Consider the following 288358-nt stretch of genomic DNA (forward strand, 5'->3'; position numbering starts at 1 on the left):
TTACTAAGGTAAAATTAGTCCATTAAGCCTTGGCACTGCAAAAAAATTTAACAGAACATGCATATGCTTGCAAGCTGTATGGGCTACTTTAAATAAAATGAGGATGCCCTGGTTCAGGGATTCTGACCTTGGTTAATCATAAGACAAAACCACCATGTTGTGATGACCACATTAAAATTCTTTACAAGCAAAATGCTCTGTTTATTATTTATTAATAAACAATACTTTGACTTGATGGTTATTTAATGTTACTATGTGTCCAAATCCATGAAAGCAGTTGTGTATTCTTCAGTGTTTATTTTTGTTTCAGCTATGTTAAAAGGAACTTTGCATGTACCCATCAGATGTCACGAGAACATATCATAGATTCATACCACTATTCTTTTTAAGTGACTAAATAATCTTTATTGCACTGCTAGTAGCAAGACTCATAACAAATGCAGTGCATGATGTTCGCTAGATATAGATGAAAATAGTAATTACTCCCTTTATCACTCTTAATTATTGTTGTTTGAAGTTAATTGCCTGCTTGCCTTGTCAGCTTTTCAAATATGTCAATTTTTGAAAAAAGTGGGTTGCTCTTTAAACGCCATGCTAATATTTTCTGCAAACAGAGCTATTCTTACCTACTTGACATTCAGCAAGATGGGAATTTTTGAATTATTGTTAATGGAATCAGTAAATATCCTGCCATCCTTTAGAAGCTTCATTAACTTTATAAAGTCAAGAAAAGCATAGATGGAAAATGTGTGTGTATGTGCATGCATATGTGTATATATTATATATATTCAATTTATATATTGCCCTTCTTCCTGGAGGAGCCCAGGGTTTCTTAAAACCCAGTGCCCTTCAGATGTTTTGGACTACAAACCCCATCAGCCAGCTAACACCAAAACATTAGGAAGGCATCAGTTTGGTGAAGACAAGCTTATGGCACGAAGTGTTGCATGTCCTGAAAAGTGTTAAGTGTTGTGTTAAAAGTGGGTGTAGATTTATGAATCCTTCTTGATTTTCATATGTGTAGAAAACTGGTGAATAGATCCTGCACGGAATGCAAAAATATGTAAAATAGTCATGGAAGAGCCCATTAGGGAACACTCTGGAAGAGTAAAGTACATGCCTTCTTAACTATTAAAAACAGTTTTTGAAAAACATGTTCTTGTTGTGAGTGTGCCTAAACAGACTGCTGGTTCTAGAGAGTGACTTGCACAAAATATCTTCTTGTACAATTCCCAGGGCTCAGTTTGGTTCAGGGCTTGGGCATTTATATACAGTAGAATGCTAATGTGTTTACATGAAAGAGACTCTTGCAGCTTTTGCTAACACCTTTTCCCATACGTTGCAACTGTTATCTACAGAAAAGTGCAGAACAGCATCAGCTCATGCTAAAGTTTTGTCAGCACTGGACAAAATGTTTATTTTATTTATTCATTCAAAAGCATTTCTAAACTGCTTAATATTTAAATTGTTTAGTGTCATACAGAAATACAAACATTAGAACAGTACGACCAAAGGCAGAAATTTAGTGATAGCAGTGCCCAATCTTATATGTCAGGAAATACTTGCAGGAAAAAGATGTCTTAACAATGCATCTGAAGTAATTGATAGATGAGGCTTCAAGTCTGGCAGAGGGAAGGGAATTCCAGAGTACAGAGGCAATGACAGAAAATGCCCATTTTCATGTGATCACCCTGGATATTCTGTAGGGTGTAATGCATGGGTAGGCAAACTAAGGCTCGGGGGCTGGATCTGGCCCAATCGCCGCCTAAATCCATCCCGCGGACGGTCTGGGAATCAGCGTGTTTTTACATGAGTAGAATGTGTGGGTTTATTTAAAATGTATCTCTGGGTTATTTGTGGGGCATAGGAATTGGTTCATTCCCCCCCCAAAAAAAATAGTCCGGCCCCCCACAAGGTCTGAGAGACAGTGGACTGGCCCCCTGCTGAAAAAGTTTGCTGACCCCTGGTGTAATGCCATGAGTAAAATTTCCCCAGATGATCCAAATGACCTTGCAGGGGACAGGTGCTGTTTCAAGTAATCTTGTCTTGAGTTGTTTGGGGCTTTGTATGTGGGTAACAAACCCTCAACATAGCCCAGTAAGCTAATCAGCAGCTAGTGCTGATCTCTCAGCAATAGGAGTCCAGGTCCTCCACTCAACAATTTGGCTTCAGTGTTCTGCAACAGCTGCGTCTTCCAGAGCACTTTCAGGTGAACCCCCACATAGACCTGGGATAGCTCAGTTGGTAGAGCATGAGACTCTTAATCTCAGGGTTCTGGGTTCAAAATCCACATTGGGCAAAAGATTCCTGCATTTCAGAGGTTTTGACTAGGTAACTCTACAATATTAGGATTCTAAGACGTGGTGCTGTGGGTTAAACCACAGAGTCTAGGGCTTGCGGATCAGAAAGTCGGCGGTTCGAATCCCTGCAACGGGGTGAGCTCCCCTTCCTCGGTCCCAGCTCCTGCACACCTAGCAGTTTGAAAGCACATCAAAGTGCAAGTAGATAAATAGGGACCGCTACAGTGGGAAGGTAAAGGGCGCTTCCGTGCGCTGCTCTGGTTCGCCAGAAGCAGCTTTGTCATGCTGGCCACATGACCCGGAAGCTGTCTGCGGACAAACACCAGCTCCCTCGGCCTATAGAGCGAGATGAGTGCCGCAACCCCAGAGTCGGACACGACTGGACCTGAAGGTCAGGGGCCCCTTTACCTTTACCCTTTTAAGACGGCATTACTCTACTCCAGTCCAGTGGTGAGGTTACTAATATATGAATCATGTTGGCAAAATGAGCCCTGTCCAGGAAAGGGCATAGTTGGTGAACTGATCTTGTTTGATAATAGGTACAAACTATTTACCTGTTGCTTCATGGGCAATGCAATCATGTCAGGAGCTTGTAGAGTCCCCAACTCCTCACAGAGTCTCCATTTTACCAAGATTAATTCTATTTTTGGGGCCTCCATATAGCCCAACACTGCATCCAGGCATCGGTTCAAAACAGTCTTACCTTTTCAGGCTGTTTTCACATGACATTTTTGTGACTTTCCCCTATCTGTTAATTTCTACTTTGTATTTGAACTTTCACACAGTGTAAAAGCCACTTCTGGAACTATCATGGAATATAGTGCTCATTTTCATGTCATTTGCTTCCAGGGGAAAAAACCAAAGCCATTTGCAAATAATGTGAAAGTGTGTGCTAAACTTGGGCAATATTCCACTATTGTTTCTGAAGTGGCTTTTACATAACATGAAAGCTCAAATATAATTGGGGGGGGAGCAGTTAAGGAAACATTGTGGAAATGAAGTAAATTGCCTTGTGAATGCAACCTCAGATGCAACAGAGCTGGGTGTCATCACAGTGTCATGCCCCTAACATCCCAACATCCACCTCTAGTGGCTTCATATAGTTGTTAAAGTAGGCACCTGTATGCAAATATTAAATAGAATTTAAATATTTCTATATGGCATCCCATAGCACAAGTGATGGAGGTTAGATACATAATCTCTCAATGCCATTCTCTGAAATGGCCTCCATAACTAAGATTTGAACTATTGTAAAACAGTGTTTTACACTGCAAGAAGATCAAACCTATCCATTCTGAAGGAAATCAGCCCTGAGTCCTCACTGGAAGGACAGATCGTGAAGCTGAGGCTCCAATACTTTGGCCACCTCATGAGAAGAGAAGACTCCCTGGAAAAGACCCTGATGTTGGGAAAGATTGAGGGCACTAGGAGAAGGGGACAACAGAGGACGAGATGGTTGGACAGTGTTCTTGAAGGCTATGAACATGGGTTTGACCAAACTGCGGGAGGCGATGCAGGACAGGAGTGCCTGGCGTGCTATGGTCCATGGGGTCACGAAGAGTCGGACACAACTAAACGACTAAACAACAACAACAAAACAGTGTTACTAACTCCCAACTGATGGGAGACGGTCCAGGAGGACACTGTGGTTAATGGTACTGAAAACTCCTGATAGATCAAGCAAGAGCCAAAAACGCTTGTACTTCCCCTGCCCCTCTCTTGAAGAGGGTAATCCATTAGGGTCACCAAGACTGAATCTCTTCCAAAACTGTCCCAGACTCATATGGGTCAAGATAACTAGTTTCCTCCAAGAATAAAAATGGTCTATGCCAGGCATCTTCCCCGACCGCTGGTCCTGTTAGCTAGGGATCATGGGAGTTGTAGGCCAAAACATCTGGAAGGGCCGCAGTTTGGGGGTGCCTGGTCTACACAATAGGATTGCAGCTTGAGCCTCCCCAAATCATGCATTATCTGTGATTTCCTTCTCCCTCTTATTTTAGGATGGAGAGAGTGCTTTGGAGTCTAATGCAGAGTGTCCTTTCTTCAGCAATGAAACACTGTAGCTAATTCTCATACATGGCTTGTGGGGGATCCAGTTAAGCAGGAGATCCAGGAAGCTGTAAACCCCACTCCTACTTTATAAATGTAGTAGTAACCGTTTGCAGCATTGGTACACTGCTTTAGGAAAGAAAGATCCAAGCGGACCTTTCCTCTGATCAAGTATTCCAAATTATGTAACAGCCCCTCTCCTCCCTATATACATGAAAACCTTCGCAGATAAATCAGAACCTTAGATAAATGTAATAGATATGCTTTGGCTTAAGGCGCATTATTGCAAAGCTTTAAATTTGAAAGCCCTGTTCTTAAAGTGTGAATAACAATTAGTTTTAAATGCTAGCTAATGTAGGTTGAAAATGGATGGCAATTTAGGATGTTTCTTTGTGCAAGGTGAAGGTTGCTGTAACTAGTGTTCTCTTGCAGAAATGTAGATACAGGAATGCCGGTGTCTCTATAATCACTGACAGCCAATCCTGCTGCCTCATACACAAAAATGAAGACTGCAGGAAGCCTTTTCCCCCCCAACAATGAAAGTTTACATTAGTCAAATCCTCAGATTTTTTGCATCTGTACAAGACCAACAGAAATGAATACAATTTGTGCTGGTTAAGCTGCTGGAGGATCTAAGTAACTTTTTTTTTATAAAAAAAATCAACTTCAAATTAGTTTCATAATAGCTTTCTGCATGCCAGCTGAGCAAGTTCAAACCCCCTACGCCTTTCACAGGAGTTAGAAAGAGCTTGCATCTCTTGCAGTGTCTGAAAAAAAATGGTTTTTTTGTTGTTGTTGCAGAGTTAAGGTGTTTTGGATAAATGATATGGGAAGATACAGTTTACATCATCATCATATATTCATTTAGGATCCAACTAATAAATACATTATTGTGGGGGGGAAACACATTTTGTTATGGTGCAGAAGTAACAAGTTAACTTTAAGTATCTGGATTTTAAAGTACTGTAGTGGCCTTCACACCTTCCCATGTATTGATTGATGGTAATAATATGTTCTATTCATAAAACATTTTGCAGTATATGTGTCTTATCATACCAGTGTGAGGCAGGTTCTTTTCTTTTCTTTGTTAGCTCATTCACTGATTTGCGGTATGTGCAGATCACACAGTAATTCACCTTCAGATTAATCCATATCTGAGCTAAATCATATATGTGGTAGAAATGGATAACCACTTAACCAGTCCTGTATTGTGCAACAACCTGAAAAGCTGAGGGACTGTGATACTTCATACTAGGGATGCCTACATGTTTAAGGTCAGACAAACCAGAGGGTTAGTCCAGGTATGCAAGGTGAAGGAAAGCTGAGGTCAAAAGTCCCATGTCACAAACATGCAAGGAGGATAACACTCTGGTTTGCTCCAAGTGGTACCTAGGCTGCAAGACAGACTAGGACAGGGGTCCCCAAACTAAGGCCCGGGGGCCGTATGCGGCCCAATCACCTTCTAAATCTGGCCCACGGATGGTCTGGGAATCAGCATGTTTTTACATGAGAAGAATGTGTCCTTTTATTTAAAATGTGTTTCTGGGTTATTTGTGGGGCCTGTCTGGTGTTTTTACATGAGTAGAATGTGTCCTTTTATTTAAAATGCATCTCTGGGTTATTTGTGGGGCATAGGAATTTGTTCAATTTTTTTTTTCCAAACTATAGTCCGGCCCCCCACAAGGTCTGAGGGACAGTGGACCAGCCCCCTGCTGAAAAAGTTTGCTGACCCCTGGACTAGGATGTTCCAAGAACCAGCAGACCTGAATAGCTGTGTGGTGTGGACACTCTACTCTTAAAGAGGTGCAACCTATTTTAGGAGCCGGAGCCCTCAGCGCCTGAAGACAGTAATACAACCTCTTCACACAGGAGGGGAGTTTGAATCACATGCTCTTCTGGGGCTGGGTCTTCTGAGGAGGCAGAGATGCCACAGGCTGGCCCAGAGGGCACATTCTCCCCTCCCTCAGTCTGACATGGGTGAATGTCATGTAGATGAGTCCTCGAAATATAGAAACAAATCTCATCCATCCATCCATTTCAATCTTCCGCAATAGAGAGGGCTGTAGGTTGATGTCCCATTCCCCCATAGGGGAGAGATGTTTTCAGTAATATGATAAGTAGAATGTGTGGTTATTCAACTTGAGAAGGCTGCACCATCTCTCCAGCTAAGATGTTTTGAGGGTGGAGGGTGGGTGGCAGAATCTGGCCCATGCGTGACTCGTCCAGGAAGACTGTAGTGTTCCAGACTGAAGAAACTAGCCGCTGCTACTGCACGAAAATACACATTTGTTACTAATTTGTTATAGCTGTTCATTATTTCTGCAGAACGGTCCATCTCTTTGCCCCATTAAGTTCTGGAAATTATACCATAATCAAAAATACTTTTCAATAAGCTTTCCGTTTCTGCTTGAAGTAACTTGTGCTATGCATCTGTCTCCCTTGGCTTTATTATCTGTCTGATTGTCAGGTGGTAGTATTTTTTTTTTGGTCTTTTTATGGTTTGAAAGACAATTCTGAACAGAGCCCCCAGTTTTGCTTGTTTGTTAAAAAGAAATGATTTAACCTTCAGAGGGTCCGATATGTTAGCAACAAAACTTTTGGTAGTGTTGCCTGGTTTCTAGATGGTCCCTTTCAACTCTACGATTCTATGATATTAGATGAGTTTTATATTCTCTGATATTAATATATATGCCGTGCACTGCTGCTTCATTATGAAAAGAATGAAAAGAAGTAAGAACCCAAAGCTAAATTCCATATTACTGATATACATATTCAAGTTTTGAAAGTAGGGACATAAACAACATATGTTGGCTTCACCAATAGGTAAGTAGTGGCTAACAGGGTGTAATAGTGTGGAGTGGGACTTAACACAGGGGTCACTGCCGGTAACTGAGAGGCAGTGGGGCAGTGGGTTGTAATGCTTTTTAAAAAGGGGCACGCGCTACTGGGTTTGACATGGTTGTAATCCAATATGGTTGTAATCCAAAGCGGTTGCAAATCAAGGTACCATTGTATGTCATTTCCCAGTACGTTTTAGCCTTACTACAAGACCACCACGTATGAAAAAGGTACCTTCTTCCTCTTTACATTTCCAGCACTTATTCAGTTTATATATTTTTGCCAGTCTACTAGGTGTTAGGTGCCACACAGCTACACAGACCTCTCTGCCTCCTTGGTTACCTGCAGCAACCTGTGGGCAACACCATCCCACACTGCTCTACCCCACCAATTGCTACCAAGAGATAAAAATCCTCAGAAGGCACCATGCTTCACTAGCACACCACATATTTTGCAGAAATTAAGGTGCCAGGTTCAAATAGCTGGCATCACCAATATGGAAGGATACCAGGTAGCAAACGTTTGCCTAAGTCCATAGGTAATCACTGATATGGAAAATATCTCTCCACACGTTCCTAAGATTATACTATTTATGGTGGTCATTAGTGTTTGCGTTATCTGTCTACAGGCAACTCCCCAATTACCTGGGGGTTACGTTCTGGGCTCCCGCGCACATAAGTGAAATCATGTAAAGTGGGGAGCACCCAAGTCTAGACACTTCTCCCCGCCCACCCAATCACGATTACAGTGGTACCCCGGGTTACAAACGCATCAGGTTACAAACACTTCAGGTTACAGACCCCCACGAACCCGGAAGTAGCACATCGGGTTAAGAACTTTGCCCCAGGATGAGAAAAGAAATCGCGTGCCGGCGACATGGCAGCAGGAGGAGGCCCCATTAGCTAAAGTGGTACCTCAGGTTAAGAATGGTTTCAGGTTAAGAACGGACCTCCGGAACGGATTAAGTTCGTAACCAGAGGTACCACTGTATCTGCTGAATCCCAGTGGAGTTTCCCTGTTGGATGAACCTGATTTTCATCACTTCCTCCTTTCTCCTGTATTCTTCAGTTCTACCTGAGAGATGCCATTGCCCAGTGCCATTGCCCCAGGATCCCAACTCTCTAGTTCAACTTTTCAAGGGTCTGCAGGAGGGGAGGAGAAATCATTGAGAATTGCCTACTCACACTCTTCAGTTGTGAGTGGAGTCGCAGCATGAGTGGGATTCTGCTCATTGCGTGTTTTGATCCCAGGACTCGGCTATACAGCTGCAAATAAAATGTTTTAAGTGTGTTTTAAGTGCAACATACAATGTGATACTAGATGGCGATGGTGAGCCTTATGGAAAATTCAGTGCATTCTTGTCTGCTGTGGGCACCAAGGGAAGGGTTTGCATCTGCTTTGGACAAAGTGTGAATCCAGAAGCAAAGTGGGCTGCTTCACAGAAACTCAGGCTTTGTTTGAAGTGAAGCAGGGTTTACCCAAAGTCAACTTTTTCAAGAATTGCATTGCATGTCATATTGTCTCTCTGTACTGAGCTGGAATAATTATAATTGTTTTAAATTCAGTTAGCTTCCAGTTTAAAATGGAACAAGTGAAGACATCTTTCTGGGCTCTTTAGGAAGCTAGTAAAATTAGCTTCATTTTTTTTTTAACCCTGATCATTCCACAACCAGCATTACAGAATCCTGCTGTTTTGTACTTCTAGTACAAACTGCCAGTAAATATCATCCCTTGTAGGCATTTATGATGGGTAAGTTTTTGAAACTTGGCAAATGGCAGAGTATTGGGCCCATTGTTGACCACACTGAATTACCTTTACACCTCTAAACTCTCAGCACATCAGAAAGCTATTCCTAATTTAACACAGGGGTTCATGGAATCTGACCCAAGTCTTCTGCTTCTTTGCTCCAGGTCTGCATTTTACCAGTATTGCTCAACTTGGCTTAGAGCAAGTAGTGGGCTAGTAATGAGTGTCAGCAAGTATCAAATGCCACAACTGGGACTAATATTTTATTTCATAGTAGAAAATAACTATTTTAAGTCAATTGCAGCTAACTGATTCCTAAATGATTTCTGCAAGCAAGTAGTTCCGGTAGCCAAAAGGGCAATGTGAACTTTAAAAAAACAAAAACAAATGATGCTAATTTTTGCCAATTTTTATTTTCACATTTTAAAGTATAATAATAATAATAATAATAATACCCCACTCATCTGGCTGGGTTTCCCCAGCCACTCTGGGCAGCTTCCAGCAGAATATTAAAATACAATGATTCATCAAATGTTAAAAGCTTCTCTAAACAGGGCTGCCTTCAGGTGTCTTCTAAAAGTCAAATAGTTATGGTATTTATTTTTTTGACATCTGATGGGAGAGCGTCCAACAGGGTGGGCGTCACTACCGAGAAGGCCCTCTGCCTGGTTCCCTGCTTCTCGCAGTGAGGGAACCGCCAGAAGGCCCTCGGTGCTAGACCTCAGTGTCCGGGCTGAATGATGGGAGTGGACAGGGCCAGCTCTAGGTAGACCCCTGGTGGCGCGGTGCGCCAGGGCGCTGGGCCGGTAGGCTGGGCGCCGCGTGGAAACCATGCTGCTCCCTGCGAGGGCGGGGGCGCCGGAGCAAGACTGCTCGAGACTGCCCTGGGAGTGGAGATGCTCCTTCAGGTATACTGGGCCGAGGCGGTTTAGGTCTTTAATGGTCAGCACCAACACTTTGAATTGTTAAGCTCGGGGGTCACATAAATAAAGCAGCCACACATAAAAAACAGCAGATAAAAAGATTATCTTAAGGCTGCAAGACTGAACACACTTTTCTGGGAGTGAGTTCCATTGAATTCAGTTTACTGAATTGCACTGTAAAACAAGATAGACTTAGACTGTCATTTAAAAAGATAACAGCCCTGGTGACACTCAGGGTTGAAGTCCCATTGTGAATAAAACAGCTAGGGTAACACAGATTTGGTTTTGGATTTTTTTGTGGGAAAGCTTTGACAGAGGAAAATGCAGTTCTTGACTTCCATTGCTATCCCACTCTATAAGAAGTTTTCTCCACAACATGCTGTTTTATTTGAATTTGGTGATGACTGAGCTTGCAACATAGTTTCTCCTTCTTACACCCAAAGTAATGCCTTATGAAAGTAATCTCTTTTTCTGCAATCTTGTTTTCATTAGTCTTGTAAAACAATTAGTTTCTAAATAAACAAATAAAACTTCCAAAGGAACATTAAATTATTTCATTTCTAATAGCCAGGAGACAATTCTGCACAATTAAATCATCTGGGTTAAAATTCCAGGTGATTAGTTTTATTTATTTGATTAATGCGGAGGTTCATTTTAGGAGATCACCCTGCAGTGGGAAGCTTATATTACTGCCACATCCACTTTGAATGCGACAGCTTATAAAGTTTGCAGTCAGCCACAGCAAGAGAGGAAGAGAAGACTCGCTGGAAAAGACCCTGATGTTGGGAAAGATTGAGAGCTCACAAGGAGAAGGGGACGACAGAGGACAATATGGTTGGACAGTGTTCTCAAAGCTACTAACATGGGTTTGACCAAACTGCGGGAGGCAGTGGAAGACAGGAGTGCCTGGTGTGCTCTGGCCCATGGGGTCACGAAGAGTCAGACATGGCTAAACGACTAAACAACAACAACAACACAGCAGGAGAGAATTGATACTTAAGTGAGAAAAATGAAAGGAGTCAGATAAGGGGCAATATTTTGCCTGTGTATTTTGTAAAGACATGCACCACTATCACATATTAGACATAATGGGAGTTTATGGCAATAAGTATACAATAAAACATAAAAAACCCATTTAAAAACAGTACAAAATAGTAATTAAAAGAGAACTGAGGACTATTTAGTTGTCCAAAACAAAACAAAACTGCAAGTAACCCAACATGTAAATAAAAATGTTTTGCTGCAGTATCTTTCCACAAAAAATAAAGGTATTGACTAAAAAACAAAAAACAAACCCAAAATAAATAGACTGACATTACTGCCTCCATGGTTTCAACATTTGCCTCTGTGTTGTGCTGAGCTTTCCATCTCAAGAATAGCATGGCTGTGGTGAATGCTCTCATGGTGGAATTCTTTTGCCCCTCTCTTTATTCATATATGTCAGAAGGCAGATTTCTATAATGAGATTTACTAACTCTCCAAAGGATATAACCTTGAAATGCAGGGGCTCTTTAGCACAATCTAATCAATATTATCTCATTTATCATCTCATGAAGCTTGGATTGTAGTGGGGACAAAAAAATGCATTTGTAACATTTAGGGAGAAAAGTTTCTGGGAAGGAAAATCAATAGAAAAACCCAGTTGTTTTGTGTTATATCGGAGTAGTGCTGACTAGAATCCCCTGAGCCCTTTATTTGGACAGGTAATATGCTTTATGGCAATTTCATATTAATGTATACATGCTTCATTTTTCTTTTCTATAAAGAGCATGGTATGTTTTCATGACCAAATGGGTGGGATAAAAGAAGACCACCTGTTTAGAGCTTTGCAATTAGCTCAACAAACTTTCTCATACATAATAGCTTTCTAGGCGTAGAACAAGTGGAAGTGCTGATGAGCCCTTAGTTATTAGTTTTAGTGGGTCTACTCTGATTCAAGGCTAATGTGCAGAACAAACATAGCTTTCCACCAGATCCTGCGCTTCTCCAAAGGTTGTATTTTGAGAGAAAACATACATTTTTGATACATATTAAACTATTTCAAAAGACATTTAAATATATATATATATATATATATATATATATATATATATATATATATAATATGACGTCATTTCCATGCAGCAGCAAATACATCCAGAGGGTGCCCTGGTTGTGGTGGGGGACTTTAATCAAGCTTGTCTGAAGACATTTTTTCCTAAGTTTGAACAGTATGTGAAATCACCCACTAGAGGGAAGAATATTTTGGACCGACTGTAAGCTGGCGTACAGGGCAATCTCCCTCTCCCACTTAGGTTCATCTGACCATTCCTCACTCTTTTTATGTCTGAAGTACATTCCCCTTAGAAGAAGAATTCAGCCGGCTATAAAAACAGTTAGAATCTGGCCAGAGGGGGCCCTTAGTCAGCTCCAGGACTGTTTTAAAAGTACTGATTGGAGTGTGTTTGAACATCAAGATCTGCACAGATACACAGATGCTGTACTTTCTTATATTAAAGTGTGCGCCGACAATGTAACGACAGAGAGGAGCATTAGAGTTTATGGGAACAGCAAACCCTGGATGACTGCTGATGTTAGGTCACTCTTGAAAGCCCGGGGAAAGCCTTTAAGGCAGGGAGCATGGAGACATACAGAGAGGCAAGAATAAAGCTTAGGAAAGGCAGCAAGGCAGCAAAGCAACAGTATAAGCTCAAGGTTGAGAACTGCTTAGCTGAGAACAATATGAAACAAGTGTGGCAAGGATTGGAGCACCTAACCAATGATATGTTGGCAGAGGAGCTGAACATCTACTTTGCCCGATATGAGGCAAAAAGAGCAGATATCTCGGCTCCTGTCTGCCAGCCTACAAACTGTTTTATATGACCATCAAGTGAAAGCTGCATTGCGGGCAGTCAACCCCAGCAAAGCTGCTGGCCCAGATGGGGTGCTGGGAATAGTGGTAAAAAAATTGCGCTGATCAATTAGCAGGGGTCTTGACGAGGATTTTAAACACCTCTCTGCAAACCACTTGTGTTCCATCATGTTTGAAAGCGGCCACCATTATTCCAGTCCCAAGGAAAACAGCAATTAACTCCCTAAGTGACTATAGACCCATTGCATTAACATCTGTAGTGATGAAATGCTTCGAGAGATTGGTCCTTCAACATCTTAGAACATGTTTTCCACTGGACTTTGATAAACACCATATCGCCTACAGAAGAAATAGATCAACAGATGATGCCATTGCTACAGCTTTTCACCTTGCAGAGAGTCATCTGGAGAGACCAGGGAATTATGTCAGAATGCTGTTTATTGATTATAGCTCTGCTTTCCATACCATCCTTCTGGACATTCTCATTGGAAAGTTAAGGGACCTGGACCTTTCTTCTAACATCTGTGATTGGATTAAAGACTTTCTGAGAGATTGGACACAAAGAGTGAGGATTGGACCTGTTACATCTACCTCCCTGAAGCTCAGCACTGGCACTCCACAGGGATGCGTGCTAACTCCATACCTGTATTCGTTGTATACATATGATTGCATTTCATTGACCCATTTACTGCAGTTATTAAGTTTGCTGATGACACCACCATAATGGGTTTAATTACAGGCGGAGACGAATCTGCGTACAGGGGGATGTTCAAAAGGTATCCACATGGTGCTCAGAGAACAATCTGCACCTAAACATTGGCAAGACAAAGGAGATGGTGTCGGACTTTTGGAGGAGGAAGAGAGGGGAGCTAGCCCTGTTGTATATGGGGGGGGGGGGCTGTGTGGAGAGAGTCTCTTCCTTTAAATACCTGGGAGTCCATCTTAGTGAAGACCTAACTTGGAAGGTCAATACAGCCCAGGTGGTTAGGAAGGCCGAACAGAGACTTCATTTGATTAGGGTCTTAGAAATAACAAGATTGGACAGCAACTGATGATTTCCTTCTAGTGGCCCACGATAGAAAGTGTTCTCTCATACTGCATTACGGTGTGGTATGCTGGTTTGACAGCCATGGACAGAGAGTCCCTACGGAGGGTGGTGAAGACAGCACACGATATTGTGGGCTGTCCCCCGAGGTCACTAAATGTTACCGCGGGAGCCAGTTGCCTCAGAAGAGCGAGGAACATTCTCAGGCATGACTCACACCATGGGCGTACCCAGCGAGGGGCGGGGGGGCACCTGCCCCCCCAGAAGCAAATTTGTGGTTATAAAATGGTTATAAAGTGATGAAATGAAACAAAATTAGATAGGGCGATGGCGAATAATCAGTTGTTTACCACACTGAAATGGTGTAAAAACTGAGATGTATCTAGAGCCACCTAGCGACTGGTAGAGGAATCTATGTCAGCACTGGATAGGGAGTGAAAGAAGCAGGACGGAGCGAATGGTCGAGGCGGCACGCTCCTTTCCCGCCATGCGAGACGCCCGCGTCTTCTCTATCCGGAAGAGACGACGGCATGAAGATCTGCCGCGGAGCAGATGTAGCCGACCGCATGAGCAGCGGGGCAGCTGGACTATGGTGGGGGCTTCCAGGCTGCTCTCCCTGCAATGGTGAGACCTCACTCCTTCTGGGCTGCCCGTGCGCGCGCGCCGACTCGTACACGTCCAATTCTCCCCAGTTGCTTTATTTCCGATCACTGGTTTATTTTATCTCTGAACCTCTTTTCCAAAAGGGAAAGTAAGCCAGAGTTGCCTCTCCTATAATTATATATTACTTTCTTAAAAATTTGGTTTCATTCGCCTTTTCCGTGCTGAAATGTCACAACCTGAACGACCATGGCTTGCCCCCCCCCAGTTTTGATCCTGGGTATGCCCCTGACTCATACCCTGGCCAGCACCTTTTTAATCTGCCCTCGGACAGGAGAAATAGAAGCATGATAAGCCACACCAACAGGTTAAAGAACAGTTTCTACCCATGGGCCATGAGGCTGCTGAATGGAAGACAGCAACAATTGCAGCTGACGTTCAGGGTTGGTCGTAAGACAGCACACAGAGTCTAACAAGGACTGAGAGATTGTGGGCGGGGGGAGGGGGCTTGTTTAATTTCACTGTAAACAAGTGGTTAAGTGACAATAAAGTATTTCTATTTCTATTAAAAATATCTGCAGTTTAACATGGTATGATTTTTTGGACAAAAGCATGTGAAAGAATCACTGGTGGGAAAAATAGATTTTTCCCATCCTTGGGGACATATAAAACATTCTAAATAGGCACTGCAGTCTGCTAGGTGTTTTGAGAAGGAGCTTGGTGTGTTGTATATAACCTGCTAGGTAAAAGTAAAGGTAAAGGGACCCCTGCATTAGGTCCAGTCGTGACCGACTCTGGGGTTGCAGCGCTCATCTCGCTTTATTGGCCGAGGGAGGCAGCTTACAGCTACATGACTAAGCCGCTTCTGGCGAACCAGAGCAGCGCACGGAAACACCGTTTACCTTCCCGCCAGAGCGATACCTATTTATCTACTTGCACTCTGACGTGCTTTCGAACGGCTAGGTTGGCAGGAGCAGGGACCGAACAACGGGAGCTCACCCCGTCGCGGGAATTCGATCCGCCGACCTTCTGATCGGCAAGCCCTAGGCTCTGTAGTTTAACCCACAGCGCCACCTGCCTCCCTGGCATATAACCTGCTAGGATACATAATTTGCATATCTGACAACATACCAAGCTAAAAGAGGTGAATTTTTAAAGCAACCCTCAAATTCCATAAAATATTATTTTTGTAGAAAATATTTTACTATTCCCACAACTATTTTTTAATGTGTAGGTAACACATTTTTGCAAACCATTCCGTTATCCTTTTCTACTGTCTGATAGGTTGCCTTGTTATCTCTGTCAAGAGATGCACACCCTTTACATAAACTTTAACTACAATGATATTGATAAACTCTGAAATATACTATTTAGATAAAAGTTAACATTTATCATATTTAAGGCAATGGAGAGGGGGAATACTTACGCTGTCTTCGTCAGCTAAAGTGCTCAGCAGTCTGCTCACTGACTGGGAAACACAAATGGAGAACATACAATTTTTAGCTGGGGTAAATTTAAGGCCCTGTTGTATTTAAAGTATTAAAAGAACAACAATAAGTTTCTGTTTGGTGGTGCTTTTAGCCAGTATTGGTATGGTAAAATGTGTTAATGGAAATTTTGAATTTATATTACAATAAACTGAAATTTAGAGTTACGTGCTTGTAACTAAGGGAGGCAGAGCATTCATCAAGTTATATGCATTTGTTAACATTTGGCATATTCGATTAATTGCAGCGCTGCATGTGAAAGGTATTTGCAAGCATATGGATCCAATTTAAAGCATTATATCACAATGGGGAAGTTGTCAGGCTTTGAGTTTAGGTGATTGCATCTTAAGATTTTATGTACTTATTCAGGCCTTGTTCTTAGATAGCTAAAAGTTGGTTTGCAAGAGGACATTTTGAACACTTTGTCTTTCACTTCTGGTGAAATAATCAAGAGATGAACCAACAGTATTCTTTTAGTTTCACATATGAATTGGCAATTTCTAGCATGAGCCTAACCTTCTTCATTCAGTAGTAAGCCCATTAGAATCACAAGGATTTACTTCTAAATAAGTTTTTTTAAAGGATCGCAGCTTTTGTTGAGAGGTAAAAGTAAATTGCATTGAACTCAAATGGACTTTATTTAGGTGTGTAGGATTGCAGGCTAGCTATGTGGCCCTATGCATGATACTGAAAAGGAAGTCTCATTGAGTTCAATATGAGGGTTTTTGTCAGGTGAGTATTAGATTCAGCGCTTTATTTCAGCTGCAACTTGCCAGAACTCAGTCATGACACCTGTCAGGTGAACACCATTGCCATTATAAGAGAACAAGGGAGGCATTCACCATTTCCCCCCTAGAAAAATAGCACTGATTAGATTCATGTGCTGACCAAAATGCTCTAGATGTGTGGACACTACTACTGCCACTGTTGCCCCAGCATTCCTGATGTTGCCTGTACCATCTCCATGTCTCAAGGTCTGATAAGGAACTTGGGCATGGAGACTTGAATAGCATAATGCAGAACAAATGGGAACATCACATAACTGGAGACCTACCAGCAGAAACTGAGTAGACTCGTTGTCCCAGCATTGCTGCTGCTGCTGTTGCCACCCCTGCAGCTATGGGTGGGCCAGCATGGGACTCTCAAGAGTCTCCACCATAATGGGCCATACTGCCTGGAATTAGGCCAATCCGCTTGGGGTTGGGGGTCTTATATCCCAGCCTGCCCATCCGGATTTTGCTTTGAAATCTTGTGAGACCTGGAAATACTGGTTCTCACTTGTTTCCCAGTTTCACTTCCTCTTGAGGGCACTTGGAAAGTTCTCCCAGTGGTGAGGGGTGGGGGTGCAGCTGTTCATCTCCTTTCTCCCCACCATCTGTGTGTCAGGGACCCTTAGTGGGCAGGAAATAAATATTGCAGAAAAATAGGGGTTTTGGGGTTTTTTAAAAAAGCAAAATGTTATAGTTGAGGCTATTTCTGCATTGAAGGCAAAAATATGTCCTACATTCCTGTCTTTGGGTAGTCTTGCTCCCACTGATTTTCATCTCATTAGGCGTATGTTGGGTCTGTTTTAAAACACTGCAGCGCTCCATTACTAACTTTGAGGAAAAGAATAATTGAAAGAAGTGGTTCAAGAATTTTAATAATTATTACTTATCTGTATAGCATCTCAATCCTCCTGATGCGAGTAAATGGACAGCCAAATAATAATTTCTTGAAATTCTGTTCATTCACGTAGAGCTAGTTTTCACTGTACTTTGTCTTCTGCAATCAAATTTTTAGTAATTAGGTTATTGAACGGCTATAATAGATGTCAAGAAGTGAAGTAATGGATATAGTCAGAACCATTTCATGCTTTTCAGATAAGATTATATTATACTTAGGCTGGGTCATGACTGACTTCATGACTTCACCAGTTTAATTAAGTCCAATGTCTAAAATGGAATAAAATTGCTTGCCTAAATTGTCATTTCTTAATAATATCATGGGGTGTTTTATTTTGCCAGACATCTAGCAGAAGGTGTTTACTTTATCAGATATGGCCTGACAGGTTTACTTTCTAAGAGATTCATTAACAGCACCTGTAGTGGGTTTAAATGACCTTGCACTTGTGGAAAGTGATTTAATTTCCTTAGCTTAAAAAATGCCCTGTCAGTCATTTTTTTTTTTTGAATTTTACATTATGCAGTACCTCCGAACTCTTTATAGTCAGGCGTACACTGCAGTTCTTCCTTTAGAATTGCCAACACAGATGCCCCCCAGCTATATTTTATTTTTAAAATATTTTTTTTTAAATATAGGTTGCCATGTGACCCTTCTTGCTAAGGAGTCAAAACGCTTGTTAACTTCAACCCTCTTAAGGCATTATCAAGGTGTGTTGTTATGTGGGCATAGCTGTCAAGTTTTTCTCACGAGGAAGCCTATTCAGCATAAGGGAATTTCCCTTAAAAAAGGGGAGAACTTGGCAGCTATGTATGTGGGGGTGGGAATGCGCTGCAGGGATGAGCATGCTGGCTCCACCCAACCCTCTTGTCTTTGTTGCTTTTTAACTTTAACATGGCCTCAGCCCTGTATACCTGAAGCCCCCATTGTTCAGCCTGGACACTGAGGTCCTTCTCCAAGGGTCTTCTGGCAGTTACAGGGAACCAAGCACAGGGCCTTCTCGGTAGTGGTGCCCTCCCTGTGGAACACCCACCCATCAGATGTCAAGGAGATAAAGAACCACACTACTTTAGAAGACATCTGAAGACAGCCATGTACAGTATTGGGAAGTGGTTTTTTTAAAAAATGTTTTAACATTTTATTATGTTTTTATATGTGTTAGAAGCTGCCCAGAGTGGCTGTGGCAACCCAGCCAGATGGATGGGGTATGATGATGATGATGATGATGATGATGATGATATGTTTTAGAACCCTGATTTTCCAGCATTATAAAATGCAGGGAGCTTCCACACATGCAGGGAGCTTTATGCAATTAGCCTCCATGAGTTGGAGGGGTATTGGGAATCAGAGCTAGCACATTCATTCCTGCCGTCTGCCTCACCTGATAACCTTAGGGCTGCCATACGTCTGGGTGGCGCTTTGTCCTGGATATTAGACAAGTTAATAAAAAAACCTGTGTTTTTGTAAAAAAAGAAAAAGAAAAACACTCAGCAACTTTGGGGTGTCATGGGTTTTACATTTTGAAATATGGCAACCCTAGATAACCCTGAAGAGAGTTTCTCTGTGACATCATGGCAAAATTTAGGGGTTTTCTCTGGCAGGACAATACCAGTCACAGCCATTTATGGGATGGTAGTTTAAAAAAAAAAACCCACAAACTTTTAAAGTGGTTTTGCTCAGTTCAGTGGCCTGGCTTACTAGTTCTTGTTGCATTATGCATGACTTTGGGTAGAAGGAAAAACCCCATACAGGGAGATCCCTTTGATGAGGAGTTGTGGTTTCCCAGAATCCCGTAGACCTTAAGCTTCCTCCTGACCTCAGCATACAATGCTAGATGTGTAGAAGTTGGCAGAGGGACTCATGAGGGTGGTGGAGGAGTGGCAGTGGTCCCATCTGAGATATGGTGATGCTGCCATCCATCAGAACAGGTGAGGTATTTGGTGAGGTCAGGGGAGTTCCAGGTTGCTGATTTCTATACCGGTACCCTGCAGGTGTTTGTGCTCCCCTGGGACATCACCAACCCAGAGCTTCACCTCTTTGTCCCTTCTGTGCCCTGGCAAATGCAGCTGGGAGGGCTCCATTGTTTCTCCACCCACTCATGTTCTGCTGCTGAGTGCTGAGACAAATGTGCCTAACCAGTGTTGATGCAAGTGCATCAACACTGGCCATTCTGCATGCTCATTTGAAAACGTGGAGGATATTAATAGTATGTTAGTAGGGAAATACTCATTCTTATGGGCAATGTAGGAAATGCTTCATATGCTGTACTTCGTATGCTTGCAAAATAACAGATCTTATGAAAATGGCCATTTTAATCCCCATAACATAGGAATATAGGAAATTGGCTTATATTGATTCATTGAGCTATCTATCCCAGTATTGCCTATGCTGACTGAGCGCTCTGGGCTTTTCAGAGGAGGCTTTTCCAAGGTTATTTGGAAATGCCACTGATTGAACCTGGGACCATCTGTCTGCAAAGTTTGCACTCTATATCACTGAGGGGGGCACTCCTTCAGGTCTGAAATTTTGAATGGAAGTCCCTCTCCTGGGACACCAGAATGCTTGCTTATACTTTTCATCCAATGATCGACCACAGGAGTAGGAATTAAGCAGAATTAAAAATGGATCACTCATGATGTAATATTATGGCTAATATTACTTTAAGCACAAAAAGGAATAGGTGACAGGGAGGCCTGCAGTTTTCAATTGCACATTTATTTATGAAGTCGTTGTGATAGGTCTAAGAGCTACCGGTATTAAAGGTAAAGGGACCCCTGACAGTTAGGTCCAGTCGCGGACGACTCTGGGGTTGCGGCACTCATCTCGCTTTATTGGCAGAGGGAGCCAGTGCACAGCTTCTGGGTCTTGTGGCCAGCAATGCAGAGCCGCTTCTGGCTAAGCAGAGCAGTGCACGGAAATGCCGTTTTCCTTCCCGCCAGAGCGGTACCTATTTATCTACTTGCACTTCGACATGCAGGAGCAGGGACCGAGCAACCCAGTCGTGGGGATTCGAACCGCCGACCTTCCGATCGGCAAGCCCTAGGCTCTGTGGTTTAACCCACAGCGCCACCCGCATCCCTCTAAGAGCTACTACATAAGCTAAAACAAAATGCTTTATATTGTTTTGTGCTCTACGGCTTGACCTTGTCAGCCAAGTGTGTGAGTGGTTTATATCTCCTTTTTTTTTTTGCCCAATAATATTACAGAGTTATTGCTAGTAAAGATGGAATTCATGGACACTCACATTAATGTGCTGTACTTTGGAACGTTCTTTGGAATTCTCTTTACAAATTTGCTTTCCCTCTAACTTTTTTTATTAGGTAGATTAGCAGAACAAGCTATTTTACACCAGCATAAGCAAATGCAGTTAAAATGCTATCATAGATGGGAAGCAGTTCATACGGAGATGGTTTTGAATTCTAAAACAGTTTGATTTATGCTATCAGATCTTTATAAAGTATGCATCCCTTGGGAGTAGAGGAGAGCGAATGTAGTTGTTGACAGTTTGAATCAAGTTCCCGCTGTGGCAGTAACTAGTTATGGCAAGTGGCCAATTCTTTCTTTCTTTCTTAAGTTGTCGCCTGAGGTTCTATTATTTTTTGTACCAGCTGGTGCTTCTTTCTTTAGATATGAGGTAGAAAATGGTAGAAAAGCAATCTTGATTTTATTTACATGTGTCTGAAGCCGATGTAAGGAGGGGTGTCGTGAATGCCATTTTAGACTGCGTCTTGCTCCGAAGAGCTAGCTCACAAAGAGTAGTTGCAAATTATTTTTAAAAAATCAAACTTTGTAGCACTCTGGAAGTGCTAAACTAAGTGTAAGTTCAGGTAACTTTGAGGAGGAAAGTTTATGGATTTCTTTAATAATAGGCCTAATACTGGTTTTTATCTTTCGGAGAGGATTTTCGGAAGCTGTTGGAGAGATTGCTGCCTGACATTATTGCCAGTTGTTCCCTCTTAGGGCCCTGATGAATGTGTGGTGGATGCTAGGGGGCAGGAAATTGACCCTGGAGAGAAGGGCAGCAATTTATGTGGTTTGGCGCTGCTTGTGAGGAAGGAGCCAGGGTGGGCGAAAGAGGAAGGGTCAGAACAGCCTGAGAAAGAAGGGACCCACACAGGACATGTTGGAGATGGAGGAAGAGGCTGTTCAGGCCAGGGATAGGTAAGTTGCATCTCTTTCCCCCCCCCCTCTGCCCCACTGTCTCCTAGATCCTGTGAAAGGGCTTGAAGAGGAAAGAGCAATGATGGCTTCCATGTAGGAGAAGCCTCAGGTTGCATGTGCACACCCCACCAGATGAGAGGACATAAGGTGGGGCGTGGATCCACTGTTGCTGCTACCACTCCATAGGGCACAGACCTGGGAACAGCTGTCTAGATGCTAGAAGCATGTTTGCATGCATGTGTACCCAGGGTACCTTAGGAGCTGCTGTGTGTGTGTGCTCTTTTGACAATAAAGAATTACTATCAGATGTGTGCCTTCCTTGGTTGAGGGGTGCTCGGGACATTACCCCTCTTTTGGATAGGATGTCAGATCCTTAGTACTGTAAATGTAGCCATCAACAACATGGCAGCTTGCTTCCTAATTAAACTCCCCCCCCCAAAAAAATAAAGAAATACTGGTTGAAGTTAATTACACCCTGCTGCCATTTAGCATTCTTATTTCCTGTAGTGTGATGATTAGATTAATGAGATTCATTGGTACTGATTCTCTTGTCACATTCTTTGAAACCAGATGGATTCTGAATAAAAGTCTCTTTCTTGCACAACCTTCGTTGGCTATAATGAATATGTTTCTGTTCCTGACCTTTCTCATGCCCTGATGACATACAGCTTTTATGATGAAGAGGGAAATCTCAGTGGGTGGCCTCGGGCCAGTCACTTCCTTTCAGCCTAACCTACATCACAGGGTTGTTGTAAGGATAAAATAGGGAGGGTGGGGGGGGGGGAAGCCATGCCTGCCATCTTGAGCTCCTGGTTCCAAAAGGTGGGATATAAATGTAATAATGACAAGGAAAAATTAGTTGTGATCTCAGAATACTGAAACAGGACATAGAAAGTCATTGATGATGGAATGCTCATTGTCCATAGTTGGTTTGAAAGTACCCGTGGGAGCTGGCCAGTGTTAAGTCCCAACATGGTGTAAGCTGGGCTTTTGGGATTGCACTGGGTGACTGAGGGAGCAGGGACATTCCTTAAGAATGGATAGGTTTGATCTTCTTGCAGTCCATGGGACTCTCAAGAGTCTCCTCCAGCACCATAATTCAAAAGCATCAATTCTTCGGCGATCAGCCTTCTTTATGGTCCAGCTCTCACTTCCATACATCACTACTGGGAAAACCATAGCTTTAACTATACGGACCTTTGTCGGCAAGGTGATGTCTCTGCTTTTCAAGATGCTGTCTAGGTTTGTCATTGCTTTTCTCCCAAGAAGCAGGCGTCTTTTAATTTCGTGACTGCTGTCACCATCTGCAGTGATCAAGGAGCCCAAGAAAGTAAAATCTCTCACTGCCTCCATTTCTTCCCCTTCTATTTGCCAGGAGGTGATGGGACCAGTGGCCATGATCTTGGTTTTTTTGATGTTGAGCTTCAGACCATATTTTGCGCTCTCGTCTTTCACCCTCATTAAAAGGTTCTTTAATTCCTCCTCACTTTCTGCCATCAAGGTTGTGTCATCTGCATATCTGAGGTTGTTGATATTTCTTCCGGCAATCTTAATTCCGGTTTGGGATTCATCTAGTCCAGCCTTTCGCATGATGAATTCTGCATATAAGTTAAATAAGCAGGGAGACAATATACAACCTTGTCGTACTCCTTTCCCAATTTTGAACCAATCAGTTGTTCCATATCCAGTTCTAACTGTAGCTTCTTGTCCCACATAGAGATTTCTCAGGAGACAGATGAGGTGATCAGGCACTCCCATTTCTTTAAGAACTTGCCATAGTTTGCTGTGGTCGACACAGTCAAAGGCTTTTGCATAGTCAATGAAGCAGAAGTAGACGTTTTTCTGGAACTCTCTAGCTTTCTCCATAATCCAGCGCATGTTTGCTATTTGGTCTCTGGTTCCTCTGCCCTTTCAAAATCCAGCTTGCACTTCTGGGAGTTCTCGGTCCACATACTGCCTAAGCCTGCCTTGTAGAATTTTAAGCATAACCTTGCTAGCGTGTGAAATGAGTGCAATTGTGCGGTAGTTGGAGCATTCTTTGGCACTGCCCTTCTTTGGAATTGGGATGTAGACTGATCTTCTCCAATCCTCTGGCCATTGCTGAGTTTTCCAAACTTGCTGGCATATTGGGTGTAGCACCTTAACAGCATCATCTTTTAAAATTTTAAATAGTTCAGCTGGAATATCATCACTTCCACTGGCCTTGTTATTAGCAGTGCTTTCCAAGGCCCATTTGACTTCACTCTCCAAGATGTCTGGCTCAAGGTCAGCAACCACACTACCTGGGGTGTACGAGACCTCCATATCTTTCTGGTATAATTCCTCTGTGTATTCTTGCCACCTCTTCTTGATGTCTTCTGCTTCTGTTAGGTCCTTACCACTTTTGTCCTTTATTACGGTAATCTTTGTACGAAATGTTCCTTTCATATCTCCAATTTTCTTGAACAGATCTCTGGTTTTCCCCATTCTATTGTTTTCCTCTATTTCTTTGCATTGCTCATTTAAGAAGACCCTCTTGTCTCTCCTTGCTGTTTTTTGGAAATCTGCATTCAGTTTCCTGTATCTTTCCCTATCTCCCTTGCATTTTGCTTGCCTCCTCTCCTCCACTATTTGTAAGGCCTCGTTGGACAGCCATTTTGCTTTCTTGCATTTCCTTTTCCTTGGGATGGTTTTCGTTGCTGCCTCCTGTATAATGTTACGAGCCTCCATCCATAGTTCTTCAGGCACTCTGTCCACCAAATCTAAATCCTTAAACCTGTTCCTCACTTCCACTGTGTATTCATAAGGGATTTGATTCAGATTGTATCTTACTGGCCCAGTGGTTTTTCCTGCTTTCTTCAGTTTAAGCTGGAATTTTGCTATAAGAAGCTGATGATCTGAGTTACAGTCAGCTCCAGGTCTTGTTTTTGCTGACTGTATAGAGCTTCTCCATCTTTGGCTGCAGAGAATATAATCAATCTGATTTCGATGCTGCCCATTTGGTGATATCCATGTGTAGAGTCGTCTCTTGTGTTGTTGGAAGAGAGTGTTTGAGATGACCAGCTTGTTCTCTTGACAGAACTCTATTAGCCTTTGCCCTGCTTCATTTTGAACTCCAAGGCCAAACTTGCCAGTTGTTCCTTTTATCTCTTGATTCCCTACTTTAGCATTCCAATCCCCTGTAACGAGAAGAACATCCTTCTTTGGTGTCATTTCTAGAAGGTGTTGTAGGTCTTCATAGAATTGGTCAATTTCACTTTCTTCAGCACCGGTAGTTGGTGCATAAACTTGGATTACTGTGATGTTAAAAGGTCTGCCTTGGATTCGTATCGAGATCATTCTGTCATTTTTGAGATTGCATTACAGCTTTTGCCACTCTTTTGTTGACTGTGAGGGCCACTCCATTTCTTCTACAGGATTCTTGCCCACAGTAGTAGATATGATAGTCACCCGAACTGAATTCGCCCATTCCCTTCCATTTAATGCCATTTTATTGTTTTGGTAAAGTATATTTCCAGTCTTCTTTCCTTCCAAGGAGCTTGGGGCAAAATACATAGGGTTCTCAGGTGGTTTCTCATCCGAGCACTGACCGTTGACTCATACTTGTTTAAAAATTTTTTTTAAAAAAAGTTCTTTATTCCAACTATTAAAACATTACAGAACACAAAAAATATAACATAATATAACATGAAAACATAATGGAGCTTCCTGCAGCCAATTGGAAGCCACGCCTTGGTTTCTGGATGTTTTAGAGGTCAAACAGACTTCCAGAACAGATTCCGTTCGTCTTCCGAGGTACGACTGTACTTCACATTTCCCCTGGTTCTAAACCAAATGTTGAATATATCTGTTTATTTGTTTTATGTACATTGGATACGTATGCTTTAGTTTCAGTTCAAAATTAGAAGCATGAAGATACTTGTAGTTAGAAGCACAAATAAATATTTGCAGCTACTGCTACAAATCTAAATTTAGAAGGTGAAACATTTTAACCAAATTTTGACAGATGTGTTCGGCAAATAATGATTATTGAGGGATAAGGTGAGACACTTACCTTATGAAGAAAATGGAAGGCAGAAATTCTTCTCAACACTTTTTATTATTATTTAAAAATCCTCTTATTAAGGATTTGTAAAGGAAAATTATATAGCTATTCATTCAGAAGGATCCAGATTATGTTTTTCATGTTTATTTCTTAAGCACTGATTAGCGAAAAGATTATTATTATTATTATTATTATTATTATTAAGGAAAGAATTACTTTTGATCTTCATAAATCTAATAAGATGCTGTGTTATTTGAACTGTGATCAGGGAGGGGGGAAATTTCCACTGAATGCACCATTCGGCAAATCAGAAACTGCTGGTTTAGTATATGTCTTCTTCCACCAAACCATTCATTAGTAGAAGACATTTGCTAGATATGCGCCTTTAGCTTACAATAGAAGATGATTCTGTTGTTCAAGATTTTAAAGTGGCAGCTTGTATGTTACCTGAAGTGAGTGGAAAAACAGGAGGGGAAAAGACACAACATTAGGACATCATATTGTCTCCTGCCTCCTACTGTCTGACAAATAGTGCAGAAAATGTGGCACTTGGAACATTTTTGGAGAAACGCTTCTCTCCCTCTTTGACTATTTGATCTCACTCTCAAGCTAGGTGAGAAATCTATAAGAAGGTTGTCGCAGAAAATGTTGATGCATTTGATCATGAAGCAGAAGCAAGTATGTGCTCCCAGAGAAAAAGTACAATGCACTTATTCTCCATATGGTCGATAGTATTTTGTGGGAGTTTTCTCTGCACCAGTCTTCAGCATCTCCGTGTGGAAACCTCGAGCAGCAATATTCTACAAAAAATGTACATTGTATAGAAGCCAGCAATAAAGGGTGCAGTCCAGTGCTAAGATACACGACTAGTGTGAAGGGTACACTAAGATAATGGCCAAACAACCTGTATGGAAGAGTTATGGGCAGTATAGAGAAGGAGACCCTTACACTGGCCCATGGTGGAAGCAGTATCTGCTGCATAATTTGTCATCCACTGCCGTGTGGCTGGTGGCTCTTGCAACTGCTATGTGGCTGGCACTGGCCATAGAAGAATCATCTTCCTTCCTTCCTTCCTTCCTTCCTTCCTTCCTTCCTTCCTTCCTTCCTTCCTTCCTTCTCTGGCTTGTGGACCTCAGGGCTTCCCTGCCCTGTTCTGGGGTGGTGGTGGAGCCTGCCTGCATAAAGCCACAGAGGGGCTACTTGTGAGCTGAAGGAAGGAGGATGGTGAAGACCATGTCTGTATGGAAATAGGCCTTCCTGTCTACTCCCACAGTTGGAACAAAGATACAAATAGGGTGGCACTGAGCACCCCGTGGGACTACAAATGCCCATACTTCCAGTGGAAGCCCATATTGTGCTTCTTCCAGCTGCAGAGCTGAGCAACAGAGTGATCATGACTTCTTCATGCCATCCTTGCCAATAATGATAATGATAGTAGTGATGATGATGATGATAATCTGACTGGTCGCAGCTCATCAGGGTTTCAGGCAGGCCCACCTGGAGATGCTTGGGATTGAACCTTGGACCTTCTGCTTGCAAGTCAAGCCAAAACAAACACAGCCTTTTAATTTCATCCTCATCACGGTCTACTATAATATAAATTAATCACTCTTTTACCAAGGCATATGCTCTTTTTTTGGTGTAATGTGAATGGAGAGCCATATGTTGAACTTGACTGATGACAAGAAGACAGAAGGTTTTTTCATTAATCTTCACCGCTTCTGTTTAATTAACTTCTTCCTGAGAAAAAACAATAAAGAGCATGTGTATTGTAACATTTTAATAAGTTCTTGAGTCTTGTCCTTGAATGTGTGACAATGGTGAATGAACTCTGTCCTTAAAAAACAACAACACAAATCAGTATAATTTAAGAAAAGGATGGAGGTTCAGGGGAATATCACCCTTTCCCCAATACTTTAACATTTCTCTTGTTAAATAAAATAGACACAAAAGAGGATACAATAGAAATAAAGCAGCAGAATAGGCTTTAAAATTAATGAGAATAGCAAGCTCCTGAAGTCAGGGGTTGCTGGAATTTCAAGATGTTCTGCGTAATACTGATGTATATAATACTGGGCTTTACTCCATATAAGACAGCTTCTTGTGTTCCCTATACCTGTTGCCCCCAAATCCATAAGCATAGCCATTGTCTATAGGACAATTGTTTTTAAGGGTGTGGGCAGACACAGCAGGAAATTTTGGTGACTGCAAGGATATAGAAACAGGCTCCCTTGCCCCCTCCCTCCTTATGAGTGAATCTGTTACTCTCGTTTTATCATTTTCCAATATTATATCATGTTCTCCACATTTCCATACCAGTTTGGGATTCTTTTTTTAAACCCTCATGAATATTCACCAGCATTTTAGTGTACATTTATCCAAATATACACATTTTTGTATGCAATTTTCCCTAGTAGATATACATTTTTGCAAAACAGTTTGCTTAAATATAATGCATTTTTATATGCTATTGCATGTAATATGTGCATTTTTGTATGTTATTGTATGCAATATATGCATTTTATCTTCACTTTACCCTAGTATAAGCATTTTTGAACACATTACTTGACTGGAGAACTATCATGCAGAAGTGAGATAAATGCAATTTTCAAAGGTTAGCTATGTTTCAGTTTGGATATTTTTTTCCCAGAAAGTGCAGATTTGGTAAGATTTGTCTTTAAATGCAAACTAAATTGAATTTCTTCCTACTCCATATCATACTCAGATTCTGTTCCAATAATACTGCTTATGTCTTTAAAAATATACATTTGTAATACTAATTTGTTTGCTGTCTGCTGTAGAGGAAAAAAGTAGGGTTTGAAAGGCAGACTTAAATTTACAGAACATTTGACAAACACTGCACTACCCACTTAGCTAAAGGACTGATGAATGCATTTGTGTGTCACTACAATACAGAAAAATCTATATTTCTTACTTTATGAGACACCACCAACTTTGTTAAAGCTAACAGCAGCTATAAGAGCCATGTAAGGTGCTTGGCAAGAACAATATTATGAATAGATTACTATCTCAGCCCTACATTATGTTTAGAACTCTTGTGTGGGTGGATGTAACCCGTGTTTTTCATTATTGGTGTGTATAGATATATTTAGGTTATTCTAAGGGAACTGCCACATTCAGCTGAGCTTGCTTACTAATGATGAGCTGAAATTATTCTTCAAAGTTTATGGCAATTTATTTAAGTCTGCAGCTCAGCAAGAACTCAAATGTAATCAGGAACAAAACAGTGCCTTTTTGTGGGGGCGAGGGGGAGACTGGGATTAGGCAGTCTCTGCATAATTTGTTAAATGATAGAAATATATGCACAAGTGGATGCCTGCTAATTTCCTGTTCAGCAATCTAAACAGTCCCCCCATTTGGGCATAGACTTGTCTGGCTTTCCCTTTCTGAGGAAGATTTATCCAACCTTAAGCCTCTTTTCCCACTGTCTCCTCACTTGCCTAATCCTTCCCCTACATGGGTGGCGATGGGGTCTAAACCACTGAGCCTCTTGGGCTTGCCAATCGGAAGGTCGGCAGTTCGAATCCCCACGACGGGGTGAGCTCCCATTGCTCTGCCCCAGCTCCTGCCAACGTAGCAGTTCGAAAGCACAGCAGTGCAAGTAGTTAAATAGTGGGAAGGTAAAGGGCATTTCCGTGCACTCTGGTTTCTGTCAAAGTGTTCCATTGTGCCAGAAGTGATTTAGTCATGCTGGCCACATGACCCGGAAAGCTGTCTGTGGACAAACGCCGACTCCCTTGGCCTGAACCCCATAGTTGCCTTTGACTGGACTTAACCATCCAGGGGTCCTTTACCTCTCCCTACCATGTCATACCCTCTTTGGGCTCATCCACACTTGCCTTTTGTCTTGCTGGTCTATGCCCAAGTGGTTTATTTTATTTTATTTTAACCCCCCCCCCCACTTTCCCCAGGAAAACCTGCTCTTTAATGCTGAATCAGAACAAATAGCAATTCGGGTTTTCCACGGATTGTCATTTGCTCTGATTCAGCAGTAAAGAGCAAGTTTTCTCCAGTTGGGAAACCACTGGGGCAAAAAAAAAAATATAGCACTTGGACAGGGAGCTTTAAAGTGTGGACCTGTACCTAGAAATACAGCACAACAACAATGTAGGAATCCTGCCCACATCCATCCCTGGGTGGGCTTGAATCACCAACCTTCTGGTTAAGAGCCAGACACACTGACCCAATGAGCCACCTGAGATGTGCCCTTTGTTGTGCTGATGTCAGCACCAGCAACTCCTTGCATGCTTAATAAAGGAGGCTGGCAGATGGAGATGTTTAGGAATGGGAGGAGGTAAGGCATGTGTCTCTCTACTGAGAGCAAAGGGCCAGGGGAGGTGTTGAAGGCAATTAGAAAGTGAGATAAAAGGTATAATAGATAAGAAAAAAATAAATTAAAATAATGATGTATTGGAATAAAAAGGAAGGGGATAAAAGGGAGGAAGAAGTGAATGTAAAAGGACCAGGGGGTTAGGGATAAAAGGTACTGGCAGCTTGAGTGGTGGTACCAATAAGGTACAAATTGAGTGTGAAATGAGAATGAGAGAAGAAATTAAAGCAGAGGAAGAGAAAAAATACTTTTGAGAGGCATGTGGGGAAAATATAAAATAAAATATTTATTCCACATTAGAGTTTCCAGATCAGCAAATTCTGCCTAAAATGAGAAGGCAGAGTCACAGCGCCTCCAGAGCAAATGCTTAGCTTAAGGAGAGCTGAAGTATGGAACTCCTTGCTGCATGAAAAGCATTGTGGCAAATTAATTAGCAGTTCCAAAGATGGATAGGATAAGAATATAAAGTGGTGTCAGTAATTGCCCGCTGGTCCTGCCAAAATGTGCCTGCATCTAACGCCGTTTTGTGACTGGTGGGCCTCAGTAGTCTTCAGTCATCTCAAGTGGGCCTTGAAGGTAGAACATCTGATAATCTTGGGTGTAGACAATGCTGAGGTAGATGTCAAATCAGGACCAGTGGATTTACTTGGTATATGGCAGCTTGGTTGATGTGCTCTTTTCCGTTTGTCCCATCTTGGCTCCAGTGTAAGTAAGTCACTGACTCTCAGTTCCTCCTAGCTACTGCTTAAAACTTTTAAGATTATGTATAAAGTCTGCTAACCCTAGACACTATCATATGAGCAGGGGAATAGGTTAATGTAAAAAAAGATATACCAGTTGATTAAAACCTAATCTAACACAACGAACTGTTCTTGGTAAACACTGAAATGAGAATAAAAAGCTTTAATTTTTATTTTATATAGTCTTTTTTTTAAAAAAAAAAAACAGAGCCCATAAGAGAAAGGAACGCCAATTCAAGGCTTTTAGATTTTTAATTAATAAAGGTCATTGCACCTCTGCAACCTCAGGATTTTAATGGCTTCTTTGTGCATTCCCACAGGAGAAGATGTCTCAGAGTCAGTTCAAATATTGAACAAGGCATGTGAAACAGCATATTCCACCTCAGATAGGCAGGTGGGGGTCATTAGTTCAAGGCAATCTCATATCACAGAATCTATGCATGCACAAAAGTAGCACATCAGGAAGACAACGGGCTTAAAAGCCTGCATGGAGATTTTGACATGAAAGCCGTTTTTAAACAAGCAGTCTTCCAGGGTTTTACATCTAAGCTGCAAAGTTCTCATGAAGACCGTTGTCACTGTCAAATGTTTGAACTGGTTGCCAGCATGTGCGAGATCAGCTGAATGGATTCAATAAGAAATATATTCTAATCATTTCTAAAAGGCAGTGCTTAAACTACTTCAGGTCCTCAGTTGAAGTAAAGGGCAACTAAAGACTAGTTTCTAATAAGAGCTACTCCTAGTCTTCTGAAGAACCAAAGAAGCAGTTTGAAAAGCTTCTCTGATTGTCTGAAAGCTTACTGTTCTCTACTCTAAACCCTCTTTTTAAACTTCACATAAGATTGATATAATCTGTTAATCCAAACAGAAGAATTTCAAGGAACCACCTACTATTTCAGGCATCCCCAAACTGCGGCCCTCCAGATGTTTTAGCCTACAACTCCCATGATCCCTAACTAACAGGACCAGTGGTCAGGGATGATGGGAATTGTAGTCCAAAACATCTGGAGGGCCGGAGTTTGGGGGTGCCTGTACTATTTCATCGCAACCTGTGTAAAATTTTCATAATTTGATGTTTATTCATATCTGCCACCCTTAGCACTGCTTTAAACTGTATGCACTGGGGGGGGGGGCAGTAGATCCTTGTGATAGCACATGACTTTGTCACTCAGCTGTTACCAGGGCAGTGTTGAATCCAAGGTGCAACCACATCTCTTTGGACCCAGTGAGGCCTGGGTCGTTTGTGGCCACTACATTTGCCACATTATTTAACTATGGCATCAGTCTATAGTCAGGCAATCAACCCAGTTTAAAGTCCATAGGCACATTTATGAGTTTCATCTGAAAATCATGAATAGTCCTTTCAGTTATAACATTTAAAATGCATGAATAATTTTTCTTAAAGGTTCTTAAGAAACCTTGCTATTGGAACTTTTGTTCAAAGTTATTCAAAGAGTCACCGGTCCTAAGACTTGTGCATGCCAGCTCCAAGATAGGTGTTGTTGTTGTTGTTTAGTCGTTTAGTCGTGTCCGTGTTCAACCATCTCATCCTCTGTCGTCCCCTTCTCCTTGTGCCCTCAATCTTTCCCAACATCAGGGTCTTTTCCAGGGAGTCTTCTCTTCCCATGAGGTGGCCAAAGTATTGGAGCCTCAGCTTCAGGATCTGTCCTTCCAGTGAGCACTCAGGGCTGATTTCCTTCAGAAAGGATAGGTTTGATCTTCTTGCAGTCCATGGGACTCTCAAGAGTCTCCTCCAGCACCATAATTCAAAAGCATCAGCTCTCACTTCCATACATCACTACTGGGAAAACCATTCCAAGATAGGTACTGTTCTCAAAAAGACGTGTTGGCAGGTAGTATGAAACACTCATGCAATGCTGAGAGCAAGGGTTGGGTTTTTTTTTTTTTTAAGAAAACTTCAAAGCAAAGATGTGTGAAATTTATGTGCAGACATCAAGGAGGCAAATACCAAACATCTATGCAGATCCTGACTTAATTGGAAATGCCTTTGAAGAAATCCTGTTAAAATTTATGTGTGCATATGTGTGTATCTGTGAGAGACATGCATATATGCTACACACAGTGATGTAAAGACTTGCATTCTGCATGCTTAGATAGATAGATAGACAGATAGATAGATAGATAGATAGATAGATAGATAGATAGATAGATAGATAGATAGATAGATAGAGTCATTCTTTCTTGACATGTGCTTGGGAATTCAGGGTTGCTTTTGACAGGAAAGACTGTTAAGAGTTGCTAAACGTCAAAAATATGTAGCCACCTACCTCATTTTGGCAGCACAAAATTTATGTATGAATAAATGTCCTTCAAAAAATTGCTGTGACAATGAAGAGGAGGAAGGAGGGAAAGAGAGAGAGAAGGACCCATTGTGTGCTTCATGTCTGTATCCTTGCAAAAAAGACTGTCAATTGTAAGGCCCGCCAGTTTGAGATGGACAGCAGGCTACTTTCATTAAATGACAGGAACATCTGTTGCCGGGAAAACACATATTCCAGCCACAGTCTGTGACTTACCAGTAATTGCAGTTGTCCTTGCTGTTATTAAATTGTCCAGCCATGCAAATACAAGTTAATTTTGCTGTACTCGTTTAATTCTCCTAAGCAGAAAGCACCGTGCCTTGTAGCAATTTTGTTGTTTGCTTTATATTTTTGTTTGTTTGTTTGTTTCATTTAGTTGGCCTAATTTGTCTCAGTCTGTAGGCTTGTTAATTATATTAATTTCTCTTTTTCATTTTCATTTTCAAATTACAGGAGTATTCACAAGCATCATTAACCATTTGGCTTGCATGAAAACAAAATGCTGCAGTACACTGAACGCTTGCAAAACCATGTAACATTTATGCTTCAGAAGAAAACTATGCTTCTATATGCACAGTGCTTCTGTGTTGACAACAAAAAGATGTACAGAGATACATTAGTGTTTATGGGAATATACCAGTGTAGGATTTCGTATCACTGTAGTGAACCCTGAAAAGAGCTATCCAGGGCTTTATCTCTGAATAAACATCCACAAATATACATCCCCCGCCCCCCCAATGCTGAATCCAGCTAGAATTGGCTAGCTCTTTTGACATTAACGTGGGAGTCCCAGTCTTTGCCCAGACTTTGTCTCTTGGAAATATCTGACCACTAAAACCTTACCCATGGTTGTCAGTGCTACCCCTATCTTTTGCGAGGTTTTTCATTTGTTTGTTTGTTAAATACAAAAGTCCTTTCTTGGGTTGCTGTTTTTTTGTTTTTGTTTTTAACTGGACCTGGGCCAAAGGGAAAGAACCTGAGAAGTGGGACTTAGAAACTCTCCAAGCAGTTGGAATGCTTAGGATGTGGCAGAGGGTCTTGTGGCAGCCTGTTTTAATTATTCTTTGGGGAACTCTTCTGCAAAATAGTGGCCAGGCTGTAAGGAACCCCACTCTTCTTCCAAACCCATCTCATCATGTTGTTCCTTCACTAAATAAGAACTCTCACTGTCTACTGAAACAGCTCTGCCCATGTATGCTTTGAAAACTAAGCTTAAACCATGCAGCATCAAAGCCAAAGGCATGGGTTCCCTTGTGATTGTGCAGAATGCATGACAGAGCTTGGGGACTCCTAGCACTGAGTGTGCTGAAATCATGTTCAGAGTCTTACAAATTAAAGCCATCAAATTCATTCATCATTTATTAGTCTTATGGGACTCTGGGACATTTAGAATATGTCATCCTGAAGTTGGCTGACACGGGTAGTATATTTCATCCTTTTTGTTAGAAATGGTGTCTGGCTAGGTAGGCTTTGGATGAATAACCACAGTAACAAATTTTTATTAGTCTGACTTGATAATTGGTATTATTGATCTTTGTTGCGTCTAGGTAGAAATTGCTCTGAATTGCGGCAAATGTTATATCTTAAAACAAAGCATGTGGTCTCATGGGAAGTATGATAGCTAACATAAAGTGGCAGCATTTATCATGCTATGATATATTTGTTGTTCTTGTTGTAGAAACGTGAAGCAAGCTGTATAACATTATCCACAATTTATTAATCTGATCCCTTTCAAGTGATACTTCCAGCTATAATTACTTTTTTCGATTTCTGTAATAAAACTTATAAATGGCAAACATGATTTCAAGTGACACATTAAAAATGGAATATATGCATTAAAAAGACATGGGTGGGTACAAAACGTTCTTACTGGATGCAACGGGGATTTTTTTAAAAACAAAAATCAGTACTATTTTAGAGTAAGCATTCTATCACTCTGAAAGTATTAAATAAGGATTGTAAGGCAGAAAACGGTTTAAAATAATGACTGGCACAAGTAATAGTTATGTTCTTGTTTATTTGTATGCCACCTTTTGGGCCCCAAAGCCCCCCCAAGGTAGCTCACCCAGAATAAACAAAACAAATTTAAATACAAACAATGAAAATTGTAAAAATTCAAAACAAAATCTTAATGCTTCAAAAATATTAAAAATAAATATCGGTACATTAATGTTCCTGACGGGGGAAAGGTGAAGGGCATCTCCCCCCCCGGGGGGGGGGAGTTAAAGAGAACAGTAGTACACAACCGAAATATAAAAATAAATAAAAAAGAATTTGTCCAGTAGCACCTTAGAGACCAACTAAGTTTGTTCTGGGTTCTGGGTATAAGCTTCCATGTGCATGCACACTTCTTTACATACACTGAAACAGAAGTACACAACAACCACTCCATCATAGAATCATAAAATTGTAGAGTTGGAAAGGACCACGAGGGCCACCTAGTCCAACCCCCTGTAATGCAGGAATCTTTTGCCCAAAATGGGGCTCAAACTCATGACCCTGAGACTAAGTTCCCGTTAAACTGACTGAGCTAAAAGGTGGGTGGGGCAAGGCAGGTGGAAGTCTCTCCCCTGGGCCCTGTAATGTTCAAACAGAACCATTTTAGTGCAATGCAGTCACAAGGCCATTGACTGAAACTGATCAGTGTGTAGGCAAGAGGTTGGCTGCATTTCTTCAATCGGCTTGCCCACATCCTCAGGCTGCAATAACCCAAAACTGATCCAGTACAGATGCTTCCCAAATGCAGAAAATATAGTCCATAGAACACAAATGGGAGCACTCTGGCAGCTTCTAGGAGCCACAGCTGAGAGCAGGGTGGGGACCAAAGGTGGAGAAACTGCTCTAGAAGGAGCATGGCATGTTGCCCACCAGAGGTACTATCCATCCCTTAATACCCTATACACCCCTCATAGTTTCCTAAAAACTATGAACTTATATTACAAAAGGCTCAGCCAGTTCATACCTGCCAACCCATTGCATAGAAAGGCTTAACTAGGAGATGCTTAATCAGAAAGAATACAATGGTTTCTCAGTGGAACCTTCCTACGGTAGTCAAGGTTAAGCCCAAATGCTCTAGGTGTCACTGTTGATCTGCATCAAAATACAGGGATTTGTAACAGAACTACATAGCTAGTAGCTGTAAATGGTCCTGTGTCCTATGAATTTGTCTAAGCCCTTTTGAAGCCATCTGATCTAATGGGCACCACCTTATTCATCTTCTAGCAATGGATTCTATAAAATGATTCATGTGTTGTGTGAAGAAGAAAAAGAAGATTTTTTGCCTTTTGAAAATTTGTGGAAAAAACTTTAAAAATGCTTAATTAACCAACGGTAGCAGCAGTGTCACATAGTCCATAAGCTATTGTTCCAAACAGCGGTAGCCACATTATTGCAGGGAAACGGCAATAACCCCAAGGTACCCCTTCTTGGAGACAAACATATGAACGGACAAAGTTTTTGAATCCAGGAAGAAACAGCAAGAAATGACAATTACACTGAAGGGCGTACAAAACAAGCAGACCCAAGATGACTTGCAAAAATAGTACCAATGTTAAACTAAGTAAAACTGAAATCCACAATAGAATTAGAACCTAAGGGTGTGTGTGTGTGTGTGTGTGTGTGTGTGTGTGTGTGTGTGTGTGTGAATTTGTGTGTGTAGGTCTGACACATCCCACTCAAAGAGGCCACAAATACTGTACTTAAAACTTTCCAGATTAAGATCCCAAAGCCTGGTTAAAAAGAAATCTGTTCTGAAATAAGTGACTGAGAACGTGAAAGAAAATGGAGCAGCAGCATTGAAATTAGGTTTCATTTTTTTTGTTTTTTTTTAAACGAACCCGAGTATTTCAAATGTTTTAGGTGGTCGATAACAGAGATGTATCCAGTACAGTACCCAAACTGTCTCCTTCAGCATAATGAATAGTCCTGAGAGGAAGCTCTTCATCCCTAAGGCAAGATTCCTCGCATAACTACCTGCAGAACAACGTATCCCACTGCCACTCCCAAAGTGATCATTTTGCCTAAAGGCACAGTTCTGCCTTAAAGGCAATGTACTCCTAGCTTTCTCCATGTAGTGATGGAGAGAAGAATTTTTGACTCAAAAGAGATAAAGCTGTGCAGGAATGGGGTGGGTGGGTAGGAAACAGCATGGAAAAGTTTGTTTCTACACATTGTTCCAATTAAAGCTAATAAAATACAGGGATTATTTTACCCATTTTGCCCCCAAGAGAAATTAGCCTTCAAACTAAACACCATACTGAGGAGGAGAAATCCTGATAGTATGCTTGTAGTAATCACAAGGCTGAATTTTCTTCCATGGTTTTAGGCACTGATTTCACAGTGGGGCAGGATGGAAACCATGGGGGGGGGAGTTCCCTTCCCCATGCATCTGCCCTGCAAGCTCCTCAAATCTGCTTCGGACCCTCTATAGCAGATTGGAGGGTTACACGTTACATGTAATGCATGCCCCATCTATTAAATACCTGGCATGTAGCTCCTTTAAGAGAAATAGCTATGTCACAGGAGGCCAGACCAGAGAAAATAGTTATTGCTCTGTGCAGTCAGCCATGCCTCATCAAGACAAAAGTTTAATTTGCCATTAATTCAGCCCATGAAGATGGAAGCCACTTTGAAAGAGTTTGTGCTTAAAAGCAGCCTATGAATCTTTTACGTACAGGAAATTTACACGTAAATAGCAGTGGGCCTCCAAATGCTATTGAAGTCCAACTCCCATCAGCCCCTGCCAGCATAGCCAACAGTCAGAGATGCCGGGACTTGTCCTGCGCCTCCCACAATACCATCACTAGGTTCTCCATCAATGATTTATAAATTTACAGTATGGTCTGATTCATGTCTATTTATTCAGATAGGCCTCGTTGAGTTCACTGGGACTTACTACCAGGTAAATATGTCTGGGGGTGCACCGTTACTCATTTCGAACAGATTTAATCACAATTTACTTCCATATGAAGGAAAAGTATTAGATTTTCTTCTCAACCTTGGTGTTCTTGGGGGGGGCTAAGCTGTTCGTCCCTGATTGCCAGGAAGCGAAACAAAACTAATTGGTTAAGATGTTGGTGGTGAATACTTAACTCGTTTAATAGCATAACAATCGAAAAAAAACAATATAATATAACAAGAACTTTAAAATATCTGATCTCCTCCAAGTATAGTTATATGGTGTAATCAATTTTGCTTGCTGGAGGAAGACAGAAAGCCTGAATGTTTAATATTATTGCTCTGTTCCTCCCAGAGCCACATACTAATTAAGGTGAAACTATACAACTGAATTCTCATTTAATATTGCGATTTTAAAAACAACTGCCTTCTTATTGTTGCCAAGGAAGATCCCAATGAGGCTCAATGATTGCCAGCAGTTATATTTGTTCTGCCTGGCATCAGTACCTGCTTTGTCTTTACTTTAGTGTGGATTGCAGCCCTTTAACTTGTATTTTGATTTCAGAGGCATGGTCTTTTTTTGTTATTTGCAAACACACATTTACACTGAATCAAGGGAGATTTGAGATGCAGGCTTGATACAGAAGTCGGTTTGACAGAGCCACTAAGCCTGCATGTTGTTATGGCTCCAGTGAGCACAATGGTTAAGAGTATGGTTTACCCTTTTTATACAAGAAACTTTTGACATGTTGCTACTGAGCCTTGGTACTCACATGCCCTTCCAGCAGGAAGATATGCAACTAATATTCCAAATCAGTGCTTCTGGGCACCGAGGTTTACAATTAACCAGTCAAGATTACTTTTTTAAAAACTCTTTAATCTTGAAAGAAAAGAAAAAGATCATTGGAAAAGTACACCTTTCACACAGCCTCGCTTCTGTTTTGCTTAGATTCATTGCATGGTTCAGTTTATAAGAAGACTATGCATCATGTTCTGCTGGGCTTATCTGCAGACTAATACAGCAGTAGACTGTGTTCATCTGGTAAATGAGCAGTCAGATATATACTGTATGGCTGCATCTCCTATACATGATTCACCTAGTTTTAATGCTCCCATATATACCAAAATCTGAGAACAGAATAAACATCAATGATTACAGATTACTGGTTTTTAAGTTGCCATTCAAGGAAACAATTTTCACTACACTGTACACTTCAGTTCAGCTCTTATGAAAGAATAATGCTTACTGCTTTCTGCCATTTCCAGAGCAGACTGGTACAGACTGGTAAGATAAGTAAAGGTTTTGCTTAAATTTGAAATGCAACTTAATCAGGGTGCTTCATCGCCTTGGGAAAGTTAATTGGTTTTTAAAGAAGTGCCACCCCACAATACCTTAGCATGGCCCAAGCCCATAAGCATTCAACTGCTTTCTTGGATTAAATTTTCACCATTTAATCTGGATTTATTCTTTGCAATAAAAACCCAGTAACCAGAAAAAATAACCATAAACTGTTGTCGATTATTCCATTTTTTTATATTAAAAGTTGGTTTAAAAGTTGGTTGAAGCAGGGACAGATAAGTCAAGCTTCCATTCTCATTGATGTTTAGCAGCAGGTTTTTGTTTTTTTTAAAAAATGTTCCATCAGGCTTCTGCAGGTACTATTTCTGTTTTATCTTCAGATGTGAGGGGGACATTTTGTATTGCATGAAGTACTGTTTTACAAGCTATTCATAATTTACATACATGGGATCATTTATCATATATTGTATGATGTTGTGACCCACTCTGCAACCTTAGGGTGAAGGGTGGGATATAAATGTCTAAAATAAATATAATGTGAAGAAATTTTTGTCAGTCATAGGCAACCATGTACTGGAATGCTTGCATTTTTTGATAATTCCACTGAAGGGGGAAATTATGAAGCAATCTGCCCCCATACCACTTCCAACAGTAGCATGGATGTGTTTGTTGAAGTTTGGTGGGAATAATGTACATCTACTTTGTACTGAGCTTTCTTTATATTTGTGTTGATTGATGGGGTTGCATGAGAATTCCAGATACAAGGCCAATTACCATATCTTATAAATAGCTAATAGACCTTTTGTTGGGGAAACAGCATCAATCAATGGTTAAAGTGAAGTGTGTGGGTGCTTGGCTGCCTGCTTGGTGTCAGTCTGGCTGTGGAAGTGACATCATCACAAGAGGTATTGGCAAAAAAGGCAGTGAGATTGGTTCAGCCTTTTTCAAGCCAGCTGCACATGAGAGTTTCCTCTTTGTTCAATAAATCAAACTCATATTCTGTCCAATACTTTTAACGTGTGGCTTGTGTTTCTCATTTGTCATACTATCTGTAGTGGATAGGTGAAGAATTTGATCACCCCTCTTCTTTAAAATCAAAATACAAAATTAAGACCTGGGAATATATCCCAAGATGGAATGGCCTTCACACACACACACACACACACACACACACACACACACACATATATATATATATATATATATATATATATATATATATATATATATATATATAAAATGATCAATCCGTTAGGGATATTGGTATCATATTGTTGTTCTTTTTTCTACTTTTAGCTTTATGTCTGTTAGCCATCTATAAATAATTAAGACACTGTACTTTCAGAAACAGGGAGAAGCTGCAGAGCAAAGGGAAATTGAGATGTGCTAGAAAGAGTTGCTAGAGAGCTGAACCCTCAGGCAAGTTCAGGGGAAGTACATTGCAACTTTCAACTGTGATTAGCTCAAGGATGGCAGCTCATGTAGACTTCCTTTCAAAGGCAGGTGACACCATCTCCAATCTGTGTTTAAGGCAAAAGTAATGCAGGCTTGTTTAGATACTGGGTGAAACTCAGTTTACTATAATACCTTCTGGGATCTAGTTATTTTTCACTCCCTGGGTGTAGAACAAGGGTGCCTGCCAAGTCAATTGAGTTGTAAGGCTTCAAGCAGAGACTGAAATTAAGATGTGAGCACTTGCTTCTCCACGAATCTTTTCATATGAATATCCTATCAGATCAGTTGGTAGTATCAAGACAGGATGTATCACATAGGCGGCTTATAGGACCATAGGAAGCTGCCTTATATAGTGTCAGAGTCAGATCATTGGTCCATCTAGCTCAGTATTGTCTACTCTACACTAACTGGTAGCACTTCCCAAAAGTGCTGTTTAAATGAAGGAGAAGCAGATCTTCAAACAGTGCTTTTGAAAAATGCTTTAAGACAGCCCCTGTGGTTCTGTTTAAGTTGAAACAGGATTGGGTGCCTAAAGTGCTTCTCAAAAGTGCTGCTTTTCCTGCTAGCTAGCAGAGAGGAAGGTTTGAAGGTGTCACCTGATGAGTGGGCATGGTTTGGTGGAAATGACCTCATGGACCAAATTGGAACCCCTGATGTGCTAAGATTGGTTTGTGGGTCAGGTGCCCCCCACCCCTAGTCTATGTGGAAGGTGAAAGGGTTGTCCTTTACAGACCTTCAGATTCCATGTAGATTGAATTGCTTGGGGAGGGGATCGTGTCCATTCCCTAAACCCAGCTCTCCAAGGTCTCCACATGTGGATCAGCTTTGTGTGTATTGAGCCTACCCATGTACAAGTTGCACACAAACAGACTCCCTCCCTAGAATCAGGAATTCTGAAAATACAGTGTTTTTGATCATATAAAAAAAATTCATTCCAGTAGCACCTTAGAGACCAACTAAGTTTGTCATTGGTATTCGATCATATAGAAAAAGCTTATGTATATATATATGTGCACATGGAGGCTCTGAATATACAGAGCTAATTAGCACATGGGCATTAGAGACAGGATTAGTAGGCGCAATCCAGGTTTGCTTCCAGACTGTCAACCTATACATAATTTGGATGTCGGGAGAAGTCTAGCGATGTTTAAGAGCATCATGAACCCATGGTCAACCTCCAGGCCCCATATATCCAAATGGGCATGACTGAGATGGAAAGATGGGTGTGGCAAGAACTGCAATTCTCAAGGCAGCCTTCCAAGAGCCTTATCCCTCAGCCATTCTGTTTCGAACCATTTTTATCATTCATTATTCACAATTAAATTCATGTCCTTCTTAGCAAATTCAGCATTAATAATATAATTGCTCCCGAAGCTTGAATGTTTGTGCCTGTATCCCTTATACTCATTAGTATATCACGGCAGCTTCTCTGGCCAAATGGGGACTCAATACACGAATACAAATCAGATGCACGCGGTGTCGATTGTGAAAGGGCTATTTAAGTTTTGTTTTTGATTTTTTTTTGTCACATGCCCCTTGTTTCTCTTCAAATATCTGGAAGTGGCAAATGGGAAAGGATGGTATCCTCCCTTATATGAGTTTTAAAGGAACAAGGAGTGAAAGAGCATGCAGTTGCCATAACATGCATGTAATTTGTGTACCTGTGTGCCTAGGTAGAAATAACTGCATGAGAAGCCACCTTGAGTCCCAGAGTCCATCGTTACCCCCCTCCTACTGTTAAGCAACCTCAGCGCCTTATTTTTGATGGCAAATCTCAAACTCGTGTTGTGCATGAAACTTTTCAGTGGTGTTGCTTATACAGGGGAAATGGGTCTGCCCAGCGGGTAAGGGGTCTCTTGTGATGTGCTGAACAACAAGAAAGGTGTGAGAAAGTTGTGACAATTATATCATTATATAATCTTCACGCACAGGCTAATGACGCAGAGGAGTTTCCTTTTGATATGGTCTTTGTCAGCTTTACCTAGGGCTGCCATTTCTCCAGATTTTTTAAATGTCCATTTCAGATGTCTGTGAAAACATGGATGTATGTTAATTCATTTTGTAAGTGGTTAAAAAACAACTACCAGGTAAACGTTTTTCGTCCAGATTTTCAGTTTCTGAAATATGGCAACCCTAGCTTTACCGTATATCATTTTTGCAAGAGCATTAAAACATGTCTGTTTCTAATATAGCAGCTTGCCCATTAAAACTATTTTCTCTTTGTACTGCAAATATTTTATGGCTGCTGTACATAAGTGCTGTACGTTATGTACTATAAGGTGATCAGAGAGAAAAAATAATGTGTTTTGTTTACTGCTATGTGTTAATGACACCATAAATATTGTTTGTAAGATGGAAACATAATATACAACTTGTCAGTATAAATTTCAAAGATAATATCTGTAACATTTTTATTTGTTAAATAGAACAACTTGATATGTTTACATTGTCCCTTGAGGATAGGAGATATTGTTAGCAGCAAAGCATGTCTCTTCTTCCATTCTGCCTAATTTTTAATGAATAGCATAGAGCTATTAAATTTAGCGGTATAAAGTTCTCTGACACTATGGTTCTCCTGATATAGCCAACAAGCTTGGATATATTTAAAAAGCTAGGCACAGAAAGTAGGCACTCAAATAAATCATTAAGATGATGCATGCTGCTTCCAGGAAGAAATTGTAGAGGTCTGCATCTTGCAACAATCTATTTTGGGTTTATGCTTCAGGCAAGATCTGGAAAACAATCCCAGGACAGGATGGAGGGCAAGAGACAGCTTGCAAATACATACCCATCCCTGTGCTTTCAATTGATACGGAATTTTGTGCTGATCTTCATTTTAAAGGATAATATCTGTCCCCAAAGAGGTCATGCATGTCTAAACTGTTCTGATATGCAGCTCACTGGAATGCTTTCTGAAAGTGTAGCTATCCTCATATATTGTACCAAAACCAATAAAGTGTGCTGTGGCATTGAAAATGCCAACAATGTGAAATAAGCTTTTATGTGCTACAGCCACTTTGTCATGTGAATGAAATGAGTCACTAAAATTGGATATATAGATATGTACAAAGAAAAAAGGAGGTATATAATGAGGCCAGAAATGTGTCCCATTTCTGTGACGAGGACAAATGAATACCTTACCATATCTACAGTAGAAATGATTCACTTCCAGCTAATTAGCAGAGCAAAAAATATGCTGTAAACGTCTAAAGGGGGTCAATTACTTTCCATTGTGGGAACTATAGTGAGCAACTACAGTTCATAATCTACAGTATTAAATTTGCTAATCTGGAACCTTGTATACATCTTCGTAGGTTCCGTGGGTCTTGTGAATAGTATTTAATATTGTATTGTAAGGTTTGTATAGCTGAGAGAGAGAAACAGGATGACCTAATAAAGGAGTGTTGAATAAAATCATATTTAATAGGGATCACCTCAAGAAATTTGGATCATTGATCCAGGAAACATGGGCATTGGCAGGGGGGTGGCAGCTGCCCCCTCTCAAATCAAGTAAGTAAGTAAGTAAGTAAGTAAGTAAGTAAGTAAGTAAAGAAAAGTACTTAACTAACTAACCAACCAATTACCCTGTTCCTCCTATTTTAAGACGTAGTCATAAAATAAGCCATAGCAGGATTTTTAAGCATTCAAGGAATATAAGCCATACCCTGAAAATAAGACATAGTGATAGGCACAGCAGCAATGCCGGCCACGGCAGGAGGAGGAGGAAAAATATAAGACATCCCCTGAAAATAAGCCATAGTGTGCTTTTTTGAGGAAAAATAAATATAAGACGGTGTCTTATTTTTGGAGAAACACGGCATGTCACAGATAACTTGGTTCTGTCCACCCCAACATAAAGCCTGTCCTCCCTAAAATAAACCCTAGCTACGCCCATAGATTTTTCTGACTTCAGTTCCGCAAAATGTTTGTGTGTGCTTTATTACTATTATTTAGAAAACAACATTTGATTGTGATTACAATGCTTAGGTCAGCTTAAAAATAATTTAAAAACTCCCACCAGTCCATCATTTTCAAAAGGAAACAAGAAAGGCAGTTTTTGGCAATATTATATGATCTAACCTGAAGTGTTAATTTGTGCTATACTCTGAAAAATAAATAAAGTTCTCCCCTTGGCCTATTTAGGCAGAGGTCTTTCCCAGCCCTATAAACTGAGATTCTGGTCAGTTGAGATGCCAGGATCAGAACCTGGAACTTTATGCGTGCAAAGCCATTAGGGTTGCTCAGTTGCCTTCCCAAAGCAAGCATTGTTGCCACTTCCTAAGAAGGAGGGGTGTGAGGTGTCAGGAGCTCAGCACATGTGGTTTTGTTGTTGTTGTTGTTGAATAATTACATCACATAAATGATTTTGTATTTTTCAATGCAATGCAGAATACATTGTCTTTAAACCAATACATCCATTTCTTACTATATGTATTTTGAAAATCTAGGCCACTTTCAGTAGTGAGGGCTGCATGTTTACAGCCTGTTTCAAATATGTGCATTTGAAAGTGAAGCTCTACAGAATTCAATAGGGATCATGACCCAGTAGGCATGTTTAGAACTGTGGCCTTAGGTTAAGTTCTGGAAACCTCCAATTTGGTTCAGTGCCCGGATCCAATTCTATTCTTGGCTGAGCATACATCTTTTGTAATGACAGCAGTTAAGGCTACACAGTAGGTTCAAACTGTAGTTTGGGACTGTATCCAGATGGCATCCCAAATCATGCCATCAGTTGTCGTCCCAAATCATGCCATGCAGTTGTTGTGCCACCTGCATGGATCTCACCAGCCTATTTGCACTACCAGTAACCAGTACAGGGATTGTCACAGTTTCCATACTGAGAAAAACAAGCAGTAGCAAACAGTGGCAAATGGGCAATAATCATCCACACAAAAAATGATCTTCTGGAAATATCCTTTAATTTACTTGCCTGACAGAGTTGTCCATGGCAATTGATCTTTATGTCGTAAATGTTCTTTTTGTGTAGGAAAGGGAAATGGTGTTCCAAATGTTTTGTGAAACATGGGGAGCTTTGAGAGAAAAATGATCCATCAGTTATTTGTTCTGCTCTCCTGATAGAAGCCCTTTGCTGTAGCATGGAACAGTGTCTCCCCCCACCCCCACCCCGTATCACAGCGGCAGCAAAAACTACTTGCCAACTGAATGTGCTGATTTAAAAGAGAGAAAGAGAGAGAAAGGAAAAAAACCACCTCTGGCTTATGAGCATAGAGGTACCCTATCCTAGACAGCAGCTAGGGACAAATCTCTGAAAGCATCTTGTATTGAGTTAGTCGTGATTATTTGTCTCAAAGCAACTTAATTATTTAATGGGCAATGTGGATGTTTTGTTAATGAAAGAACATGCAGGCACTTTGGGTAGTGCTGAATTCCTCTGAGAAATCTGAGCATGTTAAGGAAATATTTTGTGCTTTTCATGACAGCTGTTACAGAAAGGGTTTTCCTGTATATTGTAGGCTGGGGCTGTACATCACAAAAACTGGTCGTCATGGATAAAGAAGCTGGTTTAGCAGAGTGTCATCTGAATCTAGGCTCAGGTTTTAACTCTAGGCACATCATGAGCTGTAGCCAAGCTTTGGCCTGTGGTTTACAGCTCTTGATTTGTCTGGGAAAGCTAAACCATAAACCTCAGTTCAAGTCACATGCTGAGCCAAACCATAATATGGAGCACCACAGAGACAAAACAAGGAAGGAACAAAGTGGTTGCAATCACCACTCTGGGAGGCTATACTCTTGCTTGTTTGCATTAAGCCATGTTTGGCTTGGTGCTATGTTCAAATGAGAACAGTATAAGACTGCTTCATCTGGACATCAATCCTTTTGTTACCACAATTGTTTGAATTCTGGGATGTCCCAGTGAAATTGGAATGGTTGCGGGGTATGCTACCAATATGTCTTTTTGCATAGAAGAGAGACATTTATATCTTAAGATAGAACTAAGTCAAAATTAAAGAGCGTATGGAAGTAAGTAAACTGAAATTTGAACTCTGTGCTTTTCGAGACTCATTGCATTTGAAAGCTACTGGTATTTACTTTAGGGCAGCTGTTGGTTATATGAGCTCATAGTGGAGTTGTTAAATGTTTTTAGAAAACACTAATGGAAAAGGAAAGAGACAGATTTTTTTCACAATATAGATGGACATTACTTAATACCCTCAAGCCTTTATTTTAATGAAGAAAAATGAAAAGTTCCCCCCTGCCCCCAGAAGAAATCCTCACCAGAGATATATTCATAATTTTAACAGGAACAAAATAATGGATTTCTAATGGATTTTGTTACGACCACAGAATAATTGGGGTTGAGAGTAGCACTTCTTTATAACCTAGCAGATGTATGGGGAAATGGTGTTTGAATATTGTTACATTTACATGCATGCTAGATTCTCGTAAACAACATTTTCTGATTAAAAAAAGCTTAACTAAGACATTTATCAGTGGATTTCCCTTCATGCAGAGGTGCCTCATATTTGCTTTCAAAGCATGCAATTTAACATTATTTACTTTGTAACCGATGGCAATCCTGTCTTGTAACTTTCAGTCTTTACTCTTTTGAGTGAGCTAACCTAAAAATGTGGAGTGTAAACAAAGTCATTTCCAGTGTGAAAAAACAAATAGTACAATTCTATGCCTATCTGCTTAAAAATAAACTCCTCTGAGTTCATTAGGGCTTATATTCTTAGGAAAGTGGTTATGGGATTGTGGCACATACAATATATGTGCAAAATCTATTGGAACACAGGAAATTGTCTTATACCGAGTGCATCTAGCTCAGTATCATCTATGCTGACTCACTGGCTCAGGAGTCTCTCTCTCTCGAGAAGCTGAGAATTAAAATTGAGACCTTCTGCATGCAAAGCAGATGTTCTACTGAGCTACAATCTGTCTGTCTGTCCATGGATTCATATCATGTTCCCCAAGATTTTTGTACTAGTTTGGCAGCCACACTGTCTAAACTAGGATTGGCAGGTGAAAGACTAGCAGTAGTTGCAGGCAGATGTCATGTGCAAGGATACTGCACAAGTACTGGGCAGACATCTCATCCTATTCAAAATTAACATGCCATTGTGAGACTATGAGTCCCATTCATTCTGAGGTTCTTCAGTGAAATTAGGCAGGTGGGCTGTGACCGAGTCTCGAGCTCTACAGGTGTCTGATGGTAAGTTTCTTATATGGCTGCTGGCAACAGGATCTGGCTGAATTTCACAACATGAGCTTTAGAAGTTGCAAACCTGCTGAAATGCTAATTGGCTCAGCTGACTTGAAAGAGTAAGGAGAGGAATAAAGGAGAATGATACAAGACATTCCGAGACCAAGTGTCAGCAAAGCCTGAGATAGGTCAAAATGGTGAGGGGGTCACTTGCCACTTCTCTATGGTCATCGTAGCACTATTTTGAAATTAGAATGAAGTAACAGCTACTGCAGGGCATGGAACTTGCAAGGCTCAGCTATAATTTTGCTTATGCCCAAAATTGGTGTGAAGTATTTTCTACATGTGTGGTTTTAGACAGAACATTGCAGTGAATTATTTTAGATACCCAGACTGGAAGTGGGGGTCTCAGGAGACATTTGGACTGTCGCACCAGGGTATGAAAAGTGGGAAGTGAAACCAGTTTCATACCATCTTCAGAAAGAGGGGTGTGTGGTCTGAGATGAGATCATGGCACGGTTTCTAAATGAGTCATCAATATGGCTTGTCCAGTAGAGACCCCTAAAAGCTTGGCATCATAGATGGCACTTTGGGAATGGGCTTAAGTCTGCAGTGGAAAAAAATGAGTCAATGTGCAAAAGTAGCATTGATTAAACCAAAGTTAACCAGATGATATTATTTATGTTGGGTGTATTAGCAACAGCTCTCTTTACTGAATATGTATTCTCATGTAGTTTAATAACCATACTTCTGAAGGACTCAATTTCTGTTCAGTGGCTGTAGATATCACTCAAAGGAATACAATTCACAGTGCTTGTCTGAATTCTTGATTATATAAAGCATCAAGAATGCATGATAGAAAATAGATCATCTTGTAAGTCATGTATAAGAAGATGACAATGAAGATAAATGTCAGGATATTCCCAGACAGTTAAATCTTTCCACCAGCATATATATATATATATATATATATAGAGAGAGAGAGAGAGAGAGAGAGAGAGAGAGAGAGAGAGTTGTCTGTTGAGCTATGGTAGGCGTAGCCAATGGGGTGTTATAGACAACAACTTAAATCAGCCCCAACCAAAATGGACAGTGGTCAGAGGTAGTGGGAATTATAGGACATCATGTTATCTATACTTGAGCATACCCAGATATTATTTTTGTCTCTTCCATTCTTAGCAGCCAACTAGCTTGGCACTGTTCACATAATTTTTAAAAGAATAAATAGCAGAAGTATGAAGGGCAAACTAAATTGTGACCTACTTGTTATTTTAAAAAAAAACTATACAAGTACTAATTACGTGAATGGTGTCACATCCAGTTTGGCCCTCACTGTTCTGAATTAAATGTGGCTCCTACTATGGCATCAACAGTGATATTAAATGGTTAAGTGGGACCCACCTCAGAGTTGTGAGAGCTTTGTTGGTGGGTTCATAGGGCGGGAAAGGCAAGCTTTTTGACTGTAGCTATTCTTAAAGGTGATCTGAAAACTGTCCTTGATACCACTATGAAGTTAGGTAGATTTATTAGGTTTTTTTCATCTGCTGCCTTCGTCTTCACAAATTTATCTTTCCTTAAGTGGATGACACTGAGCGCAGATAAACCTTAGACAGGAATAAACATTCTCTGAAACAAACATTCTCTGAAATAACCCTCTGAACTTTTTGAAGTTCAACATTTTTTGGTTTATAAATAAATGAAAGCATATATAATTGTATAAATGAATGTGAATTCTAGCAGGAGTTATAAACAAATGTTGAAGATGATAGTAATTGTGGAAGAAATATTTAAAAGTGATGTGTCAAATTAACCTCAGTTGGTATTCCCTTTATTCTTCTTACGCTTCACTTTCCCTTACTTTTCCCTCTCATTATTTACTTTCACTTGCATGATAGAAACATTCGCTGTCTCTGCTATCCCTATCCACAAATCTGCATGCTTTCTTCAGATAGAAGATCTAGGCAAAATTGTTTTTCTTCACAAATCTTCCATTTAAAAAAATCACGGCATTTTCCTCTCTCTTGAGTTGCTTATTTCTTCTTACTTGATTTTTAGCACTTCTCTTTATTTTTTTCCCAAGTTTTCCAAATATTTTTCCACCATGATATTTAAATATATTATTTTCTATATCGGGAGAAAATAATGTCACATACAGTACTGGTGCATTTCTGGTTGTATTTCACAAAGGAAGGGGAAATAGCGTTAAAGTGAAGAAGAGCTCTGATGGATTAGACAAAAGGCCCAGTAGCCCAACATCCTACTCTCAGAAAGCCCAAACAGGTGCCTACAGGAAGCCGTAAGCAGAATTATGAGAACAGCAACACTCTCCCCACTCATGAATCCCAGCAAGGGGTTTCAGAGGCACTGACTTTGATTATGAAGGTAGTTAACCTAGCTAGTAGACACTGTGATAGCCTTACTGCCCATGAATTTGTCTTTTAAAGCGTCTAAATTAGGGGCTATGTCAACATCTTGTGGTAGCAAGTTTAGCCGTGCATACTTTCTATTATCATCCCGAATCTTCTAACATTCAGCTGCGTTGGAAGACCCTGGGTTCTAGTATGAACTAAACTAAAACTGTTGCAACCCTTCCTCATGCAGGAGTTCCTCCAGCCCTTTGATCGTTTTAAAGATAGCTCACTCTGGCCAACAGTCGCACGGAGCATGAAGTTTTCCGGTGGTTTAACAACAAGACTACCAGCTTCTCCAGCTGAGTTGCAAAGAGGAACCCAACATCATTTACCAGAGGGTGACAGCAAAGGCATGGGGGCTTCTGCTGCTGTGAATGGGTAAAGGTAAAGGGACCCCTGACCATTAGGTCCAGTCGTGACCGACTCTGGGGTTGCGCGCTCATCTCGCATTATTGGCCGAGGGAGCCGGCGTATAGCTTCCAGGTCATGTGGCCAGCATGACAAAGCCGCTTCTGGCAAACCAGAGCAGCACATGGAAACGCCGTTTACCTTCCCGCTGTAGCGGTTCCTATTTATCTACTTGCATTTTGACGTGCTTTCGAACTGCTAGGTTGGCAGGAGCTGGGACCAAGCAACGGGAGCTCACCCCGTCACAGGGATTCGAACCGCCAACCTTCTGATCAGCAAGCCCTAGGCTCAGTGGTTTAACCACAGTGCCACCTGGGTCCCCGCTGTGAATGGGTAGCAGTGGCTGGTTTGGGTTGCGGTTATTAGCACCAACCACACCAAGGCATTTCTAGCCACTCAGCACCCAATGACCTGTATGGTTGACATCCAATATGAAATATCCTCTGATTGAAACTCTTGAGTCATCTGGCAGCATGCAGTGGGAGCAATCTGGTAAACCCACCACCAAACACTACGTAAACTGCTGCTGCTAGTGGTGGTGGTGGTTGCAATTTTGCACACACACAGTTTCCTTTCCGTTTCCTTGGCTTTCCAACTGTGCACTTTCAGTAAAGTGGTTCAAAAGTTAAAGGGGGACAGGCATGGAGACTCAAGGTCCAGTGGGTTCTTGCTAAATAAAAATCATTACAGTTATCTGTTTGAAAATAAGTGTATGGAACGTAATTAAACTGATTTAGGCACCTTGCTTATCCTGCTTAATGCTATAAACAGTACATAGGGTTTTAATTTTGCTCTGAGGTCACTTGCCTTGACATTCTCTGATCTGCTGACCCTTCTGCTTCTAACCCAACTGGTGTGTATGTCAGGGTGGGGTGGGGACTTCGTTAAAACTCCCAGGTCACCTTCTCATGGTCCCTTTGCAGTGTTGACATGGGTGTGAACTGTGTTTCAGTAGCTCTGACATTGCAAGGGCTTTGCAATCTGCAGTTTCCCCCAATCCCTCTTTCCCATTGTATCGCTCCAGCACACATCTCAAGCCTTCCTTGAGGACATTCCCTAAAAAACAACACTTGAAACAAATGCTTTCTGCAATTGGTTTATATTTTAAACATACATCAATAGTGACAAGCAGCCACATTTCAAGGAAATGGAATTTAAACTGGCAGAAGTTATTCAGATGCATTAAAAAAAACCCTCTCTTAGCTTTTTGATGTCTTATGTTGAAGTTTGTCTAATTTTCTCCCATTATGTTTTCCATTGATGTGTCAACAAAGTGGCACAAAATAAGCTTTCTGTTCTATTTTATGAATGTTTCCAGCAGATGGATTTTATGTCAGTCCGCTATTCAGTAATTTAATGCTTATAGTGAGATGCAGTTGTGTCAAACAGCTCCGGTTTTGCTCATGTAGCAATTCATTTAATGTTCCATCCGAACAAAGAGGTCAAATCTATGGACTCCAAACCAATGACATCACAAATAGCTTAATGACTCCTGGTGCCATCTTTTCCCCTTAGTTTTTATATGCTCCCCTTGTTTTTAGCTCTACAAATAAATTGAAAAAGAAACTCAACATATTTAAATATTGTAACATTTCATACTGCTGAGGGTAACTTTCACGAATGCCACCTTTTTGAATTTTATAAGGAACGGGCAGAAGTACAGTAACTTCTGTGTAGAGTGAACAGAGGAGGAATCATGCCTGTTGGCTCCACCACTGCATGTTTTTAGTTTAATATCTGCATAAAGCATGACCTTAGTTGCATGTACCGTGTCTGGTACAGGTCAAATTCCATGTTAATTGTTTGCCTACTGAAAATGCATGGTAAGGTGTGTGGGAGAGTCTCTTTTCCTGCCAATAAGCAGAACTGGATGAGTCGGCCTTCGGTTTTAGACAGCGTTCCGAGTGCTCAATTATTTGAAAGCAGTGTCTTGTAATCTGTGTAATACAATATTCTGCGGTGTTCTGGGGTTTCCAAATGTCATCAACACACCACCAGGACTGGCATTTCTGTGGAACAGAAATTCTAAGTTTAGAAATGCAGCTCAAGAAATTCCCACCCCCATGCTCAGAATTTCATGCTTTCTGATAGGTCAAACATTGTAAAAAGATTTCTATTGTTGTTAGATCTGGAATGGAGCAAAGCTGACTGAAAAGAAGTCTGAACTTTCATAGAATCATAGAATTGTACAGTTGGAAGGGACCTTGAGGGTCATCTAGACCAACCCCCTGCATTGCAGCGATTTTGTGCCCAACATGTGGCTCAAACCCACAAATGTGAGATTAAGAGTCTCATGCCTCTACCATGCCTGCTTCTCTCTCCCTTGTATGATTGTAACATACTGAAAAATATCGAAAAATTCTATACTTTGACACTCGGTATAAAGTTTAAGAAACTTTAATCTCTTGGCACTTAGTAGGACAGATCAGATATTCTCTGTGCTCCCCGTGTAAAGCAATAGTTAGGTTTCAATAAGCAAAATAAATTAGGTGTTGACCTTGAATTTACTGTGATGCTTCATTTTTTTTAAAGAAGGAAAATGGTCTGGACCATTTTATAAATGTTTTTTTGTAATGGAGGTTATTATAGAAGCAAATGCAAGTACTTAATCAGATAATTAAATCAGTTGCGCTAACAGAACCCTCTACTAAGATCTCACTCACATCATACATTTAAAGTAGTATTGTATATCATGTTAACAGTCATGGAGAATACTGGGAACTGTAGTTTGTTAAGGGGCGTTGACCTCACAGAGCTACAATTCCCAGAACCCATAACAAACTACAGTTTCCAGGGGGGGTCTCCATGAATGTGAAAGTGTTATAATGGTGTTTTAAATGTATGGTGTGAATGTGACCGGAGTAAAACTGGAACAGATACTAGATACCTGAGTAAGCACAAGGAATTCATTTGATATGCAAGGTGTGATATGCTTGAAGCTTAAAAAAGCTTAAAACCATGGAGCCACCTGGAATGAACAAAGACATAGGTTTCAGTGTATCTGAAGTGTGAACGAAGTGTGCATGCACATGAAAGCTCATACCAAAATAAAAACTTAGTTGGTCTTTAAGGTGCTACTGAAGGAATTTTTTTATTTTGATAGGATTCTTATCTCATACATGATCAAGCTTTCCTTAGCACCTCAGCCCTTGCTTCCCCCCCCCACAAGACCAATTGTAGTCATTAACAGTCGTTAACAGTCATCAACAGGTTTACCACTCCTATCAGCCCATCACCCATTCCCATCACCCCCACCCCCACCCTCTGAATATACATAAGGGTCTGGTGGATTCTGTTTCAATGTATCTGACGAAGTGTGCATGCACACGAAAGCTCATACCAAAATAAAAACTTAGTTGGTCTTTAAGGTGCTACTGAAGGATTTTTTTAAAAAATTATGCTTGAAGTTCTTATTACATAGGTATTCACAGTGACCAAGACTGAATTCTGTCCACAGGGCAGTATTTAAGAACTGTTGCCACATGATGGGAACACAATGGGGTACTGGAACGCAGTGTTTTTCTTTGCTGGAAGCTGACCCTTTAAGTAGGTCCTGATCTATACCATCAGGCACCAGCCAAGCAATGGTTCCTCTGGACACCACCTGGAGATTCTACCTGTGAGAGATGAAGGATCTCAGCTGCAATGCCTCAGGCAGAATGAAAGATGGAGAGATAGGGAAGGTATAAAAGTCTCAGAGAGAGGGAAGAGGAGGGACAAGCCCAGTAAAGAGGATATGAGCAGGCTGAAGAAGCCAGGCCCTAAGCAAGGCTTTTTTTGAGAGAGAGACTCATCTGCTGCAGGCCATATGCAAGTTATCTCCCTAAGCCCCATAGGGTAGGGCCAGAGAGGGAATTCCAGCATGCTAGGTCTACGTCAGCACCCCTCATCCACTGGGGGGCATAGGTGTTCCAGACTTAAGCCTGACAGGCCAGTCGTATCAAAGCAGGGAGTGCTTATACTCTTTAGTGGAAGCTTCCCCAAAACACTCTGTGAGACCCTGACTTTCCCTGTGGTATATGGGATTTACTCCTGATGAGACTGGACTGGAAAGGGGAGAATTAGAAGCTCTAGAGAAGGAATTGTGGCAAAACAGCTACCCCATGAGACAACGCCTGCTGAAAGACTTTACTTAACAGGGAAAGCAATCTGGGATACCTGGGAAGTTCATACCTGAAATAAAGCTTTATTTGTAGCAGGCCAGAGGTGAGTTGATATCTTCTTTGACCCCTTAATCAGGTGTTGCCATTGGATGATTGTGTGTGTGTGTGTGTGTGTGTGTGTGTGTGTGTGTGTGTGATATAATTACTGTTTGCCATAGTGGGAAATCATCTGGTGTTTGAGAAAGGCCTGTGAAGGCTTAATTTCAGTAAATAAAAATAATCAGTTTGGCTCTGGAGGATGGAGGAGGAAAAGGTCATTGAGAAGCTTAGTTAGGATTCAGGTGTGGTGTGAAGTGTGCTTCTGCTTTCTGTGACTTTGTCCTCTTGGCCCAGACTGTTAATATGACCTTTCTGAAGTCACTCAGACCTTATTCTGGCTTTACCATCTGCCAAGTGTTTGATACGGATAGGAATTCTGTTATATTAGATGCCAAGGACTGTAACTTTAGAAGATTGATGGGGAAACCCTATCAGCTCCTTTCCTGAAGTCTTTCCGCAAAGGCTTAGTTGGCCACTTTTCAAATGGGAGACAATTTGAAAGGGGTTTTCTTGTGCAGATTTTTCTCCAGGATGACCCCTCTCTGCCTTAACTTAAATAGTTAAGCCTTAAAATATACAGAAAATGTGTTTTATGTTCAAAAATCATAGAGACCATTCGCAACGTTAGAGGTGAATGAAGACCACAGTGCAGAGGCCATCACACTCTAGTCTACACAACCCCTCGACTGTACCAGCAATTAACAGCACCATCTTTCCAACACTTCCCATGCCCCTGCCCCCAGCACCCCCAACTCGAGGATCAAACCCATGACCCTGAGATTAAGAGTCACGTGCTCTGGCAACAGAAATACAACTCCCATCATCCCTGGTCATCGGCCATGCTTACTGGTGCTCATGGGATTTGGAGTTCAGCAACATCTGGAGGATCAAATGTTTTCCCACACGCTTGCTCTAAAACGACCTCAAAGGCTGACCTGGAAAGAAAGCTTGAAGCAAGCTTATTAGCAATATTACTGTGGCACTCCATGCTAATAATCTATTAAAGGGAGTCAAATATAAACAAAATGGTATGGCTATTTCTGTTCTTGTCGTACCTAGCAAACACTATGGTTTTCTGGCAATCAGTTTTCATATGTGTTTTCTGGCTAAATCTTTTTTTTTTAAGTTTTAAACTGGAAAATTAAACATTCCATCTGCATCTGTGAATACCTTCTGCATTCTCACCTGTACTGTTGGCACTTTTGACAAGTAATACACATTGTAAAAGGCTTTTTATTGAAAGAGACACTTGTCAAGCTACTCAGAATCTGATTTTTAGTAAAGTTGGCACACTATATTGAAGAAATAGTCTAAAAATGCTAACCATGGTGGGTTTAGAAATTTGTGGTTATCTTCTTATTCCCTTGCTCTATGTTTAGGTGGCTGTATACTTTTTTTTTAATGAGCCCACTTGTCAACAAAATGTATATAATAATATTCTTATTCATTTTCAAGGTCTCTTCAAGAATTCTAAGAGAGGCTTAAATGAATTCCACTTTACAAATAGACGGGTGTGATTAAATCATGCATTAAAGGCATAATTCTGCAATCACTGTACTTATAAAATTGGGTGTAGAATGAACAAATATAGTTGCTGATTGATTGGATACATTCTCTTTTACATAATTTCTTACTATGCAACATGCAGATGTTCACTTCTCATAATTCTTGGCTTTTGTTAGCTTTCTCTTAAGCTAGAAGGTGGTAAATAAATCAAACAAAACAAACCTTTTAGTTTGGCTTTCAGTCATGACATCATAGTAGACCACTTTCCATGCAGTTCAAAAATTAGGGAAACCGTCAGTGTAATTCTGTGCAGAAGTCTTAAGTCCCAGTGAGCTGCATTGCACTTACGAACATAGGCTGCATGAAGGTAACCTAAATGGTCCATATGCTAAAAACATAGGAAGCCACCATATATCAACTTGGACAATGTCCCTCTAGCTCAGCATTGTTCATGTTGACTAGCAGCTGCTGTCCAGGGTTCTGAACATTAGTCTTTCTTTCCCAACCTTACCTAAAGATAGAAGGGATTGAAACCTGGAACTTTTTGCATGCAGAGCATATGATGCAATGGAGTTGATGCTCCAAGGGGAAACACAGCAGATCCACGACTTTTTTTCCCAAAGGAGGAGCGACACGAAGGTAATTGCCTGACCCTCCTTGCTCAGATATGATTAGGAAGGCTTAATGCTTGTTTGCGACAGATTAGCATACAAGAAGTCAAAGAAGGAAGTAGATAATGAAGCAAAGGCTGGGTATTTCTTCCCCATCCTTTTATGACATTCTTTTGGGGTCCAAGGGCTGGAGTGGCATTCAGTCACCCTTCTGAGGGCCACATAGCCAGTCCACCCATTTATGTTCACACACCTGCTTACTTGCACACACATGGCTGTGCTCATGATCAGAAGGAGGATGTTTCTGGTTGCAGTGCCAACTCTGCGGAAAAGTCTCCCTTTTGCTATAAGGTGGACCCTTACATTGATGATGTTCTATCTAGTACATACTAAACACGTATTTGCTTTCCAAAGCCTCTGCTGGGACTTGATGCCAGCTTCTTGTTACATTTCTTTTCAGTTAATTATGGCCTTTGTGGATGCTGCAGGATCTATTGTTTTAATGTGTTGTTGTTCCTGTTGTTGTGAACTACCTTAAGATAGTTTATGAAGAGCAGTATAAAAATAGGGTGGGAGAGAGAGAGAGAGAGAGAGAGAGAGAGAGAGAGAGATCATTCTTTCTCCCTTCCAAGGCAGGATGAGATCTCTTACAAAGTCATCCCCAACCCAGTGCTAGTGGTGGAGCCAACGAGGAGTGAAAACACTGCCATTTACTCTTCACAGCTCTTTTTGTGTGGAAGAAAACACAGTGTCCCCTACAGCTCTGCAGTGGAGGGAAATGCTGCCTTCTACTTTTCATTGGTCTTCATCTCCTGAACTCAGTGCTGTGGCACCTAGAACCACAACATGAGTTTGGGAGATAAAAGAAGCCCTCTGTCTGCTCGCTCTCTAAAGAGTTTTTTTATTGCGGAGGGATTTCAGTCCCAAGCACCACTGCATTGAAATCAGGAGAACAAGCTCAAAGTTGGGGGCAAGGGAGCAGTTTCTTTGTCTTGCCACGATGCATCCACCCTCTGGGTTAGTCATCCCCGTTTTATGTTATTCCTACTTCAAGCTGGCAGTTTAAATGACAACACTTCTGTTGCGGAATTTAATTTTAAATGCAAACGAAGCTGAAAGCTGTCTTTTGGCTGGCTGGAGTTTGTTTGTTTAAAAGCCTCAATGTGTTTTACAAACCGAATGTGCAGTCAGAATTCAGTGGCGCTTACTCCCAGAGAAGCATGCATAATATTGCAGTCATGCTGATTCTAATACATTGGGTATTATGCTATGAGCTTCTGTTTTTTTTTTGGTGTGCATGATAATGTACCCATACAGCTGCCTGCAGTTTTGGACTCTCCTTTGGGGCATGGCTGTGGATGCTGCCTTGATAAGCCCCCGCACGTCAACATTTACCACTACATCACTGACTTTAGCAGTGAGCTACATCTCATCCTGCTTTTATGCTTTCCTCAGATCATTTTCAGCAGCTACCTTGTGAAATGAAAGTTGATTTTTATCTGTAGGGGACATTTAAGTAACACCTACATTTCTCTCTGCATGTTACTTATAAAAGATTTGGCGGAAGGTTTTGTCAATTCTTCCACTGTTGCCAAGAGAGCACAGTTCAGGGATAGGTAAGCAACTGTGCATTATGTCATAAGCCTGACAGTATCTCAAGTACTGTACTATTTTTCCAGGCAGACCGGGAATTGGCTTCTAGGTTTATTTTGCCTCAACAGTATCTCTATGACTGATTTTCTTTTCTCACTTGCTTGATATTGATTGCCCTGGTTTTCACAACCTGCTAAGCCAAGCCTAGTGAGAGTGCCAAAAAGTTGACATACTGTGCTCAGCTAAACTAGGGTTTCAAATGATACATTTCTTGTAGGAAATACTGGTTCCAAAATTTATATTTAGACAAGAGGCAACTTGGGGGGGGGGGATAATAAGAAGCAAAACAAAGGGGATTCTATCAGAAAATTCATAGAATCATAGAAATGCACAGTTGTTAGCGACCACAAGGATAATCTAGTCCAACCCCCTGCAATGCAGGAATCCTTTTGCCCAACATTGGGCTCAAACCCATGACCCTGAGATTAAAGGAGTCTCATGCTTTACCAACTGAGCTAAATTGTAATAAACTGGTGCATATGGGGAAGTAAAACTGAATTAATGGGAAAGAGATTTGGGGTGGGCTATGGCGCTGTGATCTAAACCACAGAGCCTAGGGCTTGCCAATCAGGTCAGCGGTTCGAATCCCCGCGACGGGGTGAACTCCCATTGCTCGGTCCCTGCTCCTGCCAACCTAGCAGTTCGAAAGCACGTAAAGTGCAAGTAGATGAATAGGTACCACTCCGGTGGGAAGGTAAACGGTGTTTCCGTGCGCTGCTCTGGTTCACCAGAAGCGGCTTAGTCATTCTGGCCAGTATGACCCAGAAGCTGTCTGTGGACAAATGCCGACTTCCTCGGCCAGTAAAGCAAGATGAGTGCCGCAACTCCAAAGTCATCCGTGACTGGACTTAACAGTCAGGGGGCCCTTTACCTTTACCTATTTCAGATCAGCAGTGGTAAAATACTAGGAGCCAGGTGGAAAGATCTTCACAAATTTATTAATTAGGGAAGCATAAAATAAATTACTATTGAGATGGCACTTAACACCTGCAAGAATAAATGTAATCACTTTTTGTAAATTGATTTAAATGCTGGTGATGCACAGCAGGAAACGCATATTGTTGCATGTGCGGTTGGAATGCCCAATTACAACTAGTGATTAGCGACAAAACATACATAGGCTGTTGCTGATATATGAACCACATTGAAACCTTCCCCAGTGTTGATTCTGTTTAATATAATCGAGGGCGAAGTGGTTAGGAATCTGAAGCCACTATGTAGCTACTAAGATAGTGTGGGCCGCGAACAAGCTCCAGAGAGTGGGAGTGGTTAATAAAATACATGAAATTGACGGAAAGGGGCAAGTTAACTGAATTAGTTTATAAAAGAGAAGGGAGGTTATGGAATGTTGATTTTGTTGAGAGATGGAATTAGTTTGTTGGACAGAGGAAATCAACGAATGTAAATGTAAATAGTAATATATTTATATATTTTTAAAAATACTAACAAGTTCACATGACATGTTAAGCCAAACCTAGTAAGACTATCTGAAGAAGTGTGCATGCACACGAAAGCTCATACCAAAATAAAAACTTAGTTGGTCTTTAAGGTGCTACTGAAGGAATTTTTTTATTTTGCTAGTAAGACTATGCGAGATTGTGGGTTCCTGAAGAGCTGCTTTACTCCTCATTGGTTCTTTTACTGCCAAACTGTACTGAGCAAGTCAACCCACTGAGAGAGAAAGGAGTGTGTTTTCATTAAAAAAATATAAAACAGAATTGGCGGGTAATTCTAGTTTTACATTTGTCAGTTCCTTCTTGCCTTTTTCCCCCCAGGTGGAGTGGTAACTGGGAGGCTTCTGGAAAGGAGACGAAAACCCTGCCCTAGAGTTGCCACATTACATTTCCCTAAACCGTGGAAGCCTAGTTTGTGTAGCATGCATATTGTTTGCTAATTATGCAAAACAAGCAAATTCATTGTTGAATTATCTGTTAGCTGCTTTGTACTTGCTCCTGGCAAGAACCTCAAAAAAAGTTCTGAGAGGAAGCATCTTTTTTACCTTCCAAATTTGCTTACGGTTTCTTCTCAGACCTCAAGCTTGTTAGGGGAGCAATGCAATAAGTTGCTTTGTCTGTTTTTCCCCATCAGCACATGACTCTTTATCTTTTCATGTGCAAGCAGAATTTCCATGTTTGAGGCTAGGTGTCCTTACTTTCTTCTTAGCATCCACCCTGAGAAGCGTTCTGGGAAATTTTAACACGTGCTCACAGCTGTATAACATTTCAGTTGGTTCTAATGAAGTTTACTTTAACTTTTTCCAATTATTCTTTTTTTTCTAATGGGTCAACATTGCTACCTTCAATTTTAATACCTTATGAATATTATGTTGAGTTATAAAGATTTATATTGAACAAAAACTAAGAAAGTAGACGCCACCAATTTCCAGAGCGGGGGGAGGGAGGAAACTGAGGGCCCAAGAAACAAAGACTTATCTATTTTGGTCCTCAGACTTCTCCCTGGCATACATCCCTTCCCTGTGTGCCTTTGCTTGGCTGAAATGTGTCCTTGAAATCTGAGAGTGCCTCTTGCTTGCCTGGAAGAGGTATGTAGAAACCTCTGGCCTCTATGGTGTCAAATCCATCTGTCTTTCCATTAATCTTTTCGTTTTTGCACCTGGCCCCAACCGACACTGGTGTGTGCCCCTTGGCATAAAATTCTACTTACAAGTCATCATGGCTGATGAAGCTCTTTGAAGCCCTGTTTGCAGGTGTTCAAATCCTAAAGCACATTCCCAGAAAGAATAACAACTGGACTAAACTTTCAATATTCTGTTTTGGGAGAAATCTTCTAGAAGAAACCCTTTCTGTTCACTTTCAATTGAAAAGATAACAATAACATTTAGGCTAATTGCTTTTTAAGCCAAAGTTTTGTCATGTCATAGCCATATAAAGAAGCAGCATGATAGTTTGACAACATAAGTTTGCTTTTTTAAACATTTACGGTGTAAATAACATTGGTTGTATACTGCTAGAAGGAAAGCTCATTCTGGAAATTAATTTTCAGAAGCTCATGTATAGCAAATATACTCTTCTTGTGTTCAGTGAATCGTGTCATATATATGGATGAGCTGTCCTTATGCTGTATAGTTCTGAGTATTTTTGTATTGATATACTGTAATCTCTTATCTATCATGTCTTCACGTTGCTTTTTTCTCTCTTAGGAATTACTGGCCTGACTTTCCTATAATCCTCTCCCAATAGGTTTCTTGTTTACATAATAAGTTTTCAAGGGCACCTAGTTTTCCAGCCTTGGACTTCTAAATGCTTTCAACTCTTGTTTACCTTTGTGATTTCTGGAAGATTTAAAACAATTTCCTTAATGGCACCTGGTGTACAGAACCAGGCTGCGCTGCTGTATTTATTTATTTTCTTACTCAATCTCAGTGCTAAGAAAGGGGGCATCCCTGTGGCATTTGTGCAGATAAGGAATGAAGGCAGAGAAATCGCTATGCCAAAGATCATAAAGGGTGTGTGTTTATGTATTGCAGAAGTGAGAACAGTTTTAGGAACATGCCATTGGTCCAGCTATCTCAGTATGGTCTGCACTGACTGGCAGAAAATTTCAAGGATTTCAGACAGGGTTCTCTTTCAGCCCTATCTGGAGAAGCCAGGAATTGAACCTGGGACCTCCTACATGCAAAGGATACCCTCTGCCACAGAGAGTATGCAGATCTTGGCTTGGGTATTCCAGGGCTGTTAACTGATCAGATTTATCTATCATGTCTTCACGTTGCTTTTTTCTCTCTTAGGAATTACTGGCCTGACTTTCCTATAATCCTCTCCCAATAGGTTTCTTGTTTACATAATAAGTTTTCAAGGGCACCTAGTTTTCCAGCCTTGGACTTCTAAATGCTTTCAACTCTTGTTTACCTTTGTGATTTCTGGAAGATTTAAAACAATTTCCTTAATGGCACCTGGTGTACAGAACCAGGCTGCGCTGCTGTATTTATTTATTTTCTTACTCAATCTCAGTGCTAAGAAAGGGGGCATCCCTGTGGCATTTGTGCAGATAAGGAATGAAGGCAGAGAAATCGCTATGCCAAAGATCATAAAGGGTGTGTGTTTATGTATTGCAGAAGTGAGAACAGTTTTAGGAACATGCCATTGGTCCAGCTATCTCAGTATGGTCTGCACTGACTGGCAGAAAATTTCAAGGATTTCAGACAGGGTTCTCTTTCAGCCCTATCTGGAGAAGCCAGGAATTGAACCTGGGACCTCCTACATGCAAAGGATACCCTCTGCCACAGAGAGTATGCAGATCTTGGCTTGGGTATTCCAGGGCTGTTAACTGATCAGATTTATTCTATGATGACTCTGCCGCTGGCATGAAAAAAAACTTTAAATCTTCATCTCAATGAAGAATTCAATAGAACCTTCATATCACTGTGATTTATTCATATTTGGGATATCTAATCACATCATTCTTATCACAAATTAAGAATCTATTTATCTACAACAGTTGTGTTTTAGCAATACCTTTTCCTTTACTACCTGTATTAATCCAGTCTTGTAAATAAGCCCACAAAATAGCCTGCGCGCGCGCACGCACACACACACACACACACACACACACACACACAATGTTATTAGCATGAAATTGCAGGCTACTAGCCTCTTAGCAGGTTTGTAAATTTTTTTTGCCTTCGACCAAATGGTGTTCATCGTTTACCACCAGCCTGTTGTGTTTTCATTTTTGCTGCAGAACAGGGGGCACACATTTCTTTGTGACCAGCATGGAAACCAAGCGGACTGATGGGAGAGGTATGGAATGATCTATCCTTCCTCTGCTAGTCCACCAAGTTTCCATGCCGGCTACGGACAATGGAAACAGAGGGCACTCATGGCAGAGCAACTCATTGCTCTGCCCCTTCTCTACCAGCCCACTCACTCACTTGCATGGAATCCCTTGTTGCCTGTGGCAAACAGCCAAGTTAAATACAAAGGTTGGGAGATAGATGGAATCCAAATAATTGCCTGCAGTGTTCTGTTTGCATATGCAGCTTCTCAATTCCCCATTATGACAACAGTTCCACATTACTGCATCTCCACCAAGTTAAACTTGAGGCATGTCCCATGAGAAGAGATTGCCACCAGAAGGACATATGATATCTCCCCCCACCCCCTTCCATGGAAGCGTTTTCAGCTCACATAAAGGGTGTTGGTGAAGGTTGTATCCCAACCATGTTTCATAAAACATTGTGATTGTTGTCAAAACTATTCTTCTTCTTCTTCTTCGATGGTTTATTTTAGTTATAAGGAAGCTGTACTTTTGGAAATGTGCTGTAAGCTGGAAACCTTTGCAGGAAACATTAACAAGTGATCCATAAGAAGAGCCTGTGGGATCAGCCCTGTGCAAAGCCAGCTCACCCATGAGGTGAGGAGAGGCAACTGCCTTGGGAGGTGGGATCCACAAAGGCAGCAGATCCGGCTTCCGAACAATTCATTGGCTGCTGCCACCAATGCCGCTGCAGTGCTAGCAACAGTTGCAGCACACTACTTGGAGGTTAAATTTGCTGTAAATGTTTCATTGTACTGATATTCTTAAATATAACAAGGAGCTACAACATGCCAATTTTTCATCCTAGCAACAACGCATGTCACTCAAAGATGTATTTAGTGAATTCTATAGGAATAGAATAATTGAGTATGGGATAACGGCGCTTCCAAAGTGGCTAGCTGTCCATTAAAAAGTAAAATAAAGTTAGTTATTTATTGTTATGGTTCTCGACCAGCATACATATATACATAAAACAATCTAAAATATAAGCAATAAATATGAACTTTAGCCATTATAAAAATTATTAGATAAAAGAAGGTATCACTACTTAGGAGGGTACAGCAAATGGTAGCAATGGATCATCTTTGGCTCAGTCCTGAAATTTTTGGGCACTACTAACTAGGTCAGCTCGGATTTTTATGGCTCTAGCACAGTTTTAAAATCTAAATACTATTAGTTACCTCATCCTTCTTGCCCATTTGTTTGTAAAGCCGAGCCTGTGAACATTGCAGCATGAAATGTAAACATTAAATTCCAAACTATTCAAAATTATCTTCCAATTTAAAATAGATGTTTTATAACTTTTTTTGGTTTGTTTAAAAACTTCATTGCCTGTTCAGAGTCTATTTGGAATATTGTGGTCTCTGTTCTAGCAATTTATCTACATCCTGTTGAGTGTTGGTCCTCCCTTCCCCCACCATAATACCTGTCCTTTTACAGAAAAGGATATTCTGAAAGTTCATTCTGAGCATGTATTACTGAATTCAAATGTTTGTGTCTGATGTCTTGAGCAGAGAATGAGGTTGACAACAATCAATCATATCTAATTAGCTGGTGACACACTGTGTTTACAGTAATTAAACAAGCCATTACTGCTTACTTTCTCGTGATTAAGATCACACAGATTGAGAACCAGCTGTTAATCACTCCTGTTCCAAGGCTAATGTCATTAACAGAAGATGCCTACGTTATAACCCAGGGCTATTTTTAACAAGGCTTTTAGTTGAGAGACTTGATATAAGTAATAAATGAGGTGCATTAGCATCCGTACAGTGGAAGAGTTTGGAGTGTTTTGTCATCATTAATCACAAATTCCCATTCATCCCTAGTTTTGTGTTTCAGAAAGTAACCTACCGGTATACATAACCTCCACTTAAGCTTGAAAGTGGACAGAACAAACGTAGTTTCATTTCATCATGAAACATTGGCCCTGATATTTTGGGTCATTTCTAAAAAGGTTTTTGCATGACATCTGATCCACAGTGAACAGTGGTTCATTCATGGGACCCTCAGCTGACTTGTGCTTATCATGCTTATGTCTGTTCCTGAGAACTGAATGAAAGTTACAGAAAGATGTACAGATACATGTACAAATACATAGCTATATGTACAGATACATAGCTATATGGATCATGGGTTTCTTAAGCAGTAGTAGCACTTGATATTGGTCTGCGTTTGGTTAAAAAATGTCCTCTGCTAAATAGTCGTAGCTCCATTAGTTTTTCCATTGACTTCAGTGAGAAGTGGATGCCACACATAGATATCTATGAAAAATTTATCCCTCCATAATTTTTTTTTAAAAAAAACCTATCTCATAATGTAACTTATATGTGAATGACATTTATTGTTTAGGCTTATTGCTTATGAATGCTATTGTTAAATTAATGCAAATACGGAACAAAAACAGGGAGTGGTTTTTTTTTTAAAAAAAAAACTTAACGCAGTAGATCTAAGTAAGCTTAAGCAAATGGTCCAAATTAAACTTTGTTCAACATTGTTGAAGATGGAGCACTTGAATAATTTCTTGGAAGATACATTCAGTCAGTTTCTCTCCCATATTGGGTGACTGTTTAGTTGCTTCTAAGATGTGTCTGTGTTTTTGTTTTGTTTTGTTTTTTTGCGAGTGCTGGCAGATTATACAGTAAGATAATAATTTCATTCAAATATCTAAAATTTGAGAAGATCTACATTATGTTCAATGATTTCAAGCAAGAATCTCTCCCATCCCTACTGAGAGATGCCAGCAGGAATTGAATATGAGGCTTCTGCTTGCAAGGCTTAAACCACCAAGCTTAGACCACTAAGCTATGGCCCTTCACCTATCACTGAGTAAATCTATGCATAGTATCAATGAATGAGTTTCCTTTTAGCAGTCTTCTGATATTTATGTTTAATGACTGTTTAATGCTTAGATAAGTAGTTGTGTGTGTTTTATGCCTATTTCCATCAGAAGCACCAACTAGCATTTTACCACTTTTCACAGTGCATATTTTAAGAGAGGAGAAGGAGGGGGGAGACTTGCAAAAACTTTTTGTTCATCCCTAAAGACTGTAGAAAGTGACTTCGTTCTTCTAGCATTGGCACAATACTGCACCAGCAGTGTTGTGTTGCAGGGGAATTGGATGATTTTTCTTAGAGGCAGGTTTGGGAGAATGAGATATGTCTTCCAAATACTTGTGGTACAGGAAAAGCCTTCATTAGCTCACACTGCAAGACCTTGCTTGTATGCAAGAGCTAAAGAAGATGATAGGATTAAACAGTTCATGAATATTGATATAGAATGTAACTTGAATATCTGCTAAAGTGTCTCCTTACTACCTCTTACCACACAGCTTTGCCAGCATAGGTGAGATAAACTGTAATTAGGACACAGAAGATACAAATTATATATCATTGTTATTTTTAAAGGCTATGCATTTGACATCTTTGATCTGTTTTTCCCCTCCCCCACATTACCTTGCCTCTACAGACAAAAACTGGTATTGCGTTGCTATATGACGAAATATCCGAAAACGCCTATGAAATCCGACTGAAGCTTACAAAAGAGGTACTAACAATTCAAAAACAAGATGTCATCTGTGTTAGTGGAAGTGATCACAGTGCAAATGTAAGTGCTTCTCTAACTTTGTGCTCCCAACCATATGTTTTTTCTATCTTTCAAAATTACCTGAAAGTACACTGTTCTAAACAGGTAATATCAAAAGTGTGCCAGAGGATATGAATAGCTTCCCAGGTAGAAATAAATTCTTAAAGGTTTGCAAAGTGATAACAACAGCAAAGGGAAATAAATGAGAGTATGTAAGAATTGGGAACCCCATTTACCTTCAGCAGTATTTACCTTTCTGTAATGTACCACCTTGGTCCCAATGAAATACTTTGACGAAGAGAATAAAGACACAATATGTTCTTCTCGGTATCAAATATTGCTGCTCCCATGACTCCTTTGCTTCTCAGGTTCTCATGGGATTTAAAATGGCACAACTGCTTTTTCTTTCCCATGTGCCACTGAATATCCTAAGCAGGGCTGTGTTGATATCCTGTGATTTAGCAGTTGAACAGCTTAGATTCTCCTTCACAGATATTTGTGACACTGCTCAAAGGCGCAGCCCTTCTGTAAAGTTTAAACATCTTTAAACTAAATGTGAAAGGTAGTGCTTTGGGGAGATAATGAAACTTTTTTGAACCTTCCTTGAAACTGGGAGGCTAGGACTGAATTACACTTTGAACTATTGACAGAACTAATATTTATTTTTTATTCTTTTCTTTTAAAAAAGTCATCTGGGAACACAGCACTGCATGTTTTCCAGCTCACCTATTTTCTTTCTTATTTACTTGTTTCTGAAAGTCATCTGTAGAACAAACTCAGGATAATAGGAATAGTTTATCTTAATGTGAAAGGGGACAGTGAGATGTGACATGGGTAAGATACATTCAGTGAACCGCAAGGTGCTTTGGCAGACAACATGACTTGCTACTAAAGCTAAATCAGTTAACAGGCACCCGACCCTTTATTGAGGATTAGATGCTGCACTCTAATTGCAGTATGTCGCCAATCGCTATATACAGTACCAAGTTATTAATAAATGGCGCATTTTGTGATGGAAGATAATTGCCAACATGGACTTCTAAATGGTACAAAGGTGACATCCATAATTAAGTCATTTGGCACTTTGTGGTTGATGATAATTGCCAACATGAGTTTCTAAATGTTAAAAGGGTGACATAATATGCACACATGGATAAATGTTTAACCTGACAAAAAATGAAATGCTCATAAACTCTAATTTATTGCACATATACCACACCATTCCCCTCCCCCAGGAGCTCAAGGTGAGAACATGTTTCTCTCCTTCATTTTATCCTAACAATCCTGTGAGTTAGGTTAAGCAGAAGGAGTGTGGCAGGCCCAAGGTCACCCAATATATACATCTTCCCCCTATGAATTCATTGTAGAATCTTTGTTGTTGTTGTTGTTTTACAATTTCAAACTGGAACACAAAATGTAAACAAAAATAAAAACCCAAACCTTTGTAAGATTCTCAATCTTTTGTTACGTTTTGGAAATGCTAAAATCTCCAACCCCCTACTGTACTTCCTCATTCTATAACAGATAGAAAACCATATTAAGTAGTTACCTTCTTTATCATACATCTTAAAATAAAAATGTACACTTCTATTTTGTTTTTGTTTTTTTCATTTCTCATCTGTTCAATCTGGTTTATTTCCTTCCTGTTGCTCATCCTCTTCTTCTACCTTAGGCTTATTCCACTAATACTCCATCCAAAGAATTCATGAATACTCGGTGTTGAGCATTCCTCCCAGGAAATTAATATCTTCTCAGTTTTATACTCTCCTTTGTAATCCCATCTATTTCCACTGCTAGCCGCCCACTCTTTATTGCTTCAGCTTATTTTTGCTCATTAACACAGACTTCTATACATACCTGCCAAGTTCCTTCTTGAAAAATAAGGGATCAGACTGGAAGTAGCAGACCAGAAGTCGCGCTGCAGCCATTTTGGAACTGGCCAGAGCAGCATCAAAAGTCACTTCTGAGCATGCTCCGCCCAGTTCCAAAATGGCCGCTGCGCCAGAATAAACCGGGGGAAAACAAAAAAACCCATTTTTTCGGCTGGGAACAGCTGGAAAAATGGGGGTTTCCCGGGGAATACGGGAGACTTGGCAGTTATGCTTCTATAACTTATGACACACCCACCCAGACATGCCTATAAGGGGCACACAACAACCCTCCTTTTCCACATGGCTTCTTGCTAACTTGTAAAGTGGTGCCTCCTTCACCTGGATTATTGGGGACAGGTAGAGACTCCAAGTGCCAAATGGTAGGAATTCAGCATGTCCAATTAATTTCAGTAGATGGAGGTCCTGAGGAGAAATTATATGAGGTGTCCCTGTCTTTAGAGGACCCAAGTCTCCTTGTTTCTCGGTACTTAGCCTGCAAATCTTCAAAATCTTTAGATGCCCTCTCCCTGGGAAATACTTTCAAAGAGTATTCGCTGTTCTCTGAAAAGTGTACTGGGTGTGTGCTCCCGTGTGAGTGTGTACCTCACTATCAAGAAAGCTGATTAAGCTATATTCTGAGTTGAGGTGCTTCAGTATGTGTGCTTCAGCGATTACTGCTCAGTTGAAAAGCCAGCTTGGCTGGAACACAACGATTCCGGATGGGCCCCTTTCATGAAAAGTATGGGAATGAGAGGTGAGACAGCTACGAAGACAAGGCCAGAGACAAGTGGGAGTTGTTGGGAGGTAGGTTTGAGCCCAAGCTCAAGGGACTGTTTCTGTGTCTTAGCCTTTTGGAACGTCCCAGAAATGGCCTGTCACAAACCGCATGCTAGGAGCAGAAGTCAGATGTGATGTAAGAAGCAAGAAGGTCATGATTTAAAAGTTGGGTTCATTATTCAGAGTAGCTAAGGCTTTTATGAAAGGATAGTGACTTTCACAGAAGATGATGACAAAATGGACACAGCTGACTCCGGGGGGTGGTAAACTGCCTGAGATGTAATTAATCGCCTAGCTGAGAGAGAGGGCAATTATCACCTAAAGATAAAAGAAAGCATTTCATTAATGTTGCTAGCTTGTAAACCATGGAGGGAAGCATTAATCATTAACAAGAGCAGAATTGATCTGTAGTTGTCTGCAGAATCTTTCTGGATCAGTAAATCACAGGCATATAGTTCAGATTCTTTTACTAATATTGATACTGGATTCTGCAGAAAGTTAGGCCTTTCTAAATAAATAATAAAAAGGTAAAGGTAAAGGACCCCTGACAGTTAAGTCCAGTTGCAGACGACTCTGGGGTTGTGGCGCTCATCTCACTTTGCAGGCCAAGGGAGCCGGTGTTTGTTCACAGACAGTTTTTCTGGGTCATGTGGCCAGCATGACTAAACCGCTTCTGGTGCAATGGAACACTGAAACCAGAGCAGCACACAGAAATGCCGTTTATCTTCCCGCCGCAGCAGTACCTATTTACAGTATCTACGTGCACTGGCATGCTTTCAAACTGCTAGGTTGGGAGGAGCTGGGACTGAGCAACGGGAGCTCACCTTGTCGCGGGGATTTGAACCGCCAACCTTCTGATTGGCAAGCCCAGGAGGCTTAGTGGTTTAGACCACAGTGCCACCCGCATCCCTTTTTAAATAATAGGTGTCATCAAAACTGCCTTCAAACAGGAGCTTCTCATTCGTGTATCGGATAATAAATAGTAAAACTCTCTGTATTTCAGTGCCAAATTACTGGGTGGGGTGGGGTGGAGAGAGCAGTCCACTTACCTTTTGTAATGGCTCTTGAAGGTACTGTCATTTGGAAGGATACAGGAGGATCGATGTTTGTCTTAAGTGGTGAGAGTCAGGGTCAGGATGTCTGCACTTCATCCTCAGTTATCCAAGCCTTGTTCTTCCAGTAGGTTTTCAGTCTCAAAACTTTCCTCTAGAAACCACAAACATATGACATTTCTGCCACTTCACATGTTATTTATAATGTTACTAGCTGGTTCTGCCACGCGTTGCTGTGGCTCAGCCTCAGTCTGTTAAATGGAGCCTCAGAGTCCCCCTTCAGACTCCCCTCACCTTCAGAGTCCCCCTGTTTTATGTGTGTTCTGTTTACACAGCCGCATCCCTGTGACTCTCCCCACCCTGTCCTGACCCATGACCCATCCCATCCCAGCCCCTCCTCTCCCCACCCCACCTCATCCCTGTGATTGGCCCCACCCTGTCCCAACCCATGACCTATCCCGCCCCCTCCTCCCCCATCCCTCACCCAGGCGAGCCCCCACCTCCACGGCCCAGTTTGGAAAGCTGAGCCGAGATGGAAGTTTTCCTAGGTGCAGTACCAGTGTAGCCCTCACTAGAGGGCGCTGTTTTGCAACCTCTCCTGTGCTCCCAGCATGCACTTTCACCTGATTTGTGAGTTCTGGAACATGTGGTTTTGGGGTTTTTACCTGGTCCAGGTGTGACATCTGTCTTTGAAAACGATATGGACTTGCTCTCATAGTCACATTTGACTTTGTGTCAAAATTTAAACGCAATCGGTCAAGATATATATAAGAGGGGGGTGCAAAGGTCTGGAAGTGGATGTGGGAAAGGACTGGTGTGGGGTGAAATTTTAGTTTAAGGGTTGGTTTTTTTGCTTGATGAATAACGGTGTCTGAATCTTGGCCTGCTAAAGGATATGCTGATCCAATGGGGGGAAGGGACATTGGGAGGGGGGAGGGAGAGATTATTAAAAGTTTAGGGTTAAGAGTTTTCTGGAGGGGCAGAAGAATGGCTGGGGAAACATGTTAAAGTTTGTTTTTAATGTTTTTGGTGATTAGAGAGGTGTTTGGGTAGAGAACTACCTGTCTCCCTCTCTTTACTCTTGGCATCCAGTGGCAGGGGGTGTCTGGAGGGGAGAGGGGGGGGTGGAAGGAAACCCAGACACAAAAATGGAATCTTTTGACTGCTGAACCCCTCGGGTTACCCTAGTGGCAGGAGGGGACTCGGAGGGGGGCAGCATGAAGAAGGAGGAGGATTAAGTTAATATAATAAGAATAAGATTTTGAATTAGATTAGAAAACCCGCCAAAATTAATTAAAGAAGTTAGGAAATCCAGGAGGAAGAGAACCGTGGAAGCCGCAAACAAACTGTTAAGAAAATAAGATTTAGAATTTAGATGTTCTTGTTTTTTCTTTTTCTTCTTTTTTTCTTTTTTCATGTTTTTTTCTTTTTTCTTTTCTTCTATTTGTGGTTTTGTTGTTGAATTATAATGAAGAATTAGCTGGGGGATAAGCCAAACCTCAGAGCTCCTCCGCCTCTGTCCTCTCAGTGGCAGGGGGGGGGATGAGGGGGGAGGAGGGAGGGGGGAGGTCAAACCCAGCTTAAAAATGGACCCCTATGTTTCTCAATGACCATGGGTATCACTGGTGGCAGAAGTGGTCTTGTGGGTGGAGGGAAAATGAAGGGACAGAGTTTATTGTATATGTTGTGTATGTTTTGTCTTTATAAAGAAAAAATCAATAAAAATTATTATTAAAAAAAAGATATATCTATATATACACACACAGTGGTACCTTGACTTACGAATGCCTCGACTTCCAAAGGTTTCGACTTCTGAAGTCCGCTAACCCGGAAATATTTTCGCCGCGCGCACATTCTGTGCATGCGCAAAGGGCAAAATCGCACTTTGCGCATGCACAAAATGGATGCTTTGACTTACAAAGTTTTTGACTTCCAAAGAGTGCCGCGGAACGGATTGCCTTTGTAAGTCGAGGTACCATTGTAGATTCTATTTAGGCATGCAGACTGCAATCCTATACCAGCTTACTGGGAAATAAACTCAATGGGAGTTACTTCTGAGTAGCCTGAGACACATAGAGGATTTGTGCTGCTAGTCACAATTCTCTAAATACAATGTTTTGTCTCAAGAAATTCTCACGCCTTCTTTCTGTACAAGCACACTATTTCATATAAGCACATGATTTTGCTGTTTCAGTTAAAACAAGTGAATGGTGGTCATGTAAAACAGTGCGAGTTCTGTTCCCTTCTTCTTTTTTGACACCAAGACCAGTAATGAATTGTTACTGTTTCAATTTAGGATTTAACTTTAACTGTTTCAATTTAGGATTTGCATTTAAATGTGATTGTACCTAATTCACACTTTCTGAAACAACATGGAAACTGAAAGACAGTCACCCTTCCAGATTTGTGCTTCTCTGAATTTTGCAATGCAGGTCTCCAGTCAGGTAATATGTTTTTAAAAATGCATATGCTGGGGCATAATGTGCACATAAAGGGCATACCCAAATGGATTGTATTTGGGGAAATTATTTTGCATAAATGTGAACGTTAAGCATGTGAAAGTTGCATATAAAAAAATGCGTGTATTAGTAGATAATTGTACTAAAATGCTTATGCATTTTCATGAGGACTCTGTCTGTCTGTCTGTCTGTCTGTCTGTCTGTCTGTCTACCAACAATCTATACACACAATTGTCTATCAACAATCTATACACACACATACATACATACGTGTGTGTGTGTGTGTGTGTGTGTGTGTGTGTAGCAAACTGATGTGGAAAACAGAATTTAAGTTTGGGGAGGAAAGAGAAACCAAAATTGACAGATTCTCCCATCCTTAGTTTGAACATATGTCAAACTGAATGGATGTGAAAGCTTGCAAAGAATTCCACCTCTCTGGCTGTAGTGTATTATCCTGTCCTTTGCAGAGGTGATAGAAGTAGGTCAGGATTAAAGTCATGCTGTTTAGGAGATAAATGTAACCTTTCTCCTTTGTTCATCCTTTTTTCATGATTGGTTTGCACTTCCGCTTCATAAAAGTGAAGAGAAGCCTGGCAGCCTTCAGGTAGCTCAGCCATTGCTCGCAGACTGACACGACCATTTCATAAGATATGCCACACTTTCTATCTTAGTGTAGAAATTAGTTCTGCACATGGTGAAAAGGCTTCCTATTATCTAGCTGAATGGTATATGGAAGACTTCCTCATGGAGAGAGAAAAATGACCTTGGCACAGGCTAACCTGGTCGCTTGACACATCCCCCATATCATACTTTTTGGCATGTACAAGTAGAGACAATGGACTTAATGCACAAACTGTCTTTCATTCTTTAGAAATAAGCCTCACTGTTGTCAATGGAAAAGCATTCCAAAGTAATGTTTTTTTATGTAGGATTGGAGTGTTACTTACTTTTGCATGGTTGACAGACATTCCATTTATTACATTATGGCACTATGAGAACACGTCACGTGATGCCCCTATTACAGATCTGCTGCGAACAGCATTGATAACAACTTCCCCTGCCCTTCAAAATAAAAATAAGATATTCCCCTGGCTTGGTACACTGACACATGCTATGTTGCTCAAAACATTTCACCAGCATATGTCCCATTCAGTTTATTCCATTGTGCACTGACACATACAGAGCACCTTCCCTTCCTAAAATAGATGAAAGGAAGCAAAACATCCCTGATGCCTTTCGACCTGTACTTTATAGCTGCTGCATTCCAGGTCAGAAAAATAATTTCTTTATCAATTCAGCATCTGTCATGAGTAAGTCGGGGGGGGGGGTTAATTAGAATGTGGCTATTAGTGAATCTGATAGAAAAATCAAAATCACAAGTTGAAAACCGGGGGTGGGGGAGGGAATATTGATTTCATGTTGTGGGAGCTTTTCTGTTCCAAACAGCAATTAGCATCTCTTTTTGTGTTTTTCAAGCCTGAGTGAAGTTTCAACCTGCATTACACAGTGATCTCTAGTTCAAAAGTAGTGGGTATGGGTATGTTTACCATATATTTTTTAAAGGATTCACATCACAATATATATTCTAGGATAATTACTGCATAAATCAAGAGGCCAAATGGTACCTGAAATAAGTCACAACAGCAAACTAAATTATATATATTTAAAAGGAACTTGAAGTAGTTTGTCAGTTACATTTAGCATAATTGGATAGAACACAGCTAGCAATCCTTTTAAATATGGAGTATGAATCTTTCTGCAGTAATAAAACTAATTACATGGAAAATTAAAAAAACTTACCTGAGGAGGTAAGCCTTTGAGGAAAAGAAAATTTAGGCAACATTTTTATAGATTATGATGCAGGGGAAATGCACTTGTCTCATACAACCAAATGTGGATGCAATCAAATGACGATACGAGTTCTGTTCCAACTGAACTTGGTGGATACAACTGGGAAGGCCCATTGCCATCTAATTTTCTAGATGTACACAACAAAGGGTAATTACATCTAGGAAGGTTTGAAGATTTTGCTTGGTTTTCTGTACTGATGCCAACTCTCATCCTGTACACAAAGGAAGGTCTGGATTATCCCGTTAGGCTGCACTACTCTGCATGTCTACTCAGATGTGAATCTGTTGAGTTCAATGGTATTTATTACCCGGCAAGTGTGTATAGGATATTTCATTCTGTGAATAGGTAGGTACATGTTTGAATTCCGATAAGTGAAATACAGTGCTGATCTATGCCAGTGTGGTGTAGTGGTTAAGAACAGTAGATTCCTAATCTGGGGAACCGGGTTCGCGTCTCCGCTCCTCCACATGCAGCTGCTGGGTGACCTTGGGCTAGTCACACTTCTTTGAAGTCTCTCAGCCCCACTCACCTCACACAGTGTTTGTTGTGGGTGAGGAAGGGAAAGGAGAATGTTAGCCGCTTTGAGACTCCTTAGGGTAGTGATAAAGCGGGATATCAAATCCAAACTCTTCTTCTTTTTGGTGGTGGTGGATCTTACGCCGATCCTCCTGCAGCAGACACCCTGCAAGACTGTGCAGCCCAGTGCACTGGTTCAGGAACAGAACTTCAGGACCAGTAACTTGAGTTCCAGTTGCTTTTGTTATATACAGCAGAGCAAAACCAAAAGCAAAGTATTTACAAGTTGCCATACACAGCTCTCTCATCTAAGACACACCAACTATCTCCAGACTCTCTCAAAACTCCCCAACAACCACCTTGCAGTATCATGCTGCTTATCAGGGAACTTCCATCCAATCACAGCCTGTTGCTAGGCCTCTAGGTTGCTGAGCAAACTTTAGTCACGTAGTCCAGCCAATTTGGCTGTTTGCCAGCCTTCTAATTGCTTCTTCAAAGCTACCTTACTTTCTCAGACTTTAACCTGATCTCGTGGAAGCGTCAATTAAGGTAGGAGAAGGGGAGCTAATTTTCTCTGACTCTCCCTCCGTAGCCCCTAACACCACTTTCCACAGTGTTCTGGAACAGATTTACTGAGTGCTGTGGCAGGAAGCAGGAGGTGGAGAAAATCAGCTCCCCTTCTCTTACATGAGTGGATGTTTCTACTGGATCAAAAGCCATTCTGGAAGCAGAACAGCATCAGAATCATCCAGTTCGATTTTTCTTTCTTTCTGCCAACTAGCCAGAAACAAAACACTAAAACAAATTGCATCATTCTTTAAAAATCATTCATCTCCTGTTGCTGCTTTTATATAGACAGTATTGAGTGGTTTGTTTGCTTTTGCAGTTTTTAAAATGTATCTGCATATAGATAGCACGGTAGAACAATGTGCCGGTGGAGTGTTTTTGTTACCAGAGGCTTTCCAGCATTTGACAGTACAGAAAGATGAAGCAGAGACAGTAAAAAAGGGATTACAGTAATACCAGCCCATAATCCAGAACTTCCATTACCAATCGTCACTCATGCGCATGACTAACAACTTCTGTTGCAGGAGATAGGTCTGTGGCTGGGATTAGTTTTCAGGAAATCTTCATTCAATAAAACCTTTAAAGCACAACAATTAGGTCTCCCCCACAACATTGCATTTAAACTGTGCATCTTGGGTATAATTTACTTCATAATGGAATACTTTTTTATAAAAAAAATATATAGCATAGTATTTCTGCTATATGGTTGTGGAGGTAGTTAGATGTTTATAGTGGCAAATAAAAATAATGGAATGAAACCCATGCATTCTTGGTGGAGCAGTATGTGCTGGCAAGGAAAAGCAGATGGTAACACCCTGTTTCTCATATTTTAAGACATACCCATAAAATAAGCCATAGCAGGATTTTTAAGCATTCAAGGAATATAAGCCATACCCCGAAAATAAGACATAGTGATGGGCGCAGCAGCAATGCCGGCCGCAGCAGGAGGAGGAGGAAAAAAATAAGACATCCCTTGAAAATAAGCCATAGTGTGTTTTTTTGAGGAAAAAATAAATATAAGACATGTCTTATAATATGAGAAACACGGCACTTTTCAAAGTCAACAAAAGCCAACGAGAATCTCTCCACTCCTTTCCCAATGGTTAATAGTAGCAGAGGGTGAATTTCCATCCAGATCACAGAAGAGTTTAAAGTTCCCCTTGCAACATACTGTAGCCCCAATATAAAACAGGATTTTTTTAAAACAAACAAACTGATGTACAAGTTTGGTATTATGTGTAGTTTGACCCTCAGTGGAATTACTTAATATTTCAGTTAAAGGAACAGTATTCACTGTACAGGGCAGCTATTTAGACAAATGTATAAACTCTGTGCTCAGAATAAAACAATGTAGGAATGAATCTATGGTGGAAGAATGGGTCTATGCCTTATAGCCCTAGCTTTCACTTCATAGGTCAGAATATGTGTGTGGAAGGCATATATGTATTTGCTCTGAAATCTCATTTGACAAGGAATGGATTACAGACTGGATGCTGTATGGAGATAGACTCAACATATCAGGAGAGTTATGGGTCAACAGGTACAATCCTCTCCCCTAACACATTCACTTAAATTCCTGGAGCCTACTCACAGCTGATCGAACTGCCACTCACCATCCCACATGGATGGCAATGTGGGATTCTGTGAGTCTGGAGATTTTTTGAGGGTCCTTAGCTCCAATTTTATGTATGCTTCTAAGCAAGGAAGGTGAGCTGAATTCACCAGATGTACAGAAGCAGCTCACTAGGTGGGGCAGAGCTGCTGTACTGTACTAAAAGGGAGAAGGGCAAAGCAATGAGTCAGTCGGTAAGGTGCAAACACACCAGCAGGAGTGCTGGATTGGCTCAGCTGAGATGTTTGCACTGTGATTACCTCCCTGCTGCCTGAACCACCCCCACCCCCAGTAAGCAACAGTGACTCACCTGCTGGAAGCTCTGCCCCACCCAGTGAGTAAATACTGTATTTTGCCGTGTATAAGACTAGGTTTTTTCCCTTTAAAATAATGTCAAAAATTAGGGGGTGTCTTATACATGGGGCCATCTCCCCCCATTTTCTTAAATCTGAGTCCCCCAAAATAGGGGGCATCTTATACATCTTATACGTCTTATAGACGGAAAAATACGGTAATTTGTGAGATTGAATGGTTGCAATCACAGAGTTCTCTGTGGACCTTTCATGCTTGCCAGAATGACTGAATGCATATGCATATGAATGCTTATACTATAGCTTAAATGCAATCCAAAATAAATAACATCCTTTAAAAACATGTACAATAAATTGAATCTTTTGCAGACTTAGAAAAATTATAAGGTAGAAGTAAATGCTCTGTTTTAAAAGGTTTGGAAGTCAATGCTCGTATTGCAGTTTCTTTGCCCTGTTGAGTATTTTAATTAAAATAACTGGCATTTAAAATAAGTTAAGATTTAATTGCTCATTTCCCCATTATCTGGCTATATTTAGATACTAGTTAATCAACCATGCTGCTAATTAACAAAATTCAACCTCAAAATATTAAAATGCTGCAGTTGTTCTTAACATTTGATTTGATGCCTTACGAAATGATAGATTCTGGATTAAATATCAGTTATATTAAGTATAGCTGGTAAGCACATATTCATTAAAATTTAATCACAGAGCACTTTCAGTGCACTACTCTTTATTATTTCTTTTCTTGAATGACTAATTGTAATTTGTCAGGCTAAATAACTGTAATCTGAGACTTGCAACATGTCCTGGTTTGTACATCACAGTAAGCCAAACTCTGTCTTACTGGCCCTGTGCAAATGTGCTGCTTCGCAGAGTTCTTTTAACTCAGCGCAGCAGCTAAGCCAACGTTTTACTTGGCGTGTCATCTGACCCCAGGATGACGGTTAAGGAGAAGAGAGTTTCGCTGCCACACTTAGCTGAGCCTAAAGGAGCAGAGCAGCTGTAGGCTCTGCTCTGGGAGCCAGCATGCTCATTGCTCATACTAAGCCATGGTTGTTTGGCTTAGCATTACATGCGAACACGACCAATGTCTCAGATTCAGTAGTCCCTTGAAACTAGTGCAGAGATGACGTGACCTCGCTTTTCTGATCCCCTTTGCAAGCTATGGAGGCAAAGCAGCATTTTCAACTCAGTTCCCAGGCGACTTCAGTTGCTTCTTTAAAAATATGCATCCAGAGGAAGGGGGGAATGTTACCGTGTCTTTCCAGAGTTCAAGCTCGCTGTACTTGTAACTGAATAAAAGCCATGCAGTTGGTTTGGAATCAGTGGTGAATTAAGAGTAGCCTATTAAAGCCTGGCCTCGCCTTCCCTAAGCCTGGGAAGCTTCTGCTCGGCTTAGGGAGGGAGGTGCAATGATCTGATAGGGTCCAAGAGCCCACCCGCCACCTTCTCAATGCCCACCCAGCTTTGGGAAGGAGGCAGCAGGGCTCCAGCATCCTGTCAAAGGTCTGGCGCCTCCTTCCCAAGGACTGGAAAGCTTTTGCCCAGTTTAGGGAAGGAGGTGCAATGCTCTCACACACAGTGCCTCCCCTCTCCCAAATTGCTCTCGTAAGCTGGCACCTCTGCCCCTAACTGTCCCTTACGAAAAATTTCACTGCACACCACTGTTGGGAATGTTGAGTTTGCTTTGCTAGTGCAATATAGCCCTAGCTTTCACTTCATAGATCAGAATACGTGCATGGAAGGCATATATGTATTTGCTCTGAAATCTCATTTGACAATGAATGGATTACACACTGGATGCTGTATGGAGATAGACTCAACATATCAAGAAAGTTATGGGTCAACAGGCACAATCCTCTCCCCTAACACATTCACTTATATTCCTGGAGCCTACTCACAGCTGATCGAACTGCCACTCACCATCCCACATGGATGGCAATGTGGGATTCTGTGAGTCTGGAGATTTTTTGAGGGTCCTTAGTTCCAATTTTATGTATGCTTCTAAGCAAGGAAGGTGAGCTGAATTCACCAGATGTACAGAAGCAGCTCACTAGGTGGGGCAGAGTTGCTGTGCTGTACTAAAAGGGAGAAGGGCAAAGCAATGAGTCAGACGGTAAGGTGCAAACACACCAGCAGGAGTGCTAGATTGGCTCAGCTGAGGTTTTGCACTGTGCTGACCTCCCTGCTGCCTGAACCACCCCCACCCCCAGTAAGCAACAGTGACTCACCTGCTGGAAGCTCTGCTCCACCCAGTGAGTAAATACTGTATGCCCAGATTAGGGAAGGAGGTGCAATGCTCTCACACACAGTGCCTCCCCTCTCCCAAATTGCTCTCGTAAGCTGGCACCTCTGCCCCTAACTGTCCCTTACGAAAAATTTCACTGCACACCACTGTTGGGAATGTTGAGTTTGCTTTGCTAGTGCAATATAAAAGCAATATTTTTTTAAAAAAAAAATGAAACAATTTCTTTCCTCAAGCTGATGATGACAGTTTCTTTTTCATATATGTGTAAAAATAAAACTCTGCAGAAGCCTTTGTGGAAATTAATCAGACTTACGGGTGTTTCCTTAGAAAACAAATCAAGCAACAGTTTTGTTAAAATAAAACATCATATAATATAAATATATGAACAATAATTTCCCTCTATATAGAGTGAATAATAATAGTAATGATAATAATAATAATAATAATAATAATAATAATAATAATAATAACAATAACAACAACAACAATGACAACAGCAACCTTGAAATATCCAACCATATCTGCTCCTGGTGATGAGAGATGGCATTGCGGCTACAGCTGCACTCAGCATGTTGCTAAACTGTATTACTATACATTTACTGTCAATAGATAAATCGAAGCTCTTCATATTCCATTACCGGTATTATGTCAAGTACCAAGAAAAGTGAGCATGAATAAAATGTCAAAAATGCAAGGTGCTATTAAACGTGAGATAGATTGCTACAGAAGATGTCCATAAAGATTTTACCTCACATACTTGCTTTAAAAAAAAGTATTGAAGAAATAACCATGAGAAATAGATTAATATGAGTGGGGTAGCTCACTGCAGGAAAGTCAGCTGGATATGGGAAAAGATTGATTTTAAAACTAAAAATGGAAATCCAGGGTATAACTGATATCAGCAAAGAATACAAACTTTTGTGCAAACATACACCAGAAGCGACACTCCGTATTTTTAAACTTTCAGAGATTTGACAAGGGCAAACAAGAAAATTTTAAATAAAAGCATATCAGTCCAATCAAACATTGATATTGTTGCACCCGGTCCTTTAATGAGACTTCACATATTGTGTTGGCAGTGTGGTCCTCTGCAAGTTTACTCAGAAGTAAGCCTCGTTGAGTTCAGTGCGTGTATAGGATTGCTGTTCAAGGGAGTAAACCGCATAAAATTCAAAGGGACGTGCTTTAGAGTTGACAAGTATAGTTCTCTGCGGTAAGTGGCTCCAACGGCACAAGCTCCTGTTCATATCTGTGAACAGTGAAATAGTCTTAGCAACTGGTCAAAAATCATGAAAGTCCTGTGTGCATATATCTGGATTGTATTTGTCATAGACGATTGTGCAACTCAAGGTATAAACTGGTGCAAAGGATTTAATTTTCCCCTTCAGTAAATGAAGAAAAAAGCCCTTCTTTTGTGCTAGTGATAGTGTTATGAATTAAATATCATATTATTTTTATGGAGCGTAGTCTTTCAGCTTTCTAGAGTAACTTTGTTGAATATGAGAAGAGAGAGTAGGTGAAATAGCACAAATTCGATATGCATGCATCTAATATTGTATTTTCACCTAAATTTATTTTTTCTACCATTTTTTAAAGCACAGAACTGTTAAACTTCGTAGACAAACAGTTGGTGGCTTGGGCTTAAGTATAAAGGTATGCATAATTCTTCTCTTCTCTTCTCTTCTCTTTTTTGATACGTAGTGAAGGCGATGAGCAGCTAAAACTTTTCTTCTTGTCACTTCTCTCTTTTAGGGTGGTGCTGAACACAAAGTGCCTGTCGTCATATCAAAAATATTTAAAGACCAAGCAGGTAAAGCAAATGCGTACTTCCATATGGGAGATTTTGATTTTAAGTGCAGTAATTAAATATGGATTCACAGGTGCAAATTCAATGTGGACGAGGAAAAACGTCCTGTTTTTATATTCAACCTAAATTTAAAAGTTTGGTTTGCTTCATTTTCATTCATTTGAATTGCATTCGTTTTGTATTTGATGCTTTATTAGTTTACCAATTTTGGTTTTTCTGTTGATTTCAATGGGAAACTTGGTCTTCTGCCTGTAACCTTGCTGTTTTCTGTCAACACTGGCATTATCAGGCATTCTACACTATTAGAAAGCACCTTTCCAAGTTTGGACAAACTGGACAGAGGGTCCCAATTGTATAAGCAACTATGCAAGAGCAACATCCTATAACTGCCCCATTGTTTTCATTGGGTGATCGCAGTTCTACTTCCCCTGCTTGCGGTGTTTGTGACTATTAGCACCACTGTTTCAGGCATTCTACTCCCTCTCCAAACACATTTGTCATTTATTTTTAAAGAGAATTCGCATCTCTAGCGCAAACGAAATTCATTGCGAGTCACAGTGCTACATCTGAGGGGATTCTCTGACAATTCAGTGGCCATGCTTTACATCTCTGTATGCTACTTCAGCTTCCAAAAATGTGCAATCATGACAAAGTAGAAATCTGAGCAATCTTCAGATAGAATTTTCGCTCTTGGTGTGTTTGTATATTCCTACAGTACATGAACCTCAACTCTATTTAGGGGAGTGTGGAATAATGTTAAGAAACAGTTGTTAGCAATCTTTGAAATGAGGCATTATTTCCTATTAGTCCATACCTATATAGAAAAGAATTAGGGAAACTATTATGGTAAACTTCCAATAGTTTGGAAACTGGGATAACCAGAGCATACACAGCAATGAGGCACAGACCTTGAAAGAGGTATGTGAGAAATGAAATTCAAGCAATGCTTCAGGGTATCAACATTAGATATGGGTACATGACTAAACTTACATACAAGTTTTTTTGAAAAAACAAATAAATCCCAAGGAGCCTATTATTGTGAAGTTGTCTGTCTAGAGTGGAACATAGTCTTGTGAGAATACTCCTATAAAAGAAATAACTGTTACTCAAAGCGAATACATTACACTGACAGAATAATGTCATGCGTTGACATCCGTACTAGGGGAGGTTGAACACTTCTCAGTAAAGCTATACTGTCTAGGACAGTGATGGCCAAACTTGGCCCTCCAGCTGTTTTGAGACTACAATCCCCATCATCCCTGACCACTGGTCTTGTTAGCTAGGGATGATGGGAGTTGTAGTCCCAAAACAGCCGGAGGGCCAATCACTGGTCTAGGACAATCTTTGCTTCTCCCCACCTCCATTTTCTAAGCAGCTTAAATTTCCTTGAGATTGTAATGCAACTGTCTTATTTTTGGAGAATTTGAAAACAGAGTTAATTACTCTTCCTAAACATGAATATGGGACTACTAGAGTATATGCCTCATGTATATTGTGATAAAGGACCGTAAAGCTGTATTTTTGCTCATTTTTGTCTAGGGCACTCATGTTTTCAGGTTAAAGAAGGGCTATACCTGACCCCCCAGTGTTGCATTGGTGTACTAGCTCTGCCTGATCGCTGGTGCTGCATCAGTTTGCTAGTTCTCTGCTCCGGTGCCTGCTAGTTCTCTGCAAGGCAAACCCTTCTCATGAACTACTTGCAGGGGGATTCATGCAACAGGAATTGAACAGGGTTCCAGACCATACGAAGTTGCTAGCAGGCCTGTTCATGAGGCAGACCAAGGGAGGCTTAGGTGGCAGAATCCAAGGGGCTCCTTCCTGCAGTTATGCCCCACCCTCCGCTGCAATGTCTTCCAGGTGGGTTCTGGTCAGATCTCACAAGAACCCCACAAAATGTGGGGCTCTCACAATATCTCACCAGAACCCACAGCCTTGCAACCTTGGTAAGTGAGGCTTTGGCAGGGGTGGCCATTTTGCCTCAGACACCTCAGACAAACTCTTGGCTTAGTGTATTAAAGGAGAGCATAGATACGCTGGGTGCAATGGAAACCTAGTGGTATGGAGAAAAACAGTGAGACATATCTAGAGACTGATGCTACAGGATGGACAGGGAAGGATTCACTGGAGGTGATGTTGCTCTGTACTACATCAAAGAGAGGCATCGAGCCCAATTAACTATGTCCTCGTGGGCTTGCCTTGCACATCCGCTTGGCCACTAGAAGCAGGATGCTGGACTAGATGGGAATTGCTCTGATCTAGCAGGTTCTTGTGATCTTCTTAAGTTTTATGGTGCTGCAATGTGGTTTTAGTTGAATTAGGATAACGATTCTATTGCATTAAATTTTGTACATTGCCTTGAAAGGCCAGTTCCACCTCGTAAAGCAGTACACTATAGATTAGTTAATAGACAAATAAATGCCAATTTGAACATGTTCTGTCATCTGGAAATTTGTCTCCACACCACCATGTTTTGCAACTTCTGGAACTAGTTTCCTACTCTTGCTACCTCCCTTTTTCGGTGTGTCCGGTATTATTTTATTTTGTTCTACCCCATTTTCCATAAGGAGGTTGAGAGATGCTTATCAAAGCTGGCCAGTGCTTAAACTGGCTCTATTTCTGTGTTCGGTGCCCTTTTAAAACATCTTGTTTCTATTTGCAAATTCTGTCTGTGACTAAGGGTACACTTAGCACAGTTGCTTCAATCAGCAGTTCTTATTGTGCATTCTCAGAAACCACAGGTAGCAAAATCCAGCATGGAGGGAATCTGGCACCACACTTTTAAAACCACATGGAACTTATGCGGCTTGGAGAGAAGAGTCCTTTGGGAAGGTCGGAAGCTGCATAGTACTGTGCTCACAGAGCAACTGTTGGGACCTGCCCTATACAAGACTGTTGAAGGGTTCAGGAGAGCAGCCCCTTGATTAGCAGAACTCCTATCTTCTACAGCAGGGATAGGAAATCCATCACTCTTCCAGCTCCCACCAGGCCCAGATGCCTGGCTAGTGGCTGGGATGGTGGGAATTGTAGTCCAACAACATATGAAGGCTCACAGATTTCCCATTGTGCTCTGCAGCTTCTCCAAAGAAGTACTCTGTAGGTTTTTCTCTGTTCCCACTTTGTTTTGTCCAGTTCAGCAATCCACATTTCAAAATTTCCTTCTTTGGAGGTCTTTAAGCAGAGGCTTGACAGCCATCTGTCAGGAATGCTTTGATTGTGTTTCCTGCTTGGAAGGGGGTTGGACTGGATGGCCCTTGTGGTCTCTTCCAACTCTATGATTCTATTCTATGATTCTAAAAGCACAGGATATGAGAGTGGGGTGGAGGAAAGCAATCATCACAGTTTCTCCAGTTCCATATCCTTGAACTGCCTTCATGATATCAGGACTTCCCGTTTTTGGGTGCCATGATCTCAACACGGCACCCAAAAATGTGCAAAGTCACAGAGCCCCCAAACATGTGAGATCAGTAAAATACATGGGTTCTGTGCTCTCATGCAGTTGATGTGACACACAAACGAGAGCACAGCCAGGAAGATGTGCATCCCAGTTTTCGGTCCCAAAATGTTGAAACATATGTAGATTCACTAAATATTTCATTTTGCTTTTAATACAGGGTTCCAATTTAGGTTCCTTTGGACATTAAACCATCACAAAACAAAAGTTTAACAGAATAAAAGTAGTACAAGTAACATAAATATAAATTAACCCAAACACATATAAAGCTTCCACATGAACTTTAAATGCTGATTTGCTTGCAACATGCCCCCTTTAAACAAATATTAAAATAAAATGAATGTGAAACCTAAGTGCACAAAAGCATTCTTTTAATACAACCTCCACAGAGATACTGTCTTGTACATGGCATAAAAATAGCATGTGAGGGAGGAAAAAATGAATGTGTTTCACCCCCTCAGTAAATGAGCTAGGTGGAAAAGAAGGAAGAAGAATGCTTATACTGTAAGCCGACAGCGAAATGTAATAATGGAGCAGCTAAAATGAAACTGTGTGTTCTAGAGAAAAGTTGTTTTAAAAAAGAAACTGGAGTTGTCTGGATAGCCTACCCAAACCAACCCTGAAAATGGAGGGGGAAAGTCATAGCAACATATTGAAGGCAACTTTTTATGTGGCAAAAGCCTGGTTGTTTCATTTTCCTAGTTATGTATGTGTACACACATACACACAACTATTGGACGGGCTGCAGATATTCTTTTCCAAGCCACACAGTCACAGAATGTTGACACCATTGTGATGATGCTCCTTTGCTACACTTTCCAATTTCCGTAGAAGTTGCAGGCTTGCAACGTTCTAAACCTTTAGAGTTCCACTGTGCCCTTAACTGATACGGCACGTGGAGTCAGACAAGTAGCAAAAACAATACGAAATGATTTCTGTTGAAACTGAGTGGTGAATATAGTTCACTAAACTATGCCAGAGGCTGTTTGTTGCAATGGGCACCCCCACCCCCCCACATACCCTGGGAATCAGTTGAACATGCTGGCTTTTAGCAGAGCAATTTCTACTGAATGCCAAAACAGATAGATTAGATTAGATGATAGATAGATAGATAGATAGATAGATAGATAGATAGATAGATAGAGACAGTCAGACAGACTGATATATTCAGTTTAATCTTGGGGGGGGGGGACACTAGTGCTGAATTCTTATTTACTCACGGTGGTCCTGGTCTTTGTGGGATTCCGTGATCAGAGTAAGTCAATGAATGATGACTGCTTCAAATTTGAAATACATTTGTTAATTTTAAACACTTTAAAAATTCATTTATGCATGGTGTAGCACTACAAGAATGAACGTACCCTGTGTCCAGACATCATGGCATGTTGCTATCTTGTGGGGTTATTGTCAAGGAGAGGGTGAGATTCAAGGGGGTAGTTACCTGATTAATAATTGGAAGAGAAAGGGAATACAGGCCCCAGCTGGAATAATGGGTTATTTGTAATGTTAAAGGGTACAACTTCAAGGAGCAGTTAATGGTTATTCATACTGTTTCCAACAAGAATATTTGGGGTTAACTTACATATGTATCCATAACATAAAAGACAAGCAGGTATCATCTGATATTTGAGGGTGGAGTTTATAAATTTGGCAATTGCTAATGTCGATTTGGCCAGTGCATTTCTCTTATGACAGTGGTGGCCAAACTTGGCCCTCCAGCTGTTTCGGGACTACAATTCCCATCATCCCTGACCACAGGTCTTGCTAGCTAGGGATGGTGGGAGTTGTAGTCCAAAAACAGCTGGAGGGACAAGTTTGGCCACCACTATCTTATGAAATCCTATCTAATGAAAAAAGATAGCCTTTTTAATGGTTCACATGGGAAATTCTCAACAGCTGGGCTTCTCAGCTGGAAACACTCTGCCAAGTCTTCAAGATTGTAGATCCCCACATTGTGGCCCAAGCCATTTTTGGCATGTCACAACCACAAATCGGAAAGCCCTGATAAAACGCACTGGGGCAATCAAAATTCCCCCTTCCCAATAAACTTGTGGCAGCTCTGCTTTACAAATCAGATGTTAAGATTACATTTTATCGTACAAGGAAAAAGTGTTGTGTTTTTTTTCCTTTGTGCGCTGCACGAAAGATGCAAGTGATTAGAAGCAATTTTGCATCTAAGATATCAAGGGCAAAGAGTGGAGCCCCAAAAATAACTGCAGGAAAATTAATGAGTTGGTAGTAACTGTTAATAATAAGTCATGTTTTTCTTCATTTCATCTTAAGCTGTGTAGCTCAGTAGGAAACATCCCTTCCATTACCTGTGCACATTCAGTTCTGCCCTTTTGTTTTCGCGTATCTCCTTCCCACTGTCTTGAAACAAGAAATAATAAGATCTCTGGTCTGCCTCCAGTGCCATCCTTTGAATAGAAAGATTGAAGAAGCCAGTCTGCCTCTCTTTTATTTCCTTATAAAACTTTAAATATTCATTACTTCCACGGATTCAGTGCCACATTATTCAGTTCAGTAAGCATTTTACCTGTGGTATTAATCATGTCCATGTTGGTACTAACCTCCCTGTTCTCAGATATTAGAATGCATTTTAGTTGCTTGAGATGAGGTTTTCTTTCTTTGCCCAAAGTAGTGGATTTAGTATTTCATTGAAGTAATGGAAGCAAGAAACTTTAAAAAAGAAAAAAATAGAAGGTCCACTTCCTTTAATTATTATGGTAAAAATAACAATAGAATTGACTTTTTTTCTTGTAAAGCAAAAGTAGCATAAAACCATAGTTTGACAGGAGAATTCTAAAAAGCTTTACATTTTGCATAGAATTTATGGAGTCATGTCAGCTGACTGTTGCTGCCAGCAGCTCCTCTTGAGATAAATCTCTGTGCCACTTTAAAAGAGAAGCAGTCTAACACATGAGTGTTCTTAGCATGGAGTATGGCTTTACAAAAATGGTACGACGAATGTGTCTTGCAATCTGATGGTGACTCGCAAGACAAATTTGTTTTGCGAAAAATTTGTCTTGTGAATCGTGGTTTCCCATAGGAATGCACTGAAATTTAATTAATGTGTTCCTATGGGCAAAAAAAGAAATTTCAACAATTTTTCCGCAAAACAAATTGACTCGCGGAGCGAATTAAATTCGTCTTGCGAGGCACCACTGTATTACTAGACAGTCTCCATTTTAGTTCTTGGTGTTTATCTATTGAATCATGTGTTTTGTAAGCAATGAAAGAATATGTGTGCAAGGCTGCTGTTTGTTAAATGCATATCTACTTATGAAGAAAGTAGAACTTTTTAATTTATATGTTATCGCCTTAGGGTGCATTATGCTGTTACAGAATAACTTAGCAGCTCTTAGCTTGACCAGGATGGAAGTGGCAGGATGGAAGAACAGCATACTATAAACCGCTCTAAGCTTTCCCAAAGGAAGAGGGGAATCTATGTGTAATAAACAGTGTATTGTTCCAGGAGCCTCTAAATCATTTATGAGCTTCGTTTCACACTTTGGTGTTGTCAAAGTTTATTAAGTTGAAAGACTTAAAACTGTAATCCTTTCCCCACTTTCCCCTTCAGTGCTGTTTTAAGTTAATATTGCGGGTATTGCAAATTCATACTATTGTTTCTTTATCGCCACTATAGCAAGCTTATGTTTGAGCACCATAACAATATAATAACCATGATGCGGTAAATAAAGTCTATGGAGCTGTGTTTTGATTGATGTGCCATCTGGGGGGAAAACAGAATGCAGCTACAAGATAAAATACGTTTAAGATAAAATGATCAAATTGGCAGCATGAGTTTTTCCATTATCCAGAGGTAGCAAGAAATCACAGGAGAAGCATCATCCTATTAATCCATGATAGCTTCAGCAGCAGAAACAGCTCTGTCTTCCTGGCAGGCAAACTTTAGTTTTTAGTCTAACTTGAAAAGTCAAAATTTGGATGAGATGCCATGTAAGGTATTTGGGAATGTCTGTGTATTGCTCATGTAGTGGATTTGGGAGGTGACCATGTACTTGTGCTGCAGAAGTACTCTTCTATGGTTGCTTCTGAGCTGCAGCAGGTACAGTGAACAAGCACTAGGTAACCATAAGAGATTTGGATCTGTGTTCTAGTTATGCATCTTAATGTTCAGACTTCTAAGCTCTGGTGATTGCAAGGTGGCTTTTAAGACTAAGAAGAGCCTTACATGGTTCTGCACATTCAGTCATACTAAAGTAAATCAACTTGTATGTTTATAACAGTCACAAGCTGCAAGGATGGCAGCATTGGGATGAACCATTGTTGGCATGCTGATCTCTCTGGTGGAAGCTATTCCGTGGGCCATTTTGGACAATGCAATCCCAACTCTACCAGCCAAAGTTAAGTGCTTAAGTACTGAGAGCCAGCATGGTGTAGCCGTTAAGAGCGGTGGACTCATAATCTGGTGAACCAGATTCGCTTCCCCCCTCCTCCACATCCAGCTGCTGAGTGACCTTGGGCTAGTCACACTTCTCTGAAGTCTTTCAGCCTCACTCACCTCACAGAATGTTTGTTGTGGGGGAGGAAGGGAAAGGAGATTGTTAGCCGCTTTGAGACTCCTTAAGGGGAGTGAAAGGCAGGATATCAAGTCCAAACTACTCCTCCTCCTCCTCCTCCTCTTCTTCTTCTTCTTCTTCTTCGGGGAAAAGACTTAATGCCTGATCCTATGCAGAGGTAAGTGCATTTATTGAAATCAATGAGTTTATGCACACCTACATAGTATGCAGCTACGGTATTAGCAGCGTCTGATTTTTCCTGTTGGAAAATTGAAACTAAAGGTGCTTGACCTTTGGTTATATCTTCTGGCTGAAATACGGCTCAGCTCCGGTTATTGAGAATTGGTTGCTTAAGTATTGCAAGAACTTCGTATAAATACAGGGGAGTTGTTTCCTCGTCGAACTACTTTGCACATAACCCTAAGCCAAACCATGACTTAGCACAGGGGTGTCAAACTCAAATTCATCGGGGGGCGCATCAGCAGTTTGGTCACCCTCAAAGGGCCGGTTGTATCTGTAGGACTATGTGTCCACTCTTTATTATCATAAATTATTGTCACTGCATTCAATTATTACTGTTTTTTGTAATAATGTAAGTAATAACTAACATAGTCAGAATAATGGCAAGTAGATATTCAAATGTACAATTCTTGTACAATTTATTGAAAAATGATTTTTGGTAACTGCACTGGGTGGTGGAGGCTCACTAGGGTTTCATGCAGGAGCTTTGCAGAGCTACTGGTACCTGGAGATGCTGGGGTCCTTCTGCATGCAGGACAGATGTTCTGCCAGTGAGCCACCACCCTTCACCAAAGGGACTGGCTGAGGTTGACTCACTGGAGCTGTTCTCCTGGTTCCAGGGTTTAAGGGCCAGAAGTATAAAGCAGCATCCTATGTTTCTGAGGAGAGGGAGAGGGAGGGAGGGAGGAAGGAAGAAAAGAGGGAGTGGGAGGGAGAGAGGAAGGAAGAAAAGAGGGGAGAGAGAGAAGAGTAGGAAATAAGGAAGGGAATAAAGAAGGAAAGAAAAAGAAAGAGGGAGAGAAGACAGAGGTGAAGAAGGAAGGAAGGAGAGGGAAAGAAAGAATAAGAATGAGGGAGAGGAAGAAAGATGGGAAGGACGGAAGGAAGAAAGGAAGGAAGAAAGAAAGAAAGAAAGAAAGAAAGAAAGAAAGAAAGAAAGAAAGAAAAGAGGGAGCAGGAGGGCGAGAGGAAGGAAAGAGGGGAGAAAAAGAAAAGTAGGAAATAAGGAAGGGAATAAAGAAGGAAAGAAAAAGAAAGAGGGAGAGAAGACAGAGATAAAGAAGGAAGGAAGGAGAGGGAAAGAAAGAATCAGAACGAGAGAGAGGAAGAAAGAAAGGGAAGGGGGGGTCACTGCCTTGATTCAGTGCCAGAAAAGAGCGCGAAGGGACCCAGGGGCAAAAAGCATTTCCCGTGCAGCGTGAGGCAGCGGGTGTCCATTTTAGGAGACGTGTGTAAAGCCTCAGAGTTGCACGTTCGTGAGGCTGAGCTGCTGCTGAGCTCACGTTCATGAGGCTGAGCCGCGGCAGGAGGAGGAGGAGGTGAGGCAAGAGGAGGAGAAGGCGGCGGCTTGCCGGGTCGGTGCCCAGCAGCGCCGTACGGAGAGTCCCGAGCCTCTGGGACGCAGCAGTGCTCTGTAGCACTTTGAATCCTCCTCCTCCTCCTCCACGCGGCGCTGCTGGGTGCTTTATCTGTGCTTCAGCAGCAGCCGTTTCCAGGCGCCGAGCCATGGCAGGAGGAGGAGGATTCAAAGTGCTACAGAGCACTGCTGCGTCGCAGAGGCTTGGGACTCTCCGTGCGGCGCTGCTGGGCGCTGACCCGGCAAGCTGCCTCCTTCTCCTGCTGTGGCTCGGGGTGTCCACGCAGCGCTGCTCCGGCCGCCTTTCTACCCCCCCCCAGGCCCCAGCTGTTTGTCGGCGCTTTGTCGGCGCGGCGCTTCAGCAGCAAGGTGCCGCTGCTGGGTCCCGCTGGCTGGGGCGCTCGGCGGGCCACATGACGAGGTCTGGCGGGCCGGATTCGGCCCCCGGGCCTTGTGTTTGACACCCGTGACTTAGCACAAGCATCCAGACTCCTGGAAAGGAGATTTTGGGCACTTTGCTCTGGTCTTCCTGCCACTGAACTGCTGTGAGCTAAGCCATGGTTTGCCAGAAGAGCAATGCTGAAGGGAAAAGACCAGTGATGACCACTGCTTGTCAAGTTGAGAGTACTGCATTAGATGGACCCGCTTAATGTACAATGTCTATGCAAATGGTATTCCAAAAGCAAAAGAAAAGAGCAAATTCTGGTAAGCGCACATAGAGTTTACTCATAACATTTCCAAAATTCTCATACTGCTTTTTTTTTGCGCTGTTGATCAGATTTTGTTTTCTTTACCATCTGTCATGCCTACATATAGTAATTTCTTGGAATGCAGTAGAACTGAAGTACTAAGCATATTGCCATGCTTTAAAATATAGCAGTGTGAAACAAAATGAGAGAAAAATATAACCTTACCAAGTGGGCTACATTAGACTTTAGGAACATTCTGTATTCTTTCAGTGTGGTAGACATACAGTTTTTGAAAGATGTTTTGATTCAGTTTGAAAAGCCTCTGTATTCCTAATAGTACACTTTTAGCACAAAAGAGTGGTAACTGTGCTTTCCTAGGGTACAATTTATGAAAATGCAGTTTGGACCTCACTGCAGGACACTCAGTTGTATTCATTTTGCTGTGAAAGACAATTTTTAAAAAGATTTTTAAAAAGCCTTACTCATGTTGTTTGGATTACAGTTTTTTTTGTGTTGTGGTTTTGTTTACCCAATAACAGAAATAACCATAATTTCAGCCCTCTAGTATGTATCTGAGCCATTTTTCAAACTTTCAGAAAACCATATTTCTAGGCCACTTTATTCCATGTCTCACTTTTCTTGATATAGAAAATCAGAATAAAAGCACCATTATGTAGCAATCTTTTTTTTGTAGTGGGAGCTAATCACAAACTCCTGCCAATCAAACTGTACAGAATGTACTTGTTTTCCTCAGAAGAAAAGGAACAACTCATCAATGCATGGTCACGTACATCTTAAATAAGAGAAAAAATTTTTTTTCAAGTTCTTCTCATACACCATGGAATACATCCTGGGCTTAGGAAAATTCCTGCAAGAGAATAATTCTTTTGCCATTATAAAGCAACATCAGAGCCTTCACAGTGGCACATTCTGTAAAGTAGAGAATTTTGTTTAAAATAGAGAAAGTGGGACATGCTCTCAGCCATGAGATTTGAGCGGTATACCTAGCTCATGCTTTTCGGATGCATCAGCCTGGTTGCCAGTGGCATAGCTTGGGCAGGGACACAGGGGCAGTTTGTCCTGAGTGCAGAATCCTTAGGGGTGCCAAAGTTTCAAAAGGAAAACAAATAGCATAGCATAGAATGAATGAATGAATGAATGAATGAATGAATGAATAGTACACCCTCCCCCTCACACAGAAAATCTCCCAATGTTCACGTGGGTAGATTGGGCTGATGGCCTTTTGCTAGGGATCCCTCTGCACGAGCTCTAGAATGATACCCATTCCTGACCAATCTCCTGTCCCACTCTCTGCCATGTTCGATGCTCCTGGGGTGCCGTGGCTGTCATTCGGGAAGGTCGCTGAACTCTTGCTCCTTTGATCCATTGTATCCGTGGCGCTGAGGATACTCACTTTGCTCCAGGTGCCGGCAACCCACGCTACACCACTGTTGGTTGTAGCAATTCTCAGATGACTTCAGGGCTTTGTTCCAGTTGTGGGGATGAGGTATGGCCATCATCAATACATAAGAAAGAGCACAGGACTATCTAGTCCAGCATCTTTTTTCACACAGTGGCCAAACATATGCTACCTTTCTGGGAAGTCCACAAATAGGAAATGGGGACAATAGCCCTCTCTGACTGTGGATGCTTGGCAACTGGTATTCAGATGCGTTGTGCCTCTGTTCCTGGAGACAGTATAGTCATCATGCTTAGCAGCCATTCATAGACTCTTCCTCATTAATTTGCATAAATACACTTCTAGAGCTACGGTATCTGTGTCAACCCTTTCATCTGCCTATCACCTGCTGGGAAGGAGAGCAAATGCTGGTTCACTGGAAATGAACCATGCAGCGGGGTCCTCCTCCCGTATGATTTCTATATTCGCATATTTAACAAAGCAGAATGGTAAGATACCATCAGGAAACAACTTCCACTCTGTTGGTGGTAAGTCTGAATGGGGACTTATTTTCTTCCCACTCCTGCTTGACACTTGAAAAGGTCTCACAAGCTCAGAACCCCAGATCAGTTAAGTTCCCCAGAGCACCAAATTCCCTAGGGGGAAATGCATTGGTTCTCTGGAGTTGTGGGCCTGCAGTTTCCCAGGGGCACCTGATGTTAGTATGGAAATCAGATTTTCTTGGGGTTTCTGGGGACTTGAACGTTGCCATGGCAGCATTTGATCCCAGTGACAGGCAGAGGCATGGAGAAAGGAGAGAGAGAGAGAGAGAGAGAGAGAGAGAGAGAGAGAGAGAGAGAGAGAGAGAGAGAGAGAGAGAGAGATCCTGCCTACCATGCATGCCGCTATGGCAGCCATTACAGCAGGAGGTGCCAGGGAAGACGGCTTGGAGACTTACAGGGTGTTGGTAATTACATGAACATTCAGATTTTTGAAAGGAGGAGGGAACCATCACTGTTCATTTGTAGGAAAACTGAGGGCAGCAGCACATCTCTGAACTAGACCGTAGACCTCTATTTATGCCGTTTTTAACTATTTCCTTTTTCTAATTAGAGCAACGTTCTAGGAAGCCATTGAAAAGATGAGTGAAAAACAGCAGTGCTATGATGTGAGATGAGGCTTTAAAAAACGTGTTTCTTAGAGTAGGAGACATTGTATGCTGCTTTAGTTATGCATGCAGCTGGCAAGGTGACATTCACATTAATTTCATGTTGCAGAAACTTTGCAAATTACTGGTTGAAATAATATATCGGGTTACTCTATTCAGTGAAGTGGATTCAAAGTTCACACTAAATTGCTTTATTAAATTCTTTGTGCAACCTCCTTGATGAAAGCAGCCTCTGCACATCTTTTCAGGAGGAAAGAACAAGGGAGGCAGAATTCCCATTTTACTGTCCTACCAAAGCTAATGAAAAATGTGAATTGTATTTCCTCCATAATTTAATGAAATCCATCATTAGTGGGAAGCGACATTTGTGTTCCATATTAAATAATCTTTTGTGACTGGAAATCAGCCCTCTTAATTTCCTTAGAATTGCTACCAATCTATTTAGCTTTGCTGGGTGATTACTATGCTGCTGGCATTTTTTACAAGAGAGGCAGTAGTAGAAGTGACTCTTACAATAACCCTGCTTAAGACAAACTGCTGCAAGAAAATATGTCCTTATTGTAAGTCTCTCAATTAATGTGTGGCTTTTCTTTTCTTCAAATAACTCTACAGCGGACCAGTCAGGAATGTTATTTATAGGAGATGCTGTAATACAGGTCAGTTTACTCTACACAACTGCTTCAAAAGTATGCTACTATTTTGATGCTTGTATAACATTCTGATATTAGTCCGATATTTCAAATAACCATTTTGTGACATTTTTAGGTTAATGGCATAAACGTAGAAGGTGCCACCCATGAAGAAGTGGTAAGTTCTGCACCTTAGATTGCTTCTTTGCCACTGTTTCCTGTATGTTGTTACTTAGGATGTTAATGTTGCTGTGTCACCAGAGTACAGTTCTCAGCGCACTTTTTAAAGTTACATAGCCATTTATTTATTGAATTGAATTTATATACCACCCTATACCCGTAGGTCTCAGGGCGGTTCACAGGATAAAATCAGAATACAGTGGTACCTTGGTTTACAAACACCTCGGGTTACAAACACTTTGGGTTACAGACTCCGCTAACCCGGAAGTAGTACCTCAGGGTAAGAACTTTACCTCAGGATGAGAACAGAAATAGTGTGGCGGCGGTGGGAGGCCCCATTAGCTAAAGTGGTACCTCAGGTTAAGAAGTTTCAGGTTAAGAACGGACCTCCAAAAAGAATTAAGTTCATAACCAGAGGTACCACTGTATAAAACCACAAAGCACATAATGAAAAGAAAAACAACAACAACCCAATAATATGCACACACCCAACACATTTTAAAAGGGCATAGGATGTCAATCAAATCAAACAAAGACCTGGCTAAAGAAGAACGTTTTCCCCTGGCGCCTAAAGGTGTATAATGAAGGCGCCAGGTGAACCTCCTTGGGGAGAGCTTTCCGCAGATGAGGAGCCACTGCAGAAAAGGCCCATTCTTGTGTTGTCAACCTCTGGACCACTCTTGGAAGGAGGCACATGAAGAAGGCCCTCAGAAGGTGATCTCAGGGTCTGGGTAAATTCACATGGAAAGAGGCGGCCTTTGAGGTATTGTGGTCCTGAGCTGTTGGCATATTTCTTCACATGGATGTAGCATATATATATATATATATATATATATATATATATATATATATTTGTGCTGGCTATTCTGTTCACATGTGAGATCCCTACTCCCCCTCCCCTCCATCATGGAAATTAGGTAGAAAGTGAGGAAGACACTCCCATTAACACCATTCAGTTGCCACACTTACACAAAATAGAAGGAGCAGGGAAGCTGTAACTCCTAAGAAACTTGTAATGAAAAAACACAATCAGAACTAATCATACAAATAATTGCTTAAATCACCGCATGTTTTTTTTTCCTTTTCTGTTTTTTTTAAGACAATGGATCCACATTAGCTCATCCTGTCTAATTCATTAGCCAGTTTTGATATGCCTCTGCAACTACCAAGAAAGGCAGAATGCAGAAAAGCAAAGTCTGAATGTGCACAGAGTTAGTTGTGGCCACTTGAGAAATGGTAGATTAACAGAGGTCGGAGAAGGAGATGTTGGGGAAAAAAATGAATTTTAAACTGGGAACACACTTCTGTGTCATCTATCCAGTATATTAATTCATCTTCGATCTTAAGGTGCTTCTCTTGTTATTTTACCTGCATTGTTCGCACCTAATACTGTTGTAGATTTACCATTGTCTATCTGGTACTTGGCTACGTCCCAAACTGCAAAGCCTCATCACACTTTAGAACTTAATTGGTGGCTCAGCAACTAATTTTACACAGCCTGGAAGGCAAAATCCCCTCCAAGAAAAGAGGATTGAATTGAAAGCCTTTTGAACACTTGCAGCACACATACGGTATCTAAATCCTTCAATCTGTTACACTTCAATTTCTGCTAAACTCTTCATACCAATGCAAAGATCAAGAGATGCACCTGTTTGGGTGGACAACAAACCATTCCTCAGACATGAGGAGGCCAATGGGTTTCTTGTTAGGTTGAAGAGATCAAAGTGCAGGTCAGGCAGCATGATGTAGCAAATTGCAGTGCAGAGAAAAGACCATGTAAGCTGAAATAGGAAGGTAACACATAAAGCAAATCCAGCAATTTACAAAGCAAAGACTCAGCAGCAGTAGAATGGCAGAGGACAGCTGTGGTTACTAGCAACTAAGGCTGCTTGCACAACTTGCTTATTGAGCATTTATTTTGATTTTTTGTGGGTAGGTTATTCTAACCTCCTTTTGTAGGGTAACAATTCAATGTTCCATCAATCCAGATTTTTTGGGGGAGGAGGGGAGGGAGCAGATTTGTTGCTCTACAGTTGTGTAACATGAATTTTGCTCCCCAAATACTGATAGGCTGGAAGCGACCTAGGTCGCAAATAGTGGTCTCGGTTCACAACTGGTTGCTTGCTTGCTTTGAATTTCAACCCCTTGTAGTAAGGTGTAGCCGTTCTATGCTGAGAGAAAATTGGACACCACTCATGGGCACCCCAAATCAGAAATGCAAAAAATATCTGATTTGTATTGTGAATTTGCCTAGCTCATGGTGCTCAGATGCCACACAATAAGAAGTTCAATGTTATTTCTTTCATTCGTCTATAAAGTTCTTCTACAAAGATTATCCAGATGCATGAAATGTGCTTTTAATTTAATTTAATTGTTGTCCATTCTGGCACCAATCTCACACAGACTTCTAAGGCTCGAAGGAGCAGCAGAGAGGGAAAGCCCAGGAAGCTCTTGTGCCTTGAAACTAAGAATCTTTGAAATATCAAGAAATGTTTAGTTAGCCATAGTTTCCTGTTTTATCCAAACTGTGAAACCATGATTATCAACTTTAGCACAAGCCATGCTATTAAATATGGTTTGAAACTGGTAACCATAGTTTCCTGGTAATGGCAAACAGCAGCAGCAGCAGCAACAACAACAACTATGGTTAACTAAAGGTTTTCTGGCTTAATTGTTCATGCTTCGAAATGGAGTGTAACACTCAACAGGTTTGTTTGTGCAGGCAAGAATCTCATTCCTATCAGTGCCAAGATTAAGCTGAGATGTGATTTTCCAAATAACCTCTGAAGCTTTTCCTAACCCTTTTTTATGCATTCTATACCTATATTTATTTTACCTTTTAAGCTTAAAGTGGAAACAACATTTCTCTCTCTCAGTACGGTAGTTATAGTCTTGTTAAATGCAATTTACAGACTTCAAGAGCGACACATCCTGCTCGGAAAAGCCGCACACTCATTTAAAAAAGTGCCCCTTTAAACAGCACAGTTCTGGGTATGTCTGCTCAAGCCTAAATCTCATCAAGAAATGGTCAGCCCTAGTGCTAGTTAGCATTTTCTTTACACAGAGATATAAAGAAAATGAGAGAGGCTGAGAGAGACATAGGGAAAGGGGTGTCAAAAAGTGTGGCTGTGTCTACACTTTACATGTGAAGCACATTTTTCTTTCAAAGAATTATGGGCACAGTAGTTTATTAAGGGTTGCTGGGTATTGCAACGAGGGGTAAACTATCGTGTCCAGAATTCCTTGAATTGAGGGGTGGGTGGGAAACATGCATTTAATGGGATTTAAAGTTATAGTGTGTGCACAGTATCAGAGTGTGTGAGAGAAAAAGGAGTGTCATAGAGGAAGAAAAGGGGAATGGTAGAAATGGGGGGGGGGAGAGAGAGAGAGAGAGTATGTGTCATTTTTCCCACTACTGGCTCTACCCACAACTGATTTTCCTGTGGGTCAATGGAAAAAGTGGGTATCAAAAAGAAAGAGGCAAGCAGTGGGTGGGAGAAATAAGTGGGAGAATGGGAGGGAGAAAAGCAGGGGTGACTTTCCCCACTGTTGGTTCCAGTGGGCTCTTCCCATGGGTCAGTAACCCTTTGTTGAACACTGAGTGGCCCTGTTACAGGTGCCAATTAATATTTGTTCAGCACTTGTAAAAAATGGAGTGTGTGTGTGGCTGTACCTACACTTTGGAGCTCTCTTTCTCTATTTACACTAGCAAAGGTGCCTTTGCTGTGCTCCTTTTGGCACCAACATTTTTAGACAACCCTGTCCATACACGACGAGGCTACATGTGTGTTTTATCTCTTTTTAGCAACTGTCAGTTTTAATCATCTTCAGGATATTTTAAATACTTGTTTTTTATCAATAATTCTAATGTTGCATTATATATTTTTGCAAACAACATAGAGGTTTATCAGATTCAAGCGGTTATAAGCAGAAGAAAGGGTTCCCCAGCCCTGATTTAATGCCAGTAACTAGTAAAATAATTATGCGTCTCTGGTAGGCTAATAGGACAAACACTTAAAGGTGCCCTTCTGAATCTCGTTTCCTCCCCTAAGCCGGAAAGCAGTTTCTCTCAGACCTTAGAGCAGGCATCCCCAAACTCGGCCCTCCAGATGTTTTGGGACTACAACTCCCATCATCCCTAGATAACAGGACCAGTGGTCAGTGATGATGGGAATTGTAGTCCCAAAAGATCTGGAGGGCTGAGTTTGGGGATGCCTGCCTTGAGGATCTTCTGTGAAGACTTATGCCTCACAGAGAACATCTTGTGAGGCTGAAGGGAAACAAGTGGCAGGCTTCCTTCAGGCCCTTGTCATACTTCCAGCAGCTGTGGCTGTGTATTTGCTGGCAGTATAAGAGCAATGCATGCATGGAACCTGCAGTATCCAGTGATTTAAAAGGTTTGGCGTATGCGCCCTAAAAGGCATAGCCTATGTGTATTGAGGGATTCACTTCTACCATGACCTCTCCTTCTGCACCCTGCTTTGCCCCTCTACCTGTTTTGCTAATGCAAGGAGCAATGACCTAATTACATACTCTAGAGAAGTATACTTTGGCCACCTCATGAGAAGAGAAGAATCCTTGGAAAAGACCCTGATGTTGGGAAAGACTGAGGGCACTAGGAGAAGGGGACGACAGAGGACAAGATGGTTGGACAGTGTTCTCGAAGCTACGAACATGAGTTTGACCAAACTGCGGGAGGCAGTGCAAGACAGGAGTGCCTGGCGTGCTATGGTCCATGGGGTCACGAAGAGTCGGACACGACTAAACGACTAAACAACAACAAGAGAAGTATAATCCTTCTCTCTGTTCACATTTGGATCACCGCTGAGCTTGTATGTCTGAAACAAATGTCACTGTTGAACCTATTCTTGTTACTTTGAACATCGCAAATACCATCCTGCTGTCTGTTATAACAGCATTCTTTCATAAATATTTATCTTTGTGTTTTGGGTTCTTAACTTCAGTTATCAGCGCTCCTGATCTTACCTAATACAACTGCGCTCTTACTTTAAGTGCACTCACTCTCCTGTACTAATTTTCACAGAATTGTGAAGGCTGTCATTATTTAAAATGCCAGAGTTGCATACCTTCCAACATTTCTCCAGTGAAAATAGGGATGTCCCATTCCATATTGATAATTTTACTATTTATACCCCACACATCTTATTGGGTTGCCCCAGCACTCTGGCCAGCTTCCAACATGTATAAAAACATAATTGACATTAAACATTAAAAAAAATTAAACATTTTAAAAAACCCCACTTCCCTATACAGGATTGCCTTGAGATGGCTCGGGGGTCAGATAACTCCATACCCAACAGATAATTCCAACATTTCTCCAATGAAAATAGGGACATCTTATGGAAAAGCAGGATATTCTGGGATCAAATCTGAAACCGGGACAGCTTGGAGGGTCTGGAGTTGTGCCTTCTAGTACCTGGAAACCAGGAAACAAAACCTGTTCCAATTTTTAAATGAAATTTGCATTTGTCTATTGGAATTTCTTTCTGGTGGGTTATCTGCCACTAGTATAGTATCTCTACAATGACAACCATTAATATTATTCTGAGAAGGGAAAATTACACCGCATGACATTACATTGCAAAAAGGATTAAAGAAAATCCAATAAAAGCATTTTTTGCTGCAAATCACTTCACTTGACATGGTAAGAACTTAATAACTGAACAAAAGTCATGCCGAATTCATGATAATTTTGTCACATTATAAGAAGCTAAAATGATTATAGCGACTATTAGCAAGAATTTAATTTGAAACTTCATAGGAAATGTCCCTCTATTACCCAAGTGACTTGGATGATTTTTGTGAAAGGGGACCTAAGTTAGCAATTCATGTAAGGCCCATTCGTATTTTATCATCGTTAAACCAGTAAGAATGTGTGTGGTTTCATAATAATATTGTAGTGATAAACTGAGGCTGTGCAATGAAGGAAAAAAGCAGTTAATGTAGATAGTAGAATATAACAGATAGAAGGGCACTCTTGTTTTTATGCATATATTTAAGAAGGGCACAAAACCGTGTCTGTCTAAAACCTGTTCTAAATCGAGTTTTTCTTAACTATGTATTTTGAGGGGGAATTCTGTACTTCTTCTTCTTTCTTCTCTATCCTGTGCCTGTTAAGTTCCATTTAGCTTAATGGCAGCAACCCAATGGGGCTTCAAACCCACATGTGCTGTGAAAAAGCAGAAGACTCTTTGCTCTCATATACAGGGTTCATCGTTTTCCATATTTCCACTGGTTACACTTTAAGTACCATTGAATTTCACTGAACACTGTTCTGAAAGATGCCCAAACTGCTTTTCAGAAGGTGCAAGGAACTACAGTGAAAAGGTTAAAAACCTAGTGAGTGGCTTTCTTTGTGGAGAACTGCCATAGCTCAGTGGTAGAGCACATGTTTTTCCATGCTGAAGGGTTCAATCCCTGAAATCATCAAGTAGGGCTACAAAATACCCTTGTCTGAAAAGTCATGGAGAATCACTGCCAGCTAGTGTAAGGTAAAGGTAAAGGGACCCCTGACCATTAGGTCTAGTCGTGACCGACTCTGGGGTTGAGGCGCTCATCTTGCGTTATTGGCCAAGGGAGCCAGCATACAGCTTTCAAGTCATGTGGCCTGCATGACTAACCTGCTTCTGACGAACTAGAGCAGCACACGGAAACGGCATTTACCTTCCCGCCGGAGCAGTACCTATTTATCTACTTGCACTTTGACGTGCTTTCAAACTGCTAGGTTGGCAGGAGCTGGGACAGAGCAATGGGAGCTCACCCCATCACGGGGATTCGAACCGCCGACCTTCTGATCAGCAAGCCCTAGGCTCTGTGGTTTAATCCACAGTGCCACCAGCTAGTGTAGCCAACCCCAAACTAGATAGGCCAATGGTTTGACCTGGTACCGGTAGGTGCTTTCGGTGCACAAAGTATGACATTTGCTTATGTTAAAGAGCATTCCTCATTGGGCCCCTCATACTTTGGATTCAAATAATTATCCCCCCCCCCAAAAAAAAAACCTTTCCAAATGTGTCTGAACATTGAATCCATCATGCCTTTGATTATTTAGTTGGCAAAGAGAGTCTTGTGCAAAATGTTATTTATTGCATTTATTTATTACATTCATACCCCATATTTCCTTCAAGGAACTCAAGGTGGCGTACAGATTTCTCCTCCTTCCCATTTTATCCTCACAGCAACCCTAAGAGGCTGAGGGGTAATGACTGGACCAAGGTCACCTAGTGAGCTTCATGGCTGAGTTGAGATTTGAACTCTGGTCTCCCAAGCTCTCTAACCACTACATCACCCTGGCTCTCAAAATCAGAATTGGAATTATTATTATTGGGGGGGTGTATGGCAATTAGGGAACAAATTATGTTCCTGCTGTCTTAACAATGTTCCATTGCCGTTTTCACTTTAAATTTTGTCAGTCTCTTGTGAGCTCAAATTAGCACAAAAATTAGCAAAAAAAAAAAAAAATTATTTGCTTCAGTGCTCATACAGAACCAACTGATCACAGTTTATCTAGCTGAAACTAACAACATCTGTTACCGCTCTCAGGAGGAGGCTCCCCCCACTTCCCAAACACAAGCAAATACTAATTTGTATCATAAGGCAATATTAACAAATATCCATTAACAACCATCCATTATATGGTATTCTTCCTGAAATCTATCAAGTCTTTATTTTACAGCTGCATCTAATAGGTTAGCTTTGTCTGCACCCAGAGAACTGTTGGTTTGATTCACAGCAGCTCAAGTGGCATTTGATCTTTAGGAAGCTGGTCAAAAACAATGCCCTATCCAAGCCCTTGCTGATAGGAAATGGCAACATTGCACCAGCTTTCCTTTGGTCCTGAAAGACCATTGTATGCTTGAAGGAATGCAACATTGAAAGGACCGTCTACACCTTCATTCTTTCTCGTTTCTCAGCAGTACTATGCAAGTGCACTTTAATACACTTGTGTCATGTTGGAATCAGGAAACATCAGGTCCAGTGGCTGCCTGCATGTGAGAGACTACTAGAGCAGAGTTCTAGTTTTGCCGGAAGCCACCCATCAAATTATGCCATATTATGGCCTCGTGATGGCAAGGCATTGGGATCTTTTACCCTGAACCTTTTAGTTGCTATATCTATATGAGGGATGGGGGATTGGTGGCTCTTCAGATGTTGCCGGACCAAAATTCCCATTATCCCTGACTGTGAGTCATGCTGGCTGGGCTGATGGGAGTCTACTAAGGTACTGTATGAATTTATTCTGTTGGGTGAATCCGCTTTTCATTTGCATTCTGATTTGGTTCTCCTGTTGCTTTACCTATGCAGTTTCAGTTTTGAGTGCCCTCCAGAAAATGAAAAACACTCAGAGAGAATTGGGATGTTTGTAGATGTCCTTAGATTAAAATAATTAAAGTGACACTTTATCTGCTGAGTTTTACATCTTAACTGACTGGTAGTTGACAACAGTTGTTTCACCCCACCAAGGGACGAATTGCTATATGATCCAAAAAACATTTTATGTAAAGTCGTCAACTTTACACCAAAAGGATGGATACAGGTCTCGTACACAAAGGGGAAAACGTGAACACCTGCAGAATAAACAAGCCTATGCCCAAGACAAACACAGTGGAAGCTGAATACAGATCAGTATTGCTACAGGAAGGGAAAGTAGGCAGGAGTTTCAGATTGCTTGCTGTAGTCTATTGCATTCTGTAAAATTAATAGTACTGGACAGATTCAGGCTCAGTTTTATTAGCCACTGCATTCAGAGATAGGAGCCTTTTCAGCCATTCCTTATTCAGATGCTGCAGAGAAATATAACTGGGTATCGCCAGCGTACTGATGACACCTCACTCTAAATTTCCCGGTGACTATGCCCAATAGCTTCATGTAGGACGAAATTAATCCGTTCTGCGAGTCGTTTTGTATTGCGAAAATTTCATCTTGCAGTTTTCCAATGTAAGCAAAGCAAAGAAAAAAAATTCGTCTTGCGAAGCACAGCCATAGAAAACTTCGTCTTGCGAGTCAACAAAAAGATCGCAAAGCGCTTTTGTCTTGTGAGTTTTTCATTGTGCAATGCATTCGTCTTGCGAGGTACCACTGTAAAGAGCCTGGGGGCAAAAAAAACCCTCATCCTGGAGATGAGATTGGTACCACTGCAGAACAGTTCCACCAATGCCAGTTGCCCGTAAGTGGTTTGGGAGGATCCCATGGTATCAAAAGCCAATGAGAGATCTAGGTAGAGCAACAGGATCACAATCCCCAATAAAGACCACCCTTCAGGGCAGATTCAGCACCAAAGCAGATTCAGCACCAAACTGGTGATCTGTCCTGTGACTTTGAACAACAGTGGAAGCAGCAACTGCTTCATCATAATCTAAGGCTGAAAGAGTGAGAGAGAAAGAAATTAGAAAATCAGTTGTGAGATTGGGATACAGTGGAGGTCACTTTGAGGCATGAACCATCCACAGATACAAATACCCATTGGAACTTCTTGATGTGCAGAATGTTCAGCAGAACATTCCCAGTGTTTTAAGTCTTCTTTATTCCTGGATTTTTGGAATATACAGTACTCTGCAATTTTCATTTGTTAGAGTCTGGAGCTATAGTGACTAACAATGAGATTTAGGACCTTTGCCATTGTAGCAGACACTATCTATGGAACGCTTTGTCCATGGAGACTCGCATAACACCATACCTGATGTCTTTTTAGTGCTTAGTGAAGGCTTTTTTTAAAAAATTAGCTGGACTTCCTAAAACTTCTAAGATATTTTAGACCAGGCATCCCCAAACTCGGCCCTCCAGATGTTTTGGGACTACAATTCCCATCATCCCTGACCACTGGTCCTGTTAGCTAGGGATGATGGGAGTTGTATTCCCAAAACATCTGGAGGGCCGTGTTTGGGGATGCCTGTTTTAGACCTCTTAGATTTTGAGTCAGTATATTGTGTGCTATGTTGTGGCTGCTTGTAATGCCTTTGATTCCAAATATTTTCCTAGTTTTTGTATTGTTGTGCTTTGAATTTCTGCTTTGAAGTTTTCAGACTAAATGGCAGGATACAGATACGTGAAATAAGCAAATGTAGCATAATAGACTTTATCAGACCATATGGTTATATGAAGCAGGTGTGAACTAATGTATTTTTTTTTTCATTCCCAAAGATAGCATCAGGGGTGTGTGTAGAAATATTTTCAGTCTTCAAATAACCCATTTAACAAAGGCATACAAAATCTTTTGGGGCATGGGGCAGGGATTAAATCTGTCAACACTATTTGACTTCCTTTCCAACTGGGATAAAATAGAAGGAAAAAACATCCTATATATATGCTCCCCATGTATAGTCCTATTCATACAAATTTCTATATAATAGTATTTCTATAGCTGACTCAATTACAATACTACAATTAAGTGGATATTGGCATCCTGTAGAAGTTTTCCCAGCTGTGTTCAAGCTTCTTGCCCATGAACTATTTTTACATGGGGCAGCCAGCCAAGGGGTCTGGGCCTAATCAAAAGGATATTTCCCATGGAGTTAGCATTGTGCTGGAAGGGTAAAGAATTCCACCAGGCCCTGAGCATGTGATTGGGTCATTCAGAAAACTCTCACAGCTACAAAATAATTGTGTCCAGCTAAATGCCTCCCACAATGGCTGGGAGAAAGTCTTACATGTGCTATTATCTCCACCGTGTGGTGTGGGGAAATTGAGAATGTCTTGATATTCTTTGAATTTGGATGAGATTCTTCTAGAGCAACAAATTACCAGGAGGCATTGTTTCCTTTAAAAGCAAACCTAGGTGGGCAACTGTTTAACATGATTGGTGTCAAAATGGGGCCACTGAGAAACAACAGAGAAGTATTGGCATGCTCGAGTGACGACAGAAAGAGTAAGTATAAATCAGAATGGACATATATTTCTGGGAAGTGGGTCATTATCACAGAGGTAGTGCCTAATTCAGCATTTCTTTTACGCCCAAGTCTAGCTCAGTAGCTACTAATGAATCACTCATTGTGTGTTAAAATATCTGATCAATAGTGGGAAGACTTTGCTTCACTAACTCAAACTCATAAAATAAAATAAAAATTCCTTCAGTAGCACCTTAAAGACCAACTAAGTTTTTATTTTGGTATGAGCTTTCGTGTGCATGCACACGAGTCAGTATATCCACATGTATGGTTCTTTGTCTTAAAAGCATGGATCAGACACAGTAGGAAGCCATGTGAACACTAAGTGAATGTCAAGCTGATCAGCAGCTTGAAGGAGGAGAAGGAAGAAGTGACTCTACCTGAAGCTGATCAGCGTTCACAGAGGAGAAGGCACAGATGAGAACCAGCTGGCTCTGGCCTTTAAACAGAGTTCTCAGCAGCAGTCAGATGCTGGAAACAGCGCCAATAAGTCCCCACTGCTTCCTGCTCTCCACCTGGATTTCTTGACCTCTGGACTGGACCCTTGGCTCTGTGATCCTCTGGATTCCCTGCCTTCGTATGTGGATTCTACTCTCTGGCAAGACTTCCTCAGAGACTCTTAGCCCCTGTTTGATCAGCAACAGGACTTGGACCAGGTACGACAGTGAATGATTCTGCCTGCATCTTGGGATCAGATATTTCCCCTTTCCTTCTCTTCCTTCTTCAAATGGCAAAAGAGGTGATTGAAAACTTTGCATTTATGCACGAGCAAGGCACACACAACTGTGCATGTGTGCATCACCATGAAACCAGAAAGTGGTGCAAAAATCGCCCTAAAAGAGCGTGAAAATGACAGAAATGGTGTTCGAGAGTTCGAGTTTGAGAAAAGAAGTTTGGAGAGAGCGATTGTGGTGGAGTTTGGGTTATTTGTTATTTGTTATTTGCATTTTCAAAGGGTTTCCATAGGTTTAGAGGGTGTTTGCAGGATTTTTCAATGGTGTTCCCAATATATACGATTTCACTTAAACATGCAATTCCTTGGAACGTAACCCCCGCATAAATGAGGAGTGGTCTGTACTTTTGCTTTTAAACTAACCATAATTCCCTTGTCATCTGAACTCGGAGAACTGTGATTTGTTTAAACTAGGATTTGAAACATGGCAGGGTCTGAAATTATAATCGGAGGTGTGTTCTCACTCATGTTGCCTTCAAGCCTCTTCTGTGGTATATGAAAGAGGTGAAGAGGAAGAAATTGAGCATGCAAGCCTGAATCTTGTGTAAGCTGAAATGTTGTTTTGTGTTACATCTGATTTAGGCCAATAAGGTAAAATCTCTGTTGTGTCTTCCTATTAGCTATGTGATCAATACATTACTTTGCTGTGAGCTCCCCCCCCCCCCGCTGTACAATAGGGTTGCCATATTTCAGTAAACCAAAAAGACACCTTTGCCGACTTCTAACTGTGGGTCACGGTGACAACTCTCATTTTAAATACTCTTCCTATATGTAGGCCACAGAAGCAGCGATATATTGCTCGTAGCCATGTTATTGACTTTTCATGACAAAAGCATAAGAATACAGACAATTGTATTTATGTGATGATGTCAATATGGGAAGGGAATGAGTGATCAGGAATTTGTAGTGCAAGTGAGCATTTTTGTCAATGTGTAACCATCTTGCAGGAGTACCTCTGAACTTGAAGCCTTGTGTGAAAATGCCTGTTCTGTCATATATATATATAGAGAGAGAGAGAGAGAGAGAGAGAGAGAGAGAGAGAGAGAGAGAGAGAGAGAGAGAGGTTGGATGGCCATCTGTCTTGGATGCTTGAGCTGAGATTCCTGCAATGCAGGGGTTGGACTAGATGACCCTTGGGGTCCCTTCCAACTCTACCATTCTGATTCTATGAATGTAGGGGGGGATTTTGAGGATCATATGGATGAAATTGAATTTGAACTGGACATGAACTATGTTGTGTGTGTTACATATGTGTGTGTGTGTCTATATATCCCCATACATATGTACAGTATATCTGACATGTGTGCAGAAACCAAACCAAAATACCTAGATCTCTTGCCCAATTTAATAAATCTGCCCGGACAGAAATTGTGACCCTGAAAAAGAGGATGTGTCTGGGAAAAATTGGACATATGGCAACCCTACTGTAGAGCTCATAATGGAGTTTTCTAATGCTCCACTTACAAATCTTTAAACAAAAAAAAATGCTAGTACTAAATGCTATTCAGTGCTCCATGCCAAGTGTTCTCGGGAATATGTCTTTCCCCTTCCATATTTAAAAATATCAAGTATGTGGCCTTAAGGCTTCTAACAGTTTCCTTCCTCATGAACTGGACTGTGAAAATTTGCCCTTAGGCTTCAGCAGAACTGTTTTGTTTTGTGCTATTTATTTGCCATTTGGTGTTTAGAAGTTTCACAAACTCTTTATATTGATTTGAAAAGTATTCATTAAATTACAGGCTTAAAAAAACACCTGGTTTTGATTGGGTTGGGTGAAATGCCAATTATCTTTGTCACGCCCAAAAGCCCCCCGACAAGGCTTATTTATTTATTGCATTTTAAAATACCCTTCCATCAAATTTCCTGGGACAATACATAAAAAGAAAACATGCAGCCAAATTATTAGCATTAAGTAACATTGCAATAAACTAATAAGGTAGCAAATCTCAAATGAGCATTAAAAAAAATCAACAGAATCAAAATCAAAGCTTGAAACGTTTGGAAAAATAAGGTATTTGGTCTTGGAATAAACAACAACGTAAGCACCAGTTGAACTTATTATGTTTTTGTTTTAAAAATGAGATCTCACAATGGGTCTCCATACGTTAGATCAAGTTTAGTCCTAAATCCTTTGCATTATCTTGGCTTGGATCACAGATACAGTGGCTGTTCATTAGCTGAATATAAATCAGTAAACAATCTGTTTCAGAGATATTCTTTAAAAATTGTCAAGGACACATTAAAGGTAGAAAAAACTTAAATAATAAAGAAGTATAACAAGCAATAAGTTAACTCTAAGTTAAAACATTAACTTAAAAATAAAGTACTGTAAAATGCTTTCAAATTCACAGAAATCATGACCTACTCATGTTCCACAACTGGCTTCCTTAAGGCAACTATCTCTTTTTCCTGAGTCAAAGGCTACTATGTCATATTGCATTAAAGTCAGCAGTGAGAGTTGTACTTTTTTCTAATACATGAAGAAGGGTATGTTCATAAAGGAATGAGATGAAGCAAGGAACACAAATGTGTTTTTCAATAAAATGTATAGTTAGCCTACTTAATACGGTAGATAGAAACCAGAGATGGTTAAGCATGCTGAAATTCAATGAAATCAATATCGCTTAAAGTACTTGAAGGCTCTTTGAATTGTAACCATTTCCTTATTGTGTTAATCAAGTCAACAGTCCAATACACAGTATCATGCTCTTGAGACCCACATCTCCCGCTGCCCACACTCAGAGTTTTGAATTATTCAAAAGGATGACTGAGAAATGTGTAATAGCTCGTATCAATGATAAAGTTTTTAGACCCACAAATGCATATTCCAAAATTGAAGATGATGTTAATGTTGGGGAGAAATAATTGGAAAGACATTTTGGAGGAATCTTAAATTACTCCAGCTTCTAGAGCTTTCATAAATTCCTATAAAAACATGTTGTCGGCAAAAGAAGTTAACGTGAGGTGCATATTGGCTCCCCACAACTGGTGTGTAGGTAGAAATGATTTTCAAGAATTATCTCTTTTGAAACAAACAAGTTTTAATCGAGTGTGAGCATGCAAAACACATCAGTACTGACAAATGGAAACATGACTGTATCACCACTGGTACTTATTTTCCTTCGATAAGTGTATACAGATCACCTCATCCCAATATAACCAGTTTGCTATCAAGTTATGTTTTCTAATCACTTAAAGAAATATATGCAATCTGCACTGAGAATGCTTGAACTACATGTACAAGATAATGTGTTTCATCCCCAGGCATATGAGAAGAATTCCATTTATTCAGCAGGAGGTTGAGCTTTATTGGGTATCATTTGTATATACAAAATTTCACAATTTCCTCTTGTGTGTTTTGGCTGCTGCAGTATTTTACAGTGTAGCACAATGAGTAGGGATGATAGGTCAATTTTGGTTTGGTTCAGTTTCTCTTTTTTCCCAACCTTAAATCCATTTCTCCACATTTTGTTGCTATATGTGAAAAACCATCAGCATTTTAGAACCAATTTGACCCAATAAGCAAATGTTTATATGCAGTTTCCACTAAAGTACACATTTTGGCAGGTGTTCCCCCCCCTCTAATTGGCTTTTTTGTGTGCTATTTTCACCAGTATAGTCATTTTATGTATGCGTTCCCCTAAAATATGCATTTTTGGTAAACATTATTTCTTTTGGTTGGTGAGCAGTGTAGTTGGTTTGTTTTTTCTGTTCACATGTTGTTGTGGGAAGTGTAAATTTGATAGATTCAACTTCAAATGAGACCTGAATTGAATATCTCCCCATCTGGATAGTAAGTGGGTGTGTGCATAATGTGTTAGTGTCTGGTTTTCTGCAAGCAAAATACTGTTCATTTTTTTCATATTTATTTCATAAAATTTATATGCCGCTTGATTTTAAAAAACCTCAAAGCAGTTTACAGAAAGAAGAATAAGAATAAATACATTGAGACTGATATGTCTGAAAGCCAAGCAACAATTCCTGGCTAAACCTCCTTTGGGGGGTGGGAGTGGGAACTCTCGATTCACCATCTTAAGTGATAAAGGACCCACACAGACCTCGGTAGAGCACATGTAAGCCCGTTCTTCCCCTTTCCATGACATTTTGGGGCTAGTTCCGGGTTCGGCGCTGTCTCTCTGTGTGTGTGCATGATCACATGTCATTCGGACATGCCTAAATCAGGAGTTGCGTGTAATGTAAATAGTAGCAAGACTTGTTACGTCTGTGATTTCATGCTGACAGCAACCCCCCCCCAAAAAAGGGCAACTGATGATGAGAGAAGGACATTGATCCATGAGTGGTCCAAGACAGTCAGCAAAGGGATTTTTTTTATTTACCTGGAATAATATCTATCCCACTTTCCCCATCTCTCAGAGACTGCCAAGGCAACAAAAAATGCAAAACAGTAAAAGTAATAATAGAACAATGGCAGTCATTTAAAAGTTCAGTAGTGAAATGCATAACCATGGCAACAAATAGCAAATGGATAGCTCCAAAGAATCAATTCTCACGAAGCCCAAAGGCCTGTCTAAACAGCCAAATCATTACAGTGTGTTGACAGGCAGGCAGTGCCAGGTAGGCCTCTATTGGAAAGACGTTTCCTATCTGGTTCATCTGTTCTTTTGGAAGAGAGTAAAGTGAGGAATATTAGAGGCCAAACTCAGGTGATACCTGTGTATAAAGCTTGCCTTTCCTTAATCATGGGAAATGCAAAAAGTGGAATAATTCCACTGTCTATTATTGATTAAACAAATGAGCTCCCCTTCGCTGCTTATATCTCTGCAGCCTCCCTTTTATCAAGCACAATCTTTTTTTCAGTAGCATTGTTTCATTGCATTTTCCCCCATTCAGAACATATAAACAAGGTCTCACACAAAATTCACCCTGATTTTTTAAAAATAAAATATGATTCATAAATGAATAAACAATAATAACAAACATTGCTGTCACTCATCTGGGAGATTTAACAAAATGATAATTAGACAGATAATTAGACAGAAGAGAAAAGAAACCTCCCAACCCATAGTTTGTGCTGCCTATTTTCCCCTTTCTAAATATTACTACTAATGCCAAATAGAATGCCTTTTCCATTTTCCCCAACCCTCTTGACCCACCATCTGGAAATAATTCTACCTATTTCTGTATTGGGAGAAGCAGATTGTTTTCATAATTTATAACACAACCCACAGCTTCCAAGTTCATTTTGTGGTCTTTTATACATTGCCTTTATTGCACTGCTTAATGCTAGAGACAGTGGGACTTCTACCTTCCCAATAATCTGTGTCTAACTCCTTCCATATCTCTCAGTTCCATGGAAAACATGGTAATACTGGCAGCACATGCAAGGTAACCATCTTGGAAGAGGATGGCCAAGATGGCAAGGCAAATGATCATTCAGGGGATACAGACAGCCTCACTTAAAATGGGAACTGTGTGACCTGGCCTGTAATTTATAGGTGTGTTATTAGATGTATTCTTTTATTCTCACAGCAGAGGTCTTACATTCACTATGTTGGTGCTTATGTTTAACAGCAGCCAAGTATTAGAATTAAGTGAAGCAAAACAAGTGGCCACTTAACCCTCGCCCAGTGGATCTAAGTAAAGATGAGACGTTCTTGGAAGAAAACTAACTTTATTTGTTTACACTCATTGATGTTACAGTACAGCTTAATGGTTGCTTTTGAAAGGCACAACACCTCGTTTCAAGCAAACAGTCTTTGTAGAGATATTTAAGATCTTTTTTAACTTCAGGCTTTAAAGCTGTCACTGGACACATAAATCCTTTCTAGCATGGCCCTTGCCTTACACTACCCGTAAAACACTCCCAGACCCTTCTAGAATCCTAATGGTCCCCTCAGGTAAATAGAATCTCAAACTCAAATTCACTATCTGTCCCCACTGACAGATAACTCCTATAGGAATCTATTCAGTTAGTCACAGTCCCCTGCAGAGTCTAATCTCAGCATCTAACTTGAATTCAACTCTCCCTCTCTCCCTCTCCCTCCCTCCCTCCCTCACTGCCTACCTACTGGTTGACTGACAAACTTGCTATCCTTCCCTGGTTGGCAGACCTCATCAGGAGGCAGACCCAGGGCCTGACCATCACAGCCATCAGATAAGATAGGGTTGCAACACTCCGAAATAAAAACCTCTCATACTGACTAAATAAGCATGCTCCTCTTTACTAAATAAGCATGCTCCTCTTTACTGCTTATCTATGTCCAGCCTTTCCTTCACCCCCACTCACTCAATTCTCCTTCTTTGTATGTCAAAGTGTGAAATGGGACATAACCTTGTTGGTTTTTTCCTATATTCTGCAGCAGACAGCATCATTGATTTTATTGGAAGAAGGTTGTGTGTGTGTGTGTGTGTGTGTGTGTGTGTGTGTGTGTTTAATATTTACGGCTGTAAGTGTTTGGAGCAACTTGTGCTAGTCATAGCTGAACAAGAGATTGCTGTTCACTGCTTGCCAGCCTGCAAAGCTGGTGTAGACATTTGTTCTCTCGGGCCCTACCAATCATTCAACTTTGAAGCTACCTAATTGCTGCTGGAAAGGGATGTGCCGTGGTGAGAGGAGCAATTCATTTCTTTATGGAATACCTTGGTTAATAGTATACTTAGCAAGAGATCACAATTCTCTCTTGATTTATAATAAACTGAGTCTTTATGATCCAGAGGTTAATTAGGTCCATCATTAGTCAGCGCTTTGGGACATGTTATCTCTCAGAAGCTGACAAAGGCTGAGGGAAATATGCTGTTATCCAAAGGAGGCTACAACTTATTGGAGCATATTGCCCAGCAGCCAGCTATTTCCCTTTCTGAATACAGCCTCATCAACCTAGTTTAAAGTCCAGAGCAGTTCAGTGAGCTGGGCTCTAAGTCTACCTTTCCCTAAAATACCATGGGTCTGTAGCCAGTGTTGTATGAGCTGTGGACTTAACAATGAACAAACGTCAGGTAACTTGGTGCAAAAGTAAACTGATTGATCCACCCCCCCCCCCAATCTCCATGTTAGAGAACTGCACATTCATCTAGGAATCACCACAAAGGACTAGTACAGAAAGTGGTACATGACATGGCAATATGGAATACTCCAGCTCTAGTCATGTCTTCACATCTTCCCTCAGCTTAGTGAAAAATGGATGGGCATCTCCATACACTGATTGCCTGCAACTAAATCCTAAAACTGTATTGTAAAAAGGAATGGGAATAAATTAGGGTAATGTGTTTTTTTCTATTGGTATAAAGGTTGCTTTTCACAATAATCATCAGAACAACACTTCAAAAGAGAAATCAGTCCAGAATGTATTTTGTTTTCACTGTAATAATGTCTTACTGCAGTATTTTTAGGGGTGGAAGAAGCTTGTCTTTTATTTCTCCTTTACTCAGAGCATACCAAAGCACCAACAGAATGCACAAACTTAACTGCATCTTTGTTTATATATTGAATTTGTGTTAAAAGCTTCTGTTGCCATAAAGCATCTATTATTTAACGACCTCCTGTATCAATAATTCTTCCCTGTAGCAACAGAAATTGATTTCCTCCCACTTTCAGAATGTGAAGATCTGTTTGGCCTGCCTTTTAGCCATCATTTGTGACTCTAAAGTAACACCCTATAAGATGGTGAAAAACCAGCAGCTTTTAATAAATAACATGTTGGTAGCTTTTGTTTGAACCTATATTATTTCCTTTTTATTTAAAGTGCACTCCTATATACACTTAATAGGGAGCAATTCCCATTGAACTCAAAAGATTGCACAATTATTGGATATGTTTTTAGTTTAAATAAAATTTGTTACACATTGAAGAGTAAGAACATTACTGTGGCGTAAACTTTCATGGGCTTGAACCCATTTTGTCAGGTGAATGAAATCTTTATTGGCCTATAACACTGCACAAGGTAGATGCTTGCCATTATTACACAGAGTCAAGTGCAAAGAAGGACCAGTGGAAAAGATAAGAAATCAAATTGAAGTGGATCCAGTTGAATCCATTGGCCAAACAAGGTGAACACTGATGATTACTTTTGGTAATGAGCTAGCCTTTCTCAGTCTCTGTTCAGTCCAGTCCAGTCCTGTTGGTGTCATATCTGTAAACTTTGTGGCTTGACTCATTAAAAAGTCACAAATAATAATAATAATTCATAATTTATTATTTATACCCCGCCCATCTGGGTATTATAAGCATATTGCACAATAAGTTTTAGGTGGCTGCGAGATTCTGCTTTGCATTCACATTTTTCATCTTGCCATTATTACAAGGAGCTTACAGTGGGCACATCAAGGATGGAAAACTTTTGTCTCTCCAGATGTTCCTGGATGAGTTGATCATTCCTGACTAATTGATCACGTTGACTGATAGGAGCTGAAACCCAACAACATTCAAAGGCCCACAGATTCTTTATCCATGGTGGACTGGGTTCTTTCCACATGGCTGGCATTGCTTCAGATCACATGACATTACATGCTTTTGCTCCTTTGAGAGTGGTAATTGATCCTTTTATCCCTGTATCAATCCCAATCTTTGACACAAATAGGTTTATGGGGTTTGCCATGTTCATTTTTCTTTGGCAATCTCTATTTGTCTGCCCCAACTTCCACTTTGCTACTGTGAAGAGGGGTGTCAAGAGAGTCATTTTGGAAGATACAGGTGCTGGCCAGGCTAAGGGATGCTTAACCCTTCTCCTACCCACTTTGTTTCCACCACTTCTCTGACACTTTCCCCACTCAGAATTCAAGTTCCACGTTTGCAACAGAAAGTTGAATGAAACATCATCCAAATTCATGATAAACCAATCTTCTAGTGTCTCCAGAGGCAACACCAGGGTGTAAGAACACAGTAAATATTCCTAAGATGACCAAGTTTGCTGACCATCCAAATATGCTATGATCATTGGATGCATCACACATCATCCTGGTGTTCAGGGTCAACAGCTACCAAATAAAAAAATTCCTTCCAGTAGCACCTTAAAAAAGGTAAAGGGACCCCTGACCATTAGGTCCAGTCGCGGACGACTCTGGGGTTGCGGCGCTCATCTCGCTTTACTGGCCAAGGGAGCCGGCGTACAGCTTCCAGGTCATGTGGCCAGCATGGCAAAGCCACTTCTGGTGAACCAGAGCAGTGCACGGAAACGCCGTTTACCTTCCCGCTTCCTACTTGAAGAAGTGTGCATGCACACGAAAGCTCATACCAATGACAAACTTAGTTGGTCTCTAAGGTGCTACTGGAAGGATTTTTTTTATTTTGTTTCGATTATGTCAGACTAACACGGCTACCACCTGTAGCTACCAAATAATTGGGATCAGAACATTATCCTGATAATATGAAAATACTGTGTGGTTGACCTCTTTTTAAACGAATATAGAGTTGTGTTTATTAATACTGCTTATACAGAACAGAGGTTGCAAATGATAAAAAAGAACTCTTCTCCATTAACTGATAAAATTGGAACGAGTGACATGATTTGCCATAAAATTATAACTCATTGCTATAGCATACTAACAGGATTTTCCTCCTCCATTGTTACAATATTCTTGATTATTCAACAAATGATCTGGAGAGCAATTGTGAATCCATTTACTCTTTCAGAATTAGAAACAGTTTTGTCAAAAACTTAAAAGCATCAGATGCAGCTTTGAAAGCTTCATTATCATGCAGATTAGTAGATAGGGGGCAAAGTGATTACCTGATGTGGCTAGCCTGGAAAGAAGACATCAATTCATTCCAAACCCTAAAGTGGATATTAATAGAGTTCAGGAAGACACGTTTGCCACCCTGAAAAAGATTAGGAAATAAATACCTTCTCATTTAAACATGGGCAAAAACTCAACCAACAATTTTTTTAACCTCTACATTGAATATTTTACAACAAATTGACTACTTTATTTTATAGATGATAGATAGATAGATAGATAGATAGATAGATAGATAGATAGATAGATAGATAGTATATATAAAAATATTGACCAGAAGAGAGCATTTTGGAAACAAATAATTTCATTTCTTAATATAATTGAAAATTATATCTCAGACATACAGCACTTAACAGATAAGATAATAACCTCTTTTGAAGTTATGGGAGGTTTTGGTGGTTCAAGTCTGAATCAAACACCACATCTCATATGAAGAATGGATCCTTTCCTCCCCTCTGGTTAGATCAGTGTTTTCCAAAGTGGGCGATACCACCCCCTGGGGTGCTGCTGCTGGAATGATCCAGATGGCTGTAGTAGCCTCAGGTGCAATTGGGGGGATTGAATAAAAATAAGGGGGCAGTGGAAACATAAAGAAAAGAAGAAAATTTTGAAAAACCGTTCATGTATGTTTCATCTCTTGTGTAATGATGTTTACCGCCAAGTCAGGCACCGTTGCGGGAGGGTGACAACGCCTCTCCTGGATCCAATTATTGGGCTGCAGGCAAGGAGTTTTTCCGGGCTTGGGTGAACCCTTTTCAGCTTCACCCAGGCCCAGGAAGTGGATCACAGCTTGCCCTGGGGCAAATCAGACTATTAACTCTGAGTAAACATATATATAGGATTGAGCTTCTTGTTAACTAGTTTTTCAAGAAGTTATCGGTAGAAATACAGGTAACATAAAAGAATGCAAATTTGTCACTGCATCTTTCTGTTCGCTTAAAGAAGGTAGATTTCCAGGGTGTGCTGAGTATTTATTTTTCTGAAAAGGGAATGATAGGCCAAATGAGTTTGGGAACCTCTGGGTTGGATTACCTGGCAGTTCTAGTTTTGGAGAGGGCTTTTGACCTATTGGTAAATCTCATGTTTTGTACATAGAAGGGCCAGGATTCAGTCCCTGGCCATTTTCAGTTAAAGGTGTTTGAGTAACTGGACATGAGGGGGTGTTAATTTTCTTCATGGATGTAAATGACTCCAGGGATAAGCTAATCACAGGTGCAACGTCAGTCAAGCCAGTTGCTATGGTAATGGCCCAGTCCCCAACTATATCTGTGATTGATGCATGTCAGCTCAGTAGTCGGAGTCTGTTAGCCTATAGTTATTATGTTAGTTGATGCTAACATATTGAATTGCTGGAGTTTATTTGGAGCAGTGGTGATACTTTGTACGTATGTATCTGTATACATCTGTGTCTGCAAAAGTCTACAATATGTATATATCTACATCCAGAACTGTTTTACTGAGACTTGTCTTCTGCAACATTGAACTCTTTGGACCTTAATCATCTTCTGTGTGGTGACTGGTACTGGAAGCAACTTTCATTGTGTGGGTATCTCACCTGAGACTCCCATCAAATGGATTTCAAGTAGCAGGACTAGAAAGGCTCTCTGCTTTAGAGAACAGTCAGTCAAAATAGATAATTTGTGGCTAGTTCAACCATGAGTTATATCCCTCGCTTTATATCTCCTGGCATGTGCAAAAACAAGTTATGATACTACTAAGCTGATGGAGAGCTTAACATTGATCACAGAGTTCAGCACAGAGTTTCAATGGCCCTTACATTATAGATATCACACTGCAAGAACCAGATACTGCATTTCTCTAGTCATTACCTTTTAGTGGTAATAATTTCAGTTAATGATATGGTGTGATAGACTGGAAGATGGTGCAATGAAACCAATGTGGAATCTAGCATGTCTGTACTTTTACTCAATTACTTTATAAATAATTCTGTGTGCTAGAATTCCAGAACTTCTTCCCACTGTAGCTGATCAAAGTAAATATACCACTTTTTCAATTTAAGATTGGCACCTAGGCATGCTCACATTTCTTTTTTTCCAAATTTTCATTGGGTAGATAATTCCAGATATTTATTGATGTGTATGCCCACCTAGAGTTCAAAAGCACATCAAAGTCCAAGTATATAAATAGGGACCGCTCCAGCGGGAAGGTAAACGACGTTTCTGTGCACTGCTCTGGTTCGCCAGAAGCAGCTTTGTCATGCTGGCCACATGACCCGGAAGCTGTCTGCGGACAAACGCCGGGTCCCTCGGCCTATAGAGCAAGATCAGCGCAGCAACCCCAGAGTCAGACACAACTGGACCTGATGGTCAGGGGCCCCTTTACCTTTACCTTTAGATTGCAATAGTAGTGGCGAATGTCTTTCACTAGACATAGGTTGTGAATTGTCTGTGGTTCTTAGACAATACACGTCTTGATAAACTCCCATTCAGATTACTCTTACACACTCTCAGGGGTTACATGAAGACATTCCTGTTTCAAATGACATTTGCTGACACGTAAATAATACTAATTATGCCATAAAGAACGTAATTTCCACAATGCAGCAAAAGTTAAGGTTGTTGATTTGCATAAAAGAGATAAGCATGTGTTTAATTTCCTCCCCTCCACTACCAGCTTGAAATCTAGGAGATTATTAAGTATTTAACTTTGATTGGATTGTATTAACTCTAATTGTATTATCAGAATTGTATTTAAAGGATGTCATTCCCACTTGGCCACCTTGCACTGTGCGAACACAGCTCCCTCTTTAATTTTTTTTTCAGACTCTCCAGCTATTGTAGATATTCTTCTCTTTGTCATTTATATTTTTGTGGTCTAACCCTCAATATATTCTTCATTCCAGCAGCAAGCATGAATATTGGATTCCTGACAAAACTACCAAGATGTGGCTTTTTTGATGTACACTGTTTTGCTCTCTGTGGCTGGTTCTTCTTTGGTATAAAGGAGCTGTTATTTGTCACACTGACAGGTGCATCTACTGCGAAATGCTGGCGATGAAGTTACCATCACTGTTCAGTACCTCAGGGAAGCTCCATCATTTCTAAAGCTCCCATTGGGTAAGGGAAAATTAATGGATCTGAGCAAACCACTTTCCTCTCTGCGATATTTCTCATAACAAGCAGACAGTTGCACACAAACAATATTTCATTCATGAGTGCTTTAGTTGAAGAAAGATTCTAAATGGAAATGCTATATTATTTAATGTTTATATATGTTTATGCATGCATGCAAGCAAGCCACTTTCCTGTGATACATGTGTGAATATTGTAACCCACATGGGCGGGGCTGGTGTCATGGGTCTTTCTCACCCAATCACTGGCCCCTAAGAGGAAGAGCAGTATGATTGGGTAGGAAAGACTCAGAGGATAAGCCCCACCTAAGTAATAACTGTACAGTGGTACCTCGGTTTATGAACACAATTGGTTCCGGAAGTCTGTTCATAAACTGAAGCGTTCATAAACTGAAGCGAACTTTCCCATTGAAAGTAATGGAAAGTGGATTAATCTGTTCCAGACGGTCCGCGGGGTACTTAAACTGAAGCGTTCATAAACTGAAGCGAACTTTCCCATTGAAAGTAATGGAAAGTGGATTAATCCGTTCCAGATGGGTCCGTAGAGTACTTAAACTGAAGCGTTCATAAACTGAAGCATGGGTGTAATTGGTTCCGGAAGTCTGTTCATAAACTGAAGCGTTCATAAACTGAAGCGAACTTTCCCATTGAAAGTAATGGAAAATGAATTAATCCGTTCCAGATGGGTCCGCGGCATTCATAAACCGAAAATTCATAAACCGAGGTGTTCATAAACCGAGGTTCCACTGTAGTTATAAACATAGCACAGCCACGTGGGCCATTGCCCACTCCTGCACACATGCAAAGAATCAGGCTGCAGCAGCGCTCCGATTTTCCGTGCGCTTTTGAAACTAACAGGAGCTATCTGCATATAGCTGAGTTCAATGTAATTATTGCATCAAACTCGTGTTTTTTTAACAAGTATGTTCTAAGAATCATAATCATTCCGTTAAATTGGAGCCAGGTTGCCATGTCAGCTATTTAAAAATGGTTCAGAATTTGATTTGTGCAGGAAGTTTCTTAGACTGGAGCCCACTAATTAGCTTTCACTGCCAAAGATGGGGAAGCTTATGAAAACAGTGAAGGTAAAAATACTGCAGTGTGTAGGCAGTGTGCACCCATAAATTCCTGATTTAACCGAAAGTAGTCAAATGCAGACTATTGGGGAAAGTTCTATCATACCCACTGCCATAGAGAGCGAGGGAGAGAGATCATTTTCTCAGGCATATTTTTGAAACATGTACAGATCCTTAGACCAGAAAAGCCCTACTACTTATTGTGGGTCATGTATACATAAATTTATAATCAGCGGTCCAGGAAAGTATAGAAATTAGGGGTCCATTATAGATTTTATTGAGGCTAACGGTGTAATGTGCAAATGGAAATACTGATTTTAGTTAGTGACATATAAATATGTGGTAAGAGGATCCCCAAGTTTAAGGAGTGGTGGAAATAAATATTTTGTTTTACAGTTATCTATTGGACTCTAGGATTTTTGTTATTCTGGGCTTTGTTAATACATTTTAAGAAATAGTGTTTTTAAGTTGTTGTTTTCTTTCTATTATTGTGGTCTTGAAGTGTCTTTCATTGGAAGTAAGGTCCTTTGACCAAGTAAATGATCTTTGGGTCTCAGCCAAAAGTGGAAAGTTTGGTGGGGCACCTAAGCTCTGGTTGGTTGAGTCACTGCTGTTTACCAGTATCTAGAGGGGGAGGAGGGAGGCAGGGACGAGGTGGGCATGGTGCAAGTGTGGAGCCAATCTAGCAACACTGATCTCACCCAAAATTGGGTACGTCTAAGATATATTCAGTATTTACTTCAATGCAATGCACAATCCATAAAGAGGAACACATCCCACTAGCCATGTGTGCTCTCTACCCGGAAGTAGAGTACAAAAACAGGACAGTTGCCAAACACAGTATCAGCCCTGTAGTCCGGATTGGGCTTCTTGGGTCATAAATCATATATTTTTGGTTTATGTGTCTTCTTAAAAAAAATCAACAGATGAAGAAACTGATTGATTACTAAGTTTCTTTGTGTTTAGCAATAAGTCATCTTTGGCTGTATTAAAGTTTATTAGGAGAGAGAAGATACTTAAAGTTAAAACTGAGATTATAACCCAGCCAGAAAGAAGGCTGGAGGCAGATGTGTGCATGTTAAGATGGAAACAGTTTAGCATCTAAGATTGTCGAGATTCTAGATTTTTTTCCAGATCATTCTCTGCTTCATGTTGATTAGAGGTGTGAATATTATTATTTTTTTGTAAATGTCAGGATTGTGAGGTGATCTGAAAACTATTTGAAGGGTGATGTCATGTCTTACCGTCACTGCTATTATTGCTTGGAATATTGAAGTATTTTCCATTGCAAGCAGTTTATTTAGGGAAAAAAAGATTCTAAGTGCACTCTCTGTAAATGAAATAGATCACTAGATTTATTTATTTTTACTTATGCCATTCTATCTAACAATGAATAAGAAAAAAAGAATAATTTTTGGTGTCAGTGGTTTAGCAAGGGAAAACCAGCTTTCAAAACAATATAATTTGGAGTTCATAATATGAATGCAATTGAAATGGTTTTAAGGAAGGGATTTTAAAAAGTGTTAAGGAAGTCTTTTTCTATGCCCTGCTCTTTCTCCCACAAGTCTGTGTATGTACGAGAGTGAGAGAGATGCAATACTACAAACTTTTGAGCAGGTTATTAAAATCTGTTTATTTTAGTCTCCCTTCACTTCATTGCTAGACAAGCTTGTCAGTCTTAAAACAGCTTTCTATGTCTGCAAGATTTATTTATTTTTTAGTTGACTAATGCTACTGCTATTGCGATTTTTTTTCATACTGTGTCTTTATGCTGTGCAAACCACATGGAGTGGGCTATGCCCCCCCAAAAAAGTGGCATACAACTAATTTTTATATAAATAAATAATAGAGCATCCATGCAAGAATCGGAGACAGTGCTTTTTTTTCTAGAAAAATAGGTGTCAGTACTCACCATGAAGTTGTTCCAGTAAGTGTCACACTTTTTAACCAAAAAGGGAGGGGGGGAAGGGGCTGGTACGGCATACCCCTGAGTATCCCCTGGGGGAAAACTCACCGATCAGATCCATCTCTCTCTCTCTCTCTCTCTCTCTCTTCGTGTGTGTGAGAGAGAGAGACTGACGTTTGGTCCATCTAGCTCAGTACTGCCAATCACACTGGCTGGTAGTGGCTCTCCAGGGTTTCAGACAAAAGTCTTTTCCCTGCCATAGCTGGATATGTTGAGCTCGAACCTGAGACCTTTTGCATGAAAAGATTCATACTGCTTCCTGAGCTGCTTCCTCCCTTGAGCGCTTTCTACTGGTAGTGTGTGCTCCCCTGCACTGTGCTTATTGGTGGGGAGCTAGAGCATGATAGAAGAGCTAAACTCTTGAGAGAAGAGTCAGAATTGGAGGAAATGAAGGGGTTATTATAGAGAAGTCACTGCACAAAATAATGGACAGAGAAGGGCATATAATCCATAAAGAAGTCCTGCTTGCAAGAAATCAAATACTGTGTGTGTGTGTGTGTGTGTGTGTGAGAGAGAGAGAGAGAGAGAGAGAGAGAGAGAGAGAGAGAGAATATGATTAGAAATTATTTTGGAGAAGAAAAGGAAATAACTTTTAAAATGTTTAAATACACCCAGAGGCTCAGCTCATTGAGACGATAGGCTTCTTACACCTCAACCTGGGGTGACTTTTAAGGTTTTGGAAAAAGGAGTAGACTAATTAGCTTTCACATAGGAGGAGACTTCTAAGCCAATTCTAAAATCAGTTTGATGTTCCTTACATCACCAGTTGGGTTTCAGAAAACTCCTTGGGCAGTTCTTCCTTGAGAATAGTTGATCTGGGTAGCAACTGGTGGGGCCACATGAGTGGCGCTGCTTTGCTTTCCTGGCTTCAGCACAGTCTAGTAGGCAAAGCATGGGGAGAATCACATGTCCACTTGAGCAACACTGAATGCCATCCCATACATTTGATTGACATGTGTATCTGCTGCAAAACTCTTTGATCTCATAAGCTTGGTTTAGAAATTTAGACTACCATCCAATTCATTTTTATTTATTTATTTGCTTTTTCTGTTTTTAATGCTAAGAAGTGTATAGAACATGGTGGAAACTATTAGAGTTAAATCATATAGATATAAATATAGATGATATAGATCTAGATATATACAGTATGGTGTAGATATTTGGATGAACTCACAATTTTGTACATATACACTGCAATTCTTCCTCAATCATGTGCATTAACTTTCCACTGATGGAAAGAAATTATAACACTTTTTTTAAAAAAAAATGCTGCATTTTAGGTTCCCCTGGACCTTCAAGTGATCACAGCAGTGGCACGTCCTCCCCTCTCTTTGACAGCGGTTTACACTTAAATGGAAACTCAACAAATACAGTAAGTGACTTATACCACTTTGCCTAGTTGCGTGTGTAGTTTATGTGACTTGAGTCTCAGGAGAAGAAATGTGGCTAATGCCATTCAACAAATTTAAATAATGTTTATTCTAGTACCATGTAATGGTCTGAGTAGATCATGTGGGTGCAAGAGGCCTAGATCGGAGTTGTATTGGGACTCTTTGAATAGTTGAGAAAATGTCCAGGGGAAAATTGTTCAAAGAGTTGGAGTGAGGTGCCATTAAAAGAGGAGCAGAAGGAGAAGGAGAAAGAATATCACAGGGGCCAAGCATGCAGCGGAGAGAATGGGTATACTTTACCAAGGCCTGGTGATTCAGGGGTGGGGGAAGCCCAGGCTGAAACCCAATTAGCAAGTGGAGAAGAAAGCACACTAAATTTAAAAGACATTGTCTTTCATATATCAATGAAAAGGAGTCTTCTGTGTCCAACTCCATTGCATTTGAGAAGCCAGATATAGGTGAACACACCCACCCCTGTGCCCAGAGAGAGAGAGAGAGAAGAACTGGAGCAAAAATACTTCATATTTTATCTGGCCCTGTAGAAAAGTCACAACCTTCCTTCATCAGAAACAAAAAGATTTGAACAAGTGGAAGATGTCTATTTCCTCAAGATCAAAAGCCAAGATTTCAAATGCCTGGAAATGAAAGTGGCTTCAGCTTCTAAGGTGGTTTGTTGAAAGCACAAGCATGAGGTGGCATTTATCAGATTGAACTGTGATCAAATGGTCAGATAAGGAAGTTTAGAAATGTCAGTTACCAGCAATTTTTTTCTCCTGGGAAATGTCATCTGTTCAGTGAAATAGTGCAGTATCTTTTGTTTCATGTACATTCTTTTCCCCCAAAATTCAACCAGGTTTTTTAAAAAAGGGGGGGTGGAAACAGAGCACCTTGTTACATTTTCAAAGTTTATCACACCAGGTCCTGTATTCACCTGATTCTTTAAAAATGTGAATATTGCTTAAGCTTTATTTTCATTTCAACAGCTGTAACTATGATACTGATATCTATGTAGACTGGGCATTTTTTTGTCTAATAACATAAATGTTTGACATCTGAAATGGAAATCCTCCCAAACCTACCTCCCTGGTCCTGTCAGCTGAGCTAGCAACAGCTGGTGCCTGAAGAATAGCTCGTGTGCTGAAATCTCACTTCCAGTTTTCCACCAGATACACAGGAATTCAAAAACAGTTGTTTCATCTCCTTTGGCAGTCTAAAGACAGGCATCTGATATTAAACCACTTTGCAGATATCAGTAAGTCTAGTGAGGATGCATCAGATAGTCATATTCGTTTTGTTTTGAGCATAATCCCAGAAGTAAAAGGTAAAGGGAGCCCTGACCATTAGGTCCAGTCACAGACAACTCTGGGGTTGCCCACTCATCTCGCTCTGTAGGCCGAGGGAGCCGGCGTTTGTCCACAGACAGCTTCTGGGTCATGTGGCCAGCATGACTAAGCCGCTTCTGGCGAACCAGAGCAGCGCACAGAAACACCGGTTACCTTCCTGCCGGAGTGGTACCTATTTATTTACTTGCACTTTGACGTGCTTTCAAACTGCTAGGTTGGCAGGAGCAGGGACCGAGAAACAAGAGCTCACCCTGTTGCTGGGATTTGAACCACTAACCTTCTGATCAGCAAGTCCTGGGCTCAGTGGTTTAACCCACAGCACCACCCGCGTCCCCAATCCCAAAAGTAGAGAGGGGAAACTTCAATGGTAACATGGACAGCTCCATGGTAACCTCAAGACTCTATAAGCCAGGGGTCCCCAAACTAAGGCTCGGGCCCGGATACGGCCCAATCACCGGGAATCAGCATGTTTTTACATGAGTAGAATGTGTCCTTTTATTTAAAATGCATCTCTGGGTTATTTGTGGGGCATATAAATTCATTCTCTCTCTCCCCCCATATAGTCTGGCCCCCCACAAGGTCTGAGGGACAGTGGACCAGCCCCCTGCTGAAAAAGTTTGCTGACCCCTGCTATAAGCCATGGGTAGGCAAACTAAGGCCCAGGGGCTGGAACCAACCCAATCGCCTTCCTGGATGGTCCAGGAATCAGCATGTTTTTACATGAATAGAATGTGTCCTTTTATTTAAAATGCATCTCTGGGTTATTTGTGGGGCATATGAATTCATTCTCTCCCCCCCCATATAGTCTGGCCCCCCACAAGGTCTGAGGGACAGTGGACCAGCCCCCTACTGAAAAAGTTTGCTGACCCCTGCTATAAGCGCAGAGCTCAGATGTTGCTTCAGCAGCTGACACCCTCAGACAGAGTCTTAAATAAGAGTTGCAGCTCTACCTCAGTTGCTAACTCTGTCCTCATTTATTATTTCCAATATTTCATTAAGTCAGTTCATTTAAAGGGGTCTGCCTGCCTTAGCAGTTACAGAGTGGATTAATTGTGGTTACCTAGGGCAGAGTCCTCTGAGTCAGGGGAGGGCAATGTGACAACTTTGACTGAAGAAGTACTAACCCAATGGTTGGCTTCCCCTGTGCTATATGTATATGTACATATACAAACACACACTCACAACATAGTTTGAGAAAACATCATTTAGGTAGTGTACACAGTCATGAGCTTAGCACAGGCAGACAACTGACTGTATACGATGAGAGGACTACTGAGTCTAAAGCTAGGGTGTGATGCTTCTTCAGATGGCCTGGCTACCCCATATGAATTGTAATCACTATACAGAAAACATGGTTGTATTTGTTGTGTATCACCTGCAGAAGCCATAGAGGAGGTTTGTGGGGCACAAAGGGGAAAAAACCACACCTAAAATTCTTGATACCTGAAACTTGTTGGTAGAATTTAGCAGTGGGAGTTCTATTATCAGCACATACTACTTTAGCAGTTTATGAAAAGCTTGAGTATCTTATTTGGAATTTCTACATTATTGGCACCATAAACTTTATGGAGGAGACTCTTGAGAGTCCCATGGACTGCAGGAAGATCAAACCTATCCATTCTTAAGGAAATCAGCCCTGACTGCTCACTGGAAGGACAGATCCTGAAGCTGAGGCTCCAATACTTTGGCTACCTCAAAGTAGAGAAGAGAAGACTCCTTGGAAAAGACCCTGATGTTGGGAAAGATTGAGGGCACAAGGAGGAGGGGACGACAGAGGACGAGATGGTTGGACAGTGTTCTCGAAGCCACCAAAATGAGTCTGACCAAACTGCGGGAGGCAGTGGAAGACAGGAATGCCTGGAGTGCTCTGGTCCATGGGGTCACGAAGAGTCAGACACGACTAAACGACTAAACAACAACAAACTTTTATGGTTAAAGGAGAGCTTTGTCAAAAGAGTGGTTGGAGATGAGCTGAAACCATGAAGGATGGATTTCACTGAGAGCTGCAGTTTAGTGGTAGCACAAATGCTTTGCATGTAAAATGTCTCAGGGACAATCCATGGAATCTCCAAGTAGTACTAGAAGAGACATATGAAATCTTGGAGCGCCGCTGCCAGTCCATGGAGATTAGAGAGTATGGAGCTACTAGACCAATGGTCTGCCTCAGTAGGGGGCTGCCTTCTGCGTAGCAGGTGACCACAGAACAAGTGAGGGAGATAGAACTGCAAGGGAGAAGCTGTCAGACAATATTCTGGAAAGGAATAAGAGTCACAAGGCTGTGTGAGGATAGGCTGTTAAAGACATGGGACTACAGGGGAGAAGTTTGTACTGAGCATAAATTGGGAAGGATGACAATCAAAGCTTTGAAACCTTGACATTCAGCGCTATAGCCAGTGCTTAAAAGCCCAGATGTGGAATGGTTGAAAGGAGTGCTGGGATCAAGATGTGAAAAGGAAAGGCCAAAGACAGCCAGATGATTAATAGTATTCAAGGTGAGAGAAGAGAGAATGAATCAAAGGGGATCATATAAAGATTTTAGGACTTGGAGGCTCGTTGCCTCTCTGAAACAGGGCAGGAACGACACCTGTGGACACAATGTTCAATGGAATTTAAAAGTAAAATGTTTATTCACAGGAAATGACCAGGATTTCTTTTCAATTATTGTGCATACTGAAGAAATGCTATGATTAACTGTATTTAAGGTTATTATCAAGAATAGGCGCCGATATTCAGGATGGGTTTGTGTCTGCTACAGATGTTTTGAGCTCGATAGAAATACTGGTTTTACAGAAATGGCACAATTATAAAAAAAATTCCACACTTCTGCAAAGGCTTCCACTTTTCAAGCAAAGCAAATTGAATGAATGGCTAAATTGGCAGTGAAGGCTATCAACGAAACAAAGGGAAAATATGAATACAACATAAAAATCAGTCTATATTAGATGTAGAGTTATGTGAATATTATACATATCCCTGTCATTTCTTTTGTGTTTTAAAAACTTCCTTCACTGTTTATTTTTTTGATATAAACCATTTTAATACAAACTGATTCAATCGGATTTCCCCCCCCCCCTTTTTTAAAAAAAAGCTTACTTTTTAATCAAGGATATTAAAGGCCAATATTTTATTAATAATTTATTCCCCTGATCCAGAAGAAGCAGTGAACACCCAGAAGAAGGCTGTGTCTAGAAACACAGGAAACTGCCTGTGTTTCTGCTCTTAGTCCATCTGGTTCAGTGTTGTCATTGGTGGACAGCAGGTCTCCAAAGTTTTCAGGCAGGGGACATTCCCAGCCATACCTGGAGATGCCAAGTGATTGAACCTGGGATATCTGCATGCAAAGCAGATGATCTACCGCAGAGTTACAGCGATTTCCCTAAGCAAAATTCATGGTTGTAAAATAAGTCCTACATCTAGAGCTTGGGGGTTGTGAAGCTTGTCACTGCCAAATGTTAACTGTGCCTGAGGAGGAGGGGGAATGCATGTAGAATGCATGTAGAGCCTCCCCATTTCCTCCTCCAACTGGTGGAGCTAATAGAAAGCCAATTCCATCATCTAGCCACCTCCCCTCCCCCTGGGCTCCCCAAACCCCATGAAATTAGGCTGAGGGCTGAGATCACCAGTGTTGAAGCAATGATTCTTCAGCATCAATTTCTTTGGACTGGTCATGTTGTGCGGATGCCTGATGATCGTCTTCCAAAGCAACTACTCTATTCTGAACTTTAAAATGGAAAGTGTAATGCTGGTGGTCAACAAAAGAGGTTTAAAGACTGTCTTAAGGCAAATCTTAAACACTGACAACTGGGAAACACTGGCCTGCGAGCGCTCCAGTTGGAGAACAGCCTTTACCAAAGGTGTCATGAGCTCTGAAGACGCTCAAACACAGGACGAAAGGGAGAAACCACTAAGAGGAAGGCACACTTGGCAAATCCACACCGTGATCAACTCCTGCCTGGAAACCAATGTCCCCCACTGTGGAATGATGTGTGGATCCAGAATTGGCCTCCACAGTCACTTACGGACCCATTGTTAAAACCGTGTTTATGGAAGACAATCTTACTCGGATATGAGTGATCGCCAAAGAAGAAGAAAGAAGAAGAAAAAGCAGACCTGGTTTAGAGGATCCCTACTCCTGCAATAAAAAAAATAGGCAGGTGTTGCAGTGGAGGATCAGGGACTGACAAAGTTGTCTTTGGTATGGGAATGTTACAGGATTTGTGGGGGGGGGTATGTCAAAGGGTGTGGAGGGGGGCTGAGGGTGGTACCTGCTAGCTCTACTCCTGACCTCCATATGTTTAAAATATTGCTAGTACCTGATACAAAACAAAGCTCTTTCCTAATCCCAATTCCACTGGAACTGCTAAGAGTTTTGAGAATATAAAATATCCTCATTGCAAATATAAGTTGAAAATAAGCAAGAATGTGGAAGAGATCTTATGATTTCTCAGTCGGTAGGCAAATATTTTTCAAGGACTGACCCCCCCCTAATGCAGATTAGCTAATTCAGAGTAAGACGTTTGCCAAAATGATTGGGAAATGTCCATTAGTTTTGCCTTTGAACATATCCATGGAAATAATATGCAAGCTATCTTAATTATATGCAAAGTCGCATTTTAGCTTCCAGGTGGTAAAAGCATTTCTCATAGAATCTTAAACTTGTTCAGTCCTGTACAAGAAAGGATTGTAATCTTTGTATTCATTGTCACTAGACAAAATAAGTATTTCAGGAATATCAATCCCCCCCCCAAATTTTCAATTTTTACATTACAAATTAAACATATTTTATTATACCATACATTTATTGACTTCCCTCCCTCCCCTTCCAAGGTTCACTTAACTTTCCCACCATTCCTGCATATTTGGATATATCCATCTAATTCTGTTTTCCTATTTTACATCACTTCAACATTTATTATACTGTTGCATGGACTTTAATACTGCCAGTATTGTCAACTGTACACAATTATTTTCAATATACTCTGCAAAAGATTTCCACTCCTAGGAATCTGAATTTCTAATGTATGGCTATGTGTTGATTCTTCCATCCAGAGGCAGCCTTAATTGGATCTTTATAAATTACTAAAATTACTAAAAACAACATAAGGAATTTGTTCACTTTTTTTTCTCTATTGAGCTTCACAGTCATTCACAGAACTAAAACAGAAACTTCCCCAAGTACTGCAAATCATTTGTCATAAGAATATGAAAAGCTGACAGCTCTAACTGACCGTGATCCCATGAGTTTCTTTTCTTCTTCCTCGTGTAAGCATTAGGCACATTGCTGCAGAAAGGATATCTGATTAGTTCTGCTACTTAAAAAAAAAAGTTTTATTGTTTTTCTCATTCTGTTTCTAATTCTGTTTTGAGCAGTGTGCCTTTTGCTGTTGTTTTGTTTTGTTTTGTTTAATTGCAGGGTCCCTCTTCTCTCTCTTTCCCACCCCTGCCTTGACTACAGTGGCGTAATATCTAAACACAGATTCCAACTTTTCCCAATAGGTCACTGCTAGTTAAAGTTTGTATCAGAATCTGGCTGAAATTTACGGCAAGGTGGCCACCAATTGCCCATAGAAGACCCTTGGAATGAGCCTGTGTTATGACTCACGACACAGCATTGCTCCAAAGGCATTCTGAGGTAGAAATGGTAGCTACTTCAACCAAGAGAAAGTGTTCTGGCACTGCCACAAGCAGAAGTTGAATGAAGGTACGAGATTCAGGGCAGATAAAATAAGGTGTTTTGTCAAGCAATGCACGGTTGATCTTTGGACTTCAGTGCAACATGGTGCCATGGTGCATTGGCCATATAAGGGAATTTGGCTATACAAGGGAATTCATGGAGGTCTATTGATGGCGGCTGGCCATAATGGCTAGATAGAATCTCCAGATTCAGAAACTGTGTACAGTGTCAGTTCCAGGTTTTGTGGAGTCCTTGGATGGCTCACATTTCATGGATACCTCTCCCTCAGTCAGCCTACCTTCTCACTGTTGCAGGACCAGGTGGCTCCTCCTACAGTAGGGAGGCTTGGGAGATGCCCATCCATACAAACCCTTGATGCTGGCCCCAGCAGCATGGCTGAATACTAGTTAATGGGGTGGGCACCCAATGGGAAATGACTGTTGCCTTCATGTTGTGCTTGTTGTTGGTTTCCTGGAGGCATCTAATTTTCCACTGTGGCAAGCAGGACGTGGACTTCTGATATTAAATGTAAAAGAAAAATCGAGAGAAGTGGAAACTTCTGCTGTTCACTTTTAATTGTAGGTGCAGGTATCCACAATGCTTAGCAAACTCACCACCCCCACCCCTATAATTCAGGGTCCTGAGACTGACTCCTGTCCAGCAAAATCCAAGCTGCAGTTTTGAAAAACTGAGCAGTTGTGTTAGCTTTAATGGAAAGCTAAATTCATAATAGCTGGAGATGACCCAGGCAGCCAGAAACTTCATGTGAAAATTTGATGCCAGAAACTCCAACTTTCACTGAAGGGTCACTTATCACTGTTCCAGGATGAAATGAAGAGAGCCAAAGAAATCTCTAGCCCTTGTGTGTATCACCTTTCCGGTCAAACAGCTTTGTTGAATTGCAATTTGTATCTCCCGGTAGCATAAAATGGGGCCAAGCTGCATGTTACATACAGTTGCCTGTAACTCTGTCCTGCTTTTCTGTCTGCACGAAAATACATGGGAACTGCTCACCATGTAACCATGGGGAAAATATCACTCTCTCTTAGCCAAACCTATCAGAGCCCTTGTTATTCTTGTGTAAATGGTGGGACCCTGTTGAGCACCTGTTTCCAATTTTGACGGCTAGTCATTTCTGCATGGACTGACTCTCTGGAGAAATAAAGACACTGAAAGCTTGATGTTTGACTAGGTGAATTCATTTAATTTTAAGTCTGGATATTTATTTTAGCTTTACTGAGCAAAAACATTTCCCTTGACAGAAGGCATTCATTTCAAGGAATGACAATTGAGCATTTTCATGAGTCCTGTGTTGCTAATCGTTTAAATTCTCGTAGCAAAGGGATCTCAACTGTTCGCTTGTTATTTGGGGTGTAACGTTCTGTCCCCTTTGAAATGGATTTAATTGCCTGACATGTGTATGGATACATTTCTTTCATGCTACTTTCATTATTTCAGTGTTAATTATCTTCAACTCAAATAAAAGTTGAGTGCAGTCTAGGCCAAATAGAAGTTGGATATAAATATTGATTCATATATTAAGTCAGAGACTATGCCCTGCTGTTATACAAACCAAGATCTGTAATACAAACGAAGATATCTGGAACACCCTCCCATCATATATCAAGAAAATAAACTACCTGACTTTTAGAAGGCATCTGAAGGCAGCGCTGTTCAGGGAAGTTTTGAATGTTTGATGTCATATTGTGTTTTAATTTGTTGGAAGCCACCCAGAGTGGTTGGGAGAAAGCAGTCAAATGGGCAACATATCAATTATTATTATTAGTAGTAGTAGTAGTAGTAGGAGTACCTATTTTTGCTAATGTATCTGAGAACCAAAGGTGCTTTAAGCTGAATAACAGTGTGTGCTCCAAGGTCATCTATTGAGCTTCATAACTGAGTGGAAATTTGAACCCTGGCCTCCAAGTTTCTAGTGTGACTCTCTTACCACACTGACTTTTTATGTCAGAGAGGCATAACTCGATCTCCCGAGCCTTCTATCTTTAAGTAAATGCAAACATGGGGGGACTCTGATTTTGAGCACAGACATGACACACGGTCCTGTTTTCTCTGTGTTATTTTCCCTCTATCCCAATCAACTGTTACTGGTCCCACTAAGGAAAACTATGGGTTGTATTCAACGTAGTTCTGAGGCTACAGTTCCATCAGTGCAAATATTTTCCTTGCGAGATAAAACCTTCTCCCCCTCCCCTCCCCTCGCTTGCCCTCTAAACCTTTTCTGAGGTTCCCCCCCCCCATCCCTCTGGAGCAAATTTGTGAATTGTGAATTGTGGGGTGGGGGTCCTATTGTGCCAGCTTATGCTAAAACTACAGTTCAGCTGAATATGGCACTGCATACTTTACCCTGTGAAGTAAATAGTACCTTCAAGTGAGGAGGCCATTTAGACTGGGGAAAATGGCAGTGTGGGGATGTTTAACACATTTCACACATTCCTTGGCTCCTACGCTGTTAATTTAAATGGTCTGAGATTTGAGTAAGGGCAGCCCTATCATAAGGTAGGTAGCAAGGTGGCTGCCTAGGCAGTTAATTGTGGACATCATAAAAGGCTTCGTTGTTAATAATAATAATAATAATTTATTATTTGTACCCCGCCCATCTGGCTGAGTCTCCCCAGCCACTCTGGGTGGCTTCCAACCGAATATTAAAAACAGTACAGCATCAAACATTAAAAACTTCCCTAAACAAGGCCGCCTTCAGTTGTCTTCTAAAAGTAAAATAGTTGCTTATTGCCTTGACATCTGCTGGGAGGGTGTTCCACAGGGTGGGTGCCACTACCGAGAAGGCCTTCTGTCTGGTTCCCTGTAACCTCACCTCTCGCAATGAGGGAACCACCAGAAGGCCCTCGGCGCTGGATCTCAGTTTCTGGGCTGAATGATGGGGGTGGAGACACTCCTTCAGGTATACAGGACCGAGGCTGTTTAGGGCTTTAAAGGTCAGTAACAACACTTTGAATTGTGTTTGACTTATTAGTGTTGTGTTTTTTACTGCTAGGGAGGGGGGAAGTCACTTGTGGGATTTTCTTCTGCAAGTTCCAAATAACTTCACCGGCCCTGACTTTTGTGGGGGATGGCTCCATTTCCTGCTCCACCTCAGTCAGCAAAATGTCTCCATGTTTTGTCTGAGTCTGTATATTCACATATTTTGTAGCTCACACTTCCATGTCGCGTCTTGTACAAAGCCAACATAAAGGTTTGCCACCGTAGAAAATACTAAGCCATTAATAAATGTTGTGGGTGTCACGAAAATCATTTCATCTGTGTGATGAAAGACAAAATGATAAAGTGAAAGGAAGGAGCTGGTCACTCTGCAATTTAGGAGGAAGCATATATTTATAATTATTTAAGTAAAAAAAAAGTTCAGGATGGAAACTGTTAGAACAATTCTGTTCTAATATCGAGGGAGGTGCTAGTGCTTTGAACAGGAACAAAAATCTCCAATCAGCATTTATTTGAGTTAATTTCCACTTCTGTCACTGCTGATGTCATGTGAGATGCATTGCGCTTGTTTCCCAACTGTGATGGAAGAGCAGAAGTTCCTCTTACATCATCGTGGGTGAAATTCTGAAGCAGGGCAATCTGTGAGATGATGCAGACACAATGCAACACTACTCTGATGTATTTGTGACATTGGGCCAGTGCATGGTGCCTGGAGCAAGCAGATATCAAAGATCTACCAGGACAGAAGAACAAATATTAAAATTCTATAGCTGGTATAAATTGAATAGAGGCTTGTATCCTGAGGCGTGTGTGTGTGTGTGTGTGTGTGTGTGTGTGTGTGTTGTATTACGGATGGATTAATAAGCATATTTATTAATCTGAAGCAAAATAAGTATTTCATATTGTGCAATTGCTATCACCTTTCTACTTAGTACTACTTAGTGCAATTCACTGAATGAATAATACATTTCATGGTGTGTCACTTTTTTCTTGCTGAGTGTCATGCTCTCTCATGTGGCAAAGTGAAGAACAATGCAATGGCAATGACTTTTATGTAAAATGTGAAAATGTCTGCTTTGCTGCACTCTGAAATCTTTGAATATGCCACATTTCATCAATCGTCTTCCCAGCCATTAATTGCAAGACTTTTCATCATTATAAGGCTGGTGAATGAACAAGGCGATAAATGGTCCCTCTTTGAATATTGGAACTTTTAGGATTGAGCAAACTACAAAATGAAATAAATTGATGCTCTGTTGTTACTGTACATTCTTACTTGTTACAATTTACACAACATATTGTGTGTTTCTTCCGTGGCTAATGCCAACGTATTTCTCATGAAAACACCTTATTTGCTTGATGCTTTCTTAGTTGGCAAGCTTAGCAATACTTTTGCAATTCTTTGCAAAACTTCAGGCACCAGTGGGAATAGTGCAGCTTCTTAAATTGCTATCAGCTATAAAGCAAACACATTATTAGCACACTCATTATCTGTGAGGGGTGCTGTTTTTGGAGCTGGAACCACTAATTGAAAGAAAGTTTTCACTGAAGGAGCATGGGGATATTTGACCCTTGTTTCAATAAGCTTTCAAAAATGGACACATAACATCTTGCAGGAATTGAAACAAACCCTACCAATGGAATGCCAATATGGTGTTTGCTTCTGTGTGACATTGCTCATGTATCTGATTGTATACTTTGGTACTAAATAGTGTCTATAACGATGCCTCGTCAGAAAAAGTTATTTCAGATTTGATCTCTGCAAGTTTTGTTTATTTACAAGGTAGTTAATATGATTTGTCTTTGCAGAGGCTACATGTAGTTTCATGTTCTTAAATGCAGTAAATAAAGAAACAATAATTTGTTGCAAAGCTCATGGTGTGCCCGTGAAGAACTTTGTATTCATAGTTCCTTATATCAAGATAGCCATGCACATTTTCTTTTATTTATCTCTGAATTTTTTTATAAAAAAAACCTGACAAGGTACAGTGTTTTGCAATCACATTATCCTCTTACTTTATTGTGCTTTTGAAGTAAGTAAGACTTCTGAGAGGTCTGCTACATGTAAATTAGCATTATTTATCACTTAAACATTATGCTGTCACGTGTGAGGCTTATGCTTTTAACAGAAATAAAAGCAATGTTACCACTGCACAAATAATAGGGGAGAAAATGAGCTCAGACAGCTCACAAATGTTCCATTTTTACATAAATTATTGTTTTTTGTGTTTTTTTAATGCACTCTGAATTTCCCAAACAATGATACTCTGCCTTATTAATTTTGAGAAAGGGCACATCCACAGATTAATATTCATGTTTCCTACACAGTGTGATCTAGTAGACTGTGCTTACTGATTCTCATTTATTCTATACAGGCACCATCGTCACCTTCTTCACCCATAGCTAATGAACCAAAATATGAGAAGCGCTGGCTGGACACCTTATCAGTTCCTTTGTCGATGGCCCGAATCTCGAGGTACAAAGCTGGAACAAATAAATTAAGGTTTGTAATCTGAAAGAGAAAAGAGTTAGGTTACATGATTTGCATCCTGCTCCTGGCAGCCAAGGGACTGGCTGCTTGAAAATGTATGGAAGAAGTCTGTGGGCTGTATTCAACTAACATTTACTCCTATTGGAATCAATGGACCTAAGTTAGTCATGGCCATTAATTTCAGTGGGTCTACTCTTGACTAAAAGTTGGTTGACTACAACCCTATGGGACATTTTTCTCTCAACAGTCATAAAGAGAAATATGTAACGAAAAAAATATTCCAACAATTGATTCTAAGCTCACTGAGAAAAAGAAGCTGGGCTGATGGCTTGTAAGCATTGGGAAAATCCAGCTGGAGTTGATTTGTTTCCTTGTTTACATTTATGATCCTGCCACTTACTCTCAAAGCTCAGGGCTGGTAACAATGATGACCAGACTAAAACTGGCAAACTGTAAATGAGAGCTGAAGCTCCACCTCTACCCATTTTAGCCACGCCTCTTCCACAACCCAAACCTTAAATGTCCATTTGTTTCTCTGCAATGGCATCATATCCCGGAATCCCTTTCGAATTTTCATTGAACCAGAAGGTGAGAAAGCTTTCATAATAATAATATAATGATGGGCGGCTTCCAACAGAGACTAAAAATACATTAAAACATCAATCTTCCCTAAACTTCCCTAAACAGGGCTGCCTTCAGATGTCTTCTAAACATCAGGTAGTTGTTTATCTCTTTGACATCTGATGGGAGGGTGTTCCACAGGGACGTTCATCATGTCCCTTTAATTGTGATATGGGAACGCCCAACTCAGACTGCATTACCTTTGCATTAGATGAAGAATTCCTCATAGTGGGGGGACATTATACCCCTCTGTACTATCTGGAATTTCTGGCACTATCTCCAAAATCTTTTAAAATCCCCCTTCAGTGACTGACTTTGTTTGTTTACATTTGTTGGCTCACAACGTAAATAAGTCCCTCTGGCTTAAACTCCTTCATAGCCCCCCTCCAACACACACAAACACATTCATTTTTCCCTGTATTTCCCCCTCACTAAATAACGAACCCTTTCAACATTCCTATGAGAAAAAGTTGCAGCGTTGGGGGCTTTTTAGTGGAGAGAAAAGGTGGATAAGAGCAGCAGAAGTGTATAAAATTATGCACGGCATAATAGGTGATAGCTCCCATGTGTCGTGAATTATTTTGAGGGGAAAGAAGGGGAGGGGAAGCATTGTTTATAAAGTACAAGGAATATTTATTGAGGTTAATGAAAATGCAATCCTAACCCCTGGCCGGCAGCAGCGTTGCTTGTTGGAACAGAGCACGGAATTCACAGTAGTCCTGGCATTTGCATTCTCCTATAGCTTGTGGGCAGGGGAAAAAAAATCCCCTTCACTACACTGAGAGGTTGTGTTTGCCATCTTTTAACACTGAAAGCACACACAAAACAGCCACAAATAAAGCTTTCCTCACTGTCTCTCTACATTAGGCAGTGAGCAAGCAATGCAAAATGACCCTGCTAGTCTTAGTCATTTTTCTCATTCTGATGCCTGAGATAGTGATCTATTTTTGGCATTCTCGCTATCTCATTCTAAATAATCTTTTATTTTCTTCAAATATTCCTGACAGGTTCCAGATTTCTGCACACAATACAGATTGCTTGTCGTAAGGTTATAGCCTTATCTGATCCCGGGTGCTCCTCCATCTCTGTTGTTCACCTTAATCTTTTCTATAAACTTACAACATGTCAGTATCTTTGACACCATTGATTATAACATCCTTTTGAACTTTCAGGACTTGTTTTCCACTGATAGGCATTATGCTGCTGAGAGGCATGTATTGTTTCTCGGACATCTGTTCAGCTAATGGGAAGATACAAGTGCAGTTTCAAAGTGAACACATTATTAATTCCATGCTGTTCTTTACACATGCGCGCCCCACCCCCACCCCACACACATATATTTACACCATCTATATAAACTTTAGGTGATATCCATTGAGTGTTTGTCCCTTGATTTAAATGAGCTGCTCTGGTATAGGAAGGGAATACTCTGCAGTTTCTGCTTTTCTTTTGCAATGTAACTGAGCAGTATCCGTTATGATGAGATGCCAGAGAAAGACAAAAGAAACTTTAAAGCACTTAGGACCCTCTGCAGAATTCTATGGCCAAATCCCATGTATGGCAAAGAAAAGGCACAGCTTTGGGGTTTTGTAAAAGCATAAACAGAAGTCCATGGTATCTGTTCAGGGAAGATCTCTGCAAGAAAGAAGCCAAGGTAGCAGCCCCCACTGCTAATGAAATGAACTGTTATCCTAGCAACAGGAGGAGCATTGCTAATGAGTGATATGCTAACTCGATGCTCCCTCAATTCACCTAGTCAGAGAAGCATTGAAACTTTCTGCCCCAGTGATGCCTTCTGGGGAAAAACACAGAAGAAGGAGACTTTCTATAAGCCAATGTCCTGCAGGGAAGATCCCATTCAGGGAAGTATCCTGCAGCTCTGCCTCCTCTCCTAACAACCCGTTCCTCCGTAATTACCCTAACTAGACTGTCTGTACACAGCCTTTGCATCTCACTGAAGGTCTGCTTCCATGATAACTGACCTTGCATGTGTGATTTATGAATTCTGCAGCCCTCAGCTCTCTCTCTTGCGACTTTCTCACACGATAAACCAGAGAGGAAGTGAAGCATAGTAAAGTGAAACTATAAATAGCAGCAATTATGCTTAAGTAATGAATGTGTGACCAAGCAAAGGTATAATTTCCTTTGTCGTTATTCATGTTATTTTACTACAGAACAAAAAGGCATTTGAGTTAGGTGCAATTTTCGCGATGATCTACCTAGAATTCAGCATGAAATAAAACAATATCCATAATCAGTATATCCATTATGTACTGTTACTAAGCACAGGAATTTGTACACTTATCCATGTGCAAGTGCAGTGTTATACTTTTAGTTGGCTGTATTCCTAACTGCCATGACTATTAAGGCTGGCTTAGCTTGTTGTCCAAAGGTGGGATCATAGTTAACCTTTCTCCCCCTTAACTATGGTCTGTAGCCAGAGAACAAACATTGGCTACATAGAATCAGAGTTGGAAGGGACCCTAAGGATCATCTTGACCACCTGCAATGCAGGAATATGAAGCTGTCCCACATAGGGATCGAACCTGCAACCTTGACGTGATCAGCACCATGCTCTAACCAACTGAGCTATCCTGGTTAAGGAGAAGAGAGCTTAACCACAGTGTGGAGGACCCACTACGCCAAACCTTGGTTTAGCTGCCCCACAGTGTACTAAACTGAAAGGAATGGGTAGGAACAAAGCAAGTGTCAGCCTCTTTATGGGAGCCAGTGTATTCACATGGTCCCAGTAAGCCACGCTTTGGGCTTGGCCACTATGGACGCTATTGGTTTTTAAAAAAAATAATCAAAAGACAATAATATTTCTAGAAAGTGATGGGGTCCATATTGGCTGTACTATGCCTGACTGATCTAATATCAGTAGTAGTAGTAGTAGTAGTAGTGGTAGTAGTTACATCTGGATTGACAGGATGTGTGTTTTAGCATTGATATACAATAGTAATCTAAATATGCTGTACGCTTGTTATTCTGATTCATGCTTTTTTTTTTTTACCCTCATTCAAGTAGAAAGTTTAATGTCTCACACAGTAGATACAACTCCCTTTAAAACAAAAAGCAGTTCAGGTGCTAAAATAATCTACGCCAAGGACAACAAATTACATGCAGAGAAAGTAGATGTTTTAGGGGAAGTATGACTTTAGGGGTAATGAAACAAATGGCAAGTATTTGGGCTGAATAGGAAATGTTCTAATACGGGTCTCCAAACTAAGGCCCTGGGGCCGGATGCGGCCCGCGCGAGCCAATTGTGCGGCCCCCAACAACTCCCGCTGCTGCCTGGTCTTATCGGTGTGCCACGGTGCGGTTGCCCATCTCCAGGTCGGCGCGGCACCAGAAATAGCTTGTGCGGGCTGGAGGGCAGGGGAATGCGGTCCCATACGCACGCGCACAAGCTATTTCTGGTGCCGTTCCGACCCGGATGTGCACCGGAAATGATGTCTGCGCATGCGCAGAAGCCATTTCCAGCACCGTGCCATGCCAGAAAAAGCGAGTGCACGCGTGTATGGGAGCATGTTCTCCTGCCCTCTGGCCCGTTGCGCAATCGGTGCCGGAGGAACCAGCCCGATGCTGGGCAAGTTTGGGGGCCCCTGTTCTAACAGGTCACTAAGCAGATTTGAGCACATCATGTGCAATGGTGCTTACTTTCCTTCCCTCCCCCTTTCAGCCCCCTATCCATCCTGGCAATCTGCTTCAGAAACTTGGGGCACCTTATAGAGCAGTGAAGGGACAGGAGGAACTGCAGGAGGGAGGAAAAGAAAGGAAGTTTCATCATATTGAGGATTTCACTAGAATGCACCCTTGTACAATGAACGCCATAGGCTTTGCATTAAGCAAAGTGTAGAGGGAACTCAGTAAATCTGCCTTCTTCTGATAAGGATGCAGCAGAAACGACTTTTCCAAGTCCATGCTTAATAGAATATTTGTCCAGCAAAATATTGCAGACTGAAACTTACCAAGAGGTTCATACGAAAATGCATTGCATCATAGTGTTGATCAGCACAGGGGAATCTTTTTCAGTCTACAGTATGGGACACATTAGCTTTTTGAGAACTTCCTGGTGGGGAACACAAGGCGGTAACGGGGGTGGGGGGACAATAGATGAGCCTCTTTCCTTTGTACAGTTGGCTACTTTGCAGCTTCTACAAAAACCAGAAGTGTCTATGAGCACACATATCTCCAACCCCTATTCATGTAAGCAAGAGGCATTATGATAGTTCCTCTATGCATCGCAGCCAAGGAATAACACTAGAAGAGGGTAAAGAGAGCAGGACCAGAGCAGGGGGAATGGCTTGGAGGGGGAGAATGGCCCAGGGACAGCACCAAGGGCCGGACTGGATTGCTGCATCTGGCTCCCAGGCCTTTCAAAATATTTCATAACTCTTCCAATGGTGGCTTATTTCTATCATGCAGAAAGTGCTCAGCCTAAAAACTCTGAACTTAATGTTAGCAGCTTGCCTTTTTATCTCCTTTTCTAACAATACAGGTATGTTTCTACATGCCTTTCCCCTTTCCTTTCATGTTCTATCAGTTGAGACAATAAAGTGCTACGGTAGCTTAACGAAAGCTAACTTCAAAGTGAGAATAATTGTTGCAAAGGATATTAGGGTAGATCACATACAAACAATTACCATTTTGAAAAGCAGGCTTTGAAACAAATTATACAAGGCATGTTTTGATCTTAACAATTTCATAGTACCAAGGTCTAATCTGCCAATTAATGTACTGTTTTTCATGTTCTTTCTGTGGAATAAGCTGATTTTTTTCATACTGACCTGCATCTAAAAGACCTTAGATGTCTGGTTCACTTCTCCAGTTATCGTGAAGCTGAAACCTGACATTTTAAGATATGTATCTGGGCAGTAAACAGTCCTCTTGCAAGATCATGCAACAGCTCTTCTTATTACAAAATTTGTAAATTTGTGATTTGTGTTTGGCTAAACTCTGGAAATTCTGGTACCTGGGCTAATGTAACATTAGCTCTGAGGCAAATCAGTATTGCCTGGCCTAATTTTGTAAGAAATTTTGCCATAGCACAGCATTGGATCCAGTGCAGAATTTTTTTTGTCGTCCCGTCCCCCCACGCTTCTTTGCTGGGGCACTGGCAAAGCTGCATCCTCTTGGGAGCCATGGCTCCCGTCTGCCCCCCACCCTCCCTTTCCGGCTTTCTGTAAAGCAGCAAAGTGGGAGCCAGGGTGGGAGGGAGGCTGGGGGTGGGGCGGCTCACCGTAAGCGGCTCCTGCTTTGCTGGTTTACAGCAAACCAGGGAGGGAGGGAGGGGGAGCCGTGGCTCCCATACGACCCCCCCCCCCGGCTCGCTGTAAAGTGGCAAAGCAGGAGCCACTTATGGCAAGCCGGGGAGGGAGGGAGGCTGGGAGGGGCAGGATCCTCAGCTCGCAGCTGCAGCCGCGAACAGAGGATCCTCTGCATGTGGCTGCAGCAGCGCCTTGTCACCCCTGGGGACGTGCCACTGGGAGCACACCGCCTCCGCCCCTGTTGCGACGCCACTGATTGGATCTCTTGCTTCCCCACTTTGACCCTGAATTTCCTGGAGGCATTTTACTGTTTGAAGTTGCATATGGACCATTTAAATCATGCACCCAAGCTTGCTTACATGTTTGCTCGAAGTAACGGAATGAGCACTTTCACTCTAACTCTAGAGTTAGAGTTGATGTTAAATATTGACTACAACTATGGTCGAGAACTCAAGGCCTGATAATAAACTATTTGAGAATTCAGCAGTTTCCAGCATAATTTGTTGAGAAAGAAGTCAGATATGTACAGTAGTGTCAAAATTTTGTTGTTTACTGGAATTGCCCAGTTCCTGCTTTACAGGAGATGCTAACGCCCTTTGCAAAAGACATAATTTGTATTTGATTAATTTATTTTGTGTCCTTTGGTCCAATATACGGTTGTATCTTTAAGGAACATTATGACTGCTGTGATCAGATTTTTTTTTAAAAAAAAAAAACCAAACAAACCATAAGAACCAAGCTGGTTCAAATCAAGAATCCTGTTTGGGATGCATCTTGAAACTTTACAAGCTAGGGCATGAGGGCAATAGCTATTTGCTATAACTTCCCAACATCTGGCATTAAATCGTGTACTGCCTCCGAAAAATGGGTTGCATTTAGCTGCTGGTAGTAATAGTTTTTTTCCTAGAAATAACATCTTTGAATTGTCCTCAAGTTCTCTGGCAGGATCTTTCACAAGTTTAGAGTATGGTAATGAGAATAGGAAATAACATAATTATAATTGGCAGATAGAAGAGTGGAAGAATCTCCTTTTCTCTTTTTGTTTTTCTTGTTATTTAGTTTCCGATAGTTTTTATTAATATTAAAATATATTACTTATTATATGGATGATATGAAGATACAAACAGAGAGAACATTGATAGAAGATATATGTGTGGCAAATAGAATAGAGTTGTTGTTTTTCCCCTGAATGTGAGGCTGAGAAGGATGGGAGCTGTCTCAGGTAGGAGCTGGGAAGACATAGATCTCTTTGTGAATTGAAGATTAAGATAGAAGGTAGATAGAATATAAAATTTTGTGTTTGTTTGGGTGTGGGTTTTGTTTTTGTTTTGCTTTTGCTTTTGCTTTTGCTTTTCTTCCTTTCCTTTCCTTATTATTATTTTGCTATATTTAGATATTAGCTTTGTTTGATTTTTTTGATTTTTTAAAAAAGACAAAATAATATAATTATCACTCATATTTTCTGCTTTAGTCCACTTTGATCCATTGGACATTCACTTTACTAACAGGGGAAATGATTCTCCCTTTGACAGTCAACATGATGCAGCTGTTTCAAGTTCTTGCTCAGCTCATGCAATCTTTCTTAAACTAAGAAGTATCTGATGAAGTGTGCATGCACACAAAAGCTTATACCCATAACATACTTAGTTTGTCTCTAAGGTGCTACTGGACACTTTTTTAATTTATTTTGACTGTGTCAGACCAACACAGCTATCTACCTGTTTCTTCAACTAAGTTACTCTTACCCCAGGGCCGCCCCTATGGCCAGGCTGGGTGGTGCAGGGCACCATGGCGCCGGCCCACCAGGAGGGCGCCGCGAGCTGCGCCCGCCCGCTGGCCGGCCGGTCTGCCGCGCAGCTGCGCCTGTGGCAGCCGTGCTGCGCGCTGCGCCCACCTACCCACCACGCTGGGAAACGGGGCGGGAGGGCGCCGGAGAGATCCGGCGCACCACAGCGCCAGGGGCGCTTAAGACGGCCCTGTCTTACCCAGTGCTATCTTTCTAGAAAAAGAGGTGCTGGAACTCACCATGAACACCTCCCTTGTTCTCTTATAATGACAATGGCGTCCACCTGAAAGGTGCCACCAACCGGGTTCTGGCTGGGGGTGGAAAGCCCTGCTGCTACAGGATTCTTGTCCAGGTTATTTTTGCGACATGACAGGAATTGAACTGATACAAATGTTTTCCTTGGTCACAGGTTTTAAAAACATATGGCTAAAAACAATGTAGGTGCCAATGAAGGGCCAGTGCTATATACTGCCACTAACAGTGGTGTGCGGTGACATTTTTGTAGGGGAACAGTTAGGGCTAGAAGCATCAGCTTGCAAAAGCAATGGGGGAGGGGGACATGAGCATCACGCCTCCCTCCCTAAACCGGACAGAAGCTTCCTGGGCTTTGGGGAGATGCCAGGGCTCTGACAGGAAGCTGGAGCCCTTTTGCTTCCTTCCAAAAGCCGGGCAGGGCTCTTGGACCCATCAGAGCATCACACCTTCCTCCCTAAGCCAGGCAGAAGCTTCCTGAGCTTTGGGGAAGTGGTGCCAGGGAAACATTTACGGGACTAGCCTAGCCCAGTGACTGCATGCCACACTGACCACTAATGAAAAATAAAACAGAGAGGGTTTTTTTTTTTACTAGTAGTGGACAGTAATACTACCCTTTGGAGAGTGAAGAGTGCTAAAGCCTAGCTCTGAACCAAACTGTAACCACTGTGTATAAATATAGGTCACATTCAAATAGACTTGGGTTCTATAAGCTTACAGTTCTATTCTAGAAATGGTGCTAAGAACAAACTCTTGAGAATCAGGCCTCGGATCAGATGATTGACCCAAATGTTAATTATTTTGAAGCTCACATAGAGCCATAACAAAAATATAGAAATCCTTATTTCATTTTAATTAATGGTATCAGTGAGTGAATTGTGAAGATGCCCAGTGTCCCTTCTGGAATTATCATTGTGATTACTGATGTAGTCTAACTTTTTCATGGCATTTTCCTTAGCACACTAGGAATATGTGGAAGGAGAAGTCTTGCATAGTAACTCACCCTAATGCAATTTATTTAATTCCTTGTTGGCATGCTGCATTTATCTTAATGATGGCTTTAAAACCAGCTTGATAGGTCACTGATTTCAGTATTAATATATAGCACCTTTCTCTTGGTATTTCCTGACCCATAAAATGACTAGCCAGGCCCAGATCCAGTTCAGAATTACCAGGCTGCCCAGCCATTTTTTTGTCAGTTCAGATAAATTCTGATTCCATGCCCCAAAGGCACCCTGTGGCGTGAACTGTCTAATGTACTTCACTTAAAACAGTAGGTCTCCTACTCTTTATAGTTAAATTATGAAAGAACAATTACCTGCTGAAGGCTTTCATTTATCCAAGCTATCTGCATGTCTGAATCCCATGCATAATGGCTAGTCAGTTTACATATGAATAGTGCCATACTTACTCATGAAACATAGAAAAATTTGCACGGGCATGTGTATACATGCAAAAGCTTCTCCAAATTGCAAGAGACTAATTATAATTATATTATTTCCTCTTATTTTAAAAGCACAAGATTGTAGCCTTGGTTCTCCATGCACAATAGCTCAAGATCCCCCAAGCATGTGATTCATACACCGGCTTGCCCTTCACCCCGATCATGTATCAGGCAGTTTGACATGACCGTATCAGATAGAATGTGAACCATGGGTACGGGAGCTGACTTGCGCTTGAGCTGGAGGCCGTGCAGTTTCTCTGCTTCATCTGCTTTTTAAGCTATTTCTGGAAGTACATTTTCTTGCCAACACTGCTCTGAACAGCTCGCCGCTCAATCTTCATTTACCATTCAGCCCACTTTTGCAAACCTTTCCGCACACATGATCTGGTTACGCAGGTGTGTGTTCGGTAATCCAAACAGATCGATTCTTTCATATGGTAATCATAATCAGTCTAAGGGTTTCCTTAAGTAACCTACCTGTATATTATACATGGCCCTTTTATTTGCCATGAAAGGATAAACTGTTACTTCCATCCCCATATTACAGGTGAGGCTGTAAGACAGCAGCTTGGCAAAGCCCAGGCCACCAAGGGGAGTGTGTTGTGGAGCTGAGATCTGAACCTGCAAATGCTGAGTGCAAACATTATGCTGCTCTCAACTACCATGCTAAATTATATCACATGATCCTCCGGCTCATCTTCACGTTGCACTACAGTTGATGTGATGCAGCTCTGAGTTATCTGTCTGTGTAGATTTAGTTTGAAAATTGAAAGACATAATAATAATAATAATAATAATAATAATAATAATAATAATAATAATAATGCTCAAATCCTGTACCTATCTCTCTTCCTTGCACTGTAGTTTTGCTGTTATGATATCTTCATCCCTACCCCCCACCCCACCCCACTCACCAGTTATAGTACATGAGAACTAATTTGCAGAGACACCATAAGCTGGGCTGGATTTAGGTTTGATGAGGCCCTAAGCTTCAGAAGGTAATGGGGTCCTTTATATGTCCAGCTGTCCTTTGTCAACAACAAATTGTTGCTCTTTTTTTGTTGAATATATGCTATATGGTAATTTATGAACCTAATAGGTATCTAAAGCCATTTGCACATAACAAATAGGAGTCTACACAACACAAAACACTGTTGCTGTATGTAGGTTTTATTTTATTTCTTTTTTATCTTATATTTTGGAAATGTACATCCAGTGTTGTTGGTTTTTTTTACTTTAAATTTTTTGGAGGCCCCCAAGAGAGGGGAGCTCTAAGCTATAGCTTGTTTAGCTTATACATAAATCCGGCACTGACCATAAGAAGTAAGGACTAATGGCTGGTATAGCATCCTTGATGGTGTGTATATATATTTCTTCTTGCTGCAGATCTAATGCATTTGAAGTACTGGCACTCGATGGAGTTAGCACTGGGATACTTCAGTATTGTTCAACCCAGGAGAGTGTTGACTGGCTGAGAGCATTATCAACTAACATCAATGATTTGACACTACAAAATGTATGTTGCTTCCTAGATATTTCACCCCGCCCCTGTTTTTTTGTTGTTTGGGTTTTGTTTGTTTTTTTCCTTAGCGATTCAGAATGACTTTTTCCACCTGCCAGAGATCAGCGTAATAATTGTTATGTGTTTAAAAAGACATTGATTTCAGGAAGGAGAGGGGGAGAGAAAAGGCACACCTTGTCAAATTAGATGATGCCTTGCAAACTCTCCAAACATTCATTGTGATCTGTCACATTTTACAACAGGGAGAATGAGAAAATAACAGCCTTTTACATTCCAGGAGGGGCGGGTCACAGAGTATATCAGTAAGGGCCTGTCTTAAGCTTTGCAGTGCCATTAGTCCTGGGAGCTGCTGTTTTCACTTCTCACATGAATATTGTTTAAATAACAAGTTGAGACGCTTGTATATTTATGGATGTATATTTTTGTAACCGCTGTCCTCATACTCTCTCATGTACTTAGCTTGCTCACTGATACTTTCATGAGCATTCATATTCAGGTCCCAAAAGAACATACAGCATTTCATTATTCAAAACCTTTTTTAAAAAATGGAAATGCTTAAATTGGCCACTTTTATTTTGAAGAATAAACAACAACCAGGGGACTATTTTTTTTTCTGGTATGTGTTCCCAATCTAGATCAAGATACCATGCCAATGTCCTGGTGGTAAGCCAGGTTCTTTACCTGTTCCTTCCCCACTATGGACACACCTCTAGAAACAAAAAAGAAAAGCAAAAACAGAAAAAGTAGTCAGAGAGGGGATAATTTTCAGCAGAAATCTAACGTAGGTCCCTTATCCAAATTGGGAGCATACTTCATGGTTGCTTCCCCTTACCCCCCACCCCACCCCCTCGCAAATTAGAAGTGTGGCTAATTTAGCATGTACTATGGCATTCATAGACATCATCTAGCACTGTGAGAGTGTGGTCTTCGTCTGCTTAACCCTTTCCCACAAACAACCCACAGCCCACCTGTCCCTAAGGACTGCTGCGTCGACAGCTTTAAAAATATCTGATTAACTGGAATGTCTACATAGCTGTAGATGCATTCATATCAATAAACAGAAGTCACACCCAATCACTATAGAGGTTTCAAAACCACAGCCTCTGCTGACCTCAGGTCTCCTCCTTCAGTTGAAAACATTGCTTTTGCGGGTAAAGGTGCAAAACCACTATTTTTCTGAGAATCTATGGATTGAATCCAGACTTTGCCTTCCATGGATAGAAAGGCTCCTTCCATCCTCAGAAGGCTTTTTATCTGGCAGAGTTATCCCCTTAGAGCCAGACTTTACTGATAGATAAAGGGTCAGACCACACCTAATGTACTGTGTTCTGTTCTGGGCACCGCAATGTAAGAAGGATATTGACAAGCTAGAACATGTTCAGAGCAGGACAACCAAGATGATCAAGGGAACCAAGCCTTATGAGGAATGGATGAGGGAGTTGGGTATGTTTAGCCTGGATAAGAGGAGGCTGAAAGGAAATATGAAAGCCATATTCAAATATCTAAAAGGCTGTGACATGGAAGATGGAGCAAGCTTGTTTTCTCCTGCTCAAGAGGTTAGAACCTGAAACAGTGGCTTCAAGTTACAAGAAAGGAGATTCTAACTAAAGATCAGAAAGAACTTTCTGATGGTAAAAGCTGTTTGGCAATGAAACAGACTCCCGTGAGAAATGGTGGACTCTCTTTCATTCGAGGTTAATAAGCAGAGGTTGGATGGTCATCTGCCATGCATGATCTAGTTGAGATTATTGCATTGCAGGGGTTTGGACTATATGACTCTTACAGTACCTTCCAACCCTGCCATTCCATTTGGAGATTCTCTTTCCCCTGAAGCCCCCATTCCACTGTTCACACTGTTCCAGAAGGTCCCCCGATGCTCTGAAATAATGTTGCACTAACGTGACAGGAGTAGCGGAGAAGGAGCATAAGGGACTTCCCTTTCTGATCTGAGCAGGAGTAAAGTCTGGATCTAACCAAATGTTTTATGAGCTTTAACTTGATACTCTTTCATTCTCATGTGATCTTAGCAAGTGCCCTAAAAGATTATTGCATTGACTTCACACAGCTCTATATACAGTTTTTCACTGTATCTGAAGAAGTGTGCATGCACACGAAAGCTCATACCAAAATAAAAACTTAGTTGGTCTTTAAGGTGCTACTGAAGGAATTTTTTTATTTTACAGCTCTATATAGATTTTGATTTTCACCTTCTGGTTTCACAGAATCTGCTACAAATATCAACTTAGTTTATTTGATTTTCTCTCCCAAACAGTAAGCAGAAAGACTTATAAAGAAAAGACTATTCCAGCTTCCTGTTCCCGGCGGTGAGAAATGGCTGACTCCCATACAATCAGATCTCAGCCATGCCAGTAATTCAGGGATGATATGGGGGTAATTAGCCCTGGCAGTCTCCCCAGGGTGGGGGAGGACTGTCTCATAGACCCGCAGATTGTCCGAGATTGTCAGCTTGCATCAAGGTGCAAGGGGCAGGACACTGGGTCCCAGAGCATGGTACTCTGGCACTCTCTGAAGCCACTCTCATAGCCGGAAATATCTGTTTGATAAAATAATTAGATTTGGACAATAAACAGACATAGTCTAGACCAGGCATCCCCAAACTTCGGCCCTCCAGATGTTTTGGACTACAATGCCCATCATCCCTGACCACTGGTCCTCTTAGCTAGGGATCATGGGAGTTGTAGGCCAAAACATCTGGAGGGCCACAGTTTGGGGGTGCCTGGTCTAGACTGAAGAAGACTGAGAAAAAACCTGCAGAATTGCAGTGTCCCTGGTATTTAAGCTCAGACTTCAAAGAGATTCTCATCATGGTGTTTGGATTATGGAGGAGATCGGTACGTTCTTTTATTCTTCTCAATACCTACAATTGTTTTTCTACGCCAAGCCTCATTAAGAAACCTATTTTTTTTAAAAAAGTATAGAGTATAATTGAGTATTCAATTGCGCAACTTTGCTTAGACTTGAAAGACTTGATAAAGATAAAAGAAGAAAGACTTGATAAAGATAAAAGAAGAAACAAGATGGTGCTTGTTAATATGATGCAGCACAGAAAAATGAGAGCTCATTCCTTTTTTGAGGGAAGTGGGAGATGCTTGCTGGCTGACTTTGTAGTGACTTGACATAATTATTTGGGATAACATACAGTGCATCTGTTTGCAGAATTTCTTCATTATGAGCGAGAGGGAAGGCTAAATGGATGTCTAGCAGCCCCCCTTCTAGGGCCCAGAAGGGGGGATTGTGTGGTCTCCGAAAGCTGATCGATCGCTAAATGACTTATATCTGTGGAATACAGTTCATTTACATTTCAGTATTGCGGACAGTATGCTTAACATCAAACGACAGGCTTGAATAACAACCCGGATTGGAATAACTTAACAACATGGGAGGTGCTGCGTGATTAAACTCTAAACAATAGACTTGGACAACAGCCTGGATTGGAAGATTGGAATCAGGAAAAGCTGTGTTGGCAAATAGACAGTTGGAAAAATACATATTTACAAATAAAGCCGCATTCGATGGATGAAAGGATATATGATTTCTGACATGATTGAGAATCACATAGCCAGGGACGGAGAACTTTAAAGCGTTAAAATCGGAAAGTAGAAAATATGAGAACAACAAAAAGAAGGCAGGAACGAAGATATTGGAGATATACTTCAAGAGGTCCAGACTATGGGAAGCCCGGAACAATCAATAATTAATAATTTGGACTGTAATTTGGTTCATTGTTTTTAATTGGATTATGATTATGGATATGTTAATTGGCTGTTTTTATTGGAAAGTTAATAAAAATGATTATTTTAAAAAGAAAAGACTATTCCAGGTATTGCTAACATCTGCTGAGTTTCATGGTGCATCCACACACATGGCAAGGGTTTTTCTGTGTGTGCAATTTGCTACTAACATTTGTGCAAGGACGTGACATGGTCCACAGTGCATCTTGTGATATGTCGTTGTAGTGACTACTGATAGGGGAGGATTTAATTCACTGTATAATGCGAAACAAAGTTCCATGTTTCTCACCTTCTGGACTCACCACCTGGGTTTAGATATGATTGATTGATTGATTGATTGATTGATTGGATAGGGTTTCCCCGCTACTTTTCATTCAAATGACTCTCAAAGCAGCTTGCAAACAATAACAATAACACAACACAACACATAACAACATAACATAATGGAACACCACAAATACAGCATAAATCATATAAAAAACTAACAAATCATGAATAGGACAATTACAATCTTTAGAACACTATTAAAAACAGTGACTAAAAAATAAGCTAAACATCACAATGTTCATATTATATAATTAATACGAGCAAAAGCCATATTATATAATTAACAAATCTATACGGCATTCGCAATATAAAGAACAATATTTAAAACATTAACTAAATAGTAACTAAATAGAAAAAAAGCTAAGCACTGTTAAGGTCATGCACACAATCTCCACGCTCCTATGACTCATCATCTTTTACTCTTTTCAGTTCAATAAAATACACATAACGCCCAATGTTAAGCCAGCTCAGCCAGATGTTGTGCCAACTGGAGTCCTATGGTAGTGGGCCATAGTGGGGCTCTTGGGCCTACTGCCAGTGGTAAGATGGATGCTAACTCTGGGTAGTCTGCCCAGTCACCACTGATGAGGAAGTTACACACACCAGTCTCGATAATCAGGATGTCCATTTCCCACTTGAAGTCCAAGATGAGCCTGTCCCTCCTGGTTGGCAATTTGTGGCTGCACTTGGTGCAGAGGCTGGCCCGGAGGTACAGCAGCACTTCCACACTTAGGACTTTCTTGCTGTCCTGCAGCCCATCCACCAGAAGTTGTTCCAGCTTCTTCAGCTGCTCCTTGGCCGACATGGTGGCAGAGGAGGCAGGGCAGCTACTTGAGTCCACCAGGCAAGAGGGAGATGCCAAGGGAGCCTCAGCAGGATCCTGGTGGCCTGGATGAGCTCGTAGCCAGTGACTTGGACCTGCGCCTTGGTCTCAGCATCCAGGCCACTTTTCTCACATGGATCTGTAATGGGAAGGGAAAGGCTTAAACCTCATTCCTTTGCACCTTGATCCCAACCCCACCAATCTCCAGTGGCATTTGTTATGACCGCTTCTCCCTGCTCCTTTTTCATCTCTTCTGGCTTCAGGTTGAGCTCCACATTGAACATGGAAGGTACACAAATAAAACCACATATCTATGAACTTTTCCACAGCATGGCTTGCATACAATTTAGCTTGTATCTAACCAAGTTATACTCAGGGAAGTCATGCCCATTAATATACCGTAAGTGTATCTGCTCTGAACATGACTAACATTAGATGCAAACCCCTTGCATTTTTATGAAGGTATCAGAAGAGCTGCATGTAGAAAGCACGGTGTTTGCTGAGCTAGTTGAAAATGTGTATAAAAGTGGCGGTGCAATGTGATGTGCTGTCCCTTCCTGCATAATTTCATAGAAAAAAAGTGACTGCTCCCATGTACCTAGGGGGCAGCCATATTTTCTTCCTTACAATGTCCCCGCAAGGCCATCAAGGACATAAAATGGAATAAAAGATTACTGCCTTCGGAGTGTCATGGGAGCAGACATCTTTTTTCCTCTTATGGTTACCCAGGAAGGGATAGTATGTCATAATGGCACATTCAAGGCATTTTTTAGATTAATTTTCAATAGGCTCAGCAAGTGCTGGACTGTCTACCTGCTCCATGGCTGAAAACTGTTGAAAGTTTGTAGCTCAGTAGTAGAACATCTGCTTTGCACGCAGAAAGTCAAAGGTTGAATACCCCTAGCTAAGGCTAGGAAATAAATAAAAACCCTGTCTGAAACCCTGGGTAGCCATTGCTAATTGATTTTAGACGATACTAAACTAGATAGATCAGTCTGACTAAGCATAAGACAGCTTCCTTTGTTTAAAAAAAGAAATGAGAATGGGCAGCCCTCAGACCACCTTGTAAATACTTTAAAAGAAATTAAATTACGTTTTTAAAAATTGATTCCCATGAAAAGCATGCAAAAGAATTTTTTTAAGGATCCCACCCCCAAAAAAAACCTGCATGGAAACAAGACAGAATGGACTCACTGGTCAACACATTTAAAACACAAACCGGATCAGTTCTATTCCATTCATCCCTATTTCTTTATTTTCTTGTGAAAAGATTTGTACCTTTTTCAAGAAGTGAAATACTCCTGCAATGTCCATCTACTGCCCTCTTTCTCTCCCTTTGTAGGGCCCTTTATTTTATATATATATATATATATATATATATATATATATATATATATATATATGCAGATTTCATTTGTTTGCCCCTTTACTGAATTCTTTTTAGTAGATGTTAAGCCAATCAAGAATGTGGCTATATCACAATCCCATATTACGGTTTCCAGAAACACACACACAGTCTATCACTCTCCCCCCACCCCTTGTCTGGTAGGCTGTCTTTTTGCTAACTTTATTGATTCAGCAGTTTGGTACCCAATGCCTTAAATGTTTGATGCTGTGGGTTTTTTCGGGTGGGGGGTGGGGGGGAGTATTTATGCATGCTGTTTATTTCATATGTACATACAGAGAGAAAGTGTGTGATTAATGCCCAAAGAATCTGTTGGAGCAGTTGGTTTAGCTCTGAGACTCTACAGCTGCATGTTGCAGAATGGCTAACAGAATGTGGTTCCAGAGGGAATATTTCTGTGACTGTCTTGTAAAGTTGAATTTAAGCATGTGTAGTAAGTGGGACAAAGGCATATGGTGCCTTCCTGCTGCCTGCCAAATTCTGCTGCCACTGATGGTGAAATGTTCCTCCCTTCTTCCTCTTTCCAAGTAAGATTCACTCCACTGTGTATACATATGGTATAGTTAAAAATGCATGCGTGGGTAAGCTTGAACAGGGGAGGAAACATTGCACGTATGCAATATGGTGCAGACCCATGCTAAAATAGGCAAGTATGAAACAGCCTTCGGTTTTAGTTCCACTACAAATTATTGGGTCATAATAAAGCTGAGGCTTTCCCCTCTTTTACAGATACAAGAGTTCCAAACAAACTTCTTCATTTCAGTAGAGGCAGCAACTTATTGTTTGCATTCCAGAACCAATGAGTGGCTTTGCTGTGCTCATTGAAATGAATGGGGGAAATCCATACATTCCAGAGCTGAATATCCACCAGTTTGGTGTGGGTTTTGTTGCTGTTCATTGTTTGTTGTTGTTTTTGTGCTGGAAGTTGCTCGTGGGACAGAGTGGAATCTTTCAATGCCCTGCATATCAACATTGTGTTTCTGAGACCGTTCTGAAAGGAGCAGATTCCACTTGAAAACCTGTGAATCCTGCAGTAAGCTCTAAAGCAGGGGTGGGCCAAAATTCACCTGACATCACAGTGACATCAGGTGATGCTGCACTTTGACACTCCAATTGTTGGGACTTAAAAGCACAGCGTGGGGCTGTTCGAAACCCCTTTCCCAACAACATTACTCAGCAGCATAAGAGTAGCGCTGGGAAGAAGCAGCAGTTTCCATTAAATGGAAAACACTTCCCTTCCTTTGAGCAAGGCTCGCTCCCTCTGCCCATAAGTTAATTGGCAGGTGGGAGTGCACCTTGCTGCAGCAAAGGAACAAAGCTATGCTCCCGACTGCTCCTTTGATGCCCCACCCTTGCCTGCCCCACCCCTGGTGTCATGTATGCCATCAGGCATAGGGCAGGTAGCAGTGGCTTCCCCAAAACAGCCCCACAGGCCAAATGGGGAGGCCTGGAGGGTGAAGTATGGACCATGTTATTGGAGGTTCCCCTCCCTCTTGCTCCAAAGGGACAGGCTGGTTTATAAACAAACATGAAAAAGCAACTCTGCCCCCTTTTCTCAGCTCCACCCTAAAGTCATATGAGCCAGGGAGAAGGGTTACCCAGGGTATATAAAGGGAGGTTAGCTAAGCTTCAGCTAAGCTTCTGAAGGCTGGGAAGCTTCCCAGAGCCAGACACACAACCCATCCTCTGAAGGCTGAAGCTGCAATAGCACTTTCTGGAGGCTGCACAGCCTCTCCATCGAAACTCTGGGGTTGTTGTTTTTTACAAGCCTATCCTGGAGCTTTCACCTCTTAATACCACTTATATGAATAGCAACAGTGAGATGAAGAGTATTTATCATTGTCGTGTGCCAGTGAGCTTAAAGGGCCAAAAGCAACCCAAATATTTCTTTATAACTAGCAACAATTGTAAATTTATCTTAATTTGTTGTTACACACACCCAGCAGCTTGGCTTTCTGTTTTAGGAAGAGTGTCATCAAATTGCACTTATTTTTCATGATTAGATGAATTGCAGTCTGATCCTAAACATGTTTGCACAAAAACAAGTCCCTGAAATTTTCAATGAGGCTTTGTGCCAGGTGAGCACTTTCAGGGCTGCTGCCGTAATCTTTTTAAGAAGGTGCTTTGGTTTCCGTGCTCATCAATTATTTACATATCTACATAAATAATTCAGTAACTGGAGTGAGAAGAAGGGGGGGGAGAGATTTCTAAAAATATACTTTTAGCATATGTTGAAGGCGGAGGTTGTCCCCATTCAAAAAGTTTTATCTTTCCAACATACTGAACATTAGCTCATTTTATTTCCACTGGGCCTTTGTGAACTTGAAACACCACCTGGTGTTGCCTCTTTGTATCTAAAAAACATCCAGCCATCTTTGTTTTTGTTTTTTTAAGGATAAAGTCTGCAGCAGAAATGGGAGGGGGGCATGCCACTAATGTAGCAAAAATGCAGAAGATAAAATCAATAGGTGGGAAAGGTGTTTTTAAAAGCTGCACCAAGTTGAATCCAAACCTGTTTTTGAACTAAAAAGTTCTTCCTCCAGGGGAATCACTCTACAGTTAGACAGATAGGAAAACCACATATTCTAGTTAAGTTTGCTATTCATAAAGGGACTACTGCTTCCAAGCTTGTCTGAGGTCATTGTATTGACTGTAACTTTGCATGCCAGCCGTCTTGGGAATGATAAATTTGTGGCCACAGAACAACCAAGTAAACGTAAGGACTAGGAATAGCAATATCTATTTTTTTAAAAAAAATCAAGAAGAGTTCTAGTGGCTTTAACAATAAAGAGCTTTAGACTGCTCAGAATGGTTGTTTCCAGGGCAATCTCAAACAGAACAGACTTCTGCTCGCCCAGTTGAATCTGTTCCAGAGGATTGTGGGATTACAAGGGGAAGAGAAGAAGGGGCAATCCTGCTCATGTAGCACTGAATTTGATTCCCTACTACTATTATTCCCATATTTTAGCTGTAGGGTGGAGACAGTGAGCATGACAGCAAATGGCTTGTTTAAGACCATCTGAGGTGCAGGTGGTGCTGTGGTCTAAACCACTAATGCTCTTGGGCTTGCCAATTGGAAGATTCAGTAACTGGAGTGAGAAGAGGGGGGTGAGCTCCCATTGTTGTGTCCCAGCTCCTGCCAACCTATCAGTTCGAAGCACGCCAGTGCAAGTAGATAAAAAGGTGGGAAGGTAAACGGCGTTTCTGTGCGCTCTGGTTTCCGCCACGGTGTTCCATTCTGCCAGAAGCGGTTTAGTCATGCTGGCTGGAAAGTTGTCTGTGGACAAACACAAGCTCCCTCAGCCTGAAAGCGGGTCGAGCGCCGCAACCCCATAGTCGCCTTTGACTGGACTTAACTATCCAGGGGTCCTTTACCTTTACCTTACCTTAAGGAGCTCATTTGCTTATTGCTAAGATGAGGGTTTCCTAATTTATTGTGCAGCTCCTTAGGCATTGCAATAGTTCTCAGACACTCAACATGGAAATCTTTTAGTAAGTGTTTTAAACTCTCATTTCTATAAAGGTGTAACCTCTGTGCTGATGACTGAAAGTAATGTACAATGAATGCATGGAGGCAGATAGCCTATAAGCTGTATGTATTTCAGCACTGTCCACACAATCAGAAAATAGATAACATAGTGCATAGACATGTACAACTTGTCCTAATGTCTGTGCCCTCCATTTGTATCCAAATGTGTTCATTCACAACATGAAAAGTACAAGTACAGGAGATTGCAAATATAGGTCAAGTAAGCCACAGTTTTCATAGCAAATATAGCTTATGTTATATACAACCAGCTTGTCTAATGGAATTTCAGAGGGTACTCCTCTAGATGATATTCTGAAGTAATGTGAATGACCCATGCAGAATAACGTTCACCTTTTATGAAGGCTCTTTTAGACAACTGTTTGTGAAAGCTCTTTATGCATCTCTTTTATCTAAGCTTTTCCATGCACAATCACCATATTGTTTATAATTTGTTTTCACGTGTTTCTGAAATAAAATGCAATACATTAAGATTTCTCCTGAACACAATATGCTACTACCGTGTTTCCCCCTTTTTAAGGCGTAGTCATAAAATAAGCCATAGCAGCATTTCTAAGCATTTGAGAAATATAAACCGTACCCCGAAAATAAGCCATAGTGATAGGCGCTGTGTGGAAGAGAGCACTGAGCTCCCCGAGTCAGCAGCAGCAACGCCGGCCGCAGCAGTGTTTGCTGAGTCCTTTCTTGCTTTTGGGACTTGGTTACTGTGCTGGCTTGGGATGGTGTGTGTGCAATTGCTGTTGCTGCTTCGTGTTTTTCAGCTGGATTCTCTGGGTTCTAAGCACTTTCCCCCGTTTGTTTGCGAAGCAGCACTCGGCTGCAGCCCCTGCCTCTCCCGGCGGCTGCAGGAGGCTGCAGTTGATCGCTATCTCCTTTTCCATTTCTTTTGTCTTTGAGCACCCGGCCCCGCCCCCTCTCCCCTTCGTGGAATGAAGAACGGAGTTTTAGCAGCATTTCCTCATTATAAAAAAAAGGTCAGGAACTTTTACTTTAACCTCAAAAATGGGATATTTCCTCTCTCTAAAAACAACTCTGACCTGAACACCAATAAAACGGGGGTAGATCACCTCCAGTTTATAAATCCGCAAGTAGATCGCAGTCTCCTGGAAGTTGGGCTCTATACTTTGGCTGATTGCAAGCCTTTGCATCTTTAAAAAACAAAAACCATGCGCTTCTCAGTCTTAATTTTCCTTTAATTCATCCCCCTATACCCTCCTCCAACCATTGCCTCCTTCCATTCCTTACCCCCCTCCCTCTCTCCCCACTTCCCTCACTCCTGTGCGATCTCATTGCTTTTTCTGTTGTGTTGTCTATTTTATATTTAATATTATTACCCTTTATGATGTTATTTTTTCCCTTGCGATAATTATTTATTTTTTATCTTTAACTTTCCTTTCCATATTTTTCCATATATAACTCAACACTTTCAAATTCATTCTTAACTCTTTGGATAGAGTGCCCCCCCCATTATTGTTGTTAATTTTACAATTCCTGGATTTTTTATGGAACCGAACAGCTTGGGTGCTTCAGAATGTGCCTTCTGTTGCTACAGGGCTATGGGGCTTCACTATTTGACCCCCCCCCCCCAGGTTGGGATTTTTAAAGTAGCTCTGTGGGTCCCAGGGCGCAGAATCACCCACGAACCTTTCCTTTGTCTAAACAGACCTCTTCCCCCCTGACTTTGGAAGGCTGTGCTTCAAGGGTGATACCAGGGGTTTTTTAAGACCTGCGCCTCTTAAGGATTGTTACGGTCCATAACTTCCATTGCTTTCTACAGGGTTGGGGGTTTAAAGCACTGCCACCCGCACCCCACCCTGCAGGCGCTCGGAACTGGCAGCGCCAACAACGCGCCCAGCAGCGCGCAGAAGAGAGCACCGAGCATCCTGAGCCAGTGGGTCCCAGTAGTACCAGCACTTTTTTTAAAAAAAGACACCCCCTGAAAATAAGCCACTGTGTGTTTTTTTGAGGGAAAAAAGTTATAAGACGGTGTCTTAAAAAAGGGGAAACACGGTATTAGAAAAAGATGAAAGGCAGGAGAGGGTGCCAAGCACCAGAAAAATGGTGTAGATTGTTACAGAGTCTCTATGCTGTAGGGAGCAATTGTATTTGTATTTGGCAAGGTAATTCTCTAATTTGTGCATATTGTGGTAGTATTCTCCACTGCTGATAGGATTTTTTATTTCCAAGTAAGCAGTTCCAAACCAAAGACTGAGTTTATATATATATTATAAATAATATATAAATTGCATTTTGTTTTGTTTTTTAAAAATGTCGCCATGACTTTCTAAGTTCCTCACAAGAATCTGAAACACTGACCTTAAATAACCATTAAAATACAGTGATATAGATCTGCAGTCACTGGCCTGTGCGAATGAGGATAATTTGTAGAACATTATCTCCTAATGTATGTGATGTTGGTTATAAATTGGTTGAAAAGCTCTTGAATTCTGGTAAAATTAATGCCATACTATACATGACACAGGAGATCAATGATTGTGTAGTAGTAGTAGTCGTAGTAGTCGTAGTAGTAGTAGTAATAATAATAATAATAATAATAATAATAATGTCATTGCAGTCATTGTGGTTTGGGATCAGCAGTGCTGAGAGAGTGCTAAACACTTTCCCCTTGCTACAATTACCCAAGCTATTATCCCACACTGGTGAAAAGGGGCAGATGCAATATTAATTCAAACAGTGTTAACAATAACTTCTGGCAGGGTAGATTTTGATCAGGGGAAAGGTGCAGTTGGAAAGGTTTAGATCAGGCATCCCCAAACTTCGGCCCTCCAGATGTTTTGGACTACAATTCCCATCATCCCTGACCACTGGTCCTGTTAGCTAGGGATCATGGGAGTTGTAGGCCAAAACATCTGGAGGGCCGCAGTTTGGGGATGCCTGGTTTAGATCTTCCTTCCCGAATGCTGCTGCCCTGATCCAATTGTTCCCCATGGCTAATTTAAAGTCTTTTAAAATAAATTGTATTTTAGGCCTTAGTCATATAGTGAAATCATCATCATCATCATTCAGTTTCTGCTGCCCAGCAGAGGGGGAAGCTGGATGAACAATCACCATCCATTTATGGAATTCATATTTTTCTCTACACGAGAATACAAAATTGATGTGAAAAAGCCAGGAGTGGCTTGCTTAAAGAGATAAAGGGGTCACTTTCTTCATGTGTATATATGTGTATTCCAGCACATAGCCTCGCCATTGCATACCACTTCATGTTGCTGCCAATAACATCCCTTACTCGTAAAATGTTTGAGAATGAATTAGTGGCATACCATACAGAAAGTTGCTGCGGGATTCACACACTGCTATCCTATGTAGATCTCCCTGGAAATCAGTCTCACAGGGACTTACTGCTGAGTAAACATTATTTATCAAGGTTTCTATACTGCCCCTCTTCAACAGTACCAGGGCAATATAACAGCATCACATTAAAATACAGTAAAATATATCACAATCTGCAGTAGACCACCCAGACTCAGTATTAACACCCCGCAAAGCTCATAGGATAGGTATCATGTGTTCATGGGGATATTCATTGTAATGGCTGCTCTGCAGTGTCCCTGTGATGAACTGAGTGTCTGTACTCCGTCAAAAGGTTAATGTGCATCAGTTACACCACTTCTGAAACAAAAGGTATTCTTGGAACTCTGACTGTAAGATGAATCAGTCTATCTCCTGTCCATATCAGTCTTACAAGTTTTCATTCATAAGTCCGTTCTATCAGTTTTTGCATTATATGCAATATTTTTTTAAAGCAACAGGATTTTTTTTATTTAAACAGGTGTTTTCTCAGAAAATCTGCATTTTTAAATTCATTTTATCCTAAAATACTTGTTTTAATATGCATTTTAGCAAAATAATAATAATAAAAATAACCAAGTACTGCATTACTAAATTTGAAAAAGTGCTAAATGCAAAGGCCAATTACATTCAGATCCGCACATTAGTACAGGTTAGTTCATATTGGAATTTGCAAATAAAAATGAATTCCTCAAGCCACCCTAGTAATAGGTAGATTCTGTAGACGTTCTCATGGTTGTACAGCAGCAAATCTTTTTTTACATGCAACTACATGTATAAAACAGCCCTTCTGTGAATGGAGGATGCCCTTTTGGATGCAGAAGGGGGCAGTTTTGGATTTTACCTGCCAGTTCAGGTGCTCTGAGATTCTTTTCTGCATACGCCTCAACATGCAAGACTTTTAACTAACTGGGTGATCAGCAACGGCTGCTTTTATTACTCTGGAATTGTACTGCATTTTAGACTGCTTCTCTTGTTAGAGTACTGTTGTTTATATTACATTGTTTTATGTGATTGCTTAATTGTAGACTGCTGTGGCTATTTTAATAGAAAAGTGTTGTATAAATATTTAAAATGCAATAAATATATAAAAAGCTGTGCAAGCATTTTAATGTAAGTGATTATTCATATTTAGCAGTATAATTCTCCAGTGGTCCACATAATACAGGTTTTGAGAGGGACTCCTGAAGACAGAAAAGTTGTAAGGATCTGATGCAAAGTGTGTTTAATGTTCCACATCACTGAAATCAAGAGGGTTTTTTCCCTTGCTCACAGAAGTGTCCAAAGGGTTATGCTTGCTGCAGATTTCTCTAAGAATTTTAGTTACAGTACTGCTTAAAAAGAAGAGATACTGATTATTTATACAGTATACAGCATGGGTAGGCAAACTAAGGCCCGGGGGCCGAATCCGGCCCAATCGCCTTCTAAATCCTGCCCGCGGATGGTCCGGGAATCAGTGTGTTTTTACATGAGTAGATTGTGTGCTTTTATTTAAAATACACCTCTGGGTTATTTGTGAGGCATAGGAATTCGTTCACTACCCCCCCCCAAAAAAATATAGTCCCCCCCCCCAGGTCTGAGGGACAGTGGACCGGCCCCCTGCTGAAAAAGTTTGCTGACCTCTGGTATACAGTTATATTGTATCTTTCCACAGTTGAGCATGAGCATAGCTGCCAAGTTATCCCTTTTTTTAAGGGATTTTCCCTTATGCTGAATAGGCTTCCTCGCGAGAAAAGGGAAAACTTGGCAGCTATGCATGAGTAATAAAGTACAGTGGTATCTCGACTTACGAAGACGATCCGTTCCGCAGCCGTCTTCGTAAGTCGAAGTCTTCGGTTGTCGAAGTGCCACTTCTGCGCATGCACAAAGTGTGATTTTGCGCTTCTGTGCATGCGCCGACCACGTGCGCCACTTTGTGCAGGCACAGAACGCACACGCGGCGAAAAGACTTCCGGGGTTGTTGACTTCGGAAGTCGAAACCTTTGGAAGTCGAATCATTCGGTTGTCGAGGTACCACTGTAAAAATAAATGAACAACCAGATGAAAGTGATTTTAAAAAACCCACCTATGAATACCTTATACAAATGATTTGCTGAACTGAGGAATCTGTGATTTAAGTGAATTAAAGAATAAACAGTACCTTCAATCTCCCCCACCCCTACCCCCATGAGGATATAATGCACAAAGCCATAGAGTTGTTGTTGTTGTTTTCATTTTCTGTCTCTAATGTGAATATAGTATGTTTGCATTCTAGTTTGCAATGCAGATGGCACTCTACAGTCAAACTCTAGTTATGTACAAAACATGTAAGATACAACAATCTGATTTAATATGAAATGGCAGCTATATCTCTTCTTCTTTTTTGCAGATGAAGATGGCAAATAAATGCTGTTCTCCCTCAGATCAGGTATGACAATTTACTTTGGTTACTGCTAAAAGTCTGCCATTTCACTTCCGTCTTCCAATTAGTCACAAAAAAGGAGCACATGTAAGCCGAAGTTCAGCATCTGGTTGGCCACTGTGAGAACAGGATGCTGAGCCTTTGGACTGATCCAGCAGTGTTTGTCTTATGTTCTTAAAACAGCTTTCTATGTTCTTTCCAGTCATGTCTGAAATTACCTCTCTTTCATGTAACATGTACATTGCCTTTGCTGCAAAATTCACTCCAGACATTTTAACAGGACTGATTCAGCTAAGCTATTTTTTGTTGTAATGATTCTTTGAGATGTTTGTTTGTTTGTTTGAAGGCTCATATATTTGCCTCAGTGTGAAAATGAAATGTCAGCCCAATAGCATAAACTTGTACATCATCTAGTTGGAACTTGTAGAAAGTTAACCATTCCTGCACTCCAAATATTAGCACTTTTCAAGTCTGCCTTGTACAATTTATCAAAATGTTCAGAACACTGAAAGCACTTAACACCGTGTTATTCTTGGAGGCAGCTAGATTTGTGACTCGATTTCTAAACACACACACACATCAATGGATCAATGGTTTTCTTTACGAAGCATTAAAGATTGTCTCCAACAAAGTTGTCGCCTTCACACCAGGGCTTCTGCTTGGGCAATAGAACTTCCCCTCCTTCTCCTCTCCCCATGGGTCCCATGTGACTCCCAATCTTCTCCAGAGGGTTGAGGGAACCCCAAAATAAATTTGGGGAGCAAGCAGGGGAATGAGAGAGGGGGGTATTTTTGTTGCACAAATGGGACAGCTTCACTGGATAAGTGATATAACCATAAATGTGATGGTGCTATTTGTGCAGAGGACACACACATCTATTCTTTTAGCTTAAAATGAATTTTCCTCTCATTGCTTAATGGGAAGTCTAAAGTGAGGTTTTTAATCAACTTAATATGAACTACTAGTCTGGTGTCAATCCAGTTTTATTACTATAGTATTTTGAAGCACGTTTAGAGATTGAAAAACAGATTTGTAATGCTTGGCTGGGCACTTGTATTCTATATATTGGAAATAATATATCTCACTGTAGAAAAGCAGATTTAAAAAGAAAGAAAGAAAAGCTCTTGCTTAGACCCACCCTTCATTACCAACCGAAATCAAATTCTAAGTATAATTAACTGCATTTGCTCACATTAATTGCTTTCTGTTCTTGCCTGTCCTGCTTTTGCCTGTCCGCAGCAATTAGAGTGGCCATTTATGCATAATAAAAAGAATGTTTTTCGATCAAAAAAGATGAATAGATGATACAGGTTTGCATAAAATCTGCATATACATACTTAGAAATTATTAATAGCATTTAAATAGAAATGCAAAACAGCTCCCATAAGTAGATGACCCAAGTGCCTTTTCAGTCTGCTGCCCAGGTCCCTGTTGCCCCTTCTTATGGTTTTTTAACTTCAAGCCAGCCCTTCAAAGAGAGGACTCTTCTCTATAAAGTAAGACACATGGACAAATCTATGCCCTAGTGTACAGTTGAACCAGCTGATTTTGAAGTACTTAAAATAGCCCATCATATAATTTGCATGCTAATGTCCTGGTCCTCACTGGCAGATGAAGATCTTGAACTCACAGCACAGTTTCTGCCAAAGTATCAAATGCATGCATCAGTTTGGGACACAGGCAAGGCACAGGTTACAAAGTGCAGCAGGTGGCGAAGAGATATAGATACATAGCTAATCACAATCTAAAGCATTGTTCCAACAAGCAACATGTCACCTGCACCTTCCTTTTGAAGAAGGCAAGCAAGCAGATACTCCTTCAAGTAGCTTAGGCTTGCAAAGTTTGTTTGCGCTCACACTCACACCTCTGTTTCCATGGAGGTGGGAATTGGTGCCAATTCGGCATCCAATTTACCAGAGGAGGTGGTGCCAGGGTATGTCTGGTGTCACAGAGGCAGAACACTCTTTTGCCAATCTGCTTAGTCCCTCCCCTGGATCCAACTCTCAATTCCTTGGACTACTGGCCTCTTCCTCCCCAAACTCATGACACCTCTTGGGGTCCCAATTTCACCGCCGGCATCCCACTACAATCCTTCCCAGGGTTGTTCAGCTCCAACTCCCTAAGCACTTCCCATTCCTCATCAGGATCCAACCATCCCCCTCCATGTTATCTCCAACAGGAATCATGACTGCTAACTTTCTTCAGAACTTCAGGCAACCTGGCAAGTTTATTAGAGTAATCGCCAGTTTTAATTGCCATTTACTTATTCATGTGAGACACGCAAGATTTCAGAAGGGCAAAATCTGCTCCAGCTTCACTTTTCTCAGTTTCCTCCTCCCTTGTATATAATTGCTGTCACCAACTGCTCATTTGTATTTGAATAAATAGACCAAACAAGCAACCCAAAGATGCCTAAAGCTACAACTTCCTTTGCCTTCTTAATTTTTTATTGCAACATGACACAAAATGGCATATCTTACTCCTAGTGAAGTCATTGTTCCCGTTTTCAGCTGCAACCCTGCCAGCCTACATATTATGTTTGTGAAATGCCTATTTCTTCTTCATTTTTATGCTCAGCAGTTTGCCTTCCCTATATTTATTGTAATACTTATAATCTCCAAAATAAATGTTACATAAAATCGAAGCTCATATTTTTGTTCAGTCTTTACAGTATCTCTATGCCCTTTTCAGCGTTTTGTTTTACAAAAAAGATAAATAGCAATTCATATGCAGAGGGTGTCACTGAAGGGGCATTAACATAATGTATTGTTTTGTTTAATCATGGAGATATGCAGTGCAATCTTCTACATGTGTACTCCAAAGTAGGCCTCATTGAACTTAATGCGACTTACTTCTGGGTTAGCAAGTTTAAGATTGCAAATATCCTAAAATCTCTTCATGGAACGCCACTTTCATATTTATTTATTATTTATATAATGGATTTATACACCTTTCTTATTGAACACATTATAAAGGAGCCTTAAAAACTCCCCGTAAAGCAATACTTCATGGTTCTTCATACCTGCAGAGTTTCCCCCTTGAGGTGTATGTATTTCAAGCATACAGGTAGGTAGCCGTGTTGGTCAGCCATAGTCGAAATAAAATAAAAACATTCCTTCCAGTAGCACTTTAGAGACCAACTAAGTTTTTTATTTCATTTCAAGCATAGCTACTACTTTGAAGAATAATGGGGCTATTGTTTTTTCAGTTATTAATATGAGTTGTTATTAATAGCTGGATAAGGAGTGAAGCTTGGATCAAAAGTTGCCTTGCACCAGTGAAAATGAATTTGTGCTTGCGCAACCATGCAATCCTTACAGTTTCCACCGATTCACCCATCCTATCCCATCCCATGCCATTCTAGAGGTCCCCTACTTCTCTATGAGTAAAATGTTAAATGGAATTCTCTGGACCTGACTCATAATCTTTTGGAGAGAAATATATATTTACTCCATGGTTTTATATAATATTAACTTTGTAATTTACACTTAGTTTACCTGCTGTATATTCCTTATGATCTGATAAACACGTTGATGCTCTTAAGACCGTAGGAGAGCATGACATAGCAGTTGCTTTAAAATAGATAATTCTTCACAAACAAGGTTATGTTAGTGATATAGGACTTGCCTATATAGCTATCTCATGAATATATGGCATTGTCCTGCCCTTGAATCAAGAGCCATTCATCAATCCATCTTGCTTCTTTAACTGGAAGCAGATCTACCAAGTTTTGGTCAAGTCTTTCCCAGTCCTACTATTTGAGATGCCTAATGATAGATCTTGGAGATTAAACCTAGGATCTTCTGCATGCAGAGTATGTCCTCTGTCGCTGAACAATGGCTATAACATATCTACATATTCTCAAATCCTTGTGGGTATTTTTGCACATTGCTCATTTTCCGACAGCTGTGCTGCTATGACATACATCAAATTATGTACTTTATTAAACATTGTTCAGCTTCTACATGCAATGACTTTCAGCCGCTAGTTTTAGCAACACCAGAAAGAACCAGGGTGCTCTATAGATTGCATGAGTTGAGGGTTTGCGCATTAGAGACCTTAGAGCATTGCTGTGCCCAGGACAAAGTGATTGTGCTTTCTTCTTCCAGTGTAGAAGTGATGGTCAGCAGGATTATGTAATATATAACTTCTGGTAGACTGAGTTGAAATTCATTTTCAAAGATTTTATTCTGCAGGTCATACATATGGGGTGGGTGAATGAGAGGCTCCAGGGCGCAGATTCCCCTCAGCTCTATAAATTCAAGTTCCTGGCATTGAAGGGTTCGTCATTCTACATATTCAGCACGCCACCGGTAAGCAACCTTTTCGCATGCGATAGTTATTGAAATTATTTTTGTTGGAACAGAAAATGACCCTTCCTATTGAATAATGAAGCACAGTGGAATTTACAAAAGGAAGTTCACAACAACTCTTTCAGATACTGTTAGTCTTTCTCTCCCATGCATAAAACATCGAGATCACTGGGAGCACAACTTATTCAGGGCTTTAATAATGTCATCAGGGCTTTCTTTGCTTTTTGAGCCTAAGTTGAGGCCCAGGTGGCCTGATGCAGGTACCTAAAGCATCAGTGGCTAACTAATACATTATAATTGTAGCCAGGTTTGTGGTAGATGTGATAGCATGAGATATTAGGAGCAGGAGTACAACTGCATGATGACTTCTAAATGAGCAGTAGGGCTTTTTGACCTTTTCCTCTACAATCCACATCTCTGGAGAGAAGGGTCACAAGCCTTAGTCCTCATTCAAAATCTGTCTAGAACCCATCCTGAAAGCAAAGTCTCTTAGACAAAATGTTCTTTCGCCATCATATTTAGAATGCAGTCTTGCATTTTTAGTTACAGCCACTTTTTACAACCGGCAGGCCACAGGTTCCCTCCTACATGCTTCTCTCTCTCTCTCTCTCTCTCTCTCTCTCTCTCTCTCTCTCTCTCTCTCTCTCTCTCTCACACACACACACACACACACACACACACACACACACAGAGAGAGAGAGGGGGGGAGGGATGCATGGAGATGGAATGGCAAACAATTTAGTGGTGTGGGATCTGGCGCAAGATACTGATTTCTTTACTTAACATAAAGGATAGGGAAGTGTTTAGTTACAACAATATAATATGACGCGGAAGGGAAAAAATGACACGTGGAACTTCCACCCGCTTCTTTTTTAAAAAAAAAAAAAAATCCTGGTAACCAGATTTGGCTTACAAACAGTGCCAAATCCTATGCTTGAAAAACCCAAGGTTTTTTTTTAGCAAAGCAATAATTTATAAGAACATGCCTATTTTGCACATATTTATGTAACTGGCACGCTTTATTCTTAATCTAATAGTTGATATTTTGAAACTTGGAATTTGAAAGTCAGTGTGTTGTGGTGTCAGGAGGTCAAATTTTCACACAATTTGCCAATCTCCTTGTGTTCTCAAGTGCAAGATGTTAACTGTCAAAATGTTTTGGCAGTTCCTTTGGCTCCTTATAAACAGGTGTGCCCATCACAAAAAGCAACATTGTCATTATCACTAATTAACATTGCTAATTTGAAGTTGTTGTTAATCACTTCCTAAATTTGAATATTCTGTGAAGACTAAAAATGAGTACGGTAGAATAAGTTCATTTGACTGGTACAAACTACCATATTGCAATTACAAGCTTTGGGTTGTATCCAAAGTTTGTGATACACAGAGTAGACCTACTGAAATTTATCAACATGGCTACCTTAGAACCATTAATTTCAATTGGTCTACTTTGAGTAAACGTAGTGGGTACAACCCTTTATTAAGGCTGCATTAGGGTCTAAAATACATTGTTAAACTTTTGATTTATTAATGCATTGTAAAGTTAAAATTAAAAAACCTGACTGCTTTTGTTTGTTTGATATATTTTACCCCACCATATCACTAAACATTCCAGCCCAAAAAAACTCCATAAGTTTCAAAATTTAAAATTAAAATCTAAAAAGAGGAACAATAGTTAAGAACAAAGGGTAGCATAGCAATCAGTTCACAACAATACTAAGCAGCGACAAATAGAACAACACAACATCCTAAATGAAAATGGCTCAACAAATACAACTGTTTTCACCTGGTGCCTATAATTAATACAGCTAAATGACAAGTATACAGACTTGGGAATCATAGAATCATAGAGTTGGAAGAGACCACAAGGGCCATCCAGTCCAACCCCCTGCCAAGCAGGAAACACCATCAAAGCATTCTTGACATATGGCTGTCAAGCCTCTGCTTAAAGACCTCCAAAGAAGGAGACTCCACCACACTCCTTGGTAGCAAATTCCACTGCCGAACAGCTCTTACTGTCAGGAAGTTCTTCCTAATGTTTAGGTGGAATCTTCTTTCTTGAAGTTTGAATCCATTGCTCCGTGTCCGCTTCTCTGGAGCAGCAGAAAACAATCTTTCTCCCTCTTCCATATGACATCCTTTTATTTAAAGGTCTATTTAAAGCCAGTGGATCACTTCAGTGAATACCCAAATGTTAGTCACCATCTATCTAAACTCAGTTATACATCAAAGTACCCATTATGCTCTGCATTTCATGTTTCTATATTCAGGTAGGTAGCTGTGTTGGTCTGACACAGTCGAAATATAAAAATAAAATTAAATGTCCAGTAGCACCTTAGTGAGCAACTAAGTTTGTTCTTGGTATAAGCTTTCGTGTGGCATGCACATTTCCAGGCCCGGCTCTAGGTGTAGTCCCGGTGGCGCAGGGCGCCAGGGCCGGCAGGGGGCGCTGCGCGACAAAGCCGCGCGGAAATTGTAATTCAGCAACTTCTCTTTCAAGTCTGTTTCTGAAATTCTTTTGTAATAAGACAGCTGCTTTGAGATCTTGTATTGAATGTCATAAGAGATTGAAGTGTTCTCCTACTGGCTTCTCTGTCTTGTGATTCCTGATGTCAGATCTATGTCCATTTATCCTTTGGCGTAGGATTTGGCCTGTTTGTCCAATATAGAGAGCTGAAGGGCACTGCTGGCATTTGATGGCATACACAATGTTAGAAGATGAGCAATTAAATAGTCCTGAGATGGTATGTTGGATGTTGTTGGGGCCAGTAATGATGTTGTCTGGGTGTATGTGGCAGCAAAGTTGGCATCTGGGTTTATTGCAGGCTCTGGTACCAGTGTCCATGTTGTCTGGTGGTTGTATTATTGTGGGTGAGGAGTTGCATTTCATGTTATTAGGCAACATTACCATCTTCCTTTTCATTTCTGTGAAGAGCCTCCAAATATGTGTCTGTCTAAACTTTGTGGTTGAGCAGCAAAGGACAGTGGGCACCCATCTCCACTTAAGAGCTTCCAAGGACATTTGACCGACTATCATTATAGAGACGAAATGCATTCCAGGAACATAATATTAGCAAGTGGGTAGTAGTTACTAACACTTCTCAGTTAAATGTCATATTGGATGTACTGTTATGCTGGACTCAGGGCCCTGCTTATGGGCTTCCCAGAGGCTTCTGGGTGGCCATTGTGACAACAGGATATTAGACTAGATGGGCCTCTGGTCTTGACCCAGTAGGTCAGAGGCAGTAAACGCTTCTAAATACTAGGTGCTGGAAAGTGCAGGAGCAGAGATTGTTCTTGTGCTCCTGTCCTTGTTGGGTTCTTCTTGTAGGCCTCTGGTCGGTTACTGTGAGATCAGGTTGCTGGACAAGACGGGCCATTTGTCTCATCCAGGAGACTGTTCTTATATCCCTACTTTTTAACGTTTTCATGTAACAGTTTGGTAAAGAGAGAAGGAAGCACCCTAAGCATTTTGAAACTTTCAAGTCCTTTCTTACCCTTCCCTAGTGAGAGGTGGAGCAAACAGAAGCCTGGCTTCACTTCTCAGCATGTGTTACCGGAGGGCAAACAGAAAGCCATGTTCCACAGCTAGTAAGTCGAGACTTTTAAAGGAGAACATTGAATAGAGAATTCTTAGGATCAACTGAGTAATTCAAGTCATACCCTTTGATTGCCAAGCATCTATGGGTGGGTGAGACAAGAGCTACCAGTGAACAGTTATACTCACTGACAACAAAAGGTAAAATATAGTAAGCCATGTGCCTCCCTTTCATAGCATATAACTGACAGAGTTCAAACAGCGATGGAAGAAATTTGACCTCTTGAGCACAATTACACACTATGTGGGTTTGCAGCTTCATAGTCATTTCTCTTCATCAATGCATACAGACACACAGATCAATGTAGAGGACAAAAACAAGATTGTGACCCAATCCTAACAGCTGGCAAAACTAACAAAACAGGTGCTGTAGGAATTTTCCCAAAAAACTTTGGAAGGCCAACTTTGCTTTTGCATTGTTATATTATTACATGTACATATTCCGATGAACATGTTCAGAATTGTATTGGAGCAGCTTGATTTAAAACCAGACAGTTTTAACAACTGTTTTCAATCAAGATGAAAGGCTTACTTAAACCATAGATTTCAAGAAGTTTCCTAACACTGGCATTCCGAGCATGCATACAACACTGGTTGTGAAAACTATTAAGACAGCTTGTCTATTGTGACCAAATAGAAAGTTTATTGTGGGTTTCCACAATGCACACCCCCTTTTTGAACCATCATTTTTGTAAGTTTCATGTGTTCAACCTCAGTTCTTCTTGTACAAAATAATATTTCTAATTTTATTAGAAGGAGACAGAGTTGTTTATGCACTGCTACCCTATTTGCCATAATAATGAATTGCTGAGCCATAAACAAATTTGTCATTTTGATTAGAATACTTGCATTAAGATACATTTTAAAGGTTTTGTTTTACTCATATTTCTTTTTTGGTATAAAAACCACGAGCTTATATAGATGGCACCGACCTTGCATCTATTGGCTTATCTTATACATGGGGTGATTTGTCCCCCTGCAGAAAATTCACCCCTTCTTCCATGTCCAGTTTCTCCAACAGAATCTCTATTGCTGGAAGGGGGCCTCACCTTCCAGTCTTGGTCCAGGAGCATTTGTCCTCGTTTAGACTCTTGAAGCTGATACTCTTCCCCCCCCTCCACCTCTCCACTGCTGAAGTAATTTGAGTTTGCTTCCTCTTTCTGTGCTTCTCTCCCCTTGACCTTTGGCCACCTTGCATTCTCATACCCATCATCAGGGTTACCAGCACATTGTTCCCTCAAATCCATATTCTGCTTCCTCATTTCAGTGCAGAGGAAAGCTCTTCACTCCTATGCCTTTCCATGCATAGAACTGTGTATTCATCCATGCATAGAATATATATTCTTGAAAAATTCACTTAACATCAGCTTAGAAAATCTGGCAACTACATGTCAAAGGGAGCCCTTCTTGCGAAGATCAGCACATTCATCAATGCTGAATTATAGGGACAAAGCAGTGTATCAGCACTGTCAATCTTGATGGGTTACTGGTAAACTAGGATTTTTTTTAAGTTAATCTGTTATTCAAGAACTGTAGGAAGACTTCAGCAAAAACATTCACTAGAAAGGAAAGACTTAATCCCTTGATCACAATGGTACCTTTTTAGCAAAACTGACATATCAGAAAGCTTTAATCTATTTGCTTGGATTGTATAGGCTTTGTTTGTTTTCTTCTACGATATCTATACTATGAGGAAGATTGCTGAATTTGCTTTTTTATTGTTGGAAATATTTGTTTGGAATATGATCAACTGGTTGGGTGTTTTTTTTTCTTCATTTTTCTAATGGGAACAATGATTACTTTAAAATGCAGAGACTCTAGAGAGCAGAGTACTCCTAAAAGCATCAAATCCACACACAGAGATGTCTGCAACCCATTAGGCACCATTCAAGTACATAGGTTTGTGCATCTTTAATTTCCCATATTCTTTTGCTAAAAGAAGAGTACAAGCAATGAAGCTGTCTCAAGAAAACTAGCACTGTAATCTTCCCAAGGTGTCTCATTTCAGTGTGGAAATCAAGTTAATTCCTCTTTCTGCAAGGATTATTTAACATTTAAATCTAAGTATTACTTTTATTTAAAAATAGCTATATCATTTTAGGGGAAACGTTATTAATTTCACTCAGCTGCATAGTTGTACCCCTTCAGTCAAACTTATTGAATGCCTATGTTGTGGGATTCTGATATATGTGGTGTTAGGAGTACAAAATCTGTCAAGTTTAGAGATACCACAATTTTTGCTACCTTTGGGGAAAGTAGTTTAATATATGACAGACTTCATAAATGGCACCCAACAGGCCCCTGTAGGAGTTAAACAACTTTTCAAAAATTGGACAGGTGTAGGCTTTGGCAATTATTTTGTAACTGCAGTTGCTCAAGAGGCTAATTAGGGACTGAAAATTATATTTTTGTCTTGTTGCTGGCAAAGTCTTTTGAACTATTGCCCTCAAGACTCTATCGTGTTAAATAAAACAGCAAACAAATGTGATTACAAAAGATTCTCAATAAGCTATTACTAGGCATTTCCCACTTCTAATCCATTTTAATTATGTTTAATTAAAATATTTCAAATCAGATGGTAATTAAACAATTCTGGGAGAGGGGCAAGCCTGTATACCAACTTTCCGTGTTCCAGAATATTAATGCTGGGTGTGTCTTGGAGGAAAACACATTTCCTGATGCAAACCTTACTTTATTCTTCCAGAGGACAGGCTCCAGAAGGAAATGGAGACATTCAGAAGCACTGGGAAACTCTAGTATGCTAGGGCAATATAGGTTTGGATTATCTGGAAGGGCTGGTCCTGGAAGGGTTCTTCCCATGCACTATTAAGCTGTCTTTCTTTATAACACAAAGGAGTCAGGTTCGGTGACTGTCTGCTCCTTGCATTTTTACAGTGGGTACAGTACTTCACATACAATGTCCTTTCCTCTTGGAGCTCTGAGAAGCCAATCAATAGGTGTACGGTGAGGATTGATTAGACCGGAAGGAGTTTAAGATAGGTTGCTTACACTCTCAGGAATAGGTTCCCATCACTGGGGAATAACAAGTGGATCTGCTTCCTCCTCCATGACAATGGAGAAGTTTGGCAGGAAATGGTCTTCATTTGCCCTATGCACTGAGTTCTGTACTAGGATTTCCTTTACCAGGCAGAGAAAGCACCTAGACTCAAGGAGTTCAGTGAGCAGACACCTATAACACAGTGAAGAAACTTGGCTCTCCAAAGTACCCAAGGTTATTAAACAGTGTCTCATTTGGACAATATGAATAGTGGTAGTTTATCTGATGAACCCTAAGCACTTGTGTTCTAGGTTCAAAGCAACAAACCTTTCTTAGTCATTTTCTAATACACATTGTCTGTGCAAGCAGACTCTTCTCAAATAAGCTAAATTCTGTCCCACTCTTGTACAAACAGATGAATGGACCTTTTCTGCAGTGGCTCCCCTTCTGTGGAATGCTCTCCCCAGGGTGGTTCGCCTGGCGCCTTCATTATACACCTTTAGGCACCAGGCGAAAGCGTTCCTCTTTTTTTCTTCTTCTTGCCATTGCCAACTATATTTCAAGTCGTCATGGGAACAGTCGTATTGGGAAAAATTTTCAATTAGCAATAATCTTGCCTTGGATTAACCTCATTGGCTACGATACTGCCACTGCACAAAGCTAAAAGCGTTCCTCTTTAACCAGGCCTTTGGTTGGTTTGATTGACATCCTATGCCCTTTTAAAATGTGTTGTGGGTTGTTGTTGGTTTTCTTTTGATTATGTACTTTGTGGTTTTATATTCTGATTTTATCCTGTGAACCACCCTGAGACCTACAGGTATAGAGCGGTATATGAATTCAAGAAATAAAAACAATAATAAATTATTATTGTTGCTGAGATTCCGAAACAAGTGTGCACAGCCTACACTACTGGATTAAGCCAGGACCACTTTCTCCATTCACTGTCCATTAACACACACACTGCCTTATTAATCTAGAGAAAAGAAAACATATGACCTTAGTGAAATCAGGGCAACATTAACAGAATGTTAGGTTTTTTAAAAAAAAAACACCAGGAGAAATAAAGAAGCATTTTTATTTTATTTTACTGTAAAGGGAGAGAAAGATATATTACTATTTGAAAAGAGCCATTTTAAATTACTTAGGTTTCTTCAGTTCTGATTTACAAATATAAATAGAAGCATTTAATTAGGGCCACCCATTTCTTCTAAGCCCTTATAGACATTTTGGTAACACTGAAATGTAGTTTTAAGGTCAGCAATTATAATTTTTACAGGTCAGTATTCTTCATTCCACATTTGGTGTGAGTTTTGCCAGTTCATTCCTATCTACTCTTTCTCATTAAAGATTTACAGATTTTTCTTTTACTAAAGGTACTGTAATCCAGTAAATAACTTGTTGATGATTTATTGTACTGAAAAATCTAATAATATCACGGAATAGTTGAAAGTTGATGAATGTTCACAATACAACTGAGCTTAATAGGAATTCAGCAAAGTTGAAAATGACAGTTTGTCTTTTTAGGTGTATATAATATCAGCAATATGTTATGACAACATTGTACAGTTAATTCTGGGGTAATAATTATCATGTTGCAATATTAGCCCCGAATCAGCAATAGCAACCTAATTGTCCATAGTTATAGTAAATGGAGCCACATAACGTCATGCACCCATCATAACACTGAACTTACATTCTTCCACTTGTTAGTGGTCAAAAAATTTAAATACTTAGATATTCACTTCCAATTCAGAATGCTTGGAAAAACCATCACAAGTTTGCACTAAACGTGGCAGATACCTGTTCTTTGGCTATCACCTGTTGGTTAGTTATTTAATTAGTTAGTTAGTTTCCAATAGAGGAAACCAATATGTTCCTGCTACGCTAAATGTTTTCAATGTCAAAGTAAATCCAAAACTACTGTATGGCATACCATTATGGATTCGTGCTGTTGACCACTCACTGGAACGCAGCCAATCAAAATCCCTTCATAAAATCCTGGGTATGCCGAACTGTGTCCCATATGCCTGGAACTGTGTCCCATATGCCTGGAAACCGGAAAAGGGCCTATGGGAACTAGATCATGGTTTATCACCATAAAATTATGGCTACACCTTCCTTTCAAGTCTGACCCCTCTTCTCTAATTTCCCATATGCTGTTGGAATCCCACCATTCCAAATGGTTAGCTTGTACCAAGAATAAAATTTAAACCATTGGCCTATCATTTGATTTGTGACTTATGCTTCCACTGTTATAAGTATTTCAAACAATTAAGAGCAGATTTCTAGAAATTGAATTCCAAATTCTCAGTCGTGCAGCCAATAAATCTTGCTCTCTGTTGGAGTTAGGGATCTTACGATGTACCAGTGGCCCGGGTACTATTTTATAGTTACAAATGGTATGACAGGTTTTAGGAAGAAGTCTGCAAATACTGTCAATTTCCTCTTAGATAACATCTCATTGTATTGTGAGCATTTTGCTGCTTGAAAGCCCATAAAATGTCACTCATGTTCTAATGATAACCTTGCACACTGGGATACGCAGACAGTTTCAATATAGCTTTAAGTCTTATACTTTTGTTTGTTTTTTTAACACTCAGAATATACTCTGTGCCCTTTGTACCATCCCCAACAATCTTTGCTGCAAAAAGCATGGCAGGCTGCAAGAACATCAGAGAAATAAAAGGAATCCTAAACATAATAGAGGATGGTGAGGAAGCCTAAGCTTTGGTTGATAGGGACAGGGAGGAGGGGGTCATTTGTGACCAATTCAGCTCTGGCACCAAGAGCTAAAAGCCAAAGCCATTTTACACAAAGCAAAGAAATGACAGGAAAGGAAAGAACAGCGAAGCAAAAAGGAATGACAGAACCACTTCTTAATAGGAAGGCTGGCAATTCAGCCCACAATCCAGCTGATTGAACGCAATTGGATTTAAGGAAGTTCTTTTCCCTTCACCCAACTCGGGTTAAACATAGCCCTTCAGATTCATTGGATAGCAGATTATTCTCGACAAAAGCAGTGCAAAGGCAAATAACTGCGCCTGTTTCTTTTTCTTTCTTTCTCTTTTGTTTTGTTAGGAATTTTGGAAGGGGGTTGCCAGGCCCATCTAATGCATGAATCCAGCACGTGTTAAAAGCTAACCAAGCCTTCTAAATCTGGGAAATAGCCAAGCTAGCTTCCTGGTGAGCCGACGGGGGCTTAAGGGGCTCTGTGCAAGATAGCAAAATGGGTGGGGACCCCTCCCTCAACAGGCAAAGCCAGAGCTTGGAGTTGGAGTTTTGCAGCGATGTGACCTAAAAGTAAAGCAGCAAGCAGGAGAGAAAGTCAAAGCAATATCTGAGAGCTATGTTTTATTTCTGTTTGAATCCGAGGTGGCTGCTATGGGAGATTGGGAGAAGCAAGACCCTTTTGGGATGTTAATGCTGTGAACCCCTCCATCATAGGCTCAAGTTGTATATATGCATAAATAAACTATACATCATAAAGACACCACAGTATCTACTGTGTCTCATTCCAAAAGGAAACTCACCTGCAACCCCTAGAATCTCGCACCGTTCGGGGCGACGTTCAACAGCATCATTGGCTAAAAAAGTCAACTGTCTTTCAGAGCCAACAGTGATGCCTGTATCAGTAATAAAGATCAGATATTCAGTGAAGAGGGTTGGGGGGGTTAACTCCCTCTTCATTAGTTTTTTTTTATTAATGTAAAATATTGATTGCCTACTTCATTGTAACAATAATCCCAGAGAGGGCTAGGCAAAATACTTTAAAAAACACACATAATAATGGTATAAATATAATTACAAGGGCAAATATGAGACTTCTAAATAACTATAAATATGGGACTTCGTGACCCCATGGACCAGAGCCTGCCGTGCTCTGGTCCATGGGATCACGAAGAGTCGGACACGACTAAATGACTAAACAACAACAACAAAATAACTATTACAATATGTTTGAACTCCATAGCCTCAGCAGTGACTTAAATGGTGTTAGGATTAAAAATAAATAAATCCTTAAGCTGTTTTCCTGCAGTTTGTTTCACAGTGTCTCCAACAGATGAAATAAGCTGCTTTTCAAACAAAAGCTTGATCCTGTAAGCCTATATGGGTTTTACGGATTGCTGCAATCCCTTGATTTATCAAAATGTTTTAAGACAATGATGAGTCTCTTCAAATTTACCTCCACATTTGCTGCTAGGCATATATTTGCACCACCAGCTGAACAGAGTTCACTTTTCCCTTATGCGTTTTCCAGAGAGTACTCTATGGGCACATAGCGCTGCCATATTGTTAGATCTCAGCAAGCCATAGCCTATTCAGTGGGGAAACCAACTGGGAGCCCTATGTTAAGCAAGTCTTAGTTCCCAAAAGAAAGCAGGGTGTGTGTAATGATACATATTTAAAGCCCTGATATGCTACCTCTATGTGATGCATGAAAAAGAGTTGCTACAGAAGGAATAGCCATTGTACAAAGAATAACTGTTCTCAAATTTCCTGCTTTTTCAAAAATAAAAACAATATCTATTCTTTGTTTGTTTGTTTGTTTCTCTAGAGAAGGAACACACAGCCTTCAATTAACTAAACAACCAGATTTTTTAAAAAAACAAGAAATTAAAAGTTTATAGAATAGTAGGAGAAAATTTTTGTTTGGCAAAAAGTATTTTACCCAATGTATCTAATAATATTTTCTTTTGGTATTGCAGGTTAGCACTCTAGACTGGGTACGAGCTGAAAAAACCTATAACCTCTGTGAGGTTCTATTTAAAGTCCACAAGGTAGGTCTCCTGTTAAGTTATGGACTACATTTGGAATGGGAGGCTGTGATTTTCAACAATTAAAATAGAATGTGTTCCGATTAATTTTCTTGAATAAGAAATAGTTAGCCAAAACATAGTCTACATTGGAAAGCTAGTTCCCAGCAATGAACTATTGCCATTATTTGTGTTTGATGATCAGGTCTTGGCTCATTCTGAACAAATGCGGACAATTCTTAAACCCAATCTAATTTTTATATCAAGGGTAGCCAACATGGTGCTCTTCCGATATGGCTGCAGTATAACTCACAACAGTCCCAGCCAGGAATAATGCGAGTGTATGTTCAACAACATCTGGAAGTACCATGTTGGCTATCCCTATTCAACACAATCTATTTCATATATCATGTATGGTGGGGGCAGTAAGATTGCCCCTTACAGATGTTCCTGTGCATAGCTTAGTGGTATAACAACTATTTTGCATGCATAAGGTTCAAGATTTGGTGCCTAACATCTCAAGTTAAAATAATTTCAGGTAATAGGGCTGACTGACATCCAGGAGGGATGCTTCCACCACAAGGCTGGATGAAGCAAAGGTCTGCCAGTAGAAGGCAACTTCTAAGGCATGGCTTTGTGGTGGTTCCTGTCCAGTCTTCATAACTGCCTCCAGAAGGCGTGGCTTGGGGAATGTTGCCACCCATGCTGTTTTAATACTTGAGCAAAATTATATGGGGTTTTGGAGTGTGTTGCCCTCAGTATGCTGATTATATGCAGTTCTGTTTCTCCTTTACAGTACAAGCAGGTTTGGTGCTGACTTTGAGACTTTTTTTTTTGTATAAAGTAATATGCAGGTCTAAAACATCAAGTCCAATCAAATCACATATGCCTGAACAGTTAACTGGTCACCCAGATAAGCTACAAGAATCAACTATTTTATGATCCTGGTGGAATGTACATGTTTTGAATTTTGCATGCATTCCATCATTAAACATTACAGCTGAATGTCTGATAGCCCTGGAGAAAAGGAAAGCACACTGAATGGCTGGGAAGTTGATAGATATCTTGATAGATAGACACATTCAGTTCTTACCCAAGGACTGATGCATGCCCTTTATTTTCCTAATATTCTGGTAGGGTTAATTTCAAGAAGCCAACTTAACAGCAAATTCTGATGCTACGTTTTCATTCTGAGGTGGGGAGGGAAAGAGTTGGAAATAAGCTGCCCAAGATTCAGCCCTTCACATTCCTGACATTTTAATAAATGAACACTTAATTGTCAGTCTTGATGAATACATTAACTGAAACACAAAAAGCTTCAGTGTACAAGTCTAGCCATTCTACTGTTGACACTTCAGTATAAATGATAATGAAGGAAACTTAGAGCAAATCAATTAGGTTGGAGTAAACTTAATTTTCAGAAGAGATTAAAGCTTCTCGTTTATAAATTCTAAGGCGCAGTTTGCTCCGGAGAAAATGTTCCTTTGAGTTGTTTATGCAGGCAAGGTTTTCCTTGCTGACTTTTCATGATACGAGCTTTTAAGAAAGGAATAATCTTTAATGCCCTTCATATATTGGGTGGTCTCAGACCTGCTGTCCACCTGATTCTCTCTGCTCTGTTTAGGGCCGTGCATGTACAGAACCATCATCTGCTTTCAAATTCCAAGGCAGTAGTAGGATTATGCACAAAAACAGGAGCTAAAGAAGCCATTGTCCAACTACAGGCATTTGTCCCATGTTTCCATATCTGTTTTTTCACTGTTGCACCACCATGTAGCATTAAAATAGTTCAGTGTGAATAAATGAAAAACCAATAGCAAAAAGTGTCCATAAGACTAATTGATATATATTTATATATCATACATACATAGCCCAAAATCAGATATGAATATGAAGTCATTTGGTTGTTGCATACTGATGAAATACTTGTTAGCCTTTTTTTGCAGAAGGCATATCCCGTTTGATTTCTCCCCTCCCCTTGGTAGGTTTTCAGTCTGGGATTTTCAAAACCAAAAAAACTTTTCCTGGCTCTACTGCTTCACAGGGATGCCATTATGAAGATATTTAAACAAAGCAATCTGTGAAGCATAAAACTAATATTATATGCTCATAATTAAAAATGCTGCTTGTTTGATTTGCATACCCCCATGTGCAGGATCTCTAAAGGGGATACCTGTTATTAAAATCTATCAACATAACAGAATTGTTTGTCGCAAGCTCCAGTGTTAATTAAAATCCACATGGGTGTGGATTTAACATTTTAGCATATTAATATTGCTGTTACTTGTCATTTGAATATCATATTTTTGGGGTTCACCCCTACATTTATCCACATATCAGATACCATTGAGCAAGTCAGACTGAAATACATTTCCCCCCTAGCATTACTCTGGCCTAAATGCTGCAATTCATACACTGAACTTCCAATATATGGGGTTTCCCAGTTCACGCCAACGCAAGAGTGAGGCTGTGTGACTGTCCCTTACGCTGATGCCAACAGTTTGATACTACTTTTACATACTGGTTGTAAACTTATTGAACCTCCTCGGAGAATGTTGCGCTAAGTAAAAATATAAATGAGATTTACTCTGTGGGTAGACTGAATCTCTGTCATCAAAAACAATTTTCTGTATTGGGCCAAATGAGCCATTTCTATTTTCTTCATCTACTTTTGTTGTAATGAGGTGGGTTTTTTTTTTTTACTGTTTTGTATTGCTCTTCGTTAATTTTAATCTGTCTGTCTGTAAGCCATCCAGGAAATATTTGTTGATGGGCAATATTCAATAAATAATCACCATCACATACTTTAAATCACTTTTCCCTGGTTCACCAATGGTAAAGCCATATATATTCATACTGCTTTGCTGCTGGTCATTGATGCTCAACATCACAATGGAATTGCAGCTCCCCAGTGGCACTGTGGGTTAAACCACTGAGCCTAGGGCTTGCTGATCAGAAGGTCGGCGGTTTGAATCCCTGTGACGGGGTGAGCTCCCGTTGCTTGGTCCCAGCTCCTGCCAACCTAGCAGTTCGAAAGCACCTCAAAATGCAAGTAGATAAATAGGAACCGCTACAGCGGGAAGGTAAACGGCGTTTCCATGTGCTGCTCTGGTTCGCCAGAAGCGGCTTTGTCATGCTGGCCACATGACCTGGAAGCTGTACGCCGGCTCCCTCGGCCAATAATGCGAGATGAGCGCCGCAACCCCAGAGTCGGTCACGACTGGACCTAATGGTCAGGGGTCCCTTTACCTTTACCTTTTTTACTTTTCTGCATAACTTTAATTCTCAAATTGAAATGCTCACATCCAGCAGGTTATGTTCCTTGATAGAGGGAATTACATTAACAAGAACAAAGAGCAAGTATGTACATTTTCCAGCACTCCTTTCTGATGAAATATCGCTGGCTAAAATATGTCTTTCAGCTCTGGCTTAATGATGATTGCTGGCTACAAGCAAACTTATATCTAGGTATTCACCAAGACTATGAGCTTGAAGACCAGAGGCCGTATTGTTTCAGTGTTGTGGTTGGACATGGCAAGAGTCACTATTTCAATGTGGAACTGGGGAGTGACCTGGCAGTATGGGAGAAATCATTTCAAAAAGCAATTTTTTTGGAAGTTCAGCGAACAGGGGTAAGTAATTTTAAATGTACATAGCATGATATTTCAACACCTCTGTAAGAATAATAATTTTAAAACACATTCTGAGTATGTCCCATATATAGGAGCATGCTGAGTAGCAGCCAGTGGGGCGGTGGGGAGGGCAGACCAACAGCCTCCTTCTGACTCCAGTCTCACCTTAGGTTACCCGGACATGTTCCTGTCTGGAAGTTACACTTGATCAAGGGAAGTCTCTTGAGAATCCCTCCATTTGGCTGGCATGCAAAGGCAAACCTTCTCCCTGCTGGCAGTCCAACTTTGGAACTTCCTTCCCTTTGAAATCAGATGGATGCTCAAACTGCTGCATCTTAGATGCCAGGTTAAAATTGACAGTCAGACTTTTGGATAACAATGTTGCTGTCACTTACGATCGTTTTAATAGTTGTTTAAATTGTGTGTGTGTGTGTATGTGTATATATATATATATATATATATATATATATATATATATATATATATTAGTGTTGCTGAATGAGTTGTGTGATTTAAAGTTATTCTTATTGTTAGAGATCTGAGGCTGTAGTGTAGGATATTAATGGTCAAAATAAACAGAAGGCAATGATTTGGCTCTGTTGGTAACCCATGTGAGAAGCTTCTGCTTTGACTGATTTACTTGTTCAAAGTGTGGTTTGTAGTCTAAATAGCTTGCACTGTTTACTCACTGCGCCCAGTTTGCTACAGCAAAAGAAGACAAATTTTAAGCCAAATAAATCTGATTGCACAAAAGTCAGTGGATCAATGTCAATAACGTTCTTTAACTGGACACAGTTCCTTCTACTCTGACATTTATTTATTTATTTATTTATTTATTTATTTATTTGGAAATGAAAGTTAAAATGTATGCCCCACATCTTAATCTGAACTCTCCTATAGAGCAAACACTGAGGTGGCAAAAATCTATCCATATCAATCTTGAGTAATGAACTTTTCCTGTAACTTCATTGGCACAAATATCACTTCCCTGCAGGTCTGTTTTGGAATACTGTTGCCAGTCTCATTTTATTAGCTTGCATTAATCACGTTATTCTAACCACCTACCCGATTTGGAGCACATCCGATGTTACATTATATGCCCCTGCTGATGTTTTCCACTGTTGCATATTACATATTACACTATCACCTAGTGGTGCTACAAATTCTAAAGTACCCTCTATAAAATAAAATAGCTATATTTTTCTACATGCAAATAAACATTTTAGAAGCCTAAATGTAGTTACATTCTAACAGAGAAATAGTAATGACTAACTTCATTCTATATTATAAAGATAGACAGATGTGAAACCATGGTTTGTTTAGATAAGCCATGGGGGGGGGAGGAAAAAAATATAAGCCATAGTTTGTTTTAATGGCACATTTTGGGCTTAGTGGTTTAGTGTTATTATGTAATGAGCACAAATGAACCTTGGGGTCTCATGTTCTTTCTTCCACTCTCCTCTGCTTTGAGAGTTGTTGTTGTTTCAATCAAGCAGTGTCTAAATTTTAGGAAGTAAATAAATAAATCACATATTTCTCTAGTAATATTTTTCACATTTTAAAATAATGCAAGTTGGATCATATGATAACTGGCCTCATCATATTTTCTATATTATACAATGACTTTTCCATCATCCTTGTGAGGAGGCGGAAAGAGAAATTTCTGTGAACTAAATTATTTGAACCCATCAAACGAGCAGCGAAGTCCATAGATAAGTATGCTAAGTGTTTTATATCATGAAGAGATTAGAGGAATGATGATAGGAGAAAAAAGATACAAAATTAAAGCCTTTGCCAATGATATAATTATAACTACGGAAGATCCGCTAAATAGCATCCCAAAAGCACTCAAAAAAATTAAGGAATATGGAAAACTGGCTGGCTTTAAAATGAATTATACAAAAACTAATATGCTGGTGAAGAATTTGGAAATAGAAGAAAATAAAAATTAACAAAAATTAACAGGTATTGAAAATAAAAAAATGAAATATTTAGGAATCCAAATGACAACAAAATGTATTGATTTAATTCAGGAAAATTCTGAAAAAAATCTGGAAAGAAATTAAAAAGAAAATGGAGAATAGGGCCAAATTAAAAATTTTGTTATTAGGCCGTATATCAATCATTAAAATGTCGGTACTTACAAAAATGAATTACTATTTCCAAAATCTACCGATATTGGGTGGTTCAAAATGCTTCAGAGAGTGGAAGAAAGACATCTCTAAATTTATATGGGGCAGCAGGAAACCAAGAATCAAATATAAAATATTAATTGAAGAAGAGGAGGCTTCGGCTTACCGGCCATGGAGCTATATCATGATGCGGCAGCACTAAATTGGATGAAAGAATGGATGGAACTAAAAAATGATGAGATACTGGACTTGGAAGGGGCAGGCCTGGGTTTTGGCTGGCATTTCTACTTAATGGAAGGAAATCTAAAAACTCAAAATATTTTCATGAATAACATCAAAAGAAAATCTGTATATAAGACATGGAGGAAGTACCGTGGCATCCTAGAACCCAAAACACTGGGGTGGATATCACCTCTGGAAGTAGTGGCTGTGAAAAAGCGAAACAAGGGCACAAACTGGCCATCGTATAAAAATCTATTGAAGGAGGTGGATGGAGAATTAAAATTAAAGGAATACAAAGTAGTTAAACCCTATTTGAGTAGCTGGCTGCAATATTTTCAAATAAATCAAAGATTTGGCTTTAATGAGAAAATTTTGGAATTAGATAAAATATTAACAAGGGGAAAGAATAAATATATAAAAAATTATATGATCTATTATTGGAATGGGAAACCAAAGAGGAATTAACAAAAGGAACAATGATAAGGTGGGGACAAGATTTAGGGGAAATGATTATGCTAGAAAAATGGGGAAATTTGTGGGAAAGAGATATAAATTTTACAGCCAACTACGACTTAAAAGAAAACCTATTAAAGATGCAATATAGGTGGCATTTAACACCGGAAAAGCTAGTCAAAATGTATAGGGGAAGTAATGATATATGTTGGAGATGCCACAACGAAACCGGTACATATATACATATATGGTGGAAGTGCAAAGAAATCAAAATATATTGGGAAATGATTTATAAAGAACTGAAAAAGATACTCAAATATTCCTTCAAGAAAGGAATGCTAGATGAGGAGATCTTACCAAAGGACAGGTGTATTCTAATGTATGCAACAGTAGCAGCTAGATTACTTATAGGAAAAAATTGGAAGAGTAACAAGATACCAAGCAAAGAGGATTGGCAAGTAAAAATGATATCATATTATAATTTGGCAACAAAAACAGCAGAGATTAAAGGAACAAATGAGAAAGAAAAGGATAAAGATTGGGGAAAAAATCAAAGATTATATAGCAAGCTTTGTCGAGAACGCTTGCTCAACAGATCTATGAAGGCCCAAACCAATGAATATTAAAAGGGACAGTGAGGATATAGGTATACATATGAGTAAAGGAAGAGTAAAAAGGTGCAATATAAGACTGGCTGGAAAACACAATAGGGTGGGTGGTGAAGGTGGTTGATGAGATGTAAATTGCTTTTCAATTAAGCAAAGATTATTTATTATTTATTGTATTTTTGGTTAGGTTGTGACAATTTTTGATTATATTTATTATATTTATGGTTTGTTTATGGCAAAAAAAAATTGTACATTCTTGCAAAAAATAGTTTATTTTTTTAAAAAAAAGAAGAAGAAAGAAACATTTCAGAAGCTCTCCCAGTAGGGGAAAAAAAAGTGTTTTATATCAAAGCCATGTCAGTTAACGGCTGCCACTACACCATGTAGCAATGAGTTCCACATCTACTGATGTGGTGTTACATCCCTGCTAACTTGATTCAGTAGCAGCTACCTCTCATCTGAAGCATATAATTGCTGCTGTGCAGCTAATGTTAAATTCAGGCAGTAGCTAAAATAGCATTATCCTTTTTTTCTTTTTGGGGGAAAAAAATTCAATCATCTCCCTGGGACAACAATGCAAAATAAAACTTTCTATAATGGGCTCTATAAATTCAAATGAGATATTAAAAGCTGTTTAATTAGGCTAGATTTATGAGGTCATTAAAAGATAATTATCTGTTTGTTGCCAGAAGAACGGCTTTAATTACACAATTAAGGTTTAGATTGTTTTCATTATGTATAGTAATGTATTGCACTTTCACTTTTCTTGGTCATTTTTATGTCGTTAAGTCCAGTTCACTTCAAATCTAATTTTAGAAACCCACAGTCTTAAGAATCAATTGCACATCTGCCCTCAGCACTAAACTTTGGCAGTGTGGGGGTATATTTAAGTCTGTTTGGCTTTTCCATCAGTTACAAAAACAATAAAGCAAATTCCATGAATCTCACACAGACTACCTACAAGTTTAAGCCCCTAACTATAGCACCCTAATACGACCATGGGGAAACTGGAGCCCACCTAATTAGCCCTTTCATGGGTCCTAGTTGGGCCCATGAGGTTGCCCCTCCCCCAACCACATCTATCTTCTGCACACCTGACATAATATGTGGTATCAGGTGAGGAGCAAGTAGAGGAATGCCTGCCAACATACAATCAGGTGCCTTAAAGCACACTCCCCCTTGGGCACTGGCAAGAGAGGCTTGCTGTCGCCACCAATCAGTTGACTGCGAATGAGAGCAAGCCAGTAGGGATCAGCTGTGCCTCCTGAATTCATGGGGTACTCCTGGGTGCAACCAATCCTAGCAGAATGCAGAGCTTGAAGTCTAACAGGCCCTGAGTGCAGGCTACCTGTGATCAGCTCCCCCTGTAGAAAGTAGATCCTGAAATCTGCATGGATTGGTGGTAACTTCAAACCCCCATGTGTTTGGCCTGGCTTGGCTTGGCTTAGCCTTTTCTTTTCTTTGTAGCGTACTGGTACAAAGCGTACTGGTACTGGAAAATGGGTCACCTGTCATCAGGTGATTGTCAAAATGGCCTGCCAACAATGGGTGAGGGGTGGGGATATGATCCACTGGTCGCATTCCCCACCCTTGCTCGTTTCTACCATGCTATGTTCATCTGTGAGTTGTGTGGCAATGTCCCTCCCTCCCCATGAGAATAAAGACACAGACACATCAGACAGATTTAAATGGGCATTGGACCCTAACCATTTATATCCGACTCCAACCCGTGTGTTGGACGTCCGGGAAGAGTTAACCACCAGTAAGGAGCCCAGTGATGTACATCAACCAGAACTCCTCCTGTGATCACCGTTAGGGGCGTGCCTTATGGCCCTAATCTCCGTAGGCTTCGCCCCTGGAATCCTTTAACGGACTATTCAGGGCAGGTGATGGTGCTACCTACCCTCCTTAGCTCTAATGCAATTTCCAATGCCTAACCGCCAATCAAGCCCAAAGGGCTCACCACCAATACCCCCACACCCGCAACCATCACCTTATACCCCTACTTATGTCAGCCAACCAATATCGTTTCTCGCTACTGAAAGATGTATGCCATCATCACAGCAAAGGGATGCTTCACTGGGTTTAAACCGGGGTGCTGGATAACCTGACCATTCAGCTTTATCACCCTACGTGCCACAGCAGGTCTAAGAGCCTCCTTGCTTTATTTGGGGCGCCAGGAAACACCCATCACGCCACGAGCTCCTCTGAAGCAGAGGAGACTACCAAAGCATCTGTCCTAGATAAGCTGCCAACAGTTCGTCAAAGTCCCCATAAATCCTCCGCCTCAAGTCCACAGTTTTACTGTATGCCAAGTCTTTTTCCCTGAGCTGTATGTGTTTAAACCAGTGCATGCCTCTGATTCTGAAACATATGGGGGGATTATATTGGGAAATGGTACGGAAGCTGTCTAGAGGTGCATACAGGAAGGCAATGAGATATAACAGGCTTGAAATAGCAACTCCAAGGAATAATAACCAGTTCTTGAATTATTGGGAGTGGAGGACAACCAAGAGAGTCCATGATGAAATCCACAGTGCAAACCCCTTTACTTCCATCCCACTTTTAGCTAAAACCTTCCCCTTCCCCTGTTGCTTTGTTTTGCATTACATTAGCCAAGGCTAACTAAAGTGCACTGGTTTTAGTTGGCCTACTTTTACTAAGTCAACTACAACCCATTGAACTGTTGGATATTCATTCCCCGTGTCTGCAGTCACAGGATTGTTGTCTATCACATGATGGTGTATGTTTTCATTCCACATTGTGGGATGTGACTGAGACAGGATGTTTGTGTTACTGTGTTCCATGAAATTGGATTATTGTCCTTTGTTCTTTTTCTTTGCTGTCTGATGAGAAAGAGGCAGGAGCTAAGTCAGAATGCTACGAGTGTATTATATGTAAATAAAGTAGATTAGCCAAAACGCTGAGCTACTGAGGTCTGTTACGCAAACTGTGAATACTCTGCGGATCCCTAAGCGTGCTAATGCTTTTTGGCATTAGTCGCTGTGATGTTCGGGCAGAAGAAAGCTTTTGAAGCTCCCGAACGAATGACCAGGAGGGAGAGAACATGCCAGTTGGGCATGTGTCTCTACCAGTGTCCTACACAAGAGTAGAATGCTCCAAACATGAACCAGGCATGGGGAAACCTACAGCCCTCTTGAAGTTGTTGGACTGGAACGCTCATTGGCCATGCTGGCTGGAAAGCCACTGATTCCCCACCCCTGCATTGAGCTCAAGGAGCCATCACATTATAAATCAAGCACTGATGATGACATGGAACTACATTAAGTTCTTGCCATTATTTGCACAAGGTGATGGTGATCCTTTGCACAACCTGATAAGTTTGGTATGCTACCCTGATCCACCTATAAATCAAGGAACTATATTGGTATAGGGGGCAGAACCTTACCCAAATTAAGGCAGAGGAAGGACCAACATAAAAAATAAGATCACTGCAAGTATTCCGTACACTTAAGCACAATAAGGAATGGAACATGCAGAGTGCTAGATGCCCCACACACAATTGTGCCAATGCTACTGCATAAATATTCAGCCATACTAGTGATCTAAGGAATTATATATAAAAATAACTCCCTACATTTCTGTGTGTTCCGTATTCATGTTTTGTTTAGGCTGGCAATGGTTAGTATAGGGTTGTATAGTTTTGATCATACTCATTACCATTTCAGAGGAAAACTGAAATAAGCATGCAGCATAGTTGTTGTTGTTTTGTGCTGTACTAATTTTAGCAAGGTGCATGGAATCAACATGAATAAAGATCACAGAAGCTGAGTTTGAAGTTGATTTACCCTGTGATCAAGCCAGCATACTTCTAAAGGTGCTTTTAACAAGTGTACAGAAAACTGAAATAAGGCTTTGTTATCACAAGGCAGAAGCAATACTCCAGATACTGAAAAAATGCTGGTGCAGATTAGGCTCTAGGAGCACAGAATAATCTATAGCAGTTTTCCCAAAGTAGAACATCAGTTCCTAAAGGAGGTGTAAGGTCCTGTTGAGCAGAATTCTAGATTGGTTCTGCCTTGCACTCTGCTCCACTCTAGTTCCAGGTTTTTTTTTATGAAGAATGTCTGATTTCAGAATTGGTGCATGTGCAGTTTTGCCTTTGTTCTTTTTCCTTCTTTAAGTAATCCACATGCACAAGAGAAATAACATGGTGTAAGCTTTTATTTATGATGTTATGGTTAATTTTAAACTGAATTTATCTCTATGGTATTTTGGAGGGGTTTTTTTACCTTATTGTACACTACTTAGAGTCTATGGTGTTAAGCAGTATGGAAGGGCCTTAAGCAGCCTGTGTTGCATAAAGGGGGAAACCCCACAGAGCACATATATCAATAAGGTGCACATTTCTGTGTGCATGAAAAAAATGTACCAAGTATAGCATTACAATGCATAAAGGATGTGCTTTCAAAATTTCATCTTCGACCAAAATTATTCAGTGGCCTATTTTACATGTCACTTTTAACAGTAGATAAAATAAACAGGTTTAAATGCTGCTGCACACAACTGAAAACATGTGTGCTTCACTCCCCCCCCCCCCCACTCCTGCTGCCGCCACAGTGCTGGGAAACAATTTATAGTCTGGCCTAGCGTTACATCCAAACCTGGGCTCATGGTTTGCTTCCTCTACACCAGGCATCCCCAAACTTCGGCCCTCCAGATGTGTGGACTACAATTCCCATCTTCCCCGAACACTGGTCCTGTTAGCTAGGGATCATGGGAGTTGTAGGCCAAAACATCTGGAGGGCCGCAGTTTGGGGATGCCTGCTCTAGACAAACCATAAGCAGTAAGCTAAGAAAAAACCTTGATTACCACTTATGGTTTGATTGTGTGCTATGTGTACATGAAGTGTGAGAACTGATGTGTATACCGTATGTATTGATGCATGGATAAGGGTGTGCTATGTGTGGGAATAAATTCTGTAGCTGTTGTGCATGGATGTGTATAAATGGTTGTGCATGGAAGAAAGTGTGTGTGGGATATCCCCATTAGCTTTTTGCATTGACCCCATCCATGGTTCCTTTTTCTTCCCATTTTATCTCGTGAGGATAAAATGGGAAGAAAAAAGAACCATGTACACCACCTTGAGCTCCTTAAAGGAAAGGTAGGATAGAAATGTGATAAATAAATTATAAATATGTTTGTGGTTTGGGGGGGGTGGAAATATTGTGGTTATTTTGCATCGTTTTAATGGTGTTTTAGTGTATTGTTGCACACCACCTTTATATTTTTATATGAGTTGGCAGTATATGTAATTATTTGGGGGGCGGGATAAAAATAAAGTATGTGGTAGTTTCAACAATGCAAAAACATAATTTGCTGTTCATCGTATATGCTTTCTTTACTCTTTTCCCAGTCTAAAACCTATACATGTAGCTGGCAAGGAGAAGGCTTGTGTTTCACCTTAGACTTTGCTTCGGGATTCACCTGCTTTGACAACAAAACAAAGGTACGAGGAAGCAGAAGGCGAAATATAAGAATTTGTTCTGTTATGAAGCACCCATGCTGTTTCTTTAGAAAACAGAACTGTTGCTAATCCTTTTCTGGTGGTGGAAAATTCAGGGTGAATCCAATCAAAAAACACCTTTGAGCCTATTGGAATGCCTGTTCCATGACATTGAAGCGTATTCTTTCCTGCTGCCATTCCATCAGCAGACTGCTGACCAGTGCAGCTGTTCTAGTGTGAAAGTCCTTTTACAACCATGTCTGCCCATTCCTGATGATGAACTCTTGACAGCCAGCTGTGACGCATTTGCAAGGCATTTTATTTTGCCCAGTAAATGGCCCCAGACACATTCGATACTTAGATGCTATAATCTAAGGACAGCATCTTTTATGGAGGTGTCCTATATAACTTTGCTTCTCTGGCATGAATTATTGTTGCCTAAGGAAGTGCTAGCGGTAGGAGAGTAGCTGAGTCGGAACTACCTACCTCCTCCCCACTCTGCTGTTAATCACCAAAATTAACACCTTGAGGCAGAATGGCCAGCATCCTTGAAGACCTTTCAACTTTTACTTCATTACTTTAACAGGCGTACTCTCAGTGTGACTAACATTGGAAAGAGTCCACTACCTGCTGATAGCAGAGGGTTCTTTTAGATCTATAAATAACTGGAAATATTTTTAACTTGTTTTTAACAAACGGTTTGTAAGTCACTTGGCACATTTTGTTGTTGTTGCATGTAAAAATTAGTAACGCGCCTTTCCCATCAAACTGACCTTATAAGCCACTTCACTGACATGTGAGCTCAAGGCCCTGAATATGCACACAGGGTCGTCCCTACCATTAGCCAGAGTGAGGCAGCTGCCTTAGGCAACAGATATTTGTAGTGAATAGGAATGTTTCTGTATATAGGGGTAGGGGTGGCAGCACCTCAAGCATTAAATGTTTTGAGCTAGTTCTGTATACATAGCAAGGTAAGTTGCAAATCTTTTTAATAGTAATCAGGTGAAATTTTATTAGCATGAAGAAGGATGTGAAGAGCACAGAACTAGAATTTTATATATGAGAAAGACACCAACTATATATAATTAAGTTATTTTTGAAAGCTAATGGAAATATGGGAATGTATATCAAGTAAGCCCTTTGCAAACAGCTTGGATTTGAATTTAAAACTTCACATTTGATTTAAGGGGATATGACGTACCTCATATCAAAATAGCCAATACACTTTCAGTCAGAAAGAGGAGATTATTACATCTGCATTACCTGTGTCAATGTTTAATGATGGAACAGAATGCTTGGTCAATAAAATACTGCTCCGACTAAATCCATTTATCAGAAAAAGCTGTGAAGTGCTCCACCACAGCGGTGACTTCACATTGATTCCCTAATAAAAGGACAAAACTTTAACCAACAATAAGGAGGGAAAGTAGAAATTTCATTATGACAGTAAGGAAAGAGAAGCCGAGGCAGAGATACTGTGTACATAAAAGAACTGTGTTAGACTGACTACTTTAAAAACATTATTTATACCTTGAAGGTTTGCTATGAGACTGAACAAAGGGCTGTCCAAACAAAAATTCTCCCAAGTAGTCATGTTTGCCATCTATGGAAGGTGTTTTTCCCCCACCACTATTTATTTTTCTGTTTCTTCTGCTATTGTGTTCTCTAGGTTGATCTCAGTGACCCTTCTCTCAGGCTCGTAGGAAAGGGAGATGTCTCCCTGCAACATAGAGGACTTAGTATCTTAGTATCACACCATAGAATTTCACACGAGTTGGTTAATTGTGTGATATTCCATTTCTAGTGCATCTTTTTCTTAGCTACTTTAGCACTTACTGAAGCTGACCGTTTCTATCCGAATTCATGGGGTGACATTCATCGTGCTTATTTGCCAGTGCCAGCAGAACAGACACTTGTGCAATGGAGCTACTTGCTTTCCTCTTGCTGCCACCCCCTACTCCCCCACCTCCAAATCTGTTCTAGGGGTCCCCAACCTGCTGGAGCAGATTCTGGGGGCATGAGGGGGACTGCAGTGGAGAGAGCAGAAGGAGCAACCCTGCTTTGCAAAATGCCTTCCATTTCAGTTCTGAAATTACTGAAAATTTCTTTTGAGCATGGGATTTCACCACACTGACATGAAACAAGGAAATAAAATCCACACTGAGATAAATACTATGGAGTAACAATATGTTGAGTGCCCTCATAAGCATAGTAAACCAACAAACCTTTAGCAGTTTTGTGTGCTGATTGGAAGTAATGCATCAGTTTCCCCCCAAAAAATAGCAATATACAATTTATTTCTTCTTTACTTCTAACCCAAAATGTTCAGTTGTTTCAAGAAGGTGAACATTCAAAATATTAACTCAAAATGTTAACTATCTTTCATTTCTTTGCAGAATGTCCTCTGGAGATTTAAATTTTCTCAGCTCAAAGGGTCATCAGATGATGGGAAAACTCGTGTGAAGCTGCTTTTCCAGAATACAGAAACCAAACAAATTGAGACAAAGGTTGGCAATGAATATTGCTGTGTTATATGAAACTGCATTTGTATCAAGAAAATCTTGATTCCAGTTCACCTTACATAGTCAATTATAATTTCGAGTTTTCTCTTTTCTGTGCCATGCAAGCCAGGTCACAACTAACCACCTAGTATTGCTCATAGATTATTACACAAAAACACCAGATTTTTTTTTGTCACCCTGTGTGCAATTGATCTGGCATGGATGCCTGCTTTTAACATGCCACAACCGAAAGAAATAATAAAAAAGACAATGTAGCTTGCTTACTCTAGGAATCTACTTTAAGCCTTCAATACACTAGTCAAACCACTGACTATTACTTAGCTTTCTTGATCAGTACTCATTGACTCCAAGCTACTTTTGCTTGCATCTTTCAGCAGCTCAGAAGCATCTGCTTTGATAAGAAAAATTGCCTGCTTAGGGAATAAATAACAACACCCTCCCCAACGCACATACATGAACTTTCAATCTAAATTGCAGCCTCTCAAATCAACATTGGGTTAAAACAGTGGTGAGGAAAAGAATCTGGCTGCCCTTACGCTCCCTACCCCTTGCAGGCCACAGTCCCTGATTTTCACGTCAGTCTGACTAAAATATTAAATTGGTAACTAATCCTGTGCAGTTTTCATAACCCACCTCACCCCATTTCTTCCCTTCTCCACACAGATGTTTATCAGCTTTTGTAAAGTAATTTGAGAATTCCCCAAATTGTCATAACATTTTTGTGCTTGTACAAATCCTCGCGTACGTGTAGCTTACCAGAAGAATGAAATGAAAGATGATTGATGGGCTCAAGGGACAGGCCAATACTAGCATTCAAGACCTGTTTTGGATTCAGAACCATTGCTAAGACACAGGAGAAAGAAAGGCTGATAACCTCAACATTTATTATTGATGCAGTTTGTAGTACAGTAGTGACCGAGTTACTGATGGGAGCGATGGGTTTTCGGGAGAGGCAGATGGTGCTGGACAGGAAAGTGTAGCCAATAATGAGAAACACAAAATGTCATCAAATAATGCGTTTCATTCCCCTTGAGTAGATAAGCTAGTAAATGTCAACAGCAGCCCAGTAAAGAAATATTTCAGTATTTGTTGGGCAGCAAACACTATGGTTAAGTTTATGATAACGTTTTCCCTAAATGTTTTTGTTTGAATCTTTAGATTAAAATTTTATATATTCAGTAGGATTCAATTTCACACTAATGACTTTTGGGTAAAGGAGCTGCCCACAGTTTTCCTGTATTAAATATTATGGGTTTTTTATGTTGCTATTTTATAGACACAAAACAGAGCTCCCCACAAATATGCTAGAACCTTGTTGCACACATGTGTCTCCTCCCTAAGCAACAAACAATAAAAAAATGAAACAACTGAAGCAAAATTGAAAACTTAAGTTTAAAACTGAGAGGACCAGACCGTGAACCTTAGTTGCTTAAAAGACATGGATGAGCTGAAGAAAGCATAAAGATGGCACCAGGCCAACCTCTCTGGGAAGGTTTTTAAAAAACTCTGGTGCCACAACCAAAAGCCTCTTTGTCTAGCACTGGGGTAGTCCTTCAGATGGACTGTTGGACTACAACTCCCATCAACCCCAGTCAATTGTTAGGCAGTGATGCAAGTTGTACTCCAACGACTTCCAAAGTGCAGCCCATTGGTTACCCCTGACCTAGTAGTGATCTGACTCTCTTCATTTGGTTCAGCCACTTTAGAGCAGGGCATCTGAAGATTTCAGTATTTACATATACAAGAAGGTGCTATTTCAGGTAACTTGGTCCCAAGCCACTTAGGACTTTAAAGAATAAAAACAGTAAATTGGGCCTGGAAATGGATTGGGAGCCACTGTAGCTGACAAAGCACAGGCATAACATGGTCAAAATGCTACCACATATTTATTTTCAGGAGCTTGAGCTTGATGGTGTTGAGCTTCAATTGCTTATATGAATAACCATTTCTGTGTGGCTTATTTCTATTGATATCAACAGGATAACCTATAGATATTACTGATATTGACTGACGTCTTGGCATCAGTAGCAAACTGCATTCAAAATAGTTGAAATTCAAAGTAATTTCATTGTTCTGATTGCTCTGCTGTTATACAGGGACCGTTTTCAAGGTCAATAATGTGCCGTCTGGTAGGAAAGTAGTTTGCTACTTAGTTCGCTGCTCAACAAGTATCCTTGAGTCACAAACATATTTATGTGAATAAATTTTGTGCAGAAGGAATATGTAAAATTTAGCGGGTCCAAAAGCAACTAGCTAGCACTTTGATTTGTGCATAAGTGTGAAGGGCTATGTTTAATACCTTGACATACCTGTTGGGAAGCCAGTGTGCTTAAAAACATTTATTGCAGCTGAACTGGTACCCCACATACCGTATAGATAACAATAACATAAATGGAACTGCATTTTCAAGCGGTGGGATATTTTTCTTCAGTGTATCATAGTTGGCAGATTTGCAGGGGAAATAATGTAAGTTTGGGGGGAGCGACTTACGAACATTGAGAAATGTCTGAGGGATGTGTACACTGGCTTTTAAACGCAAACATTCCACCAATATTTCCTTCCAAATGTAAGCATACAGTACACTTTAACTTTCTTTTTTTAAAAAAACCTATATACAAAACCCTGGGGCTCAAAAGCTTACACTGGCTGCCCATATACCACCAGCCAAGTTCAAGGTTATTGCATTAATTCACAAGCCTTAGCAACTAGAGACCAGGATACCTCAGGGACCACCTGATCCCTGCTTGATCCTTGAGGTCTTCAAAGTAGCCACTGTTTGTGGTTGCCCATGGCTTGAATTCACAAGGGGCTGCACGTTCAGTATGGAGGGCTCAATTTTGTGAAACACTCTTGAAACTGATATCAGTCAGGCCCCCAGTGTTGAACTTCCAGTACTTACTGAAGACTTTAAAAATAATTTTAAAAAATCCAGCAGGCTTTTAAATTGAATTCTGATTTTATAGTTTTAACCCATTTCAGTCTCATTGAGTTGTATTGGGACTCCTGTACAGCCCTTAGAAACAACTGTGATTGAGTGGTATACTGATTGTTGAAATAAATAAATATTCAGTGAAAAGTATCTGCAGGTAGAAGGAGACATCCCTCTCTTAAACTCCCCATGTATATCATTGTTTCATAAATTTTGGGGGTACAGATGTCTCCCATCACCACCACTATCCCTGACTGTACAAGACATCAGTTATAGGAATTTGAAGAAGGAAGCAAACTGGTGTACAAGAACAGGTTAAATTGCACACAAAAGCAATTTAAGCATTGCTCATTGCTCAAGACATTTTCCTTGATTATGTGAAATGGGCCTCTAGTTTATAACTTGCCACTTGATGATGCAGATGTGTGACATTCTGGCTGGTGGCTACTGCTGGAATTGTATCAAGCCCCAGTGTAGGCTGGACCTGAAACAGGGAGAAGGAATATGGGCAGAAGAGAAAGTAAAACCTGCTGCATAAAGTTGTTAAGAGGTTTCTGGAAGGTGAAAGCAGCTTCTAAATTATAGGGAACTGCACACTGATGGTGCCTGGGGACTAGTAATGCCTCCACGGAGTTTTCTTCCCTTCTGACCAATCTCCAGACATAAATCTCCGGTACTCTCTCATTTTACAGGGAAACTTAACTCAGTAGAGAGCTGTTCACTTTTGCTACAATTTTACAGAGTGAGCAGAAAGCAGTTTTTCCTGCATCAATATCCTTACAAGCCCCTAAATGCAAGTAATCCGTATTGCTTTCAGTGCTACATAACTGTGTACAAGCCTCCGGTTTAAGCAATTTGGCAATCCCAGAAGGATTGGCTTTTAGTTATCCTTCTGTAATGTAGTGAGACAAAGTAGTAATTTGAACCATGAAGCTTTAAAAAATGAGGATGTAAGATACCTCCTTGAGAACTTTTGCTAGCCTTGTGAACACTTTTTTTCTTTTCTTTTTTGTAGCTTCTTTTGAAATTCTTCAGCTGTAATACCAAATGAGGGAATGACAAACCCTGGCCTAAAGCTTTGAATTTTGCTTTAGGCCAGATCTGGTGACAGCTTAGAGATGTTCCAAGCACCCTAGGAAACTGCACTAGTCTTACTAAAATGGTTCTGACTTCCTTTGAAATTCATGCAATGTTTCACCTGAGGAGGAACTTGCGCATTCATTTCAAACTTTCCCTCGGCTGACATTTCAGCAGCAGCACTAGAAATATACAAAGTGACATTCTTCTTTAATCTATGAATACATAAAGCGGTTCCCACAATCCTATCTCCAGCAACTCACACAGAATCTCTCATTTGGATCCAGACTTACTTCTGAGTAGACATGGTTAGGATTGTGCTCTAAGTCCTATTGAATTCAATGCAGCTTCATCGCTTAGAGTTAGACCCACTGAAATCAATGGGACTTCATAAAAGGGCCAGGAAGGCTGAAAACAATAAGTGAACCAAAACACGATCCTACTTAGTAATGACTGACTTAAGACCCATTGTTTGCATGACTAATACTTGAACAACTGTTGGACAAACAGCAGAAGGAAATAAGTGTTTGAGCTTAGTCTAGCCCTGGAAAACAGCACTGAGCATCTGGTAAGGGTATATGCAGTGGGTATATGCACAAATTCTTTTGCAGTAGAGTACATATTACCAATAGATCTGTAAGTACCATTACATATATTTTTGCTCATGCCCTCACTGGATGTTTAAGGGATAAAAAATTAAAGCATTATTGAGGCTTCTGGTTCCGCTCTGCTTTAATGGAGGCAGCCCCCGCGACAGTGGGAAATCGTTGGGGAAGGAAAAACAAGGATGATTTAGGGGTAATCATCCTTGCATATCCCCCACCCCCCAGGACAGAGAGGAAAGGGCTTCACTCGCAGTCCGCCTCGGTACTTGGGCTCTCACTCCAGCATGGAATGCGGGGGCCAAGGAGGCACTGAGTGCAAAAGCACTTCGCCTAGCGCAAACCCTCCCACACCGCCATTAAGAAGCAGAGGTTCTCCTCTTAATTAGAGCTTAATTGGACTAAAGTACAAGCACATGCTAGAAGAGATGAGATCACAAATGGCAGAACAAACCAACTGCAAGGACTTTAAGGTTTTAAGTTGAGAAGAAGACTTCAAAAGACAGTGAACCGCCCTGAGACCTCTGGGTATAGGGCAGTATATAAATTCAAATAATAGTAACAACAACAACAACAATGGTGGGGAAGGGGTGCCTACCTAGAGGGGAACATATTCTTCACTCACGAGAAAAGATGTGTTAAAGAAGGTTGCATTTAGCATATAATTTAGAAGTTGTTACTTTTTACGGTCTTGATGCATTTTGACCTGTAAAATGTGTGAAACTTTATTTCACCCTTTTTTCCTTTTGCTCTCATTTCAGGAACTAGAATTTCAAGATTTGACAGCAGTTTTAAACTGTATTCACTCATTTATAGCTGCTAAGGTTGCCTCTGTGGATCCATTATTTATTGACAGCCAGAGCATTGCAAGAAAATATACCTACAGTAATTGAAGAGATTCTATGTTGTGATTATGACAGATAAATTATTTTCTTAAAGAAAAAAAATATTTCATGCACAATATTGCAATCCCATGTGATTTTATAAGAGATATATAGTTGTGTTATCAATAAAAGTTACTAGTTTTCACATTTGATTCATCATTGTTAAATCTGATGAGTTAAACATTTATTCAAACTGAATCAGTTTGTTGCCTTGCACTTAAATGAATATTTTCACACTATGATGAATTGTAAATCTTATTTTAAATCTTATTCTCAAGCATTACATATTACAAAATTAAATAGTAATATCAGGGGACCAGAATATTCCAAAAGGCTAAACTGCACATGTAGACTAAGGTTGTAGTTTAACATAACAGTTTCATCTAGAGCCTGGTTTATAATTAACTTGAATGATTATGCTAACTGTTTTGAAATTCAAGATTCATTTGAAAGAAAAACAGACCTGTCTTATTTCTCCACTAAAAAAGAGGCCTTTTTTTCAACATCAGTATTGTTTATTATTCTGAAGATTCTACAGTACTTTATCACTCCACAGGTATATGTTGGACCTTGTCTATTTAAAATGCTGGCATGCAGAGCCAATAGTGTACAAGTATCTGTTTTTTATTTAATTTAGTTTTCACTTATTCAGTTTTCCACACAATTTGAATAAATAGGTCTGTTTGGGGGGGGGCACTTTAGGTCATATCCCATATTTGTCATCTTGGATTACCATGTTACCTATGAAAGCAAAGACATAAGATTGCATTCAAGGTAAGTGCCATTTAAAAACTCATTCATACTACTTACATTGGTTTCTTCAAGCAATGGAATGACCTTAACTGATAGTCTAGTGCAAAGTTTCCAAACTAGTCTCATTTTGAAACCAGCTGACACCAAGACAACACTGGCGCTACCATTAGGCAGAGTGTGACAGTCACCTTAGGCAGCAGGTACTGGGAGGTGAGAGTGTGTCCCATGCAGCCTGCCTTCCTCCTCCTCCTCCTTACCTGTTCCCCAGAGATAGTGGGAGACACTGTCAAGGTGTCAGTGTTGCAGTGAAATTTAAGTGTACAGTGTACTACATGGAATGCCACAAAATGTCATGGGCGAGTCCTGCACCCTAATTATGCTGCTATTATTACTGACATTATGTTAACCCTACACAAATCCAGAGTGGAGTCCCTAAGAGTGGAGTCCTTCCAACAACTCCTGCAGCCAGGCTAGTGCCAAATATAATGCTGTTTTTTCCTTTGGACCCCATCAGTGAGGCCAAGAGGGGAGTATTGATGTCCTGGGTAGCCCAGGACTTCCTTACACACTGCCCTGGTGAGGTCACTTCACTGCTGTTGATACAGCAGTTTGACTTCACCCTGGAGTCGCACTCCATTGTCGCTTGAGTCATATGGATGCCAACAACAATGTGAACTCTAGTGCTCTCACAGTGCAACCTATTTAGAAATAAGTTCAATGGGACTTTTTCAGCAGGAACTCACTGGAACTTAGTTCCAGCACCTCTCCAGTAGGTGCCGTTGCCATTATATATACATATATATATATATATATATATATATATATATATATGAACAAGGGAAGCACTGGTCCCAAGTACATCTGTATAGTATTGCAGCTTTAAAGTCATATGACTATCCAGTGATGCAGCCACAGTTCAATGATTTTACTGGATCAGATTTGACATTTTACCAAGATTTTAAGCATGCTTCACAAAACCAATTCAGCTCTAAAAAAACTTTTAATATACATCACTGCTAAGTACTGTTTCAGGATATAAGGCTCAGAACTTTCCAAAACTGATCCTAATTTCATATTGCAGAGGAAAACCATGTATGCAGTCAGAACATTCTTCAACATTTTCATCGCAGCAGCTCCCACTACTAAAAAAAGGCAAGAGGCTATGCAGCTTTAAAATGAGTTGTTTCTGTCAGTGGGCAACTGCTGTAATGATTACGTCTATAAGAGATACTTCATGTGTGAATTTTCTTCCTGCATACATATTATGTACTAACATTGATACAGCACTTTTCATGCCCATATATATATTATTGAAGTGCAATGCATACATGTCCTAAACCCCAAATTAAAAAAGGAGCACCTTTGAAATAGTGCATTGAAAAGAATAAGGCACATAATTCCACCTCTAGATGAACATGACTGGCTGTGTCAATGTGGATGGGGACAGACATTCAGATGCACTCCCAATAGAAATTAAAAGGGCCGCTCTATATCCACTTTGAAGTAACGGGTTTTTAAGCGCATGGTTTCTGATCCAGCAAGTGACAGGCACACAGAAACTTACGTGCAGATCAGATCTCTTGATGCTCTTGATGTAGTTCATGGAAAGTGACCTATGTTTTGTGGATAATAGCAGTGATCCAGTATTGAATGTTCATTTGGAAGCAAGAAATATGTTGTGCTAGAATGCAGCATAGAAACATCACAGTTTTGTTAACTGCAAATAAATATTGGTGATATGGTATTTTAAACAAATACTTTACTTTTATATATTTTTCACAAACATACGAGTCTATTTTTTAAAATATATGGAAATGCCCTCAGTAATTTTTATCTTTATATTTATTGAGTATAACATTAAAAAGGCAAATTAGTGGCAGGTTTAAGCTGGCGGGTATGATGCTATAGGGGGTATGTGGAAATATTCTGAAATACAATGGGGCAGGCAATTTAAGCAAAGGGAAGTCTGAAGATAAAACTGGCTATAAGAAGTGAGTATCATACCTCTCAAGCCGTAGCCTAGTTAAGTTACAGATGTGATAATTCCACATCTATAATGGGGCAATTTCTTTATTAGGCCAACTAAAATAACACAAAATGAGAGGGCAAGCTTCCAGATTCCCCAGAACTGCCATCCGCACACATGCCTCAGCTGATGAGAAACTCTGTCACAGATCTCCTATTGGCATAATGGGGTCATTGGATTGGGCTCCAACTAGGTCACAAGGAGGCAGGAGGAAAATCTGTTTGGGAAAGTGGGTGGCTCCCAATCAGTTTTGCCAACTCGCCAAGTTCAAACAGTCATCTGAGTCACAAACAGTAAAGGAGAAGAAAGGTGCCCACTTTCCCCCAATATATCTAATGGGGACCAACTGCCAACAGGGCATAAGAACATGTGTTGATATTAGAGGCAAGTTGCAGTCCATATTAAGTGACCCCATGATGCCCTCAGAAATCTACAGTATTGGTGAGTTCCAATCATACTGTCTACTACAGGCATTGCGGGGTCATTAGTTTGGGACATACCAGAGCTTACAATTGCTATGAGAGGCTTCATTCACAGTCCCAGTCTGCTACAAGGGAGTTGAAGCTGTGCTCCCGCAACAAGGGTACCAATGACCCATGCAGATTGCAACCTCTTCCAAAACAACAGAATTGCACTGGGGAAACCTGCTTTCATACCTGGAATGCTCTCGTTGCTTAACGCTAAAGCATTACTATTGAATAGGGCTTTTACCAGGTAAGCATAATTCCTATATTTGAAAGGCAGATCTAAACTTCTTTACACTGCACTTCCTTTCATGCAATGAGTTAAGCACTAGCACAAATTCTAGGGTTTCCACATGTAACAGGTGAGTACGTAGAGTCAGTAGTTTTGTGGCTGTGGATCAAACTACATAAGATGCAAAAGGTATTTAAAATGTTAAATAGAATCTGCTGGGGGCTCCAATGAGAATATGAACCGTGGTGCATGGGGGTTAACTCTTTTCTTCCCCACTACAGACTCAGTTGACATCCTGCCCAGCTACTGCTATCCAAGAAAGGAAGCTCCCATGGCTGCCAACAGGATTTGAGTGTTTAGCATCATGGATAATTTGATCCACAACCACAAATCTTCTGACTATGAGCAATGGCATCTTTTGCATTTTGGAGTCATTAGCATTATGTGTTGTTTGGCCATACTATAACACCCACCTGGAGCTAAGACCTTTCTAACAAGGCAGTAACTGTGCTCATGGGAGCCAAGTCCTAAAATATTTGAGGCAACCCCACACACACACAGTTGATGGACGTTGCCATTCAAATGGTGTGTGTGCACTGCATCATGTGGTCAATTATACGGGACAGGGAAGAAAGAAGAAAGAAGCAGGGTTGGGTGTGGGGGGGAGGGCTAGCTCACCACTGACAGACTGGCTGATCACTGCTTATCTTCATTTTTAAACTTCTTTCTCTATATGCTCACCTGGGACAGGCAAACTCAATGAATTCACAGCTTGTACATGTGTTTCCTCATTTAGCAAGGAAGCCCCACCCAGTTCATGATCTAGTTCAGGCATCCCCAAACTTCGGCCCTCCAGATGTTTTGGACTACAATTCCCATCTTCCCCGACCACTGGTCCTGTTAGCTAGGGATCATGGGAGTTGTAGGCCAAAACATCTGGAGGGCCGCAGTTTGGGGATGCCTGATCTAGTTGGAAGTGCTTGTTTTTAACCTTCAAAAACTAAAACAGAGAAAAGCACTGTACTGCTTGGCAAGAAGACTAAAGCGAAATATGTCAAGCATTTGGCCTCTTTTAGATCTTGCCTGAAGAATTGGGCTAAGTCGAGATCCCAATATCTTCTTCCATACGTGGCATTTGCTTAGCAGCTTGTGTAATAAACTTGTGCAAGTCAAATAAATCCTTAATCGGAAAATTTGGTTCACGTGTGCAAGCTCTTCGTAATTCAAAAAGTAGAAGTTATATGTGCTCTACTCAGTCACATACAACTTGCACCAGGTGTCCATATCCTAATGGCCTTCAAGGTCATTGAAGGGGGTTGGACTGGATGGCCCTTGTGGTCTCTTCCAACTCTATGATTCTATGGTTCTTGTATTAATTTACAAGGCCCTTAACAACTTGGGTTCAGGATACCTTAAGGACCACCTGACTCATTATAGCCCTCCTCTTTGTTGAGGGAGTCTCAGTTGGTGCACCATGGTTTGGATAAACAGCTTGCATCCACCAGCAGTCAATTATATGGAACTCCCCTCCAGTTGAGGTTAGGCAGGTTCCTACCCTGTTGATCTTCCAGAATCTACTGAAAGCTTGTTAAATTCAGCAAGCATTTAGACCAGGCATCCCCAAGCTGCGGTCATCCAGATGTTTTGGCCTACAACTCCCATGACCCCTAGCTAACAGGACCAGTGGTCGGGGAAGATGGGAATCGTAGTCCAAAACATCTGGAGAGCCGAAGTTTGGGGATGCCTGATTTAGACTGAATTCTGATGTCTTCGCTACAACTGGTTTTCATTCTTACTGCATTGAATTACTTGTACATGGCTTAGAGATGAATGCAATTAAGCGGTATAAGAATTGGTGAAACAAAACAAAAATGCTCACATATCTGTAAGGGAACTGCACAGCAAGTTCTCTTCCCTTCAGGGATCCTGCCATCAGTGTTTATACTATACTTCTTTTCTATCATTTTGGCCACAATGATCATTGTGCAACCAAGCCATCATCTGGAAAATCACATATTTGTCCTCATCCGTCAAGAAATACCCATACATTTCACCCATCTGGAGACCTCCCTGTGCACAAATGCATGTTTCAGGGAATGGAAAGCCCTTCATCCGACCCAGGGGTATGGAGTGGAAGATGCTCTTGCACCTCACCAGCATCACCAAAGAGATGGTCCGTATTGTCTGGTCAAACAGTACTGGTTGCTTTTTGGTGAGGAAAGGCTCGTTCTAGTAGTCAACTGCTATGTTGTAAGCACCTGTGTAATGAGGCCCACCAATCACAGATTCAATGTTTAAACTGCTTTTCATCTTAAAAGCCATTTTCTACACTGTCTTACCACTAAGGTCCAAAGTGAAAAGTATCTTTTAAAAAAATCCACACAGAATCTCTTTCCTATTTCTGGCTCATTTAAAATATTGATTCCCACCTCCCTTAAATTTGTTGTAATTAGCTATCCGGTATCTGCAGAAAATCCTGTAACATTGTTTACTAATAAAGAACTTTTGTATATTGAAAGCAAATAAAAACGCCAACATGTTTTTGCACAAAACACCAGAATATGTTCCATCTTTACCAACAAATACTATGCAAGTCTGTTCTTCTATTGTTAATGGATTGTGTTAACGATGCTGCCCCCTGCCTCCAGTAAATGTATTCTCTTCAGTTCTATCAACATTATTGTACTGGACAATATCTAATGTGAAATACTTAGGATTTCAACAATTACTATAAGTAATGGGTTATATATGGGCCGAAAGTGCGACTGAATTCTAGCAAGATGGAGATACTGTGAAGAGGCTGTTCTGGATGAGAATACACTCCCCTTGAAGGAGAAGGTAACATAGTATGGGGGCATTGGGAGATTCACAATTTTCACTTGAAACTAAGTGGTGGTAGTGAGTACCTTCTTTCTACTTTCAGCTGGTCTACCAGCTACAACTGTTTCTTGATAAGGGCAGTGGTCCGTGCTCTGGTAACCTCTCATTCAGATTATTGTAATGCATAGTACATGGAGCTCCCCTTGAAGACAACTCAGAAGCTTCAATTGGTGCAGTATGCAGATGCCAGAATTCTGACTGGTAAAGCAAGGAGAGATCATGGTCACCCCTAGATGGCCACTATTTTGTGGGAAGTATTCAACAACATGCCAGAAATTTAGGTTTGCACAAAGGAAGTGTGCTAAAGCACTCTGGTGCAACAAAAACCAACTTTTGTTTTTTAAGGGAGGGCTTTTATGTTAGGAAGGTGATGAGGAAATGCACTGAAAGTGTGGGATAACAGTAGATTGGCAGGAAGTCTTATAACCTCCACGCAAGCAAATCAAGATAAATACTTGGGTCTCCCATAACCTCACAGCAGACAAATCATAATGAATGCCCCTCATATAACCTCTGAAACTTTTGTGCATGTGAATAAGCAAGTTATCCGAAGGAGCCCTAAATTCCACCAGTCTTCAAGCAGCTGTGTTGACTGCCTAGTCACTTCTGAGCCCCATTCATCATGCTGGTTGCTCACCTTTGACTCCCTAAATGGTTTGGGAACATGTTTCTTATATCAGTCTACCCTGTTTTTAAGATCAGAGGGAGGGGGCTGTTTTTCATGTTCCACTGCTAGAGGAGGCTTATTCAGTGGTGATACAAGAAAGAGACTTCTCTGTGCAATGTCACATTTGTGAAATGCTCTCCTCTTACAGGTGAGCATTGTTGTTCTTGTTGTTTAGTCGTTTAGTCATGTCCGACTCTTCGTGACCCCATGGACCAGAGCACGCCAGGCACTCCTGTCTTCCACTCCTCCTGCAGTTGGTCAAACTCATGTTGGCAGCTTTGAGAACACTGTCCAACCACCTCGTCCTCTGTTGTCCCCTTCTTCTTGTGCCCTCCATCTTTCCCAACATCAGAGTCTTTCCCAGGGAGTCTTCTCTTCTCATGAGGTGGCCAAAGTGTTGGAGCCTTGGTTCATCTGTTCTTCCAGTGAGCACTCAGGGCTGATTTCCTTCAGAATGGAGAGGTTTGATCTTCTTGCAGGCCATGGGACTCTCAAGAGTCTCCTTCAGCACCATAATTCAAAAGCATAAATTCTCAAAAACTCCATGGACAAAGACAACAGGTGAGCATTAGGTACCACAATTGCTTTGTTTTGTTTTTTGGCAGCAGGTAAAGACATGTCTGTTTAATCAGGCTTCATAGGATTCTAATGAGTGACTGTTTTAGCCTTTTCTCTTTAGCTGTTTTTAAAAAAATATTATTTTCCTGGTTTACAAAATGGTCTTGTCTCTTTTTTTCAAGTTGTACAGTCTTCTACAGATCAGTTACATTTGTTATGAGACATTATTGTGGAGTACAGTATAAAGTCAGGAAGAAGAGGGCAGGGAGAGGAGGGGTGGTGGTGAAAGTTGAATTATTATTATTATTTTTTACAGTGTACGTGTGGGGTTTTGTGTCAGCATCAACTAGATAGGTTCTTTTTCTATTCGCTTGTCACATTTCCTTGGGAGTGAGAGAGGTTGGGGGCCCAGGGTATGGTTGGTTGGCTGTGGTTGGCTGCAATGGGGCTTGTTTGCTGGGAAGGCTTGTTGGGTCAAGTAAGCAGGGTTGATTTGTAAGCTGTTGGTGGATTCTTGTTGTTTTGTTGGGCTGTGTATGTGATAAAGGGGAGCCATATTGGGATGAAGGAGTTCTCTTCTCTGTATCCCCTCTTTAGCCATTTTTAATTTTGGTTGCTGGTGTTTTAAGGCCAGTAATCAATCAATCAATCAATTAATCACATTGATATCTCAAGGCAGCTTACATGGTTCGTCCCCTCCTTATTTAATCCTCCCATCAACCCTGCGATGTAGGTTAAACCGAGAGGCAGAAAAACATTCACAAAAACGGAAATTTGAGCCCTGGTCTCCCAAGTCCTAGCCCAATACATAAAAGAAACATTATTTTATATTGCCCTGGTATCAGTATTATTGAACGGCATAGGTCATATTTTAAAATAAATAAATACATAAATAAATAAATTGCCACCCTAAAATGTAAAGTTATCTCATTTAAGCTGCAATCCATCTCTTCCTGTGCACCTGGGGCAATTCTTCCTCAAAGTTTTCTTTTTTCTTAGTTTCCCTTCTGGCAACTCCCTCCATCCCAAAACTAATATTAAAACTTGCCAATGTGTCAAATGTAGCTTAGAATTCAGCACGAGTACTGCCAGAAGGAGGGTTGGGAATCCAGTCCATATGAGCAATTGCTTGCATGAATTCTTCCTGAAACAAGATATTTGCCCTGATCCACAGGCCTGGTTGTAGCAGCATCTAGGGTCTAAATCAGGGGTCAGCAACCTTTTTCAGTATGGGGCCAGTCCACTGTCCCTCAGACCTTGTTGGGGGCTGGACTATATTTTTTTGGGGGGGGGATGAGTGGTGGGATGATGATGAGTGATCAGAGGGAGAAGATTGGGAAGAGGAGATGTCAAAAACTGAAGAGGTAACAGGGCTTAGTGAGCAGGAAGAGGTTGTGGCAGAGAGCAGTCCAGAACCAGAGGCATAAGAGGAGGCTGGAGAGAAGGGGGACCAAGAGGCAGAGATGAGGCAGGCTGCTGAAGAAGCCAGGAGGTCTCCCCCTCCTGCTGTGACAAGCTTCATTCAGAAGATCTGCGGTTTTGATTTTAAATTGTATTTTTATTGCTTCTTTTATTTCCTATATTGTACTTTATTTTATTGCAATACATACATACAATAGAAGAGATAGAAGAAGCAATAAAAATACAATTAAAAGCCACACAGCATCTACCACAGTGTATTACAATAGGCAGAAAAATCATTGTAGTTGCCCAAGCCCTCATCAATTTTCAAGTGTTCCTTGGAGGAAACAGTTTGAGAACCACTGAGTTAGGTAGGTAGGTAGGTATTTCAGAGAACTGCATAAGCCAGCAGACAATTATATCTGATCCAAAGTTCAGAAAAGGTGAAGCAAGGTAATTTCAGTGTGAAATTTACAAAATTTAAATCCATCTCTCGTTGAGTCATCATTGGTAAGTAAAGCCATGAACAAGACAGGTTTTTTTTACCTGGCCAGTGAGAACATTAACCCTTTTGTTCTTTTAAAAGCCCAAAACATTGCAAATTAATGGACAAGCTGCTTACTCGGACCCACAGGGAAGTAAAGAAAGGGCTTTTTAAAAGTGAAAAGCACCATTAGATATACAAAGTTCTGTGTGGCTCCCTGGATTTTGGCCAATGTCTCCAGACAGGGACTATCGAATTACAAAACTGAGAAACAGCCTAAATCTGTAACCATTATAATCTATGGTGTGTCGACCCTTGCAATTTATGACAGATGGAGGGTGGCAATGGCCACACAGTGTGTCAGTGATTGGTCTGCTGTAAAACATATTTTATTATCCCATAGATTTCCTTTAGTGTGAAGAAAGTGGTTAAGTAAAGAGAAGAAGAGAGAGTACAACACTCCAGGGAAGTATGGGTTGATTGGAGAGGTTGGGTGACAACTCTCTAAAATTTACAGTCTAAATGGAGGGGCAATTGCATTAGATTGGATGTTTATATCATCTCTCTGTTGCCTTTTTAAAAAGGCTACTTATTTTCCATGACTCAGTCAATACTATTGAATGAAAGAAAGCAGAACATTCTCATATACCTAGTTAGCATAAAAGGGTATGACAGTAATGCTGCTATAAGAAACAAAGATTGCTCATTCCAAAGGAACTCTAAAAATAAAATGGACCAACAGAATATTGATTAGTGTGTCATTGGGTGCCCTTTCTATTTTGCCATTTAGCCTAGTGAAGAAGACAGAGAGGGAGGGGGAAAGAGTACCACTGGCCTACTTTCAAATAATCTACTATGAAGTGCTGAAAATTATTTATTAGAGTTTTTTAAGAAGAATTCACGTGAACTGACTTTTCCTTTATAACTCAGGGGATAACTTAACTTTTGCTACTTATATCCCAAAATAAATGACATAATAAAGCATTTCGGTGCCCTTTGTTTAAAGGAGATTCCAAACTCTCTCACACCTCTTTAATGAACATTATACAGTGGTACCTCGACTTACGAATGCCTTGACTTCCGAAGTCCACAAACCTGGAAGTATTTTTCCTGCGCATGCGCAAAAAGCGGCACGCACAGTCTGTACATGCGCAAAGCGCAAAATCGCACTTTGCGCATGCACAAAATGGACGCTTCGACTTACGAAGAGCGCCGCGGAACGGATCACCTTCATAAGTCGAGGTACCACTGCAAATCAAAAGACAAAATTCATATACTTCCATGATCTGCATTCATGCACACTTCCAATCCCATTTTATCAGCATCTCAGTTCATCAAGAGTCAGGTGAAAATGAAGTGCAAGATGAAAGCAGGCACCTGTACAAGCATCCCCTGCTTGGGTCCGAAAGTGCACCCACAGACATGGTTCCCGTGTTCAGTTACCCCATCCAACACTTCATGTGTGACTCTCATCACTATATCAGGAGCCAAAATCACATGTAGCCCCCAAGCTAGTTTCAGATTTTCAAGACACATTTCTCCTCTAACATGATTGAGCCATGCTAGGCAATGACTCAGTCAGACACAAGTGATTCAAATATCTCGTGCAATTGAAAGACACCCAGTATACTATGTAACAAGGTACTAATAAACTGGCAGGAATGCAATATAAAAGACAAAAATACAGTTTGGGAAGCACATTCACGAAAAGTTAGTAATGGCTGTGAAGGTTTGACATTGGGAATGGTTTCAGATATCATCAAAGAAAAGTCAATGAAACCAGTTCATATTGCAAATCAGCCACTAAATCAGAGGTGAATTCCTACAGATGCTATTGAACAATTCCTATTATCCCTGGCCATTTGCCATGTTGGTTGGGACTGACTGGAATTGGAGTCCAATAACTTCTAGAGGGCCACAAGGTTCCCAGTCAGGCACCAGTTCTTCACTGTGTTCATATTGATGTTTGAATTGAAAACTCATGATGTCCCATTACAGCAACTGGCAACATAATTTCCTACCCCATGTTAAGTCATTGTGCGAGGGATTCACCATTGTGCTATTATGATCTTCCATCAGTGCAAGCATTTTGGCTTCTCAGGCGGAATGATTGTCCCTCTCCTCCCTCTGTGTGTTGTTCTGAGGGTTCTCGCAGCTCCTAGAGCCCGTTTGGTGGAGGCAGAGGGGGGAGGACAAGGGGAAAGCTCCATTGCTAGCAGGATTTGTTGTGCTGGCTGCTGCTAGCACAATTGTTGAACTGAATTCAAGCCTCTACACAGGCCCGGCTCTAGGGGTAGTCCCAGTGGCATGGGGTGCCAGGGCACCGGGCTGGCAGGTGGGCGCTGCACGGTGAAGCCGTGCTGCGCACTGCGCCCGCCCACCAGGGCGGGGGCGCTGGAGCGATCTCCGTGCCAGGGCGCCCGACCTGCTTGAGACGGCCCTGCCTCTACATATTTGTGTTTGGTTTCTTTATTTTCATACAGACCTAAATTCTTTAGAAAAGTGATTTAACTTTGCCTACCCAACAGTAGTTTGGGCTGGGGGGCGGGCAACAGCCCGATCATGCTGTGTAGCAAACACTTTTTGAAACTCAGTGTATTACAAAGGCAGTTTGCAATGCAGCATGGCTGAACTAAAGCCTGCAATCCTATACCCATTTACCTGGGAGTAAGTCTCATTGAAATCAATGGGCATTACTTCCAGGTAGGTATGTCTAGGATTCCACTTTCTAGGAGATCTCTGGGTTTTTTGGATAAGACCAATTAATGCGTGTTCAAAAGTCATGCAATCGTGCACACACACGATGCCAACCTGAAAATGTCACGCAATGCATCATAAAAAGGGCGGAACTGGGGTGAAATGGGAGCGGGGCCAGAAATGGAACCCCCCACACGAAATGGCCAGCAACTGTACTGTAATACTGCCCATGTGGTAGCCATATGTAGCTGTACAACATGTAGATATTAGATGTACAATTCAGACAAATACATATAGGGTACTTGATATGTATTATATATGCCTGGCAGTGTCCTTGGTTTCTTTATTTAAGGCACATATGCTTCAGTAAATAATCCTCCCACATAAATTCAGAGCAGGTAAAAAAACAGGTAAATTTCTTAAAGGGCAAATTCACTTACTTGGCTGCATGGATGAGCACACTAGGAAGATGAGCTGAACAGGAGGTAGATGTGATTAGCAAATCTCCTGGAGTGGAAAAGGTAAGGTGATTCACTGCATGGCCTCATCTACTGCCATAATTAAAGAAATCAAGGTGCTGCCTCGTTGAAGTGCAGAAACCCTGGGAAAAAGAAGACACCGCAAACTGAGCAGAATATAACTTTCTGAAAGAAAGTGCATCGCTCATGCATTTTCTAAGGAAATTGATTTTTCAACTTCTTCAGTTAAACTCTGAATTCATGAATAAGGTATAGCAGACCACCTGCAGAGAGAATCATAAATGGAAAAAGGAACAGATAAGCTGGCCATTGGGCTCCAAATCTCTGAAATGGGGACAGAGATTGAACGGCGAGTTTTGAGGTGAAAACTAAGCAACAGTAGGTCTCGAGCTTGTTTGCTCAGAGCAATCTACATCCTTTTCAAAATCCAACACAGGGTCCCTTAATGGTGTGGGGGGCTGTGAAACAGCAGCTTCACTTGGCCCAAAAGTGATGTTAGAAGACCCTGGCTACATGGGAGGATAACACACTGCACAACCTCCGTAATGTCAGCATTGCCAACACTTCTAGAGGTTTCATGCTATCCTTGGCTGATCTGCAGCATGAGCATGTCCCTCACACTGCCTGGGGAATTTGGCATTAGTTGAGAAGGATGGGAAGAGATCTACTGAGCAGTTTCCAGGCGACCAAGACAACGTGATATGGGGCCAGGAATTATACAAGATCAAAATGATTGAGGTTGGAAGACTTCAGAATGTGTGACCACTATGTTTAATACATGGAGGCCATGGAGAATGGTATATGTATACTTATTACTAACACACACACACACACACACACACACACACACACACACACACACACAACCATGCTTCACAGTTCTTTATCACACTGCTGACACAGCAATGCCAGAACTATTAATATCTATGTGAAGAAGAGTGGACACTAGCATTATATATCAGGGCAGCTGTGTGCAGCTTATCCCAATTTAATGTGACCTTCAGTATAATTTCATGTGGCTGGCAAGGAGGGGTAAAAAATGAGAAAGGGGGTAGCTTCACCCACTTTGGCTGCATCCTGTCCAGCATCAGCATGTGGCTCTCAACATATCATTCTCCCCCCCCCAAAAAAAAAATACAACCCACAGGTTCCCCACCCTGCGTTAACTATAAGTCATTCCAGCGATCTCCTGCCTTATAAAGCACAACAAGTAGGCAAGTCCTTATATTTGTCTTTTAACACCTACGTTATAACATTCATCATATTAGAATTCATGGTTCCGTACAAGCAGAAATAACAGCATGAAAAAAATGAAAGCAAAAGCAGCAGGCAAAGCTAGGAGACTACATATGCACTCCTTGGGTTTAACAATGTTGTGGGTCTCTCAATTTATCCTACTTGAATTAGGGCAGGGAGCAGACCTCTAGTCTACAAGAGCCTCGCCCAATCTGACAGGAACTGTAGTCCAAAACATCTGGAAGGAGTCTGAGAAAGCAAGTCAAGACCCCTCATTCTCTTCCTGTGAGCCACCGTTTCAGTCTCTCCTTTCCCTCTCTTTCTCATTCTCTCTGACTCACCCATCCAAACTAGTGATTCACTGAAGCCCCAGCTCAATCTTCCTGAGCCATAACCAATAGTTATTCTCTCAAACTGATGCTTAGTAATTCAAAGGGTAAAGAGGGCAGGAGTGTCTACTGAAGAGAGAGGATCTGTATTTGGCCATGCACTCCCCCCTTTTTTCTTCTTGACAACAGCTCTCAAGGCTGTTTTGACCAGGTTGGCCCTGGTTGAGCAAACAGACCAACAATGCCCTGGCTTTCACAATATTAATTTTGCCCCATTTAAAATGTATCAGCTAAAGGGGCCCTTCTCAGCTGCTTGTGGTTTTGAAAATATGACACTTGTTTTGATAGTGATGGCGGCAGCTATGGAATATCATGGATTTAACCATGCCGAATACTAGAAGTTTAGAAAGGAATCTATCCTTGGGGATGTCCACACATTACATCCAACACGTGTATAATATGTGCATACAAATAGTTGAGTCCATGTGTTAAGTACAGGATGTACCCATGTACACTATAATTCAGTTGTACAAGTGAACAAATGTACAGTCTTTCACACAAACAATTCTGCATGTGTAGAGACAGCTTACACCTATGCTCAGTGTAGTGTGTGAACAACCCTCTTGTCATCTCCCCTTAGTTATGCCTATCCTATCTACAGTAATTGTCATATTAGGAGAGTCGGTGTTGTGTAGAGTATTGGACCTAGGAGACCAGGGTTCAAGTCCCCACTTGGCCATGAAGTTCACTGGGTGACCTTGGGCCAGTCACTGCCTCTCAGTCTAACCTACCTCACAGGGTTGTTGTGGAGATTAAATGAGGCAGGGGAGAACCATGTACGCTACCTCGAGCTCCTTGGAGCAAAAGGTGGGATATTAATGCAATAAGCAAATAAAATAACCAGGCTTCTACATTTCTGTTCATCATGCTAACTGTGGCAAGTACTCATTTGCCTTCTGGCAAGCAACCAGATTTCCTTCCAGGAATTGGTCCTGGGAGTCATGTGGATATCCTCAGTCCCAATATTGGAAAGAAGGCTGTCGGGGGGGGGGGGCGGAGATTGGCACCTGCTTTAATAAGATAATCAGTGTGTCTTGGTAGCCACAGGGCCAAATTGTTAAGGCCAGTGCTATTTTTCTAGAAAAAGAGGTGCTGGAACTCACCATGAACACCTCCCTCATTCTCTTAGAATGGCAATGGCGCCCACCTGAGAGGTGCCAGAAATGAGTTCCAGCAAGTTCCGGCTGAAAAAAAGTCCTGGTTAAGGCCACCCTTTCTTGCTCTCACAACCTATCATTTAAAAAAAATAAAAATAAAAATCCAAAGTTTGATTTATACATTATAGACCTAACATGAGGTAAAGAAGAAATGTTCAATAAAACATCATAATAAAACCCACCACAAGCTTCTAAGCTATTTTATTCAAGTGCCTCATGAGAAGAAGTGGCTGGGCGGTAAACATGGTTGTCTGGAGTTAATTCAAGCGGGTGCCTCCTTCAGCCTGTAAATATAAACTTAATTAAAGGACTAAACTATTCAGAAAGAGTACGGGTGGGTGGCTTTCAACGAAACGCAAGCTGGAAAAGCAACTTTGTGGGGGAAATGAGAAAGAGGGAATTGAGTGTTTGTCTCAAGTAAAAAAAGGGGGGAGGGGAAGAATGTTTGAGGCCTGATGAATGGCATAAAAATCACACCGAACAGATGAAAGGCTTTGAGAGCTAGGAAGTATATCCATAGCTACCGGCACATTTTAATTCAAACTGAAATAGGCGGTGGAAAAAAGCAGGTGGTAAAAGCCTTCATTTTAAATAGGATGTGGATTTCTATTATACATGCCTTGTGGCCTAAGCCAGTGTTGCTCCAAAGCAACCACCAATGTAGTAATTGTTCTGCCGTAGATTCTTCTTTCTAAACACTGTTTTCTTTAATATGCTCTGTAATGCAGCTGAATGCTAAGTCACACTGGGCATAAATTATGGAGAGGGGCAGAAAAGCATATTCATAGAATTAAATCAAATTTAACCCATAATCCGAACACTTTAAAAAAAAATGCCAGGGGGTACTTTTTCAAAATTGTTAAAGCACCCTAGAATGTGGCATGAAAGCCAGGGGCTTAAAGCTGCGCAAATGGGCAGCGTGTCAAACTATTTAACTTTTTTGCTTGTTTAGGAGGATCAGGGATGACGGAAAATTTTCTAGTTCAGTCTTTAAAAAAAAGGTTAAATATACTTGTAGCTTGAGGGGGGAAATGAAATATCATTTATATGTTCTTGGTCTGCGTGTCTTAAGTGATAAAGTCATTCATACCATTGGGTTGCAATACAACTAACTACATGTCCTGCCCCAGAGGTAGATTTCTGTTTGAAGGACTGCCCTCTATTATTTGAAAGGCCGTCTGATCCAAGCCCAGTTTCAAGATAAAAAAAGGCATCATGCAGGAGAGCAGAGGGCACCTTGAAGCTGCCCATCAACAGTTGGCAGCACCCGGGTTATCTGAAAACAAAACAAAGCCACAGTCATATTTACCGGTAATTAATATTTCAAAGATCTCTAAGTGGCTTTTAAGGGAACTTTGCCTCAAAACAGACCTCACAGAAATTAATGGACCTAAATCAGTCGTGGCTATTCATTTCAATGGGTTTCCTCTGAGTAAATGTTACCTGACTATACAATCCTTACAAATATATTGTTATGAGTACGTGGGTGCCATAGCCCCCTAAATTCCTAGGTCCACGTGGTAGTTTTCTGCCCTCAGAAGCTGGATGGGGAAGAGGGCCTTCTCTATGGTAGCACCCTAAGTTGTGGAACTGTTGAAGATGTACCTCTTTGCCCTGGCTTTTGGCACTTGAGGCATACAGTTTTACGATCCACCTTATTTCTATAATTGTTTTTAAGCTGTTTATAATATTGTGTTTCAATGTTGTCACCTGCTCTGGGACCTTAAGGTGAAGGATGGGTAATTAACAATAGTTCTCTTCATGGACTCAAATCCATTTCACAGGATTTAAATACGTACCTGCCAAGTGAAAGCTTAGTTGACAGGCGTGCTGTTAGGTTATAATTACTAAAATTACTATAATTATAATTTACTATATCTAAATTAGCATTTTTCTGTGTCCTATTTTATCCGTCTTTTGGACGATGATGGATAGGTGACCAAATAAGTCTACAACCTGCACACAAAGTTGTTGTGGGAAGGGAAATGGACAGAGAATGCAATATGCTCATCACTCTTATTACTATTTCTTGACAATAAAAGGTGCAACAAGGTGATTAGAAATATCATGTTGACCAGGGGTTCCGAAACTAAGGCCCAGGGGCCGGATGCGGCCCAATTGCCTTCTAAATCCAGCCCATGGACGGTCTGGGAATCAACATGTTTTTACATGAGTAGAATGTGTCATTTTATTTAAAATGCATCTCTGAGTTATTTGTGGGGCATAGGAATTCGTTCATATTTTTTTCCAAAATATAGTCCGGTCCCCCACAAGGTCTGAGGGACAGTGGACTGGCCCCCTGCTGAAAAAGTTTGATGACCCCTGATGTTGACGGTAAAATAAAGCCACTACCCTCTTGCTCACTCCCAAACTGCAGTTTTGACGTCAAATTCTTTCCTCTCACCCTCACATCTTTGAACATAGAAAGCTACCGCATACTAAGCCGGACCACTAGACTGGCACACGCCCCACAGGGGGGCAATTTGATTTTTAAGGGGAGAATTTAAGAATGAGTTATTAACAGTGAATGGCCTTTTAGGCTTTCTCTACATGAAGAGGAGTTCACTTTTTGAATAAGAAGAATTATATGTTGGGGAGGGGCATCAGGGTTTTAGAGATGCTTAGGTGGGACATGGCCAAAAAAAAGGTTGGGAACCAATGATCTACAGCCTCTCAGAACTACCCACCTCAGAGCCTGAACACTGGAAATCTGTTATCAGTACCATCTGGGACTCAGCAGGCCCAGTGTATATCATTAAACAGGTCTCCACTCCACAAACAGGTGAAACACATAACCCTTTATTCCATTGCTGAAGCACCTGAATCTCCCTGCATTGCACACCTAGCAGTTTTTGCACTTGCTCAACTGACCCTACATACCGGTAAATCACTCCCACCCTCATTGTACGCTAGAAATGGATATAGATATAGAAATACACACACAGTGCTATTTTTCTAGGAAAAGGGGTGCTGGAACTCACCATGAACACCTCCCTTGTTCTCTTATAATGGCAATAGCGCCTACCTGAGAGGTGCCGAAACTTAGTTCTGGTGAGTTCAGGCTGAAAAAAAGCTGTGTGTATATATGAACTGGTATTTCTCTCTTGCTGTGCTTTTCTATCTAAATCTACCTATTTCTATCTAAATCTTTCTTTTCTTTTCTTTCAGCTGACTCATTCAAAATTGGTAACCTGAAAAAGGTTTTGAGGGTGATGGGGGATAGAGTTTTATACCAACTGAGGTTTTAAGTAATGGCTATGTTTCTTTTTGAGTTGGAATAACATGAAATATTCAGGTTTGATAAGACTCCTTGGTTTTTAAATATATAAACTGCCCTCACAGAATTTACAAAGACCTTGTTTACAAACTACTTCACTTGCCTGGCCTGGTCAGACCAGAGCTCGCCTCACGCTGTCTACAAAGTAACACCACAACAAACCCCAAAATGGGAAGTGTGAGGGGATTCAAAACAGTGAGGAACCACAAATATAAATCATTTGCTTGCAAAAAAAAAATGTGCTCAGGTTTGTGAAGTTAGCTTGGGCTGTAATAGGAAACATTTACAAACCACCTTCCTTGTTTAATTATTTTATTATTCTAGTCGAAACATCTACCAATTGTTTACTGCCCTCTAGAATAGGTTCTTATCATGTTCTTTATACGTTTTTGTTAATAGTTTTGTTCTGTCTGGTAAATCATTTTCATTTTTCATATTTTTTTAATAAAAAGAAACATATCAGACAAACTACTACCACTTATTCACAGTGGGAGACGAGAAGCAGCAAGGATTTCAAACCCAGCAGAGCATTAAAGCAATAATCCTGGATTCTGGAGAGGTTCGTGACGTCAATTATCCAAACTATTTTGTTTACTCCATACTAAAGGCCACTCTAGCAGTTAGTGTTCCAAAGACCGCCCGTGATGTACTGTCCTAAGCATCAGAATACCGTTACGTTTCTACAGTACAGTACTTTGCTTCCAAACACCTCAGTAAGTGTGCTGAAGTCGTATTGTCCAAAGCATACTTCACTGTGTGCTAGACGAGACCAATAACGCAGGTGTGCATTCCATTGATTTAAACAGAGTTTTCCTCCCAGTCATCGCACTTCGGATTGTGGCCTCATCTTTTATAGATCCCTTGCAGCCTTATATAGTAAATCTGACAGAACAAGATTGCAGAAAGGTTAACGACAGGGTTCCTGGCTTTCGTCTGAAGAAGCAATCCAGCATCTTTATTCAGTTATAGTACCGGTACTACAAAGCCTTTCGACTGAAAGAGGATTATGCACAAATGTTCACTTTCACCTGGCTTTTGTCTGACTCCCTATCACTGGAACCTTGAACAGACAGTACAAAAAACCCCGAGGAAAGGAGATTATCAGGGATCAGCCTCCATATTATGTCTAACATCTACGGCAACTGCTGAATCCCTGCCTAATATTGTAATGGGGTGTGATTGGATCTAAAGCTTAATTTTCAAACTGCGGATCTGCCTCAAAGCAGGAGACTTAGGAAAACCTGGATATGAATTCAGACTTTAATTTCTACACTTGATATTGAGATGCCAGTCTCTCATTAAATACCAAAGTACAGCTCCTGTTTTAAAATGTACAGTACTCGCGTTGAAGGATGAATAGGTTTCATGGTTTTGTTTGTTTCTGTTTTGCACACTGAGGACCTCTTTGTAGCAGCAGCAGCAGCAGCAGCAGCAGCAGCAGCAGCAGCAGCAGCAAAGCACCCTGAACCACAAAGCAAAAGTCATCCACCAAAGGCCAGATGGGATGTGCACACATACCAGCATTGTCACAGAGACCACTGCAGGAGCTCGGTCCATGTGGCCCTGTTCATGATGTGGGAATTTGCTGCTGAACAAGGGAAGCAACAGTACCACTCTATTCTGCCTTGGTCAGACCACACCTGGAATACTGTGTCCAATTCTGGGCACCACAATTTAAGAAGGATGTTGGCAAGCAGGAACATGTTCAGAGGAAGGCAACCGAGATGATCAATGGTCTGGAAACCAAGCCTTACATGGGAGGAAGCCATGGTTGCTAAATCCACTCAGAAGCCATTTGGGTTGTATAAGTCTCTATACATTTTAAAAACAGTCATAAATAAAAAGTGGCACAAGTATGCTCTACATAAATGGGACAGATGGGCCCCTTTCGAGCGCTTTTTAAAAGTTTTTAGGCAATATGAGGCTTCTCCTCCCCGCACATTTTCCACTGATGAAAAGCTGCAGGAGTTTGTGCTTTGTGAATCAATGCCTTTCAATTAAAGCACAAAGGGCAGAAGAAAACTGGTGTTGTTAAAAAGAAAAACAAAGGGCTCCAAACTAAATTGAGTCATTAGCAGAGCAAAAGAAATTACTTAACCTACATAAGGGAAATCTCGATTCTTAAGAAACTCCGTGGCTTTGGGTTTGTTTGTTTTTTTTAAAAAAAGCAATTATATGTTGAAAAGTTTTAGGTTCTTTCAGTCTGCCACGCTTCTAATGCAAACCAAGTGGGGGGAACGCCGCTATAAATCAGATAATTTGCAAAATGCGATTTCTCAACCAGCCGTAGAAGGTCTGCAAGAAAAATAACACCACAGCCAAACAAAATAACAAAGAGAGTGGGGTGGAAAAGTAAAATATAAGTAGTAAAGACAGCTTTTCACGAAAGTTTAACAGCTTCTAAATGTCGGAGACAGAGACAAAAGCTAGTAGAGCTCCAATTGGTGTTGTAAGATATGACCACCTCTCCTTAGCTACTACGGGGAGTGGGGGCATGATTTGGCTAAAATAGCAATGATCAGATGGTGGTAGCTTTTATTTATTTTTTTACAAGCCCTCATCCCTTTCCTCCCATATATTCAAGCATCTTCTAACCTTGAATTTCCTAATGCTAAACCTGGCATTTCACTTATAATGATAGTATCTACATATGAAAGACAGCTGATAGTATCATGTCACACTCAACAGGTTATGGCTGGAGTCACCAGGGATAGGGGAGTAGTTTTAGCTGCCACCCAGTGGTGTTCGTGAATCCACATGTTGACTTTCTCCCAAATAAATGAGTGGCATGACATTCAGTGCTGCAGGGGAAAGCAAAGCTCTATGCTTGGGAGCAGCACCGCAGTGAGGACAAAACTAGCCTTCCACTGTTTATAGAAGCCCAGTTTGTACATACCACTAAGTCAAACCATGGCTAAGCACAAACGCGGTGGTCTCACAGCAGAAATCACTGCCATTTCACTCCTCCCCTAGTCATCCTGCTACCACGCTACCTGGAGCTAAGCTATTGTTTAGATTGGCATTATGTCCAACCCTGGGCTCATGGTTTGTCTCCCTCAGACAAACCACAACTGGGAAGCCAAAAAAACAAACCTTGACTACAGCTTGTGGTGCGTCTGGATTTAGACATGATGCTAAGACAAACCATGGTTTAGCTCCAGGTAGTGCAGGAGGAGTAGGACTGCTGTGGGTGCTCATGTGTTCACATTTAAGACTGGAAAAAGGAGAAACTAAGAGAAACATACATGAACAGGTTGCAAAAAGTCAGTTTCTTTCTAAGTGGATTTGTTGCACCAGGGTGACAAGAGTGCTTTAATTCATTTTAATTGCACAACCTAAATTTATTGGTATGCACCTGAACGATCCCTCCCACATAATACTGACCGTCTGAAGGCATTACTTTGTTAAATGATAAATTAAGTGTTTCACGCCTTCTCTCCCAAAGGTCCTAATATTTGAAAATGAGCAGCTAGGGTCAGGTTCTCCCAGACAGCCTTTCCATTTCGAAGTAGGCCTAAACCTGTGCTCAGCCTAGGTTTGACTTTCAGTAGAAACTAAATGTGGGGGTGGGGAAAAGGCTTTCTGTTTCTCAAAATTAATTAAAAAACAGGTACAGATGGCTGTCAAGTCGAAACTCCCCTCTTGGATGCTGTTTGAACTGATAAACACTTCAGCCTCAAACACTGAAGAGGTTGAGGTGCTTTGTAAACAAAAACGTTGACACAGGGGAAATTCTCCTTTAGCTCAATAGGAATGCTTTGATGCAGCTTTGAGGAGAGGTTTTCTTTCTTTGGGGGGCAACTATAGATGGGAGGTTGCCTTTTTAAGAGTCCAACAAAAGTATATCTGACATGTTTCAGCCCTCACTGAAAACGCACACACAGGCAAAAACAGCTAAAGCCTTATAAGTATTTAACAGTGCTTACAACCTATTTGAGAATGCATCCTTAAAGCCTTTTATTTAATGAGTTAGCTGAAATGAAACTGCTTTCCCTATTTTGTTCATCTAGAGGAGAGGGGGAGAAGCACATTCATCTTTTTAAGGTTTACTTCTGATAAAGCTAGCCTGTTGAACTATAATATCCAGGGAAGAGTGCAAGAAGCAGAAACAGCTGACAAGCATGACTTTCTGAAATATTTACCTGATGTATTTTTGCCTTATGCCATCTCCTTTTTCAGGGGAGGGAAATAGGTTTACTTGCCCCAGGCCTCTCACTTCAACTCTGACAAAGTATTAGGTTGCAATGCCTGAACTACTTTCCCTTCCAGAACCAATGTAAGGGGTCAGCGTTTTAAGGCCGTCTGGCAGAAGATCCATCACTGAGCCAGCATGCTGGGCTAGACTCCCATTTTTCAATTCAAGAGGGAGCTAGTAGCAAAGCAGCACAAAGGACTCGCCCTCTGCTATCTCTTCTAGGCACCCTTCTCAACAGGAAATTAGATATTGGTCTGCAACATCACATGTGTCTTGGGGGTGATTGTCCATTTCCCAGTGGGAAAGGTGTCTGTAAAGAATGGAGCAGCTATGCACCTAACAGCTAAAAAGAATCATTGCTCTGTGGCTTTTTTATGTATACTTGTTTAATTGCACACTGAACTAGAGAATGCCTGTATGTTGCTAAGGGTTTATCACTGGAAAATTCCACTGGCGTATACTAAACTAGTAAATGCCTGCTTCTTGGGAGAAAAGCCATGACAAACCTAGACAGCATCTTAAAAAGGAGAGACATCACCTTGCCGACAATGGTCCCCATAGTTAAAGCTATGGTTTTCCCAGTAGTGATGTATGGAAGTGAGAGCTGGACCATAAAGAAGGCTGATCGCTGAAGAATTGATGCTTTTGAATTATGGTGCTGGAAAGGACTCTTGAGAGTCCCATGGACTGCAAGAAGATCAAACCTATCCATTCTGAAGGAAATCAGCCCTGAGTGCTCACTAGAAGGACAGATCCTGAAGTTGAGGCTCCAATACTTTGGCCACCTCATGAGAAGAGAGAAGACTCTCTGGAAAAGACCCTGATGTTGGGAAAGATTGAGGGCACAAGGAGAAGGGGACGACAGAGGACGAGATGGTTGGACAGTGTTCTCGAAGCTACCAAGATGAGTTTGACCAAACTGCGGGAGGCAGTGGAAGACAGGAGTGCCTGGCGTGCTCTGGTCCATGGGGTCACAAAGAGTCAGACACGACTAAACGACTAAACAACAACAAATACTAAACTAGAAAGAGCTCTCTGAGCTTCTAGCTGGCTTAATGATTAACTGTTGGTGTACTCTGCCAGCTCTCATGTGAGTTAGATCATGCAATAAAGGTAGGGTTTGTTTGTTTGTTTGTTTGTTTGTTGCAAAATCTCAAAAAAATAGAAATGTTGAGCTATTTTTTTAAAGGAAATTCAGCAAAAATAAAATAAAAATCAACACTTCCAAAATGGGTTGCCATACACCTGGGTTTCCCCAGAAATTTTAACCTCCCAGACGCTATTTCCGATGGAAATATCCTGGATATGTCCAGGAAATTCCATACATATGACATGGCAGCCCTAGATAAAGGTGTTCACTTTGTTCTTTGTTCCCAGGCACACTGAGAGAAGGATGCGATAATGGCGCCACTCTCAGTACCCATGGCCCTGAGCCAACCACCTTGTCTGCTCCTCTGCAAATACATCTCAGGTTAAAATGTAGTCCAAAAATCTGAAACTCCAGAATTCCAAACTAAAGGGAAGTGGGCCGTGCAATATTAGCGGGGTAGAAGAAACACATTATCGGAACGCAAACCATGAAGATGAAATGCTGTGTTATATGCACACACAAAATAGAAATAAAGTGGGCCAGTGGCAGTGTATCAAATCACTTTCAGTAAAAACATAAGAATAGCCCTTCTGCATCAGGCCAAGAGTGATGTAGTCCAGCATCCATTCTCACAGTGGCCAACCAGATGCCCATGAGAAGCCTACAAAGCAGGACTCAAGCAGAAGTATACAGCTAGTTCATACTGAAGACCGGCAGGCTTATTCGTGCATAGAGCAAGTTTATACTGAAGGCTGGAGCCTTGGAAAGCATTCCACTGTATTGTTTCAGGAGAATTAGTGCCAGTGATAAACAACACAGCTGCAGAACCTCAGCAGGAAAAAAGGTCAGATTCTAAAACTTTTGTTTACGCATTTTTAGCCTGAAATACGTAAAAACACTTGCCTTTGTTTTGTGGGCACTATTTCATGCAGGGATTTTCAAATCATACACACACAAGCAGTGTGACAATTAAATATCCATGCAGGATTTTTCATCAGTGTATTACAAAGGTAAAACCAAACTTTTAAGATGGGTTGAGTAGTTTCTCTGCTCCTGAACTAGTTGCCCTAGACTTCTTGATTTATAATGGAATAGGAGTGCTCCACTGAAAAGCATTGAAGTTATCTTGAAATTTTGTCTTTGGTACTAGATCACTGATAGCAGAGACATATGTAGAAGTTGAGGTTGATATTGAGGTTGATATGTAGAGGTTGATGTTGCAGTTATGAACTGATATAAGGGCGTATATGAACCATGGTTAAGCTCTGTTCCAAAAGTATGTGCCTTTAGGTTTAATTATGTAGTGCAAATTATGTTCATCTATAAAATATGCCTCCCCCCCTCCAGCTGCAACCAACAACCAACTTCCTACAAACAACATGCATTGGCTTTAATGTGATTCTTCTGAATTACAGTGATTTCAATCTAGAAAGTTTTCAAGGTTTTGTTGCTGTTTTTTAAAGCAAAGAAAACATAATAATGTAATTATGTGAACTGTTTTGAAGTTTAATTGGAATATGGGAGGCATTTTATTTTAAATGTTTATTTTAAGGAAACCTCTGTTATCTTGTTTCACTCTGTGCCCGTTTTCCTTTGTTAATTAAACTCTATGTAAAATAAGTTGTTTATTAATTTAAAAAAAATTGTCACTTGATTGTAAGAAAACCTTTAATCAGTTTGTTTCAACTTTTGTATCTCATTTTATATATATTTTTACATAGATTGGATGGTGAAGGATAAACTTCTGATTATTTGAATCTTTAAAGAGACTGAAATAGGATCAAATTTTGCACAGCGTGAAAACTACTTATATATATATGCTGCTTTTATAAACTGTAGTCCTAGTTTCATTCACTGTACTGTTTTCATTATTTTTCAGATGAGAGTATTCATTTTCTTCATAATTTTAACAGCAATGGTCAGTGTAGCTGTTTTCCTTGCTTTTGTCCAATGGGGCAGGAATGACTTATTCAGTAAGTAAAAACGAAAACATTCTTTACAATACAGGGGGAAGAGGGGCACACATAATGCCCTAAGTATCATTTGATGTATTTTTGGGGGGGGGGGACGAAAACAAACCCTAATATCATTTTCAAAAAAAATTCTCTTGGTTTACTTTATTTAGAATTTTTATAGGATTTTATTCCCCTGTTTGGGGTAAAGAAAAGTCATTCGCCTTTTCTGTCCCGATAAAGTTCCGAATGTGTAGTTTTAAATTATTGTATCTCGTGGCATGCTATTTTTGGGGGAATTCGCACTTCATTTATTACTTCCATCTGTAGAAAGCCTTAACATCAGGGTCCCATTCCTAATTGTGTATTGATGGGGTCCACTAGCTGCAGCGGTTAGGAGTCTTACAAAACGTTCCAAACCCTAGATCCTCTGTGCTGGCTCTGCTGTTAGGGAGTTTCCATTGCCGCATAACTCCCTGCTGTATCCAGCGAAAAACAAAAAAGACTTACACGCCATCCCAATCTGTAAGGTACAAATCAGCCAAAGGCCTGGTTGAAGAAGAATGTTTTTGCCTGGTGCCTAAAAATATATAATGAAGGCGTCAGGTGAACTTCCCTGGAGAGAGCATTCCACAAATGGGGGGCCGCTACAGAAAAGGTGGGCCGCCCACAAACTAATGGGAGGGTGCTAGTGGTGGTGGTATCTCTGCTGACAGTAACCAGTGTAAATTTTGAAATGGGGCATTGTACAGTATTTTGGTGATGACCTCAAGAAGGGAAAGCAGAAGAGGGATTGTTTCCTGATGTAGCTCACAAAAGTGAGCCTGCATGCCATATAGCCCAAATGAAGAGATACAGTGTCTTCTCTATCACATTCATGGCCTGTTGCATTCTTTTGTGTATTGCTCTTACAAATTGTGTCAGATTATGCTCTGGTCCTGTGGTGACTCTCTTTTAAACATGCATAGGAAAAGCAAAAGAGCATGGAATTAGGAGAACTCTGCAGGAAACCGCTTCTATCCAAGGTGAAGAAATGACCGAAAGAAGAGAAAGGTGAGGTAGCAACCTCATACCTGGCCTTGCTCAGTGATCTCCTACAGGTGCCTGCTTACAGAATTTCCTGTCTACATTCAACTTACAATTGCATCAAGGCAGGACAGTACAGTATAATAAAAAAGCCTTCTGCACATCATAATTTATATGGGACTCTGGATTACAATAATAGGCTTAAAGTGGAGGAAAAGATTTATACTGATTAAAGCACTGATTCCAGATCATGCAGGCACAGAAATCATGAGGGTGGTAGAAAACGAGCAACTTATGGATGATTAGAATCTATGCTCGTGGCAAGAAATTCTGTTAAGTATTCTAATTCTTCTTCCAACTTTGTAACTGCAACTTGCAGCAAAACAAGGCCCACATACCTTAAAGGGACCCCTGACCATTAGGTCCAGTCGTGACCGACTCTGGGGTTGTGGCGCTCATCTTGTGTTATTGGCCAAGGGAGCCAGTGTACAGCTTCCAGGTCATGTGGCCAGCATGACTAAGCCGCTTCTGGCGAACCAGAGCAGCACACGGAAACGCCGTTACCTTCCCGCCGGAGCAGTACCTATTTCTCTACTTGCACGTTGACGTGCTTTCGAACTGCTAGGTTGGCAGGAGCTGGGACCGAGGAATGGGAGTTCACCCCGTTGCGGGGATTCAAACCGCTGACCCCTAGGCTCAGTGGTTTACAACCCACAGTGCCACCCACGTCCCCCACATACCTTACAACAAACTATTAAACTGTGTTGTGGTTAGGGTTCCAAAGGAGAACTGGAGGAAAGCCAGGTACAAAGCCTTAAAGTTCATTGGATGATCTTGGGCCAGTCCCTGTTTCTTAGCCTAACCTACCCCATGGGATTGTTGTGAGGATAAGAGAGTTGAGAACCACACGTGCCAATTGAGATGCCTGGAAGAAAAGCAGGGTTTAAAGGCAATATATAAATAAACGGAATCAACGTATTATTTGTACACTCAGAGGTGGTATAGAAATATTGGGGGTGGGCTTTTGCTGCCCAGCTCCCTAAGGGACTCTGGGTCCTCTCTGTCCATGATCAGTCAGAGAAGAATGGATAGAGGCAAGATCCAGTGAAAAGCAAGGCAGATCTTTATTTTTCTGTTGCAACAGTCCCCGTCCCCGCCTGCAGGGTGGTAAGACAGGTGCAGAACAAAATTGTACAAGCCCCTTTAAAGACAGTATATGTTGCCCAACCCCTTGGTCAAAGGCCACCCTAAAAGCATCATACATACATCACATCTTCTTTGGCAATCACTCATAGCCGACTGAGATTGTCTTCCATGAACACAGTTTTAACTGTGAGTCCATAAGTGACTGTAGAGGCTAATTCTGGATCCACACATCCTTCCACAGTGGGGACATAGGTTTCCAGGTGGGATTTGATCATGGTGAGGGTTTGCCAAATGTGCCTTCCTTATGGCATGTTTCTCCCTTTTGTCCTGAGTTTGAGTGTCTTCAAAGTCCATTACTGGCCGAGGGAGCCGACGTTTGTCCACTGACAGTTTTTCCGGGTCATGTGGCCAGCATGACTAAGCCGCTTCTGGCGAAACCAGAGCAGCGCACAGAAACACCGTTTACCTTCCCGCCGGAGTGGTATTCATCTACTTGCACTTTGACATGCTTTCAAACTGGTAGGCTGGCAGGAGCTGGGACCGAGCAATGGGAGCTCACCCCGTCACGGGGATTCAAACTGCCAACCTTCCAATCGGCAAGTTTGCCCCCTGACAAAGAAATGACCAGTACATAATTTTAATGGTAGGTTTATTGTAGCTGTGAGAGACAGAATAACAACAGGAGGTATGTACAGAGGTATGTACAGGTGTAAACTTAATATCACAGCTGTGTGGGAGCAGCAAAAAACATTGCACTGAACATTCACTAAATTACGTGAATTTTTCACTGTTTTAAATAATCTACAAATCATTAATTTTGTAACCTGAGAGTGTGTTCCAAATTCTCAGCAATGTTTGGGGAGAGCATGCTGAATGATGTTAATTCGTGCCCTGAAGGGGTGTTCTTTACCAAATTTTAATAATCCTTGATTTTGAAGCATCGGTGGTGCATTGAGACCAAGAACTTTCAAACTATGAAAGGGTGGGGGGTGGCAGAGTGGGAAACAATGAAGGAAGGGGAAAGTGCATATTTCAGATTTGATCTTCAGAAAGTAACAGGGTGCACAGCACTGTGAAAACCCAAATGTTTAGCTCACAAATAACTGAAGCAAGAGGCAGTACAATACAAATGAGTTTCAGCGCTGCCCTTGAGGATGAAAAAGCACTCCTGGGTTGAAGAGGCAGTTTCTCATCCAGTTTCAGATTGGGAAGCTCTTAATCATTCCATAGAAAGGATTTCAGGGTTATGTTTGCTGATTTAATGAACTAAGTTTTGGAAGAACTTGCCTGAGTGAACAAGTTTCATTTGTGACCTCAGTTTGAACTTGAATCCTAATAAGGAAATAGATTTCTTGTAGTTTTTCTTCCTTTCAGACGGCATTATTTTTTACCTGGTCTCTCCCCCCCCCCCAATGTACCAGGTGTTGAACTTCTGTAATGACAGAACACACATTCCATAGAATCATAGAGTTGGAAGAGACCACAAGGGCCATCCAGTCCAACCCCCTGCCAAGCAGGAAACACTATCAAAGCATTCTTGACATATGCCTGTCAAGCCTCTGCTTAAAGACCTCCAAAGAAGGAGACTCCACCACACTCCCTGGCAGCAAATTCCACTTAATTGCTTACAATTAACATTAACACTGCCAATATTTACAGGCACAAAAAAATCTCTAGAAATACTGTTTCTATGTAACATCCAGTGTCTCGCATATCTACCTGCTCTCAGATCTAATAAAATGAACCAAATTATGGATTTAATAATAATAATTGATTTGTTTTACCATCCATCTCACTGGGTTGCCCCAGCTATTCTTGGTGGCTTCCAGCAAATTAAAACGTTGTCCACTGTTTGGGAGTTCTAGGTTTATGTATGTCTAAACAGAGTATAATAAATGCATACAATAAATATACCATATCATAGCTTTTGCAGTCTACGATAGGAAGCACAGACTGAGGTAGAAATAGAACTCTTGAATCTAAAAGGCCAGGAATGTGCTTGAACAGAGAGAAAATTTTGTATTTAAAATACCCACGAAGAGAAGCTTGATAAACAGTAGTTCTGGGTGACATGATGGAGCAGTAAGCGCACCCATAAAAATCCTAAGAGATGAAAGCATAATTAAAGGGTTTTTTAATCACCATTATTTCTTTGTGTAGGCTTCTTGAAAGACATGGCACAATGGCTTCTTCACAGTTTTTGGCATTTTCCAAATATCCATATCAAGAGACTCAAGCTATCTCTCAAGCAGCTGAAAGCATGGAAGCTTCGAAGCAGGATTTGAAACGAGAACTTCACCAGAAGCATAAACGTTCATTGCTTCCAAGTGGTAAGCAGAAGCAGATGCTCACAAGGATCCCTCGTGGCTCCTTAGGGGTTGTGCCTCTTAGATTAAAGCAGTATTGACTTCATTCTAGTCTTATTTTGCTGCAGGTAGGACTTAAATTCATATCTGGCCTGTGCACACAATTGAACTGTGGAAAAAGAGGCCGCTTTTTGTGCTTCAGGGAAGAAATTCAGATACTCCAAATAACAAAGAACACTTGTATCGATGTCTGAGACACTGTTGTGAAGTTCCTCTCAGGAATGCTTTAAAATGTTTATTTTGTTTGGCTTGAGTATACAGTTTACTAATGTTTTTGGACATTGAAAAAAAAAAACAACCCAAAAGCACTTAAGAAAATATTTGCATTTTATTGCAAATATGCAACTGGCATTCAAACTATATGTGTGTGTGTGATTCTGATTCTTGCATCAGTATTTTGAATGGTGTTGCACCAGTAATTGCAGAATTATTATTATTATTATTATTATTATTATTATTATTATTATTATTATTATTTTGACTTATTAGCCACCTGTTACCCAAAGCCATTCAAGAGACAACACATTTAAAAACATTAGTATACTACCATTAAAAAGAGAATATTAAAAAAAAAACTTCCAAAACAGCCACAGGAAGTTTGGGCAGCATACTAGCAACAAAAGATTTTAGTCTTATAAAAAAAACTTGGGGGAAAGATTTGATTTTCTGTGGCAACAAAAATATGTCAAAGAAGGTGCCAGGCGGGCATTGCTGGGGAGAGCATTCCACAGATAATGAATCGTAGTCAAATGCGGTGCACAAAGAGTGAAGCCATGTTTTTAATTTCCAGACGTGTTACCTGCTGATGTTCTCATGATGATTACCAATGTATCTGGATGTCTGCCTTATATGCTGCCACCAAAATGCCCAGACAATTGTATGACCAGGAAATACAGACATATCACCGGAGCTTGCCAGAACAGGTAAATCTTACAGCAACAGGTATAATTATGTTGACGCTCCCCTTGCAGGGGCCTCCCTTGTTTTTCCTTGGGCTTCTGTACTAAATTAGTTTCACATTAAAACTCTCTGGGTTTTCTTTGAGAATCCTTAGAATTTTTACAGGCTCATTTGAACAATGTAGTTGTAGCACTTACTTGCTATTAAGGATAAATGTTTGCTGTTCAGCACATTATGGACGCAGCTGTTGACTGTAGATGTTTGTGGGAATGTGCAGTATCATTTCAACCCTGAACCATCTTTGAGGAGCCCCAGTAAGTGCTTTAATGTTACATGTACGGTATATTGAATCTGGCAGTTTGGTATTAAGATGTACAGTGGTACCTTGGTTTAAGAACAGCTTAGTTTATGAACAACTTGGATTAAGAACGCTGCAAACCCAGAAGTAGGTGTTTCGGTTTGTGAACTTTGCCTTGGAAGCAGAACATGTTCCACTTCCTGTTGAGTGTTAATTGAGTCCCCCGCTGCTATGGGAAAGCACGCCTTGGTTTAAGAACGCTTTGGTTTAAGAATGGACTTCCAGAATGGATTAAGTTTGTAAACCAAGGTACCACTGTAGTTAGATTAAGAAACCTTGCATATAAAGAAATATATAAAGTGTAGATTTGCATTCAGGCTGTGAACCGGAGCTTTATATGAACATAGGTTGCCCTTGGCAGATGATGGACTGTGTCAAAAGATTGTACCCTACACTTCGCTACGGATATTTCTGTGCATTCTTCCTTGAACACAGCACTCTCGCACATGTTGCTGAAGATTTGGGTTTCCCCATTTGTTTCAGCTGAGGGAACAAATCCACAAGCACACAGAAAAGAAAGGTTTCTTACCCCACTAACATTCCAGTGATCTGCTAAAATATTAAAGCAATCAGGAAGAAAATCACTGGTTAAGCTGTTAAATTAACATATCATTACTTTTAATTGAGTGAAATAGCACTATGTGCAGTATTTTATGCCATTTCAATAAAGACAAATCAGCTGTAACTAATCTGAATGCTTTATTAAGGCGTACGTCAACCTTCAAATGTGAATTATCGCAGTTAATTAAATGTATTACTGTCCCACATTGCTTTGCAAATTGAGCCCTTTTGTATACTGAAGATCAATGAAGTATTACTAAAATAATTGTTCCCTATTAAGTGTCCCTACAGAAACATAAGTGTATGACTAACTTCGTGTAGATCATCTGTGTCTTTCTGTAGTTGCACCTTGCAGGGACTCCTGTATAGAAGGAATAGTCTTTTGTGTTTGGTGCTCCAGTAAATATCTGTTCCTCTTCCTATCATCATCATTCCTTGCTCATTCTTTAGAGCAGCCTTCCCAAGCTCCAGAAGTTGTTGGACTGCAACTCCCATCAGCCCCAGCTAGCATGGGCAGTGGCAAGGGGTTGTGGCAGCTGTACTACTAAACATCTGGAGGGCAAGAGATTGAGAAAGCTGCTTTAGAGAAGCTTACTTGGGACTTTGTGTTTTCACCTATGCCTTTTGCACAAATAAAGAATTGCCCCCAGGTTTGGGGAGCTCTGAAAATAGCAAAGGGCTCGCCATAGCCTACTAAACCCATGCAGTTGAGTGTGCACAGACATGAAATTGCCCTACATTCAACGTGAAAACTTCTCATCTTTTTCAACCTCTTTCCTTCCTTTTTCCCAATAATCACATGGCTTCAGGTGATTTCCTTGACCTTGGTTATCTTTCTTGCTCTTGAGCCATATTCCAAGAGGTCATAATAACATGAGTTGTGTTTACACACCAGGATCCAAAGAGTTACTACAGGAGTGTTGAAGGACTTGGGCATGCCAAGCAAAATGTTTGACATTTCCCCTTCCCCTTTCCTTATGCCATACTGCAAATTCCTTTGAAAATTCCCCCATATTCAAGAGAGGTATATCGCGTGGTATGGAGTGTTGCCTGTTTGATACCCACAAGTTCAAAGCTCCATTGAGAAAGTGGAATTTGTTCTATGGCACTTTGGATCCTGGCCACAGCCTCCAGCTATAAAAATTTTTGCAGGGGATAGCTGACTTTTAAAAACAAACCTTAAACTTGTTCCATACATATCTCAAGCTTGAGGAGTTGCATATGATTGCTTTCCATAAATCTGTCACTGAATGAACCCATAGATTTTTAATATTTGCCCACATGCTTGCTGCAGTTAATGTTGGTGGTTGTATCAAAATGTATTCTAAAACATTTTAATTGCATAGGGCACATCCTAGATGGGGAGCCTCCAACACAGCTCTGGCTAGGTGGCTTCCTCCAGTTTATGAAGATGGACTAAGTCAGCCCAAAGGATGGAATTACGGTTTCCTACATAATGGATTTCCATTGCCATCGGTTGGTACTCTGTGAAATCATTAAAACGTGTATTTTTTAATAAGAGATTTCTATACCGTGCATCAACAAAGTTTCCAGGCATAGAGCCACAGCACAAGAGAGAATGTGATTAAGGAAAAAATAAAACCCACCCACTAAACAGTAACAAATGAGACTTGCTTCTAAGCAGATTCGCACAGGATCGCAACGCTAAGGTAGCTAACACATAATAAGGTCCTTTGTTTCTGCCTAAAGATGATTAGAGACAAGCTTCTTGCAGGAGTGGCAGCTTGGCCCTGCGACCGTGGCTGCCCAGGGCTGTGGGTACCATGCAGCGTGTGTGGACCTGGTAGTGAAATTTGTGGATGCCGGGCCCCTTCATGGAGAATTTGTGGGTGCTTGGGCACCCAGGGCCCCAGGGAGTTGGCACCTATGGCTTCTCGTTTACTGCTTAGAGCAGGACTGAGGAACCTATGGCTCTTCAGATGTTACTGAACTATAACTCCCATCAGGGCCGGCTCTAGGGGTAGGCTGGGTGGCGCGGGGCGCCAGGTCGGCAGGGGGCGCTGCACAGCGAAGCCGTGCAGAAACCACGCTGCGCCCGCCCACCAGCCGCGGGAAGGGGCGGGGCGGGGGCACCAGAGCGATCCATGACGCCAGGGCACCCGACCCGCTTAAGACGGCCCTGACTCCCATCATTCCTCACCGTTGACTAGGCTGACTGAGGCTGATTGGTTTCCAACAAGACAGAGAGCCACAGTTTCCCTATCCCTGCCTCAAAACAACTTTGCCGAGAGAGAGGGGGGGGAGGGAGAGAGAGAGAGGGAGAGAGAGAGAGGGAGAGAGAGGGAGGGAGGGAGAGGGAGAGGGCATAGCTGCCAAGTTATGCCTATTCAGCATAAGGGAAAATCCCTTTAAAAAAGGGATAACTTGGCAGCTATGGGAGAGGGAGAGGGAAAGAGAGTGTTTAAGTTGTACATGTTTAACAATTTAATAAAACTGAAATATGTTTTTTTAAATAGAACAACTTTGTGACTTATGTTATTTTGGCTAAAGTGGTACGTTCTTGGTTGCTTTCGCTCCCTATGGCTATTGAATGAAAAGTAAATAGTGTCTCACATGCCAACTCAATTAACTCTTTTTTCTCCAGGTGCGTGAAGTGACAAGAAACATTATTGAGGTATCTAATGAGGCTGTTACTGAAGATGAGCGACATTCTGATATGATCACTGTGTGGGGGCAATACATCAGTCATGACCTTGCATTTACGCCACAGAGTGTAAATCGACCTTCCTCTCTGGAAGAAGCAGACTGTCAACTGACATGTGAAAACAGGAGTCCGTGTTTTCCAATACAGGTATCCTTTAGGTTTGTTTTCTTTAAAATATGATGGTTGGTAAAAGTAGTTAAAATATGAGAGAATAAATAAGGTCATGCTTATATTTTGTTGCTAAGCTAAGAGTTTTATCAGGATGGGGGAGGGGATTACTATGGTCTTCTGCATCAAGTTTTTCATTCCAGTAAGGAAAGTAGAAACAAATAATTCTCTGTTTCAAAGGGGTCATTCAGTTTAAATTTTCCTATGAAGGCAAAGACAGTGAAACACAATCTATAAAGCTATTATTTCACTGGGAATGAACTGATTTTCAGAGTGTTATCAAAATTCACTAACTTTGAGTTCCTTTTTCAATTACGGTAGTTGTTATTGGCCACAATAAGTTAGCATTACAGGTCTGCTATTCCATAGGAACATGCCCAGTTACCGGTATAAGGTCACTATTGTATACACTGACTGGCAGTAGGCCTCCAAGATTTCAGAAAGTGGTTCTTGACCATTCCCCCCCCCCCAGCCACGAGATGCTGGGAATTGAATGTGGGAATTTTACTCAATGCTTTTACTACCGAGCCACAGCCCTTCTTGAAATTTGTTGTGCTTTAGGAAAAAACATCCTTATGTCCATATGTATTGCTATGAAGGGCATTTTGAGGGGGGGCTGTGGGCCAGTGACTTTCCAGTTTTTCAGGCATGGGTCTTTTGTAGCACTGCCTGGAAACACCAGGAATTGAACATGAGACCAGGGGCGTAGAAAGGGAGGGGCGATAGGGACGCTCCGCCCTGGGCAGCGCGATCCTGAGGGCGTCAAGACAGCTGCCCCCCCGCCTGCACTGGGTGCCCCGCCCCAGAACACACGCCCCGCCCCCAGAACACACGCCCCGCCCCCAGAACACACGCCACACCCCTACGGGTGGTGCGCCACGTCCCCAGAATGCGTGCCAGCCCCACCCCCAGTGCCGGAGCATGAAGCTCCGCCAGTGCATGAGACATTCTGCATGGAAAGCAGATACTCTACCCCTGAGCTACATGGCCCTTCTCTGAGGATGTATGTGAGAATATATATGAGTCTGTAATTCTGCTGCATGTTTTTAGTATGGGCTTTCTATCCTTGAAAATGTGTGTTTGTCAAAAGCAATATGATCCCTAGAATTAATGGATGCAATAATTTGCTGTTCTGTGGGAGATTTTTCCTCCTCCTCCTCCTCCTCCTCCTCCTGGCAAACAACACTGCTTGAAAAGCAGAAGGCACCTTTGGAAGTTACTTTCTACCCATTAGCACCTTCCCCTGAAGAATACAAAAGCTCTTAAGCAAAGAATTCAGTGTTCGGTTACTCCTTCACTGGCTTAACAGTCCCCTTACAGTGCCTTCACTATAGCAAACCTCCCTATTGCCAGATTATTAGTTCCTGCTAGTCATTGTTTGTTTTTGACATGAAGTCTTTCCCGTCAATTAAAATTCTTACTCCATTTTAAATTTCCCTTTCTGTACAATGCAAGTTAAGAACAATGCAGAATAGTGCCTAAATTTAAAGGCCAAATTATAATCCCTTTGAACGAGGAGGTGCACCTACTGAGCCACAGAGACTTCCATTTATATAGCTATTTCCTAACCTGGTAGTGCTTAGGATGGACAAGGACAAGAAACCTACCCTGGACATACTGCAGGCCCTTGCGAAGAACGTGAACATACCCAGCAGATCTGGCATAGCAGTTAGGGACCCAGCCTTTACAACCTACAAGCAAAGTTGCTTCAACAGTTCTGGATTTCTATTTGGGAACAGGGATAGGAAGGTGACAGTTGCTTCTCCATCTCTTATCCCATTGCACCTAACAGTTAAGAGCATGGGCTAGTTTTACCTTCCAATCCAAAATCACTCTGCGAAATCTTAAAAGCTGTGCAGTGAGTCAACAGCAATCTGTGTGGAATTTGCTTCCACAAGAGGAGGTGATGGCCACTAGACAAATTCAAGGAGGCTTTGGAAGAGGATTAGACAAATTTAAGGAGGCTTTCAATAGCAACTATGTACCACCTGGGAATCACAAGTGGGGTCCTGCTTGGGAGTTTCTCTCTCATAGGCATCCGGTTGGCCACTGTGAGAACAGGATTTTAAACTAATGGCCTTTAGCCTGATCCAGCAGGTTTTGTTCTTATGTTCATATCAACTGGAATTAACTGTTGAAAAATCAAAGAACACGATGTAGTGGTGGTCAATATCAGGTCCTCCCTAAATGGACTGCGCCATTTAGTTTCTTTAGTGTACTATTAGTTGAAACTGAATTCTGTTTAAGAATATTTTGATCAGACCTAGGTTTCACTGTACCAACAGGGATGGGCCAGACAAAAATGTAAACTCTCACACCATGATTACACTTGGAGTTACTCTGGCGTTTCTGATCTGGATCTTTGTTTCATTCATTTGATTAGGCTAAAGGCATGTATGGAATTAAGGTGAGATTATCTGGCAAGCTTCTTGCAAATTGGTAAATAAGTACTTATTTGCAATGCGCTTCTCTGGCCATGTTTTTGAAATGCTATCAAGGGTATTTTGCAGAATAAGAATTGTCAAGCAGAGACTTATCCTGGCTAGGTTTTGTTTTGCTGCTGCTTCAAATAAGAAGGCTCCATAGAGAGATATTTTTTATTATCCTGGACTTACTTCTTCCTGTGGAATATCATCATGCTCTTCCATAGTGCACATTCCGGCAGATGAAAGTACCACGCCAAGCGCTCCACTTGGGAAATGAACTACAGAACTGCATTCTGTTAACGGTACAGTTTCAGAATATCTAAAGATTGTTTTTGTTGTTTGTTTCCCCCATCAGTGGACGCTGTGAAATTATAGAGTTGGAAAATGGGCATTCTTCCAAACCAAAGTGTTGTCCTTTTCACCCTTCAAAAAGTAGCAAACAAACATTCATTTAAAACAGATGGAAAAAAAATTTCCCTAGGTTATAGTTGGCTACAGTAATACACAAGACTCATTCCTGGAAGCTCACCCTAAGGGCTCTTTGCAGTCAGGCAAAACTCACTGTTTGAGGTTCCTTCCACAGGGATGTCAGTCAGCAATTGATGGTTCCTCTGCTGGTGTCAGGTGTGGCACCCTTGCCCTCCTGATATTTGTCTTTCTTCCTTTCATCTTAGGTTTTAAAATTGCCTGGAAACTTTGATTGCCTATGCATTTTGAGAATCTACTGTTGTAGATACTTACTTTTTTGTAAGTATAGTGTGAATGTTTATTGCTGGTAAATAACTTTACTATGCCAGATGGCTTAGGGAGGCATCTATGCCAGATTATTATTATTATTATTATTATTATTATTATTATTATTATTATACATTAAGGTGTTGTTTTTTAAAAGAAATATCATGTCTACAGTCATACCTCGGTTTGCAACCACCTCCATTTACAACCGCTTCGGTTTCCGACCACCGCAGACCCGGAAGTGTTTACATCCGGGTTCCACGGCGCTCGGATGCGCAGAAGCGATCTGCACAGCGTGTGTGTGTGCAGAAGCGCTCTATCGGCGCTTTGCGCATGCGCAGAAACGTGCATCAGGGAACGACCGATTCGGGGAGCGACCGGCTCCGCGGAACGGATTGCGGTCACAAACCGAGGTATGACTGTAATTGCACCATAAACTATAAATTATTTCCCCCATGCATATGAGGATCTCCTGCACATATAGGTTGTCCCATTTCTTTCAAAGCAGGTAGCACATACATGAATATCACTCATTTAAGAAATAGCTGCATGGATTCCTTTCAAAGCAGGTAGCACATACATGAATATCACTCATTTAAGAAATAGCTGCATGGATTCCTTTCAAAGCAGGTAGCACATAAATGAATATCACTCATTTAAGAAATCGCTGCAAGGATTATTGTCCTACCTTCAGTATGTCGCAAGATTGAGTATTACAAAATTACTGTCCATTTAGGTAGGCTCATATGAAGTCTGATGGGTGTGGGCTTCTGCTGTGTAAAATGTAGCAACTGTACTGTGGAAGGAAATTGCAAATGCTGTTGGTGGTGGTCATATATCTATAGCTTGTATGCCCCCTACTTTGCACAAGGAAGACTTAACTCCACGGTTAGCTTAGCTAACAAAAGAGGCACCTCATTGTGCCGCCACCTGTCTAACAGGAGCATCCAGAAAGATTTTTCTAAAACATTTTGGGAGGTGTTTTTCTCTCCTTCATAGGCAGTGTGCTATCCTGTCAGGTGTGGGGGTTGAAATGCACGTGACCATTCTAAGTTGTGTATTGTGACTGTCATCGGCATAATAATATTGACTGCAAATTCTGGCTGCTTTTAATACGAAACACAGTTTCTAAAACAAAGGCAGAGAAAGTCAGATGAACCTATTCCAATGGGGAAAGTGTATAGCAATGTGTATTTATGAAACTTTATGGAGCAATTATGCCACATGATGTTCACAAGACTCCTTTGTATCTTAGGTCAAGCTAGTTTTTGCTAGTGTCCTGAAAGACACTTGGTACACTAATTAAAGGATGGATTTTTTTTAATACAGTCCCAGTTAAGACGGAAATAACTTATTGATGGTTACAAGGTGTTTCATAGTGGAAGGGACTGTCCTAGAAGGCAGTGGACTCTTCTTTGTGGGATGTTTTTAAGCAGATAGCCACCTACCAGGAATGATGTTGTAGTGGCTTTCCTGTGCTGTTCAGGGAGTTGGATGACCTTTGAGGTCCGTTCCACCTCTCCAGTTCCTGTGGGGGAAATGAGCCCCACACTCATTTGTGTCTTGCAAAACTCCTCAAGGGGCAGGTTTTTGATATGATAATGAGAGTGAACAAGCAGGCAGAAGCAGGTTTTTTTCCTCCTCTGAACCTCAAAGCTGAGCCAGTGCTATATCAGGCACTCATCTGAGTAAAGCATGATGGGACATTGCTTGAGGGAGGAGCTGGTGGATTTGAACTACGCTTTCAGGACAGAGGAGATGAGCTCTGAGGAAGAAGAGCCACAGAATTAAGGACAGCAGACAGCAAACATACAAATGGTCATCTGTCATGTGTGATCTAGTTGAGATTCCTGCATTACAGGTGATTGGACTATATCAGGTATCCTCAAACTCTGCCCTCCAGATGTTTGGGAACTACAACTCCCATCATCCCTAGCTAACAGGACCAGTGGTCAGGTATGATGGGAATTGTAGTCCCAAAACATATGGAGTGCCGAGTTTGGGGGTGCCTGGACTAGATGACCCTCAGGGTCCCTTCCAGCTCTCCAATTCTATGATTCTATTGTTCTATGAACATTCATCCATCAGATGTGGTGACAATTTATTTATTTGTTTATAACAGAGAATCCTAGGAACTGTAGTTTAACACTCATAGAGCTACAATACCCAGCACGTTTAACAAACTACAGTTCCTGGGATTATTTGGAGAAGGCATCCCCAAACTCAGCCCTCCAGATGTTTTGGGACTACAATTCCCATCATCCCTTACCACTGGTCCTGTTAGCTAGGGATCATGGGAGTTGTAGTCCCAAAACATCTGGAGGGGCGAGTTTGGGGATGCCTGATTTGGAGGAACCCATGACTGTTAAATTGGTACAAGACTGCTTTAAATGTTTGTTGTGGGTGTGACCTAAGCCACTTTTCAAAGCTGCAACTTACCTTAATAACAAATATGCATTTTTTCAATTTTTCATTTTTTAAAAAGCATTAAAACATATTATTCAAATCACAAGAAACCAGTCAGTTCTATTAAATGTGCCCAATGCAATTAAATGGATTATCTGCCCCTTTGAACAATTTGTGTTTTAGGGTTTGTTTTTCAACCTTCATTTATTTACGTTCGTTTCTTGAGGATTGAGAAGAAGAAACATCCCTCTGAGCAACGGATTTCTTTTCTCAAAATAGAAGAACCCTCTTGAGTATGATAATTACAATTCAGAGAGATATTTTAATAGCTGGCAGCTATTTGATGGCCTCTGCAGTAATTAATTTAAAAAAAGTCAGCGTCGTAATTATATTTTATTTAAAATAGCCTTGGTGATAAATACAATTACATAGCTGGAAATATTTTCTTCTAATGATTCAGTATGAAACATCCTGTGAATATACTGCCTCTAATTTTAAGCAGAGGATCTGCTCTCTAACTCTTCGATGTGAAAAACTACGGTCAGGTGGGTCGTTTTTAGCAGAGCTAAAATTCTGTTCTAGAAGTATTTCTTTATTGATAGACTTCATCATATAACTGAGGAGGGTTGTTATCTTTCTGCCAAAGAAGGAGGCAGGAGGCACCTAGAAGGCCACTAGTTTAGGCAAGGTACTACCCTAGGATCCATAGATCATGTTAGTGTCTGTAGAGGTCCTCTTGCATACAGCTGTACTTGCCCTGTAGCCTTCCACATATTGCCAAGCTCCAACTCCCAATAGCCCCTGACAGGGAATAGTTAGAAGTCCAGCAACATCTGGGGGGCCACAGATTGCCCATCTCTGGTCTATACAATTGGTTACTTTGTGTTTGCAATGACAATTGTGTAGACAGAGCCCCGCATGTGTCTAGTTATATGTATTGGGGTTCTGTTCGGGTATTCAGATGAAGGTATGCAGGTTGAAAATGTAGCCTGATACACCTTTCCATGTGCACTGAAGTCTTTAAATTCATTTAATCTTATCTGGCAGAGCTTTTCTTCTTATGAGTTAGCACTGGGAAATGAGGTGAACTACAAAGAAGGAGCCTAGTTCATTTTGGTCCTGTAATTCCTCAGAGCACATTTTTTGAGCATTGATGTTGACTCCTAGGTATTATAAAAGAGCACACACGATTGTTGCAAGGATTGGTGTTACACTTTCCCTTACAGATCACATAGGTTTAGTTATAGGTAGGTAGCTGTGTTGGTCTGAGTCGAAACCAAATTAAAAAATTCCTTCAGTAGCACCTTAAAGACCAACTAAGTTTGTATTTTGGTATGAGCTTTCGTGTGCATGCACACTTCATCAGATACACTGACTGCTTTTAATACGAAACACAGTTTCTAAAACAAAGGCAGAGAAAGTTGGATCACATAGGGTATGGGTTCAATGTAGGATGATGTTTCACAGTGGTTCTGTGATTGGAATGCCACATCTATTTTTCTTTCCTAGAAAAAAAGAAGTATCCAGGGGAGGGGCTTATTTGGGTCAGGATCACTGAGGGTGGGGAGAATAAGGCATTATGTTTCGGCTCGTATGCACCATCTCTAACCCAATTTGCCCAATGAACTGCAATGAGCCACAGAAGGGAAAACTTTCAGGCACAAGGTTATGCCCCTATATTTTCCCCTTGTAATAGACAAGCTGAGATTTCCTTCTGGTATGGTGCTGTGCAGAGGAAATGGCTTCATGTAAATACACTACTGTAAGATGTTATAGGTTGCAAGAACAAGAAAACATGAAGCATGTTTGATGTCACTTAAAAAGGAACATAGTAGTAAGGACATAAACAAATAATATTGTAAATCTGATCACGGATTTCAAAATTGGAATGCGTACTGAAAGCAATCATCAACCTTTATTGCTGTCTATCAATTTAAAGTTGGAAACTAAAATAATTAATTGTAACATCCTAGGACCTTGCCAATATAAACAAATGACCCAACTAAAATAGTCCCAGGAAATGAGTGTAGCAGTGGGCCAAAAACTTACAGCTAACTTGTGAAAACAGGTGCTATTAAATTTAAAGAACACTAATCCCCATAGGAACATTTTGAAAATATATAATGAAATTTTTCAAATCTTCGCAGAACTTAACACCCCACCTAAAATCTGGATACCTAAATACAGCGCTAGCCCTTGGTTTGATGTTGAATGCTTTCAACTTAAAAGAAAATTGCACCAAGCCTTCAAAAATAATCGTACTAAATTACTAAATTAGAACTCTCCTATTTAGATGAAAAAAGAAAAGAAGAAAAGAAACAAAAATATGCTACTCAAAAATGGTTACAATTACAAAGCAAAAACAACAAAGCGTTCTGGATGCTAGTGTATGGAGATCTGAAAACCAACAATCAATTAAATTTTTCATCAATTAGAGAATCTAAATGGTTCCAGTACTTTATATCCGTATTTAATGATCTACATAGTAAATCAAAAGGAAACGAGGCCATAGATAATAAAATCAACAGACTGAAGGAGTGGCCAAGGGTCGAAGAGGAGGAAATCAGGGGGATAGTTAGAAGCTTTAAATCAAGGAAATCACCTGGAACAGACAGACTACCGATAGAATTATTTAAGACGTACATAGACTGGTGGGCAGAACCCTTAGCTCAATTATTTACTCTCTTTGATAAACATGGAATCCTGCCTGAAATATGGCTTAGATCAATAATTATTCCAATTTTTAAAAATGGCGACCCAAACAAACCAAAGAACTATAGACTGATGAGCTTATTATCAGTCATAGGAAAAATCTATGCCAAGCACCTCTCATTTAAACATCTCATCTGGATAAAAAACCTAAATTTACCAGGGAAGGAACAAATAGGTTTCTCTAAAGGGACCCAGGTGGCGCTGTGGGTTAAACCACAGAGTCTAGGGCTTGCTGATCAGAAGGTCGGCGGTTCGAATCCCTGCAACGGGGTGAGCTCCTGTTGCTCGGTCCCAGCTCCTGCCCACCTAGCAGTTCGAAAGCACATCAAAGTGCAAGTAGATAAATAGGGACCGCTCCGGCGGGAAGGTAAACAGCATTTCCGTGCACTGCTCTGGTTTGCCAGAAGCAGCTTTGTCATGCTGGCCACATGACCCGGAAGCTGTCTGCGGACAAACGCCAGCTCCCTCGGCCTATAGAGTGAGATGAGTCGGACACGACTGGACCTGATGGTCAGGGGCCCCTTTAACTTTAAAGGTTGCTCTACTTTAGACCATTGCCTTATACTTACACATTTGGTCGAAAAAGATAGATCCCCAAAGCAATTTAAGATTTACGCAGCTTTTGTAGATTTCCGTGGTGCCTTTGACTCAGTTGATCGTGCAAAATTGTGGAAGAAACTTGTAGAGCTAAGAATTGATCAACGCCTATAGATTTTAATACAAAGTTTATATTCTTTCAAATCTGTCAAGTTAAACTCAACATTAAAGGTCACCTCTCGTCTGATATCCCTAATATGAAAGGGGTAAAACAAGGGTGTAATCTTGCCCCCTTTCTATTTAATCTATTTTTATCAGATCTCCCAGAACACCTCCAAAAAATAGAATCGCACGCCCCCAAACTCAACCAGAAGCCTGTTCCTCTTTTATTATACGCAGATGACACAGTCCTACTATCATTAACGAGCTTGGGTTTGAAACGTCTTATACTTTCCCTGAGTCTCTACTGTGGAATTAACAAACTTTCTATAAACTACGAGAAGACGAAAATCTGCTCTTTTACAAAGGTTGGAAACTAGGGAAATGGAAAATAAGAGAACAAGAAATCCAGCAAGTGAAGATGTGTAGATCTGGGAATTTTATTCCAGAGCAATTTAGGGTGGTCAAATCATTGTACAAATGCTATAAATTAAAACAATGAAGGGGTAATAACATACAAAATGCATTGCATTAGGGGAAATTGCTTTGCAGAAATGTGTATTTGGGGCAAAATTGCATACAGATGTATATTAGGAGAAATCTGCACTAAAATGCTGGTGAGCTTTCAGGAGGACTTTTAAAAAACAAAATGAGCAAACAGATGTAGAAATGTAGAGAACTTAAGAATGGGAAAACGAGAAACGGGGAGAAACAAAAACTGACAGATTCCTGCCCCACCCCCTGCTGCCACTTGGTGTGTTGCAAGAACCTTTTTGCCTTAGTTCACTAAGAAATTAAATTAAATGGTGAATTTATTCAGATTCTATGTCACAAACAGTGGTTCAAAAGAATATATAATCCAATATAACCATACCAAGCAATAGTAGGAAAAGTGTTGCCATAGATTCACATGGTGCTCTGGCTCTGAGGAATGTACAGTTTAAATTGGGAAAGGCAGGAGAGGAAAGGAAGAGAAGAATGAAAGAGGGATGGATATGAGCAATGGGAGTTACCTGGGCTTAGGCTTATTTTCAGCTGGGGGAATGGAGGTACATTGGATCCTAAAAAATTCCTTCCCTTCAATTGAAGGGGAAAATAATATGCATCTAAACAACCAAATTAATAAAGGAGGCAAACACTGCACCAGGGGAACATCAAGCAAAGAAAACACTTGATTACACAACAGAGGCAATAAAGGCCACGATTAACCAGAGAAATATTCATTGTCAAAATAAAGGATCACTCCTTGGAACTGTTTCCACTAAACTAATGAGCAAAGAAGTGGGAGCATTTATTAATCAAACAAGTTTTAATCAGCTTAGAAGATAAGCAAGTATTTAACATAATAGCCTCCTTGATAGCATTCCCCACAGTAATGAGTTTTCAGTGCTATTTTAGAAAGAAAAATAAAAAGCAAACCAACAGGGCCTATTGAATAATGTGGAAAAAAATGTCATTAAGCCACAGATTTTAAAGCTCCATTACAAGTATCCTTCAGCCCTCATCATCTCATTTAAATCTCAGATTTCCTCTCTATGTGCCTGGCATTTCCCCCATTCAGTCTGGTTTTTCTCCACCTGCATTAACACAAATTTAAAAGCCCCTTTTTGTTTATTAATAGCACCTTGAACATGGAACAGATTTGATGCATTTATAATGTAATATATGATACCTGCAAGATTAATATAGGGGTTTATAGAGCTTATCTTGACTTCTAGAGTACTGTATATGCTTTTAAAAAAAACCTACTCTCAACAGCAAACAGAAGAAAAGGTGGATTAGGTCAGCAATCTCTACAAAGCTGGTGCTTTTTTTCTTTATCAAAGCACTGCAGAGGTTTCCCTTGAGGGGTTATTTTAGCAAACTGTATTGAAAAGTACCAAGCCTTCCTTAACAATCGTACATAATGGCAGAGAAAATTTGTCCTCTTTCCAAAGTTTGGTTATCCTTTGAATTTCACAACTGAGAGTTCTCATTGAGGGCTGCCCAATGAGGGAATGACACATTTTTCTTGTCACGCCTTGTCATGGTTCATTACATTAGGTGATGTGTTGCTAAACTTCAGACAAAATGGGTAGGGGCAACAGAGCCTCCCGAAGACTATTTGATTCCTTTGTAGGCAAAGGACGATATGGAGTTCCATCATCTCCCATTCTGTGCACAGACGCCTACTTCAACACCGGTAGCAGAATAGCAACCTTCCCTGCCGCTAAGGGCACCAGGTTAGCTTAGGGGTTGTAGGACGACCATGTGTACACGCAGGTCTACCCTCCCAACACCTTGCTTTCATTCTCTCCTTTCCAGCATCTGTTGAGAGATCTACACTGGCTCCCAGTACGTTTCTGAGCACAATTCAAAGTGTTGGTGTTGACTTTAAAAGCCCTAAATGGCCTCAGTCCTGTATACCTGAAGGAGCGTCTCCGCCCCATCGTTCAGCCCAGACACTGAAATACAGCGCCGAGGGGCTTCTGGCGGTTCCCTCGCTGCGAGAAGTGAGGTTACAGGGAACCAGGCAGAGGGCCTTCTCGGTAGTGGCACCCGCCCTGTGGAATGCCCTTCCAACAGATGTCAAGGAAATAAGCAGCTATCCTATTTTTAAAAGACATCTGAAGGCAGCCCTTTTTAGAGAAGTTTTTAATATTTAATGCTGTATTGTTTTAATATTTGATTGGGAGCCGCCCAGAGTGGCTGGGGAGACTCAGCCAGATGGCCTGGGTACAAATAAATTATTATTATTATTATTATTATTATTAGCCAGCTGGCTTCTGGTTCCAGCTTCGTCCCTGGAGACCTAGGTAGCCTTGGTTGTAGCTGAGACAGGTGTCAGCATAGTGCACCTCTGCTCAGAGATCGACACTGGCTGTCAATTTGTTATTGGGTCAAATTCAAAGTATTACTATAAATCCCTTAGCAGCTCAGGAACAGCTTGCTTGAAGGGCCGCCTTATCCCAATTATGCCTGTTCAACCACTTTGTCATTTACAATACATGTATTTACAAGACCAACACCCTATGTATTCTCATATTTTAACTCTTCCCCCTCACCCCACAAAAAACAGCTTTTAAAAACAGAACCCATATGTTGTGAAACTGCATATGATATCTGTATCCATTAAAACATTGGGGCCCTTTGAGTGATTATGTATTGATGGTGTATTAATTGATGCCTAATTGAAACTCTGCAGATTTTCCATTGAATTAATTTCAAATAAAGACCCGGAACTATAAAATAGGACACAATCAGACCAGCAAAACAGCAAAAAATAATCATCATCATCAATATATTCCTTAAATTTGCCTATAGAGCCTCCGTCAATTGGCAGGGGTTTCTGATTCCCAACTGTTTAACAGTAACAACAAAAAGGATCTGTTGTTTCCAAACAAGGGCATTAAACTGCCTTATGCCAAGTGCAAGGGGGAAAGGTGTGATTTGTGCACATGCCCCTGTTCCCTTAACAACTGATGTGTCATGAAAATGAAAGAGGCCTTCCACTCAGAGATCTAATCCAATGGGTGCACAGGGATCTCTATCTGAATACACGATACACCATAAGAAGCAGCCCTAAGAGTTCAGCCACATGTGCATCAGCAAGAGTTGTGTCAGACTGCTGAGGTGGTTCAGGGAATTCCACCCAACCAAATAATAAATAAATAAATAAATAATGCCCCGCCCATCTGGCTGGGTTTCCCCAGCCACTCTGGGCGGCTTCCAACAGAAAAATGAAATACAGTAATCTATTAAACATTAAAAGCCTCCCTAAATAGGGTTGCCTTCAGATGTCTTCTAAAAATCTGGTAGATGTTTTTCTCTTTGACATCTCCTGGGAGGCGCCACTACCGAGAAGGCCCTCTGCCTGGTTCCCTGCAACTTGGCTTCTCACAACGAGGGAACCGCCAGAAGGGTCCGGGAAGAACAATGGGGGTGGAGATGCTCCAATACGTTACGGTTTGTACATGCTTCACCAATAAAATTAATCAATCTGCTCCATCCACGAGGCAGGTGCACTATATTCCCTGACAAAAGGTATTTTACTTAATCCACAGGTTTTTGCCAATGATACGTTCTCCACGAGTCTGAACTGCCTGCCATTTTACCGCTCATCCCCTGCATGTGCCACTGGTCACCAAGGATTTCTCATAGGAAACCTCTCTGTCTTAAATCCAAGGCAACAGATTAATAGCCTCACCTCCTTCCTTGATGCATCAACTGTTTATGGCAGCACACCTGCAACAGAGAACAAACTGAGGAACCTGACAAGCGAAGAGGGCCTCCTGAGAATAAACATGCGGTATTTTGACAATGGCCGCGAATACCTTCCTTTTGTGGCCCAGGTGCCTTCCCCTTGCGCTCAAGATCCCAAGGCAGACAAAGAAGAGAGGGTTGAATGCTTCATGGCGGGAGACAGTCGAGCTAGTGAAGTCCCTTCCCTAGCAGCTATGCATACACTTTGGTTGCGAGAGCACAACCGCCTGGCAAAAGCGCTGAAGAAAGTCAACCCTCACTGGAGTCCTGAAACTGTCTATCAAGAGGCCCGCAAAATCGTTGGCGCGCTGCATCAGGTAAGCTGACATTTACCTGCATGTTGTTGTGCATCATACTTTTTGATTCTGACACCATACAAATAACAAAGTGTGTTTGGGTAAATAAACATGGGAAGATTATGCCCACTATTCCTGCCCTTGTTCAGTTGGAGATGCAATTTGGGCCATGCATATCAACTGCTCTTTTCAGGGCCCCAGAGCACTAAGCCAATGCACAAAAGAAGTGTTGACGTGGGTTTGGACCAGTAGGCACCGATCCCATCATTGTGCCCTCTTATCTGCAAGCTGCCTGTTGTCCCAAGTCACTCTGCACACACACCCTGCACCCTATTAGTCAACTCCTAGGGGCCAAGGTTCCTTCAGGCCCCACAATAAAATATTTGAGGGGGCCAGACCCCCAGAGTTAATGAGCATTGTCATTCAAATAGTTTCTGTATGTGCCACATCTTGTGATCAATACAAGGCTCCTCCAATATTTTATTCAAGTTGGCACCTCTGCCCTGCACACAGACAACTTGTATGCATAATGACTCTTCCAACTGCAGATTTTCACCTTGCAGCGAGTCATCTGTAGAGACCGGTGAATTATGTCAGAATGCTGTTTATTGATTATAGCTCAGCTTTTAATATCATCCTTCGGGACATTCTTATTAAAAAGCTGGTGGACCTTTGGCTCCCAGTACGTTTCCGAGCACAATTCAAAGTGTTGGTGCTGACCTTTAAAGCCCTAAACGGCCTCGGTCCAGTATACCTGAAGAAGCGTCTCTTCCCCCATCATTCTGCCCGGACACTGAGATCCAGCGCCGAGGGCCTTCTGGCGGTTCCCTCGCTACGAGAAGCCAAGTTACAGGGAACCAGGCCGAGGGCCTTCTCGGTAGTGGCACCCACCCTGTGGAATGCCCTCCCACCAGAGGTCAAAGAGAACAACAATTACCAGACCTTTAGACGGCATCTTAAGGCAGCCCTGTTTAGGGAAGCTTTTAATATTTGGTGGATTTTTGTATTTTAATGTTTTGTTGGAAGCCACCCAGAGTGGCTGGGGGAACCCAGCCAGATGGGCGGGGTATAAATATTATTATTATTATTATTATTATTATTATTATTATTTATTAAAATGCTTCTACCATCTGTGATTGGATAAAGACTTTCTGAGGGATCACACACAAATAGTGAGGATTGGGCCTGCTACATCTACCTCTCTGAAGCTCATCGCTGGCACCCCACAGGGATACGTGCTGAGTCCCTACCTGTACTCTTTGTATACATATGGCTGTATTTCATCCGATCCATCCACTGTAATTATTAAGTTTGCAGATGATACCACCATAATGGGTCTAATTACAGGTGGAGATGAATCAGCATATAGGGAGGAGGTTCAAAAAGTCTCGACATGGTGCTTAGAGAACAACTTGCACCTAAATATCAGTAAGACAAAGGAGATGGTGTTGGACTTTCTTCCTCTGAAAGGAAGCTAGCCCCATTATATATCGGGGGGGGGGCTGTGTGGAGAGAGGCTCTTCCTTTAAATTCCTGGGAGTTCACCTTAATGAAGACCTCACTTGGAAAATCAATACAACCCAGGTGGTTAGGAAGGCCCAACAGAGACTCCATTTCCTCAGGGTCTTGCGTAAGAACAATGTCAAACAAAAATTGATGATCTCTTTCTACCGGTCAACAATAGAAAGTGTCCTTTAATACTGTATTACAGTGTGGTACAATGGTTTGACAGCCACGGACAGGAAGTCCCTACAGAGGGTGGTGAATACAGGACATGATATCATGGACTGTCCCCTGAGTTAGCTAGATGACATCACAGGAGACCGCTGCCTCAGGATAGCGAGGAAAATTCTCAGGGATGACTCACACCCCGGCCAGCACCTCTTTAATCTCCTACCTTCAGGCAGGAGATACGGAAGTATAGTCAGCCGCACCAACAGGTTAAAGAACAGTTTTTATCCATGGGCTATTGGGCTGCTGAATGGGGGGGGGGGAATAGTGGTGCAATTGACTTCCGGCAAGCACACAGAGTGCGAACAAGACTGAGTGTATGGGGGGGGGGCTCATTTAATTTCACTGCACACAGGTGGTGTCGTGACAGTAATAAAGGTTTATTATTGATTGATTGATTGATTGTGACCCTTTCCCCTTTTATGTAAGAAGACACATGATGTTTCAGGTCAAAGTCTATTCTAATATAGCATCCTGTTCTCACAGTGGCCACTTAGATACTTCTGGGGAACCCAAAAGCAGGACGTGAGCATAACAACTGGTATTCAGAGACCTACACTAACTCCAACGCTGGAGATAGAACCTAGCAGGCATATCATCCATGAGCTTTATCCTCCTTGTCTACAGAGTTTCCAACTATTTGAATAGGGGTGGGGAGTACTTAGCTTGTTTCATCTCTTAAGTCTATGCTTTCATTTTTCTCTCATTTCTTTTCTGGCCAGTTCTGCTGCCCTGTGTGTTTTATCTTGGAGAACTTCTCTTTATAGTTCCACTTTATAGTTCTACCTTACAGTTCTTTGGGGGCATAGTTTGCAAAATTGCATTTTGTAGGCAAGTAACTGCACTCCTTAAAAAGAGATTTTGAGATTTACGGTGCACAAACGCTTTGCCTCTAACGCCTTTTAACCACATGAAGCAAGATGAAAAATTAGAAGGGTAGATTGCACACATATACATATGCCGCTTTGTGAAGGAATCCTATTTCTCTTTTTCCAGCTGCTTACATGAGCCTGGATTAGGGTTGCTCAACAAGGGGAAAGTTTCGTTTCCCCCAATAAAGCTGAACAATTTTTGTGTCCGAAATTTTACTTCTTGGAATATGGCAACGCTAGCCTGCAGCATGAGTAACTTAGAGAACATGGGTGGAATCCAATTGGTTTCTTGCATTTACAGTGCCTAGAAGTTGATGACATTTTGCTTCTAGACAGTGGACTGGATACAGGTCACCTGGCCACAATCTTTTTCACTATTTTTGGATGATTGTGTTTCTCTTTAAATCATAATAATTGTTTCTAAATTTGCACCTATACATCTAAATTAACCTGTGCAAATCTGATTAATATTTTGTCCTCTTCTAATACTGTACTTTCTATTTGGGGGCAATGCGCAAGTAGCTGCCCTACCTCTTATACAAAACCTATACAGTCATACCTTGGATCTCAAATGCCTTGGCTCCCGAACAAATCAGCTCCCGAATGATCGAAACCCGGAAGTGAGTGTTTCGTTTTTCGAACATTCTTTTGGAAGCCAAACATCTGATAGGGCTTCCGCGGCTTCTGATTGGCTGCAGGAACTTTCTGCAGCCAATCAGAAGTCACACTTTGGAAGTTGAACAGACTTCTGGAACAGATTCTGTTCGACTTCCGAGGTACAACTGTAGTGGGTAATGCTCAGGCCTGGCTTACACATGCACTGAAATGAGGCAGCTGAATCTTAAAGTGATAGAGAGGACTGTGCCGCTTCAGGGAAGAGGTTTTTCAGGTGACCTCGAGTGTGAAAAGTTCATTTGCAGATCAGAAAGCAAGGTTTTCTATTTGTAGAGATGGTTTTTCTACACAGAGGATCATTGGAGCATGTGACTGTGCACCTATAATTCCAGGCAGTAGTCGTGTTTCCACCTTAAAAATCTATCAGCTTATTCTGGGGCATTGATAGACAAGGCCTTAAACTAGACGATCAGGGCTGTAAATGGCACAGAGATCCTCCACAAGCAGAAAAGGATCTGCAGTGCAGAAGTTCTGCACCCCAACAAATGGAGGACAGTAGGAGAAGAAATAGTATTGCAACAGGAGGAGGAATGTTCCTTCCATCTTACAATGATATACAGGAAGAGAAGGGTGGAATCTAGACACGTATGAAAAACGTGGGGGGGAAATTGAAAAAAAAGTTTTGAAAAATATATTGAATTTGCCATAGCTCACCATTGCCATCGGGTGTCACATTTGTATAATGCACTTTACAACACACTTAAAATGCTTTATTTGCTGCTGCATAGCTGAGTCCAAGATCAGAATACCTGGTTAAGGCTTCTGGCAGTCCTGATTCATGTTCCCAAAAGCAGATTTTGACTTTGGGCAACTGGAATATAGTTGCCTTTGTGAAGAGAAATATGCCCCTAATGGCAAAAAATATATACTGTATAACAAACGTTATTCCTGCATCTCTCATTTGGAACTGGGCATCAGACCATCTAAGTTATGCTCTTTATGAAGCTGTTCACATTTCTATGTGAGAATTCTAATTAGAATACAAAAAGATTGCACACTCCATTTAATCTTAAATAAAAATCTCTTAACGACCCTGAACATTAGTCTCCCTTACAGCTTCCTCGCACGCACTGTGCAAGTCCCTCTGTCTTAAATGTGCTGTTTGCTTTAAAAATAATTGCCTTGAAAGGCTCAGAATGGCTTTTTGGCAGTAGTTAGCAGTGAACAAATCTGGAAAGAAAAAGAAAAAACCCAATGCGCACTAGGCTTCTGGGCACTCAAATGTTAGTGTCTTGGAATCAGACACATTCTGCCCTCAGACAAAATAATTTCCAAAAGGCATTTTCTGTGTATGACTCTGGGCTACTCATCATCTGTCTGAGTATCAGAGATTAATGAGATCAGCCTATGGCACATTAGAAATGATTTGGAGTGGATTTAGCCAGTTCAGGGACACACATGCCAACTCTATATGCAACTCGGCTACTTAGAGCATCAGCAGCCTCCACAGTTGAGGTTGCCCATGCGTTTACACTCTAAGAGTTCTTTCCAAGCAGCTATAAACTTGGGGGGGAGGGGATATTGTAGGAGGCTGAGAAAGAGAGAGCAGATATAGAAAAAGGAAAGGTGTTGTTTTGTTTGGTACACTAATATGCAAAACTGGAAAGTCAAAGCTTTAACAGTGAACTTTTGTAGACTTTTTAAAGAAAGATTTAGATGTTCTGAGAACAGAGGCAATTGAAAATATTTTTTTTCCTCTGGGAAAATATCATTAGCAAGGATTTATACAGCACTATTGGTTTTTTTCCCCCATCCATACACCCACACATAAAAAAATACCTCGTGAAGGCAATATCACTATTTTCTTTATGGGGGACATTAAAATGGAAAGATAGCAAGTGCCCAGATCTCTGTGTCACACCCAGTTAGACATTCCCCATGCTGTTAGAAAGGCAACCTAGTACTAAATCAGAAAAGTGAATCACAGAGCTGGAAAGGACCTCAAAGGTCATCGAGTCCAGCCTAATACCAGTGCAGGACATTCACTGCTAAAGCACCTCTAAAGAATCACAGAAAGGATTTGAACCCAGGTCTCCCCATTTTGTGTCCCAGACTTCAGGCAGTAACTTTATTGTTTGCTTGCATTTCTTTCCTGTTCCTTTTTATTCTCCTTTGGGCAAGGCTTCCAGTTCCTGAAGGAAGCCGCCTTGCCTCTAAAAGCTGCCTTGCCTCTGCTCACTAACCACGATGGCATCCTCTTGGGCTTGGTGTTTCCTTGGAGGACTATATCTGCATTGAGCTCTTGAGGACTGCACTGATACCGATGTTCCAGCACTCCATTATCGCTGCATGCAGCTCAAACTTAATTTACACATTTCCATCAGGAAAGACATCTACTGCAGATGCAATCTTAGCTTCATTCTCGTATCTCATTCAATTCTTTTTTTTTTTAAAGAAGTCAAAACCAGTCCTCTGTTTGTTCTTCCTGCTCAGACATATTTAACTTCCAAGGCACTTCCACAGATGATGCCACCGAAGAGGAGGGCTGGCTGCTTGCAGACTTTCAATTTCTAATCCTTTCCCCTTATTTTCAGTAGATCTGCTCAATTCAGGTCACAAAGCTATATTGTTAGGGTGAAAGTTGTGTGTTTTATTTTATTTTTCTTAGCTGGACTGAATGTCTCCACGGCACAATACAGACCATTTCTTGCAACAAAGGCTGGCTGAATACGGATGTGTCCTTTTCATTCCCTTTGGTAGTAAGGCACAGTCTTAAATTGTGCCCAGTGCGAGTAGCTCTGCACTGTAGGGACTCTTGGGGATCTTGCGTTGAAACAGAGACATCTAATTTTAAGGGACAGCCAGATCATGCTAGTGATGCAGCCAGTTGTTCAATTTCCTGCCACCCCAGGAGCAACTGGTGCCATACATGATAGTGATTACCCCATCAATATGTGAAGCCGTATTTCAAGCTGCAGAAAGGTATTACTGTATATGTGGGATATGGAAGGTGCCCAGAATTGAAGGCAGGTCATTCCGCTCTAATTAGTTTGAATCCTGCTTTTAAAATAACAGCAGATTACCTGGGTTTGTGATGGGACAACAGCATGGGGATGGAACCAATTGCTACTCCAGTTAGATACAATTCATAAGTGTTAAATATTACCAATTTATATTCCAATATACCAATTATATATATTGGTATATTTTAAATACCAATCTGATAAGAAACATCTGATAAGAAACGAAGGTATACAACTGAGGGTGCACATTGGCTGTCAAAAACCATAGTATTGCTAGGGAATTTTCAATGCATTTGAAATATTGCCGGAAAACGGAATGCATCTTAGCAACGGGACCAGCAACAATGTGTTTGATTGCCCTCCACAAATGAGCCTCTGTGACATCTATGCTCCTACCTTCCAGCAGGACTAATGATCTGGCAGGCATTATGTAGGGAAGCTGAACCTTAAAATCCAATGGGCAGCCTCTTAATAATCTATCATATTTCAGGCTTTGCTGTCTGAGCACGGTTAATTTGCAAAGAGCATAACTGAAAGCTAAAGTACCGGTAATGAGGCAAGGAAGCCAAGCTTAACTGCTCTGGAGCGAACACCGAGGGCTTGGAAAGAACCACATCTTTTTGTAGCTTGTCTGAACTTGCCTTTTCAGTGTTAAAAAATAAAATAACCCCCCTCCCCCCAAAAAAGAGTGAAACACATTATCTGATGAAACTACGTTATCCCTGCCTGAATTTTTCAATATGCGCTGTATCAAAGCACTGGGTGCATTTGTCCATTCAGTTTATTGCATATTATATCAAACCTATCATGTATTTTATTAGTTCTCTATACTTCATATTCATCCCATTATGCTTTATTAAGTCCAATGTAATCTTAAATCTGCAATGCAGTTTTCATATTTTCCATCGCAATGTATCATTTCCTCTCTTTTGATCAGTGTTTCTTATAAGCTTTTTTCTATATGCTTCAATAAGCCTATTACATTATCAAAAGAATTTGCCAGGGGTACACTTATCAGCATTTCTATAACAAACTGTATGGTTTTTTTTGGGGGGGGGGTTGAAGATAACTATGAATTGTCTGCTGATAGACCCATTTAGACCTATCAAATGGATTTTGTGACCAAATAGTCTTTAAGACTTGGACAGTGTTACATACAAGAGAGAAGATTCCTATGAACAAATAGGTATTTCCCCATAGATCTGCCTAAAGCATCAGTATTCTTTGGCCCTGTTACAGCAATTAAGCTACAGAGCAGGAGATGGGGTGCGTTGGGGGAGAGAAACATCCAGTCACATTTTTGGGACCTTTTTTCCTAAGCCCAACTGCTGCACAGAGGCCGATTTTCCGGGAAGCCACAGTTTTTTGAGGAGTGACCCCCTTCCCTCCCTGCATGTTGTCATTCTGAAAATCGCCCTTCAGTGGCAATTAGAGTTAGAAAAAAAAGCTCATGTGAGAACTCCCCCCCCCCAATTAGGCCGAATTTGTGTGCCAGTGAGGGTGATTTTCAAGGGAGTGGAAGCTAGAAAGAGTTAAACATAAGCCCCCACGTCACTGCCATCCCTCCATCCCAAAATCCCCTGAAACAGTTAGGAAATAGAATCTTTTTTCAGCCTCATTGCCACCCAGGGAGAGAGAGCCAGATTGAGAGAGAGAAGGAGGTGGAGACGTCGAGAGAGAAGCACCATCTGATCCACTTTTTCTACACCTCTCTCGTGCTCCCACTTTCAAAAAAAGTCCCAAATGTAAGCTTTCCTTATTAGAGCCCAACCTATTGATTGTTTTGATTGCCCTTTTCTCTGATTTTAAAAGGCCTGGTTCCTTTTCCTTTTTATTTTTTTGTGAGGTTAGAGTACTGTACAGAGTTTTCATATTTTCATAATATCTCTTTATATTCAACAATATACAGAATGAGCATGCAGGGAGCAACAGGCCTGGAACAAGAATTATGGCACCCTACACTCACCCACCCACCCACTGCTGTTTCCCCCTGCCATTGCTCACCCCTCCTCCTTTATCTCCTTGTTGCTGCCACCCCTTTCCCCGTATTTACTCCCCCCCCCCAATGTTTTGCTGCTGCATTAAAAGCGCTGGCAGATTCTCGGCCTGCTTGTGCTTGTGCTGCTGCTGCAGCAGCAAATCACAGCAGCTGCTGTTCTGGTCACCTCACCCAGAATGCCCTGTTCTGAGGAAGGACCCCCCCCTTGGCCCTTCCCCAGACCAAAGCAGAGAGAACTTAGAGGCTGCAGGTAGGTGACCAGTGTTAGCAACACTAATGATAGCCAGGCAATAGCGAGACAAACAAGTATGACATCTGAGGATGTGGGTCCCAATTCACTGCCATGCTAATGCCTGCCACCTGAGACAATTTTCTCAGCTTGTGCTACTCTAGCACTGATCCTGGGGAGCAAGAAGGCTCATAAGTAGTCACTTCTCCTCCCACGATAGCATTTGCCACCCAAAGGAACAGACATGTTTCCCCAAGGACTTTGTTAGGCAGCTTCAAAAGTTTGTGTCTTTCCCTTGTCACTTTCAAATGGCACGAACAGTTCCCTTACATCAGAATCTTAAACAGGTGCATCCAAAAGCAAGTCCCCTTAAGTTCGAGGGAGCTTGCTCTCAGGTCAGTGTATGTGGGATTGCAGCCTTAAGCTCTTAGCCTACACAGAGAGATGGATTCGGATATCGTTATATAAAGGTCATTGCAAAAGGTTAGTCTGATGGGCCATTAGGTCAATAATAGAACACTTTCTGTTTAATGTCAGCTAGCAGGCTATAACAAAATAGAAAGACAGTTATATCTTTGTTGGGTGATCCATCAGCATGGAGACAATATTATTTCATTGCCAGTAAAGAATGCTGTGAAACACCCTTAACATTTTGAGACCAATGAATAATAATAATAATAATAACAATAATTTATTATTTATACCCAGCCACTCTGGGCGGCTGCCAACAGAAGTATTAAAATACAATAATCAATTAAACATGAAAAGCTTCCCTAAACAGGGCTGCCTTCAGATGTCCTCTAAAAGTCTGGTAATTGTTTTTCTCTTTGACATCTGGTGGGAGGGCATTCCACAGGGCGGGTGCCACTACTGAGAAGGCCCTCTGCCTGGTTCCCTGTAACTTGGCTTCTCACAACGAGGGAACCGCCAGAAGGCCCTCAGCGCTGGACCTCAGTGTCCAGGCAGAACGAGACGCTCCTTCAGGTATACTGAACACCTCCAGTCCAGGTTGGCTGTGGCTTCATTTCCCCGTCCTATTAGAAAAGTTTCCGATGAACTAATCTTGATCTGGGGAAATCACTCCCACAATTCTCCATGGTAGGGAAGGGGCACTGATATTAATGGCCCCCATCCCCAATCAATGTTCGGAACTCGCCAGGATGACATCTGACATCTCCACCATCTGGAGGTGCATGCCTGGGAATCCTTAGATCTTGACTGTTTTAACACACCAGCCACACATCCTGCAGAATTCTATCCATTATGTTTTATCTGCACAATCAAAATGATATTCAGGAACCAAAAAGTTGTATTGAAAAATACAACTTTTGAGCTGTCTGGCCCCAAAATGGCATCTAGGCATTCCATTTTGGCAATTATAACCCTGGTTTTAGGAGCCATTTGGCACCTAGCTAATATAAATATGAGTTTGGCTCTTGTTGCTATTGAATATCCCTATATCTAAGGAGTCCAGACCAACATCTGGCAAGGCTTTGTCTTGTTCAAACACACAATAGGCTTCCTACAATATTGTTATTAACTCTGAAATATTCTGGTTTCCCTTATTCCCCCCCCCCCAGATTATTACCCTAAGAGACTACATACCAAAAATCATTGGACCAGGTGCTTTTAACCAATACATTGGTGCTTATAAAGGCTATGTTCCCACAATGAATCCTTCAGTATCCAATGTATTTACTACGGCAGCTTTTCGCTTTGGCCATGCTGCAATTCATCCAGTCATAAAGAGACTCGACGTACAGTATCAGAATGATCCAAATCTTCCTAATCTTCAATTGCACGAAGCTTTTTTTACCCCATGGAGACTTATTAAAGAAGGTACTTTGTTTAATACTATTACATCTTCTTGAATTACTGCAAAGTTATTAGCAACTGGATTCTTGTAAAACATGGGGAGATTTTGTCTTGATTTCATCATTGTTCAGACTGTTCAACAGTCCATGAAGAGCAAGTGCTGAGGTGTTTTTCTCTTCTTGACTAGCATTTCCAAAGTCATATAAAAAAACCAAAATAAATTGAAATATTCAGTTCAGTTTATTTTACCTGTGTGGATAAACTAGGCTTGTGGAATGAATTACAGTTTGGAGGGAGAAGAGTGAAAGGTTTGTGTAGCCTTTCTGTTTTAATAATTATAATTATTGTACCCCACTGACTCGGTTTCCCCAGCCTCTTTGGGCAGCTTCCAACAAAATATAAAGGAACAAAACATCAAGCATTAAAAGCTTCTCGAAACAGGGTGCCTTCAGAAGTCTACAAAAGGTCATAAAATTGTTTAACTCTTTGACGTCTGATGGGAGGGTGTTCCACAGGGCGGGCACAACTACCAAGAAGGCCCTCTGCCTGGTTTCCTGTAGCTTCAACTTCTTGCAATAAGGGAACCACTAGAAGGCCCCTTGGAGCCCTGTTGTTGTTATTATTAGGTTTACAGCACAATACTATGTATATCTGGTCAGAAATAAGCCCTATTAAATAAATCTTACTCCCAGATAAATATGATAAGGTTGCAGCCTTATCTTAATAAAGAGTTTCCATATGATTGCATCCAATCCAATCAAGATCAGAGTAAACTTGCTGATCCCAATGGACTTAAATTAATCACATCTAACATCCATTCAGTTCAGTGGGTCTGAGTAGGGCTTAATTGGCTGCAATCCATTAAAAAATTGTACACAGTTGAAAGCGCTGGCAGTATTAAGGTAATTTCAACAGTATTACATATCTAAAAGGGTGTAAAATGAGGATGGGGGAAGCCGATTTAGATGGATATATAAGAATATGTAGGAATTATGGGTAAATTAAAGGAATCTTGGAAGGGAAAGAGGGAAGTCATTGAATGTATGGGTATAATAAAAGATGTTAATGTGGAAATGGAAACCTGAAAACTTTAATAAAAATATTTTTAAAAAATTCAAGTTTAAAAAACATGCTATAAATAGTACTTGTCTTTCTCTAGAGAATTATAGTTCACTTATTTATACATTTGATAAAGAAAAATAATGCAAATAATATTGCTATTATTTGCCTAACAATACTCAGTGGAAGATGTTACTATCTTTAAATCATTGTTGTTTAGGGTTTTTTTAAAAAAACTAGAAGAAAAATGCATGCAAAGCTGTTAAAGGACAATTCATAGTTAGTGAAGGGTCCTTAGCCGGCTGGATGAAAATAAAGACTTTTGCACTTATCTTAATATAGTGCTGGATTTGTGGCTGCACACATTTATTTAAAGCATTTTTATCCTGTTTCTCACTCCAAAAGACCCATGATAAGACAGACACTTTCAAATGTCAATGATAAGACAGTCCTTGCTCTGAGGCCTGCAATCTAAAAGACATGATACACACAAAAATGGACTGGGAGGGAGGAAGGGGAAAGAAAACTCCAGCACAATTTTTGACAGAGGTTTTGTAACTACCAGCTGGGATGGAAATACTTCAAGGGCAGCAGGAACCCAAAAGCTGTTGGTCTTTCAGCAGAGGTGATGGAGAGGCCCGCCTCTCCCCCTCTCCTACCTTATCTTTGTAACCTTATCTTTGTACTCTTAGGTGGCTTGGATCCCCTGCTAAGAGGAACTTTGGCAACTGCTGCAAAACTACAGGTACAGGATCAGTTGCTGAATGAGGAGCTAACGAAGAAGCTATTTGTGTTGTCTCATAATGGCTCTTTGGATTTAGCATCATTAGATTTACAGCGGGGACGTGATCATGGACTCCCAGGTATACTGCGTTACTTAAAAATACATCTTCTTGTAGTAGCAGCAGCAGCAGGATTTGCATGTTGCCTGTGCCAAAGCCTCTAGGCGACTTATATCATAGCACTGGGCAATAGGGCTTTGCAGGCAGTGCTGGTTTGAAGTCCCTGTGAAGCCCCTTTTGGCCAAGCCCCACCCATCATATATGATATTAGGTGAAGGACAGGTGAGTGTGGACTGTATGAAACAGCCTCACTAGCCAAAGTGGCCTGGCCAGATTAATAGAAGAGACTTCTGTGTGTGCAAAGCAAAGCCCGATTTTGTTGATCCCTCTTACCTTCTTAACCACCCCACCAGCTGTTCATGAGGGATATGGGACCCTCTGGAACAGAATGGGTTGTGGTGCAGAGGGCTACAGTAAATGGTTGAGGTTGTCAGCCAAAATCAGGTGGCCTGACTTCTAGAAATGGAAGTGCTGTCCTCTAAGGCACCATTGGATACAACCCAATGAATTACTAGAATGTAACATTATTATATTAGCAGTCAATACATTGTGGTTGTTTGTTTCATTTTAATAGCAGCTGAAAATAGTTTTACTTTCTCACACTCTTTCTTGCTTAGTTAAAGCCTTTAAGAACATTTTAATCTACAACTTCAGTTTGTCATTATCAACAGCTTCCAAACCTCTTACAAATTATGTATGTTATGTTATTAACATGGTATACATTGTTATCTTAATTAGGAGAACACAGCCTGTTCTCCCACTTCAAGCCAGGCTACATTTAGTCCTTAAAACAGGCACAGAGAGCTTCTCATCATCAGCCACCCATTCCAAAATAGAGCTAGAACAGATCTATTGACTGGTTTGTGCACTGGGCTGTATAACACCAAAGCAGGTTTAGTACAAATCCCAGTACTCAAGAATATCTACATTTGTCTTATTATATTTTCCTATGGTACCAGAATCACTTGTATGCAATGCTGGTATATCATAATGCTGTACTGGTGCAAGCATAAAATACACCCTATATAAAGCATCCACTTACTGCCTCACAGAGCTTAATTTGAAGCAAGACACCAGTCCGCTGAGGCTGTATGGATAGGGCACTGGACTTGGATTTGGGAGACCTATCTCAAATCCCCACTCAGCCACTAATGGCCTTCTCAGTAGTAGAATGCCCTCCCATCAGATGTCAAGGAAATAAAACAACTACAGTATCTGACTTTTAGAATACATCTGGAGGCAGCCCCTGTAATGGGAAATTTTAAATGTCTGATGTTTTACAGTTTTTAATATGTGCTGTAAGCTGTCCAGAGTGGCTGCGGAAACCCAGTCAGATGGGTGGGGTATTAATAATAATAATACATAGAAATAAGCACATTTCATGATTTCCCCCACCCCCGCCTGCAACAAATCATTGTCTCTCAACCTAGTCTACTTCCAAAGTTGTTATGGAGATTGCATTTGATAAGCACTCTGAAAAGATGGCTGGGACATTAATGTGACAAATACCTTTTTTTAGGAGGCCAGCAGACCACTAGTAATAATTTATTTTATTATTTGCTATTGCATTTCATGTTTCCCCCAAAGAGCTCAAGGCGTCATAAACACTTCTAACCCCCTTTCCAGCTTATCTTCACAACAACCCTTTGAGGTAGGTTAGGCTGAGAGGCAATGGCTATGGCCAAAGTCACCCCACAGGCTTCATAGCTCCCAGGTACTAGTCCAGAACTCTAACCATTCCTCCACACTGCTCCCATTCACCTCTAAGGATCATGCCTCGCATATTTCAGGGATACTCTTGGACCTGGAAGGGATTCCAGGTCCAAGAGTATCACTGCAGGTAGGCTTGCATCAAGCACTTTAGGAATTGGGCAGAGCTATCACAGGAAGTTGTCAGGGCTCCTGGAGAGCCAGTGTGGTGTAGTGGTTAAGAGCGGTAGACTCCTAATCTGGGGAACCGGGTTCGTGTCTCTGCTCCATGCAGCTGCTGGGTGACCTTGGGCTAGTCACACATCTCTGAAGTCTCTCAGCCCCACCCACCTCACAGGGTGTCCAAACTCTTCGTCTCTTCTTCTTCTGTTGGGAAACCTTGTTTGATTCATTCTACGAATACCATATTTGTAGGCTACAATGACTGGCGAGAATTCTGTGACCTGCCAAGGCTAAGGACGGAAAGTGACCTGACAAAAGCGATACAGAACAGGACGACGGTGCAAAAAATCATGGGACTGTACAAACACCCTGACAAGATGGATTTGTGGCTAGCGGGCATAGTAGAAAGCATGCTTCCAGATGCCAGAACAGGTCCGCTGTTTGCATGCATAATTGGAAAACAAATGAAAGCATTGAGAGATGGTGATCGGTAAGTTTACTTGTATTGTTCCTTCCATTAGCTCTGCTTAGGCATTATTAGCCATCACATGATGAGGGAGAGTGAGCTGTCTCTGTCCCTCCCACTACCACCCTGCTGTCCCTGTCAACCTCCATGAGTAAAGAGGTTAATTTCTGAAGGAGGGAGGGTTTTTTTTTTCTATTTATGTAAGCTTCCAGCACAATGTTACAAACCTGCTCTTCTTCCTGGGCTCTAACATGCAGGGCACCTACATGAATAAAGTAGGGACTGTGCTTGAAACATCTGCCTTCAACTCATGGAAGGTGATGACTTATAAAATCATAGAGTTGTAGAATTGGAAGGGACCCCTGAGGGTCGTCTAGTACAACTTCCTGCAACGCCGGAACCTCAACTAGATCATACATGACTGTTCCAGTCTAAAAATGACCTAGAGTGTTTCATAGATCCAAAATGTACTGTAGTGACTCAGCAGCCTGTGACTCAGCAGTCCTTTCTCATTACAGTGGTGCCTCGCTAGACGAATTTAATTCATTTCACGGGTCTTTTCTTATAACGAAAAATTCGTCTAGCGAATCCCATAGGAATGCATCAAATTTATTTTTGAAATTTTTTTTGCCCATAGGAACGCATTAATTGAATTTCAATGCATTCCTATGGGAAACCGCGATTCGCTAGACGATTTTTTTCATAAAACGAATTCGTCTAGCGAGGCAACCTCCGCTCGAAAAATCCTTTCGTTAAGCGGAAATTTCATTAAGCAGGGCATTCGTTAAGCGAGGCACCACTGTAGTATGCATTGTTGACTGGAAGGTTCCAGGCTGTCTGAGCCCTCTTTATATGGCTGCATACAGGTGTGAGAGTCTTTCTTTCTTTCTTTCTTTCATTTTCTTTCTCAAGCTATGCAGTTCACTGGCGTCTCTCTGAAACTCTTTTTTTAATCTATGCCCCCAGCCAGGGATTTGGCTGAGGACTTGTAACCACTATGCTTATTGAAATGCTTCAGTAAAGCTTATTTGCTGATGGAATGAGCTGTTCATGTGCTTCATTTGCTGCAAACACTCTGCTGAAGTCTTTACATGCCCTGGGGTCTGAGAGACCAGGCATGCATACCAGGAAAGTCGGGGGAGGGGGCATTAGGACCCTAATTCTGACAGATCTAACTTCTGGTTAAAAACCTCTAATGGAAGAGTCTACCATCTTCCGAGAGAGCCTGTTCCACTGCTGAACAGCTCTTACTGTCAGAAAGTTCTTCCTGATGTTTTGTTGGAATCTCCTTTCTTGTAACTTGAAGCCATTGGTTTGAGTCCTATCCTCTGGAGCTGGAGAAAACGAGCTTGCTCCATTCTCCATGTGACAGCCTTTTAGATATTTGAAGATGCCTATCATAGCTGCTCTCTGTCTCTGCCTTTCCAGGCCAAACATAACCAATTCCCTCAAATGTTCCTCATAAGGCTTGGTTGCCAGACCCTTTATCATTTTGGTCTCCCTCCTCTGCACACATCCCAGCTTGTCAATATCCTTCTTAAATTGTGGTGCCCAGAGCTGGACACAGTACTCCAGGTGTGGTCTGACCAAGTCAGACTAGAGAGGGACTATTGCTTCCCTTGATTGGGACACTATAATTCTGTTGATGCATCCTAGAATAGCATTAGCTTTTTATGCTGCTGCATCACACTGCTGACTCATAATAAACTTGTGGTCTACTAAGACCCCTAGATCCTTGTCACGTGTACTACTAGTAAGCCAGGTGTCCCCCATCTTATATTTATGCTGCTGGTTTTTATGCCTTACATTTGTCCCTATTGAAATTCCTTTGTCCCAGTTCTCCACTTGTCTTTGCTGTCCCTCTTGCAATTCTAATCATACAGGGGATTAGAATACCTGAAAAGGATATTTATTAAACTGGTTTTGGTTAAAACAAAAACAAAAAACAAACAAACTTTGAAACAGGATTGCCAATTGTTTCAGTAGTTTGATATCTAGGTGGGCCCAAGTGGTGGAACATAATATACTGTGGCCTACACTCCTGTCTTGCAATATTTCTTGGTCTTGTTTCTAAATAGATTTTGGTGGGAAAACGACAATGTTTTCACTGAAGATCAAAGGCGGGAACTCAGAAAATATTCCTTATCCAGTTTAATCTGTGATAACACAGGTCTCACTGAAGTGCCCCTTGATGCCTTCATACTTGGGAAATTTCCTAAAGATTTTGAGCCTTGTGAAAATATACCCAGCATTCATTTAGGAGCTTGGCAGGAAACGTTTCACCCAGGTAATTCAAAAAATTAATATCCTCGCTTTTGTCAAATATTTGGAATGTTTAGAAATGAGGAACATGCTGGAGGTTTTGACAGCTGGGATGAAATGGTCTGAGTATCTTCTTGCCACCAGGCAAAGCTGTGTTTCATTCCTGCATTTGGCAAAAGGAATGAAAGGGTATGAGAGGTTACAATCGCCCAGACCAGGGGTCCCCAAGGCCCGGGGGCCGGATGCGGCCCAATCTCCTTCTAAATCCGGCCCGCAGACGGTCTGGGAATCAGCGTGTTTTTACATGAGTAGAATGTGTCCTTTTATTTAAAATGCATCTCTGGGTTATTTGTGGGGCATAGGAATTCGTTCATTTCCCCCCCCCCAAAAAAAAATATAGTCCGGCCCCCCACAAGGTCTGAGGGACAGTGGACCGGCTTGCTGCTGGAAAAGTTTGCTGACCCCTGGCCCAGACTCTGAATTCATCATCTGAGGCCTTTGAACAGGGCTAGAAAAGCTGCAGCTCTCCAAATGTGGCTGGATAATAAACTTATTATTTCTACCCTGTCCTACAGCGGGGTCCAACTCCTATAATTGCTTACCAAGAGTGGTCCTAGAATATCTTCAGTCAAGATTAGGAATTTCAGTTCTCTGAGTTGCTCATTTTTCCACCCTTAAATTCAGTACTCCACATTTTGCAGCAATTTGTGTTTTGTTTTTAATTCTCATGAAAATTCACCAGCATTTTAGTGCAAATTTATCTTAATAAAAACTGCATATGCAGTTTTGACTACTGTACACTAATTATGTTTACTTTTTTTAAAAAAATGTTATGTTTTTGCTTCTAGAGTTGAATTGTGGTTTCCCAGCAAGAGTGGAACATGGTGACTTTGTCCATTGTTCAGAGGCAGGGAAACTCATTGTCACCTACTCATGCCACCAAGGATATGCGCTATTAGGAGAAGAACAATTGTGCTGTATACAGGGGAAATGGAATTTGAAAGCACCAGTCTGCCAAGGTGCCTATGGTTTTTAAGTATTGTCTGGTAACTTCTAGTAAGAATGGCATTGCGACATTGGAATTTTTAAACATGAATAATTTTAGAGGGCTGAATAAACTTAGATCCTGTAGTCTATTGTGAAAATTCATTTATCTTCTGGGGTCACTGTTGATGCTGCCATCAATAATTTTCTTTTTCAGCTTACTTACAGTTTCTAGCTGTAGAGCCTGAGAATCCACACGTTCCAGGGCTTACTGAGACAAAAACGTGAAACAAATTGCAAAGAGATTTGAAAAGATATAAGCGTACTCTTCCTTCTTCGCTTTACTCTGATCTCACAAATCATCCCTGGTCCCTTATTTTAAAAAAGACATGATCGTCCCCACAAACCATTACTCTGCTCCATATATTTGTGAGTTAAGCAACAAACTGAGCCAAGTCTCCCAGAATGCAACTAAAACATAACCCAAACTGGGCAGCTTGCCTGACCAAGCTCCTTCTTGCTCTCAGTGTAAAGGAATACAGATCAAAAGGAAGCAATAGGATTCACAGAATCATAGGGTGCTTTAATGCCCATGGAGGGCCTGTGTGTCTGCATTTTGAAAAACTAAAAAGCTTGTACGATTTAATTAGCAGCAGGCATTAACAAGGTTTAGCTAGGATATCCATATCCAAGTTTTTTGCCGGAGAAATAAAATAAGACTGCATTTGAACAGCTCTCTCTCTCTCTCTCTCTCTCTCTCATGGAAAGAAAAAGCTTTCTGCTGCTACCGTAGCACCTTTTTCAAACATATATTGCTGCATTTTTAGTTGGTTGCACCAGAAATATAGAACAAAATGCATTGAGGCATGCCCAGGGATGTGGGCATTCTTTCCACAAATAAACTCCCCCCACCAACTATACTATTATTTGTCTCTTCATTGACAAAGTTGGGGAAACAACAAAAAAAGGAGTGCTCAAAGAGTATATGCTTCCAGGTGGTCAGATATTTTACTACACCGGTATTTGGGGGGCGGGGGCACTTGTCCCACAATTAGGCAGAGTGAGGAGGCCACCCCAGATGGCTGATCTTTGGGTGGGGAAGCTGTGGCACTGAAATGTTGGAGGACACAGCTGTTAGCTATTCGTGATTTATAAAAAAGAAGCCTTATGCAAGACTTGAAATGCATTTCTCTCCCTTGAGCCCAAGAGAGGGTTTAGTCCCTTTTGTTTTCAAAACTTCTTCATAGCAGTGCATAAGTTATTAATGCGTAGCTTGCCTGTCCTCACAAACTCCTCCTGACAGCATCTGCTTGAGGTCATCACTCTGTTCTTAATCAAAGAATCAACCAAGAAAATAACCAGCCAACTGCCAGCTCCCAACTTTCCCCAATACCATTTATTCTTTGTGAAACACGGTACATTTATAACGCAAATACAATATAAATACCAACAACCGCTGTCTGTGCCCTGTCGCTTGCACCACACCTGCTCTTTCAGATATGGTAGGAGAGTATTTCTTATTGCCAGTGCTGAAGTACAATCCAAGGGCCAATCCAATTGACTTATGTACATGGACAAGGAAAGGACATGATCAAGTCTGGTTTGGGAACTGTGAAGGAAATAGAATGCCTTAAAATGTGAGCTGGACAAATTGTCCCCCACCTTTAACACTGGGAAGCCCCAGAAAGAAAGATTGCCTTCTTCTTTGAGTTACTATCCTGATCCCCTCCTTCGCATTATAAAAACTATTAGCACAGATGGTTTCCTACTGGATCTAGTAAATCAAGCACTGCAGGCACTCAATCCCCCTTCCAATGCCTTGAAAGCGAAGAACTGCATGAGTTCATTTCAATGCATTGCATCAATTTAGGACTTGACTCTCTCTTACATTACATTTCTACAAGTCACCGTACGTAGCATTTCCCAGCGTGTCTGTGCACATGCATATTCAACCTAATTTAAGGGGGAGGAAAGCATCAGGAGAGAGAGAGAAATTTAACAAGCTCATACTGGGGAAGACATTACAACAGGTGGATTCATTTGCATGCAGGAGCTACAGTTGGTACTCAGTTAGGCCTGCTTATCAACATTGCTTGGAAGAGACAGTGATTCAGATAATGGAACACTTGAAATGAAATAGGGATAGGGAATTGTAACTCTCTCTTTTAGTCACATCCTGTGAGTCCCCTGAATTTTTTTCACCTAGTTGTGAAGTGAAGAAAGAGATGAATTATAATAATCTTTTGCCCCCTAGCAGATTAATATTCTGGCAACAAGCTGAACAGAAAAAAACTTGCATAAATCAGTCGTTTATTCTCCAATATGTGGTTCATATGTTAAACTACGTACAGCAGACTATGTATGGAAACAAGCAGTAGAATGGGAAGTGCACTAAATCAAAAGAAAAACACAATCCTAGGCTGCTTACATGGCTGTTAGTTCAGTTAGCTCTTCCTTTGCTCCATGTGTGTTTATACAATGTATTGCACACACATGGCTCAGCTAGGACTCAGCTAGACTGGTAAAGAAAAAGGGATTGATATGCGTTGTATGTGCAATATAACATTGTGCCACCAGATGGTGACATGGAGTCCCGTTTTTCTCTACCTGTTTTCCCTGTTTAAATTTACAATGCTTTAAACTGAAACGCTCCTTTGATGTGTCTAGATCCAACCACAGCGAAGCAAATTAAGAATAAATCAATTAAAAAAAGTGTCTGGTTGAACAAATCTTGGTTTTTATTCAAATGCTTTACAACAGCAGCTCCCCAAACCTTTTCAGGCATGAGGGCCGCTTTGAAATGTAAGAAACTCAAGTACTCAGCTCCCCCTACCTAAAATAGAGGCAAAACATCCAAAAAAGGAAGTTTGATTTCTGTTCTGGAAAAATAAGCAAACAACAGCAATTTCTAATCCTGTTTCTATTTCCATCAGAACTCTCTTGGTGCTAGTGCAGGCTGCCCATGCATATCTGGGTTTTTAAAGCCATAATTAGTAGCTTATCGTTTTGTGCAAATGCAGCATATTTTAGGATCTGCCTTCTAGAAATACCCTTTGGTTTTTAAACTTTTTAAACTTTTGTGTTTCTCGTTAGATATCAACGAATGTGAAAACAAAACCAACCCCCCATGCCACTCCTCAGCTCAATGTGTCAACACCCAAGGCTCATTCCAATGTCTTTGCACAGATCCCTATGAACTGGCAGAAGACGGGAAAACATGCAGAGGTGAGGTGACCACTGCTTTGCTGGTTAGAATTTAGCAACATAAAACAATGAGGCAATCTCAAAGTCATTCTCTGTCATTCACACATGCTGTAGTCATTTATGTGAGAACCATTCTAAGTATCTTCTGTTGTTTTATACTTATCAACACTGAATGATCACAGCAGTCTTCTAAATGTAAGGGTCACCATAAAGAACACAAACCAACCACTGTGGTAGGTTAGTCAAAGAGAGAGAGACTGGCTCAAGTCTGCTTCCTGGGTAAGTAGAGATAAGAACTCGGGTGTTGAGAGTCCAAGGCAGGCAATCTTCATAGTTTTGGATAGTGTAACAAAGGCAGGGGTGCCAACTTTAATAAAATACTGGAGGGGCCCATGTGATAACTGATCACATGACACGGCACGTGTGTGTGTACACACACACACACCATTTTAATGGCAATGTCCATTAACTTGGGGGGGGGGGCTCAAATATTTTTTGTGAGGGGCAAAAGTACCTCGGCCACTAGGAGTTGGCTCCTATGAACAAAGGTGTGGGGAAACATGTCTGACGTTTTCTTCTTCTGAACAGCAGCAGCAGCAATAACCCTCACTGGTGGAATTAGAGAAACTTCCCCATTCCCTTTTATATCATCTACGTATGGTAATTCCAGGATTTGTGCTACCATATGAAATTCAGTATAATCCTTGGATAATTAATAACAATTTTTGAACCAGCGGGTGGCCCACACAGCCAGGCTGCATTTATATTCCTTTACATGCCATAAATCCCTTTTGTGCTTGATTAAATGCCTCAGTCTTAGCTTTTCCAATCAGTAAACAGCTAGTTGGTTAGTTATTTTTACACTAAAATGGAAAGGGTTTAGGCCCAGACAGTTATTATGGTTCTAAACTGAAGAAAAAGGGGATGAGTGGCTGATAAACGTAACTGCCATGCCCACTAGAGGTCTCTGAAAAGAACTGTCTGCGTACAAGATGACTGCAATCTAGCCCACAGAGAGCTGGTGTGTGGTGCAGCACTCCTGTGGTTCTCTTCAAAGGAAGAGTGTCAAAAATTAGTTTCTTGAGAGAAGGGCCATTGCTTAGTGGCAGAGCACATACTGTGCATGCAAAAGGTCTTGGCTTCAATCCCTGTCACCTTTAGGTGAGGTAGGGAGAGATTCCTGTCTGGAACACTGGACAGCCACTGTAGATTTTACTGAGCTAAGTGGAACAATGGGCTGCCTTGGTATAAATTAGCTTCTTAAGGGGACGTACATGTGTTTCTTGAGCTGGAAGCAACCACCAGAGGTACCAGGGAGGGTGGTGGTGGGAGCAGGGGGAGTGTAGGCTGCTAACTGCAGAACTGGTCTGCACAACTTATGGTTATATACTCTCAGACCTCCCCAAGTGTCCCTATTTTCAAGGGACAGTCCCGGATTTACAGAAGCCGTCCCGGTTTCTGGTTCCATTGTGGAATGTCCCGCTTTTCCTTAGGATGCCCCTATTTTCATCGGAGAAACATTGGAGCATATGGAGTTATGTGACCCCCAAGCCAAGGAAATACAACTTTTAGAAGACATCTGAAGGCAACCTTGTATAGGGAATGTTTTATCGGTATTATGATTTTATAAATGTTGGAAGCTGCCCAGAATGGCTGGGGCATCCCAGTCAGATGGGCAGCATATAAATGATAAAATTATGATGAGGATGGAATAGGACACCCCTATTTTCATCAGAGAAATGTTGGAGGGTATGCACTCTGTGTGGGAATTAAATTCTAGTTCCCATTTATAGAGTTATGCTGAAGAGAGCCTTGGTCTTTTAAATTAGTTCCCTATAGAACTAGTTTCTATAGAACTATGCAAGACACTCTCTTTTAAAGTTTAAATAACAAATAACTTTTACTTGCTGTACTTGCACCTGCGGATTAAAATACAGTATATACAATGCAGGTAGGTGTTTATGTTGTTAATACACCTTGCATAGATCTGTATTTAAAATAAATACTGTAACAGACTGACTAACTCTGAGGCAGACAGCAGTGTAACAGAAAATACCTGCTGCTCTAACTGTTAATAACTGCCATAACTGAACCAACTGAAATAACCGCCTCTGGGGTATGACATCACAGAGTTCTACAGCCCTTTAAGCATTAACCCTTTACTTAGCATTCCAGATGCTTTCAGCCTACACTCTGGCCCTGTTGTGAGGAAAGCACTGATCTTAGGCAGGCATCTGGCTAGATGTGGAGCAGGGCTCTAATGTTACTTCAGCAAGCATCAAACTGAGACCGAGCCTCATATAGCAGCAACAGCTGCATCCCTACAGCCATCCCTTTTCGCTAAAAGGCCCCAGCAGGGGAGACTGTGGTTTCACTGGGATGTCTATGATGGAGATCTTTGAGACTTAGGGTGGCAATCTCTTGGACATATCTTGTAAGGACACTGGGAAACCGGTTTTGGAAATTGTATTAAATTGAATCAATTCAGTAACGATTTGTAATAATTTGGAAAATTAATAAAAAATAATTGTCAGGAAGGGAGACTTAGGGCAGCAATGCAGAATCCTCAGGCCAGAGGAGCACCGGCACCACACCCCAGGCATATCTGGTGGAAGTGCTTCTGGGGCTGGCCCTACATGCTCTCCCTCTTCTGCTTCCGAGTCCTTATTCTCATTTCTTGAAGTGAAGGACTCTGGCTCCAGGGTTATTGCAGACCTTGGGTTTGAATTCTAAGCAGGCACTTATATGAAAGGTCACAGGGATTGAGCTGCATTCAACATGGCTGTTTGAGCTACATTCATCCTGGTGGGCCATGAGCTATGCAGATCTGCATCATAAGCAGATAAGTCAAATTCACCAGCCTTTCTCTCCAAGTAAACTTGTGGAATCACCTGCTGTTGCCAGAATAAAAATACAGAACTGTGAAGGCAGTCTGGATGAGATAACTAAAGCAAACCTTGAGCTGCCTGTAATTTGCTTGTTAGCCCAAAAGAGCATCCCAAGTTGCAAATGATTGGTACAGTAGTGTTGTAGAGCAATTGAAAAATGATTAGCGTAAATTACATTATTCCAGCAACTTCAGACTTCTAACTAAAGTGCTCTTAACATCTGTAAGACGTCTAATAATATTTTATGCTGTGCACTCACATAACCTCCATTCATACTTGGGATATGCCAGGATATCTTAAATTATTCTTATTTATTACACTTGAATTCTGCTTTCTCCAGGCAACTCAGGGCAGCTGACATTGGTATCTTCCCATCACAACCACCCTTGTGAAGTAGGTCTGACTGAGATCGTCCAAAGCTATCTAACGAGCCTTATGGCCAAATGAGTTTAGAAGCCAGGACTAGTTGGTCCACATCTAACATTAAGACCGCAACTGCAGACTGTCCCTCATGCTAGAATTTTTTAAAAAATCATTCTGAAACTGACAGTTTTGACTAAGGCATACTGTATCTTAGTTTTGTTTCAACCCAGTTTGCCCTAGGAGGAATGCTTTACCTCACACACCTCTTCCTGGAGTCCTGTTCCAAATTAAATGGGAAGTGTGGAAGCTGGAGTAGAAGGGAGGCTACTGTAAACCTGTGAAATTTGTTGTCTGAAGGCAACAACATCTGTCAAAAATAAGCCTATTGCTGTACATAAAATGTGAAATAGAAATCCTTGGGTCTTTTTGGTGTCTTGTTTCTTTTGTCCTTGGTTTGAAGCATGATAGTTGCTTTTTCCATTAAGTTGTTAAAAACCTTTTGATGGCACTGTTTTAATTATTCCTTACTTCATTTGTCTAATGTGCCTAATAACCATTCAACCTGTAACAAATAGCTTGCAGTTCTGTTCCTCAGATGACTCTGTTCTTCCTAACACTTGTTTTGGGATTAATCTTCTTAATTGTCTTCTTCTAGTGAGGGAAAAAAACCTCTTGATTGCATTTTGTTTTGCTTTTAATTATTGTTATATGCTTACACAATACCAGCACTTTTGCATGGTATATTGCATTTACAATATAGACTATTCATTTCACTGATCTTTGAAAGAATCTTGATAGGCCAACAAGCAGGGCCCTGCATCAAAATGTTGCAGTGTATTATTGGCAATCCTAAGGCTTGAGGGGTTGTTTATCCAAGGAGCTCCACACCTAAACAAGGCTCTGCGCTGCAGAAATTACTCTCAACTTTGGCAATGGTGGGGACAGGAGCAGAAGTGTGACTTTGAGGGCAGCCCACACTTGCCCTGTACATGTGAATAATGTATGGCCATCAATTTGGATGGCTTTAAAAGAGGATTGGACACATTCATGGATGACAAGGCTATCAACGACATCTTGCCTTTTAATACCAGTTGCTGTGATCACAAGTGGGCAGGGTGCTGTTGCACTCATGTCCAGCTTGCAGGCATCTGGTCAGCCACTGTGAAAACAGGATGTTGGACTAGATGGGCCATTGACCTGATTCAGGAGTTCCTATGAAGGGAGCTGCAATCTTTCAACATTCATTGTCATTGAGTTCTTATGTTTTAGTTTCCCCTCCACACTTAGTTCTTTTCCTTGCAACTTTTCTGCACACGTGCATATACCTCTGGGTCACCCTAAGTATGCCAATTCCTTTGCTGTTCTGGCTACATAAGCACATGGATGGGCAGACTTGGATGAGTATTAGAAGGAATGATTTCCTCAAGGTGCACCAACATAAAAAAACACAAACCCCACTTCTGTGATGTAATGTTTGGTCCCACTCCATACCCATAATATGCAGTACCATTATTGGACTAATCATGTGACCTGCCCACCTCCTGTGGCTCCTATGTACTGGTCAGGGCCAGCCCAATATATTTTTCTACATGAGATGAAGGCTAGGGATGGTGCTCTTCCCCATTCCATGCACAGAAGCCAACTGGATTTGCAATGGGACAGCACAACATTGGCAATGGGACAGCACAATCCATCACACCTGAAAGAGCAGTTTAACTTAGGAGGTGCAGGGCAGACCACATGTAACTGTGTGCTCCCAACATTTCACTGCCCAGCTTCCCCACCTGAGTATCAGCCACCTGGAGTGACCCCCTCACTTTGCCTAATGGTCAGGCTCGTCCCCATACTGGTGTAATAGAAGATCTGACCCCCTGGAAACATATGCTCCAAGAGTCCTTGGTTTCTAGTAACTGTCCCTGGTGTGTCATTGTCTCCTTTTTATCTTCTGTAGAAACCTTGGGAAGACAAGCAGTATAATTATTCTGGTTTCAGACACTCTTGTGGGTTTCTGGGAATGATATTGGAATGGAAGGATGGGCCTGGATGCAATTTGACTCTAGTGTGCATGTGCAGACAAAATGGACACACAGAGCCAATGCTCTACTTCCCTTCCAACCACCACAACTGTCTATGCAGAAAAGGAGCTGAAGTGCTCAATTTAATGGACATGGCAGAGGTGAAGCCTACAATTGTGTGTGTGTGTGTGTGTGCGCACGCGTGTGAAGTCCTCAGGCAATGATCCTTGCCATGTGAATAGGAGTGTTACAAGAACTGTACAAGCCAATGTCTGTTTCTGTGAAATGTTGGAGTATGGTGGAAGTTGCTTCCAGATCATTGTCAAATTGACAACATCAACTGGTCTTTTGTTGTAAAAAAAATAGCAAACAAGATATGAGATTGGTCTGCTATTATTGTCATGTGGCTTGACCTGCAAATTGAATTCACATATTGGGCTTCTTTGGGAGGAAAGGCAAAATATAAATGTAATAAAGTAAGTATTTTCACACATTCACTACTTTCCTCCTCTCCTCCCACGCCCTAGCATGGCAGACCAATAGCTTGGCTGAGACCCTGGATAGAGAGGGGAGCGATAGAACATTTTTTACAGACAATAGCTGCAAGAAACACTCTCAGTCTCCCTCTGTATTTGATCTTTATATTAGTTAATGGAATATGAAAAGAAAATCTCATTTGCAGGAGGAGTGATACACTTTGCAAATGAATTCCATTGCTTGTGGGGAGTTGTCTTTCAATTTTCAAGACATAACATATTCTGGTGTCAAATATAGATAGCCTTTGAAAAGATTACCAATATATACATTTTATTGAAAGAATACTGCCTGTGAGTATTTTTTTGTGATCTTTTGTCTTGAGCGAACCATGTTGAGTGATTAACATTATTGACTGATGAAGCTTGCTACCTGGTTAATATCCGGAGAACAGGTCTCATCAATTTGGCTTCAATTGACCATTTGGCTTTGCACTTCCAGCTAATGACTACTTGCATAACGCTTTCTCGCAACTACTCCTACGTTTATGGCTTTGTGCTTCCAGTGAACGACTATTTGAAGAACGTTTTGTTTGTTCCAGCCATGTAATCACATACTTACTGCATACATAACTAGTATAGCAACGAGAGAGACACTGGTTCATTATACGTTTATGAGTATCTCCAGGCTTGGTTATGCACATTGCACTTTAGTTTGCTCATTGTCCAGTAGGTTTATGAGTTTATATACTGACTCTAGTAAAATTGTTCTTTATATTCATAGCCAGTTCTGATGTTGGTTTGTTGTTTAATAATCGTTACTACTGTACACCTGATACTTTTTGTGTATACTTCGCAGTTATGTAGCTTGCCACCAGCCATGACTACCTAAATCCAAAATAGTGCTCACAGCCCTCTTACTGCCAAAATAGTATGAGTTTCCATTGGCAACAGTGGCAGAGGAGAATTATAAAATGAATTGTGTGATGACAGTGGACCTCTGAAGTCTCATTGGCAGCATAAAACTACCTACCCACCTAGTTAAGAAGTATAATTTAACATTTCATTGTTTCAGATTCTGGAAGGCTTTCCAAGGGTTCTCTAGTCTCCATCATTTTAGGTGTAATTGTGTTGAGTTGTTTGGCAGTATCAAGCTGGTTTGTGGTTTGCCGGTGGTAAGTATCAACTGTTTATGGCCTTTCTACCTAGTTGAGCTTTCCCCCACTCCTTCCTTCATAGAATTTTTCATAAGATGTGCTTTCTGTCTAATGATCAAAGGCCTTTTTGTACAACATGGAGGGCAGGAGAATGAACATGCATAGGAGATGGACCCAGGATCCCATTCAAGTAAAGATGTCCCAATGTTTGAACAGATGTACAGTGGAACCTCAGGTTGTGAACGTGATCTGTGTGGGAGGCATGTTCGCAACCCGCAGCGTGACGCGATTTGGCACTTTTGTGCATGCGCAAAGCACTGAAACCATTCAGCGCGTCCTTAACCCGAAAACACACAACCCACAGCAATTGCAACCTGAGGTATGACTGTATCCACCTTTGACCTAGTTCTATCATCAAATGAACATGTATAGGCTGAAGGCAGAGCTTGCCACTACAATGCTCTCTTCTCCACCTGCTGTTCATAATCTCCACAAATGTAGTCTGAAAAGGGCTTCTATTTTAGGTGATGTATGTATATAGCTCAAGATTTTATACATATATACTGTATGTATAAAATCTTGACCTGTATTTAAGTATATTAACAGTACTATTTTTCTAGAAAAAGAGGTGTCAGCCAGAAATGTTTTAAAACTTAGATTAAATCACTTTGGACAAGATTGGCTGATATCTTGTGCTTTGTTATTTAAAATTTAAATCAATGTACTTGCTATTTCATGGACAGTAGAAATGTTTGGCCAAGATAAGACTTCTAGAAGAAGAGGAGACATAAAATGTGTACCCAAATACCAATAGTTTTCAATGCTTCTGTAGTTTCTAATTCAGGTATAAGAGAAATTATTATTTTTTTAGCCACTTCAGACAAAGCTAGTGGCATTGGCAAGACTGTCCGCACTTGAAAGTTAAAGATATAGGACAGCAGGCTATTGCACAAATGGAGCCATACAAAGGATCAATGGCACATTTTTTTCATCTGATGGAGAATGTGGGCCATGTAAAATGCTTGTATTAAAACCAATTTAGTTTTATTGACTTCAATAGGGCCAAGTCTTAAAACCAAGTGCTTCAGCATAACTGAGCTGTGGAACAGGCTATTAAGCTGCAACCCCAAACCATTTATTTTGGAGTAATTCTCACAAAGGAGTCTCACTGATGTCTACGAAAGTAATTCAGGACTGGCCAAAGAGCATGTGGCTTGCTTACTTGAGACCCTAGCATTTAGATGCACCTTGTTGTATGCCAGTCAAAGACCAAAAAAATGCTTTCCTTTAGCTCAACAGGACTTTTCTGGTTCACGTCAATATCTCAGTCGGGGAAATGCTATTCTGGTGGCTCCCTGTTGCTTTTAATGTTATGTCAAAGAACCTTAAAGGCTGATCATACAGTTCTTTAAAAGTTGCTGTAAGGTGTGTGTGGGGGGGTTCGCTTTGAGCACAGCAAGTGGAACACGGCAAGGAGTGCATTACCTACAGTACTGACTTATCACAGCAGGTGGCTTGCTTAGCCACTATTATGATGTCTTGACTCTGTGCCCTGTCAGTGCTGGAAAGCCAGTTAACTGGAGAGGACACACAGCCTGGCTTTTGACACAACTATCAAGGAAACTACAAATATCCAGCTTTAAAGTTAGCAGTCCTGCTAAAGGAGGGTCTTGGCACCAATACTGCCCTGCCACAAAATATCAAATCAGTGCAGTCTCAGTAACATCTGCTACTCTCCCCTATAAGGAGGCAAGCCTTTATGGTTTGAGTTTAACAAACAAACCTTGCATACAATGCTTGACAGAGAAACCTTATATCCAAAAGTAGTCGCTCATGTAATATCCTCTCACCTGGGGCATGTCTAAATTTCCTCCCGGTTTGGGGTTGTGATGGGGCACTAGGAAAGACTTAGGATCCACCAGATCCTAGAGACACTTCCCATAATGCCCCCTCTTTGGCCCCCACAGCATGGTCAAGGGTCAGAGATTATGGAAGTTGTAGTTCAACGCCACCTAGAGCAGGCATCCCCAAACTTCGGCCCTCCAGATGTTTTGGGCTACAATTCCCATCTTCCCCGACCACTGGTCCTGCTAGCTAGGGATCATGGGAGTTGTAGGCCAAAACATCTGGAGGGCCGCGGTTTGGGGATGCCTGACCTAGAGGGTCACATTTCCCCATCAGGGTTCTAGGATGTTGAGGGCAACTGAGCCATTGAAGCTTATATTATGATTCCATAAAATCATAGAATTCTAGAGTTGGAAGGGACCCTGGGGATCATCTATCCACCCCTCTGCAATGCAGGAATATGCAGCTGTCCCATACGGAGATCGAACCGGCAACATTGGTGTTATCAGCACCATGCTCTAACCAACTGAGCCATTACAGGAAGCAATGGAAACTGGGCCAGCTCTGGTGCAGGAGTATAGATGAAGGCAGGCATTTGTGTCTGCATGCTTCAGCAAGATTTTTTAGGCATTGGGCCTTAGTAGGAGGACTCCAACTCAAGCAGCAAAATCCCCATGTCTTTCCAGCACTATATGGAAAGCAACTTGTCTCTTCTAGTTTCCTTTATGAAAGTTATTTCAGCAAACTCCATAAATAGTAGCAATGAAAGCAGCAACAGAGAAGCTGCCAAGCACTGGGGGAAAAGAGCAGTGTGTTGGAGGCTTGAGGGAAATCTGTTAGCATACGGTGAAGCAAAGCATAGAAAAATGTAGATGTCAGGTGTGCTGGGTACACTGTACTGTCATAGCAGCTGTTGCTGCTAAGAGGCTTTGAAAAATAATTCAGAGTTTAAATGATGAATGTGCCACAGGTTGCATGCTGGATCTTGAGACACTCATCAAATCACCAGGAAAGCCTGCACTACACAAGGATCTGTATTGGGCCAAAGATGTAGCAGTCCAGCTGCTTAAGGGAAAAAAGGAAAGGGAAACAAAAATAGCTGAAATGGAGACACTGATATTTTACTTACTTGATTATCCTGATTTATTACACACAGAGAGAAAGAAAAAGTATTAGCTAGCTTTGCTAGCTTACATATACCATTGTGGTCATGAAGTACATAAAATAAGAGCTGGAGATTGAAAAAGAGGATATAGTAAATGGTGTTGATACATCGCTCCCTCCAAAAATTTGTCTGAACTATTTTCTAATACTATTTTTCTTGGCATTTCTGCTATTTGCTTATATCAGAGCTTGATTTTTAGGGCTGCTTCTGATATGTAGGAAGAGTCTGGAAGCTTTGCCAAGTTGGTAGAATCAGTAGCGTAGGAAGATAGGGGCGGTAGGGGCGCACCGCCCCAGGCAGCGCGATCCCAGGGGCGCCATCACGGCTGCCTGCCCCACCCCCAAAATGCACGTCCCGCCCCTGTGCGCAGCGTGCCCCACCCCCAAAACACGTGGCGCACCCCACCCCCAAAATACATGCCCCAACCCTGCACGCAGCACGCCCCACCCCCAAATGCACACCCCGCCCCCCAAACACGTGCCCCGCCCCCGTAACGCACGCCACGTCCCTGGGGGTAGCCACTGGGTAGAATATAATTGTGTGTCTATCTATTACACAGATTTCCCAGGCCATTAACCTTCAGATAAGACTATTGTAATGTGGCATGTGTAGAGTGGCCCTTGAGAACTGTCCGAAGGTTACAACTTTTGCAAAATGCCATAGCCAGGGTGCAAATGGGTGCTCCTGTTTACTCGGATGTAACACAAATTCTAAGAGTTGCATGGTTGCCAGTGGTCTTCTGGGTCTGGTACAAGGTGGTTATGATGGCATAAAGCCCTAAATGACTTGGAGGCTAAGCATCTGAAAGAACGCCTTCTCCCATAACAGCTTGCCCTTTCGTTAAGATCTGCAGAGGAAGTCATATTGGTGATACACTTGCTGAGCAAGGTTTGCAGTGCAGGGGGGTTAGGTAGGACTTTCATTGTGATGGCCGCACAATATCTCCCTGCAAGATGTGTCATGCCCCTACCCTATTTTCATTCTTATGGCAGGCAGAGACATACCTCTTTCCTCAGGCCTTTGTGGAGGGATGAAATGTATGCCTGAAGGAGCATCACCCCTATCATTCAACCTGGACACTGAGGTCCAGCTCCGAGGGCCTTCTGGTGGTTCCCTCCCTCTGAGAAGTGAGGTTACAAGGAGTCAGGCAGAGGCCCTTCTCGGTAGTGGCACCCGCCCTGTGGAACGCCCTCCCGTCAGATGTCAAGGAAATAAACAACTACCTGACATCTGAAGGCAGCCCTGTTTAGGAAAGTTTTTAATGTTTGACATTTTGTTGTGCTTTTAATTTTCAATTGGGAGCTGCCCAGAGTGGCTGGGGAAACCCAGCCAGATGGGCAGGGTATAAATAATATATTCTTATTATTACAAGTTATTATTATGGCTTCATATTTTATTCTGCTTGGTGCTGCCCGTTTTATCCATAACTGCTATTGAATTACCGTATATATTAAAGAATAATGATGCAATCATTACTCTTTGGTCCTTGCAATATCTTGCAACCAAAAACTCTAATGGGGAAGCATATTCTGGTGTTTCCATAGTGGCTGTGATTAAGCTAAAGGGTGTTAGCAGAGATTTAAGATTTAACCATAAAACTGTTGGCTTATGGTTTTAGCTTTAAGAGTTTGTGTAGGTTTTTAAGATTTAAAATCAGTATTATTTATACTGAACCTTCAGGAAAAAGTTTGGTGGGGCAGGGAGGGGTGGAATCTAAGGGCAGAATCCAGCCAAAGTCAAGCATGTTTAAAATATATGATCCATTAATTATAATGCAAGTGTGTTAATGATCCTATTAAAATCAAATTAACATGTAATGCTTAAATTGTAACCTTTATAAATAATCTAGTAAACAGCACACCAAGAATATACGCGGACAAGGAATATGTACTTTAAACCAACCCTTTGCAAACGTTATTTCCTATAATTTCCTTGCCACATACAGTACACATGTCAAAATGTATTAATTTCCCACCTTTGCTATAGAAAAAAAATGAATCCTAAAGCTTAGATAGCTTTAGGATATTTTGAAGAGGGTGTCTTTAATAAGATAAATTACTCTGTATAAAGTTCATTGGAATCAATGTTAATTTATTTCAATCCTATACACACCAACCTGGAAAGACATCCCTATGAACATGTATGGCTGTGGATGGGATTGCACTGTTGAGATTAAAGGATAGAATAGCTCTGGATTTGTCCTCCAAGTTCCCACCCACACCCACCTCCACTCAAATGCCTAGCTCATCGCCTTGGGTTATTAAAATTGCCTTTCTGAACTCTCTAAATAGACTTTAAATAGCATAGACCACCAGAGCTCCATGCTGCTGACCTCTTAAGACTACTGAAATTCAGATAATAGAGATCAAAACACCCAGTTAGATTAACACACAAAGGCTACAAAAATTTGCTTTGATTAATACCCTGAAGCGCACTGCTACGTTGGCTGGTCTAAGTCAAACTGAAATCTTGCTTTTCAGCAGAACTGAACAATTGACATAATAATGTTAATGAGAGAATGAGAAGACATTTCATTAAATTTTAAAATCAGGCAGAAGGACTGCTTGCCTGGTTTCATTATACCCCTTCACTTACCATGACTCCTGAAATTCACCTAAGAGCTTTCCCTTTGTATAGTGCTGAGGTATGGAAATGTCTTCCCCAGAAAACGGTTGCACAATGCACTTAACTACCACTCTAATGGCCTAAAGGTCTTTGAGTTCCAGATCTCGCAATTCCATCTGCTTTTACAAGAGAAGGGAGCTTGATTTCTTTCTTAAAGCCAAAGTCAATAGTCAGGAAGGAATTCGACAAATGAAATCTGACAGAGAGAGGCAGATTTCTCTCATTCAAGGTTATATGCATTCTAAGGCTTTTCTATGCTCGTTCCCCTCAAATTTTATTCATGTTTTACATGGAGCCTGAAAAGGATGTCCCCTTTGGGCTCCAGAGAGGGTTTCCTTCTGAGCCAGGTAGACTCTCCATTTCCAGGTACCACTTTCAGGTATCTGGCCCTGTGTGTAAATGGGGAGTTGTCTGTACTCACATGTAAAGCCTGAAGGAAAGTTGCAGCTTCTCTTCCTCGATTAGAAATAAAAGTAAATTGTTATTTTCTGAAAAATGGAGAAGGGGACAATCTCCCCTCTGTGCATTGATTAGGTAATCAAACAACTTGGAACCCAAACACTGCAAACCTGGAAGTAAGTGTTCCAGTATGCGAACTTTTTTCGGAAGCTGAATGTGCTCTGTTTTGAGTGTTACACTTCCTATTTGAGTGTTACGCTGAGGTCTGTCTGTTTTTGCTATTAATTTTGCTATTTTATTTTTGTTTTTACGACTTTTTATTTTGTTTTTTGACTGTGTGGAACCCAGTTCAGCTACTGATTGATTGATTGTGTGACTGCAGTATATTGTTTATTGCTTTCATGGATCAATGGTCTTGTTAGATAGTAAAATTCGTGTTAAATTGCTGTTTTAGCGGTTGTTTTCAAAAGTCTGGAACAGATGAATCCATTTTGCATTACTTTCTATGGGAAAACCCGCCTTGGTTTTGGAACACTTTGGTTTTGGAACGGACTTCCGGAACGGATTAAGTTTGAGAGCCAAGGTACCACTGTAGACCAGTTTCATGATAAGCTCTCCATGAGGCTGTCTACACTTGATCTCCATTTTAGGAACAGAATGGAATCCTAATGTAGCAAATGTTCTGTCAGGCGAAGGATCTCTGCTTGTACAATGGAATGCTATCCCCCTCTCCTCCCCTGCCCCACATTTTGCTCTAAATCTAAGAGTTCCCCCAACCCTCAGCAGCAGATTTGGAGAGGGTGTGGGGCAAATGCAGAGGAAAGAGGGGGGGGAAAGTCTCACTGTGCAAGTGGAAATCCTTGTTCTGATAGGACTCATTAGTAGAATACTGCCCAAAATCCAAAGGACAGACGGACCTAGGAACTTATTGCAATACATTGAAAATTCACTTCCTGCTCTCTCTTTTTTGCACCATCTCACTTAAACATCAAGAAGTCACATAGTAGGCATGCAGACATATTGTCTGTTCTGTGTTCATGACAAACCACTCAATTCATCCAGGGCCAGCTCTAAGTAGAGTCCCGGTGGCGTGGTGTGCCAGGGCGCCGGGCCGGCAGGTGGGGCGCTGCGCGGCAAAGCCGCGCGGAAACCATGCTGCGCCCTGCAAGGGCGGGGGCGGCGGAGCGATCTCCGCCCCTCAGCACCAGGGTGCCCGACCTGCTCGAGACTGCCCTGAATTCATCTATTTGGCAATCAAAACAGATACCTTATGAGTATACATTAAATGAAAGGATTGAGAATTGCCAAAGGACTCGGTGATGGTGATTTCCTTTGTAATGAGGAGAGGCCAAGGCCAGTATCACATGGCCCTACAGCCATCAGACTTCCAGTGCAATAAGCAAAAGCTGCCAAGGCTACAAGATTACTTTTCTTATTCTTTTTCACTGAATCAACTTGTGCCATTTCTGCCTGTAATCACCTTTCTGACCTCATTCTCCTCCAGATATTGTACAAACCATCTTTTTTCTTACATAGCAGCCATGAAAGCCTTTTGAACGCCAGAAAGTGGTTCCGAAAATGAATGTTGAGCAAGGCTGGGCAGCTGGGGCTGAATGAAGTTTGATTTTCCTGTTAACTTTCGTACCAATACAAGTCTTTGTGCCTACAGCTGCATTTCAAATATATAGTCATCTGAACACTACCAAAGGAAGGGGGGAAATATTCACCTTTGAAGGGGTGGTTGTTGTATTTTTCATGTATAATAAATCACTGTAACTGAAGCACTACATGCAGGGTTTTTGTGGGGGGAGTAATCTATTTTTAATGTTGTTTTGGCAGACTTTATAGGAAAGGGGTTAAGTACGCAAGTTACCAGGGAACAAAAAAGAAAGATGCATATGCTCAGGTTTGTTTAAATGATATGCAAGAAGATTGCATAGGATAAGAAAAGTTAGAAATAAAGCAGAAAATAAGTTTTGATGGCTAACTTGGATGTGAAACAGAGGCCAGGGTGTTTTGATCAGTGTTCGAAACTCCCACTGTTCTATGCACATTTTGCAACAGGGAATTTCATTAGCGCGAGCAGCTTCTGAGCTCTGGGCGCAGTACTGCACCCATGATTTCAGATTAAAATTGCAGAGTGGAAGGAAAGGAGGATTTTTTTCTGCCTCCCCACTTCCAGCTACTTTCTGAAGACTGGAGAAGAGACCCTCTTAAGAATATTAGGGGGGTGGGCAAGGGAAGGATTAGACCATGTGAAAAATGAACATAATATTTTAGCTGCTGTTCATTCATTTTCAGCTTTGTATAAAAAAAAGTGCACCTAGACATTCCATTTTTGCGCCCATAACCTAGGTCTAAGGTGCCATTTAGCTCCTAGCTTTCATATCTCAGTTTCTAACACCCGTTTTAATATTACTATAAACCTGGAAAGCTGGAGTGGATGGGGAACTGACATTTTTGTTCTCTTTAAAAGAGGCTCTGCCTTTAGAAAATGCTGTCACCAAGTGATCAGAAAGGCTTCATCCAACCATTGGTGCACAAACCTTTGTTCTGTAAAGTGGCAGATTGTCAACTCCTAAAAACCACAGTAACTTTGGTCTTTATGCCCTTCAGAAATCATGCCCGCCTTTTGCTATATGCAGCCAACTGCATGTAATCCTTTTCCTTTGAAGATAGCATAGGGACTCATTCTGAAACCAAGACCTTCCCAGTATTCGGTAGAGGGCTGCAATTCTGTGACATCTACTTGAACGTAAGCCCCATTGAACTCAGAGTAAATGTTCATGGAGTTGGGCTCTAGTTTGTGTAAGTGAAGGAATGTTTGAGGTGTTCACACACACACACACACACAAATTACCTACCTTCCTTCTTCTAACTTGCACAAATAAGGACCATGTGCAGTCCTCCATCTGATCCATTACCCACAGAAACTGGACGAAATCTGTAAGCAAGAAATAGGCTCCTATTATGCTTCTGTGAAGCAGCACATTCTTTGGAGGAGAAAAAGGGCATTTGCAGAATACAGTTGCGTTAAATTGATTTTGATGTCTTGAGTCACTTGAGATGGCTCACACATAAAGGTGAAAACAGCTGTCATGCTCAGCGTCCGTCTCGGGGATATAGTGATGTACTTTTTTTGTGTGAACGTGCAGTTGGAGGGGTGTGTGTGTTTTTAACCTTGCGTCTGCTACTTCACATGGCACGACTACTAAATGAATCTCTTTAACGTACTCTGCTAAGTGTGTGCTGCCTGATTGAGGTTCATTATATTATTACACCTGTCAAATAATATGTAATCAGTGAAACTTTCCTGGGACTAAATCTGTTGCCCTGTGGATAGCCTAAAACTTATCTCCATTGGGAGGGTTCTGAGGAAAGAAACAATGAAACACCTATCTTGAACTAATTTATATGTTTGGCCTCTGTACCTGAGCGCAATGATTAATAACATCATTGCAGTCTCAAAACTGGGCAAGCAATGAATTAGCAAGGCTTAGTCAGTACTCACTAATTAGATTGCAGTCCTCTATCCACTTACTTGGAAGTAAGCCTTGCTAAAATAAATGAGGCTTACTTCTGAGTAAACATGTATTGGCTTGCTGTGCACAGGCAATGTACTAAATTCCACTAAGCCTTCTTAATGGTTTCATTTTAGAGCTGTTCTTTACTCACAACTCTATGGCTTTTAGGTGAGTGAGTTCTAAAACATAGTTGAGGACAAGGTCCAGGTTTGCACATAATGCTAACGATTGTTAGCACAAACTAAGGTTGATAACCAACCAACCAACCAACCAAACATGGCTTATGAGTTTGGTTTGCTTATGGCAGGCGTCCCCAAACTTCGGCCCTCCAGATGTTTTGGACTACAATTCCCATCTTCCCCGACCACTGGTCCTGTTAGCTAGGGATCATGGGAGTTGTAGGCCAAAACATCTGGAGGGCCGCAGTTTGGGGATGTCTGGCTTATGGCTAATACAGTAAAGCTGCAGGTCAGATATAGACAGTCAACCTATGGTTTACTAAACCATGGTTTATAAACCGTGACATGGTGTTACATGTGAACTCAACCACTCTCATAACTTTCTTAAGGAATAATTTACACTTTCTTACTGTTTCAACTGCCACATTAAATAAACATACTATAAAATTTATCCATGTAGTATGAAGAACAATTAGGGATGTCAGAGAATTCCAACAAAAACTGGAAAATGAAGCAGAAATTGCTGCAGTTTACATGTTTCTAGGCAGGAACAGAAATCAGTCAACCGACTATGATTGCTATTTGTTCATATCATTGTGTTTTAGTCCACAATTGATTACATAATAGCTTCTTAAACATTATTTTAATGCTTCTTTTCCATTTAAATGAATGTAAATTATGTAAGTTAAATATCTTAAATGTTAAATAGCAGACAGGGAGGCAAATAGCATAGAACTTGGCAGAAACCAAACTGCAGCAGGATGGAAACTACATTGACTGTGAAGAGGAAATTGCTGCCTTCTTGCATCCCTATCAACAAAGCAGGACACCCCAAACACTATTCTCAATTTTAAGGCATTGCTAAAGTAGTGCAAAAGATGAAAGCTTGTCACTTGCTAAAAGCTACACCTTTTAGGCCAGGCATCCCCAAACTTTGGCCCTCCAGATGTTTTGGACTACAATTCCCATCTTTCCCGACCACAGGTCCTGTTAGCTAGGGATCATGGGAGTTGTAGGCCAAAACATCTGGAGGGACGCAGTTTGGGGGTGCCTGTTTTAGGCCATCCTGCTAAATTCTGTATTCAGCACAACTGTTTGAAGATACAGGACCCCACTTTTGCATCTGACTATCCCAGTCATGCTTTAAAGTTTAGGTCACTTCATGGGCCTATAACTCAATGGTATCACACATGTTTAACACAAACAAGTCTCAGGTTCAATCCCTGGCGTCTCCAGTTAATGGGACATTGGGGGCAGTTCCAGGAAAGTCGTGAGTCCACAGAGAGCCAATGTCAGTCAAAGTGGACCAAGCAATACTCAGCTAATGTGCATGTTCATTTGACAGGTGGGTGATGACTGTTTGTATTTAATAGGTCCTGCTCGGCTAAAGGCTCAGTTAATTCGCAGGTGTTAAATGATGGAAAGAATCTGTCTCCTGAAGAAAACTGCCCAAACAGCTATGAAATGAATATATCACAATCACAATCAAATATACTAGTTAAACCACTTGATAAGGTATGGCGTGCCTTAAAAACTTCTGGAATATTGTCCTTTAAATTAGTACAAGTATTTTTCATTCAGCAGCATATTTAGCTTTGTAGTTCAGCTAGACAACTCCAAAATATTTGTTTCTAATGGAACTGATCATGCATATAATAATGCAGAAAGTCTTTACTAGACACAACTTCAGCAGGGTTATTGTAATGGGAAATAATGAAAACACAAGATGAGCAGGGATATTGAAAGTGAACAATAGAAAGGGTTTTAAAAGAAAGAAGAGGCTGGTGTGAACTGTCTCATCAAAATATCATGGATAGCAGACCCAGAATGCTGCTGAACAACACTATTGGATGGTCACAGTTATTAGGTTTTAAAATATTTATCTGATTTCTTTATTTATTACATTTATCTCCCACTTTCCTTCCATGAAAGCCAATATGGCATACTTGGAGATCCTGGCTCTCATCCCTGAAAGCTGGACATCTTAGCATAAAGAAGGTTGCTACAGCACAGGACTTCATGTCATGCCCAGGGACCTAGAAATCAAAGCACCTAGATATTTCAGGACGGATCCAATTCAGATTCATGGGGTGGGGGAGAGAAACCAGGGTTGATGCTTAATTTTTTAATATGGTTCAGCTTTTTCTCTTAACAGAAGTCACTTGTTTTATTAGTAAGATTTCCATTCCTGACAGAATACCAGGATATCTTGCCATTTCCAACACATGATGATGGCCTTCTTGCCAAAACCTTTGAACACAACATCCAAGACGTTGCCCATTTTTCTCTCTGGCAGCTTTAGTGCTCTGCAACTCTGTTAGTTGCAACCAGTTTTGTGCTTAATTTAACACTGCAGAACA

The 288358-nt window shown here is 41.0% G+C and overlaps 2 protein-coding genes and 1 pseudogene across 2 annotated transcripts; 2 read left to right on the plus strand and 1 right to left on the minus strand.

The window, feature by feature from the left end:
• The first annotated feature begins 80191 nt into the window (after positions 1–80191).
• SNTG2 (syntrophin gamma 2) lies at positions 80192–200360 on the plus strand. Its single transcript, XM_088665607.1, has 16 exons — positions 80192–80203; positions 81932–81988; positions 82088–82145; positions 95582–95625; positions 95735–95776; positions 120098–120185; positions 124522–124613; positions 136983–137110; positions 147858–147987; positions 163528–163566; positions 167757–167873; positions 179176–179247; positions 182646–182855; positions 191649–191741; positions 194135–194245; positions 199630–200360. Exons 1-16 carry the CDS (start codon positions 80192–80194, stop codon positions 199759–199761), a joined length of 1425 nt encoding a protein of 474 aa, XP_088521733.1. The 3' UTR covers positions 199762–200360.
• LOC118083274 (U4 spliceosomal RNA) lies at positions 175014–175131 on the minus strand (annotated as a pseudogene).
• Positions 200361–225616: 25256 nt separating the features above from the next.
• TPO (thyroid peroxidase) lies at positions 225617–266213 on the plus strand. Its single transcript, XM_088665684.1, has 12 exons — positions 225617–225710; positions 226658–226742; positions 230022–230191; positions 231018–231150; positions 233393–233522; positions 234652–234858; positions 247898–248413; positions 258442–258700; positions 260428–260598; positions 262702–262939; positions 264994–265202; positions 266026–266213. The coding sequence occupies exons 1-12, from the start codon at positions 225617–225619 to the stop codon at positions 266211–266213; spliced, it is 2400 nt and encodes a 799-aa protein (XP_088521810.1).
• Positions 266214–288358: the final 22145 nt, after the last annotated feature.

Source organism: Zootoca vivipara, chromosome 3 (assembly GCF_965207765.1).
Source record: "Zootoca vivipara chromosome 3, rZooViv2.hap1.1, whole genome shotgun sequence".
NCBI classification, from domain to species: Eukaryota; Metazoa; Chordata; class Lepidosauria; order Squamata; family Lacertidae; genus Zootoca; species Zootoca vivipara.

Excerpts from the sequence above, each read along its gene's own strand:
- SNTG2 (XM_088665607.1), top strand. Across the intron at positions 167,874-179,175 it reads ACATATTCAGCACGCCACCG|GTTAGCACTCTAGACTGGGT; the intron begins GTAAGCAACCTT and ends TTGGTATTGCAG. Across the intron at positions 182,856-191,648 it reads TGGAAGTTCAGCGAACAGGG|TCTAAAACCTATACATGTAG; the intron begins GTAAGTAATTTT and ends CTCTTTTCCCAG.
- TPO (XM_088665684.1), top strand. The coding sequence starts at position 225,617 with ATGAGAGTATTCATTTTCTTCATAATTTTAACAGCAATGGTCAGTGTA. Across the intron at positions 234,859-247,897 it reads GTCCGTGTTTTCCAATACAG|GTTTTTGCCAATGATACGTT; the intron begins GTATCCTTTAGG and ends CTTAATCCACAG. Across the intron at positions 265,203-266,025 it reads GCAGGAAACGTTTCACCCAG|AGTTGAATTGTGGTTTCCCA; the intron begins GTAATTCAAAAA and ends TTTTGCTTCTAG.